This window comes from Scyliorhinus canicula, chromosome 20, assembly GCF_902713615.1.
Source record: "Scyliorhinus canicula chromosome 20, sScyCan1.1, whole genome shotgun sequence".
Taxonomy (NCBI): domain Eukaryota; kingdom Metazoa; phylum Chordata; class Chondrichthyes; order Carcharhiniformes; family Scyliorhinidae; genus Scyliorhinus; species Scyliorhinus canicula.
Window position 1 is genome coordinate 56,571,299 of NC_052165.1, and position 236,967 is coordinate 56,808,265.

General features: G+C 47.4%; 1 protein-coding gene across 1 annotated transcript; it reads left to right on the plus strand.

Moving 5' to 3' along the window:
* The first annotated feature begins 270 nt into the window (after positions 1-270).
* fbln1 (fibulin 1) lies at positions 271-231,696 on the plus strand. The gene is given in 20 exon segments (XM_038780632.1): positions 271-727; positions 16,862-16,970; positions 27,220-27,349; positions 30,976-31,174; positions 52,474-52,539; positions 66,659-66,760; positions 80,505-80,642; positions 86,099-86,236; positions 99,098-99,241; positions 109,650-109,778; positions 113,012-113,034; positions 113,036-113,102; positions 113,105-113,137; positions 115,639-115,704; positions 115,707-115,757; positions 119,791-119,922; positions 143,373-143,496; positions 169,378-169,520; positions 189,416-189,547; positions 229,719-231,696. Coding segments are annotated over 20 exon segments (2,127 nt in total). The 5' UTR covers positions 271-666; the 3' UTR covers positions 229,859-231,696.
* Positions 231,697-236,967: the final 5,271 nt, after the last annotated feature.

The window sequence follows — 236,967 nt, forward strand, 5'->3', positions numbered from 1 at the left end:
CCGAGCTCAGCTAACTCAGCAATTGCACTTAGGGCACTTCTGATTTTTGTGGATGATTAATTTTGCGAGTTGCATTATCATTGGAGCCTGAACAATAGTCAATAAAAGCTCTCTATGACTTCTGTCACGGCGCCTGCACATAACGTAGAATTTCATATCAACTGTTTCCCAGCTGATCTTTCAATTATGCAGCTCTGCCTCTATAATTTGCCAAAATAGAGGAAAACCTCTTCATTGTAGATTCTCCTGGCTGATTACTTTAAAATTTGACATCCATATAAACTGTTACTTTCAGGGTTAAAGACGCAAGTTAACAGACTTGTTGGTGAATCAAGTACAGCAGAAGCAGTGCTGCAGTGAAGGCCTACAACCCCCACCTCCCTGGCAGAGATCCCCTCAGGGTGTTTGGCCAGAAATCTTAGTCGGGATAATTGCTAAGGAATCTCTTTTGGAAAGGCCCAGACCTTCAAAGTAAACCCTGCGGTTTGTCTTATAAAAGAGTTGTGGTCAAAGGCAGTTTCAGTCAGGACTGCAGGAGAAAGAGAAGAAAGGAAGGAACAGAGAAAACTGAACAGGGAAAAGACATTTTATTGAAGAGAGAGAGCGGAATTCAGTGCTTTTGTTAAATACTGGGACAGGAAGCTTTTTTTCTAGTTTTCCTGCCTGATGGATCTCCCAGCACGAATCTCGATAATGTTGTTCAGTTTGTTGCTGTTCAGTCTACAAGGTAAGAGAGAATGCATTGCAACAAGTACATTCATGACTCTGCTGTCTGGAACCATGCTTGCTGGCTACAAGCTGCTAGAAAACAGAGCTCCTTTGTTACTTATTTAAGAAGGACACAGATAATCAAATTCTTCTGGGGAAAATATATTCAGGAGTGTTTTGATCTGTTCCAAACATTAATTAATTAAAAATTACACTACTTATTTGTCTTTTAGGCAATTAATTCAGCCTATTCAAATACTGAAATGTTTCTATAGGTGATGATTTGTGACTATTTCTGTAAATTTTAGTCTAGATTTCAGGATATATGTCCGGTTTGTTGGAACCCCTGTATAAGCACACTGAGTTTTTACACATCAGTTGGTTACTGCGTCATTAAAGTTTGCTTTTCTGATTGCTGCTTTTCAAACGTTTTGAAAAACTCAATAAATTCCTCGCAGAACCTTGCCATGTACTTTAGTTTGGGATCTAATTTAACAAAAAGTATATTTGCCTGTAATCTAACCCGATACATTTTCCAAGCACCATGAGGGTCATGTTGAAGATGTAAAAACCATACATACGTTGCAGAATGTTAAAATTCTATTGGCTGCCTTGACTTTTGTTGAAATGGTTGTCATGTTGTACAGGATAATTGCTTTTTCACTCTTTCCAGGAATTCTGCCTACTTGCAGAGCTCTACATGATAATGATAGATTGTCATCGAAAGCTTTTGCAGATGCATCAACGTACGCAAGCGTTTTAAACATTATTTTTTACATAGCCTACGGCTGAAGGAAGCCAAACCTATCTCTCAATGGGTATTAAAAATGCAGATATTTCAACGTGTCGATGTTTCGGAAGTGGATGATGGAAGGAGAGGGGGCGGCATGGAAAAGGCTAGAGGCGGTGTCTTGTGTAGGTACTAGCCTGGGGGCACTGGTGACGGCACCGTTGCCGCTTCTCCCGACGCGGTATATCACGAGCCCGGTGGTGACGGCAATGCTGAATATTTGGGGGCAATGGAGGCAGCACAAGGGGGAGACGGGGGCCTCAGTTTGGTCCGCAATATGGAATAACCATAGGTTTGCCCCGGGCAGGATAGATGGTGGGTTCCGAAGCTGGCACTGGGCGGGAATTAGAAGGTTGGCGGATCTATTCATTGACGGGACTTTTGCCAGCTTAAAGGCACTGGAGGAGAAATTCGGGTTACCCCCAGGAAATGCCTTCTGGTACATGCTGGTTCAGGCTTTTGCTAGGAAGCAGGTAGGACAATTCCCTTTGCTGCCTGCCCGAAAGATACAGGAGACGGTGATTTCGGGCGTGTTGGTCGGAGAGGGTAAGATCTCGGAGATATACCAGGAGCTGCAGGAGGCGGAGGAAGCCTCGGTGGAGGAGATGAAGAGCAAATGGGATGAGGAGCTGGATGAGAGCCTGTGGGCTGACGCCCTGGGCAGGGTCAATTCCTCCTCACCTTGCGCCAGGCTCAGCCTGATCCAGTTTAAAGTGTTACACAGGGGGCATATGACAGGGGCGAGGATGAGTAAGTTTTTTGGGGTGGAGGACAGATGTGTGAGGTGTTCGGGGAGCCCAGCAAACCATGCCCATATGTCTGGGCGTGCCCGGCGCTTGTGGAGTTCTGGAAGGGCTTTACAAAGGTCATGTCCAAGGTCTTGGACACTCGGGTAAAACTGAGTTGGGGTATAGCGTAATTTGGTGAATCGGAGGATCCGGGAGTGCAGGAGTCGAAAGAGGCTGGAGTTCTGGCCTTTGCCTCCTTGGTAGCCCGGAGAAGGTTCTTGTTATTGTGGAGGGATGTGAAGCCCCCAAGTGTGGAGGCTTGGATGAATGACATGGTGGGGTTTCTTAGGTTGGAGAAGATAAAGTTTGCCTTGCGAGGGTCCTTGCAGGGGTTCTCCGGGCGGTGGCAACCGTTCCTTGACTTTCTCGCGGAACGTTAGGTGGAGGTCAACAGCAGTAGCAACCCGGGGGAGGGGCTGATCTCTTTTCCTTTTTGAAAGGGGCGCTTGCCCTATCTTGTTTTGAGTTGGGTGTTAATTTGTGAAATTGTTTATCGTTTAGAGGGTTAAGTTGTTCTGTTTGGCTGGCATGTTGCCCTTTTCTCTTTATATTATTTTCCTTTTTGGAGTGTTCTGTAAAACTTTTTGAAAAACTTTGAATAAATACATCTCTAAAAAAAAATGCAGATATTTCTAATATTTAATGATGCACATTGTGGATTATATTACATTAATGTAGTATCGATTATGGTACATAGAGGTACATGTAATTGTATTTTTTTCCACGGACTACCTGCAGTACTCCCACAGATTGGGAACCAGTGGGGTAACCCATTTAAGAATTGTAATATCTAGGCTGCAAGGCCAGGCCTGTGAGCTGAACCGGTATTGCCTGTTCTGTTTATTTTCTTCCATTGGCTGTATTGAGTTTGTAAAGTGGCTTGCCCTTTCTGTATTGCCAGTAAAGTTGTCCCCCCCCTCCCCCACTCCCACCCCCCCATAGCTGTATCTCCTGGAGAGCTGTTTGTCCCTGTATTTATATTGCCTGTGATCTGTTTGCCCATAGTTGTATTGCCTGGAAAGCTGTTTGACCCCTGTAGCCATAATGCCTATAAGCCATTTGCCCCTATGCTTGTGTTATTTGGAAAGCCTTTTACCCTTGTAAAGTCGTTTGCTCCTACAGCTCTATCAATCCTGTAAAGCAACAAACTGTCAAAAGCAGCAATGCTGTGAGTATGTAATGGAACTCTTCAGTTTTAATTCTTTTTGTGAAAGATAATGTTTTCCTTGGATTACATGGCAAAAAATACAAAAATGAGCAAGTCATGCATCAGCTGCACAAAGCCATGACCAGACCCTTGAGCGCTGTGCACACTTGTGGGAATCAGAAAAGATTTGTGCGCGATTCTCCCAAAAGCTCTCTAAGTTGTTCAGGGAGTTTCCTGCCGGCTTGGCTAGCAAGTTCTCCACCGATATTCAATGACACTTAGTCAATCTTTTGCACTATGGGGAGTTTCTCACTGGTTTAGCCCACACTTAAAGGGCACGATTCTCCAGCCTCGTTCCGCTCTCGCTCGAGCGAAACGAGGTCGGTGAATCGCGGGAGAAGCTGAAAAGAGAAGTGCATCAGGCAGCAAACCATTTGTGACGCAACCGACCCACTCCCCTAGGCGAAATCGGGATCTCGCCGTAGCGTGGCGAGAAACCAATTATCACCACTTAAGCCCTATTTGCATACAATTGACATGAGCCACTCCATATCCAACGGTCTCCTGTGATTTAGTGGCCTCTCCAGCAAGTGGTTACGCTGGCACTCATTAGTACTCCCTCTGAAAAACATCAACCCGGGGAAGGGCTTCTGTGGGGAGCTGAGGAGGTGAGTAGCTATCTTTGCTCACAGGCACAGGGCACAGAGGCGGTGGGCTGCTGCCCCAGTGCTTGGCAGGGTGTGGGGGATCCTCGGCTGGATGGAGGGACCATACATAGGGATGGGCTGCCATGGGAGGGTGAAAGGGTGGAGGCGTTGGGGGGGAAAATGGGGGGGGGGGGGCAACCACGCCAATGCCAACCGCTAGATTGCATACCCGTTCCAGGGGCAACCCTTGCCCCTGCCCATCTGCCCCACTGACCATCCATAACCCCCACCGACTGCCGAGGCTTCTGGCCGTGCGGTTGAAAGCTATTGCTGATAGGGAATTGGCAATCATAGTTAAATGAGCACCCATACATGCCAAGTGGATTCCCGTGGGTAGGCGGGCCATGTAGCATGTGCAGCTCATTGCCTAGCATCCCAATTGCACCTTGATGCATGTACACTGTGCCTGAACACTGCGGGAAGCAACACCACACACGCAGCAGCCAACATCCGAACAACCAGGGGATGGGACATAGCTCCGGGGGCATGGCCACAGCCGGAGGGTGGGTGCGTGTTACAGGGAGGGGAAGATGCCTGGAGAGGTGGGCCAAGGGTTCGGAGGTCGGCCCGCATTCTGGAAGAAAGTGCCAGAAATATCTTACTAGTTGTGCACAAGGGTGTTTATTGTGTGTAACAATTTCCCACTCTCCCAATGGACCTTCTGAATGTCCTGGCTGCACCCTAACCTCTCCATTAGTTCTTTTAAAAAAATAAATTTAGAATAGCCAATTCATTTTTTCCAATTAAGGGGCAATTTAGCGTGGTCAATTCACCTATCCTGCACATCTTTGGGTTGTGGGGGCGAAACCCACGCAAACACGGGGAGAATGTGCAAACTCCACACGGACAGTGACCCAGAGCCGGGATCGAACCTGGGACCTCGGCGCCGTGAGGCAGCAGGGCTAACCACTGCACCACCATGCTGCCCTACATTTCCATCAGTTCTGGGATGGCCTCTTCCATAGGCTCAGCATCAGGCTGGGACCCAGCTGGGTCCTGGGGTCCAGTATACCTCTGACTGCTATCCCAGCTGGGGGTCCCTACCTACACCTGATGTGCATCAGTAGCAGTGTGGTGCTCACCAGATTGTGCCCCAGAAGCCTGACCCCTAACATTTCCCACTGAGGTGCTTGTAGCTGTGCTGGTGGAGGGTGAGGATGATAGCTGTGACACCTTGATCGTGTCTTCCTCGGAGCTCTCCTCCGAGGTGTTCTCTTGGCTGGAGATGGGCCACCCGGGATGGGCCGGCTCCATTGGCTGGAAGACCTGTGGGAGAATGGACATGTGGTCAGTGGGAGGAATGGGTCAGCCAGTAAGGCAATAACAACTCATGTTTGACAGTTTCTTTGAGTGGGGCCTGGTGGTTCCTCACCTCTGCAGTGTCAGCCAGCCTCCGCGTTGGTGACGCGGCCACCCCAGTCACCTCCAGGGCCGGCTCATTGAAGGTGGTGAGGATTCTTATGACCAGCACCCCACCACCAGTCTGGGCCCTCTCACAGCGTTTGCAGGAGAGCTTTTCCTGAGAAGACACAGAGAGGGCTTGTTATCTACACGCATAGTTAAAGGGCCGGCTCAAGGTACCGGCAACTCGGGCAGTCGCCCGGTGCGCCATGTGCTAGGGGGCGCCATCAAGGAGTGCGTGACCGGCGTCAGAGACCCGGCGCCGCGTAAAAGACTCGGGTCCCGCGCATGCGCCGTTGGGCCGGTGCCAACCAGCGCATGCGCAGTGGCCGCCCTCCCCCAGGCCGTCTCGCACAAACATGGCGGATGGATCCAGGCTCGCCGGTGGAAGAAAGGAGGCCTGCCGACAGAGAGACCGGCCCGCCGATCGGTGGGTCCCGATCATGTACCAGGTCACTCCGCCCCCCCCCACCCACGCGTCCCCCCCCCCCCCCCCCCCCCCCCCCCCCGGGTGAACGGAGCCCCCCCCCTCCCCGAAGGGCGCTGAAGTTCAGCTTGCCCGGGGCACCAGCAACCCTAGGGCCGTTTCTGCATAGTTCACAGTGGTGATAGGGGGTGTGTGAAGGGAGGGTTGCGGGGGGGGGGGGGGGGGGGGGGGGTTTAAAGGGAGTAATGGGTGTGAAGGGTTGGGGGGTGAAGGGAGGGGGGATGGTGGGAGGGTTGGGGGTCACATGGGGAGTTGGGGTGGATGTTCACGTGGGGGTGGAATGGTCTCTGGCGGTGGGGCAGGTGGAAGTTAGCGTCTACTCACTCGTGCTGCCTGATGTAGGTCATTGACCTTTTTCTAGCACTGGAGGTCAGTCCTCCTGATCACACTCCCGGTCTTCACAGCTGCCACCGCCAGGCAGCACTGGCTGCCCTATGGCTGACCCTCCGGGATCCCCTGGGGAACAGGACATCCCTCCTTGCCTCCACCGCGTCCAGGAGCTTCCCCAGGTCAGCATCCCTGAATCTTGGGGCCTGTCTCCTCGGTGCCAATGTTGTGAGCTGGCTGGGGTTGGCTGAGCAAGTGCTGCTTGACTTTGTTAGCTGGGAGCTGGTGAGCGCTGGGCTGGCGAAACAGCTGGAGAGCCTTAATTTGGGATGTGTAGCCCGTGGGACCTTGTTAAGTGGACCAATTAATGTTGAATAGCGTTGCTGGTCTCACTGGGCCAAGCTCTGGGAAGCTCGGGGCAGTTTCCACACGCTGCTAGAAATCTTTCCAGAGAATCTCAGAAATCGGGCTGCCATTTTGAAAAGTTGCCCTGATCTTGGTGAGCTTGTGGCTCTCCCACACACCCCCACCCATGGGTAATGTCACCCCCACACACATGGGCACTACCCCACACTCAACCAAGTGAGGGCACCCTGCTCTGGGGCGCCCTCTTCAGACCTCCCAAGCCCTCTTACAGCACCCCCTCCCTTCCAGAGCCCCCACCTGTCACCTCCCCCCAACCTCCAGGAGGCCCCTACTTACCTGCCCTGCATACCCCCACCCTTCAAACCTCCCCCAACCTCCTTTCATGGGCATGGCCCCCTCAGGCCCAGACCTTTGGCGTGCCACCTGGACACCCTTGCACTGGCACCCAGGCAGTGCTCCAGCCAGCTTGACAGTGCCATTTGGGCACCTTGGCAGTGCCAGGGTGGCAGTGCCAAGGTACCCACGTTCCAGAGGGAAGGCCAGGGGACCACCTTGCATTGACCCTGACCACCCTGAGGCCTCCCATGGCCTGGGAGCCCCCCAGTTGCCTTTCTGCCTGGCCCACACCCTTGTGGACCAGTACTGATTGGGCCCGGCTGATCGGGCCTTGGGGAGGCCTGCGAATTGAAGGAGGCCGGTGTATCCTGGGTAGGGCCCCGTTTGGAAGGTTTGTGATCTACTTCCGTGAGTGCCATATAGTCCTGCCCCTTTTAGACGGAGTTCCGAATCCAACTCCTCGCGGGACTTGGGTGAATTCCACAAGACGTGGAGGCTCTCCTGGGATTCTCTGGCCGCGTTGTGCTCTCACTCGTGCTGTAGCGCCGAGAAAGACCTTGTTCAACAGCACTTTGCTGGGTTTTTTGGTTTCGGGAACTTTCTCTCCACCAAGGCCGCACTTGAGTCATTTCATTGCCACTAAATTGCGCCATAGTAACCTTGGAAATGGGTGCAAGAAAGTTGAAAGGCAATCCAATTGAGGTGTTTCAAATGATAAAACGGAGATATGATTTTATATTTAAAGCTTGGCCAGTTGAAATTAAATTAGGAAACATTTTTTCACAGGGGAGTGTAAATCGAGAACACACTCCTTCAAAATGCTATAGATATTGGATCAATAGACATTTTCAAGAGTAATCAGTTGATAAATTATTATTAGAGAAGGGAATTGAGGAATATGGAACAATGACAGAATAATGGAGTTAATGTAAGGATCTGACATAATGTCATATGGCATGAAGAAAATGACACAAGGGACTGAATAGCCTACATGGTTTCTATATGCACAGATGTGCAGGTTAGCTAGGGTTACAGGAGAGGGCGGGTGAGTGGGCCTAGGTAGGGTACTCTTTCTGGAGGTCGATGCTGACTTGATAGGCCGAATGGCCTCTTTCTGCTATTTAGAGATTCTATGGATTCTATGTTAATCACATGTAACTTTAATAAGGTTTAAAAGTTCATACATTGAGGAAATAGTGAGTCTGCAATCAATCCCAGATGCAGTCAGACCATGCGCTGATTATTTTGCCACAGCTTTTTCCATGAATTAAGAGAGCAATTGTTTTGAAAAATTTTAAAAAGTGCAAATAAACTTCCATTAAGTTCCCAATATACAAACCAAAAGACCTATAACTAAACAAAGTTAAACATTAGGCAGAATTTTATGCTCCCAGGCTGATGGCTTTGCAATTGGGTGGGTCCATAAAATACAATAAGCGTCTTTCCCAGGTGGATATTAAGTCTCTGTGAAGCCACAGGACTGGGTGAGAGTGGAAGATATGCCTGCTTCTGCATCCGCCCATGGCACCCACTTGCTGTATGTGAAATCCAACCCATTGAGTCAACTACTTTTACATGAAGTGCTGATGTGCTGGTGACTTGATCTTTGTTGAAGTTTGTGTGGTATGGGGAGGTCACCTTCTTCGCATAATGTGGATTGGCACACATCATCAAGATCTCATTTTGCCAGTCCAGATTGAAATATTGTGGTTCAGTGTTCAATGTCTGGTGGAGAGGCAGTTAATGAGGCCATTAATTATACCTTAGTAAGAAAATAGCAGAGACCTATTGGCCTTTTTTTTAAATCGGAGGGGAGTGAAATATTTATACTCAACGTTTTTTATCTTCAAGGGTCCACACTATGACCCTCAGCTTCTCCACTTTCACTTTTCAATTGCCTGATTTGCCTGCTCCACCCTGTTAGGCTAGGGGTGAGGAAACTCTTTTTAAAATTTAGAGTACCCAATTATTTTTCCAATTAAGGGGCAATTTAGCATGGCCAATCTATCTACTCTGCACATCTTTGGGTTGTGGGGGTGAAACCCACGCAGACACGGGGAGAATGTGAAAACTCCACACGGACAGCGACCCAAGGCCGGGATTCGAACCTGGGTCCTCAGCGCCGTAGGCAGCAATGCTAACCACTGTGCCACCGTGCTGCCCGGGGTGAGGAAACTCTTGGCCTGAGCGACTCTGTTGGCTTCGCCCCTGTTGTGCTGGTAGTCCTTTTGGAGTTGAACAAAGACTCTACCCACAAGGCACCACAGCAGATGGCAGAGAATTTCCAGATCCAGACCTAATTATCGGTCCTTTGACTTGATTCATCAGACTTATGACAGGGGTTTGTTGGAAGAGTGGACGAGTCACGGAGCTTTATTATCAATGTTGAAAAGAAACAGAAAATTAAAAAAGAAACTGTTTTAAATGGGTCTCCAGCAAGTTTATTGAATTATTGACTTATATGTTTCTTACAAAAGTAACTACTACAGGTTTTGTGACAGTTAAAATATGTGTGTATACATTGTTGAAATCCTTTTAAGTGTGTGTGTTAGTGATTAAAGCCAGATACAGATGATTGTGCAATGTAACCTTTGGTTCACACCCTGTCTTCTCCAGTTACAGTCCTTGTGTTGCCAGTTGTGCAGTATAATCTGATGATAATCATATGAACTGTAACGAGAGATCTAGCACAAATTCCTTGCAGCAATTTACTGTAGCAGTCCCGGAAGGCGTGCTGTTAGGTAATTTCGACATTCTGAATTCTCCCTCATTGTACCCGAACAGGCCCCGGAGTGTGGCGACTCGGGGGTTTTCACAGTAACTTCATTGCATTGTTAACGCAAGCCTACTTGTGACAATAATAAAGATGATTATTATTAATACACTAAGTTCATAGTTATAACAAAAGGGTTGGAGTGGAGATTTTCAGTGAATGTTTACATGTTGAATTCCAAAGACACAAGTTAACCCGAAAAATGCAGGAATTTTAGGTTGTTTGATGATTAACCTTCTGTTTTGATGAACTGAGAGAAGTGCTCTAATCACAATACAGTCACAGTGCCATACTCCTTGATGACAATGCAGAGATTGATTAAGAATCTGGATATAATTGGTTATGGAGAGAGATGCCAAGCCACGGTTGGCTAGGAACGGGGAAATTATCATATAATTAGGGCAATAATCAGCAAGTCAACCAGATGCAGGGGAATTTAAAAATATTTTATTGACAAAGTTAAATTGTGAAGTTCTCTGCCTGTTGTTCATTTACATTACCTTTGTACTTTGAAAACTTGTTCAGTCTCTGGTGCATACTTCACATTGCTTCACAAGTTAATTACGTTATAGTAACATAATTTTGAGAAGGATTCACTGCCCGGTAGCGGAGTTCCTTATGTGGCAGCGAATCTTGTTTCATGCAAAAAATGGAATTGGCGCCGATGCGATGCTCCAGTCCACCACTGGTGACAGCATTGGGGTTTGCTCCCCATGCCAGCAGGAGGATGCAAATGGACACGAACCTATCTGCATCCTATTAATGGGCTGGATACCGGATTCTGCACACCTCTATGATGCTCTGGCTCTCTGGGTTGGGATGTATTTGCCAAGTGGGCCAATGGGATAAGTATTCAATGTAGATGCTCCAAAAGTCCATCAGAGGGCCTGCTCCCCCCACAGTGCAAATCTTGCCTAACCTTCCCTACCAGAGATCCTCACCAGACCCTCCCACCAGACCAACCCAATAAGACCATCAGAGACCTCCATAAGATCCCCATATCAGAGACCTTCCTTCTGACCCCCATCAGCGACCTCCACCACACACCCCCAACCAGACCTCCCCATCATAGACTCCTCCCTTAAGAAACTTCCCACATCAGAGACTCTCCTATCAGAGACCCCCCCATATCAGAGACCCACATCAGAGACCCCCATCAGTGATCCATCCCCATATCAGAGAGTCCCGTCTCCATCAGCCATCCCTGCCTGTAGGATAAAGAGCAGTCCAGGCAGAAACAGTGAACAAAATCTGCTTTTTCACGTACATGTCCCTTAAATCTGGTGCCTTGGACAGAGATGTAGTAATCAGCAACTGTTACTTCTTGGAAAGCTAAAACCACATCACAAACCTTTAAACCCCCTCAGATCCTTGGATCTGCGAGGCTTGTATTCACTTTCAGTGAGAAATAGCTTTTAGTAGGCTGTAATTGACAGGGTAATAACTTCCAGAGAGCCAGGTGTTTGGATTGTTATTTTCATTTCCCTTCATACTTGCAGTAGGTGCTGCTGAGTGGGCTCTCACTTCTGTGATGCTGTATTCATTCAGATGATGGCCGCCATTGAAAATGTTGTCTTAGTTGAAGCCTTCATTCTACGGTGTAGGTCATCAGAGCTCACTTTAAATGCATCTCAGGTAGCCTGATGTGAACCTAACCACAATGTCTATAAACATCATGCTTTCAATTCCTCTTTTTCCTCAGTAGAAATCACTTAATTGTGTTTGATATGGTCAGCAGCTTTCAATCATAGCTAGATGTTTATAAACATTGTGCTTAGGTTCAAAGCAGGGTACCCGAGATGCATCGTACCCCAAAATTCTTTAAAGTGAGCTCTGATGACCTACACCGCAGAGCTGAAGGCTTCAACTAAGCCAACATTTTCAATTGCTGTTGCTTCTGCTAGAAAAGAATTGGACAAAGCAGAAATTGAATGGGAATATAAGAACAAAAAGTAAACTAAAACTGTGTCATGAGTTGACTAGACAGCGGTATGAAACCTAGCCTTAACCAAGTTCTTAAAGTAGCTGAAAAGGATTTTGGTCAACAGAAAAATGAGCTACTTGCATAAAAGGAGGCAGCATTAAACCTGCACCTCATGAAAAGGAACACTTAAAGATAAAAGCAATCCTGAATTTAAAAAGGATGAGATCAATTCAATTATTCAGGAGGATAAATCAGATGCGTTGCTAGTTGAGACTTACTTCTCAGACTTGAACATTAAAAAAACATGGGGACATGAAAGAAATGGAAATCTGGAGTTAAATTATGACCAGAGCTGTTCAGAGTCTGTTGCAAAATGTGAAAAACCTGATAATGATTTAACATGAGACTCGAAAGAGGAACAAAAGAAATTGATGAATCCAGAGGGTAAGAAATGCTTACTCATGAAATTTCTCCTTGGATTCCAATTCATAGCTGTCATATCCAGAAGTTGGACGGTTTGCCAGCAATCAGCAATGTTGTTGTGAAAAAAGTCAACAAGACCAAACAAATTGTGAAACACTTGGTCCCATCATAAACATTATTCAAGGTCCAGAATTTGCAAAATTTAAAAAGAAAAATTACATGAATGATGTAAAACCGCGATACAATTTTTTTCTTTTAAATTTAGAGTACCCAATTCGTTTTTTCCAATGAAGGGGCAATTTAGCGTGGCCAATATACCTAGCTTGCACATTTTTCTTTGGGTTGTGGGGGCGAAACCCACGCAAACACGGGGAGAATGTGCAAACTCCACACGGACAATGACCAAGAGCCGGGATCGAACCTGGGTCCTCAGCGCCGTGAGGCAGCAGGGCTAACCCACTGCGCCACTGTGCTACCACACATTCGGATAGTTTTATAACGTTGTCAAGACATAGGTGCAATTCAGCAGACCAAAGTTAAAGTCCGGTTTTGGACACATTTGGTAGGGAGTTTTGCAGCGGCTGCTTTGGCGAGATCGCAGCTTGTACTCAACGGTACTTAGTGCTAAAAATGAGCTCCCATGAGATTCTCAACATAACTGGCTCCCTCGCTGTCTGATTTGCCTGATTTGTGCCACAACTACTCGCCGCTAACAATGGGGAGCTGCTTTTAGACCCTCCCTCACCACTCACTTCCAGTCAACACACAAGCAAGGCAATGTGCACACCTGCGCCTCGCTTTGGATACGCCGACATCACAAGGCATCTCAACGAGACGAGAAACGGGGCACCCTGTTCCCCCAAGGGGGTTGGAGGACCTGCAGCAGTGTGAGTAATGCCGCCTGGCAAGCAGTGGCAGCGAGTGCCAGTGCAGGCAGCATGACAAGGAGGACCGCTGTCCAATGTCGGAAGAAGACCAATGACCTCCAAGGATAAGTTCCCACCTCTCTCCTGGCATCGGTTTCACGTGCCAGCCTTCAAATTCGCAACATCCCCCCCCTCCCCCCCCCCAATCCACTGGCTGGCACCTCGCACCCTCCCCACATCTGATCTTCAAGCTTGTTCCTCAGACCCTCTAGCACCCACCTGCACAACCCTGGCATGTCCAGGTGCGGTGCCCATATACCCCCCCTGAGCCATCAAGCGTGCAGCTTGCAATTCCCTCTATTTGTCCCCGCAGAAAAATATAGCCCATAATAAATGGGAAAGGTCCGGGGGGGGGGGGGGGGGGGGGGGGGGGACCCAGAGATTGAGTCCTCACTCCCTATGAGATACTGGCCCTGGAAATCAGAGGGATTGCCTGAGGAAGGAGCAGTAACTGACAATGAGGTTGGCCTGCAGCAGAGAGATGAGGATCCACTGCCCTTTTATCCAGATGGCGTCTCTCAAGTGTGTTGTTCATGTCAGACAAAACAATCCTTCCCTCTCCTGACCACATGTCCATTGTTCCATTGTCTCACAAGACCACCATCTGGAGTCATACAACCCCCCACCTCCTTCCCACGGAGTACGCCGTGGAGTACGCCGCACTGCCGGGGGGCCATGCCAGAGGCCCGCCCAGCAATCCTCCGCTCCCGACCAGCCGCGTTCCCGACGGTGTGGAACTAACCACCTATTGCCAGTGGGGATGCTGGCGTGGCGGCTGCAGACTCAGTCCACGGTCGCCCTGGTCGGGTGCGTGGGGGATCGGAAGCCGGGGCGGGGGGGGGGGGGGGGCGCCTTATCAGTGGCTGGGGATTAGATCTGCGGGGTTAGATGCTTGGGTGCGTGGCTGATCGGGGCGGTCTCATTTCTCGGTCTGGTTCCGCGGTCCAAGCCCGCCATGGAGCTCGTCGCGGCCGCTGGAGGCCACCGCCATGCGCATGCGCGGACTCCGAACAGGAAGTGCGGGGCCCATATCCGCAGATAAAGCTGCAAGATTCACTCCGGATCCCTGCTAGCCCCCTGCAGGGCATTGAATTAGGTCAACTTTTTTATCGGAATTTCGGGAATAAAAGTCCACCATTTTTACGCCTGCGTAGTCTAATTTTGGGAGAATCCAGCCCATGATCTGTCCATCAATGTGTTACTTGTTCCATGTATCGGTGCCATTCCACATCCAGAACAGCAGCTGTGCAGGCCCTCTTACACGGTCCAATCTCACCGGATCAAAATCCTGGCATCCACATATTTCATTGATGCTCAAGGTGCAGTTGAACATCTTTGACTTCCAGTGTGTTTTATCCGCGGTGATGTGCCAGTTACATGCAGCACTCACCACACCAGCAACAAAACCATCAGCGATCTGCAAACGCATTTCTTCAATGGTATCATCAGGTGGCCCATTTGGATCAATGTCGCACACCAGCTCCCGCAGCATCTTCTTGCTTCAAACCAGATTGCCTTCTGGATCCATACTTCCCCGAGCCCAGTGTTCCAGGACCCAGGTATCTTAGAAAAAATTGTCCTTCTTTCCGGCGACAGAAAATGAAGAAAACAGCAACCTCTGGGCGTTTGCAGCCACCAGCAGGAGCAAGCAGCAAACACAACCTGCAGCTGTGAAGTGCTCTCACAACTAACAAGGCTAATTCCTCATTTGGGGAATAACCTTCAGCTGTGAAGCCAGAGGCTGCTCACAATCAAAGGGGGTGAAATTGATTTTCAGGAGAGAAGATGCAGCATGGCTCTGTCCTGGAAGGGTTTGGTAGGTTGCCCCTATTATAGGTCTCCACAATGTTAAAATTTAAAGATGGCTTGAAGGTCTCACAGATGAAACACCCCTCGCATCCCCCCCCCCCCCCCCCCCCCCCCCAACTACCCACCCCTCTTCCCGGGCCCAGGGATGACCCCTGACCTGGATGTTTCATCCACCCAATCAACCCATACCCACCAAGCACTGGGGCAGCAGGTCCGGTGCCTTTGAGCTGCATGCAGGAAAATGGAAATGGCTACTCACCTCCTCACTTCCCCTCAGCTTCACGTTTTTAAAAAGTTATACTAAGTGACGCCCAATGTGACTTCCCGCTAGGGAGTCAGGTAATTCCGGGAGGTTGCTGCATCAACTTCAATTTTGTTACAAGATTGAAATGCATGCAAATGAGGTTAATGATATTCTCGTTATTTTTGGGCGAGATCGGGAACTCGCCATTGGGAGCAGGACGGGTTAATCGCAAAATGGTTCACGCCGGGGGCAAATCTCAATTTTGCCCTTCCTGCTATCCACCCAGTGTGCCCCGATCCACGCCAAGCAGACCATGGTCGCTGAATCACGTCCAAAATGTTTCATGAAGCAAGGTAATGAAAGGGGCAAGAATATCCCCTTTTTTAAAAGTTATTTGCTAGAGTGTATATAATGTTGTATTTTGATGGTATTACAAAAAAATGATTATTATGTTAATGCTTTTTCCTAACTTTAGGGGCAGGTGTTATGAATGCATCACTTTATAAGATGCTTATGTTTCAAATTATCTCTTTCAATGTAAGGTAAAGTAAAATGTTTAGAATGAGTGATGGGGCAGAATTTTACCAGAATTTGGCAAAGTGTTAGGCTCAGACTGAAGTCCAGTGTGCAGCCCATCAGTTGCGCAGATCAGTTTTCTCTCCAGATCTTGAGTCTCTTTAAAGATCAAAAGTTAGTTGGTGGGGTTTACACCATAATTCTGGCGGGGCAAGGCCTGACAGAGCCGGCACCTGGGTCACAGAGAATCAGGGGCAACACCTGCCCCCTCCGGGTAATCACTTGTGCTCCTTCGCCCCGCCCCCACCATTGTGGATGTATCATTGGCGTTCCCCCCCTCAGTGTCCACTCCCCTTCCCACCCCGAGCCTGCAAGATCTCCCTCACAACCCGCTCTCCCCCACCCCATCACAAATCAATGGAAACCCCCTCTCCATTGGGCTCACAGGAGGGCCAGCCTCTAGCCATCCTGAGCTAGGGCAGTGCCACGGTCAGTGCATGCCCCTCTCCTCATGGGAACTATACTTACTTTTGCCCCCAGAGGGATCCCCTTGACTGTTTCTCGTTTTGCCAAACCTGCTGTAAATCTTGCTGATGGGACGTATGAGTATTTTGTGAGGGGGGGTTCGTGTGGCGGGAAGGCCCATTAATAATATTTAAATGTATTAAAACCCATGTAAATGAGGTTCCCTCCATTTGTGGATCTGAACTTTGTGATGTTGCCGGCAAGGGGCGAGGAAAATCAGGAATCACGATCTCTCTAGAAAGAAACTCGTTTCCCGATTCTCTCCGGATTTTCTGCCCACATCGCTGTTTTCTCTGACAGCGGGCATTTATTTTATTAATTTTCACACCCTGAACAAGATCTACGTCCATTTCCTTTTGTAATTTTGTTCTTCATCAGTAAGAGCGCATGATGGTATGTGTTATTATGTAGGTTAATGGATCACAACACACATACAATTTCTGTTGTTTATTCCTGGTGTCTTATGTGTCATCCTAAAGGTGACTGAGAGAGTGACAAACATCATTGTTTACATTTTGTGCTTTCCTTGGCAGGGTTGCCACATCATGGAAATGTGGACATTATAAACCGGTAATCAGATTTGTTTGCATACATCTGGCCAGGAAGAAAGTGACCACTGCTGCACTTCCCAAGATAAAATTGTCTGATTTTTCTTTTCTTGCAGTGACAGTGCAGAGTTCGATTGATGACTGCTGTTCCGATGGATTGAAGTGGGCCACTGTAAAAGCAGAATGTGCTTCTTTGCCCTATACACTAGAAGAACAGTTTTGCAGGTATATTTTCAAGCATACCGAAATTTGTCTTTAAATAAATTACTGTAGTTTGTGCACTCTGTGGAACTGCTGTTCTAATTCAAGCCGAGTAGAATTTACAGCTAGAAATAGGTCATTGCCCAACTAGTCTATGCTACTATTTATGCTCCGCACTAAACCTCTGCTACCCAAGCTGTGGCTCAGTCAATTACATTCTTGCCTCTGAATTGGAAGGTTGCGGATTCAGGTTCCACTCCATAGACTAGAGTACAAAACTCAAGTCCAACAATCCGCTGCAGTACTGAGGGACTGTTGCACTTGTGGAGATGCTGTCTTTCAGATAAGATGTGAAGCTGTCGTCCTTCCCAGGTGGACAAAACCCATGACACTATTTTTGAAGATGAGCAGGGCAATAATCCTCAGTCTAATATTCCCTCAATGAACATTACTGTAGCAGTTTATCTCCTCATTTGCAGTTTGTAGAAGCTTTCTCTGTGCAAATTAGCTGCCATTTTCTTGGAATACAACATTGGCTGCACTTCAAAAGTACTTAATTGGCTGTAAAATGCTCTGGGACATCCAGCGGTTGTGAAAGGCATGATGTAAATGCAAGTTTTTTTTCCTTTCTGTACTTCATCTGACCCTATTTGCATATCCTTCTATTTGTTTCTCTGCCTCAAAGGCAACTACTGCATGTGGTACGAAGTTCCACATTCTGACCACTTTCTGGGAAAGAAGTTCCTTCTGAATTCCTTTTTGAATGTATTAATGACTATCTTATATTTCCGGCCTCTAGTTTTAGACTCCCTAATAAAATTAAATTATCTTTTCCACATATACCTGTTAAATCCATTCATAATTTTGAATGCCTCGATAAAGTTACCACTCAGGCACATGGATGAAAAGGCCCCAGGTCCAGTCTCTGAACCATAAGGTGGCATTTCTCATTTTAATAGATAAGAAAAATCACTCCCAAGGACAATACTTTACTGAGTGTCAATGATACAGGGTTGAGATTTGCAGATTGATCAGGGGTCAGAATCAAAGAGATGATTGTCACAAAGCTGATCGTATCTGCGACAGTATCCCAAATTGAAACACCGGTTCACAAGGGTGTATAGTTTTGTTTTTGGTGTGAGGAGACACATGAAACCCCAGTGAGAATAACCAGCCCAGTGGTCGTGTAACAATTATTAAAGATCTATTAAATTAAAGAAAAGACAACTGCACACGAACAGGACTACAATATGCTAAGACAATTAAGTATATGAATCACTAAATACACATACAGTTTATGTAGGCCGTAACCCTTGTTCCAAAATATATCTAAGATCCCTGAACTCCTTAAAACTTCCACTTTCCCCAAACAACATACAAATCAAATGAATCTATAAGTCACATCCAGCTTATAGTTACTACACAATACAATCAAGTCTGGGAAACGTCTTTTCTTGGTCCTCTACGAAGACTTCTCTACGGCCTTGGCTCTAAGACTTAGATGTAAAACTGGTCTTGTGGTGTTCTTTGTGATTCTGTCATCAGGATGGATGTTATAGTGTTCACAAAGATCACAGAAGCTAAGTTCATTAACGAAGCTAACTTTTATTTACACTACTCATTAAAGCTCGACCACTTACTCCTACAGTAAACTATAATTTAGTAATCTACAATATGCGCTCTACTAACACTGGTCTCTACACTGTTATCTATAACTGTACTCTACACTCTCTCACTGCTCCTCTCCAGCCTTCTCCAGCCTTATCCCAGATGCCCGTGAGTCAATGCTTTATATAGAACATAGAATATAGAACATTACAGAGCAGTACAGGCCCTTCGGCCCTCGATGTTGCAGCGACCTGTGAAACCCCTCTAAAGCCCATCTACACTATTCCGTTATCATCCATATGCCTATCCAATGACCATTTGAATGCCCTTAGTGTTGGCAAGTCCACTACTGTTGCAGGTAGGGCATTCCATGCCCTTGCTACTCTCTGAAAGAACCTACCTCTGACATCTGTCCTATATCTATCTCCCCTCAACTTAAAGCTATGTCCCCTCGTGCTAGACATCATCATCCAAGGAAAAAGGCTCTCACTGTCCACCCTATCTAATCCTCTGATCATCTTGTATGCCTCAATTAAGTCACCTCTTAACCTTCTTCTCTCTAACGGAAACAGCCTTAAGTCCCTCAGCCTTTCCTCATAAGATCTTCCCTCCATATCAGGCAACATCCTGGTAAATCTCCTCTGCACCCTTTCCAATGCTTCCACATCCTTCCTATAATGCGGCGACCAGAACTGCACGCAATACTCCAAATGCGGCCGCACCAGAGTTTTGTACAACTGCAACGTGACCTCATGGCTCCGAAACTCAATTCCTCTACCAATAAAAGCTAACACACCATAGGCCTTCTTCACAACCCTCTCAACCTGGGTGGCAACTTTCAGGGATCTAAAAATGGAGCACCTAGGTTAATTATGAAACAACATTAACCCTTCACAGGCCTCTAATGCAGATGAGCGAGAAAAAATACACATTTGTGTTAAATTGCCCTTTTGCAGCTTTCCACACTTTGCTCTGGTTGGAAGGCTGTGAGAACATTCGGTGATGATGGAATGCAGATGATTGCTATTGGAACAATTTGGACTGGAACTGGCTGAACTACCAACCAAAACACTTGACCAAAATTTCAGCATAATGCTGGCACACAAAATACCTGTATTGAGAATGACTTTTCATAATTCCGTTCAAAGTTTTAAACCTACTGATGTAAGAATTTTGAATAAATTGTCCAGAAATCTTATCAAACAATTTTTATAAATCTTACATAGGAACATAGGAATTAGGAGCACAAGTAGGCAGTTCAACCCTTCGCACCTGCTCCGCCATCAAGTCAGACAATTGCTGATCTCTTCCTGGTCTCAAATCTACCACCCCACCTGTTGTCCATTTCCTTTAACCCCATTTTAAAATCAAAAATATATCTATCTCTTTCTTGAAAACATTTAATGACTCAGACTATGGGGCTATGAGTTCCACAAATTCATCACCCTCTGCGAAAAGCAGTTCCTCCTCATCTCAATTCTAAATCTACCGCCTTTCAGCCTATATCTATGATCTCTTTTCTAGGTTTTCCCGCAAGGGGGAACATTTTGTCTGCGTTTACTTTATTAATCCTATTTAGTATTTTATACACGTCGATCAGATCCCCTATCATCCTTCGAAACTCCACCGTCTATAAGCCCAAACTGTTTAATCTCTCCTCGTACATCAACCCTTTCATCCCCGGAATCAATCTGGTGAACCTCCTCTGAACTGCCTCCAATGCCACCATATCCTTCCTCAAATAAGGAGCCAAAACTGGACTACTCCAGGTGTGGTCTCACCAACACCCTGTACAATTGCAACAACACGTCTCTACTTTTATACTCCAGTCCTTTTGCAATAAATGCTTACATTCCATTTGCTTTGTTAATTACACGCTATACCTGCATACCGACTTTCTGCAATTCATGAACAAAGACACCCATATCCCTCTGTCCAGACGCATCTTGAATGTGCTTTGCATTTAGATAATAATTTGCCTTTCTATTTTTTCAGCTCAAACTTATCTACATTAAACCCCACCTGCCAAATGGAATGTTGGCCTTTATTTCAAAGGGAATGGAGTAAGAACATAGGGATGTCTTGCCAAAACTCTACAAAGCACTAGTTATACCACACATAGAATACTGCAAACAGTTTGCATCCCCTTTTCTAAGGAAATATATACTGACGTTAGAGGAACTCCAGAGAATGTTCATGAGGTTGATCTCAGGTATGGGGGGATTTTCATATGAGGACAGGTTGAGTAAGTTGGGCTGGACGCATTGGAGTGCAGAAGAATGAGAGGTGACCTTATTGAGACATATAGGATTCGACAGGGTAGATGCAAATAGGTTGTTCCCCTTGTGGGAGAGTCTAGACCCAGAGGGCATAATCTCAGAATAAGGGATCGCCCATTAAGACAGAGATGAAGAGGAATTTCTTCTCTCAGAGCGTAGTGAATCTGTGGAATTCTTTACCATAGAGGGCTTGTAGGCAGTGTCATTAAGTATATTCAAGCCTGAGAAGGCCTTCTGTGCTGCTTCACCCGAGGCTGTGCTTCTGTCTGTGGCAGGTCTTGGTTGGGTGGCGTGTAAAGGTTGGTCGACCATCTTTTGCAAGATCACCTCTGGAGGGCTATTTTATGCATCTGTATGGACACCTCTGTGCCTATTTCTGAGCCAGAGTCCTCATCCTGGTGGTCCGGGCACAGTCATGGTTGGATGCACTCACTGACTAAGGAGTAGTTCCTTGGTAGGCAGAGGAATCAATGTCACTAGTTGGGTATCCTCTAGAGCGGGCTCTCACTTCTTTAGGTGCTCCACATGTTTACGTACGTCTTCCCTTGGACTTTCATCTTGTATGGGATGGGTCCTGTTTTCTTTCTACTCTGACCCCTGGGTGCCAGAGTGCACCATCTCCAAAACTGAGGGTGTAAATCGTGGCTTCCAGTTGGAAAACCTAACCTGGCATCCTATGGTCATGATACCATTTCTGCGAATCCTGCTGCAGCTTTACTTTCCTGCCCAGGTTTGGGAAAGTCAGGCTTAACTGGGTTCTGAGGCGGCGGCCCATCAGCAGCTCCACTGGAGCCATCCTTGTAACATGCAGTGTAGTCCTATAATTAAAAAGGAAGAGCACATGCAGACTCCTCAAAGACAGTGACCCAAGCCCGCACAGAGGGTGACACAAATGGGAATTGAACCTGGGACCTGGCGCTGTGAAGCAACAGTGCTAACCACTGTGCTACTGTGCCGCCCATATGCTGACTCTGTTCATCTTTTTTAAAAAATATTTTTATTCTCCTTTTTCACATTTTCTCCCGAATTTACACCCACCAACAATAAACAATAATCAGCAACAAATATGTCAATCCCCATAACAATAACAACGATCCCATCCTCCCACCAACCCCTAAACATCAGCCTGCATGTTTACATAACCAAATGACAAAAAGGAATCAGGGATTACCCATAGTCACCCTTAATACACACAGCCCCCCTCCTCCCCAACCCTCCCACTCATCCCCCCAACTAATGTTCGATGTTATGCAGTTCTTGAAAGTGCATAATGAATAATGCCCATGACTTGTAGAACCCCTCCGTCCTTTCCCTCAGTCCAAACTTAACCTTCCCAAGGGTCAAGTATTCCAACAGGTCCCCCCACCATGCCAGGACACAGGGTGGAGAGGCTGCTCTCCATCCCAGCAGGATCCGCCTTCGGGCGATCAACGAGGCGAAGGCTACGATATCTGCCTCTGCACCCGTTTCCAACCCTGGCTGGTCCGACACCCCAAATATGGCCTCCTGGGGACCCGGGTCCAGTTTCACGTGCACCATCTTGGAAATTACCCTAAAAACCTCCTTCCAGTACTCCCCTAGCTTTGGACAGGACCAAAACATATGAACGTGATTAGCGGACCTCCCTCCCGCAACGCTCACATACAGCTTCTACTCCTTCAAAGAATTGGCTCATCTTTGCCCTCGTGAGGTGCGCTCTGTATACCACCTTCAGCTCTATCAGCCCCAACCTCGCACATGAGGTGGAGCATTTACTCTCCGGAGCACCTCACATCAGACCCCTTCGGCTATAACCTCTCCCAACTCTTCCTCCCATTTTCCTTTGATCCCTTCCAGTGGTGCCTTATCCTCTTCCAAAATAGCTACATACACTGCTGACAGTACCCCTTCTCCAATCCCCTTGTCGTCAGCACCTCCTCCAGCAATGTGGAGGCCGGTTCCTCCGGGAAGCTCTGTATCTCCTTCCTGGCAAAATCTCGGCCCTTCTCCAGCCCATACTTCGCTTCCAGCTCCCTCAATCCTGCAAACCGAACCCGAAGAAACAAATCTTTTAGTGTCTTAATCCCCTTCTCTTCCCATTTCCGAAAACTTCCATCTCGCCTCCCTGACTCAAATCTGTGGTTCCCCGAATCGGCATTTCCCTTGACCCTGTCCCCAACCCGAAGTGTTGGCGAAACTGCCTCCAGATTTTCAATAAAGCTTTTATTACCGGACTCCCTGAGTATTTCCCCGGAGCTATCGGGTGCGGCGCTGTTGCTAGTGCTTTCAGCCCCGATCCCCTGCACAAACTCTCCTCCATTCTGACCTACTGGAAATCAACCCCTCTGACCCAGCTCCGCACCTTCTCCACATTCGCCGCCCAGTAGTAGTACATCAGGTTTGGGAGACCCAAACCCCCTGCCTGCCTTCCCCTCTGTAGCAGCACCTTTCTCACTCTGGCCACCTTCCCTCCCCATATGAACGAGGTAATCCTTCCCTCAAATCCCTGAAAAAAGCCTTTGGCAGGAAAATTGGTAGGCATTGAAAAATAAACAGAAATCGTGGCAACACATTCATTTTAACCGCCTGCACCCGACCAGCCAGTGACAGACGGAGACCATCCCACCTTGCCAGATCGGCTTTCACTCTCCCCACCAAACTAATGATATTGTATCTGCGAACCCTCCCCCACTCCCGGGCAACCTGCACCCCCAGATACCTAAAGTGAGTCCCTGCCCTACGGAATGGCAGCCCCCCCCCACCCCCGGCCCAGACACCACAAAATACTCCAGGTTCAGCTTGTACCCTGAGAAAGACCCAAATACTCGCAGTAGCTCCAATATTCCCCCTCTCGACAAACTTGGTTCCGACACATACATCAGCAGGCCGTCGCAAGTGGAAACAGCAGGGGGGACATAGGACATCCCTGCCTTGTCCCACGGTGGAGAGAAAAGTATCTCGAGCTGATATTGTTCATGCGGACACTCGCCTTCTGCTCCTTATATAATAGCTTTACCCAGTTCACAAATCTTGGTCCAATCCCAAACCGCTCCAGAACTGCCATCAGGTACCCCCATTCTACCCGGTCAAACGCCTTCTCGGCGTTCAATGCCACAACCACCTCTGTTTCCTTCCCTTCCGCCGGTGCCATAACGACGTTCAAAACCCTCCTAATGTTCGAAAAAAGCTGCCTCCCTCTCATGAACCCCGTCTGATCCTCACCTATCACCTTTGGGAGGCACTACTCCAGCCTACCCGCCAGTACCTTCGCCAATATTTTTGCGCCCACATTCAGAAGTGAAATGGGCCTATACGACCCACACTCCGTCGGATGCTTATCTTTGAACTGTTCATCTTCATGAACGTCGCAAACTCTTCACTTGTGAACAGTGTCCTGTTGTCGGTTACCAGGACTTCAGGGATCCCGTGCATGGTGAATGAGCACCTCAACTTCTTTATGGTGGTCCTTAATGTGGTCAAGGCCATCTTGTGGAACTGTATTGAAACAGTTGTGCCCAAGGGAAATAAAATTGCTTGACATCTCAGGATCTCCGACCTCTGCGATCGACTAGGGTTCACGATCCCTCTGAGTGGCCATAAACTACGGCTCGTTAAAAATCTGGCCCAACTCCAGGATTATTGTGGAGAAGTAGGATATGCCTATCTTTGCAATGGAATCAAACAAGCCAGGAGTTCCAGATGCGGATTTTTGACAGGAACAGCCAGCATCCTTTAAAGGCACTCCCGAAAATCAGGAGGCCAGGAATCGGGTTGTGAATCCCAGAATTAAGACCCATTCTCCATTTCTGGTGAGCTCTTGAAAAAATGAATACCGCTTTATTGTCACGAGTAGGCTTCAATGAAGTTACTGTGAAAAGTCCCTAGTCTCCACATTCCGGCGCCTGTCCGGGGAGGCTGGTACTGAGTCATACCAACTCAGTGAAAATCCAACCTGCAGTCACTTTTATTGAGGAAAATATGACAACCCTAAGTTTCTATCTACAAACAGTGAATGAAATAAGTGACCAGTTATTCTGAAATGAAAATAGAATTTAGCAGGCCAAGCAGCATCTGTAAAGAGGATAAATGAACTGATGTTTTGGGTATAGGTTTTTGAAAAGTATGAAAATTATCTGTTTTTTTTTGTTGCTTTTGTCCAATTTGTTTTTTAATGACATTGATTAAGGAAAGTGATGTTAGCGTCTTTAGTTGAATAATGGCTTGAACCTTCTATATCCACTGAACCAGCAAGTAGGCCCTTGGATTAACAATACAGTAATTCCAATATACAGTACCAAATTGTTAGCCTACAATATGTGCTCAAATTCTCACCTGGGCCTTGAACTCAAAACCTTTAAATTCAGAGGTGAGAGTGATGCCAGTATAAGTCGTGCTAAAACATTTGGCCCATCTAGCCATTTATCTTGCCATAGAAAAGGCACAAATGTAATTTGGATCTTTGATCTTTGCTTCCTTCTCCATCAAAATAGCAGCTGGCAGTTTTAATTATGGACTGATTTTCACTTGCGAGGTGGGAGGATGGGAAACTGTAGATAGGTTGTCTTTTCTGCACTGTTCTGAATTTCCTTTGTATCGCTCTGCTCTGTGGATCACTACGAACAAGTTCTGAAGTATACATCAGAGGTTGTCACAATTTGACCCCAACCACTTGCTGTTTAAAAACATTCCTCATGTCACCTCTGATTCTTTTCCCAATCACTTTAAATCAGCGTCCTTTGGTTATTGACCCTTCCATCAAAGGGAAATTGTTCTCCTTTTCTATTCTGTCCAAACCCCTCATAGTTTTGAACACTTCTATCTGATCTCCTCTCAACCGTCCCATCCCTGCTATCCAAATCTTTTATGTAATTGAGTACCTGGTCCATGCTTGTGAATTATTTTTGCGCTCTCCCAAAGTGTGATACCGGAAATTGGACATAATACTCCAGGTGAGGACGAACCAGTGTTTTATAAAGATTCAATGTAACTCCCTTTCTTTTGTACTTTATTCCTCAATTTATAAAGCCCACATGTATAATGCATTATTAACTACTTTCCCAACCTGCCCTGCCACCTTCAACACTTTGTGACATACATCCCCATGTCCCTCTGCCCTCTACCCCTTTTCGAATTGCATTCTTTGTATACAGTATATAGGAGTCCCTCTGGCACTTTTTGGACACTGATGAAAGCCATAATCTGTTTGTGAATGTGAATGATGTTGATGAGGTAGTGGGGGGTTGTGGGAGGAGGAGATGGTACCATTGTGAAATACAGGAATGCCGCAAAGGCTCTAATGCGAAAACAGGAAATAATATGTATTGTATGTGTTGTAGAGTTGAAACAATTTGAGGTTGAAAGCCTGTGTTAAACGTTTTTCAGGAAATGGTTGTTCTTATCCTTAGGCTTTAGTGGCACTCTGGAGTGATACTTTTGGGGTTTGACCTTTTGAAATGGATTTTATTGCCTGGCTCAGGCTAGAGTGCTATCTCTAGCAATGCAGGGTTTTACTTCAAACTGGATTGATTGCTGGAGGAATTTGAAGAATGTGAGCAAAGATGTGCAAATGCACTCTTATTCTAAAAGACCAAATTGCTGCACTTCAAATGTACTGGACTGGGCTAGATTTTGACTTTGCACAATAGTCTGAGTTAGGTGATAACAAATCAGTAGCACATTTTACTTGGATTTAAATGAAAATAAAAATTGGGAGAGTTATAAAATGACCTGCCATTTTGCAATTAATAATTTTACGTGAATGTGCAAAGTCAAAATCTATCGCCGTAACTCCAGACATTTCTTCTACATTATTTGTGAATTGACGCTTGGCTTTCAAATAAAAAAATGTTGGATAGACTTTATGTGTGTGTTCCGGAAGAGTCATTAAGCTAGTTTTTGGTATCCCCATATAGAGGAGGAGAACATTGAAAGACTTATGACCGCGGGCTGGTTTGTTTGATCTCCTAGTGACTAGTCACATAACAGCATTGGTGGAGGGCTGGAATTGGGATGCTTGATACCAGCTCAGGGTGTGTCAGGGAACTGGAAAAAGAAAGGATCAGAAGGCAACTATAGACAGTTAACATTTCTAATAATATTATTAGTTTGCTTTTCCCCCCAAATCATTCTAGTTACATTTCCTTTCTCAAGTTTGACAGATTCATTTGATTAGCTCTTCAGGATTCTTTCCTTTCTGAAAGCTCACATTTAATACAGTGCTACTGTGGGTAAATTTCATTTCAGTTTAGTAGCTTTACTCTTAGACAGAGAAACATGTGGCATTGATCAATTGTTAACATGCCTCATTAATGTAATTGTAGTTACAAAATACTTCCAAGATTTGGCTCACTTTACCTCTGTTTCCTGTTTTGAAAGAAGATTAACATTTCTCACATTCCTCATTACAGAATAGCACAGGAACAATGTTGTTGGGTAAAGCTGGAGGAGATCCACTGTACAAATGGCATAAACATGGCCAGGGACAACCAAGCATGTGAGACACCTGGCGCCGTCACAGGCAAATGCAACGCTGTAAAGGTAATGCATATTTTTCTTTCCAAGTTCCAAGATGTACAATGAAGATTCTTGAACACAATGCTTTACCCAAAGGTACTGAACTTTATTCTCTGTCGTGTAGTCTGCGTGGAACAGGTAGGTTGAGATCAGTGAAATGCTGATGTCTAATGGCAGTTCATTAGCAAAGAGGATTTCAATTTCAGTCCCTTGCACCATCAGCAGTGACCCTCAGGAGGTCCTGGAAGAGGACGGAAGCATTCAGAAATGAGAGCAATTGGGAGGGTTCTCATGAACCTGCTTCCCTCATCAAGCCAGGTGTTAGAAATTGCAGGCTTGGCAAATGCTGCAGAGGAAGCCTTGGAGATTTGCTGCAGTGCATTCTGTAGATCGTACACAGTGCAATCACAGTATACAGGTGAAGGGAGCAATGAATACTTAAGTCAGTGGATGGATTGCTAATTATGTGGGTTGCTTTGTCCTCGATTGATTCTTGAGTGTGGTTGCATCTGCACCCACCCATGCAAATGGAGAGTATTTAATTCCTGTGTCATATTAATGCTGCAAAGATTGTGGAGTGCCATGAGGTGATTCACCACAAAGTACCCAACTTCTGACCTTCTCTAGTAGCCAAGACATTTTTGTGGCTGGACGAATTGAGTGTGAGTCAATGTTGAGCTGCAGGATGTTGATGCCGGGAAATTCAGTGACGGAATGTTGTGGAGTGGTGAGTGTTTTCTTTGGAGATGGTTATTACCTATGTGAGGGAATGTTGCTTGCCACTTATTAGACCAAGCCTGGAAGTTGTAGACATTTTCCTGGGTGTGTTACATCCAGAGCAGCAAAAGGACTCATGCATATTTCAGGTGAGAGCTATGTGAGCCTTTTTTTCTGCCTTTGCCTATATAGAGGTGGTTAATGTGGTCTTTTTATAATTATATAAAGGTCATAAGGGATTATGTAACGGCAGCACATTGACGCAGTGGGTTAGCCCTGTTGCCTCACGGTGCCGAGGTCCCAGGTTCGATCCCGGCTCTGGGTCACTGTCCATGTGGAGTTTGCACATTCTCCCCATGTTTGCGTGGGTTTCTCCCCCACAACCCAAAGATGTGCAGGCTCGGTGGATTGGCCACGCTAAATTGGAAAAAAATGGATTGGGTACTCTAAACTAAAAAAAAAGGATTATGTAAATATTTGGTGGGTTCATTTATTTAAACTAGGCACATGAGAACAGCTATACAAAGGTAGAAAGCTTGGAGACATAAACAGTAGAGCCATGTTCCCTGCACACAGGCCAGAGTGAAACTGAGACTGGATCACATGATACACTTTCCCTCAAGTGATGGTATGCAGCTATCCCTTAAAGGCATATTTTAACAGTTAATGTGTAAGGGGTGTGCCTGCATGACCACCATATTGGATGCTGCAAAGCCTAGCACAGTGGTTAGCACAGTAGCACAGTGGGTAGCACTGTTGTTTCACAGCTCCAGGGTTCTAGGTTCGATTAACACTGCAATGAAGTTCAATGCCCGGTTTGGGCACTGTCTGCGTCAAGTTGAACGTTCTCCCTGTAATTTGGACATTCTGAATTCTCCCTTTGTGTACCTGAACAGGCGCCGGAATATGGCAACTCGGGGCTTTTTATGCTAACTTCATTGCAGTGTTAATGTAAACCTACTTGTGACAATAAAGATTATTATCTGACAAATGGGAGGGCACCATCACATTTCTAGTCGACTGAATCTGGTGCTCAATCTTACAAAGACAGGGTGGTTCCTGAAAAGATCTCCCTCTCTCTCCAAGCAGTCTTTCCAAGAAATCTCTATTCAAGTATACAGCAAGTATCCTTGTGTTTGTTAAGTTAATTTCTAAGTGACTTTTAACCTGTTATGCTCTTTGCTTATTTGGAGATAGAGAATGTATAAGTTAGTAGCAAAAAGGGTCCTCTTACTTTAAGAATTGTTTAACTGTTAATTGAAAAGCTATTTCCTGTGCTGTTAATGTGTTTAATCCTACACTAATAATAAAGTTTGTTTTGATATAACATATTCTTATTCATCAGTGGAATCACTCCTGGAGTGAAGTATCATTTCCTCACAGATTTACAAACTGAAAAATCGTTATGGTCTTGTGTGGTTTCCAAATTGGGGCCTGGTTCAGGATCTTAACACTGCAGTTGTCCTCCCCCTTGTGTGAGGGTCTTCAGGCTTCATGAGGCTGGAAAACACCTCTTTGTCAGAGTCCCCCACTCTGCCCATCCAGCCTGGCCACTCATTGGGTCCCGCCAAAGAACCTCACAGTGACCACCAGTTCTTACCCTATGGATTTACATGCTCATCTCTCAGTGACTACATCACTGCAAGCTCAGCAAGCAGGACACCTGTCACACCAGCCGTCAGACACCTTTAACACCGTCCTCCCCGTGTGTGCGTGGGTTTCCTCCGGGTGCTCCGGTTTCCTCCCACAGTCCAAAGATGTGCGGGTGAGGTGGATTGGCCATGATAAATTGCCCTTAGTGTCCTAAAGAATAATGTTAATGGGGGGGGGGGTTGTTGGGTTAAGGGCATGGGGTGAATATGTGGGTTTGAATGGGGTGATCATTGCTCGGCACAACATCGAGGGCCGAAGGGCCTGTTCTGTGCTGTACTGTTCTAAATCTAAATCTAAACCTAAAGGCTCACAGACGGGACGAGCCGCTAAGGCCTGTGAGCGACTCCAACCACCGAGATGCCGATACTGAACCCCCCCCCAACCGGCGACCCTGCATGGTAATGGCGAACTGAGTGGTCCCCTCCCCCACATCCCCTTTGGAGGGGAGCTCATTAGGTTCTAATTTTCATACAGCTGTTTTAAATTACGCTGGCGTGACGTCAAGCCACCGACCAATGAATATTCATTAAGGGAAGAAGTCCCCGAGGTCGTGCTTGCTAATCATATTAGAACGTATTAAAATGAGGTTCTCGGCCTTCTGTGGTGTTTTTCTCATTACGCCACAGATGGTAGACCTATAAACCAGAAAATGCGATCACGCAGGCAAGAATTGTGCTTCATTTCTCGCCAAATTGGTGGCTGACGTGGGCTCTAAATCACCCTCATTCTCTCAGGTCTTGCTGCTTCCTCATCCACTTTAGAATGTTATCCTTTATTTAATTCCCTTTCCTTGATCTTCCGACCAGAATGTCTCACTTCACACCTCTGCATCAAATTTCAGCTGCCATGTTTCCACCCATTCCACCACCCAATCTTTGCTCTATTAAAGTTGATCATTTTGCTCCTCACAGTTCACATTACTTCCAAGTTGTATGTCATCTGAATTAAATTTTGCAAAACATCTTGCAACAAGATGGATGTTGTCACAGTACAATCAAACACAAACATGCAAAACACAGAATTGTTTGGGATATTGTTTGAGTTAATCAAAAATGCGTTGATAATCAAGGTTAGGGACTGTGGCTGAATAGAGGCTGACCAACAGTATTTCTAATTCCCTAATCTGTGCCTTGATCACTGCTAAACAAATTATTTGTTCAATTTCTTTGTTCAGCCATTATTATTTCCTTCCCTTTTTTCCTGAATGAATTTAGCAGTTGAACATGTGTCTATAAATATATATTGTCTTTCTCACTCCCTCCAATTCCTTTATTTTACAGAAATGTTGTCAGTGCTGCCTTCTTGGTAAAGGAGCGAAAGTGAATGGACTCAGTTGTGAAGCAAATCAAGCATTAGGGTACCAGTGTGGACAGGTCTACAGGGCATGTTGTGTAGGAGAACAAGAAGACATCAGTGTTCCACCCACAGGCAACAACACAGGAGAACATTCAATTGTAGATACGCAAAACCAGGGTACAGGTAAATTAAGAAAAAAAAACAATGGTCCTGGAGGACATAACAAAGATGAATGAAGATGCATAATGCCTTTATTTTAGCTGAATGTCAGAACGTCTTGTCTTCTACTAAGATGAATGCTATGATAACAAAGGTGAAGGGTTACAGTCTGCATGAAGCAATATTTGCCATTTGGCTTTGAATCTTTGCTGACAGCACCTCATCTTAGCTCAACTGGTAGCATTCTTGCCAATAGATTGTGCTTCAACCTGCTTCTGCGAAATTTTCAACGAGCAATGTTAAATTAATTCCTTATACAGGATCCAAATTCCTGGAGTGCAAGTACAATTAATCCTCCTAAGTGTTACAGATGTTCTACATTGTGGTAACTAAAGGCCCAACTATTGCAGATCTACCCGCATGCCATGACCTCATACTCATGACAATCCATGGAATCAGTCAGACCTCATATGCCAGATCAACCTCAGAAACTACTCATCATCTCAGTTGAAATGAAATGAAAATCGCTTATTGTCACAAGGAGGCTTCAAATGAAGTTACTGTGAAAAGTCCCGAGTCGCCACATTCCGGCGCCTGTTCGGGGAGGCTGGTACAGGAATTGAACCGTGCTGCCGGCCTGTCTTAGTCTGCTTTCAAAGCTAGCGATTTAGCCCTGTGCTAAACCAGCACAGTTTAGCACAGTTTAGTACAGTTCATGTACTAACATCAAATTATACTGAATGTTTTGACAAATTGGTAGTTTCAAGGGGACTACAACATTACGCTTACAGAAGATATAAGTACATCAATTCATCTGATAGATTTTGTGCAACACAATACCAGCTACAAGAAGAAACAGTGAAAGATTTTATACTACAGAAGCTGTAGAAAACCATTATCAAAGGATGGCTTGATTAAATACAGCATGCCCATGATCACATAAGACTACTTTGACCTTCTTATGACGAGCTAGGTCTCTCCCAGGGAGTCATTTTTAAAGGTAGGCGGGCGGCATGGTGGCGCCGTGGTGAGCAATGCTGTCTCACAGCACCGAGGACCAGGGTTCGACCCCGGCCCCGGGTCACTGTCCGTGTGGAGTTTGCACATTCTCCCCATGTCTGAATGGGTCTCACCCCCACAACCCAACCTGGGTTGAGCCTGCTGGATAGGTGGATTGGCTACACCAAATTGCCCCTCAATTAGAAAAGAAAGAATTGAGAACTTTAATTTTTTTTTTAATTTAAAGGTATGCAGGCCATCATACCAGAATCTTTCCAACTGATAGTCTTCAAAAACTTCATCACTCACAGATTGGCATGGTTCATACGAGAAGACTCACAGAAGATACAGACTATTGATTGAGTCTGAACAATTACGTTGAAATCATTGTCAAGAACTGCGATGCATTTCAAGAACATTTGGCAAGTCAGCACAACACACTATTAATTCCACCATAGGTTCCTAACCCATCCTCTAATATCACTTTTGCGCGCATAGCACTGACTTCTTTGTTATCATTAATTAATTCACTATGTACCTCATTATTCAACAATTGCATAATGCATCTGTTGGAACCAACAATTCTACGGACACGTGCTTGTAGGATTAGAATAGCGGTTTTAATATACTTACAACAGAGGCAGCCTGTTAGCCGTTGAACTTTCGGTGAACTGGCCGGCTGACCCTGTGGCACTGATCTTTATACAGCAGTTCCCGGGGGAGGAGTCCTGGGCGGAGCCAAGGGAGAAGCCCCATACAACTCTCGAGCATTCCCAGAGCTACTCCCCCTGGAGGTCAGGTAGTGCAACTGCACTTACAATATAGACACATATTTACAGATTATAATCCGGAGGGAATCACATTCACCACATTCACTCCCTGTGAAAACAATCGAGTCCAGCGGGGGTGGTGGCTCACAGAGTTAGTCTGTCCGGTGGACGAATTGTTCTTTTCGATCTGCGGAGCACCGGGGTTGCAGCCTCTTGCGGTGGCTGGGTGGGTGTTGAGAGCTGGGGTACGATGGCAGACTCTGGGGTGGGTCTCGTCCGAACTTTATACACCTCTGGCGCGACCGGAGACTGGGGGCGCTGGGGGAGGGCTGGTTCTGGCCCGTGGAACCGGTGGGGTGAGCTTGCGGAATCGGGGGCGCGAGGGGGCGGCAGCATAGGGAACGGGGTAAGGGGTTCCGCGGTGGGGGGGGCTAGATCCAGCGGGTGCCAGGTCCCGAAGGGATACTGTGTCCTGGCGACCATCCGGGAACTCCACGAATGCGTATTGGGGGTTGGAATGGAGGAGGTGCACGTTTTCAACAAGGGAGTCAGTTTAGTGCCCCCTGACGTGCTTCCTCAGGAGGACCGGGCCTGGTGTCCTCAGCCACGCCGGAAGTGAGACTCCCGTGGTAGTGCCCCTAGAAAAAATGAAGAGTCGCTCGTGAGGGGTTTGATTTGTAGCTGTACAGAGGAGGGATCTGATAGCGTGGAGCGCGTCTGGGAGGACTTCTTGCCATTGGGAGACTTGGAGTTTTCTAGACCGGAGGGTCAGCAGGACGGTCTTCCAGACCGTCGCGTTCTCCCTCTTCACCTGCCCGTTCCCCCTGGGGTTGTAGCTGGTAGTCCTGCTCGAGGCGATGCCCTTGTCGAGCAGGTCACTCATCTCGTCAGCTCGTCACTCATAAAGGATGCACCTCGGTCGCTGTGCACGTAGCTGGGAAAACCGAACAGGGTGAAGACACTATGCAGGGCCCTAATGACTGTGTGGGAGGTCATATCAGGGCATGGAATGGCAAAAGGGAATCGGGAGAACTCGCCGATGATGTTGAGGAAATAAATGTTCTTGTTAGTGGAGGGGAGTGGCCCTTTGAAATCAATCACAAGGCGTTCAAAGGCCTTGACCAGGTGGGCCCTGTCTGGTCTATAGAAGTGCGGTTTGCACTCCGCACAGATCGGGCAGTCCCTGGTGACCGCTTTTACCTCCTCGTTGGAGAAAGGCAGGTTTCGAGCTCTGATGTAATGGGCGAGCCGGGTGACCCCTGGATGGCAGAGGTCCACGTGGATGGCTTTCAGACGGCTGATCTGTGCGCTGGCGCATGTCTCGCGGGATCGGGCATCCGAGGGCTCGTTGAGCTTCCCCGGTCGATATTTAATATCGTAACTATAGGTGGAGAATTCGATCCTCCACCGAAGGATTTTATCATTTTTTATTTTGCCCCTTTGCGAGTTGTCAAACATAAAGGCAACCGATCGTTGGTCGGTGATGAGGGTGAACCTCCTACCTGCGAGGTAGTGCCTCCAGTGACGAACAGCCTCCACGATGGCTTGTGCTTCCTTCTCGACTGAGGAGTGTCGGAGTTCTGAAGCGGATAGGGTACGGGAGAAAAATGCAACTGGCCTCCCTGCCTGATTTAAAGTGGCTGCTAGAGCTACCTCTGAGGCGTCGCTCTCAACCTGAAAGGGAGTGGATTCATCCACCGCCCGCATGGCTGCTTTGGCGATGTCCTCCTTATTGCAGCTGAATGCCTGGCGCGCCTCAGCAGACAGGGAAAATCGTGTGGCCTTAAAGAGTGGGCGGGCTTTGTCCGCATATTGAGGGACCCACTGGGCGTAGTATGAAAAGAACCCCAAGCACCGTTTGAGGGCCTTGGGGCAATGAGGGAGGGGGAGTTCTAAGAGTGGGCGCATGCGGTCTGGGTCTGGGCCCAGGACACCGTTCTCCACGACGTAGCCGAGGATGGCCAGTCTGTTTGTGCGGAAAACGCATTTCTCCTTGTTATAAGTGAGATTTAATTTCTGCGCCGTTTGGAGAAAACGGTGGAGGTTGGCGTCGTGGTCCTGCTGGTCATAGCCACAGATGGTAACATTATCTAGATACAGAAACGTGGCCCGCAGCCCGTACTGGTCTACCATTCGGGCCATTGCTCGTTGGAACACCAAAACCCGTTAGTGACGCCGAAGGGAACCCGGAGGAAGTGGAAGAGGCGGCTATCGGCCTCGAACGCCGTGTAGTGGCGGTCCTCAGGGCGGATTGGGAGCTGGAGGTATGCAGACTTCAGATCCACCATGGAAAATAGCTGATATTGGGTGATCTGATTAACCATGTCTGCAATTCTGGGGAGGGGATACGCGTCTAGGAGCGTAAAGCGATTTATGGTCAGACTATAGTCGATGACCATGCAAAATTTTTCCCCGGTCTTGACGACCACCACCTGAGCTCTCCAGGGACTATTACTGGCCTCTATGATCCCCTCACTGAGCAGCCGTCGGACCTCCGATCGGAAAAAGACCCTATCCTGTAGGCTGTATCGCCTGCTGCGAGTAGCTACTGGCTTGCAATCTGGAGTGACTTTGGCGAAGAGAGGAGGGGGGGAGATGCGCAGCGTGGCTAGGCTGCAGATAGTGAGTGGGGGCAGGGGCCCTCTGAAGCTGAGGGTGAGGCTCTTGAGGTTGCACTGGAAATCCAGGCCTAATAAGAGTGGCGCGCAGAGGTCGGGCAGGACATAAAGTTTAAATTTAGAATAACTATCGCCTCGAATTGTGAGCGTAGCGACGGTACGTCCTTGGATTTGGACTGAGTGGGAGCCCATGAGTCGCACGTGCCGGCCGCATGGTGGGGGTTTGCCAAGATGGCGCCCCCCATGGATCGTACGTGGCGGGAGGGGGCGGAGTCGGGCGTAGGCCGCAGCGTTTCGGGCCCCGTGGGCCCGCTGGTGTTGGGAGCGATTTGTTCTCTCTGCAGGGGAGTTACAAACTGGCGCCCTTTTCGTGAGGCACACTCTGGCATAGTGGCCTTTCTTCCCGCAGCTGCTGCAGGTCGCGGATTAGGCTGGGCAGTGCTGCCGCGGGTGCTGGCTTTGGCCACAGAAATGGCAGGCTGGGGCAGCTGAATAGCTGGCTTTGGCAGCGTGGTAGCTGGGGGGCCGTGCAGCACAGGCCTGGGGGGACTGTTGGTCGGTGGTCCACGATGAGGTCGCGGGTTCTGCAGGAAACGACGTGAGGCTGCGAAAGGAAACTTCCATAGTGGTAGCAGCCTCCACAGTAGTGTCTAAGTCCTGGGCCCCCTTTTCTAGCAGCCTTTGGCGCACATAGTTAGACCTAAGGCCCGCTACGAAAACGTCCCGCACAGCAAGCTCCCTATGTTCAGCCGCGGTAACGGCTTGATAATTACAGTCATTGGAAAGATTGTTCAATTCTCTTACAAACTCGGCAAGCGTTTCTGTAGGCCGCTGATGGCGAGTCGTAAACACGTGGCGTGCATAAACCTCATTAATGGGCCTAACGTACATTTTGTCCAATATTGCCAGCGCTGCGGTGTAAGAACCGGCCGGATTTAGCTGTGTGGAGATTCTGTGGCTTACCCTCACGTGCAGTAGGCTGAGTTTTTGTTCCTCCGTTGTTTCGGCGGTGCTGGCTTCTGCCAGGTAGGCTTTAAAACATCTCAGCCAGTGGGAAAAAATTTCCTTAGCCTCTGCATCCTGTGGGTCGAGTTCTAGGCGTCCGGGCTTGAGGTCTGCTTCCATGATTTCTTCGACTGTTTCCTAAGTATATTAAATTGTTGGAACCAACAATTCTACGGACACGTGCTTGTAGGATTAGAATAGCGGTTTTAACAGAGCCAGCCTGTTAGCCGTTGAACTTTCGGTGAACTGGCCGGCTGACCCTGTGGCACTGATCTTTACACAGCAGCCCCCGGGGGAGGAGTTCTGGGCGGAGCCAAGGGAGAAGCCCCGTACAACTCTCGAGCATTCCCAGAGCTACTCCCCCTGGAGGTCAGGTCAACTGCACTTACAATATAGACACATGTATATACAGATTATAATCCGGTGTGAATCACATTCACCACAGCATCAAGCGCAACTGTTGTGCACACTCTGGCATGATCCACCGGCTGCATACTTTCTCGCTTGAGTGTGGTGTGGTGTGACCGGTGAATGCCGGGAGAGCCCTCTCGCAGGCTTCCCGGAAGACTTCACGCCTCGCGAGATTCACCCAAGTCCCATGAGGCATCGGAGTCAAGGGACACGACCAAATGGCACACGCTGAAGCTGGTTTTAAACCGACTTTGGTGAACTTACCCGGCATCGCGGATCCACCGGCCTCCCCACTGAGACCGCAGTCGGGCGCCATTCAGTATTGGCCCACACAAACACGGAGCAGGCGGAACGACACCTGGCGGTGTCTCCCGGACCATCGGAGACCCCTGGGTGGTGAGGAACAGTGCAGGATGGCCCCCGACTCTCCCCCTGGAACGTGGGCACCTTGGCACTGCCGAGCAGGCACCTTGACACTGCCAGTCAGGCACTGCCAGGGTGACTGGGTGGCACTGTCAAGCTAACCGGAGCACTGCCTGGCTGTCAGGGTGCCTGAGTGACAGGGTGGCACTGCTAAGGGTTGGGAAGTGAGGGGAGCCATTCCCATGAAAGGACGGGCTTGAAGGGTGGGGGTATTGAGGGCAGGTAAGTGTGTGCCTCTGGGAGGTTGGGGGGGGGTGATAGGTGTGGGTCCTGGAGGGGAGGGGGTGCTGTAAAGGGGCATGGGAGGGCCTGAAGAGAGGGCCCCCAGGGATCCCATAGCGGGGTGTCCTCACTTGTGGGGTAGTGCCCTTGTGCGTGGGGGGGGGGGGGGTGACATTTCCCATGGGTGGGGGTTGTGTGGGACCCACAAGCTCATTTAGATATCAAGGGACTGTTTCAAAATGGCGGCTCGATCTCTTGAGTTCAGTTACCCAGTGCTAAAATAAAGTGTGGTGAAAAACTCCCGAGGGCATAAAAAAATGACTAAGTGTCATTGGATAGCGGCGGGAAACTTCCTGAAAAACCCACCAGAAATTAACTTTTTGGGAGAATCGCACCCTGTCAGTGCTACTTTCAGTTTATTCCGGGTGTGTAGTGAGATCATCATGGATAACAAAAAGCAATTTATTGGTGAGCCATTTCAGGATGTGTGTGGAATATCAGACTACTTTTTCTCCTTGTTAGATCTAACAGCCTAGCTGAATGAGTGACTTGCACAGTTAAATCCCTCATTCTCAAATGTTGACAGCAAGCAAGATTGAGACATTGCAATGTTATATCAAACAGTGACACTTTTAAATGCAAACTATTTCATCCCTGGGGTGACTCATGCTTGGCAGACAAAAGCATATCAATTTAATTAACTGTACCCATTCTACTATCTCAGAAGCTGGAGAGCAACATTTAAAACTACAAGAGAAGATGAGCAACATACACTCTCTAAATACAGGTGCAGACTTAGCAAGTTTATAACTGGGATAACAAGTTCACATCCAGGATCCCATAGAAGGTACATGGTAACCAGCCGAGGTGTAATTGTTCAAAACCAATGTCCTGCGAAATCATTACACACAAAGACGCAATGGTGAGGCATTAACAACGACAAATCAGATCCATTTCAGTTTCTCAACCACCATACAATCTTATTGCCTCTGGGGCAAGATCTCAAATGCAACCAGGAACAATATCCAGGAATGGCAATCCCACAGATCACTGTGAGCAATTAAAGAAACTTCCAGACAAGGGGCGGGATTTTCCGACCCCCGCCGGGTCGGAGAATCACCCAGGGCTGGCGTCAATCCTGCCCCCACCGTGTCCTGAATTCTCCGCCCCCCCGAGATTCGGCGGGGGGGGGGAATCGTGCTGCACCGGTCGGCGGGCCCCCCGCGGCGATTCTCCAGCCTGTGATGGGCCGAAGTCCTGCCGCTGACAGGCCTCTCACGCCGGCGTGGATTAAACCACCTACCTGACTGGCGGTGCGGGCGGACTCCGGGGTCCTGGCGGGGTCGCGAGGCGATCTGACCCCAAGGGGTGCCCCCGCGGTGGCCTGACCCATGATCGGGGCCCACCGATTGGAGGGTGGGCCTGTGCCGTGGGGCACTCTTTTTCTTCCGCTTTCACCATGGTCTTCATCATGGCGGAGGCGGAAGAGACCCCCTCCGCTGCGCATGCACCGGTATGACGTCAGCAGCCGCTGACGCTCCGGTGCATGCGCGGAATTATGCCGGCCGACTAAGTCCTTTCGGCCCCGCCAAAGGCCATTCACGCCAGCTAGCAGAGTGGGAACCACTCCGGCGCGGGCCTAGCCCCTCAATGTGAGGGCTTGGCCTCTAAAGGTGTGGAGACTTCCGCACCTTTGGGGCGGCCTGACGCCGGAGTGGTTCACGCCACTCCAACACCCCGGGACCCCCCGCCCTGCCGGGTAGGGGAGAATCCCGGCCACGGTTACTATTACAAGATCTGGATGTACCAGCATATTACCCTTATGCTTTAGAGACTCATAGATTCATCAGTCCAGTACATTTGTGTAATGCTAACTCAGTATGGATATGTATTGAAAATAGTTGTATATCTTTGGAAGGGGCAGAGTGACTTGTAAAAGGGGGATGTTGTAATATGCACTTGAGGGATATCAGCATGACAGCATGAGAAGGGAAGTGTGTCAAGTGATCCAGTCTTAGTTTCACTTTTGCTTTGAGTGGGTACAGACACACACACCTCTGATCAAGCTTTATACCTATGTATTAATCCACAACGTGTTTACCCAAACCCTTTTGTGCGATTGGTGCCTTGCATCTTATAGAACAAATAAGATCAAGTACTTATGACATTATAAGAACATGACACTGCCTATATACTTACATTTCATTCCCAAGAGATACAATCCCTGGCAGGTTGCGCACCTTCAAATGACTGATATTGGGTTTTATTGTTTTGGTGGGGTGCTGTATCTAGTGGAGTTTTGAAGAATGCGAGGTGATCTTATTGAAACATACAAGATTCTAAGATGACTTGACATGGTGGATGCTGCGAAGATGTTTCCCCTTCTGGGAAGAGATTAGAATGAGGAGATGGTTTAAAAATAAGGGATTTCCCATTTAAGGTGGAGATAAGGAGAATTTTTCTGTCTCAGAGGATTGTGATTCTAGGGTATGCTCTTCCCCAGACAGCAGTGGAGGCAGTGTCATTGAGGCAGAGTTAAATCTCTTGATTGACAAGGAATCAAAGGCTATTGCGGGTACGAAGGAGTTGGAGCCATAATCAGATCAGCCATAATCTTATTGAATGGCGGAGCAGGCTCAAGGGGCTGGATGACATACTCCTGCTCCTATTTTATGTTCCTGTGATGTCAAATCATTTATCTAACAGTCAGTTTCTATGATGCAGACACACAAAGAAGGAGCTGGAGTAAGCCATTCAGACCCTCAAGCCTGCTCTGCCACTTAATAACATCACAGTTGACCTAATGGTAACCTCAAATCTGCATTCCTCCTATTCCCAATAACCTATTACGCCATTTGCTTACCAAGATTCTATCCACCTTTGTCTTAAAAATATTCGAAGATTCTGCTTCCACTGCCTTTTTAGGAAGATAGTTCCAAAGATTCACGACACTCTGAGTGACCCCTAGTTCTACATTCTCCCACAAGAAGAAACATCCATTCCGCGTCCACCCTGTGCCCCCCCCCCCCCCCCCCCCCCCCCGGCTCTTATATGTTTCAATCAAGTTGCCTCTTACTCTTCTAAACTCCAGCGAATACAAACCTAGCCTTTCTAAACTTTCCTCAGAAGAGCCTGGTTTAGCACAGTGGGCTAAGATAGCTAGCTTGTAATGCAGAACAAGACCAGCAGCGCGGGTTCAATTCCTGTTCCAGCTTTGCCGAACAGGCGCCGGAATGTGGCAACTAGGTGCTTTTCACTGTAACTTCATTGAAGCCTACTTGTGACAATAAGCAATTATTATAGGGGCTGGTTTAGCACACTGGGCTAAATAGCTGGTTTTTAAAGCAAACCAAGGCAGGCCAGCAGCACAGTTCAATTCCCGTACCAGCCTCCCCGAACAGGCGCCGAAATGTGGAGACTAGGAGCTTTTCACAGTAACTTCATTGAAGCCTACTTGTGACAATAAGCGATTTTCATTTCATTTCATTTCAAGACATCCCACCCATTCGAAGCATTTGTCTGGTAGTCCCTCTCTGAAATGCTTCCAATGCATTTACATCGGGCGTGATTCTCCCAGAAGGGGACAAAGTCGCCTTGTGAGTGCATTCAGCCATACTGCGAGTGCCAGGAAACATATGGCTATTCAACGTAAGAGGCCTGAACGGTTAGCGCGCAGCCGAGGCCGCAGATAGCCCTGCTTGCCGGAACTCCCCATTGTAGCGATAGATCGGCCCACGCTGGGCAAACCCGGCCCAATTGCGCACACACCAAAAATGCCAGGTTGGCACCTTGGCAGTGCCAACCTAGCAGTACCCAGACCAGCAAGCAGCACCACCTGGGCACCTTGGCAGTACCAGGCTGTCACCCAGGTGGCAGTGCCAAGGTGCCAGGTTGGCACTACCAGGGTACTTTGCAGTCCTAGTGCACGACGCTGCTCAAAGGGCATGCAGCTGGGGGCCTCCCACGAGTGCCGTTCCATCTGGTCACCGTTTGTGAGGATCAGTGCTGAATGGTACTTGCCCGAGGTCACTGAGGTGAAGGGTTGAATCCCAAAGCCTCAGGTACCTCAGGAATCTGCACATTACTGTAAGGCTTACTGCCTCGCTCTAATATGCTAAACATATTAAAATATTAAAATGATCCCACACATTGTTGAATCTCGCGAGGTATTGTGAGCCGGGTAGATACCAGGAGCGGGTCTTCCGGCTTTCAACAGCCACGCTGTACCGCAGCGAGATACTTTTCAGGTGCAGCGTGCCGATGGATCGCGTCCATCATTCCTTAAATAAGGTGATCAAAACTATATGCACAGTATTCCAAATATGATCTCACTAATTCCCTGTACAACTGAAGCATAACCTCTCTACTTTTGTAATCAATTCCCTTCACAATAAGCGATAACATTTTATTAACTTCCCTAATTATTTACTGTATCTACATTCATGTGATTCACGCTGTTGGACACCCGCTTGGACACCCAGATCCCTCTGCAATTCTCTCACCATTTAGATAGCTTCTTTTTTATTCTTCCTGTCAAAATGGACAATTTCACATTTCCCCACATTATATCCATTTGCCAGATCTTTAATTCATGTAACCTATCTATATTCCTTAGCCTCCTTATGACATCTTCGCAACTTACGTTTCAACATTTCTTTGTGTCTTCAGCAAATTTGGCGACTATCCCTAAAATCCAAATCATAAATTTGAACAGGTGAGGCCCCAGCACTGATCCCTATGGCACACCACTCATACATTTTGCCAACCTGAAAAATACCCATTTATGCCTACACTTTGCTTCCTGTTGGCCAGCCAATTGTCCAAGCCAATATGTTACCCTCTATAACACAAGCTATTATTTTCTGCAATAACCTTTGATATGGCACTTTATCAAATACCTTCTCAAAATCTAAATATAGTACATCCACCCGTTCCACGAATGGAACCCCCTCGAATCTAAGGAGATTTGGAAAATTAAAACCAATGCATTAACTATCTCATTGGATACTTCCTTTAAGACCCAAAGATGAAATCCATCAGGACCTTGTCTCTTGTCAGCCTGCAGCACCAACACAGTACCACTTCTTTGATGACTGTAATTTTCCTGAGTTTTCCTGTCTCATTCATTCCCTGGTTAATATCGGCTTCTGGGATGTTACTTGTATCCTCTATAGTGAAGACTGAAGCTAAACATCTGTTCTATTCATCTGCCATCTCCTTGGGTTCCATTATAATTTCCCCAGACTCACTTTCTATAGGACCAATGCTCACCTTGTTAACTCTTTCCTGGTTGAATATTCATAAAATCTTTTACTATCTGTTTTTTATTTCTGGCTAGATTTCTCTCATACTCTATTTTTCCATTCTTTATTAATCTGTTAGTCATCCTTTGCTGTTCCTTATATTCTGTCCAATCTTCTGAACAGCCCTCTGTCTTTGCACAATTATATGCCTTTTCTGTAATTTTGATACTATATTTAACATTTCTGGTAAACCATGGATGGTCGGTCTGTCCCCTGGACTTTGACCTCACTCTTTGAATGTATCTACTCTCTGCATTCTGAAATATTCCCTTAAATGTTTGCCACCACTTCTCTACTGACTTATCCCTTAACCTAATTTGCCAATTCAGCTTTCATGCTCACATAATTGCGTTTATTTAAGTTTAAAATCACAGGCTGGAACTATCCGGCTGTTCATGCCGGCAGGATTTTTCAGCCCCACCAACGGCGCACCCAACCATGGGTTTCCCGATGGTGAGGGGTGCATTCAACGAGAAACCATGTTGTCAATGGCGGGACTAGAAGACCCCGCCACCAGACAACGGTTGGCTGCCTCCAGCCACCACTAAACACGTAGTGAGTTGCGTGGTAAATCCAACCCATAGTCTCAGACCCACTCCTCTCTCTTTCCAATTGAATATAAAATGTAATCATATTATGGTCGCTGCTACCTACGGGCACCTTAACTATGAGATCATTAATTACTCTCTCCTCGTTGCACAATACCAGGTCTTGTATCACTTGCTCTCTAGTTGGCTCCAGAACACAGTGTCCGAAGGAATTATTCTGAAGAGGTTCAATGAACTCCTCATCTAGGCTACCTTTGCCCATCTGACTGCTCCAGTTTATATGTAAATGAGAATGCTCCATGAATAGCACCGTGCCTTTCTGACAAGCTCCAATTATTTTTTCCTCTGTCTTTCGATATGGTTACTATTAGAGGCCTGTACACAACTGCACAAGTGACTTCTTGCCTTTACTATTTCACATCTCCAAGCAAACTTTTTTCACAGCCTGATTTCCTGAGCTTAGGTCACCATTTTGTACTGTGCTAATACCATGATTAACTAACAGAGCCATCCCACCTTTTCCTCAGTTCCTGTCCTTCCTAAACCATAAGACCATAAGACACAGGAGGAGAATTAGGCCACTCAGCCTATCGAGGCTGCTTCGCCATTCAATCATGATATGATTCTCATTCCCATTCTCCTGCCTTTTCCCCATAACCCCATATCCCCTTATTCATCAACATCCTGCACACTCCGATATCAGGTCCCAATCTCAGTAATGGCTATTGAATCATACTTAATTATTTCGGTGTGCTGTTTGATGCCAGAACCAAAAAAAGCAACATTTATTTTCTTTTGGCCAGGGTAAACTTTCCTCTTCCTTTTCAATTTGCTCTCTCCTCTTCTCTTTTATTAAGGTCTCCTTTCACCTTCTCCAGCCAAGGGGGCAGGCACGCATCCCACTTCATCTTTTCAAATTGGTAGCGGTGGATATATGAAAATAGCCCAAGGCTAAATTTCACAGCCTCCCAATTGAAATTCCCAGACAGAAGGAGTCTTGCTGTCTGTGCATTCTCTTTAAGTGATGGTTACTTAATAAAAACATGTGCATATTAAAATAATTGTTGCCAGTGGGCTTTTCTTGACATTGGGAAGTCTGATGTACAATGATATACAGGAGAATCTTTGGAAGTAAGCTTTTATAGCGTTTGAAAAATAGACTCAAAAATGCCAGCAGCATAAATATCAGAAGTCACTTTCAAGCACTTTCGGTGGCAGCTATGCTGTGAGTGGTCGCACATTTGGTGGCTCCCGCTCATGACTCTTCAACGGTTAACAGGTGGCTGTGAGGAGGAAAAAAGACACAGGAGTGCTGGTAGAAGAGAGTGACCCACTGGTGCATGGAGCTGAGGACCAGAAGCGGTCGCAAAAGAGGGGAACAGATTGCAAAAGCTGGTGCTGCGTCTGTGACACATGTGGAGATGGTGGAGAGTCAGGGAGCGGCCCTGCGGCTCAGTGGTTAACCGTGCAGCTGGTGGGCTCCCTGAACGGGAAGTTCACCCAGCAGCGTAAAGAGAATCTGGAGGACCTGAACAGGGTGATGGACCCGATTAAGGCGGTGATCGACTGCGTGGAGACGAGGCTGGAGGCCCAGGGTTAGGCATTCCAGAAGATGGAGGAGGTGGCGGGGAACACGAGGAGCAGCTTGTCCTGATGGCAGCAGAGATGGGGTTGATGCGGGATCAGCAGAGGTGGCTCCAGGAGAAAGGAAAACCGGTCCCGCAGGCAGAACATAAGGATCGTGGGCCTACCAGAGGGAAGCGAGGGGGCAGACGCCAGCGCGTATGTGGGGAAGGTGCTGGAGAAGCTGTTGGGAGAGAGCATTTGCATGATCTCTGGAAGTGGATCGAGCATAAGGGCGCTAATGAGGAAGCCCCAGGGGAACAAGCTGCCGAGGACGATAATCGTTTCCTGGACAAGGGGCGGATCTTCAGGTGGGCCAGGCAGACGAGGCGCTGCACCTGGGAGGGCAATGAACTTCGGGTATACCAGGACCTGGGTGCAGAGCTGGCCAAGATGAGAGCGAGCTTCAATAAGGCCGAGAAGGGGGTGAAGTTCAGATGCTGTACCTGGCACGTTTGTGGGTGGCCTATGAAAGCCAGGAACTATACTTCGGGACGTTGGAGGAGGCGATGGAGTTTATCAGACATAATGGACTGGCAGGGGAAGGAGGACTTGAACTTTGGTGGAGAGGCTTTCGTGCTGTGTTTAATCTGTGTTTGGGGCCTTTGTTTTGTTTCAGGTTTGTTTCTGGTCTTTGTTGGAAGGTGGGGGGTTGTTCTCTTCCATTGGGATTGGGTGGGGTTGTTTGTGTTGGCATTAACGGGTTAAAAGGGGTAGGATGCTAGGCATTTTGGGCAGGGGCTGCCAGGCTAGCTAGACGGGCTAGTTCACAGTAGTGCAGTGGTAGGTGAGCGAGGAGGGGGGGGGGGGGGGGGGGGGGGGGTAGAGATTATTGTTTGGGAGATGGCGGGGGGGAGGGAAAACAGACTGCTGACAGGGGTCAGGCTTCTAAAAGGTAATAGGAGGAGGATTGATGACGGTGGGCGCCCGGGGAGGTGTGGGACGCGGGCAGCCCCAAGAGGGGCTATGGTTGATCGACAGGGTGGGGGGGGGGGGGGGGGGAAGAGGAGGTAGGGTGCCCCCTGACCAGGCTGATCACATACAATGTGCAAGGGTTGAATGGGTCGGTCAAGAGGGCCCATGTGTTCACACATTTAAAAAGATTGAAGGCGGTTGTGGACATGCCACAGGAGACTTACCTGAGGGTGATGGACCAGACTTGTCTGAGGGTGGGATGTGTGGGGCAGGTATTTCACTCGGGATTGGATTCTGGAATGATGGGGTTGCCGATTTTGATCGATGGGCAGGTGGCGTTTGAGGTGGGAAGCATAGTGCCGGACTCTGGGGGAGGTATGGTATGATGGGTGGGAGGCTGGAGGGGTTGCCGGTGCTGTTACAGGCCAGGGTTTAGAGAACCCCGAAGTCTATCATGGAGTTCACCTAACCCACAACTTTGAATAGATTTTGGTTATGGGGAGCACAAGGGCCCATTCTACAGGTGTGATGCAACAGAGAACTAAAGTACTTTTAAAAAAAACAATGTTTATTCCATGAATCCAGTTAACATTTTATAAACACGCAATAAACATCTTAGCAACTATAAACTCCAATAAAAATGTTTTTGTATTTTAGCTTGAGTTTTCTTTACTCCCAAATGACTTCCCACTGGTACCTCATGTGCTACTCGCACCTACCGGCAATACCACTTGATGAAATTCTGCCCAGTTTTCATCCACCTGCATTTGTAAAGGTTTCCATTTTCTCATCAAGACATAATTTTTACGATAATAATATTCTGGTATAAATTCAGATTCCTCCTCCGTGTATGCGTTCGGATACATCCGTTTTGTTTCTATATCTTTCTGTTGTAACTCAGCCAATTTTCCTGAACTAAAAATATCCGCCTCATCCTCCAGTTGTTCTTGGGCTTTTCCAACCAACTGATCAAAAATCGTTTCTGATAATTGAACTTCAATTTTATCTTCACTCTTTGATTTCTCCCCTTGTCTTAACCTGTGACTTTGCGACCTTGTTACTACACAATCCGGAAAAATCCCAGGATATTAGTCCTTCAACAGTTGTCTGATTTTCCAATGGCTTATCAACCACAGTAGGCATCACTCCCACCTGCGATCCATTACCCAAGATAGTTTATCTATTACTCCTGGTACCACTTCACCACTCTTCAGTGGACTTTTCAACTTTACCTTATATAATGGAACACTACTCTTCTCACCCTGAATTCCACATAGTACCACCTTTTCTGGCAATATTCTTCCCAAACTACATAACTCCTAATCTCTTACCATTAAAGATTGACTAGCTCCCGTATCTCTTAAAATTGTGACTTCATTACCTGCTCCTTCTGGTACACGTGAGTAAACTTTACCCACATAAGTAAATTCTTTAAAGAAATCTGGCACCTTCTTATCAATTATCTCTTGATCAGGCTGTACCATCTTTTTGCACCTCCATCGCTTCACTTGGGCTTTCCTTTACCACTTAACAAACCCCACTGTCTTATCCTGCTTTACCACATCAGCCTTTCCCGTGCTTTTCTTCAACCACCAACACTGTGACTTTACAGGCCTAGTTTATTACAGTAAAAACATTTGAAACTTTTCATTTCTCTTCCACCCTCCTGGATTTATTTTTTAATCTGAGGTACACTCTCCTTATTATTTCCCATCATCCCATCAGATCTCCTTTACCTCTACTACTTCACCTCCTCATACGTCCCAGATACCTCCTCTGGTAGTGAGGCAAACACTTCACTAGCCCTACCTACCAGCTTTGTTCGAATCAGTAATACCCACATGTCCAGTGGCCATTTCATTTATTTAGCCACCTTCTCAAATGAAATGAAAAAGGCTTCTACCTCCTTCTCATCAAACCTTGGCAATGCTTGGACATATTTAAATAGATCCCCACCATGCCTTTGACTATAATGCTCTTTCTCTTTATCCTCATCACTCTCCTCCAACTGTACCTTTCCCTTTACATCCGCCAATTTTAACGGTCATGTTTCATGGCTATTTTCTGAAGTTCAAACTCTCTCTCTTTTTCTCTTTCCTCTCTCTCTTTTTCTTTTTGTTCTGCTAGGGCTATTCTTTCTTTGTTTCTTTCTTCTCGCTCCTTTTCGTTTTCCCTGATCTGTATCTCCCTTTCTCCCTCTTTTTCTCTTTCCTCGCTCTCTTTTGTTTCCTTCTGCTTGGGCTATTTTTTCTTTGTTTCTTTCTTCTCTCTCTCCTTTTCTTTTTCCCTGATCTGTATCTCCCTTTCTCTCTCTTTTTCTCTCATTTCGTATTCAAGCTGCTTTAATTCTTTTCATGTTCAAGTTGCTTGATTTGTAACTGAATTTTTGCCATTTCTAGTGAGTCTGACTGTATCTCAGGCAATCTTAAATGCTCAGCTAGCGCTGTAAGCACCTCTTCTTTTTGTGTGCTGTCAGATAACGCTAACTGCAATGTTTTTGCCAAATCAAAAAGCCTTTTCTTAGTCTCTGTTCGTAAGGTACTGTGTGTGACCTTCTCCACCCTGCAAAAATGTCCAAGCATCTGAAAAAGCCATTGTCTACAACACACTCCCTACTTAAACTGATATACCATACCTGAAAAGCAACCACAAAAATGCTCACCCCTCACTGTCTTTAAGTTCACTAAGCCAATCCAATCATGAAAGGTAGACTTTTATCGCTCGAGCCCCCAATTTATTACGGGCCAGGGTTTAGAGAACCCCAAAGTGCATCATGGAGTTCACCTGACCCATAACTTTGAATAGATTTTGGTTATGGGAGCACAAGGGCCCACTCTACAGGTGTGATGCAACAGAGATCTAAAGTACTTTTAAAACAAAACAATGTTTATTCTATGAATCCAGTTAACATTTTATAAACACACAGTAAACATCTCAGCAATTATCAACTCAAATACTCCCCCCAAAGAATACAGTACTCTATTAAGTAACCCTTAATCTTTCCTCGCAACATCCATAAGACAAATACCCTCTTTAACAAAGGCAGCAGATTTAAATTCTCTACTGAGAGCAGTTATCACTTTTAAATTAGCAAGTGATCTCAAGACATTCTTTTCATGCAGTGAGAGGTCAAAATTACACCTTGTTTGGCTGGATGATCCAACCGGGGTGGGGGGCTAAGGCGGTTTCTAGAGAGGTTGGAGTTCCCGAAGGTGGATGAGGAGTTGGTGGAAGGCCTGGGAGCCCCAATTGGGCTGGCGGAAATAGCAGAGGGGCTGGAGGCGATGCAATCGAGCAAGGCCCCGAATCCGGATGTGAACCCGGTGGAATTTTACAAGACGCTCTCAGGGATATTGGGACTGTTGCAGCTAAGGGCGTTTAATGAGGCAAGGGAGCTGGGACTACTCCCCCCGGCGTTGTCACAGGCTTTGATCTCCCTCACTTTAAAGCGGGATATAGACCCGGAACAATGTGGGTCATATAGGCCGATTTCCCTGCTAAATGTAGATGCCAAATTATTGGTCAAGATCTTGGCCTCGAGGATAGAGGATTGTGTGCCAGGGGTGATAGGGCAGGACCAGATGGGGTTCGTAAAGGGGAGGCATCTTGCGGCCAACTTCAGGATGTTACTTAATGTGATCATGATGCCTCCAGAGGGGCGAGAGGGAGAGATGGTGGTTGCCATGGATGCCTTTGATCGAGTGGAGTGGGAATATCTGTGTGAGGTCCTGGGGAGGTTTAGGTTTGGGCAGGGATTTGTGGCTGTTATATCAGGCACCCGTGGCGAGCGTGCGGATGAATCGGATGACTTCAGACTATTTTAGGCTGCACCAGGGGACGAGGCAGGGATGCCCACTTTCCTCACTGCTGTTTTTTCAATAATAATCTTTATTGTCACAAGTCGGCTTACATTAACACTGCAGTAACGTTATTGTGAAAAGCCCCTAGTCGCCACATTCCGGTGCCTGGTTGGTGTACTGAGGGAGAATTCTGAATGCCCAATTCAGCTAACAGCACGTATTTTGGGACTTGTGGGTGGAAACCGGAGCACCCGGAGGAAACCCACGCAGGCACGGGGAGAATGTGCAGACTCCACACAGACAGTGACCCAAGCCAGGAATCGAACCTGTGACTCTGGAGCTGTGAAGTAACAGTACTTCTGTGCTGCTGATGCCCTGGCTATAGAGCCGTTAGCAATGGCGCTGAGAACGTCGGGGGTCTGGCAGGGGATAGTACAGGGGTGGTGGAGCACAGGGTCTTGCTATATGCAGCTGATTTATTTCTATATATTTCAGACCCCCTGGGGGGGGGGGGGGGGGATTGGAGGGATTATGAGGATATTAGAGGAATTCGGTCGGATTTCGGGGTATAAATTGAATATGGGCAAGAGTGAGGTCTTTGCGATTCAGGTGAGGGGACAGGAGAAGAGATTGGGGGAGATTCCGTTCAAGGTGGTGATGGGGGGGGGGAGCTTTCGGTATTTGAGTATCCAGGTGGCACAGGAATGGGAGCAGCTGCACAAGCTGAATTTGGGTCGGTTGATGGAACAGATCACTTGCGAACCATGTCCATATGTTTTGGGTATGTCCGAGGCTGAGGGTTTTCTGGCAGTGGTTTGCTGAAGTCATGTCACAAGTATTAAAGATGAGGGTGGTGTCGAGTCCAGAGGTGCTGATCTTTGGCATGTCGGAAGATCTGGGAGCCCAGGGAGTGAGAGAGGCCGATGTCCTGGCCTTTGCCTCCCTGGTGACCCCGAGACGAATCTTACTAGTTTGGTGGGACTCGGAACCTTGAAGTCTGGGGTATGGGATAGCGAGGGGGGGGGGGGGGGGGGGGCAAGGCTGTTTACAGGGGGGAAGTTTTTGGCAGGCCGGATCGGTGTGCAGCCGCCGCCATGTTGCATGGCGTGCCCGTGCACAGCGCAGCCACAGACCTGGCAATTCTCTGGCCGTATCCGCAGGTATACAGAGGGTAGTGGGTGCCTGGAACTCGCTGCTGGAGGAGGTGGTGGAAGCAGGGACGATAGTGACATTTAAGGGGCATCTTGACAAATACATGAATAGGATGGGAATAGAGGGATACGGACTCAGGAAATATTTTAGTTTAGATGGGCAGCATGGTCGGCACAGGCTTGGAGGGCCGAAGGGCCTGTTCCTGTGCTGTACTTTTCTTTGTTCTTTTTTTGTTGACGCTGCACGGCTGCTAGCTCCCCATCAGGCAGAGGATCGGTGCAGCTTTTACGCCGTTGTTTCTGGCGTAAAATTCCACTGTTCCCACGCCGGCGTCAGCACTTAGTCTTCAAATCGGAGTATCCAGCCCCAGGTATCTACTGGGATGAGTGATCAGACTGCACACGAGGGAACTGTAGATAGACAATGTCAAAACCCTGTGAACTTTATTCTTTTTTTTCAAAGTATATCCTCCTACTGCCCATCTCTACAGAGACCACTATCTGTTTATCCTTGTGCCTGTATGTGTTGGGGTATTTTAAAAGTGAGAGATAGTTATACTTCCAGATTCAAATTTTTGTTCTTGCAACCTGTGTGAAAAAATGACTTCTGTATTGTAATAAATCAATCATTCTGAGTTTATTGAAAAAAGCCTGATTAAAGTTTCTTTTATTCTGGGTCTAAAGATAGTGAAGGTAGATAATTGGCCATTTCGGTGAGTAAATTAAACTTTCAAACTAATGGTGCAACCTGTGGACTAATGGGGCTAAATAAACGGTGCAAAACTGTGGAAAAAAAGGCCAACAAATGCCCACATCTTCAAATGAAAGTAATTATCTCTTTGGTCTTTTGTTGCATAAGTTTAATCAATTATCTCACAATCCGCACAGTGTTTTATCTACTGTTTTAGATTAATACGCTTATAACTAAAAAACAGCAAACCTTGTTCATATATTTCTTTTATACATTTTAATTAGACCATAAAACATAGGGGCAGTAGAAGTCCATTCAGCCCATCGAGTCTGCTCCGCCATTCAATGAGATCATGACTGGCCTGATATGATAATCCTCAACATCACTTTCCCGCTATATCTCCATATCCTTGACTCCCTTGCTGATTAAAAATCTGACTATCTCAGCTTTGAACATACTTAATGACTTAGCCTCTACAGAGGGAAAGAATTCCACAGATTCACGGCCCTCTGAGGGAAGAAATTCCTCCTCATCTCTGTTTTGTACTAGGCTAAGTCACCCGATAACATTGGGTTTCATTAATTTCTGGAATTATATCATTTTAATCCAAAAATGGATACTATAGTAAATATATTTAATTAACCTGTTTGTCTCTAATCTATATTGTTCATCAGATCATCTATGTATTCTGGCAACTATTAATTTTATTGCTGTATAGTATTATTTTTAAATTCCTTAACATTTATGCCACAGAGAAACGGTGCTAAAATCCTGTCAACAATCTGAGTTTCTTTGACGTGCGGTGTGTCCTCTAGTGAAAGTTGTCCATTTGACTCTTTTTCAGGTGACATAGAAAGCAGAAATCCACCATCAGAATTGGAAGATCCATTCCTGAATGATCGATGCAGAGGTATGGATGTTTGCTGTTCATTTAATCAGATCTATTCAATGAAACCTGGACCCTTTCACTGACACTCAAAACTTTTCTGTGTTGTATAATGAAGCAATATAATTTACAAGAGGACAAAGCTACATTTTGTACACATAACGCCAGATAGTACCACAGATTTCCTTTATGTTTTGTGAAATGGCAGTCTTAAAGGAGGCAGAATTTGATCTGTTGCATTCAGCACATGTACTTGCATTGTCCCATAATCCCCAAGCGTGGGAAAGAAATCTGTGCACTTTCTGATGCTTCTCCACATTTAATTTATACTGTGTTCTATGATTTTAAAATGTTGGTTGAGGCAGGTTAACAGAAGGCCCATAACTAAAAAGAAACAAAAGCTGTAACTTCTGGAAACCTGGAAAAAAAACTGGAAAAATACAGCAGGTCAAACCGTGTCTAAGATCAGTCAGCAAAATGTGGAGTCCCTGATGCATATTTCCAGGATTTTCAACAATTCCACCTTCTCCACTCTTATTTGAAACTTCTCATGAGTCGCTATTATATCAACTCGAGTGGCAGGAATAGATGTGGACTTTAGGTAGCACCCCTCAGAATTTGATGCTAACATCAGGAGTAGTTTTGTATGTCTGAAAGACCTATGGAGGTGGATCGTGACAGAGTCCAGGTGACGTGGGAGGTTCAAGCACGAGAAAGGGGAAATAAATAGTGATATTGGGTGGGTCTATGGTGACCGGGGGAAGTGGTGTATGACAGAACGTGGTGGAGTGAATTTGAAAGTTGAAACACACCGGGCGGGATTCATCATTGCCCGAAGCTGAAATCGGAATCGGCGATCGGGTGGAGAATCGATTCCACTGCCGGAATCGGAGCCGGAGGCGGTTTGTGATTCTCCGCCCCCTCCAAGCTGGCATCATCGTGACGCACGGTGTGAGCGGTCGCAATGCCATTGCCGCCTCATCGGCTGGCCCACCCGCGATTCTCCGCCCCCGATAGACCGAGTTCCAGACGCCGTGGGACACATGGTCTGAGCCGGCATGCCAGCTGCAGACTGCGTCCAGTGCCGCCACACTCGGCTGGGATCTGTGCCGCTGGCCGGGGAGGGGTGGGGAGGGGAGTCGTCTGCCAGGGCTGGGGGGACTGATGGGGGTCTCAATCGGCGGGTTAGATTACGTGCATGGGCGGCACCATGTTGTACGGCACGACCAGTGCAGGTCGTCAGCCGTGCGCATGCGTGGCCCAGGACCCGACCATTCTCAATGCGATCTACAGGCATTTCACGCGGTGCTAGCCCCTCACCAGAACTGGAATCGGGACTTGCCATTTTTTAAAATGTGAACCTCCCACAGATTATCCGTTCAAGCCGGCACTTAGCTGCTGGACTGGGGAATCTAACCTTCTCTAACCTGACTAACCTTCACCAGTTAGTCAGTCAGTCAAGTCTCTCCAAGTAGGTAGAGTTCAAGATCAGCACAAATGGCCAACTAATGGCATAATTAGGAGGCAACTGCATATCAAAGAAACTCACTTGTATTCTCCTCTCTATGGCGAAGCCCACATGGTCCTGGTTGATCATGCAGTTCGTCGTTCTATGCTGCTAAGGCAATGGTCTCTCTATAGATTTTCAAGTGGGAAAATGTCTGCATGAGACCTCTTGAACCTGTCTCTCATTACCCTGGTGAAAGAGCAATGTCTCCATATTAATGCATGATTGGGAGGAACACCCATCTCTGGTCCTTTAGGATTCCTTTACCTGGAAGGGGTTGGGTAGGAGATGCCATAGCTAGGTGCAGGCCAGGTGAAGGGCTTAACACTTGCCCATTGGCTTTGAGATGGAGGAAAGCCTGTAAGGAAATTGCTCACTTCACTTCGTTCACATATCCACTGAGGTGTCGACGATGCAGATTACAGGCAATCTTGACTTGATAATGCTGCTCATCCAAATGAGGAGAAGGAAGGCACATTGCAAGTTGGCTTGGCACAGGGCCAGGAGAAGGAAGACTCTAAGCAGCAAGAGGCAGTGGGCCTCAAGAACTCCAAGATGTTAGTGCACAGGATACACGGCAACAGCGAGCATTGGCCCAACCATGGCTATATCACAGGTGTTCTACCTAGAAATGAGCGAAAGGCAATATTGGAGGTGCTTTGCATGCTCCAGTACCAGCTGTGGCCACAAGTACTCTGGAGGAATAATGCAGAGTTCCTAGCCTGCAATGAGTAAACAACCATCTGGGTACTGTTAAAACATGGTACTAGACCTTCAACCCCATGAGGTAAAGGCAGGGTGTGCAAGCTTCTTGCTGATACATAATTAATGGACTGAACAGTGGAGATTTGTGTGTTTTCACCTGAACAATATAAATTCAGAATGAGTAGGCCATTCAGCCTCTCAAGCGTGCTTCACCATTTGTTAAAATCATCTAATTATGGCTTTTACTTTCCTGTCTACTTCCTATATCCTTTGACTCCCTTGTCAGTCAAGAATCCATCTAACTCAGCTTTAAAAATATTCAGTGACCCAGCCTCCGCTGCTCTCTAAGGAACAGAATTCCACAGACTAACAAGTTTCTAAGAGACAAAAAATTACCTTGATGGGAGACCCCTTGGCCGGGATTCTCCGAGGTTCTGCGCCACAATTGCGCTCGGCGCGGTGCAGAGAATGGGGTGTCAGACTTGCGTTCGGGTCCAATGCCTTCCCGCGATTCTCCGGGGACCGGAGAATCTCCGTCAGTCGCGCGCGCGGTCGACACGGCGCCGGTCGGCGCCCATTGAAAGAGGTCCCTGCGACAATACCCGTCGACAACTGGCCGAGTTCCCGCCGGCATGGTTCACTCATTGTTCCACCAGGCGGGAGCTCGGAGTGGCGGTTGCGGACTCAGTTCACGGCCGCCATAGGTGGGGAGACAGGGGGATCTGTCACCCGGAGGGGGCCTCCAGGGCAGCCAGGCTCGTGATCGGGGGCCACTGATCGGTGGGTGGGCGCGATCAATGGGGGGGGGGGCTCTATTGTCGGGGCTGGCCCGTTGTGTGGGTCCGCCATGTTGTGCGGGGCCGTCACCGCTGGTATAACCTCCTCAAAGAACTTTATAAATTAATGAAACATGGTTTCCCTTTCACAAACAATTGTTCTAGGCCAGGGTTTAGAGAACAACCACGTATATCATGAAATTCACCTGACCTACAACTGTTTATAGATTTTGGTGATGAGGAGCACAAGGGCCTACTTTTCAGGTGGTATGCAAAGGAACCTTAAGTACTTTAAATCAAAAACAAAGTTTATTCTACAAATTCAATTAACATTTTATAAACACACAATCAACATTTTTATTAACTACAAACATAACTACCCCACACAGCTACAGTACTCTATAGTTAACCCTTAATAACTACCCTTTACTGTTTCACTCAAGTAACAACATCCATAAATCAGACAATCCCTTTTACCACAAAACAGTAGGTTTGAATTCCTTCCAGAACACAGTTATTACTTTGAAGTCATCAAGTGATCTGGAGGCATCTTTTTAACATGCAGAGAGAGAGTCCAAGATCCTTGTAGTCTGAATACAGCTTCCAACTGTCTAAACCGAAAATAAAACTCAGAGCCACAGCTTCCAGCTCAAAGCGAAAGTAAAATCCAGAGCCACTGACCAGCTCCACCCACACAATGACATCACTGCAACCATTTGAGAAGACAAACACTTCTTAAATGGACATTCCCATGACACAATGTTGATTCTGCCTGATCGCATTAAGGTTTTCAAAGTATCCTCATATAATCTGCTTAATAATAGATTCCAATACTTTCCCTATGACAGATGTTAGGCTAACTGGTTTTCTGTAGCTTCCTGGTTTCTGTCTCCCTCATTTCTTGAATAGAGGAGTTACATTCATTATTTTCCAATCTGAAGGGACCTTACTTGAATCTAGGGAATTTTAGAAACTGTAATCAAATGCATCTACTATCTTAGCACCCCCTTCTATCAAGGCGCAAGGATTGAAGTCCATAAAAATCTGGGAACTTGTCAGTCTTCAGTTTGAATAATTTTCTCAATACCTTTCCCTGGTGATTGTAATTGTTTAAAGTTCCTTCCTCCTTTTCATCTTTTGATTGACAATTATCTCTGGGATGTTATTTGTGTCTTAAATCAAGATATACACATAATATTTTTAATGTATCCACCATTTCCTAATTTCTTATTATTAATCCCACTGGAGCAGCTGGTGGAAATTGAAGTCCAGTAATACATCTGTCTTAATAATAGTGACCATGGCGACTATTATTGATTGTTGTAAAAACTCATCTCGTTCACTAATGTTGTTTAGGGAAGGAAATCCTCTATTTATCCAGCTCTAGTCTGGCCTACATGCAACTCCAGGCCCACTGGGATGAGGTTGGTTCTTAACTGCTGACTGAAATGGCCAACCAAGCCACTCAATTCAAGGACAATTAACAATGGTCAACAAATGTTGGTCTGGCCAGAGCTACGCACATTCCATGAAGGAATACATTTTTAAAAATTCCCCAGATTCACACTGAGAACCAATGTTTAGTTACTCTTTTCCTTTTTTTAAATACTGAAGAAACTCTTACTTGTCTGTTTTATATTTCCAGCTAATGTCCTCTATTTCCTTCTCCTTTTAGTCATTCTTTGCTGGTTTTTATATTCTGTCCAATCATCTGGCCTGCCCCTAACCTTCAAGGAATTGTATGCTTTTTGTTTCAATTTGATACTATCTCTAAATTTCTTAGCCACAAATTGATGAGGTGAGGAGAAATTTCTTCACCCAAAGAGTGATGAATCTGTGGAATTTGCTACCACAGAATGTGGTTGAGACCAAAACATTGTGTAATTTCAAGAAGGAATTGGATATAGCTCTTGGGGCTAAATGGCCTCCTCCTGCTTCTATTTTCTATGTTTCTGTTTCATCCCCTCACCACCCCACACACTCCCCATGCCCTATCCATGTTAACCTGTGCTACCTCATACACCCTATGTCAACCCATGCCCCTCTATGTACCTTCTATGGCCCTTTATAGCCCCTATACAAACTTAGTTACAGCTCCTGTCAACCCTTGCCTGCAATTTGCCATAGTTCCTTAACAGTTTGGCAGTTCCTTGACAGCTTGACAGTTGTTTGACAGCAAGGAGACTTAACCAGTGAAATTCTGGCACCCCTAAGCAGAGAACAGTTGAAAGATGTAACTCTGTCTGTGCGGAGTCTGCACGTCCTCCCCGTGTGTGCGTGGGTTTCCTCTGGGTGCTCCGGTTTCCTCCCACAGTCCAAAGATGTGCGGGTTAGGTGGATTGGCCATGCTAAATTGCCCGTAGTATCCTAAAAAAGTAAGGTTAAGGGGGGGTTGTTGGGTTACGGGTATAGGGTGGATACGTGGGTTTGAGTAGGGTGATCATTGCTCGGCACAACATCGAGGGCCGAAGGGCCTGTTCTGTGCTGTACTGTTCTATGTTCTATGTTCTAGGGAGGTATTATTAAAACAACCCAGTAAGATAAAAATAATTGAGTTTCTCCAGAAACCGGTTGAGCATTTGAGCCTCAGTCCTCAACCAGTATTGATAAACGAAGAATTAGACCAAAAACCGATCAATGTCCCATAGCAAAAATAGAGCTAAAAAAGCTTAAATGCAGCTAAAGATTCAGGAGATAGAAAGCGGTGCACATTTCCAGCTCCTAAAATTGGAAATGGAATGATTGGCTCTGAGGGAAGAAGGGATCAGACAGAAAGAAGGTGCTCGGGAAAGCCTCTCTCTACCTGATAATATCCAAATGTCCCGAAACCAGAACCAAGCTCTTTGAAGCCCTTAAAAATGCTAAGTTAATTATAAATCAGAAGAGAGTGGTTTGAGAAGGTAGCAGGACAACTAAAATTACCACCAGAAATCTGGACCTTTACAATATAAGGCCAGGGAAGGCCCATGAGGTCTATTCTAAGCTGACCCCTGAAGTGTCTGCTAGTCATGAACAGACCAAGGCTGCCATCCTTGCTGCTTATGAGTTAGGCCCTGGGGCATATTGCCAGCAATTCCAAAATCGTCACAGGAAGCCCATACAGACCTCCCGAGAACTTGAATGTTTAAAACAAATTAAAACAAAACAAACATTTATGATGCGTTGTGAGAATTGATGTTACGCTTCAAACTCAGAGTGCACTTGGAGGAGCAGAAAGTACCCACAGCCCAAAATGTAACCGTCACAGCTGATAAATTTCACCTCGCCCACAGGCCTGGCAGCTCAGGCAGACCCTTTCCAAACCATCCCCATGAAAGATAGGAAGAAGTGAATAGAAAGGGGGCTATACGAAGAAAGGAGGTACAAAGGAGCATGTGAGAAGACCTTCCAAACCTGAAAGGAGAACACCGGGACTGGTGTGTTTCCACTATAACAAAGTAGGACATTCCAGATCTGAATGCTGGAGGCTAAAAGGGAAGTTTGTGGGTCTTATTGGGCTCCAATAGGAATAATCCCGGGAAGGATACCCCAGTTTGTAGAGTAGCAACTCAGCTGCAGAAACTAGCCCCTCTGAGGTTATTGTCCTCGTGTGTGGTCGAGGCAGGAAAAATCCCTAAGAGCTATTGGAGTTTTGTTCTCTATGGAACAGCATCCCCATACCCTTCAGAGAATGCAATCAAGTCCATTGCACTGGTCTGGGACACAGGGATCTCTCTCATGAGGGTTTCCAATCTTCACCTTTGAAGATCTTACCTGCGCCAAAATTGCGTTTTGCGCGGGGCAGAGAATCCACTTTTACGCCCGAATCAAGCCCGGTGACGCTTTATGCGGTGCGGCTAGGGGGCCATTGCCAGAGGCCCTCCCAGCGAACTTTGGTCCCGACCAACTAAATTCATGACGGCGTAATTCTAATCACGTCTGGCCAGTCGGAACTCAGTCTCCGGCTGCCCTGGTGGGGGGGGCGGGGGGATCAAGTACTGTGGGGGGGGGCCTTATGGGCGGCCAGGGTGGCGATCGGGCGGGTTAGATGGAGCGGCGCGGGGCAGATCGCTGGGACCTTCTTTGTTGTCTCAGGTCCGCCGGCTGAGTCCGCCATTGCGTTCGGCGCGGCCGCTGGAGACTGCCACATTGTGCATGCGCGGACTCGGAACTGGACGTCCGGGGCCTGTATCCGCAGCCAAAGCTACGGATCCGCAGCCAAAGCCAGCATTTTTATGCCGGCTTGGGGATATAGCCCCATTTTTTGGAGAATCCAGCCCCAGATCTTTAGCTATGATGAACAGAGCACCTTTGTCCCAACAGCCCTTTCAATTGCCAGGGCTTCCCCTGACCCCTCTTTGCTTGAAAGTCTACTCTCCGTGGCCTTTTCTCCAAGTCGGACCCTGTTTCCTGCTGCTTTCTTTTTTCTTAACAGGGACTTGTTTCTGTCCCCTGTCTTTGCCCCTTACTTGGGATTTCCTTTCGGGCCCTTTCTCTGTTCCTTCCCTTGTTTGGGACCTCTCCCTTGTGCCCTGCCTAAGGCACCTACTGGCTATGAGATACACACCCAGGCACTTGCCCTGGGTTTTTTGTGCTTTTCTTTTTTTAATGCCCAGGCAGGCTGTTTCTACCCTGAATTTAAAGAACATAAGGGTGTAGACCTGCGCATGTGCAGGTCGCTCCCGGTCTGCACATGCGCGCAAGTCCGAAGACTGTCAGGATTTGGAATTCCCGACTTCCGCGCTCAGTACGAAGTTTGCGGTGTTTCCACAATCGTAACCTCTATGTGAAGTCAACAGGGTCTGGCGTGTCTGTTAACTAATTTCCCTCAACTTCAGCCAGAGGGAGCTAGACTCCAGGACACATAATTTGGGTCCGCAGGGTCCAACTAGCCCCCATCCAAAGGAAGAAAGTCAGACAAGAGTCACCTTCCTTCTGATAGACTAAAATTCAATCGTTTTTTGAGCTACTTTGTAATTTCCCGGATATTGTTAGGGTCCGGGTGAGAACCCCTGAGAAATTATTATTCCACTAAACGGAATAGAAATTGAGTTCACGGAGTGTTTGATACAGGATGTTGGATGAGACAATTTAAGTTAAAAGTAAACACATTTAATATTATGAAAAAGCATGCAATTTGGGGGTTATACAAAGAGTATAAATTGCAACATTTACATAATATCACGAAAAAAAAACTATTTCTATGAGAGAATCCCAAATCTAACTTTCATTTAGTACAAATATTAGACTTTAAAAGAGAACTCGGATGACAATCAATCATTAATGTTGCTTTGATCCCTGAGAGTCTGAGACTTGTTCAGCTTAAGATGGATCTCAGGTGGAGGTGACTGTTACTATACTCTCCCCTCAAGAAGCTACGCTCTGAAAACTCGTGATTCCAAATAAACCTGTTGAACTTTAACCTGGTATGGTAAGACTTTTTACTGTGCCCACCCCAGTCCAAAGCCGGCATCTCCACATCACGGCTAAAGAAGCCTGATAGTTCAACTTGCGTGGCGATATTTGGAATTATTTTTTTGGTTTATAATTAACCTTTATCCCACATTAGATGAGAAGACCCTCCGATTGTTGCCTGTTCAATTTCAAAGAAATGTTTTACTGAGTATTTTTTAAAACTAGGGTTGGGTAATGGACATATTGGTCAAACTGCTTGGTCAATGTACTGTGTCCAGTAAGATAATGAGACTTGGTGCCTAGCGTTCCTTTATCAGATTGTGGTTTTACTTATCCAAAGAAGAATTGTACTACAGTGCAAATTGTCATTGTAAGGACCCTTAGGATACTGCGTACTCTTTATTAGCAATATCACATTGATGTAAATGGCGTTGACTATATGCTTGAACAATTTTGCTCTTAGGAAATGCAGCTTGGTGTACGTTTACTGATTAGTAATTTTAAAATTAATTTCTTCTATTTATCCCATAAATTGTAACCCTTATTCCTTTACAAGGTAAGTTCGGGTTTGTATCACATGATCAAATTGGATAACCCAATGTGTCTAATTTATGTTTGCACATAGAAAATAAAAGAGCCTTCCCTCCTTCACTCTGCTTCTGCCCCATTCAAGTTCAAGTATTTTTCTTTGACTGACCTGAGTAAGGCTCTTCGTTATATTCATGAAAAATCTCTCTTGCATAACACTACTGTATTACAGACTACATATCATAAGGTGGTTCATGTGAAATTTAACCTTGATCAATTTAATACAGATTCATTTTTCTGCCATTTCATGGGATTATAAAACAACAAATCCCAATTGCAGTCAATATTCCCTTTAATAGTATGAAAAAAGCTACAATACTTCAACACTCATAAAACACACATATATACATCATATATGATACTTAGACATAGACTTCTTGAGGAATAACACTAAATAAACTAATACAGTATTCCTGCTTTTTACTCCACACTTTTTTATTTACTGACATCTAGTGGCAGAAAAAAATCAATACTTTTACAATTGTCGAATGGCCTTGCTTTGCAGCGAGATATAGTTCCACTTCTCACAATTCTGATCAAAAGTCAATTGCTTACCTTTGGCTTTTATCATCCATTAATTTTTTAAACCTAATTTGACCTGATTTTAACTCACTAAAATCTTATTCATTTACACAGAGTTAAAACCTCCTCTAAACTCACTGGTAATGCCATAGGGGCTGATTTAGCACAGTGGGCTAAACAGCTGGCTTGTAATGCAGAACAAGGCCAGCAGCGTGGGTTCAATTTCCGTACCGGCCTCCCCAAACAGGCGCCAGAATGTGGCGGCTAGGGGCTTTTCACAGTAACTTCATTGAAGCCTACTCATGACAATAAGCGATTATTATTATTATACCAAAGAACTTGATTCCATATTTTATGTCAACATTTATTTTTCCCTTCTCCACTGTTAACTCTCTTTAAAATTTAAGCCTGTCCAAGATTTGAATAATCTTCCCATATGTTGGGAGCTTCTTCAAGCATGCCCCACATACATAGAATTTACAGGGCAGAAGGAGGCCATTCGGCCCATCAATTCTGCACTGGCCCTTGGAGAGAGCACCCCACTTAAGCCCACACCTCCAACCCATATCCGCAACCCAGCAACCCCACCCAACCCCTTTGGACTCTAAGGGCAATTTAGCATGGCCAATCTATCTAACCTGCATGCCTTTGGACTGTGGGAGGAAACCGGAGCACCCAGAGGAAACCCACGCAGACACTGGGAGAACGTGCAGACATTGACCCAAGCTGGAAATCGAACCTGGTATCCTGGAGCTGTGAAACAACTGTGCTAAACACTGTGCTACCATGTTGCCCAACAGTGGACAGGAAATAAGAAAAAATGATTGTCTGGCAAGCTCTTTCATTTCTAGCTTTCAACCTCTTCCCCATTTCTTTGCCTCTTTCTTTTATCAATATAACTATTACCACTAGTTTTTTAGAATTTGCCTTCTTGTATACTGTGGTAGCGAGGCCCCTTTAAGGGTTAGTGGACCATGTGACTGGCTCAGGGGCCAATCGCACAGGAGCACGCGAATCCCGGCCAATGGCGAGTTTGTGCAGGGCCCTGGGAGCAGGGTCCCTGGTAGTGTGGACTCTAGAGTCAAAGAGAGAAGACCCATCCTATTGTATCCTGTATATATATACCAGCCTTTGCCTTTTGTTAACAAATGTCTTTGTTACTACTGGAAATGTTTCTCGAGCCACCACATATACTATATTGAGTAATGCTGTCAGCTATGTCCCAATTTGGTGCTGCCAGCAAAATGTCTACTGTGAAGTATTAATTATGTATTAAGTATTAAGGTAAGGTTTGTTGTATAACAATTTGGACCAATAAATTCAGATCCTGAGACATATATGATTTTCAGATTATATATGAGGCATTGTCATGCCTGCCTTTCTTGTCCCTTCAAGAATTATCATTGCTTTTCCAACTCTAAAAGCATCATTGGAACCATGTACACCCGTCCCCAAAGCAATTCTCATATGATCAATTCCTGTTGCTGTGTGAAAAAAGTTACCCCGAGCCTACACTGGAATTAGGACTCACCGAGGTGTGTGTATCTGCTTTGGTGGAGGGTGAAGGTGAAAGCAGTGAAGAGTCTTCCTTGGATGGATCCTCAGTCTCCTTATCTGGGGTGTTCTGGGGGCTGTGGCTGATGCACTGGTTGGCACTCTCCCACCTTTTCTTGCTGGAAAAGAGATAATTAGTAATTGCCTACACAGGCAACTACATTATAGGTCATGCGCAATCATTGTCCATGTGTGGCCGCTTTATAACTGATGGGCCCCTCATTGGAGAACAATGATCATGTCTTCCATGCAGAGACAATCCCTCTCCTTGACAGCCAGCTCCCCTGCCTATTCCCCCTGGAGAGTGAATGATCAACCCAGCTGAGATCAACCAATTTTCAGAGAACAGAGACAGACATCGGGATTCTCCTTTCCGGGGACTAAGTCCCCACGGCGGCGGGAAAACCAGCGCCAATGACTCTGGCGTCAACAGGTCCCCAAGGTGAGTAATTCTAACCTGTCTCGGGGGGCTAGGTGGACGCTGGAGGGGTTGGCGCCGGCTGGAGCGGCGCCGAAGGGAAAGTGCGAGTTCGTGAATGCGCCGAAGGGCCGGCATGATCTCGCTCATGCGCGGTACCACCGGCGTGGTTCCGTGCATGCGCAGACTGACCAATGGATTTTGGCGCATGCGCGCGGGGGGGGTTCTCTTCTCCGTGCCGGCCATGGTGGAGCCCTACAGGGGCCGGCGCAGAAGTAAGAAGTGTCCCCACGGAACAGGCCCACCCGCAGATCAGTGGGCCCCGATCGCAGGGCCAGGCGACACTGGGGGCCCCTCCCAGGGTCAGATCCTCCCGCCCCCCCCCCCCCCAAGGACCACCCCTGCCGACTTGTGGGACCATACAGAATGTGAAATCTTCTAGTCTGTATAGCTGAATTATACCTGTGAGGCCTCTGGGCATTGTGTATTATTCCAGCATTGGTAAATATAGGTTGTAAAACATTTAAATATTGCACGAACAACATGGACCACTGTATATTTGCGGCTGGATTCGCCGTTCCCCCAGTTGCGTGTTCCTTGGTCGCGCGCCGTTCGCTGGTGGCGGGATTCTGTTATCCCGCTGCTTGACAATGGGATTTCTCATTGAAACCACACACAACCAGGAAACCTGCAGGCGGGGGTGCACTGCCAGTGGGAAAGGTGAATTGTAACGGCCGGAGAATTCTGGCCATAATCTTTATTCAAAGGCTTAACTACAAAGGCTATGGGCCCTGACAACATTCTGGCATTGGTATTGAAGATGTGTGCTCCAGAATAAGCCGCACATCTAGATAAGATGTTCAGCTGCAACACTGGCATCTACCAAACAATATGGAAAATTTATCAGATATGGCCTGTCCACAAAAAAACAAGACAAATCCAACCTGCCTAATTACTGCCTTGCTACTCTTATGCTTGAACCAATAACAATCAATTATCAAACTAACCTGAAAGTAGTTAATGATGACTTTAGGCGGGTCCTTCCCACTGCTGATCACGTTCAGCTGTGACGGTTACGAGAAAGCATTAGCTGGAATGTTGAGCTCAGAAATAGCAGCAATGTTGACAAACCAGTGTTACACACTGATCAACTTTATGATCTGTCCACTCTACATACTTGTGGTGCATGTCCCTGCACCCCTGCTTACACCATCACTAAAATGGCATCTGCACAGCGAGCACCAGAATTGTTTGATAACGCCATTTTTGAGGTAAAACAGCACCCCCTAGTGCTGAAAAACTGGTTATTACAGAGTTGAATTTGTGGCCTGTAATTAGTTGCTGTTTTCTGGACAGCTTTAGTCTCAAAATACATCAGGTGCAATTCTCCCCTTCCCCTATAGCACCATTGGATATTGCTAATTTGCAGTGCTGGCTCTCCCAGTACTAGTGCAGGTTCCGTGCTGTGATTCCCATTGGGTGTCTGGGCACAATCCAAATCTGTATTCATCCACACTTAGTCATTTTTTTGGAGCTTGGCGAGTTTCTCACTGAAAAATTCCACACTTAGAATTTTTTTCTACAGTGGGGGAACTAAAGACACCGACAGGGCTGGCTCTTCGGAGATCAGGGCACCATTTTCGAAGGGTGCCCAGACCTCAAAGTTAAGTTGAGTTCCCTCACACCTTCCACCCATGGACATCATGACCCCCACTGACATGGACAACAACCCCAGCCCTCGACACCGGAGGGACAGCCTCCTCCACCCCATCACAAAAGGTCCACATGATCTCTCCCCCCCCCCCCCCCCCCCCCCACTTCCCCCCACCGCCCCCATACCACCCAGGCATGAGGGTGACCCGTCAATCCTCGTCGCCATTGGGCCGTCGCCACCTCCTGTTTCAGGCACCCTCTTTACCCTGCCCACCCTTCATAATCTTCCTTCACCTGCCACTGTTTATACCCCCTTCACTTTCCTCCCTTACATGGGCCTGCCCCCCAGACCCATTCCCTTGGCCATGTCCCATGGTACCCTGGCAATGCCAATTTGGCACTCAGGGTCTGGCCCTGTCACACCAGCAGTACCAGCCTGGCACCCCTGATGTGGGTACAAGGGTGCCAGGTGTCAGGTTGGCACTGCCAAGGTGCCAGGTCTTGACCCCGACACCCAGGGGCTCCCATGGCCTCCAAGCATCCCCACCACCCCCTCACCCCCCCGGCGTGGCCATCACATCTGGTTTCTATTTTGTGAGACGAGTACTAATTTGCCGTGGCTTCAGGCCTCACCGTTTGGCCCGGTGAATACCAGGAGCTGGGAGAGCCTCAAATGGACGGTGCATATTTAAATGGATTTAATGACTCATTTAAATATGCTGATCTGGATCACGCCCAGCAGGTCAGGTGTATCATACGTGGCTTGGCACCTGGACAAAACCCATGTTTGGCCTCTTTTGCTATACACCTGATATAATGGGATTGGTGCCAGGCGCAACGCAGTGGGAAAATCACACCCATCACCTCACATTTCTAACTTGAAGTTATCATGCTGCCAAAATGTGTACAGGGAAGTGAAGTTTTATGCTCTGATCTGCTGAATGAATAGAATAAAAGCATGTGTGATATCAGAGGAAAGCCTATTAAATTTTAAAAAAATCTCTTTGCTTCCAATATCTTCCTCAGGAGGCGGACCCTGCCACCACCAGTGCACTGACACAGGTACCAGCGTTCGCTGCTCATGCTATCCTGGCTACAAGCTGAAGGATGACAAAATCACATGTGAAGGTATTGGCGTTAGATTTTTCCTAGTTAATAATGCTCTATCTACAAAGGTGATGGAAACTGATTCCCTAGATAATTTTATATGGGATTAAGCATGATTTTTTGGAGGGTAAATTTCAGTACCCAATTCTGTTTTTCCAATTAAGGGGCAATTTAGCATGGCCAATTAACCTACCATGCACATCTTTTGGGTTGTGGGGATGAGACCCATGCAGACGCAGGGAAAATGGGCAAACTCCACATGGACAGTGACCTGGGGTCGAGGTGGAACCTGGGTCATCGGCGACGTGATGCAACAGTGCTAACCACTGTGCCACCATGCTGCCCACTGGCATTAAGGATGATTGGTCTTTCAAAGAGCCAGTACAGATATGACGGACTGAATTACCACCTCCTATGATCTAAGTTTCTATAATTTTATAGTTACTGGTTTGCAAACAATAATTGTCTCAGGTATTTCTGATTTTTATTTGCTTTGATTGTATTAACCTTTCTTCAGCCACAAATAAATTCAGGTAATATAATGTGAGACCATCTGTGATCAAGCCAAATCCAAGTGTTAATACTTTTTGACAGCAGTATTCCTCAGACAAGAAACTAAGGTCTGAGTTATCCTCTGAGGCAGGATTGTTGCTGACCGCTGCCTCACCACAATGACTCAACCATGACTGCAATTCATTTGATGTTAATTATACATGTACAATATGCTCCAGGCACTAGTACTGGGAGAGCCAGCACTGCAAATGAGCAATATCCAATGGTGCTATAGGGTAAGGGGAGAAAAAAACTTTATATAGGGGAAGCATCGAAAGATATCGATATGAAGATATTGAAAACATCTCAACAAAAGACCTTGAATGAACTTTAAACATACCTACCTGAGGAAGACGTGGTTGAACTATAATAACAAGAACATAAGCAGAAGTAGGTCACACTTCCCCCTTGAGCCTGCTCCACCATTTTATGACCATGGTTGATCTTTGACCTCAACTCCAATTTCGTGTCCACTTCCCATGTTCCTTCATTCTCTTGGAGTCACAAGGTATATTGATCTTAACCCTGAATATACTCAACAAATGAACATTCACAGGCCCCTGAGACCAAGGTTCCAATTCTCTGAATGAAGGAATATTTCCTACCTCAATCTGAAATGGATGAGCCTTACCCAGAAACTATAACCCCTAATTCTAGACTCTTCAGCCAGGGAAAATAATCTGCCAGCATCTACGTTGAAATCAGCTCTCATTCTTATAAACTCCAGAGAGTATAGGCCCATTCTATTCTATCTCTTCTCATTGTCTAACCTTTTCCTTCCAAGAAGCAATCAGAGCAAGTAAATCATTCCTCAGGTAGAGAGACCAAAGTTGTGCAAAGCATCTGTGGCGAGAGAAACAGTCAACTTTTCAAGTCCATATCACTCTTTTTCATATGGACTCGACGCGTTGACTCTGTTTCCCTCTGCACAGATGTTACCAGACTTGCAGAGTTTATCCAGCTGTTCCTGTTTTTATGTCAGATTTCCAGCATCCGCAGTATTTTGCTTTTATAAAGTACTCTAGATGTTGTCTCACCAAAATCTTGGACAATTGCAGCATTACTGACTTCCTTACTTTCATACTCCAAATCCCTTGCAATGAAGGCCAATGTACACTTTGCCTTTCTAATTGTTTGCTGTACCTGTATGCTAACTTCCTTCCACTAGATTGGTCCATGGGATAGAGGGTTGTCCCATATGACAAGCTGAGTACTTTGGGCCTATATTGTTTGCAGTTTAGAACAATGAAAGGTGATCATATTGAAACATACAAAATTCTGAAAGAGCTTTACAGGATAGACACAGAAGTTGTTTCTGCTGGCTGAAGCATCGAGAACAAGGAGGCACAGTTTCAATATTAGGGGTAGATCATTTAGGACTGAGATGAGGAGAAATTGCTGTACTCAAAGGGTTGTGAATTTTTGGAATTGAAGAGGTGTTGGGGTAGTGATATTGTCACTGGATTAGTAATCCAGAGACCCAGGGTAATGCTCTACCAAGGCAGATGGTGAAATATCAATTCAATAAAAATCTGGAATTAAAAGTCTAATGATGACCATGAAACCATTGATTGTCAATTGCTGTAAAAACCCATTTGGTTCACTAATGTCCTTTAGGGAAGGAAATCTACCATCCTTACCTGGAGCGGCCGGCATGTGACTCCAGGTGGAGAAATTCCAATCTGCCAGCCAGTCTGCAGCTGTGGGTGGTGCTGCTGATCGCCAACAGAGCAGGATTCTCCCGCGTGTGATCAGGATTGCAAAAGCCAGGGCATCGGCCCTCTTCCCCATATATAGTTTTGGCTGGTCCGAAACCCCGAAGACTGCCACTCTCGTGCAGGGCTCCACCCTAACCGCCACATAACCGTGGACATTGCCTCCAAGTAGGGTGTCCAGAACCCGACATGTCTGGGGCAGGCCCCAAGTGGGCGTGGTTGGCTTGGCCTCCCTGGCACCATTCTCATTTATCCTCCACCTCCGGGAAAAATCTGTTCATTCGGGTTCTAGTTAGGTGAACTCTGTGCACCACTTTATGAGGCTTAGCCTTGCACAGGAGGAGGTGGAGTTGGCTCTACTTAGTGCTTCGCTCCAGAGTCCCCAACCCACTTCCGTCTTGAGTTAGTCCTCCCATTTCTGCCCACCACTGTCAATGGTCTCCTTGCCCTTTCTAGCAGTCATCCATAGATGTCCCCACTGATCCCCTCTCCTTACTATCCGTGATTAGTAGTTCCTTTTGTAAAGTGTCTCTCAGGGCTCTACGGTACCCCGTTGTCTCCTTGCGGAGAAAGTGTTTCATTTGTAGGTGCTGGGGCTCCTGTGCTTTTGGTAGCTCCAGTTCTTCCGTTAGTTCATCTAGGGTCCCAAGTCTGTCCCCCATATAAAAATCTCTGACCGCTAGCATCCCCCCATTTTTTAAAGGTGGTGTCAAGCATGACTGGTGGGAATTTGTGGTTATCGCAGATGGGACCATGAAGGACATCCTAGTTAAATAGAAATGCTGCCTCATTTAGTTCCATGTCCTCAATGTGGCTACTACCACTGGGCAGTATATTTATTTTGCCGAGGGGGGTGGTATTGCTGCCGTGGCGAGGGTCATTCCCTTGCAGGAGGACTCAGCCTCACCCATTCCGTGTTCGGTTTTCATCTCCATCCCCTCACCCTCTCGGCTGTGGCTGCCCAATGGTAGTATTGCAGGTTTGTAAGGGCCAGGTCGCCCAGGTTTTTCCTCTTTTGCAATGTAGACTTGGGGATCCTTGGGTTCTTTCCCCCCCCACACAAACGCCATGATAATTTTGTCTATCCCTTGGATAAAGGCCTTGGGGGTGAACAGGAAGAGGAACCTCGGTATCATGTTCATGTTGATGACCTACACCTTCCCTGCCAGGGAAAGCGGGAGTGCATCCCATCTCTGAAGATCCTTTTTAAATTCCTCCGCCAGACTGGTCAGGTTCCATTTATGGATCTGTGTCCAGTCGTGGGCTATCTGGATCCCCAGATAGCAGAATTTACTTGGGCGAGTTTGAATGGTAGATCCGCCAGCTCTGTCCCTTCCCCATTGGGGTTCACCAGGAAAGCCTCGCTCTTTCCCAGGTTGAGTTTGTAGCGCGAGAAGGTCCCAAACTCTTCCAGGAGATTCAAGATTACTTTCCTGGCATTCTGTGGGTCTGAGATGTAGAGGATCAGGTCATTCGCATAGAGTGAGACTCTGTGATCTCTGTCTCCTCTCTGGATGCCCTTCCAGTCTTTCGCATCTCGCAGATCAATCGGCAGGAGTTTGAATGCTAGGACGAACAGGAGCGGGGAGAGTGGGCATCCCTGCCTGGTGCCTCTGTGCAGCTGGAAGTATTCAGAGCTGGTGATGTTGATCCAAACGCTCGCCTTCGGGGCATTCTACAGGAGTTCCACCCACAAGGTGAACCCTGTCCCTAGCCCAAACTGCTCCAGTACCTCAATGGCTCTGTCAAAGCACTTTTCTGTGTCCAGGGGAACGATCACCTCTGGTGTTCTCTTCCCAGATGGGGTCAATATTACAGCTGCTTGATATTTGCAGTTAGCTGTCTACCCGTGACAAAGCCCGACCAGCTCTAGTGCGCAGTTCTCCAGTCTCTTAGCCAGGACATTTCCGAGTATCTTCACATCCACATTGAGCAGTGAAATGGGTCTATATGATCCGCATTCCATCGGGTCTTTGTCTTTTTTGTGTGTCCATGTCATTTGTAAATGACTATCGTGGAATATTCCGCTCTTACTATTTCTGGAAGCATCGATTTCCCCACTGCCAAGAAGTCAACATGTGTGTATACTTTATGTACTGTCAAAAAGAACGAGAATTCCTTCTCACCGAGATGTAGGAACCACCATGGGTCCACTGCCCCAGTGGTGTTCTTTGTGGTTCTTGTTCTCAGGATGGATGTTGTAGTGTTCACAAAGGCCAAAAGCTAAGTTCATAAACAAAGCTAGCATTTATTAACACTACTTAAATCAAGTTCGACCACTTACTCCTAAAGTAAACAATGATTTAATCTATAATCTATACTCAACTACGCTATCTAATACTGTACTGCGCTCTCTACCACTGCTTTCTCTAGCTCTCCTCTCCAGCTCTATCCCAGAGATCTGTGAGTCTTGATTAATAAGGGGATCAGTGTTATGGGGAGAAGGCAGAAGAATGGGGATGAGAAAATATTAGCCATGATTGAATGGTGGAGCAGACTCGATGGGCCAAGTGGCCTAATTCTGCTCCTATGTCTTCTGGTCTTATGGAGTCACTGCTTTATATAGTTCTGCATCTAGCTCCATCTAGTGGTTATCTACGGCATTACATTAATCCTTTGTCATCTGTACATTTCTTATGTCTGTTCCATGAAAAATCCCAGTTTCCTAGCCATGCCTGTCTTTTTCCCCGTTTTGGGGTTTGACCGATCCGTGAGTGGGTCCTGTACGCAATTGAAGTCGCCCCCTATGATCAGTCGGTGTCGGGGATTTCCATCATGGCCTTTTCTATGAAGTCCGTGTCGTCCCAGTTGGGAGCGTACACATTTACCAAAACTACTGGTATCCCATCTAGGACACTGCTAACCATGACATACCGCCCCCCCCCCCTTGGTTGATAACTGTCCTTGTCGTCGTGAACACCGTCCTTTTGCTAATCAGTGTGGCTACTCCCCTAGCCTTTGTCCCATAATACAAGTCCCTACCCAGCCCTTCCTTACCTGTAGTTGGACCTTCTCTCTTGGGTGTGTCTCTCGCAGGAAGACTATCGGCTTTCTAATTTCTTAGGTGGACGAAGACTCTGGAACTTTTCACTGGGCTGTTAAGTCCCCTGACATTCCAAGTGAGAATGCTGGTGGGGGGGTTTTGTCCCCTCTTCCTGCGGGGTCAACCATACTTACGTGGTGGATGCGCGCCTGCACTCCGGGGTTTCCCTATGTTAGGGGTTCATCCAAAATGGCCACGATCACCGTTCTCACCATGAGGCCGGGCCCCTGCGCTCCAGAGTTTCCCTTTGTCCAGGGGGCACCCAGCATGGCTGCCAACTGTGTGTACGCCATGTGGCTGCGCCCCTGCACTCCGAGGTTTCCCTTTGTTTAGGGACCCTCCAAACTGGCTGCTTGCACCGCCATCTTGTTCTCTGCACCTTACCTAATGAAGCCAATCTAAAAACCAACCTTTTCTTCCCTTCATGTTCTTTTTGTGTTCCTTCCCCCCCCTGCTCCCCTTATCGTTTCCCCTCCCCCCCCGTGTCGCCTCCCCATCTCCCCTTTAGTGTTCCCCCTCCCTGTCCCTGTGTTCCCCCCCTCCACCCAGCAGCCAACCAGACGCTCCTTCCCAGCCAGGAGGTGCGCCGCAACCCCCCTTGCTGCCTTTCTTCCTGTGTCAGCTATCCCTGCTAGCATGGAGGCGCCTCTCCTGCGCCTGATCTTACCCCTATCTTATGCTCGCTGTCTGTCTGCTCCCTCTGCCTAGGCCTCACCCTTATCTGCGTTCCGCTATCTTCGCCCTTCTCTGTGACCCAGTTTTCTGATCAAAGCAAGGCAGCACAGTCCCGCGCAAACATATCATATGCCCATTAGATTTCCTTTCTCTCTCTTTCCTCCTCTGCTTCACCTTCAATGCTGCCTCGCCTGCCCCTTGTCCAGGCTGTTTGACTGAACAAACTTATCCGCCTCTGCCGGGGTGTTGAAATAATGATCCTTATTCTGGGAACAGCATTCCGAATCTTAACCCGTTTCTGTACTGGGCCGATTTCACCTGGTTAAATTGCGCCCTGTGTTTTGCCAAGTGCATCCCAATGTCCTGATCAACTTGGATTCTGTGCCTTTCCCAGCTACTCGGCTTGATCTGTCTCGCCCACCTCAGGTTGGGCGGCCCATCCTGTGGTTAGAACTGTTGCTTCACAGTTCCAGGGTTCCAGGTTTGATTCCCGGCTTGGGTCACTGTCTGCACGTTTTCACCATGTCTGCATGGGTTTCCTCTGGGTGCTCCGGTTTCCTCCCACAAGTCCCGAAAGACGTGCTTGTTAGGTAATTTGGACATTCTGAATTCTCCCTCCGTGTACCTGAAAAGGTGCCGGAATGTAGCGACTACGAGGAGGGGACTTCAACACAGTTATTGACCCTGGCTTGGACCGGTCAAGCTCGAAAATGGGCAGGGTACCAGCAATGGCAAGATGGGGCAGATGGGGGAGGTGGATTCATGGAGATTTGGGCAGTCGAGGGTGAAGGAGTTCTCCTTTTACTCACACGTGCATAAAGTGTACTCCCAGATCGATTTCTTCATTTTGAGCTGGGCCTTACTGGCAGTGGTGGTGGACACGGGGTACTCGGCGATTACAATCTCAGACCATGCTCCGCACTGGGTTGACCTGCAGGTTAGTAAAGACAGTAACCAGTGCCTGCACTGGAGGTTACATGTGGGACTTTTGGCTGACGATGAGGTTTGCGGGCGGCTGAGGAAGTGTATTCAGAATTACCTGCAGGTCAACGACACGGGGGAAATTTCAGCAAAGATGGTCTGGGAAGCACTGAAGGCGGTGGTCAGATGGGAGCTGATCTCGATACAGGCCCATAGGGAGAAGGTGTACAGGGCAGAGATGGACCGACTGGTTAAGGAGATACTACAGATCGATAGGTATGCGGAGACCCCAGAGGCAGGGCTTCTAAGGGAATGGCGGAGGCTACAGGCGGAGTTCGGCTTGTTAACCACAGGAAGGGCGGTGGAACAGCTGAGAAAGGCGAGGGGGGCGATCTATGAATATGGAGAGAAGGCCAGCAGAATGCTTGCACAGCAGCTTAGAAAGAGGGAGGCAGCCAGGAAGATAGGGAAAGTAAATGACGGAGATGGGAACCTGGTTGGAGATTCAGCAGGGGTGAATAAGGCGTTTAGGGATTTCTACAGTAGGCTGTGTAGGTCGAACTTCCTACAGGGCCGGAGGGGATGAGGCACTTCTTGGAGGGGCTGAATTTCCCAAAGGTGGACGGGGAGCTGGTAGGAAGGCTGGGGGCCCCGATCGGGTTGGAAGAGATAGTGGAGGGTCTGAAGGCCATGCAGGCGGGTAAAGCCCCGGGGCCGGACGGGTACCCAGTGGAGTTTTATAAAAAGTTCTCTGGGATATTGGGGCCGATGTTGATGAGGATGTTCAATGAGGCAAGGGAAAGAGGGGTGCTGCCCCCGACGATGTCACAGGCCACAATTTCGCTGATTCTGAAACAGGACAAGAACCCGGAGCTGTGTGGGTCCTACAGGCCGATATCCCTGTTGAACGTGGATGCCAAACTGCTGGCCAACATTTTGTCCATCAGGATTGAGGATTGTGTTCCGGACGTTATTGGGGAGGACCAGGCAGGGTTTGTTAAGGGTAGGCAGTTGATGACCAATGTAAGAAGGCTGTTAAATGTGATCATGATGCTCCCGGAAGGTAGGGAGGTTGAGGTAGTGATCGCAATGGATGCAGAAAAGGCTATTGATCGGGTAGAGTGGGAGGGACTGGGACGGTTCGGATTTGGGCGGGGCTTTATTGACTGGGTCAGGTTGTTGTATCAGGCTCCTGTGGAAAGTGTACGGATGAATAGGACAACACTGGACTATTTTAGACTGCACCGGGGGACGAGGCAGGGATGCCCCCTCTCCCCATGGTTGTTCGCGCTAGCTATAGAACCGTTGGCAATTGCTATGAGAGCCTCAAGGGGCTGGTGAAGCACAGAGTCTCGCTCTATGCAGATGACCTGCTTCTGTATGTATCGGACACATTAGAGGGGATGGAAGAAATCATGAGGATTCTAGGGGAATTTGGCCGGTTTTCAGGGTACAAGCTAAATATGGGGAAAAGTGAGATGTTTGCGATCTATGCGAGGGGACAGGGGAGGTAATTGGGGGAGCTGCTGTTTAGATCAGTAGGGGGAAGCTTTAGGTACCTGGGCATTCAAGTGGCGCGGGAATGGGACCGGCTGCATAAATTAAATCTGGCCCGACTAGTAGACCAAATGAAGGACGATTTTCGGAGATGAGACGCGCTCCCGTTGTCATTAGCTGGGAGGGTGCAGATGGTGAAGTTGACGGTCCTCCTGAGATTCCTGTTTGTATTTCAGTGTCTCCCCATCTTTATTCCGCATTCCTTTTTAAACGGGTTAACAAAGTGATCTCTGGATTTGTTTGGGCGGGCAAGACCCCGCGGGTAAGGAAGGTAATGTTTGAGCGGAGTTGGGGAGAGGGCGGGCTGGCGCTGCCAAATTTTAGTAACTGAAATTAAAATGAAAATGGCTTATTGTCACGAGTAGGCTTCAATGAAGTTACTGTGAAAAGTCCCTAGTCGCCACATTCCGGTGCCTGTTCGGGGAGGCTGCTACGGGAATTGAACCGTGCTGCTGGCCTTCTTGGTCTGCTTTTAAAGCCAGCGATTTGGCTCAGAGCTAAACAGCCCCTCTATTACTGGGCGGCGAATATAGCCATGATCAGGAAGTGGGTGGTGGGGGAGAGGTCGGCATGGGAGCGTATGGAGGTGGCTTCATGCAAGGGCACCAGTTTGGGGGCGTTGGTAACTGCACCTCTGCCGTTCCCGCCGGCACGGTACTCCACCAGCTCCGTGGTTGTGGCGCCCCTGAGTATCTGGGGGCAATGGAGGAGAGCAGAGGGAGCATCGGTCTGGTCCCCAATCTGTAATAATCACCGGTTTGCCCCGGGAGTATGGATGGGGGTTCCGGATATGGCGGAGAGCAGGGATTGAGAGGATGGGGAATATGTTTATAGAGGGGAGCTTTACGAGTATGATGGCCCTGGAGGAGAAGTTTGGGTTGGCGAGGGGAAACAAATTCAGGTATCTGCAGGTGCGGGACTTCCTATGTAAACAGGTATCAACCTTCCCACTCCTACCGCTGAGAGGGATTCAGGACAGGGCAGTTCCAGAGGGTGGGTAGGAGAAGGGAGTGTCTTGGACATTTACAAGGAACTTATGGGGTCAGAGGAGACGCAGACCGAGGAGCTGAAGCGCAAGTGGGAGGAGGAGCTGGGAGGAGAGATAGAGGATGGTCTATGGGCGGACGAGTTGAGTAGAGTTAACGTGTCCGCAACATATGCCAGGCTCAGCCTGATACAATTTAAGGTCGTTCACCGGGCTCACATGACAGTGGCCCGGATGGGCAGATTCTTTGGGATGGAAGATAGGTGCGCAAAATGTGTGGGAGGACCAGCGAACCATGTCTACATGTTCTGGGCATGTCCGAAGCTTAGGGGATTCTGGCAGGGGTTTGCAGATGTCATGTCCACGGTGTTAAAAACAAGGGTTGCTCTGAGTCCAGAGGTGGCGATTTTCAGGGTGTCGGAAGATCCGGGAATCCAGGAGGAGAAAGAGGCAGTCGTTCTGGCCTTTGCTTCCCTGGTAGCCCGGAGATGGATACTATTGGCATGGAGGGACTCAAAGCCCCTGAAGTTGGAGACCTGGCTATCGGACATGGCTGGCTTTCTCTGTTTGGAGAAAATCAAGTTCACCTTGAGAGGGTCACTGTTAGGATTCGCCCGGAGGTGGCAACCGTTCGTCAACGTCTTCGCGGAAAATTAATCGTCAGCAGAAGGGGGGGGGTTAGTTTAACTTAGAGTAGGGGGTTAATAAAGGTGGGACCTGTAAGGGAGGGAGACGGCTTTTGCACTATGTTTATAGTTTCATGTACATTGTTTATTGTGTTGCTGTTATAATACCAAAAAATATCTCAATAAAATGTTTATTAAAAATAATGAAAGCCTACTTGTGACTATAAGCTGTCTCTTCTGATTAGTTTGCCCAGCAGCTGGGCGACGTAGCCCGTTGGTCACGGCCCTCGGTCTCCTCTGGCAAGCCCACAATTCGAATGTTCTGCCGTCGGGACCTATTCTCATGGTCCTTGCATTTCCCCTTCAAGCTCCCCTGGGCCGCCACCAACATAGAACATAGAACACTACAGCGCGGTACGGGCCCTTCGGCCCTCGATGTCGCACCGACCTGTGAAACCATCTGAAGCCTATCTGACCTACACTATTCCATTTTTATCCATAAGTCTATTCAGTGACCACTTAAATGCCCTTAAAGTTGGCGAGTCTACTACTGTTGCAGGCAGGGCGTTCCACACCCCTACTACTCTCTGAGTAAAGAAACTGCCTCTGACATCTGTCCTATATCTATCACCCCTCAATTTAAAGCTATGTCCCCTCGTGTTGGTCATCACCATCCGAGGAAAAAGACTCTCACTGTCCACCCTATCTAATCCTCTGACTATCTTATATGTCTCTATTAAGTCACCTCTCAGCCTTCTCCTCTCTAACGAAAACAACTTCAATTCCCTGAGCCTTTCCTCGTAAGACCTTCCCTCCATACCAGGCAACATCCTAGTAAATCTCCTCTGAACCCTTTCCAAAGCTTCCACATCCTTCCTATAATGTGGTGACCAGTCAACCTCTTGACTTCTGCCTCCAGGGCGACGATCCTGTCCCTCTGATCTGTCGACTCCTTCTCCAGCTCCTGGATCGTTCTTTCTTGTGCTTCCACCTTCTTCCCCAATCCATTGATCACCTTTTGAATGGAGACCATCCTCTCTGTAACCACCACCTTGACTGCCACCTTGCCTTTCTCATCGCCAGCAGTTCCTTTGTAAGGAATGCCTTCCATCCATCTCATGGGAGTGGGGAGCTGTTGCGGGGAGGCAGCGGCTGATGCACGGGTCGTCGGTCTCCCTCTTTCTTGGGTGGACGGGGCCGCCTTGCCTCATGGGTCCGACGGTTCGTCTGCCTGTTACTTCTGTCCTTTTCCTCTGCTCCTGCCGTTCCTTCGGCCTCTCGAGCTCCCGTTCACATGCATGCTGGCTTTATCCCTATCCTTTTTTGATTAAGGGCGAGTTGTTGTCGAATTTTGGGGAAAATTTGCCTAAAAATGCCTATTTGGAAATGGTCTGGAGGAGAGCCACCTGATGTCTACTCAGCACATCACCATCACCGGAGGTCCTGCAAGTTCTGCTCGACCTATTTAGCGGGGGGCTGGCGAGCGCAGTCCCAGCCAAGCAGCTGGCGAGCATTGATTTGTGGCGAGAAGTCTTTGAGGCCTCGTTAAGTTGCCCAATTAACGTTGAATAACGTTGCCGGCCTTGCTGGGCCGAGCGCCGGAAAGCTCGATCTCACACTTACCACGCGCATAAAGAGTTGGTATGGAATATGGGTCCTTGAATATTCCTGAATTTAAATAAATGTTGCATGCAAAAAAGTGTGATGGTTCGCAATTTAATGTGCATCACAGGAATAAACTATAGAGGGAGCTAATTGCGACCATAAGATGGAGGAGCAGAAGTAGGTAACTGGGCCCATCGAATCAATGAGATCATGGCTGATCTGATATCATCCTCAACTTCACTTTCCCACCTTATCCCCATAACCCTTGATTCCCTTAATTAACCCTTGATTAAAAATCTATCTATCTCAGCATTGAACATACTAAACGACCCAGCCTCTACAGCTCTCTGCGGTAAAGAACTCCATAGATTCACTACTATCTCAGAAAGAAATTGCTCCTCATCTCTGTCTTAAATGGGTGACCCCTCACTCTATGACTATGCTCTTTGGTGCTGAACTCTCCCACAAGAGGAAAGATCCTCGCTACCCTGTCAAGCCCCTTGTGAATCGTGTCTGTCTCAATAAGGTCACCTCTCATTCTTCTGAACTCGAATGAGCACAGGCCCAATCTACTCACCAACTCCTCATCGGAAAATCCCTCCTGACCCGGGATCAACCTAGTGAACCTTCTCTGGTATGTCTCCAATGCCAGTATACCATTTCCTTGATATGGGGACCAAAATTATTCACACTATTCCAGGTATGATCTAACTAATGCTTTGTATAATTTTAGCAGGACTTCCCTATTTTTATATTCCATTCTCTTTGAAATAAAGGCCAACATTCAATTTGCCTTCCCAAATACCTGCTGAACTTGCATGCTAGCTTTTGTGATTTATGCACGAGGACAGCCAAATCCCATTGTGCCACGGTTTTCTGCAGTCTTTCTCTGTTTAAGTAATATTCAGCTAGCTCCTTTATTCTTCCTACCAAAGTGCATAATTTCACGTTTTCCGACCTTATGTTCCATTTTGTATTTGTATTACCTAAAATCTAAGACTATTGAAAGTGACTAATGTCTTAATTATCAGCTTGGCATAGTTAGTAGCCTTTTCAGCTCTGAGTTAGATTTCAGTTCAAAATCTAGGCCAGCACTTTGTTGTTGTCGTGCTGCATTGCCAAAGGTGCTATCTTTCAGAGGAGAGTCCACATGCTCAGGTGTATGTTAAAGTTTCCACAACACTTTACAACAGTAAGAAGGAAATGTTCTCGCATCCTAGCCAACATGTCATTTGATGGGCCCTAAAATTCCTGGGGCCGTGGATGTTGTCAGTAATAGGAGTAATCTGAGAGGACAGAATTTGTAGTATAAAGGGTTAACAGATGAGATATGCTAATATATGACGTAGATGATGATGTACTACTGACATCAGCCATGTGTAAGACACAAGAGAGGTTGGAATCATGCCGAGGTGCAACATGCCAACTCTCTAACTCTGTGTTAAAATGTAGTACTAATAAACAATTGCTAAGCAGATACCAGACTGTAACTACAGTCTGACTAGGAACCAAATTCCATGCCTTGAGTCCAAGGTAGAAGGACCCATCTCAGAACAGAATTTGGGTGTGATCACTGCTCTCCTGAGATTCTAGACCATTTGGATAGAATCTTTAAATTCCAGTTAGGTTGGGCAGTAGTCAGATTTTCAATCACCCCATTAGTCAAAGGTTATGCCAGAATTGGGGAAGTTGAGGCATAACAAAATGTTAATTAGAGTATTATAATCAATCCTGGAATGATTAATTACCTTCCCTTTTTACAGTGGCTCCAATAGAAGATGAAAAGTATGAAAAATAGATTTCTTCAGGCCATAAGAGCCTTTGGAGGATGCCCCTCTTCCCGATAAGGTCGGATCAATCAAGCTGTTAGAAAGTGTGCCTTTGTGGAAGATGAGTTAACAGAGTTGAGCTTGTCTGTGGTCCCCTTCAAAATCCATAGACCTTAAACAGTCAAGAGTAAATAATAACTAACTGCGCAAAGTAAAGGGACAGCCGCTGGCACCCATGGTCAATATCGCAGCATGTGTTAATACTAATAGGGGACCACGAGAGAAAAACTGACTTGTTTTTTTATTGCTGAATACAGATATCAATGAGTGTCTGTCACTGCCACACAAGTGCTTAATTGGCCAACGCTGCATCAACACTGTTGGGTCGTACCGATGTCAGCGTGAAATGAGCTGTGGCACAGGCTATGAACTGACTGAAAATAACCTGTGCAAAGGTAGGTAATGAAAAGAGGTGTGTTAAATATATAATTACTTGTGTATACTAACATGTGTACATGTATATTACACATATATGTAACAAATAATCTACTACATTGTATTTCTTCCCTTCCCCAACAGTTCAGTGAACACCTTATAGAATTTAAGATCTATAAAAGTAACTTTCACCACATTGTGCCTTTAATTCTCTTTTGGGGTACCCCCTGATGTTAACAGCAGTTGGCTTTTCAGACTTAGTTTCATTCACACTGCTTTCTGGGGATTTGACCAATTGTCTGCTGACATCTAATTAAATAAAAGGTATCTCCTTAAATACCCCATTCTCTTCAATCTCTTCATTGTCTCACCCAAACTTTTTGGAACTGCTCTCTAAAAATGTATTAAATTCATCTCTTACTTTAGCTTTTAGAATTTAAAAGAAATTAAACTCATATTATCCAGACTTGACTTATGAAAACTTTCTTTTACACCTTGCATACCTTTTTCTTTAAATCACAATGACTCATTCAAAGGTATTCTTGTTCTGTAATCATCCTGACTAAATTACATTATGTAACCATCTGTTTGAAGTATTGCTCAGCTCATTACCTTATCAAACCCATCGTCACACAATCACTCTGCCCCTCTCTTTAATTACTGTTCACATCCCCCAACATTTAAAAATATGAGCAAAATCCCACTAACAGAAAATTATTACAATTTCTTGCTTTTCCTGACAGGTTTTCTTGACAAGTGTGAATCCACAGGCATTAGTCACCCTTCAATATTCAGCAAAGTGGCTAATATTCATATACGAGTTTAAGAATTGGTAAACTATTTGATCACAAAATTTGTGCCTAGTGCTATCTAAAGACCTAAAATTGTACAATTACAATTACCAGTAGAAAGGGCCGCAATTCAGCAGACCCCCTTTGGGTGCATTTGGCGGGGTGTTCCACGGGGACTGCCGCACCGAGAGTCGCCCTGCTATGCAACGGCACTTTGCCGGTTTTATTAGCCTTGGGGAGTTTCCCACCACCGATGCAGAGAGATTTCCTGCTGGCAAGCTGATCTCAGCAGCAGGAATGCATACACGCAAATTGGGGCATCATTTTGAATGGCATCCCCAATCTCTACACACACCCCTTCCCCCCCCCCCCCAATTATTGACCCCCCTTTAACCCCCCCCCCCCCCAATCTTGTTGAGGAGGCAATTGGCCTTTGGCCCCCTGTCCCCTGTTCCCCCCTCACTCAAATGGGTAAGGCTGGTACTGGGCCTGAGCCCTGAAAGTGGCAATCTGCCACCTTGGCACCCTGGCACTGCCAGCCTTGCACCCTGGCAGTGCCACCTGGGCACCCCAGAAATGCTAGGTGTCACTACCAGTGTGGCACTGTCAGGGTGCTAGGTTGGCAGTGCCAACGTGCCTAGGTGTTCAGAGAGTGCCCGGGTACTGCTGTCCCCTGTCCCTGACCACCAGGGGATCTCTAATGGCCTGCGAGAAGCTTGAGGTGCCATTATGCCTGGTCCACTTTGTGGAGACCCGTAGTAAATGCCGCCCTGGCGAGGTCTCACAGGGGCGGCCATTGACTCCCGGGCGCTAGGTGAATCAGGTGGTTAACTGCCGATGCCACAGGTGAGTCATGGTGTGGGGATGGGGGGAAATGGTAGTTCGGGGTCTGGCAGGGGGATGGCACTCAGCTGTCCTTGATGCTGGGTCCCTTGTTCAGGTATTGAGTGGGAGCCAGAAAGCAACATTTGTTGAGTAAAGAGTCAAGAGTTCTTCTCCTTTTCCCAAACACCTTCATTTTCCTTGAACACACTCGATACAAAACATTATCACCATACCCACTCCCAACAAGAGTTATCTGCAACCCCTTTACATAGCAGTGTCAGTTATTGGATGCTTAACATCAATGAGACATCTAATTGGATTGTCTCTTAGCCCATTCCTTAACAACATGCACAGGTTTATTTGTTGTGCTCCCTGCATGGCGAGATCCCACACGTCACCTAATTATTCACGGCAGACATGTGGGAAGGACCTCCATGGATCTCCCTGCCATGTTCTTAATCGGGGGAGATCCGGGAATTTGGTGAGGTCCCCACCTTCCACTCTCCCACCTTATTAAATGTCCTCCCCGCAGCCAAACTCTCCATGGGAAGGAACATTAATTTCTGCCCCCCGGATCTGGAGTGCAGTTATGGACACTACAAGATGGGAATGATATATTGGCTTTGGGGAGGATGTATGGCAGATTCATTGCAATGATACCGGGATGAAAAGGATTAAATTATGATGGTACATTGCAGAAACCTGGCATTTATTCCTTGAGTATGGGAGGGGTGATCTAATTGAGGTATTTGACATGAATGAAGGATTCAATACCAGGATACCCCAGGATTCCCGTACCAGCCTCCCTGAACAGGCGCCGGAATGTGGCGACTAGGGGCTTTTCACAGTAACTTCATTGAAGCCTACTCTTGACAATAAGCGATATTCATTCATTCAATAAGGTAGATGAAGAAAAATTATTTCTTCCCGTGGGTGAATCCATAACTAGGAACAATTCTCAAAAGTAGAACCATTCAGTGTTATAATTCAGAAACAATTCTTCATAGATAGGGTTTCAGAAATCTGTAACTTTCTATCCAAAAAGCCTGTAGATGCAGGCCTCGATTTTCCGCTTCACGACACCAGAAATGTAAATTGCGATCAGGTGGAGAATCGCGGGTAATCAAAAAATTGATATTTGCGCATTGCGGTGATTCCAATGCCCGTGCTCCAGTCCCTCTCTGACGGTGATAGAGAGATTTGCGCCCCGCACCAGCGGATCCATGCAAAATCATCATTTGCATGGATTTCAATATCATTAGTAGGATGGACACTTGTGCGATGCTCCATCCCTCTTAGGGAGAAGTCCTAGACTGAAACTTATTCAGCTGCTTCGTCAATGACCTCCCTCCCATCATAAGGTCAGAAGAGGGGATGCTTACGGATGACTGCAAAATGTTCAACACCATTCCCGACTCCTCAGATAATGAAGTAGCCCATGTCCAAATGCAGCAAGATCTGGACAATATCCAGGCTTCGGCTGACAAGTGGCAAGTTACACTGTGCCAGGCAATGACCCTCTCCGACAAGAGAGGATCTAACAATTGCCCTTGACATTCAATGGCATTACCATCACTGAATCGCCCACAATCAACATCTTGGGGGTTAGCATTGATCAGAAACTGAACTGGACTAACCATATTAATACTGTGGCTATCAGGGCAGGTCAAAGGCTAGGAATCTACGGCGAGTAACTCACCTCCTGATCCTCCAAAGCTTGTCCACCATCTACAAGGCACAAGTCAGGAGTGAAATGGAATACTCTCCATTTGCCTGGATGAGTGCAGCTCCAACAACACTCAAGAGGCTCAACATCATCCAGAACAAAGCAGCCCGCTTGATTGCTCCCCTTTCCAGAAACATTCAAGCCCTCCAAAACCGACCAACAGTGACAGTCATGTGTGCCATCTACAAGATGCACTGCAGTAACTCACCACGATTCCTTCGACAGCACCTTCCAAACCCACGACCACTACCATCTAGAAGGACAAGAGCAACAGATACCTGGGAACCCCACCACCTGGAGGTTTCCCCCCAAGTCACTTACCATCCTGACTTGGAACTATATCGCCGTTCCTTCACTGGCGCTGGAGCAACATCCTGGAACTCCCTTCCTAACAGCACAGTGGTGTATCTACACCTCAAGGACTGCAGCAGTTCAACAAGGCAACTCACTACCACCTTCTGAAGGACAAATAAGGATGGTCAATAAATGCTGCCCTAACCCGCTACTCCCACATCCCATAAATAAATAGAAAAAAGGTCTCATGGATGCAAATTAATGCAAGTATTTATAAACAGGGCCTGGGCACCATGGGAAAGCAGAAGGTTAAAAAAACACTGAAAAACCCTACAAAATTGCCAGGCTTGCTGGGCCAGAGGGAGTATCGGGGGACCTGGTGCCAAGTCCGTGGACTGGGGGTGTCCCCCTCAGGATCAGGGTGGCATGGCTCAGACGGCCATTGCTGCAGTATGTCTTTTACACACGACCCTTTGGTGTTACTTACAGACTCCAGGCTGCTCACACTGCTCAGTGTTGTCTGTGTCCTTTGAATGCACAGAAGGCCTCTGGTTATCTGGGAGTCCACCCAGGCTACTCCTCTGGACACCCCCATACCACAGCTGTTTCATCAAGGGGATGGGCATGGCCAGACTCAATCAGGGGACCACCAGAAGTTGGCACTCTTCAGAAGTGTGCCCAACGGCAGAAGATGCAGTGGGTCAGCAGAGCTCCATCCAACCAGAGGACACCTGCACTCTGGCCTTTGGAACCTTCCTTGGTTCTCTGCCCCTCTCAGGGCAGTGGCCTCACCAGCGATCCCATCCATCCGGATCACCAGCTGTCTCCTCCTGGTGAGGCTGGCAGTGCCTCTGCCACCACCTCCCAGCGCTGTTCGGGAGGGAAGGCTTGAGTCTGCGTCCCGCCCTGGGGAAGAGGATGTCCCGCCAATCCTGGAGCTGTGGGTCCACTTCAGACTCCTGAACCTGGGGATCAAGTCTTCTGTGAGCCATCTTTGTGGCTGCAGTGAGTGTGTGGTAAATTGACCACTCAAAAGCAGCTCCCGCTCACAGGCTCTTTAGCACTAACTCTGACCCCAGTGGTTATAATGCCTGCTAGGCCGGAAAAAGCTCTGAATTTGTGCCGGCAGGGTGCTGGCTCATTTTCATGGCCTGACCCATTTACCGAATAGCACCCCACAGCGGAAATACGAATCGCATGTTATTCAGTCCCGGCGGCACCACTTTGTCTCCCAAATGGAGAATTACAACCTTTGGGTCAATTGAAACTTTCAAGATTGATATCAATGGATTTTTGTTTGGCAAGAATATCAAAGGTTACGCATCCAAGAAAGGCAAAGGGGATTGAGGTACAGTTCAACTATGATCTTATTGAATGGCAGAACAGACTGAAGTGGCTAAATAGCCTTCTCCTGATTCTGTTATTTCAGTAGTATATTGTAGTAACTTTGGTATTAGGATGCTTTTGTCACATAGAATTGTATTTATTTTTGAGGGACTATATGCTGGTATTTTGATGCACTGCATACAGTGCAATTGTAACATCCGCAACCATCTACCTGACCAGTCAGGTGGAACAATCGGTAAATGCTGCCCTCAATCTGAGAAATTTACAATGTTATTTTATTAATCCTTTTGCTGGCTATTTCTGATCAGATGGAAATTCTCAGAAGAGTTCATCTGTTGAGTTGTTGGAACATTTATGCTAAATGTCATTTCTGCTTTTGCCTCCCAACAACATTAAGCTGGCTTCACCATTGATTCTATCAACTCCTTGGTTTATTTGCTTTACTGCTTTTTTGAGCAGGTGAATAATTTTGATTTTTATTTGGATCTGATAGATATCGATGAATGTAAGATTGAAACACATAACTGTGGATTCGACTTTATCTGTCAGAACACACAAGGGTCATTCCGCTGCCGGCCTAAAATGCAATGTGGAAGCGGATTCTTGCAGGATGCTCAGGGAAACTGCATTGGTAGGAAACAATTCCATTTTACTGTGGGTTTTAGGAGTTAATTGACAGATGTTTTTGTTCCCTCAGCTGAATAATGATTATTATGAAATATTGTTCCCATAAATAATAAGTCGACTGCTAATTAGTTCCTTTGTACCAAAGCTTGATGCATTCGATGTCAATGAGGAAGAATAGATAATCAAGTATTCAATGCAATGCTATTGAACCAATTTTACAAACTCATGCTCCTAAAGTGGCATCCTGCCCACCAGGAATGCTTACTGGGAAGTCAGGCATGCTGCTCATGATATTCTGTTCATTTTTAATGGTTGGAAAATTTAGAGCCCATTCTCCCAACAGCCCAACATACAATTCCAGCGGGAGAGGCTTCAGGTATTTTCATAACATTTCCCCTATTAGGTCAGTGGGATTATTGTCATGTGAATGCCAACTGTGGAAGATATCTGCTCAGGGTTCGATAATGCAGGTTTCAATACCGGATTTATATGCTGAAGTGACTCTCAGTTACCTTCTGGGGTTAGGTAGACATTAGATCAGAGGTTTGTTTTATTGGGAATCTTGGCCGAGATTCTCCGAGCCTCCGCACCGAAATCGCACTCGGCGTGGTGGAGGAGAATGGGGTCTCTGACCCGTGGCGCCAGGACACGATTCTCCGTGGACTGGAGAATCGCTCCCAGCCGCACGCGCACGGTCGATGTGGCGCCGGTCAGGGGCCGTTGGAAGAGGCCCCCGCGGTGATCCAGAACAGACTGGATATCGGCCAAGAGCTGTTCTGCCGAACAAAGACCAGAACACGGTACTTATACAACGTTCAAAAATCAATAGTCCACCCCAGTTGGATGCGATCCAATCCCTGAAGTTGCTACTTTTAAACTTATCCAATAGAATTGCAAGCAGTGTTTAAACTTCTCGCAATAGAATCGCAAGCAGCGCATGATTGATCCTCATCCTGAGAGCTGTGCACAATCCCAGCAGCTTGTGCTGACTGTTTGTGAGAAACAGAACAATAGAACCAGCACCCTGAATTGTTTCACAAAGACAAGATGTCAGAAGCAATGTCCTTTTGGTCAGGTTAGCTATCCTAAATCCCATTTGATTACTTATTACTGCTATGTCCTAAAAATACATGTTTAATGGTTAATAATGATTACTCAGTCCTATAATTCATCTCAATCCTTAATAAAATAACTTATGTAAAACTACTCTAGTGGCATGCTAACTATTCAGTTTTAAGAGGTATTATCGCTGAACACCCCCCCCCCCCCTTCAAGAACTCAGACTCGCGGCTGCGCTGGCCATCCTGGTTGGGGGGGAGGGAATCAGACACCAAGGGGGCGGCCTCCACAACAGACAGGCCTGCGATCGGGGGCTACAGATTGGCGGTTGCGCGTGATCCAGGGCGCCTATCTTCTTCCGCGCTGGTCCGCTGTGTGGCATTGCCATGTTGCGCCAGGGCTGGCGCAAAAACAGCTGCCGCGCGCCTGCGCGAACCCGCGGCCAGCCGCCGCGTGCACGCGCAGACATGCAGCCGGAAGTACAGGGCCCCGTATCAGCAGCAGGAGCTGCGCGCCGCAAGCTGGGGCCCTGCTATCCCTCTTGAAACCTTAAATGCAAGTCTTTCTTTTTTCAGTGATCCTTGATCATTGGATCACTTAAATTAAGACAAGATGACAATTAAAAAAAAATTCCATTCCTTTATCCATGGTTGAATGTCCCTATAAGAACACGGTACACATCTTGCTACCTGATCAAAGTCAGGTGTCAGGGGTGGGATTCTCTGTTGCTCGACGCTGAAATCGAGAACGGCGGTCAGGCGGAGAATGGCTCCCGGCGCCGAAATCGTGGCAGGCGCCGGTTTGACTCCGGGTCCCGATGTTCCGCCACCTCCAAATCGGCATAATCGAGACGCACACAACTGCGTTTGCATATCATTACCGGGCCCACCCACGATGCTCCGCCTCCGATGGCCCGAGTTCCCGAAAGCAGGGCCACGTGTGGTCTGAACAATCGTGAGCCTGATGTGGCGGCTGTGGAGAGAGAGGGTGTACGGACAGTGTCCAGCACCACCATACTTCGCAGAAAGTTGTGCCGCTAGCATGGGGGTCTTCTGCCAGGGCTGGGGAGAATAGTGGGGGGTGGCCGGAAGGTGGGCTGTGGGGTCCGGGCAGACGGGAATGCGATCCAGCACAACCGGCGCCATCTTTTCGGGCGCGATTGGTGCGTGTCTGTGGTGTGTAGGCCTACGCATGGCTGCAGCTTGTCAGCCCTGTGTGTGTCCAGCACGGACCCGGCGATTCTCCCACCATTTTCACGTGTTTCGTGGGTGTTTCATGCGGTTCTGTGCTAGCCCCTCACCAGTAAGTGAATCGGCGCTGGTGAGGCGCTGATTTTTCCATCGTGGAACACCACAGATCTTCCGTAGGCGTCGGCACTTAGACGGAGGAACAGACAATCCAGCCCAGTTCCTTTCGTAACTCAGAATTTCTCAGGAGGTTGATAGTTTCTTTTAGGCCAGTGTTTCAAGGCTGCATTGTGGTTCTACATTATTCTTGTATTTATGACTAGTGCAGTGCAGTAGCTGCATTTGAAGCAGTTGTTCACCTGGAGGAAAATGATCAAAGGAACATTGGCAATCTGTCAAAACTCTGAGTTTGATATACAAAAAGAAATCAAAGGAAATTACAAGAACCATCCGTGTTGTAAGCCTGATTTTTAAAAAAATTGGTAATGTACACTGAAAAATAGCAGGGCAGGAGTGGCGCCGTGGTTAGCACCGCTGCCTCATGAGGCTGAGAACCCGGGTTTGATCCTGGCCCCGGGTCACTGTCCATGTGGAGTTTGCACATTCTCCCTGTGTCTGTGTGGGTCTCACTTCGACAGCCCAAAAATGTGCAGGGTAGGTGGATTGACCATGCTAAATTGCTCCTTAATTGGTCAAATAAAAAAAATAAACATGTACACTGAAAAATTGCATTATTCATATTCCCATCATTTCGCAGTTTGATATAGTTATACATGCAGAATCAATGGAAAGTCATCACCTCCAAGTTGCACACACACCATCCTGGTTTTGACCTATATGTTACCTTTCCTTTTGTCCACCATTTAGAATCCACTTTCCCCTATTGTGGAAGCACCATCATCCACAAGGACTACAGAAGTTCAAGTAGAAAGCCTTCTCAAGGCAAACTAGGGGTATTAGTAATAAAATCCAAACCTTGCGTTGAAAGGATTAATGTTATTTTCTCCCAAAACGATGTCGAGGGCGACACTACATGCTGTCTGTTGAAGTGGGTCATGATGTTTCAAAAGACAATTATACAAATAATTTTGACACATGTACGAGACGTCTCAGGGATGATTTTTCACCAAAGAGCAATCATATAAAACCTATAGGCAGTAGTAGCCAGGCTCATGGCACCGTGGCTAGCTCTGCTGCACAGAAGGGCGGGAAAAAGACTGGCAGGGCTATAGTCATAGGGGATTCAATTGTAAGGGGAGTAGACAGGCATTTCTGTGGTCGAAAACGAGACTCCCGAATGGTATGTTGCCTCCCGGGTGCTCGGGTCAGGGATGTCTCCGATCGGCTGCAGGACATACTGAAGGGGGAGGGTGAACAGCCAGTTGTCGTGGTGCATGTAGGCACCAACGATATAGGTAAAAAAAGGGATGAGGTCCTACAATCAGAATTTAGGGAGTTAGGAGATAAGTTAAAAAGTAGGACCTCAAAGGGAGTAATCTCAGGATTGCTACCAGTGTCACGGGACAGTCAGAGTAGAAATTCAAGAATAGTCAGAATGAATACGTGGCTTGAGAGATGGTGCAGGAGGGAGGGGTTCACATTTTTGGGACATTGGAACCGGTTCTGGGGGCGGTGGGACCATTACAAACCGGATGGTCTACACCTGGGCAGGACTGGAACCAATGTCTTAGGGGGTGCTTTTGCTAACACTGTTGGGGAGGTTTTAAACTAATGTGGCAGGGGGATGGGAACCAGATTAGGAAGTTAGAGGTCAGTAAAGAAGTAGCAACTAAAGCCAGTAAGGTACGAGACAATAAACTCAATGTGACTAAGGGGAAGAGTAGACAGGGAAGAGATGATGAACGCAAAGGTGGTCTGAGGTGCATTTGTTTAAATGCGAGAAGTGTAGCAGGTAAGGCAGATGAACTTAGGGCTTGGATCAGTACCTGGGAATATGATGTTATTGGTATTACTGAGACTTGGTTGAGGGAAGGGCAGGACTGGCAACTGAATATCCCAGGGTATAGATGCTTCAGGAGGGATAGAGAGGGAGGTAGAAGGGGTGGAGGAGTTGCATTACTCGTCAGAGATGATATCACAGCTGTGATTAAGGAGGGCACGATGGAGGATTCGAGCACTGAGGCAATATGGGTGGAGCTGAGAAATAGGAAGGGTGCAGTAACATTGTTGGGACTTTACTACAGGCCTCCCAAAAGCGAGCATGAAGTAGAGGTACAAATATGCAGAGATTATAGAAAAATGTAGGAGCAATAGGGTGGTTATGATGGGAGATTTTAACTTCCCCAACAATTAATGGGATTTGTGTAGTGTTGGAGGCGTAGATGGAGCAGAGTTTGTAAGGAGCATCCAGGAGAGTTTTTTAGAGCAGTATATAAATAGTCCAACTCGGGAAGGGGCCATACTGGACCTGGTATTGGGGAATGATCCCGGCCAGGTGGTTGATGTTTCAGTCGGTGATTACTTTGGGAATAGCGATCACAATTCCGTAAGTTTTAGAATATTCATGGACAAGGACAGGAGGGGTCCGAAAGGAAGAGTACTAAATTGGGGAAAGGCAGAGTATAACAAAATTCGGCAGGAGCTAGGGAATGTGGATTGGGAGCAGCTGTTTAAGGGTAAATCCACATTTGAAATGTGGAAGTCTTTTAAGGAAAGGTTGATTAGAGTGCAGGACAGACATGTTCCTGTGAAAATGAAAGATAGAAATGGCAAGATTAGGGAACCATGGATGACGGGTGAAATTGTGTGACTAGCTAAGATGAAAAAGGAAGCATACATAGGATCGAGGCAACTGAAAACTGATGAAGCTTTGGAGGAATATCGGTAAAGTAGGACAAATCTCAAACGCACAATAAAGAGAGCTAAAAGGGGTCATGAAATATCTTTGGCTAACAGGGTTAAGGAAAATCCCAAAGCATTTTATTCGTATGTAAGGAGCAAGAGGGTAACTACAGAAAGGATTGGCCCACTTAAAGACAAAAGAGGAAATTTATGCGTGGACTCAGAGGAAATGAGTGAGATTCTTAATGAGTACTTTGCATCGGTATTCACGAAGGAGAGGGACAAGACGGACGTTGAGGCTAGAGATGGATGTTTAAATACTCTCGGTCAAGTTGTCATACGGAAGGGGGAAGTTTTGGGTATTCTAAAAGACATTAAGGTGGACAAGTCCCCAGGACCGGATGGGATCTATCCCAGGTTACTGAGGGAAGCGAGGGTCGAAATAGCTGGGGCCTTAACAGATATCTTTGCAGCATCCTTGAGCACGGGTGAGGTCCCGGAGGACTGGAGAATTGCTAATGTTGTCCCTTTGTTTAAGAAGGGTAGCAGGGATAATCCAGGGAATTATAGACCTGTGAGCTTGACGTCAGTGGTAGGCAAACTGTTGGAGAAGATACTGAGGGATAGGATCTATTCACATTTGGAAGAAAATAGACTTATCAGTGATAGGCAGCATGGTTTTGTGCAGGGAAGGTCATGTCTTACAAACCTAATAGAATTCTTTGAGGAAGTGACAAAGTTAATTGATGAGGGAAGGGCTGTAGATGTCGTAAACATGGACTTTAGTAAGGCGTTTGATAAGGTTTCCCATGGCAGGTTGATGGAAAAAGTGAAGTCGTATGGGGTTCAGGGTGTACTAGCTAGATGGATAAAGAACTGGCTGGGCAACAGGAGACAGAGAGTAGTGGTGGAAGGGAGTGTCTCAAAATGGAGAAGGGTGACTAGTGATGTTCCACAGGGATCCGTGCTCGGACCACTGTTGTTTGTGATCTACATAAATGACCTGGAGGAACGTATAGGTGGTCTGATTACCAGGTTTGCAGATGATACTAAGATTGGTGAAGTTGCAGATAGCGAGGAGGACTGTCAGAGAATACAACAAAATATAGATAGATTGGAGAGTTGGGCAGAGAAATGGCAGATGGAGTTCAATCCAGGCAAATGCGAGGTGATGCATTTTGGAAGATCAAATTCAAGAGCGGACTATATGGTCAATGGAAGGGTCTTGGGGAAAATTGATGTGCAGAGAGATCAGGGAGTTCAGGTCCATTGTACCCTGAAGGTGGCAACGCAGGTTGATAGAGTGGTCAAGAAGGCATACAGCATGCTTGCCTTCATCGGACGGGGTATTGAGTACAAGAGTTGGCAGGTCATGTTACAGTTGTATAGGACTTTGTTCCGGCCACATTTGGAATACTGCGTGCAGCTCTGGTCGTCACATTACCAGAAGGATGTGGATGCCTTGGAGAGGGTGCAGAGGAGGTTCACCAGGATGTTGCCTGGTATGGAGGGTGCTAGCTTTGAAGAAAGGTTGAATAGATTAGGATTGTTTTCATTGGAAAGACGGAGGTTGAGGGGGGACCTGATTGAGGTCTACAAAATTATGAGAGGTATGGACAGGGTGGATAGCAACAAGCTTTTCCCAAGAGTGGGGGTGTCAGTTACAAGGGGGTCACGATTTCAAGGTGAGAGGGGGAAAGTTTAAGGGAGATGTGCGTGGAAAGTTTTTTACGCAGAGGGTGGTGGGTGCCTGGAACGCTTTACCAGCGGAGGTGGTAGAGGCGGACACGATAGCATCATTTAAGATGCATCTAGACAGATATATGAACGGGCAGCAACAGAGGGAAGTAGACCTTGGAAAATAGGAGACAGGTTTAGATAAAGGATCTGGATCGGCGCAGGCTGGGAGGGCCGAAGGGCCTGTTCCTGTGCTGTAATTTCCTTTGTTCTTTGTTCTATATGATAAGAGAAGCTGCACTTACCCTTTGCAGTGGGGCCAATAGCATATGAGTAATGTTACTAGACTGGTAACCCAGACATCCACATAAAGCTCCAGAAACACGAGTTCAAATTCCACCATGGCAGCTAGGGCATTTTAATTCAATTAATTAATAAATCTCAACTAAAATCCTAACATTATTAATAACAATCATGAAACTGCTGGATGATCATAAAGGCCCATATAATTTACTAATGTCCTTCAGAGGCTTTCCTTACCTAGTCTGGCCTACATGTAACTACAGGTCCACAGCACCGTGGTTAACTCTTTTCTTTGAAATAGCCTAGCCTAAAGAGGGAAATCAATTATTTCCCCCCTGCTTAAGGTGAAGAGCCCTAGCCGAGGGCCGCTAGGAAGACCCTGAAAGATGTGCTTAAAATGGGTGTAAAACTCAACCCGTTGAAAATCCAAATATAAAAGATACAACAAATACAGAACCATAATAGCAGTACAGCAGTAGACAAATCCTGCCAAAAAGACCTGTACAGAGCAGAGGATGCTGGAAGAGAAAACAACATGTGCAAGTGATATATATTACAACTGTATGGGGAATTATTCACATAAATGTAGACAGGTGTACCCTCCCTGCCAGGATGCACTGAACAAATCCACTTCATTGTGATGTATTTTTGAAGCAGAAGGTGGCACTGCAGGACAGGATGCAAGAAAATCCTCCAAGGGCTGTCGGCAAGGTACCACTGAGTAACCAGCTGCACAGATCAAATTCAACCAGCACAGATGATTAATATGTTTGTGATGTCGTGCAACTTACTGTGGCCAGCTGGTGAACAAAATTGGCACGTGGTCCACTCCCTGGAATGAAAAGAATGATTGAAGTAGGGGGAAGAAAACTGCTTATCCAATAAATGAATGTAACAAACTGAAGTAAAATGCTTTTGAAATCTCTCGATGTGAACCAGTTATAGGACAATTCAGGGCCACTGCTGAGTCAACAACAGAAGGGAAGTGTGCCGCATACTGAAAGGGTCTCACTGCTAATCTATCAGACAGCATCTGAGCCAGTGTTGATTCAAGTCATTAATTCAGTGCCAATAGCCAAACAGATGCCACACATTTCAGTAACAGAACAATGTGTTGAAAATCAGATGGGTACCTGCATCCTTTGCCAAGCTTCACTTTCTGACAATAGGCATCAGCCTCTGCAGATGTCAGAATTGCCTGAGGAACTGTATGAAAGGAGACATTAGCATGGAGCCTTTCCTCCTGGAACAATCTATCAGTGGTAATTGATGAATCCCCTCAATCCCCTACAGCACAGACTGTTAAATTGGCACCAGCATGCGCAGGTAGTGCACAGTTGGACACAAGGCACTCATCTTTCATTTGACTTGCAGAAGTGAAAATGGTTGATAGCGTGTGTTTCAGCAATAATTAACCTGAACACTTTTCTTGCAGACTTGTTTTCAGGAACATACACATTACATAATATTGACCCAAAAAATAGTGCTGATTCATGAATGAGGCATCTTTTAGCATGCCCCTCTAGTTCGCATTTTCTTCTCAACCTTCAGCTTGAAAACCTTTTTGACTTTCAATTTGTTGGAAGTGTGAGTTGATAAAAGAATGGCGAGGTCAATGGGGCACCTGGGCCTTGGTGAATGATGGAACCAACAGTCTCTTTAATGGATGAAATCTGAGGAAAGAGAAAGAAGCATGACAGAGAAGGTCAAGGGTGAATTGGAGTCAAATTAGACAGAAAGAACAGAAACAGAAATAAAGGAGAGAGAAAGTTGGGATTATTAGAGAAAAATGAGACGGAAAAAGTAAGAAAAAAGTTTTAAATTAAGAAACGAACTTCTACCTACTCGATCAAAATTCTACAGTTTTAGTTGTTCTTTTTCTGGAATGGAGAAATTAAGCAGCATTGTAAGAATATAAATATCTTCATTATACGGGCTCTTGTTTCATTAAGTACCAGTCCCAACTTTCTGCGGCAAAACCTATGAGGAGGGTGGTCGTAAGCTTCCCCTTTCACTAAGCTAATGAGATCCAGCAATATTCAGTGACTTGTAACTCATACTGTATCTCTTTCTCGCCAAACTTCTGAATGATTTATGCATGAATAAGAACATGTATTAAACGTTCTGTCATCAGTCATCAGTGGCACGATGGCACAGTGGTTAGCACTGCTGCCTCACAACACCGGGTCTTGGGTTAAATTCTAACCTCAGGTGACTGTGTGGAGTTTGCGCGTTCTCCCTGTGTCTGCGTGGGTTCCTCGGGTGCTCTGGTTTCCTCTCAGTCCAAAGATGTGCAGGTTAGGTGGATTGGCCATGCTAATCTGCCCCTTAGTGTCCAAAGATTAGGTGAGGTTATGGGGGGTTACAGGGATAGGGAGGGCGTGTGGGCCTAGGTAGGGCCCCCTTTCAGGGGGTTGGTGCAGGCTCAATGGGCCAAATGGCCTCCTTCTGCACTGTAGGGATTTCATGATTCTATATTCCCAACAAATTCTGGGCCTACAGACTGATACCTCAACAGTTAGTGGCTGAAACAAGACTTCCGTTTGGCCAAAGATGCTTATCCAGCCAACAGATATTCTGGTTATTCATAAGAAGATAATGTGTTGGAAAACGAAAATACATACACAGAGCAGGGTATTATCAATGTAGAGGTATATACCAGCCTTTAGGACCTTGATTCAAATCTTGGGGTGAAAGATTTACTTCAGGGCCTCATTTCTACAAGAGTTTCTGCAGGTATGTGAAAAGGAAAAGAGTAAGTAAAGTGAGTATTGGTCCTTTGGAGAGTGAGAATAGTAGTTAATAATAGATAATAAGGAAGGCGAAAAAATATTTTACTTCAGGCTTCATTATAGAAGATACAAAAAATGCCAGTAATAGCTATAAATCAGGCGGTGGCATGGAGAGAGGAACTTGGTGGAATTACAATCACTAGGGAAGTAATACTGAGCAAACAGCTGCAGGCTGACAAGTCTCTGGGTCTTGATGGACTTCATCCTAAGGTCTCAAAAGAGGTGGCAAATGTGGTAGTAGATGCATTGGTGCTAATTTTCCAAAATTCTCTAGATTCTGGAAAGGTTCCACCATCCTAGAAAGTAGCAAATGTAACTCTTCCATGCAAGAAGGGAGGCGGAAAACAGGAAACTATAGGTCAGTGAGCTTGACGTCTGTCATGGGAAAGATGTTAGAATCAATCATTGAGGAGGTTAGAGCTAGGCACTTTGAAAACCTCAAGATAATCAGGAAGAGTTAGCATAGTTTTATGCAGAGAAATCATGTTTAACCAATTTATTGGAATTCTTTAAAGGAGCAACAAGCTCTGTGGTATAGGATAGCTGGTAGACATACTGTATTCGATTTTCAGAAGGCATTTGATAAGATGCTATGTAAAAGATTATTTTTGGAAAGTCCATGGTGTAGCGGACAGCATTGTAGCATGGATAGAAGACTGACTGTTTGGAAGAAAACAGTGTATGTATGCATAAATAGATTAATCGACAAGTAAAACCAAAAAAAGGGTAGATTGCAGTGATATTGACCTTGAATAAATGCATATCTTGGTGGCAGTGGCAAAAATGTCAACTCAACTGATGGAAAATCATAGCTACATACTCATGTACTGCCCTTGCTGCTTCATAGCTTGTTGGCGCAGTGTTGCTCTGAAAGACATTTTGATATAATAATGGCTTTCTGACATGGTTTTGGATATCACCGATGGCTGCAAGAGACCCAACTGACATTTGATTTTTTTAAAATACTATTATGCTTTTTTAACTAAATGTGGATCACATTTTCTTAAAGATAGAATTTGGCAACTTTCCTCTTTTCATTTAAAAAAACAAATTTCGAGTACCCAATTCTATTTTTCCAATTAAGGGGCAATTTAGCATGGCTAATTCACCGACCCTGCACATCTTTGGGTTGAGGGGGTGAAACCCACACAGACATGGGGAGAATGCGCAAACTCCACATGGACAGTGATCCGGGGCCGGGATCGAACCTGGGTCCTCGGAGCTGTGAGGCAGAAGTGCTAACCACTGCCCCACCTTGCTGCCCAGCTTTTCTCTTTTCATAATTTTTTTCTCTTCGTTGCAAAAAAGTTGCACTCGGGAATCTTGGGAGAGCCCTCTCGCGGGCTTCCCGGCAACCTCCGCGATTCGCAGGATTCACCCAAGTCCCATGAGGCGTCCCATTCCGCCCAAAAGATGCGGGACCAAATGGCACTCCCATAAGTAGGTCTTAAAAGTACTTAAGAACCTACTCATGCCATGCCCGATAGTGGCGGTCTTCGGGGTTTCAGACCAGCCAGATCTATTCCTGGGGAGGAGGGCGGACGCCCTTGCCTTTGCCTCCCTGATCGCCCGCCGTAGAATCCTGTTCGGCTGGCGGTCAGCAGCACCGCCCAGAGCTGCAGACTGGCTGTCCGACCTCTCGGAATCTCTCCAAATGGAGAAAATCAAATTCGCCATCAGAGGGTCAGACGACGGCTTCCACAGAACGTGGGAGCCATTCATGCAATTGTTCCGGGACCTGTTTGTGGCCAACGTACAAGAGGAAGAATAGTCGGGTGGCCAAGAATCAGGGGAAAATGGACGGGAATCGGGGGAAGGTAGCCGGGGGAGGGGGGGGGGGTTCGTTATGGGGGTTTGACGGCTAGCTAAGGCCCAAAACCAAACTATAAATAAATGCCTATAAACATGTGCCTCGGCCATATTGGGGAATGTAAAATATGTATGCCGGCTAAAGGGGGCAGCCACAATTGTTATTATGAAGATGCTTACCTGTAAATATACATGTTAATTTTTGCGTGTTTTTTTTTTCTTCTCTAATGATTTGTAATATGTTGTATATAAAATATGAAAACTCAATAAAAAAACATTAAAAAAAAAAGAACCTACTCACCCGGGATACACTGGTGTCCCTCGATTCTCTGGCCTCCCCAGGGAGCCTGCAGCCGGCAACCAATCAGTGCCAAGAATGTGCACCAGGCGGAATGGCACCCGGGGGCTCTCCTGAGCCATCAGAGACCCTGGGTGATGAGGGATAGTGTAGGGTGGCCCCTGGCCCTCCCCTGGAACGTGGCCACCTTGGCACTGCCCAGCTGGTACCCTGCCAAGCTGGCTGGAGCACTGCCTGGGTGCCAGTGCCCAGGTACCAGGGTGCCACTGCCAAGGGCCAGGGCCTGAGGGGGACCATGCCCATGAAAGTAGGATGGACGGGGTGGGGGGGGGGGGGGGGGGGTCGGGTACAGCACAGGTAAGTAGTGGCCTCTGGGAGATTGGGGGTTGGAGGTTTTCAGAAGGGGGTTCTGGAAGGGAGGGAGTTCTGGAAGGAGGCTTGGGGGAGTGTCTGAAGAGGGGGGCCTCCAGGGACCCCATTGCGGGCTCTCCTCATTTCGGTGGTGTGGGGTAGTGCCCAAGTGTGTGGGGGGGTGACAATGCCAATGGGTGGGTAGTGTGGGGGACCCACAAGCTCACTTAGAGATTGTGTCACCCTTTCAAAATGGTGGCCAGATCTCTGAGTTCAGTGCTAAAAAAAATTCTAAGTGTGTGCTCAACCGTTGAGGATCTCTCCAGGGTCCAAAAAAGTGACTGTCATTGAATAGCGGTGGTGAACTCACCGGCAGAGCCAGCGGGAACCTCCCTGATAAACCCGCCACAAATAAACTTCGAAATGTTTTGGGAGAATCGCGTCCCATACGTCAAGCCTTTATGTTTTAATTGGAGAGGATGTTTCAAGATTGCACCCAGCTCTCTATGTGTTAACAAGGTGAAGGCTAGTGAATATGGAATGTTGCCGACTGCATTGTTGTTAAACTGTTTTATTTGCATTTTCAGACATCAATGAGTGTACCAATGCTGTTCTGCCCTGCCAGCCAGGCTACACCTGTATCAACAATATTGGCTCATACAACTGTAAGCGCAATGTTGTTAATTGTGGCCGAGGTTATCATCTCTCTGTGGATGGATCACATTGCGTGGGTGAGTTGCACAATTTCTAACTTTAACATTCACTGATTTGTTGATAGAACCGACATCTACCAAGGAAAGAGGAAAGGCTCGAGACAGGTGGGTCTTTCACCTTGGAAAATAAATAGCTAAGAGATGATCTTATAGTGATACATGATAAAGTTAGTTCCAGAATAGTCATCCAAGTTACAATTTGAGAAATGGCAAAGGAACAAGGGACGGAGCTAATAGAAGGGAAAATTATGATTTGTATTGTAAAACTGTTCTTCACACCAAGTGTTGTCATTGTTCCTGGATGTACCCCCCAAACTTCTCCAAGCAATGCTGTCAGAGTTTTCAGATATGTTGTACCCTTACATTATCTCCCGAAATCTTTCCATCTCCTCATTTGTGTCATCTCCTTTTTAAGCCATCTGAAATTCCCATATCTACTATAATAATTTCCATCAATTCCTAACTTCTCTTAATAAGATCAGAAGAAATAGGAGCTGGAGTAGGCCACTTCGCCTATCTAGCCTGCTCTGCCATTCAGTAAGATCCGATTGTGACCTTAAGTCCATTTTCCTGTCTGCCCTCATAACCCTTGACTCACTTGTTGATAAAAATTCTGTCTAACTCCATCTTATATATATTCAACTACCCATGCTCCATTGCTCTCTTTGGAAGGAAATTCCAAACACTAATACCCCTGTAGAGAAGAAATTCCTCATCATGCCCATATTAAATGGGATGTCCTACCTTGTAACATTATGTAGAATGTCTAGAATATAAACGGTTAATGTAATATCATAATTGACCACTAGATGGAGCTAGATGCAGAACTATATAAAGCACTGACTCTCAGGCTTCTGGGAGAAGGCTGGAGAGAGTGCAGAGGAGAGGTCTAGAGAGTGCAGAGTACAGTTACAGACAGAGTGTAGAGACTAGTGCTAGTAGAGTGTAGATTGTAGATTACTAGATTATTGCTTACTCCAGGAATAAGTGGTCTAGCTTTAATAAGTAGTGTAATAAATGTTAGCTTTGTTATTGAACTTAGCTTCTGTGGTCTTTGTGAACACTACGACTTCCATCTTGATAATAAGAATCACAAAGAACACTACATATATCTTAAACTATGTCCCCTAGTTCTAGATTCCCCCACAAGGAGAAACATCGTTACCCAACATGTGCACGATCAAACACCCTCAGAATCTTATATGTTTTTGTAAGATTGCCTCTCATTCTTTGAAACTCCAATGAGTTTTGGCCCAACCTGCACAAACTTTCCTCATAAAACAACCACTTTATCCCAGGAATTATCCCAGTGAACCTTCTGTTAATTGCTTCCAATGCATCTTTAAAGTGAGGAGACCAAAACTGCATGAAGGGCCATACTGCATCCCTCCTCTGGTCCTATTCTTCCTCCTCCAGAATGTGCTGAGATGGGTGGCCGTTGGATTACCCATTCGACTTGTGTACGCAAAGTTCACTTACCCTTTAGCCAATATCAACAGTTGACAGATTTCGGAATGAGTGAAAAGCAGCAGTTGTAAAACTCAAGGACACTGAAACTGAAACACTTAAATCCAGGGTGAACATACAAATTCCATGAAGAACTTTTCAGAAACAGGATTGAAAATGGCCATGTGGTCTATTCATCTTCTTTATATTGGCATTGAGCTTCAGCAGTGCCGTTTATGCACTAAGACCACATTATGGGGCAAGATTCTCGTAGTATTTTTGAGACCTCCATGAGTCTTAATCTTTTGCTAACATTAAACCTTGAGCTGAACTGGTCTCCATCAGGATAAAAATCTTTTTGGCCCTTCCTTGGACAAAAATGGAGTGAGTTCCCGTTCAAATAGAAAACCTTCATAATCCCTTACATCTCTATTTACATAGAGCATACAGTGCAGAAGGAGGCCATTCAGCCCATCGAGTCTGCACCGACCCACTCAAGCCCCCACCTCCACCCTATCCCCGTTACCCAGTAACCCCTCCTAACCTTTTTTGGTCACTAAGGGCAATTTATCACGGCCAATCCACCTAGCCCGCACATCTTTGGACTGTGGGAGGAAACTGGAGCACCCGGAGGAAATCCACGCACACACGGGGAGAACGTGCAGACTCCGCACAGACAGTGACCCAGCAGGGAATCGGACCTGGGACCCTGGCACTGTGAAGCCACAGTGTTAATCACTTGTGCTGCCGTGCTGCCCACATAATATACGAGATGGCATCAGTTTCTCACAAGCTTCACTTCCGAGTGCACCATCCTCTGGAGAAACACTAGTCATGCTCACTAAAGCTACTGGGTTAAACTCTCTGCATCGAGCTGCGGAGAATCCAGCGGTGTGAAGAAAACAGGATCGGCGCCGGGCACCGACTCATTTCCAATGCTCCAGCTCCCCCGTTGGCGTCAGGATTAAGGTTTGTGCCCTGCGCTAGCGGGAGGGTGCAGATGGGTCATTACGACCCATTTGCATCCACTTAATGGGCCGGGCACTGTATTTTCCAGGCCCGGATGATTCTTCTGTCCTCTGGGACAGGAATCATGTGGTGAGAATCATTACTGGTCCTGACAAATGTGTGCCTGGCATGGTGGACCTCGCGGTGGGCCAAGGGGGTAACACTTCAAGAGAGGTGCCCCCAAAGTCCACCCAAAGGCCACCCACTTCCCCCCCCCCAAAGCAAGACCTGTCAAGCCCACGCCCACCTGACCCCTGCCAGAGACCCCTAAATAAGGAGACTCCCAGAGAACTCATAAATAAAGAACCCCCCGCCAGAAACCCCCTAAATAAAGAGACCCCCCAGAATATGGAGAATCCCCCCCCCCCAGATCCCCCAGAATATGGAGACCCCTTCCACAGACCCCCCAGAATATGGAGGCTTCCCACAGACCTCCCCAGAAAAGAGACCCCTGTGATAGCCCCCAGAAAAGAGATCCCTGTCTAGAAGCTCGGGAGCAGTCCAGACAGAGGCAGTGAAAATAATCATTGCTTTAACACTCACCTGGGAAAAACACGCTGGCTCAGACAGAGGAAGCACTACCTGTCAATTTCTAGAAAGAGAAAGCCAGTCAGCTGTGTTTAAATGCCCTCAGATCCCTGATCTGCAAGCCATTCATTCATTTCTCTTTGATATTGATTTTACCTGGCTATGATTGACAGCTTCCACACGCCAGCTGTTCCATTCATCTTACTTCACTGTTGAGTCACTCTGTAGTGCTCGAACTGCAATGTTAATAAACATCAAGCTTTGATTGACAGATCCTGGACCACTTCAAACAGCATTAAGTGCTTTCCAATTATCTAACTTGATACAGCATAGAACATAGAACGATACAGCGCAGTACAGGCCCTTCGGCCCACAATGTTGCACCGACATGGGAAGTCAAAATCTAAAGGCCATCTAACCTACACTATGCCATTATCATCCATATGCTTATCCAATAAACTTTTAAATGCCCTCAATGTTGGCGAGTTCACTACTGTTGCAGGTAGGGCATTCCATGACCTCACCACTCTTTGCGTAAAAAACCTACCTCTGACCTCTGTCCGATATCTATTACCCCTCAATTTAAGGCTATGTCCCCTGGTGCTAGCCACCTCCATCCGCAGAAGAAGGCTCTCACTGTCCATGATAGTTGAAAATAGTTGATTTTGAAGTGGTCAGTTAGAAACTGACAGCACTTTGTTTGGTGAAGGATTAGGAATCACTTCCTTTGTTGGGAACCCAAATCAATGCAATTCAACTAGCCTATGCATTGGTGACCGCTCTATCCTCGGCCACCCCAGTCACCTCCAGGGCAAGCTCCTTTTTTTAACATAAATTTAGAGTACCCAATCATTTTCATTTCCAATTAAGGGACAATCTTATGTGGCCAATCCACCTACGGTGCACATCTTTGGGTTGTGGGGGTGAAACCCATGCAGACACGGGGAGAATGTCCAAACTCCACACAGACAGTGACCTGGGGCTGGGAGCGAACCTAGGTCCTCAGCGCCGTAGGCATCCATGCTAACCACTGTACCACCATGCTGCCCCTCTAGGGCACGCTCCTCGAAGGTTGTGAGGATCCTTATTTCCGGCACAGTTCCTCCAGTCTGGCCCCTGTCACAGCGATTGTGGGAGAGCTTCTCCTGCAGAGACACAGAGAGGGCATTGTTAGTCACATACCTGCTGGACAGTGGTGAGGAGGGGCTGGGCGGCTGTGAAGGAAGGGTTGGGGTAGGGTTGAAGAGAGGGTTGGGTGGAGGGAGTGTTGGGGGGTCATATGGAGAGTTGGGGGCGGAAAGGTCTATCTCCCCCTTAGTAGTCACAGCGCCTGTTTCACGATTTCTGAAAGCACATGCGCACCTCACCATTGGGATTGTCCCTGGTGGAGGTGGAGAATCATAGCAACCCCGGAGAATACCGAGTCAGGCTTGCTAATGATATGCAAACGGCATATACTGTACGTGCGGAGTAGAATGCATTGACGCCGTTGTTGAGGCACCGGATAATTACGATTTGGCATGATCCCAGCGTACGCCACAATTCTCCGCCCAATCGTCTTTCTCGATTTCGGCATTGGCTGGCGGAGAATCCCGCCCATTGTCTCCGAAACAGAGAATTTTGCCGACTTTTTTTGTTTTTTACTTCAAGAAATCTGCTTTCAATTGTCTGACTTAATGGCACTGAAAACATTTTCCTCATTCCTATTCTCTACAATAGCTTTTTTGCCACCTTTGGGAGCATCTATTTTCTCATTTCTGCAATCCACTTCTCCGTAGTTAGAAACCTGTTCTCTCCAGAGTTTGGACACGCACAGAAGTCTGAGAACACGCACAAACAGACTCAGGAACAGCTTCTTCCCTGCTATTACTAGATTGCTAAACGACCCTCTTATGGACTGACCTCGTTAACACTACACCCCTGTATGCTTCACCCGATGCCGGTGTTATGTAGTTACATTGTGTACCTTGTGTTGCCCTATTATATATTTTCTTTTATTCCCATTTCATTTCATGTACTTAATGATCTGTTGAGCTGCTCGCAGAAAAGTACTTTTCACTGTACCTCGGTACACGTGACAATAAGCAATCCAGCTCCAATTTGCAAATGACTGTTTGCTGACCCCCAGCCGTTTGTGATAAATTGTAGCCATCAGCTAAAATATCAGCTTACCTTATTTTAGAAACTTTTTGGTTTTCTAGGTGTTTCTTAATTCCTGCTGGAATGATGCTTTTGAATTCCTTCATTCACAAGCCCTCTCAAATTTTCAAATTTCTGCTCAAAATTTCCTTGAACGAGACCAACGGTCAAAAAACATTTATTTTTCCTCAATAAATTTTACAAAAGGTCTGTGTAATAAACCCCAGGAGGGACACAGGGATACCCTGATTGATCTCCCTGTGGGACTCATGGCAGAGTTCTCAAAAGAACTCCGTATGATGGCTGTCCAAGAACTCGGTTCAATTGGTTGGTTGGTGGCCAATGAATTGGCCAAAAGACTGTATTTTGCCCAGTAACCGGTGGTGATTGGGTCCTACTCGAGTGGAATGATTTTCAGAGACCCAATGAGTTCACTTTGAATCCTGGATGCTCAGGGAAAAGGTCCTTCTCTCTTTCTCCCTCTCTCCAGAAAGGTTGTGAGTAGATGTATTTTCAAACCTTCAGAAATGAAATGAAAATCACTTATTGTCACGAGTATGCTTCAATGAAGTTACTGTGAAAAGCCCTTAGTCGCCACATTCCACGCCTGTCCGGGGAGGCTGGTACAGGAATCGAACCGTGCTGCTGGCCTGCTTGGTCTGCTTTAAAAGCCAGTGATTTCGCCGAGTGAGCTAAACCAGCCCCTAGAACCTCAACAAATGAATCTACAGTGAAACCATTACAGGTTGCAAACAGAGACCTGGGGCGAAATTCTCCCCTACCCGGCGTAGTGGAGTGGCGCCAACCACTCTGGTGTCGGGCCCCCCCAAAGGTGTGGAATTCTCCGCACCTTTAGGGGCCAAGTCCTCACATTGAGGGGCTAGGCCCGCGCCGGAGCGGTTGGCACCACACCGACTGGTGCCCAAACCGGCACCAGCGGCCTTTGACGCCCGCCGCCGGCCGAAAGGCCTTCGCCAGTTCGCGCATGCGCTGGTGCATCAGCTGCCGCTGACGTCACCACCAATGCATGCGCTCTGGGGGATTCTCTTCTGCCTCTGCCATGGTGGAGGCCGTGGCGGCGGCAGAAGAAAAAGAGTGCCCCCATGGCATTGGCCGGCCCGCCGATCGGTGGGCCCCGATCGTGGGCCTGGCCACCGTGGGGGCACCCCCCGGGGTCCGATCGCCCCCCCCCCCCCCCCCCCCAGGACCCCGGGGGCCTGCTCGCGCCGCCGATCCCGCCGCCACAAGAGGTGGATCAAACCACGGCGGCGGGAGAGGCCTCCCAGCGGCGGGACTTCAGCCCATCGTGGGCCGGAGAATCGCCGCAGGGGCCTCGCCGATTGGTGGTGCGTGATTCCCGCCCCCGCCAATTCCCGGATGGCGGAGAATTCCGGCCACGGTGGGGGCGGGATTTACTCCAGCCCCGGGCGATTCTCCAACCCTGCAGGGGGTCGGAGAATTTCACCCCTGGATCTGAAAGTTAACTTTGAACAAAGATGTGCTTCAATACAGCCATCTGGAACAAAGATTCAAAGATTTCCTTTTACTTATGATTTTCACCCCTCTCTTCCCCTCCGTGTTTGTCTGTCTTGTGTGTGTGTGTACAGATTGGGGGATTAGGAATTAGATAATAGTTAACCAGTTGTAATGGCTGCATATTTCATCAAGTTGTCATTATAAATAAAAAGTAATTGTGTTTAAATTTACAAATCTGGTGACTGTAATTATTGGGCAACCAAGGGCCAAAGACGTCAGGTATTTTTTGAAGAATTATTGGTTAATCCAACTGAGTTGTGACTCCGGGTCAAGTGGTGCTGGAATCGACCACGCACTAGCCCAGGGTGTCGTAACAATGTATTGTAAAATAACCAGAAGTGGGTTTGGGAGCTCCAGAAGAGGAGGTATTTGCAGGAGTGAAACTGTCATCCTCCCAGCTACTGGTCCACTGTGATCCATCCGGGCCATTCGTTCTCACCTATGATTTCTCTCCATACGGAACCGGGTGGGGTGCTATCCCAAAGATGGGACGATGGCACAGAACGCCCCATTGCATTCGCTTCCAGAACCCTGGCAGATGCGGAATGCTGCTACACCCAGATGGAAAAAGAAGGATTGGTTGTTATATTTGCTGTAAAACAATTCCATCAATATGGTTATGGTCGACTCTTTAAGGAGGACAATTCCCTATGCATTCCCTACATAGCCTTGGCTCGGATTGAGCGCTGGGTTCTAATGCTGGCGATTATTTTCAGCATCACCCAGGGGCCCAATTAGCACATGCTAATGCCCTCAGCCGTCTCCCACTGCCTTTAACCCCCCATCTCCATCAGTGGTGTACGAAGTCGTGGTGACTTTAAACTTAATGTATATTTTGTTGGTAAGAGCCGCACAGATATGCACAGGGACACAGAGAGATCCATACTGGTGAAGCTTCATTTTAATGCATGGTGGATTACAGGGGACTTCCCTGGCAGCCCAACAGCCCTACGTTTTGAAACAGCAGCGCTGTGTGGAAGGTGGCAAGATTTTGTGGGGAGCCTGTGTTGTCATCACACAGCCAGGTCAGAAATTTATCCTGCAGGACCTGCATAGTGGTCACCCAGGGATTTCAAAGATGAAGATGTTGGCAAGGAACTATGTCTGGTGGCCAGGGATCGATAGGGAAGTGCACCAGAAACCCCCTTCTTCAGTCTCTCTTCACCCCTGGGAATGGCCAAGGGCCCCTGGGAATGGCCAAGGGCCCCTAGGTAAGACTGCATGAGGACTTCGCTGAACCTTTCACTCCTGATCACTGTGAGCGAGAAGTATTCAACATTCTTGCACACGAACAGAATATGATACATCCAGATCGCCCCGTTTCATCCATCCTAAAATGGCTTGGCCGAACGAGCAGTTCAAACATTCAAGTGGGGCATGCGGAAGCAAACCAGGGGCTCCCTGGACGATTGACGAGGTTTCTCTTTCACTATAGGACCATGCCGCATTTCATGACAGGGGTAGCACCGACAATGCTGCGGATGGGCTGGTGTCTACGAACTAGGTTCAGCCTGACTTTCCCAAGTTTGGGCAGAAAAGTCGTGCTGCAGAAAGACACGTAATGAATGTACCGCGACCACAGAACGTGGAGAAAATTTTTCAACCGGGGGAACTGCTTATGCCTGGAACTTCAGAGATGGTGCTTTTTGGCTTCCAGGGATTGTGTTGGAGACAGTAGAGTCCGTATCTTATAAGGTCACCACCCACTGGAAGACCTTACGCGGACACATCGACAATCTTAAGAAATGAGACACTGTCTCCGAAGACACCCTGCTAGGGACATCGATACCTCCACTGCCTCATGGGCTACTCCTTAGCCAAGGCATGCAACCCGCAATGGCCTAAACCCTGGGCCGTCAAGATGATGCTGATTCCGGCTGGGAGATGGACACTGAAGTGTCCGCTCTTACAGACAACGTCGTGCCTGGAGCCGAACCCATGTCAATAGCTCTCGGGAGATCCCCACTGAAAAGGCAGCGTACAAACTGTTCTCTGCCACTCGACCCAAATCTGCCGTTAGCTGAAGCACAATTATGTGCAAAGTAGCACAGAAGGCCTCATCAGTTTGTGGCAGAGGGGGAAATTTTCAGACTTGCGGGGCGGGGGGGGATGCGGGGAACGGTGTTATAACCTCCACAAGGCCCATGGGATACCCTGATAGACCTCCCGTGGGACCCGTGGATTATGAGCTTCCTTGCTAGTGGGCTGAGGCCCACCCAGTTGGGGCTCATAGGAATTCAGTACGAAGGCTGGCCTGGACAGGGACCAGCATGCTGGTTGTCCCAACGAGATTTTACTCTGTAAATATATTTGCTGCCATAGGCAGACTTTATGTAACCGTAATAAATCGATGTTCACCTTACCCTTGGCTACCTGGGTATTAATTCTGTCTTTACCTCGCATTAAACATTTCAATCCATAAGCTTTTGTAATCAGTTCTTGTGCATTAAATACCACAGTAAGAAGTCTTACAACAGGTCCTGAGGAAGGAGCTGCGCTCCGAAAGCTAGTGATTTGAAACAAACCTGTTGGCCTTTAACCTGGTGTTGTAAGACTTCTTACTGTGCTCACCCCAGTCCAACGCCGGCATCTCCCCATCCTGGCTACCATTAAATACCACAGTCTTAACCGTCTCATAATTTGGAGACTGATCATTAAAAGGCTTGAATACTATCCAATGCCTTTCCTGTTAAAACACTTTGCAAAAGAGTTCTCCCTTTCTCCTGTCACCAAGCTAGCTTTCTAGCAATTTTGTCAAATGAGACAAAATACCTTTCATCACCTTGCTCACTGAAGTATTCGCACTAGTCAAAAATTCCTAACTATATCAAGACCCCTTGTCTAATCAATCTGTTACCTATCTATCAAACTTCTCTTTCTCTTTAAATTCTAATTCCAACGCTAACATTTCTTTTTCATCTCTTTCATTTACAATTCAAGTTTCTTCATAGAACATTACAGCGCAGTACAGGCCCTTCGGCCCTCGAAGTTGCGCCGACCTGTGAAACCACTCTAAAGCCCATCTACGCTATTCCCTCAACATCCATATGTTTATCCAATGACCATTTCCTCAAGAAATATTCAGAGAGGCCTATATAATCCTGGGTGTGAATGCCTCTCATCACCATCCCAGCACCGCAATAGGCCTGCCCTTTGATCTACAACTCCAAGCCTATCTGCTAGGTTATGCAGACCAAGTTTCCTTTCATCTATCTGTACCAAGCTTTCTATTATCTACCGTACATTTAAAATTACAATATGCAAACTAAAAATATTCTTATAGTCTACTGCAATTGTAACAGCTGCACCATCACATTATGCACAACAGACTTATAAACTGTGCACATCAGTGTCGAAAGCTGTTAAGTGTTACATTCTTAACCCTCATGCCTTTTGTCTTCTTTGCTGTGTAGATTTGGATTATCCTAGTGAAACTGCGATTTGTGTAAAACATTTGGGCACATGTAATTGGAAAATTGGCAAGAATTTTATTATACCCATATTAGATATATCATTAATGCTCTGATGCAGAGTTTCTTGTGGTATGAGCACTTACTGAATGCATAAAATATTGAACAGTTAGTGAACCATGGAGCTGGTGTCTGAACACTTCAAACATGTTCCCAGCATGGGGAGAAGGGCGAAAGACTAGGCCAAAATGCACATTATTTGCTGCTATGTGTAGCTTGTCAAAAAGGTCTCACAAATGGTAACTTTTCATTTGCCTTGCACAGTTTCAAGATTTTCCTATTTTTTGTTATCCTTGCAGACGTTGATGAATGTGTAGGTTCTCAAAACCCTTGTGGCGAAGGACATGTCTGCATGAATTTTCCTGGCAGTTATCGCTGTGAGTGCAAGATTGGATACTACTTTGACAGCATTTCCAGGACATGCATTGGTAAGTGGGGGATACTGCAGAGCCAGCGTAGACTTTAGAAATTAAATACTATTTGCTTGGTAATTTACCTTCTATTTAGAGGCATAGATGAGAACCACAAATTGAGATTAAAAATATGGATACATTTCAGTGTTCCCTGGCCTAGTTGTCAGACATTCCATATTTATGCTTACTGTTTTGTTGCATGGTGGGTTTTCAGAAGATGAAGAAAAATTGGTGAGACCATTCCTGTGATTTAACCACAATGTCGTAGTGAATTAATCTGCAACCCTATCTGAAGGGCAAGGATAGGAACCGAAGAGGAAATAATAACACCTTAAGGAATGGCCACCTGGACATGTTGAAATGTGTTGAAGGGCCAGTAATGCGAGGGAATTTATCTGATTCGTTTTTTCAGGATTACCATACTTATGAAAAAATGTTTTGCGCAAATCATGTGCTATTTTCAAGGCTGCAACATAATGCTTTGAATCAAATTAAAAAACGTGAGCAGGAGTGCCCGCAAGCTGGCGCAGTGCCCGTGCAGCGGCACCCATTTTCAGGGAATGTGCGGAATGGTGCGTATGAAGGCAAGAGTTGAGCACCATGTTTTGCTGAGACCGCTTGGCTTGAGCTTGAGCTCAATTGACATACTTGGAGTCAGACTACTCATTAAATTATCCACTCAAGCAGGCACTTATGTGAGAGAGTGCCGGTGATTGCTGGGGGGCACTTGCGGTCCCATGGGCAAGATCAGTAAAAGGCCTTGGAGTGAAAGTTAGGACAATGCCTTCGCCTGAGACTAGAGCTCAGGATGCAGTCCAGTGGCCAAAACTATTGCTACTTGGTTATGTGGTGTGGGCAGAAGTGGTGTGGGGTCCTGCCTAACAAACATACAAATAAAGGGCTGGGCATCAATATTGTGGTTCAGGACATGAGTCAGTAGGCTTTGAGGGCATCAGCAGATGAGGAATGGACTAAGACTGGTCCTTTGCAGACAGATGCTAGCCATCAAGTCTCTCTCTTTGATACTGCAGTGAGCAGACCATCTGGATTAAGGAGCCTGGTGGTCTCACTGTCATTGTTCGTGCTCTAGGCAGGAGAGAAGAAGAGAAGAAGCCCACAGCGGCACCTAACTCGCCAAAGGCAGGAGCATGATTGTCAAATGGAAGGTGCAGTAAGACCTTCTCCACACGCAGAGGATGGACCCCAGAGAGCCATCGCTCATAGGTGCCTCGCTAGACCCAGAGTATACAGGCCTGAAGATGTCGAGAACCAATGTCGCCCAAGACTACGCATGTTCAGGGGACTGGTTGGTCACACCTGCCACCTGCTGTAGGATTTGGTTGCCACAGGGACTTGGAGGCTCTCTACCAGTGAATGCGGCACCCCAATTTTGGCATCAGTGGCTCTTTCCACAGATGACCTCTCTGGGATTTGGCAAACTTCGCACATAAGGGCATTCAGGAGGTCACGGATACGGTCTTCCTGTGTGCACACAACTTTGTCCATCTCAACCCCGGATCAGTCAAGCCACAATGCAAGAGCTATGTACAGATCTCTTGTTTTCCACAGGCACAGGGTGCCATTGGCTGTACCCAAGTGGTACTCAGAGCTCCGTGGCATCAAGCTGTCAACTATTTAACCACATGGGCTTGCACTCATTGAATATTCAGCTGGTCTGTCACCACTCCAAATTGCATCGTCTTGGTGTGTGCTCAATTCTCAGGGAGTTTGCATGGACTCTAATTCTCAGCAGCTCCCAGATCCCTGACATCTTTAGGGTTCACAGAGGCTGCAGTTGAACTGCTCAGAGGTAAGAGCCACCCATGAGGAGTTGGCTGAAGAAACCTGTGCAGAGTTGCAGAGTGCAGCTGAGACAAGATATAACCAAGCTCACGCTGAAACTTGCACTTTGGTTGAGTAAACAACAGGGATGCTGAAGATGAGGTTCTGATGCCTGGACCCATAGCCCTGTAATATAATCCACAGAGGGGTGTCATGCACCTGCTTCACCCTGTACATTGTCACCTGCTTCACCCTGTACAACTTAGTGCTGAAACACAAGGAGGAACTACCTGAGTTCCTCTGAGGAGGAGATGGAGCAGTAGCATGTCTCCTCCAATGAGGAGGACATTAAATGGGATGAGGCTGAGGAGGTCCTTGAGGGCAAGAAAGCCGGTGATGAGACCATGTTGATGTCCAGACTAGATAGATTAGCTCAGGGCCTCACGGTAGCATGGTGGTTAGCATCAATGCTTCACAGCTCCAGGGTCCCAGGTTCGATTCCCGGCTGGTCACTGTCTGTGTGGAGTCTGCACGTCCTCCCTGTGTGTGCGTGGGTTTCCTCCGGGTGCTCCGGTTTCCTCCCACAGTCCAAAGATGTGCGGGTTAGGTGGATTGGCCATGCTAAATTGCCAGTAGTGTAAGGTTAATGGGGGGATTGTTGGGTTACGGGTATACGGGTTACGTGGGTTTAAGTGGGGGGTGATCATTGCTCGGCACAACATCGAGGGCCGAAGGGCCTGTTCTGTGCTGTATTGTTCTATGTTCTATGTTCTATGTGCTCATTGCTGCGAGATTCATGAAGGATTTGAGGACATCCAGTGAGGACACTCCGTTATCTTCACATGGCATCTGTGAGCATTGCACTCGCATCTGACTGATAGAATACACATAACCTTTGTGGTAAGGCTCCTGTCAAGGGGATACAGCTCTCAATGATCAGGGTCATGTCATAGTGGTACAGCAGGGCAAGTTTAATTTGTCCTAATCCTATGGCATAATTTGTAGCTGAATCCTTGAGTACCACAGTGTCACTGGAGACAGAAACTGATAAGATGGGGGGCCAGCCGCACCTCAAAGATGCAGAGAGAAACCAGGGAGAATGACCAAACTATGTGAAGCCACCTGTGGTAGCGTGGCCCCCTTTAGTGGGGGGGGGGGCTCCATTGACCACTTGCATGGCTCTGGGTCAATCACGCGGAAACACACAAACCCTGGCCAATGTGGACTTTGCTTGGGGCCCTGGGAGCAGGACCCCGGGCAGTGTAGATCAGGGATAGTTGAAGGGTTAAGAGCTGTTTGCCTGTTTGTGAACTGCATTTGTTGCTCTAACAATTTCAGTATAGATGTCTTGTGCTTTGCCTCCGTGGATTATTAAAGTACTGGTATAAAGAATTTGCTGTTTATTCCAGTTTCTTGAATTTACTGTTCCTTTTTTCCCTAAGTTTTTGTTTCTGTTTCTAACTCAGATGAAAATGAATGCAGGCGTTACCACTGGACGCCTCTGTGCCCACAACTGTGAGAACACTCCAGGTTCCTACTATTGCAGCTGCAGCAAAGGCTTAAACTCTCACCTGATGGGAGAAACTGTGAAGGTAAGCTGCAGTTTAATACATTACTAACTGATTATAAAAGATGGTTTTATGTTTCCTTTTCTTACTCAACGAACAACCTGTGATTCCAAAACACCCCTTTACCATCAGCAACGTCATTTCAATCCATTTAAAATACGGTATCATAATAATAACTGAGGATCTTAAATAGTGCTTTCTTCATTATAATAGTAATCAAACAGTCCCACCGGTCAGCTTTAAATTACAAGAACATTTTTCTATTATTCATTCATTGAATGTGAGCATTACTGGCAAAGCCAGTATTTATTGGCCCCAAGCCTAATTGGCCCTTGAGAAGGTGGTGGTGAGGCACTTCTGGAACTGACGTAGGTGCACCCACGATGCTTTTTTTTAATAGTGCCTTGATATGCTGAGTGGCATGCTAGGCCATTTCGGAGGGCAATTATGTCAACCACATTACTTTAGGTTGGAACCACATGTACGTAACAGAGTGTCACTCCTCAGGGGGTGAAGAATAAGGGACACTTTGGCATGGGGGATGTATAGTATTGGGGAAGGGATTGCTGGCGAACCTGTGAGAGCAGAGAGAAAGTGTTGCAAACTTATGGGTGCATGGGGAAGGGCATTGGTGATACTTGGGGGGGAGGTACCACTGGTGCATACTGCACAATGCACAAACCCAAACATGTAAGACCCAGGACCAGACAGCATTCTGGCAACAATCAACTCATGCCACAGGATGGTCCTGTAAAATCCAGGACGGTTGGTCATCCTGCCAGACAAGGATAGCAAAGCTCTTTCACTGAAGAGCATTAGGGAACCAGATTGTTTATTATGACAATCAGTGTTTCTTTTTTTTAAAAATAAATTTAGACTACCCAATTATTTTTTTCAATTAAGGGGCAATTTAGCGTGGCCAATCCACCTACTCTGCACATTTTTGGGTTGTGGGGGCGAAACCCACGCAGACACGGGGAGAATGTGCAAACTCCACACGGACAGTGACCCAGAACCGGGATCGAACCTGGGAACCTCAGCGCCGTGAGGCGGTTGTGCTAACCACTAGGCCACCGTGCTGCCCTAATCAGTGGTTTCTTGATCATCATTACTGTTTTTTATTCCCGATTAATTGATGAATTTAAATTCCAGCAGTTGTGTTGAGATTTGAATTAATGTCTGCAGAGCATTACACTGTGCACATGGATTATTAATCCAGTAACATTGCCATTATGCAACCGTTTTCCATTCTGGAATTCTTAAATATTATCTCCTTATCATGAAAAGGGCTGTCTTAGTCTTACTCTTACTTTCAGCCTTCCTCTGTTGTGGTAGACAAACAGACTCTGTGTAGAGTTTGCACGTCCTCCCCATGTCTGCGTGAGTTTGCACGTTCTCCCCATGTCTGCGTGAGTTTGCACGTTCTCCCCATGTCCTGCGTGAGTTTGTACGTTCTCCCCATGTCTGCGTGAGTTTGCATGTTCTCCCCATGTCTGCGTGAGTTTTGCACGTCCTCCCCATGTCTGCGTGAGTTTGTACGTTCTCACCATGTCTGCGTGAGTTTGCATGTTCTCCCCATGTCTGCGTGAGTTTGCACGTCCTCCCCATGTCTGCGTGAGTTTGCACGTTCTCCCCATGTCTGCATGAGTTTGCACGTTCTTCCCCAATGTCTGCGTGGGTTTGCACGTTCTCCCCATGTCTGCGTGAGTTTGCACGTTCTCCCCATGTCTGCGTGAGTTTGCATGTTCTCCCCATTTCTGCGTGGGTTTCTCCAGGGTGCTCTGGTTTCCTCCCACAGTCCAAAGATGTGCAGGTTAGGTGGATTGGCCATGCTAAACTGCCCCATAATGTCCAAAGCACAGATCCAGTTTAAAGCATATGGGTGCTGCCACTTGCACTTTTCCAGACCCATCCCCCCCCCCCCCCCCCCCCCCCACCTCCCCCACCCCGGAATTGTTGTGGGCGGGACAGACAGTTTGGCAGACCATTTAAAGGTATGTTGACCGAAGGCAGGAATTTCCGGTTTTGGTGCGGGTGCAACCAAAAATGCCGCCCTTGGAAAGAAACTACATTAACTTTGTCAGAGTGGTTTATTACTGCTTAACGTTGCTGACAACAAGGTGGCACAGTGGTTAGCACTGCTACTTCACAGTGCCAGCGACCCGGGTTCAATCCTGGTCTTGGGTCACTGTCTGTGTAGAGTTGCATGTTCTCCCATGTCTGCGTGGGTTTCTCCCGGGTGCTCCAGTTTCCTCCCACAGTCCAAAGATGTGCAGGTTAGGTGGATTGGCCATGCTAAACTGCCCCATAATGTCTAAAAATGTGCAGGTGAGGTGGGCTTATGGGCTCACAGGGATAGGGTGGGGGAGTGGGTGCTCAGTAGGGTGCTCTTTCAGATGGTTGGCGCAGACTCGATGGGCAGAACAGTCTCTTCCTGCACTGGAGGAATTCTATGATTCAATGACAAGCAATGAAAATAAAACTAACGCATATCCTTAACTTTATCTTTTGCTTTGTGCTTTTAGATGTCAATGAGTGTGAGGGCAATCCGTGCAGTCAAGAATGTGCTAATGTCTATGGCTCGTACCAGTGTACTGCCGCCGTGGTTACCAGCTCAGTGATGTAGATGGGATCACATGTGAAGGTAAGGCAAATGATGCCAATACTGTCTGAACCCCACTGGCAGCCTGCAGCAACACCAAGAGGGATTCATGATGGTTCATAGCTATTATCACTTAAACATTTATAACCAGTAGAAAAACATTCTATGCTGGATCATACTGAAGTCCCAGGAATTAAAGGACAGTGAATTAAAATGGTGGACTACACAGTCTTCTGATTCTTTGTATTTTCTCAGTTTCTGTCTATATTTGATAAATTAATTTATGGGATGTGGGTATCTTTGGCTAGGCCAGCATTATTGACCATCCCAAATTGCCTTTGAGAAGGCGGGTAGTGAGATACTTTCTTGAACCACTGCTGTCCATGTGATGTAGGTTCACCCACAGTACTGTTAAGGAGTTCCAGAATTTTGACCCAGTGAAAGTGAAGGAATGGCAATATATTTCCAAATCAGGATGGTGAGTGGCTTGAAATGGAAATTCCATGTTATAGTGTTCACCTGTATCTGTTGCCCTTACCCTTCTGGTTAGTAGCAGTCATGGGTTTGGAAGGTGCTGCCTAAGGAGCCTTGGTGAGTTTCTGCAGTGTACCTGTTGATTGTACACACTGCTAGCCACTATTGTCAGTGCTGGAGGGAGTGAATGTTTTGGAAGGGGTGCCAATCAAGTGGGCGCTTTGTCCTGGGATGTTGTCAAGCCTTTTGAGTGTCATGGAGTTGCGCTCATCCAGGCAAGGGACAGTATTCCATCACACTCATGACTGTTCCTTGTAAATTGTAGACCGGCTGTTGGAAGCCAGGATGCCATTGAATGTAATCATGGAGCACAGATAATTTACATAGAATTACATAGAATTTACAGCGCAGAATGTCTGGGTAAATGTTATACCTCCGCTCCTTAGGTCACCATTGCCAATATTCCATTTTCAAACCTTTCAAACAGTGTTCCATTTCAAGCATTTGAATTGATTACTGGAGGTAAATGATAGCAACAAAGATATTATCACAGCTTGGAAAAACTAGGATCGCAACCTCTCCACACGCAGAAATGGCCAATGTGCAGGGGAACACCAGGATTGGAAAAAACCTTGAGAATGGGATACAAACCTAGCTCCTTATTTTAATCTTTACTTTTTATTTAATCTGATCTTTGTGTATGTGCGCCATACACCATTCCCCAGTCACAAGGTCATCTAGACTTTCCTTTTTTTAGGGCTCTACGTAAACCAAAGGGAAAAATTCTAATTTTGTGAAGATAATAGTCCCTCGTTGTTAGCTATTGTGAGATTTGTTCAGTTGTTACAAAATTCATGGAACACATTGAAAAGCTATCCTTTCTACAAATTTCAAGTGATAAGCTAAGGACCCGGGTTCGAATCCCGGCCCTGGGTCACTGTCCGTGTGGAGTTTGCACATTTTCCCCAAGTCTGCATGGGTTTTATCCCCACAACCGAAAGATGTGCTGGCTAGGTGGATTGGCTATGCTAAATTGTCCTTTAATTGGGAAAAAAAAAGAATTGGGTACTCTAAATTTTTTTTTTTAAATGATGGTTCAATTGCACCGCTGGCTCCCAAAATATACCTGCCTTTCTTTTTTTATAATTCATTTATGGGATGTGAGCGTCGCTAATTAGGGAAGATGTTGGGCCTAGCACACTACCCTGAGGAACTCTGCAGTGATGTCCTGGAGCTAAGGTGATTGACCTCCAACCACCACAACTAACTTCCTTATGTGCCAGTATGACTCCAACCAGCAGAGGTTTTTCCAATAATTCATAGAATCATAGAACTTACAGTGCAGAAGGAGGCCATTCAGCCCATCGCGTCTGCACCGGCCCTTGGAAAGAGCATCCTACCTAAGCCCACATCTCCACCCCATCCCCACACCTCCACTCTATCCCCCTATCCCCACCTAACCTTTTTTGGACATGATGTGGAGATGCCGGCGGTGGACTGGGGTGAGCACAGTAAGAAGTCTTACAACACCAGGTTAAAGTCCAACAAGTTTGTTTCAAACACTTGCTTTTGGAGCACAGCTCCGTCCTCAGGTGAATGAAGAAGTATGTTCCAGAAACATATAATAGACAAATTCAAAGATGCCAGACAATGCTTAGAATGCGAGCATTTGCAGGTAACCAAATCTTTACAGATCCAGAGATAGGAGTAACCCCAGGTTAAAGAGGTGTGAATTGTCTCAAGCCAGGACAGTTGGTAGGATTTTGCAAGCCCAGGCCAGATAGTGGGGGGTGAATGTAATGCAACATGAATCCCAGGTCCCGGTTGAGGCCGCACTCATGTGTGCAGAACTTCTGCTCGGTGATTCTGCGTTGTCTCGCGTCCTGAAAGCCGCCTTGGAGAACGCTTACCCGGAGATCAGAGGCTGAATGCCCTTGACAGCTGAAGTGTTCCCCGACTGCAAGGGAACATTCCTGCCTGGTGATTGTCGCGCGATGCCCGTTCATCCGTTGTCGCAGCGTCTGCATGGTCTCGCCAATGTACCACGCTTCGGGACATCCTTTCCAGTAGCGTATGAGGTTGACAACCATGTGCTTATCCAATAACCGCTTGAAAGTTCCCAAAGTGTCCAACTCCACTATCACAGCAGGCAGTCCATTCCACATGGAGCACACCAGAATGACAGGGAGTGGGATAGCTTGATCTTGGTTTCGGACAAAGCTCGGCACAACATCAAGAGCCGTAGGGCCTGTTCTGTGCTGTACTGTTCTATGTTCTATATCTTTACTTGAAAAATTATGCTTAAAGTTGGAAATGATCTATCAGACGTGGTGGCCAAGCGGTTAAGGCGATGGACTGTTAATCCATGACGCTCTGAACGCGTGGGTTTGAATCCCATTCTCGTTGATCTTTAGGGCAGTGCGGTAGCATGGTGGTTAACACAATTGCTTCACAGCTCCAGGGTCCCAGGTTCGATTCCTGGCTTGGGTCACTGTCTGTCCGGTCTCTGCACGTTCTCCCCGGGTGCTCCGGTTTCCTCCCACAGTCCAAAGATGTGCAGGTCAGGTGGATTGGCCATGCTAAATTGCCCTTACTGTCCAAAATTGCCCTTAGTGTTGGGTGGGGTTACTGGGTTATGGGGATAGGGTGGAGGTGTGGGCTTGGGTAGGTTGCTCTTTCAAAGAGCCGGCGCAGACTCGATGGGCCAAATGGCCTCCTTCTGCACTGTAAATTCTATGCAAAAATGACAGTTCACAATGTTGCTGGAAGCTAGACTGGGGAGTAGAAATGTTAAGAGGGTTACAATCCAAGGACCAAATTGTCTTTGACATTTTCTTATGTTGTTAATCAGGTTGTATTGTTGTCATTGTTCAGTCACTTTTCAATACTAAAAGCCTTGATTACTCAGCAAAAATACCAGAGAATGACCGATGCCCAAGCCCTTATATTTTAGTAATTGTTAGAGTGTTATTATTTAGCATCTTCTTATTTAAATCCATTGCCGATGTCATCAGTAAGTGCTGTGATGTCATTACTTCTTGTTGTTACCTCTGTAAATTCGTATTTATCTGTTGTTAGTTCTAATTCTATTCTGTTACTGTTATTTTAACGTTATGTTTGATGCTGGTTGTTCCCGTTTTTCAGTCCATACTGTATTTTAAACTTCATTAGTTTTATATTAAAGAAGTTGGACTTTGTTAACTTTACGAACAACGCGTTTTGGCTATCTTTTTGTGGTCAAGTTACCAAGCAATAATGTAAAAGTTAATGTATTGGGAAGAGGGGAGAAAAATGTAAAGAATAAAAAGAAAACAAACAAAGTTCTGCCCAAATATAAATCTCTCTCAGCCAGTTGGCTATGCCTCTCCAACTTAACTAAATAGATAAAACAATCTCGTGCAGCACATGTGATCTCCTGTAACAAGTGGCTAATTCTTTTTTTTAAAATAATTTTTATTGAGAAATTTTGATTTTATACAACATTGACGCACCTTAGTAAAATACCGAAAATAACAATAATATTAACAATCATATACATTCGCCCCATCCCCATGAACACAAGTGGCTAATTCTAACTGTATTTATTTTCATCTGCTAATAGACATTGATGAATGTGCTTTACCTGCTGGAGGCAACATTTGCTCGTTTCGCTGTGTCAATGTTCCTGGCAGCTTCCAGTGTGCTTGTCCAGTAGCTGGCTACACTCTTGCACCCAATGGACGCAACTGCCAAGGTAGGAGAATATTTCTGCAGGATCTTATATATTGTTGAATTTGTAGTTATCACCAGACGTATATCGAACTGGTGTCTGAATGTCTGGTGTCTGGTGTCGGGCCGCGTGGATCAATGGAAAGAAGACTGGTAAGGACAGGTAATCCACTACATCAAGTTACTGTGCAGCAAACAAAAATGAAGGGCCCAATTTAACGGCCGCGACGCGCTCTTGCTTGAGTGTGACGTGGCTGTTAGATCGTGGGAGAGGCCAAAATCGAGAACTGCAGTGGGCGCTGATTGGTTTGCGATCTAACCGACCCGCTGCAGTTGGCGAGATGAGGACCCCGCCATTGAGTGGCAAGAAACTAATAATCATCAATTAAAGCCAATCTCCGTACCATTAACAGGAAAGACCGCCTATCTAATGGCCTCCCATGATCTAATCTCCTCCCGAGCAAGTGGTCATGTCGGTGCTGATTAGCACACCATTTTAAAACGTGAAGCTGGCAGAGTAGTTTGATCCATCGCTGATTCCGGGCGGTGAGCCTGGGGACACTGAAATTTCTTGCCCAGTGCTCGGACAGAGGAGACCCCAGAGGGGACAGGGGCGGGGAAAAGAGACCCTGGGAGGAGGGGGGCTTCAGTTGGGGGGTGGAGGTGGTGTGGACCGCCATCGTTGGGGGGGGGGGTAGCCCCTTGGCGGGGTGTGGGGTGGGTGTCCCAGCCCCTGCAGGTCCGCCATGCCAACCCATGGATTGTCCATAGTTATTACGGGAACAGATCAGGCTACTGCCTATCTGTCCCACTGATCACCCATATCTTCCACTGACCGTGGTGGCCTCCGGGCGCACGGCTGGAGGCCATTGCTAAGGGAACTGGCAATTGTAGTAATGTGAGCACTTCACACCCCCCAAGTGGATTCCCGGGGTAGATGTGCCATGTCGCAGGTGAGAATTACTGCCTAGCATCCTAACCAGACCGTGAGGCCTAGACGTTCTGTCTGAACACCAGAGGCTTCAACACCAGAGGCAGAAGCCAACATCTAATCACCCAAGAGCTGGATCCCTGGTCTGGGGACATCCCCATGTGTGGACCGAGGAGAGAATCAACACACGATCCAGGTAACGTTACCAGTGGGTGTCTGGGGTACAGCGTCTGGGGCCCAGTGCCGGGGGGCTCCCGCTGTGGCCGGGGGCTCACGTGCAGGTCATGTTCGATGGCACCCTGAGGGATGGCAGTGATATTGAGGGATGGCAGGGATAAGAGGTGGGGAGGGGGCAAAGCTATGGGAGAACTGAAGAGTACTGGCCTGGAAGCCATAGCTGATGCCTGACCCTCACCTTCAGCCATGCCTTACAGATATTACAGGGATGGATAATATCTTGGACCCCGTGGAAGCTGCCGGGAGGCCAGGCAGCCAGACGCTAGTGAAGGCAATGGCAACAGTGACGATAGAGGCTCGAAACAGCAGTCCATGTGTAGGGCCCCGCCCCACACACTGAGGACCTGGCCGCCCATCAAGCCAGGGAGAGACCCAGAGGGGAAGGAGGGCGATGGCCCAAGGTGCACAGGCTTTGCTGGTTGTTTGGGCAGGTGACAGATGGCATGTGCCATGGGAGGCTGAACTTCAACAAGGGAACAGCCAGACACCTGTGCCATGTCTTTGGGACATGGCACCACGTGGAGGAAGAGCATACCCACTCCTGGTGGCATTCAAAGTCACTGCAGCCCTGAACTTATAGGCCTCAGGATTATTCTAGGGCTCGAGCGGGGATTTCTGTGGCATTTCCCAACCAAAGCCCATGAGTGCATCCATGAAGTCACAGATGTCCTGTTTGCCAGGTCAGTTAATTATATAAACCTTGGCATGGACCAAGCCCAAAAGGATGCCTGGGTAGCGGGATTCTCCACCATCGCCGGGATGCCCAGGTCCAGGGGGTAATAGACGCATACATGTGGCCTTACGCACACCGGGGTATCAGGGAGCGCCCTACATCAACAGGAACGGTTTCCACTCCTTGAACGTTCAACGTGTGTGCTTACCCGGGAGTGTGAAAATGTGGTTCTGATGCCTCAACCGCTCTGCAGTACATTCCCGGAGGGTCGCCCGCTTTGTGATATTCTGATGTGCTGACCACAACCTGACACAGAAGTGGGGTGACATGCTGGAGGTGGAGGAGAAACAAATGGCCATTCCGAGGCAGAGACGAGGAAGAACCAGACCAGAAGGACCAGCCCGGGGAGGACCGTAGAACCAGCTGGAGAATGGAGGACTGGCAGCAGTGACGAGGGTCCTGCATGACTGAAGGCCAGGGAGGCCCTCATCCTCACACGCTTCACGTAGGACGTGACTATGTCCATCGTCTCGCCCCTTTCCCAACCCCACCTCCCACCTAGCCCACCTCAACCTCCACCCAATGTCCAGCTGCGTCTGGGCACAGTCCTCATCATCCGGGTTATGCTCTGCAGCACCTCAGCAATACTCACCTGTGACTGGAATATGCTTTGCAGTAGCCTGGTAAAGTCCACCTCAGACTGGGACACGTCTCCCAGGGACTGGGGCATGTTACACAGCACTTCGCAATGCCCGCCTGAGACTGGGACATGCTCGCAGTGCCTCAGAAAGTTCCACCTGCGCCAGGGATGTCCCCCAGTGACTCGGACATGCTGCCAAGGTGCTCAGCCATGGCCGTCACTGACTGGGCCACACCTTGGACACCACCTCTCATGGTGCTGACGTCGTGCTCCAGGCTCTCCACTACGGTCGCCATCCTAGTAGTGTTGGCTTTGGTGCCATGCATTGCCGGCGCTATCTCCTGCGCCCACAGCCTTTGAGACTCCTCGAATCACCTGTGAACCTGCTGGAGTGTCACTGACATCCTCCTCTGAATCTCACGGCCACACCCTATCGACTCATCAACTCCGGGTAAACCTGGTCCAGAGGCTGAGCATCTGATAGGGACGCAGAAATTTAGCGTGGCCAATCCACCGACCATGCACATCTTTGGGTTGTGGGGGTGAGACAGTGACCCGGGGCAGGGATCGAACCCGTGTCCTCAGCGCCATGAGAGATCAGTGCTAACCACTGAGCCACCGTGTCACCACGTTCACAGGTATCTTAAGAGTTGAACTCAATCTGTGCACTGATCCTCTGCTAAAGCAAAGTCTGATTATCTTTGTCTGCAGGTGTGGATGTACAAATACTGACACAAATACAGAGCGGACGAGACCTACCGGCCGCGTCGCACTTGAACGGAGTGCAGCGCAGCCATTAGATGAAGCCTCACTTGGTGTTAAACTGACATTAGTAGGAAGCATCAGAATGGCAACCACATCATTAAATACAATGAAGAGTCTGTCTGCTTTAAGTGGGAGGTTCCTTTGTCCATCCCATGAACTCCCAGAAAATGAACATCACACACAAATGGGCAGAGGCCTTCTAACCCATAGCTTAAGGAATTGGTGCACAAGTCGCGTTAGATAGAAGAAAATTGGTTCCATATTGTTGTTATAAAATGTTGCTAAGATGATCTCTAGCTTACAATACATTGTCTGACATGGGTTGTTGGACCAATTTAATTCACCAAGAATATTTTTATTGTTTATGTTGGCAAACATCACCCTCAGGGGCTACTAGCGGTGGCTTCATAATAAATGCTAAAAGTGTGCATTGTTCATTTTGCTTTTATGTTCTTTCAAGTCTATGCGACAGGGTTTTTAAAAGTTACAAGTTCTAAAGTAAAAATTGTGGAAAGAAAACAACATAGTTTGATTTGAAGTAGCTGGAAACCTTCTTTCAGCAGTTCTTTTTTTTCTTTTCTGGTTGAGATCTGAGCATTCTGTCACTTCTTTAAGGTGCTCCTGTCTCTATTAGTTTATCACCAAAACATCAGGATACCGGAGTAGAGGGCTTCTCACCTGTCAGTGTGGAAAGAAACCCAAGCTTTCCTATGAAGCTGCCGGATGATGTTTCGTGACAGATGTGAGGATTTCTCTCCCTGGCCTCCTTAAAAGAATACATTGCATCCTATTAAGTACTTTGAAGTTGGCCACTGTTGTAATGTAGAAAATGAGGCAGCCATTTCATGCACAGCAAGGTCCCACAAGCATCAATAATCGAGCAGATGATCAATTTTAGTGATATTTATTGAGGAATAAATATTACTCAGTATGTGAGGGAGAGCTCCCCTTTTTCAAAATTACATAAAATGTACAAAACAAAAACAGTCTATTCAGTTAAATTAGTCCATGCTGGTGTTTATTCTGCGCATGAACCTCCTCCCACTTGTCTTTATCTACTCGCCTTGTTTGCATAATTTACTGTTCCTTTTTTCCTTGTATGTTTATCCAGCTTCACCTTAACTTCATCTAGGTTGGTGATTTCAGCTATTCAATGCTGCCGAGTTCCACATTCTAGCCACTCTGGATAAAACATTTCTCCTGAATTCAGCATTTGCTTTATTGGTGACTGTCATGTATTTTATAGCTGCCAATTTTGGTCTCCTCTTCAAACCAAAATATTTCACTTATTCTTTATAGTTATAACATTAATTCTAGTGAAAGGATCCGCAGGATCGTTTATGTCCTTTTCAGAGGGAAGCGGAGCCTGGTTTAAATGCCTCATCCGAAGGTTGGCATCTCTGAGAGTGTTTCATTCCTCAGCACTACACATGAGTGATTGACATTCGTAGTAACTATTTTTGTGGTATTGTCAGTAACTAGTGAGGTTGTATTTAAATGATCTTAATGACAAACAAAGAGGCAAATTCTGTCAGACTCCATGTCCAACATCTAGTCCCATATAAGCTGAAATTTCCTCCGATTAAACTGATGAGCCTGAAGCTGTTGTCTTCACTCTCAGGCACAAATTCTATCCCCATGCCAATTAATTCACCTCCCTTGTTACCGTATCAGGCTGAGCCAGTCTGTTCACAATCTTGGCAACCTATCTGACCCTGAATCACATAATGTCTTGTCAGTTGTAGATCATCTTAGCAACACATTATAGCAATATATGAAACTTTGGTGCCCATATCCTCTTCATCAGCAAGACGGCTTCTTTCTACCATTGTAATGTTACTAGTTCCTGCCTCTGACTCAACCAATTTGCTGCCCAAACCCATATTCATGTTCTTGTTAACTCCGGACTCTGCTATTTTAATGCATTCCTGGATGGCCTTCCATCTCCAACCCTCTGTAAACTCTGCTGAACATCCTGACCCACACCGAGTCCCATGAGCCCATCTTGCTGACATTCATTGGCTCTCATTCGCCAACCACCAAGATATTTAAAATTCTTAGCTTCTTGTTCAAATATCTCCTTAGCCTCACCCCTTACGATCTCTGCAATCTCCTCCAGCTCTACAAATCTCTGAGAGCACTATATTCCCCAGCTCTTGCCATGTTTGTATCTTTCATCACAACAGTGGTGGGTATGCTTTCACATCTATTCTGTATCTAGATCGATGTGAAAATATCTCCTTAAACTGAAGGTTTTTTTGGAGTGTCTCTTCATAGGTTCCAGTTTAACAAAGACATTTCCGTTGCGACAAAGATTTTATGCATTCTTTTGCAAATACAATTTTAAATTTTTTTATTTGTATCCAACTGAAACATCTCTTCCTTCCACCACCTCCCCCACTTTTAGTCCACTTCAGCTTCAGCTGGTAAATCTGCAGTGTAGTAAAAAGATGGCTCCATGACTATTTGCACTGTGATAGTGTGATCAGCTGGAAGATGCTGTATCCCTTCCAGATTTATTGCCATCCCAAAAATTGTAAGTTCAACTGTTAATCTTCGACATTTGAATAGGTATAGAGTCCAACATGCCAATGCCACAGCCAAAGCCACCTAACCTCCCAGCTGCCGTACAACCCCTCTTACTTTGCTCCCTGTGAAATGAATGAAAATCGCTTATTGTCACGAGTAGACTTCAATTAAGTTACTGTGAAAAGCCCCTAGTCACCACATTCCGCCGCCTGTCTGGGGAGGCTGGTACGGGAAGTTTTACTTCAGAGTTAATGATAACAGTAAAGGAAGTTTCAGGGTTTCTTTTAAAGTACGTCAAGATATTCAGGAATGGGCCACAAGTTGAACCTTCACTAATTTGCATCAACTTGAAACTTGACTGGTCCAGAAAATTCCATTTTATAGCATTTTAAAATCTTTCAATGTATTTCAAATCTTTAAATCTCCTCTTTCCGAAATCAGGAGCTCTCCTATGTACAATGGCTTGCATTGTATTTACTGTACCGATACAGTGCAGTAATAAACAAGTTGTGCTCTAAATGTAGTTTGCAAATATAAAGATTACTATCTCTGTCACAAACCAGGTGTGAGCCTTTTTTCAGCTATTGAAGGATTGAAAAATACTGTAACACAGTGAAGGTATCGTCACATCAGCACCATGAGATCCTGCAGATGACAGTCTAGATTTACCCTGATAAGCTGTGTGCTTGATGTCATGGTCTGTGTCCTACACCGGTGACCCACGTTTTCCAGATCAGTGCACTTAGCCTTTTGAAGTCTGGGCCCACACAGAAATGTTCTGGTGAAAGGATGGAGAATTGCTTGTCAGATGTATAGGTGCCTTTCATTCCTTGTAAAAACTTTGCAGTCTGTTGACAAACAAGAGTATGTTCTGCATACGGAAGGTCAAGCTCTGGAGTAACCCTGCTGGACTTACTTCAGTGGTTAGTTTAGTTATGGGAACAAAGTAGAATAATTGATTCCATTGTATTTGCATATATTTAGAAGATCTGTAACTTTGATTTTCTGTTTCGGACATAACTCCACTAGGGCAGGACTTCCGCCTGCCATGGTAATGTTACCTCATCTCCAGCCAAATTTCTGGCCTTGGATTATTAATACACTAAAGACAGGCGGCAGAATTCTTCATTTCCGAGACTAAGTGCTGACACCATGGCAGGATTTGTGGATTTCTACGACAACAAAACTGGGCCAATTCAGCGACCGTTGAGGGGCTAGCACCGGCGCCATATAGAACATTCAAAATCAATGAGAAAGGGTGCGGCATTTGCCGGATTCGTGATTGACACTCAGGAGGCAGACAAGCTGCAGCCACATATACACACTGGACTCCTCACACACACATTCCCAGCCAGCAAGATGGCAGCGAGGAGAGTGGCACCCCGTTTTACAGATGTTGAGCTTGAGACCCTGCTGGGCACCATGGAGGTGAGGCGCGCGACCCTGTACCCCGGCCCGGGAAGGAGGCTGCCAGCCGCTGTTACTCGTTGTGCCTGGGTGCAAGTGGCAGAGGTGGTCAGCGCCGTCAGCAACATTGTCTGGACCGACCAGCAATGCAAGAAAAAACTGCAAAACCTCCTCAGGGTGACCAGGGTGAGTAGGCTATCTGCTGCACACGTGCATGATGCGCAAATGATGGTTACACGTCAGCAGAACGTTCATTGAATGGAACCACTTTTGGTTTGTGTAGAGTGGCCCAGTCATCTGCAGGTGCTCAGAGTGCGACATGCATCCCGTCAATGACCCCCTAGACCAGGGCCATCTCAGCGATGGCGGTGAGCCCTACTGCCCGGCATCCTGGTGGGCTCGGTCCACATTGACATGCATGTATTGTGCCGACTAGGCATATAGGGCCTCCGTGACAATGCAGATGCACCTGTGCACCGAGCTCTGTGACATCCCGGACAGGTCCCCACTCGGTGTCTGGAAGGAGCCCATGATGTAAACGTTTTAGAGTGACCGTCACCTTGATGGCCACTGGGAGTGGATGATCTCCCCCATTCACCGTGGTGCCAGTATGTCATGATCTGGACAGATATGTTGCACTTTCCCCCTGTTCAGCCAGAGCTTTGGTGGCATGCCTGGTACCACAGGTCCTTGAATGACAGGCGCTGCCTGTACACGTGAGGCCTCATGCGGTGCCTCCTTTACACCTCTTCCTCGGCCTGTTGGACAGCCGGCTCTCCATCCTCAGTGGCTGTCCCCTGTTCCTCTGGGGAATGCTCCGCTGTTGAAGCTTCCTCTCCTCGAGCAGCTCCAGCTCCTACTGCTGCAGTGCATCACCAGGGCTGCGGCAACGAGGAGAAAGGCCACCATTGCTGGTTATATTACAACATCAATTGTCTGCAGGGAGTGAAGGCAACATGTTAGAATGATGTGTATCCCGTGCCCAACCAGGTCCACCAGGCTACACAGTGGCCTCAGTGGCACTGCAGACTCTGCCGCTGCGCCCTCCTGTAGGGATATTGTCGGCGTTGCCCTTGGGCTGGCCGCCATGATGCCCCACCGGTGGGGGGCGGTGGTGGTGGTGGTATGGTGGATTGTGGCGTGCAGGCAGTTGGGACACCCATACAGCCGGTGACACTCTGCAGAACCAAGGCCAAGGTGGGTGGTCAGTAGGTGTGCAGCAGGATGGCTGCCTGACAGGTTGTGGCAGCGCCATTCCTTGCCTGGACATTTCCCCAGTCCCATGAGATGGTCACCCCAAGCTCCATGCCTGTCCTTCCGTCACCCCCAACCCTCCCATCTCTGGCCATGGCAGGGACCCCCGCCCACCCCCTCCCAGCCAGCCCAGCCAGTGTCAGGACCTGCCATCCACGGTCGCGCTCCGTGTCCTACCTCCTCGCTCTCCCTCATTAGCCATGGCGCCTGTTTCTTTGATTTTAAAGCACCAATGAACCTTGCCATCGGGAAATTCTCCCAGTGGAGGCGGAGAATCGCAGAGGCCCCAGGAGTACCGGGTCAGGCCGCTGATAATATGCAAACGGTGTTACTGTACATGCAGAGTGGAATGCATTGACACTGCTGTCGAGGTACTGGAGATTGCGATTTGGCGTGAACCCGGCACCCTCCATAATTTTGGCGTCAGAACCGATTCTCTGCCCAATCGCGTTTCCTGATTCCGGCATCAGCTGATGGAGAATCCCACCAAGGCTCTTTAGTGTCCACTGCACATGCGACCCTTCCACTCTATCTACCACTCTACCCCCATCCACCCTAACCCCTTACCCACTTATCTTACCCACTGTAACCTCCTAGCCCCCCGAAACTCCTTACCCACTTACTGACCAGCCCCTACACTGACTCTCTCTTGACACAACCTGACTAGTATGCACCAGTCTTCTCTTGGTTATTTTCAAAGGAGCTTTGGGACATTTAAACACTTTACTTATCAGAATATGACAACTAGTGTCGTAAAAAGGAGGCATGGATTCCACGCGGATTATTTTACGGCTGTCTATCAGGTTAGTTGCACTTGGTCGGATGTGAAAGATCCTCTATCGGAAAGACTGTCCTGAAATATTGGTGGAAGGTGACTGTCAATTTTTTGCCTGATCAGGGTCAGAAAAAGGGTTACCAGTCCTGACCAGAATATCTGAGCCCCTATTTCCAACCCTGAAGAGACAAAAAGAATGCACACTTGCCTTCCATTGATATTTCAGGACAGAATTCCGATGGAGGATCCTTCACATCCAACTCAGTGCAGTAAACCTCATAGGGAGCAGCACAGAGAATCTGTGAAGAGATTATGCCCCCTTTTCACACATTAGCCCCCATATTCTTGTAAGCAAAGAGTTTAAATTTCCAAAAACTCCTTTGAAAAGAATTACAGGGAGAAGGTAGTTTGGTGGAGGGTGGTGCAGCGGATGAGGTAAGGGATAGGATGGAAGGTAGGTGAGTAAGGGGGTAAGCTCAAAAAGGGCCAGGCGGGTAAGGTGGGTGAGGCGGGTAGCGGGTGTGTGGGTAGGTGGGTCAGGGAAGGTTGGGTTGGGTAGGTGGTCGTCAGGTCAAGTCAGGGTGTCAATGGGACAGTTGGTTGATGGGGACTAGTCAGGTCTGGTGAGGAGGGAGAGTTGGAGGGAGTCAGGAGGTGTAGTTGGAGGTGGTAGTCGGGTTATCCAGGTGTCAGGGTGAGTGATTGGAGGTCAGTTGTATAGTTGTCCAGGTGTTCGACCAGATTTTTTCTTGTTGAACATATCCTGGGTAACTATTCTGGAAAGTAAGTCGGAACCATCTACGGTTTCCGACTCTAACTCAGAGTTGGAGACTTTTTCAGAGGATTAGTATGGTAGCACAGTGGTTAGCACAGCTGTCTCACAGTGCCAGGGCCCTGGGTTCAATTCCTGCCTTGGGTGATGTGTGGAGTTTGCACATTCTCCCTGTGTGGGTTTCCTCTGCGTGTTCCATAGAACATACAGTGCAGAAGGAGGCCATTCGGTCCATTGAGTCTGCACCGACCCACTTAAGCCCTCACTTCCACCCTATCCCCATAACCCAATAACCCCTCCTAACCTTTTTGGTCAGTAAGGGAAATTTATAATGGCCAATCCACCTAACCGGCACGTCTTTGGACTGTGGAAGGAAACCGGGGCACCCGGAGGAAACCCCTGCAGACACGGGGAGAACGTGCAGACTCCACGCAGACAGTGACCCAGTGGGGGATTGAACCAGGTGCTGTGAAACCACAGTGCTAGCCACTTGTGCTACCATGCTGCCTACCGGTTTCCTCTCATGATCCAACGTGTGCAGGTTTGGTGGATTGGCCCTGTTAAATTGCCCGTAGTGTCCAAAGATGTACAGGTTAGATGGGGTTAAGGGAATAGGGTGGGTGAGTGGGCCTAGGTGAAGTGCTCTTTCGGAGGATTGATGCAGACCCGATGGGCCAAATGGCTTCCTTCTGCACTGTAGGAATTCTATGGTCCCAGCGTGTAGGGGAGTTGACCATTGGAAGTTCAAATTGTCCGGCCAATTCCCATGGAGTTCTTGATTTGAGATTTCCGAGGGAACTCATAGCGCATCTTCTGGAATATGTCCGGTATCCGACTATCTGGAGGTTAGAGTTATAGAATCCCTACAGTGCAGAAAGAGGCCATTCAGCCTATAGAGTCTGCACTGACCCTCCGAAAGAGCACCCAAACCTAGGTCCACTTCCACCTTAACCCCGTAACCCCACCAACCTTTGGACACTAAGGGGCAATTTATCATGACCAGTCCACCTAAGCTGCACGTCTATGAACTGTGGGGAACCTGAGCACCCGGAAGAAACCCACGCAGACATGGGGAGAACGTGCAAACTCCACAGAGACAGTTCAAGGTTGGAATTGAACCCGGGTCCCTGGTGCTGTGAGACAGCAGTGCCAACCACTGTGCCACCGTGCCACCCATGGACCAGGGTTTCTGATCCTGATTGGAAGATTTGGGCCCATCTGTGCTGCAGTGCTGAATAGGCATGAAACAAGGTAATTAAGGAATGAGAAATAATAACAACTCGGACTATTGAATGAGAAACTTTGGCGATTTGAATTTCTTTCTTGATTAACATACTGTTCACCTTCAGTGACTATTGTTTGGTGTTAAAAGGGTCATACCAGGAAGATTAAAAAGTCTAATGGTAAACAGACTGGCTTTCTTTATTTACCCAAGCTAGCATTGGAATTTGACTCTGCTGTGATCTTTACAATAACTCTCACATTTCTGAAGTACAATATTCAACTGGAAACGCTTAAGAATCCTTTGAAACTTTAGCTTCTATCATACAGCTTCAGATGAACTTAAATCCCAGGACAAGAAAGATCTCATGTTTATATTGATAGTACTGTGCTTCAGAGCTGTGTAGGGATTCACATTGGTGCACTGAGTGCAGACGCCCTGGTTTAATAGCTCAGCAGTAATGGATCAAGGCCAGAATTAATGGAAAAGTAACTGTTTAAATTATGGGTGGTATTCTTCACCCCACCCCACCCCCCTTCCCGCCGGGTGTAACAATCGCTGGGGCGCCACGCGAATCGTTCCACGCCGCCCCGACCCCCGCACGCGATTCTCCCACCCCCCCCCCGGAACCAGCGCCTCGCGAATCACGCCGGGCCGCTCGGAGAATCGGCACAAACGGCGAGCGCCGATTCTCCGGCCCGGATGGGCCGAGTGGCTGCTCCGACATGACAGGGTCCCGCCGGCGCCGTCCACCCCTGGTCGCTGCCGGCAGGAACTCTGCGGGAACGCTTGGGGGGCGGGGGCTCCTTCACCGGGGGGGCGGAGGGGGGGCTCCGAAGGGGTCTGGCCCGTGATCGGGGCCACCAATCAGTGGGCCGGCCTCTCCCCCCCCTCCCCGGGCCTACATTCCGCCGCGGCCGGCCCCTGAACAACCATGCCATATTGCGGCGGGGCCGGCACGCGTAGGACGTTCCCCGCGCATGTGCAGGATGGTGCGGCCCAACTGCGCATGCGCGGGTTGGCGCAGCACCAGAGGCTGGAGCGGCGTGAACCGCTCCAGCGCCGTGCTGGGCCCCTGTGGGAGCCAGAATAGGACGTGCCTGGGCCCTGTTCGCGCCGTCATGAAATGTGACGGCCTTCACGACGACGTGAACACTCGCCCCCTATGTATTTGTACTTGGTGGCCCTCAATGAAGTTATGAGCCTCTGTTAGTCTTTTGGTGTGCTCTAGTCATGCCCTGCTAGGAGGCTGGGATCCAGATATGCCAGAGTGAAATGGGAACTGACTCATCCAATGAAAGAGATGTTCTGACCTTCAGAAGGTTGCAAGTGTGCCCCACCAGGGACAGGCTCCAACTGGGCATGCTGCGTGGACAGCTGGAGATATGGCAGGTTTTTTTTAAGATGCTAAAATTTTAACATTTTAAACATGTGGGGTAAGATGAGGTGAAGGTGACTGCCCTTGTCATCAATGCAGCTTTCGACTGAGTGCGGCTCAGGGAGCTCTCGTAAAATTAAAGTTAATGGGAATTTCAACACCATAATCCCACCCAAACTCATCTCAAAATCCAAAATCTAGGACTTGGCTCCTCACTCTGGAACTGGATCCTTGACTTTCTGACTAACAGACCACAATCAGTAAGAATAAACAACAAAACCTCCTCCACAATAGTCCTCAATACTGGTGCCCCGTAAGGCTGTGTACTTAGCCCCCTACTGTACTCACTGTACACACACGACTGCGTGGCAAAATTTGTTCCAACTCCATCTACAAGTTTGCTGACGATACGACCATAGTGGGCCGGATCTCGAATAACGACGAGTCCGAATACAGGAGGGAGATAGAGAACCTAGTGGAGTGGTGTAACGACAACAATCTCTCCCTGCCAGCAAAACTAAAGAGCTGGTCATTGACTAGAGGAAGCAAAGTACTGTACACACCCCTGTCAGCATCAACGGGGCTGAGGTGGAGATGGTTAGCAGCTTCAAATTCCTAGGGATACACATCTCTAAAAATCTGTCATGGTCCACCCACGTCGACGCTACCAACAAGAATGTACCTATGCTCCTATGCTTCCTCAGGAAACTAAGGAAATTTGGCATGTCCACATTAACTCTTACCAACTTTTACAGATGCACCACAGGAAGCATCCTATCTGGCTGCATCACAGCCTGGTATGGCAACTGCTCGGCCCAAGACCGCAAGGAACTTCAGAGAGTCATGAACACAGCCCAGTCCATCACACGAACCTGTCTCCCATCCATTGACTCCATCTACACCTCCCGCTGCCTGGGGAAAGCGGGCATCATAATCAAAAACCCCTCCCACCCAGCTTACTCTTCCAACTTCTTCCATCTGGCAGGAGATACAAAAGTCTGAGAACATGCACGAACAGACTCAAAAACAGCTTCTTCCCCGCTGTCACCAGAATCCTGAACGACCCTCTTATGGACTGACCTGATTATCACTACACCCCTGTGTGCTTCACCCGATGCCGGTGTTATCTAGTTACATTGTGTACCTTGTGTTGCCCTATTATGTATTTTCTTTTCTTTTCATGCACTTAATGATCTGTTGAGCTGTTTGCAGAAAAATACTTTTCACTGTACCTCAGTACACGTGACAATAAATAAAATCCAAATTAGGGGAGAACTCTCTACTAGCTGTACCTAGCACAAAAATATGATTGTGGTTGTTGGAGACTAATCATCCCAGCCTAGGACATTACTTCTCCTTGTGGCAGTGTCCGAGGCCAACAACTTTCAGCTGTTGTCAACGATCTTCTCTCCATCTTATGTTCACGATTAGGATGGTTCACTGAGGAATGCACAAAGTTTACACTGCCATTTGCAACTCCTCAGATAATGTAATCTATTCCTGCTTGGAGGAACACCCGGACAACATTGAGGCTTGGGCTTGTAAATGGCAAGTAATATTCATGCCAAGCAATGGCCATCTCCAACAAGAGTCTAACCACTTTCCCTTATTGATATACCATCAATTACGACACGAGAGTGGGATCAAGTGAATGAAGGCTTTAATACGCAAAGAACTTAGCTAGCCAGAGACTTCAGTACAAACTGAGCGCCACCCACTGGACGCAACATTATTGTAAGTTGAGGGTCCGGGCAGTCTGGAGGAACTTCTCAAGGTTGGTGTTGTGGTCCTACTGGTCATGGCCGCAGATGGTGACATTGTCCAAGTACGGGTAAGTAGCCCGCAGCCCATACTGGTCCACCATTCGGTCCATCGTTCTCTGGAAGACCAAGACCCCATTAGTAACACCAAAAAGGACCCTAAGGAAGTGGAAGAGCCGGCCAGCTGCTTCAAAAGCCGTGTAGTGGTGATCTTCTGGGCGGATCAGCTGGTGGTAAGCAGACTTCAGCTCGACCGTGGAGAAAGCCCGGTATTGCGTGATCTGATTGCGTGATTTGCTATGCGGCGAAGGGGGTACGCATCAAGCTGCGCGAACCGGTTTATGGTCTGGCTGTAATCCACGACCATCTGGTTCTTTCCTCCAGACCGGACTACCACCACCTGCTGTTGCTGGCCTCGATGACCCCCCTCTCTCAAGAGTCGCTGGACCTCTGACTTGATGAATGTCATATCCTGGGCACTGTACCGCCGGCTCCTGGTGGCGGTGGGCTTACAGTCGGGGGTGAGGTTCGCGAAGAGCGGGGGGGGGGGGGCGACCTTCAGAGTCACAAGGCTACAGACCGTGAAGGGGGCATAAGGGTCCGCCGAACTTCAGGGTCAGGCTTCGGTGACTACAGTGAAAATCCAGAACAAGCATTAGGGGCGCGCAGAGGTGAGGGAGGACATAGAGTTTAAAGCGGGTGTATTCAGTGCACTGGATCGCGAGGTTCGCGATACAGTACCCCCGAATTCAGATGGAATGGGACCCAGAGGCGAGGGAGATTGTTTGGGAGGCAAGGTAGGTGCGCAGGGAGCAGCGTCTTACCATTTCTGGATGTACAAAACTCTCCGTGCTCCTGGAGTCAAAGAGGCAGGGGGTCCCGTTGACCTGGACGACCATCATGGAGCTTCGCAGGTGCTTCGGCCATGACTGGTCAAGGGTGACTGCTCCAAGCTGCGGGTAGTCTGTGTCATCTGGGGAATCGGAGTCACAAAATGGCCGCCCCCATCGGTCGCATGTGTTGGGTTGAGCAGAAGGTGGTGGCCAAGATGGCCGCCCCCACGAATCGCACAAGGCCGATGATGCGTCGGAAAAGGGCGTGTCCGGCAGGCAAACAGGCACGTTGCGGGGCCTGCGGGCCTGTGAGTCTGTTGGTCGGGCCTGGTGAGTTTTCTGCTTCTGGGCCTTCGGTTTTGCCAGGCAGACTCTAGCGAAATGCCCCTTTTTGCCGCAGTCGCTACATGTTGCGGAGTGGGCTGGACAACGCTGTCTTGGATGTTGGCCCTGACCACAGAAGTAGCACGACGGTCACACGGTCTGGGCGGGCAGCCGCGCGGCACAGGCCTGTGGCGTGGTCGGGTCTGGAGAAGTCCGCATGGGGCTCGCAGGGTCCACGGGGAACGCGCCGAGGTTCTGATAGGCCACCTCTAACGAGGTGGCTAATTTTACCGTTTCCTGCAGGTCGTTTGCCCCGTTTTCTAGGAGTCGCTGCCTGCTGTAGTTCGAGCGGATTCCAGCCACGTGGGCGTCCCGGATCTGTAGCTTCATGTGGTCCTCAGCCCTCACAGCTTGGTAATTGCAGTTTCTGGTGAGCATGGTGAGCTTTTCCAAATACTCACCAGCGATTCCCCGGAGCGCTGCCGGCGGGTAGAGAGTAGACGCCGCGCGAACACCTCATTGACGGGCTTGATAAAGCGCTTCTTTAGAATCTCAACTGCAGCATCATACGAGGCCGCCTTCTCAATTAAAACAGAGATACTGTGGCTCACCCGGGTGTGGAGGAGGTGCAGCTTGCGAGTTTCGAGGCTAGGTGCTTCTGAGGAGCCTATATATGCCTCGAAGCAGTGAAGCCAGTGCGAGAAGATCTCCTTGGCTTCTGGCGCATGGGCATCTAGATCGAGTTTCTCTGGCTTGAGAGCGGGGTCCATAGTGTCGTTCTTTGTGTATTAAATTGATAAACCATCAATTACGACACGCGAGTGAGATCAAGTGAATGAAGTCTTTAACACGCAAAGAACTTAGCTAGCCAGAGACTTCAGTGCAAACTGAGCGCCACCCAATAGACGCAACATTATATAAAGCCCTGGGGAGGCGGAGCCAGAGGCAGAGCCCACCGGGGTTCCAACCCAAGCCTTAAAGGCATATCACACCAAACCTTAAAGACATATCACCTATCTGGTGAATACATTCACCACACTTATGTAACCCAATTAAATGGAATCCCACTTTCTCATTTCTCATAGTTCCACACCAGCGGCAGGATTCTCCATTTCTGAGATGCCGGGGCAGAATTCGTGGGCTTTCACAAAAGCGAATCTGATGCCAAACTTGGATCAATTCAGTAACTGTGGAGGGGTTAGCATTGACGCCACGTGGAACACGATCAATTCCAATGAAAAATGGTGCGGGATTCGCCGGGTCACTGATTGACACTAGGGAGGCTGACAAGCTGCAGCTGCACATACACATTACAATCCCCACACACACTCATCCCAGCCAATAAGATGGCACTGATTATGCTGGAGAGTGCCCATACAGCTGATGGGTCGGCTGGGGCCAGAGGGCAGCTAGGGGGATGGCCTGGGTAGGGCACCCATGGCCCGAAGTTCAGAGTGGGCTGTTAGCTGCCTGTGTCGCTGCATGGCTGCTTTCCCGCTGCGGTAACGGTGTTCCGTGCCCATCCACCCCGACCTCACAGCCACCTCCTGGCCACCCTCCGCTACTCTCCCTGGCAGAATCCCCCGGCCAGTGGTACAGCTTTCTGCAAACTATAGCGATGTTGGACACTTTCGGTACCTTCTCTTTCTCTCTCTCAGCAGCCACAACGCACATAAGAAATGCAGGCAGCCTGCTCCTTGTGCCCTGTGGTCTTTTATGCTCTTGGCAGCCGTCGGGCTCCGGCCAACTTACTCTGCCCACCAACTTGGCCTGTTCCTGCTTATTATGGATTATCGTCTCCAGCAGGAACAAAGAGCGGGCCTTGTGTGCTGCACACTTGATGCGCTGGGGTGTCTATAACACCTGGGCATAAAGGAGTTATGATGGTGGTTGCCAGTGGTTTCTGAAGAGCAAGCATGAAGATCGCATGTGGGGAGGGTGCGAGATGTCAGCCGGTGATTTGTGGTGCTGGCGGGATTTGGGATTGGGGTGACTGATGGCAAGGGAGAAGTGATAACTTAAACCTTACAGCTCCTCCAACCCACTTGGGGGAACAAGGGCCGGGATTCTCCCCCAACCGGCGGGGTGGCCGTACCGGCGCCAAAGAACAGTGTGAACCACTCTGGCGTCAGGCTGCCCGGAAGGTGTGGAATCCTCCGTACTTCCGATGGCTAGGCCGGCGCTGGAGTGGTTGGCGCTGTGCCAACTGGCACCGAAGGGCCTCCACCGGCCGGCGCGAGTTGACGCATGTTCAGGGAGTTTCTTCTCCGCGACAGCCATCGCGGAACGAAAGTGTGCCCCCACAGCACAGGCCCGTCCGCAGATCGGTGGGCCCCAATCGCGGGCCAGACCAACGTGGGGGCCCCCCCTGGGGCCGGATCCCCCCCCCCCCCCCCCCCCCCCCGAGGACTCCCAGGCCACCCTCAGAGCCAGGTCCCGCCAGTATGGACCTTGTCTAATCCATGCCGGCGGGACTGGCCGAAAACGGGCGGTCGCTCGGCCCATTGAGACCCGGAGAACTGGCAATGGTCCCCGACCAGCGCGGGGCAATCCCTGCCCCCATCAAAAAAATGGCGCCGGAAAATTCGTCAGCCGGCGTCGGAGCGGCGGGGCGAGTCTCCGACTCGGCGGGGGGCGAGGGGGGGGGGGGGGGGGTGGTCAGAGAATCCTGCCCAGGATGTCCCATCTCGTATCAACGGTGTTGAGAACCTTGGCCAGGTCGGCATCCCGAAAACGAGGAGCAGGTCTGCACATTGACATACTTGTGTGTTGACTGGGAATAAATGGTGAAGGAGCATTTAAAAGCACCTCCCCCTTCTTAGCGGCGAGATGCTGAAGCGCGATTCTGGCGAATCAGACGGCAAGGCAGCCAGTAATGGTGAAAAGCTCGTGGGGCTCATTTCCGCCACAAAGTGCCATTAAAAACCAGCCGCAATTTTGCCATTGCGTCCGTCAAGGAACACCCTGCCAATTGTGCCCAAAATGACACTCAAAAATTTTCCCGTTAAATAACGTCCTATATCTCTTTTGTGGCTTTGGATCATATTTTGCTTGATAATGTTCCTGTGAAAATCCTTGGGACATACTATTAACTGAAAGGTGCTATATAAATATAAGTTGTTTTTGATATGTAGAAATGTTTCTTTTTCTGGTTTTCCCATCTAAAAAGTATCATGTTCGATCCACCGTGGTTCCAAAATGGATTACCTAACATGTGCCTACATTGAAACCATTTGTTACAGTTCTGCCCATTTACTTAATCTGGCAATGTTTCTTTGATATTTTATGCTTCCATATACACTGCTAACAATGTTGCCTATCATTGTGTCATTGGCAAATTTGGACATGCGGCTTTATAATCCAATATCTAAATAATTAATAAAAATGAAAAATAGTTGAGGCCCTAAGACAGATCTTTGCAGGAAACTCCTAGTTACACCCTGCCAGTTAGATTCCATGCCCAATATTCCTCTGCCACTCAAATAATTTCATAACTAGGTCAATAACTTGCCTTCAATTCCATGGGCTTCAACCTCAGCCAACAGTCTCTTAAGAGGAACTTTATCAAATGTCATCAAGAAGTTCATATAAATAACATCCATGGGCATTCTCCTGTCAACTAATTAGTCACCTCTTCAAAACCTTTCATCAGGCATGACCCAACCTTTGCAAACTCATGCTGCCTCTCTGTCTGATCAGCTGGACATTTTCAAGGTGTTCAGTCCACTCCATCACTAATTATAGATTTCAGTAATTTTCTGACAACAAATTGTTCTGTAATTCCCTAGTCACTAGTGTATTTCTGTCAACTTTTTGAAATCTCTGGGAAGCTGGTACCTGTATTCATTTATTCTCTTCCTGGCTGCAGGTCACTCATTCCCAATGTCCCATCAGGCAGAGTTTAATTTTGTTCGGGAACAGGCCAAGAGGGTGGGAAGACCTTTTGAATTTGGAGGGATAGCGGGTCGATGAAGTGCCAATCATCTTTTCACCTTTCTTCAATTAAATCAGTAGCAGGAATGTTTGAGGATGGGCTTCCTTCCTGTCTGGAGGTCAATTGAGCACTTAAGTGGCCAATTAAAAGCCACTTAAGAACCTCACCTCACCCCTGCTGGTATCAGCAGTAGGGGGGGTCAGAATGCCGTATGGGGAGTAAAAGCTAGCAACATTCTTGTGGGTTTGGAGGGAAGCGTCTTGCTGATGTAGCCCACTGTGGCCCACAGAGCCCTCGGTGAAAGTACCCCTGCCCTCCACAATGCCCCCCCCCCCCCCGCCCGACCTGCCTGACTGGCCCCCGTGAGCCCCACCAACACACTTTCACTCCAGATTCTCCCCGACCTTTGTTGTTTGGGACTGGCTGCCGCAGTGGCCACCACTCCTGGTGCTACTGCTGGGCCATCCGATTGGCCAGCAGCTCTTGGACACCAGACTTCTGCCGTCAAATGGGTGGAAACTACAACACCAGGCAATTAACTGTGTCTGGGCTTCCAAACAATATTCGCATCGGGGTTGCTCCCAGCTTTCTGGCCATTACCTTGACCATTAAATTCAGTCTATCTTGCACAGACCACTCCCTCTAAGCCATTCTCAAATGTATGCACAGTGTCAGAAGCTGAGCTGCTGGCTGTATGTGAGCATCAGTGCCGGTGGGTTTTTTTCATCACTACCCTCTTGCTCTTCCACTTCTTGATCTTCTACCACTGCGTGGCCAGGTTGCAGTTGTTGGGTTTTTGAAAGGGGAAAGGCAGAAGAGGAAGGTTATTTATAAACTCTTAAGACTATCTGCAGCTTGTAAACCAGAAGATTATAAAATACGAGGAAAGTGGGAGGTGACAAGACGGATTTGGAATAAGTATATAATCATTTTTGATGCTTGTGGTGATATGATCTGCATACCTGTCTGCCATTGGGCCAGAACGTCGGCTTACCATTGGCCCTGGTCGGTCATGTGCCTCTCGACCGATTGGCCGAGAGGCTGAGTTAACCACGCCTCTATTAACAAGGTATAAATGGTCAGACGCCTGACGATCGTCCTTTCCATTGTAGACGATCGCAGAGCTGTGTTCTAGTCAATTAAAGCCAGACTTTGGTAAATCACTCGCCTCGCGTACAATTGATGGTACATCAATGCTTTCACCTCCTCCAGTAGCCATGGTCTTATTTTGTGATCACCAGTGATTGCGACCAGTACCTCCTCCGTTGGAGTAAGGACATGAATTTGTGCCTCTGCTTCAACAAGTTAGGTGATGCTGCTTCTGGTTAGACGCCACCTTACCCTGAAACAGATAGGGAAGTGTGTCAGTGAGTGTCGTGCAATTTGTTTGGGTGATGTAGCTGTCACAGTTAAATAGCTGGCAGTGTGTGTAAAAGACGTGTATGTTTGCAGCTGTGTGAATTGTGGAAGGGTGAAGTGAAACTGTGGGTGGGAATCTCCAGCCTCCCAGACATGTGTTTCTTAGCGACGGGAGGTGGCACGATGTTCATGGCAGCGTGATTCCCTGGTCCCTCTGCTGTCAATAGGAATTCCCATTGGAGCCATCCGACACTGCTCAGAAACCCGTGGGTGGGTGTGTGTTGCCGGAAGGGCCGGAGAATCCCACCGTCAGAGTGGCCGGAGAATTCCAGCCCATGAATGTTCACGATGAGGTTTGTTTGATAGAGATTGTTGGTAAGTGAGTATCGGGGTGTGCTTACTGAGCTGTATTCAAGATCAATTGTGCAGTTGATGGGATCAGGCAACTTAAGATACATTCACAGACGTAGACCACTTTTGTTGAGGTCCTTGAACTCCTAGTGGCATTGCCTCCTGGTATTAACTGCCATGTTTATCTGGTCCCACTGCTTTTGCAAACTTTGTTTGGAGAGCCTCTGGGTATCTGTGGATAGGTGACATCTCTGCTCTTATCCACATCCTGCTCTCAGGCCTCCAGTGTTGGCAAACCTTTACATCCACACTCTTGCATTATCAGATGATATCAGAATGCGATCCAAAATGACTTGCAGCACTTGCTCCAGCTGCAATGTAGGTCCTCTTTGAAGAATGCAGGCTGGCTATTAGTGGTGCAGGCTACATTTAAACCGCTCTAGCCTTTCATGATTTCGCACTTCCTACTCAAGCACTCAGCCGCTCAGCAGCATAGTTTGTGCTGACTGCACACCATAATCATTTAAATTAGAAAACAGCGCAAAGTTTGTATGCTCCCTGCAGTAGAAACAACGGGCATGGGTTAATCCTGCATCTCAATCCCCACTTCTGTTTTCTGGCCTTGTCCAATTTCCCAGCCTGAAAATCCTAACCCAGTGCTCCCTCAGGTAGAACATGCAATTGGAGGAAAATATGGGCACTTTTATAAAGGGATTCTGCATAAGAACAGAACATCGATAAACACATCCCTTCGTGTTCATCATTTCCTGAATGAATTAGTGAGTCTTGTGCCGTTGTTATGATTTACTGAAAGTGAATTAAAACACTTGTGATATACAAAATGTAATTTATAAAATTATGTTAATATGTCAACGGTCAATTAAATAGGAATCGTACATAACATTCAATATGTTAAGCACCAAATTCAATAATAATAATAATTGCTTATTGTCACAAGTAGGCTTCAATGAAGTTACTGTGAAAAGCCCCTTGTTGCCACATTCCGACGCCTGTTCAGGGAATCAATGGAAATCAGTTGGCTGTCAAAGGGTAGGATACTGGGATAAATAAAACTCTCACCACAATTTGCTCCGCAGGACTCCATCTGGGCTGCACGGTAGCACAGTGGTTTGCACTGCTGCTTCACAGCATCAGGGATCCGGGTTTGATTCCCAGCTTGGGTCACTATCTGTACTGAGTCTGCATGTTCTCCCCGTGTCTGTGTGGGTTTCCTCCTGGGTACTCTGGTTTCCTCCCACAAGTCCCGAAAGATGTGCTTGTTAGGTAATTTGGACATTCTGAATTCTCCCTCTGTGTAACCAAACAAAAATAACTAGAAAGGCACTGGCTTTCGCTTCACAAGTCCAGAGGCCATGCAAACATCTATTTTAGGTAAAGCGAAGCCATGTAGGTTGCAATCACTCTGAAATTCTGTGTCTAAGGACATGCGCTGCTCTACAGCAGATAGCCTGTGGAGCTCAAGCAGGAAGGCAGCAAGGGACTAAGTGGAATCCAACTGTTTATTAAAAACTATCCAAGTGTCATCTCCTTCATAAAGAGTATGATTACTCCTCCAGTGTGACAGTTTATTATTTGGATAAACAACGCTGCATTTTAAATATAAACCACAAGAGCATTCTCCCCGTGTCTGCGTGGGTTTCCTCCGGGTGCTCCGGTTTGCTCCCACAAGTCCTGAAAGACGTGCTGTTAGGTGAATTGGTCATTCTGAATTCTCCCCCCTGTGCACCCGAACGGGCGCCGGAGTGTGGCGACGAGGGGGTTTGCACAGTAACTTCATTGCAGTGTTAATTGTGACACTAATAAAGATTATTATTAAGTAGAAAATGCCTGTCAAATTCTTCATTCACTTGTTAATGTCATTCTATGGTTTGCGATGGGGCCTTCAGGATTCCCAAAAGCAAGCAATAGATTTGATTCCCTATAACTGTTCCAAACTGTTCAAGAAAAGGAGAGTACAAGAAGAGAAATGGTAAAACTTGCCTGATAGACATGAAGATTTTTGAATGGCGAGTAACTGCTATAATTCAGCCCACTGAGAGCAAAATATTGCTACTGCTCTGGAGTAACTTTACCAAAATTAGAAAAACTTGTACCGTTTGTTTTTATTGGTTTAATATCTTTTCACTTTTATTAATGAGCATTAGATTTTCTATGTGTAAAAATTTCATTGGAAAACAGGGAGTCCCTCAGTACATTGAAGTTCAGCATTGGCTTTTCCTCAGGAACTCCAAGCTCAGTTTGAATACAGCAACAATCTAGAATCTTGTAAAATTATATTCCCGAACCTAAAACCTGTTTCCTTTCCCACAGACATCGATGAATGTATCACAGGGAGGCATAACTGCTCTGGCACAGAGACCTGCTTCAATGTCCAGGGCAGCTTCCGTTGCCTGATCTTTGAGTGCCCAGAAAACTATCGAAAGTCTGGAGATGCGTAAGTAAAGGATTTTAAAAAGCTTTCAGGTCATTAACATTGGAGTTTTTAAAGTATTTCCTTATAGAGATCCCTTGTCCTGCTAGTCATTTAGTAGGCTAACATGCAGCTTAGCTCTGACTGCAGATAAAAATGAGTTAAACTAATAATAATCATATTTAAAATAAATTATAATCTACATTCCGATTAATTATTAAAGAGATCAAAAGCAGACATTTCCACTCTGGAGACTTAAGTGCGGTGGCGGGCGGGAAAGATGGCATGGAACCCGCCAGCCATTGTGGCACATTTCCATGCCAGATTGCCCGCTTTTAGCTCATTATATGCACATGAATGTGAAGCACGTTGTACGTCATAGCGGGGCAGGATGGGATTTGTCTGCCCCGCCGTTACCTCATTGGCTCACCTTTGCAGGTGCCATGTTTAAACTTCATGCACGCGCACATCACTCTCTGCAGTCCTGGACATCTTGTGCCAACCAGCAGAATGGCCCTTAAGAGAAGTATGCACACTGCTCTGACTTTTAGTGACACCACCCTGGGGCACTCCTCCAGGCAGTAGAACACTGGCGGGATATACTTTACCCCTGTGATGGGAGCCAGAGGTCCACCAATCTCATCACGAAGACTTGGGAGCAGGTCGCCAGTGCAGTCAGTGCTAATACCCCCCAGAGGAGAAGTACCATCCTGTGCAGGAAGGGGATGAACAATCTCAGCTGCTCCACCAGGGTAAGTCTTTCTCCTTACTCTCAACTTACACTCTCAGAAGCCTATCGGGTATTTGCAGGGTTACAGTCCACAGGTATCAGATTGAGCGAGAGAAGACAGCATGCCATACAAGAGTTTTAGAGTTGGGCAGAGGTAATTATGCAGGCCTGAAGAAAGAGTTGGCCCAAGTAGACTGGGAAGAGATAATTGAGGGACAACAGTTGAGGAACAATGGCGGATGTTCAGGGAGATATTAAAAACCGCTCAATTAAAGCATATTCCTGAGAAGAAGCGGAATTGTAAAAGGGAGAAAAATGTTCCATGGCTAAACAAGGAAGTCAAGGAAGGTATAAAGGTAAAAACTAGGGCATACCAAACTGCAAAAGCTAGTGGTAAGTTGGAGAATCGGGAGAGGTTCAACAAAAGGCTGCTAAAAATAAAATCAAAAGAGCTAAGATGAGCTAAGAAAGGAAACTCTGCAGAAATCATAAACTCTGTTACCAAAAGCTTCTACAAGTATATAAAGAGAAAGACAACAGCTAAAATAAATGTTGGCCCTTAAGTGGATGATACTGGTGAGGTAATAATGGGGAACACAGAGATGGCAGAGGCACTGAACCAATATTTTGCCTCTGTCTTCACGGTAGAAGATATTCAAAAATATCCAAAAACTGCAGTTAATGCAGAAGAACTTAGTGCAATAACCATCACGAGAGAGACGGTGTTGAATAAACTGATGGGATTAAGGGCAGATAAGTCTCCGGGACCTGATGGCCTGCACCTGGAGTATTAAGGGAGGTGGCTGCGGAGATAGTGGATGCATTAGTCATGATATTTCAGAATTCCCTGCATTCTGGAAAGGGTCTTGGTGGATTGGAAACATGCTAATGTAATGCCCCTATTCAAAAAGAGAGAGAGACAAAAAGTAGGAAACTATAGACCGGTTAGCTTGACCTCTGTGGTGGGTAAGTTGCTGGAATCAATCGTTAAGGAGGAGATGACTGAACATTTGGAAAGACAAAGCTCAATCCAATATTGTCAGCATGGTTTTATGAGGGGTGAGTCATGCTTGACGAACTTGCTTGAGTTCTTTGAGGACGTAACCAGCAAGGTGGATAATGGAGAACCTGTGGATATGGTGTACCTTGACTTCCAGAAGGCATTTGATGACGTGCTGCATAAAAGACTGATCCAGAAGATGAGATCACGGGGGATTGGTGGTAAAGTACTAGACTGGATTGGGGATTGGCTGACTGACAGAAAACAGGGTCTGGATAAATGGGTCCTTCTCTGGCTGGCAAACTGTAACTAGTGGGGTGCCACAGGGTTCAGTCCTCGGACATCAACTGTTTACAATTTATACAAATGATCTGTAAGCAGGGACAGAGTGTAACAGAGAAAAATTTGAGGATGATACTAAAATAGATGGGAAAGCAGGCGGTGAAGAGTAGATAAAGATTTTACAGACAGATATAGATAGGCTAGGAGATTGGGCCAAAATATGGCAGATGGAGTTTGATGTAGATAAGTGTGAGGTTATCCATTTTGGCCCAAAAAATAGAAAGGCAAATTATTATCTAACTGGAAAGCAGATTTAAGATGAGTCTGGGCAGAAGGATCTTGTTGTCTTTGTTCATGAATCGCAGAAAGGTACAGCATGTAATTAAAAAGGCAAATTGAATGTTAGCATTTATTGCAAAAGGACTGGAGTATAAAAGTAGAGAAGTGATGTTGCAATTGTCTAGGGTGTTGGTGAGACCACGTCTGGAGTAGTGTGTCCAGTTTTGGTCTCCTTATTTGAGGAAGGATGTGGTGGCATTGGAGGCAGTTCAGAGGAGGTTCACCAGATTGATTCTGGTGAAGAAAGGGTTGATGTATGAGGAGGGATTAAACAGCTTGGGCCTATATTTTCTGGAGTTTAGAAGGATAAAAGGGGATATGATTGAGGTATATAAAATACTAAATAGGATTAATAAAGTAAACATAGACCAAATGTTCCCCTTGTGGGGATATCTAGAATGAGAAAAGTTAAGAGGCGGTAGATTTAGAACTGAGATGAGGAGGAACAACTTCTCCCAGAGGGTGGTGAATTTGTGGAACTTGCTGCCCCATAGTGCAGTGGAATCTGAGTCATTAAATGTTTTTCAAGAATGAGATAGATACATTTTTGATTAAAAAATGGATAGAAGGTATATGGGCAACAGGTGGGGAGGTGAATTTGAGACGAGGAAGAGATCAGCCATGATCGTATTGAATGGGATCACAGGCAGAGGGGATTGGATACAGCTGAACATACACAGAATCACATTGGTGGAATGTCCCGCGGGAGGGCGAGTGTTTCTGGCTGATGCTCCTCCCTTTTGGGTGCCCATGGGCCCTTGGATGACTTCTTGAGGATAAGGGGCATCTGGAGTTAGGAGAAGGGAATCTGGAGTGGCAAGCGCTGAATTGCCTACTTCTGCTCCTAGTTCCTATGTATCTCACACATTACCAGCACAAGGAACATCGCCATTGATTCTCTCACACTCAACACCTTCATCTCTATTTCTTATTACATCCTGTACAGCTCTTTGTTCTCAGCCCTTACAGATGTGCACTCGGTATCCACAGAAAGCATGCTTATCATCTGTTGTGACATCCGTCTTGTTCACAGTCTGTCTTTGTGCAGGAGATCGCCTACAACAGCGAGAGATCCCAGACCATGCAGCCAATGACTCATTATCTCTGCTCTCTTCAACAGGCATCAGCAGGAACAGGACCACTGGCAGTCAGCCCCTCAGTCCCAGCCCCCAGGCCACCTCAGATGAAGATTCTGAGGACCCACTAAATGTATATCCATCACGGCCTTCACCCGCACTCTCCACCAGTGCAGAATCACACATCAACGGTGTTTAGGACCAGGTTTTAGAGCAGGCTTGTGGTCACCATCTGGTGCGCACAGATTCTAGTCCACAGCAGGCAGAGGCAGGGACATCCAAGGTCAATGGCACTTGGGACAACTTGGAGGCCAGATCTCTGCTGAGTCTGAACCAGATGATGAGCCTGTGGACTCAGCCGTTACAGAGATGTTGTTGCTGCAAAGACAGATATGGGCATATCAGGTAGGGTTTTCAGAGGCTGTCACCAGATTAGAACTGAGGATGGGTGAGTCTGCTCCCATTCAATCTGATGTCATCGCCCTAACATGCCAGTGCACTGAGGTCAACATTGGTAAGATGGAAATTGCCATGGAGACTTGGTCCAGGACTTTGTGTCTGATCAGTGCCGGGTCCTGTAGTCCATTGCTCTAGCCATAGGTAGGGTCCATCAGTGGCTAGGAGAGGAGATGAGGCATCTTGACCTCAGTCCAGATTCCCTTCTCCTAACTCCAGATGCCCCTTATCCTCAAGAAGTCATCCAAGGGCCCATGGGCACCCGAAAGGGAGGAGCATCAGCCAGAAACACTCGCCCTCCCACGGGACATTCCACCAATGTGATTCTGTGTATGTTCAGCTGTATCCAATCCCCTCTGCCTGTGACCCTATCAGCTCCAGCTCCACAGGCTGAGGAGGGTGCACCTGCCCCACAGTAGGAGGCCCAAAGCAGGCAGGGGCTCTCCAGGCCTCAGCCTTCCAGAGGACTCCCACCAATGTTATCACAGACAACAGACAGTAACAGTCAGCAGGCTGCCTCCACTTCTCCTGTGTCTGTTGGGATGCACCAGGACATAGCAGTAGGGTAAGAAAAGTTAAGAAATCCTAAGAGCTCTGTGGTCAGTCAAGCGTAACAAATGTCCCACTGTGTGTCTCAGGCATTGTGTATCGCACCTTCTCATTACAGTACCTGACCATTCTCTGCGCAGTAGAAACATGAGTGAAGTGTCTGGCTCTCAGAACTTGGTGGTTGGCAATGCATCTCTGAGACCTGCTTCAGAAGTTCATATAGTGTTCCTCATGAGTATAGAAGCTACAGGCTGGTTTAGTCTCATGCTGCTTCTGCACTGAAGAGTGGTCAAATTGGACCTCAGAGGATTGAATGGTAATGTGCAGTACAATCAGTGCATCTTTCATTGACCTCCATGTGATATCTGTCAGCCTTGTGTATGGTGTATATAACCACCAACACCCGAGGCTCTGATGCTGCAGAATAGGCAGCATTGTACCTCTCCTCTAAAGGGAGTTGTGACCACCAAATGGGCATCACTAGCCATGTGTTTCTTTGTCATCAAGGAGCCAACCCTGGATGTGCTTAGGACTCTCAAATGTCTGTGACACCTGTGAGTGACTCACAATGTAAGAGTTATGGGAGCTTCCAGTGTATTGTGCACATACCAGCATAATCTACTTGTGGTTGCAGACTAATTGCACAGTGAGAGAGTGAAACGCTTTCCTGTTGATTATTAAAACTTAATTCAAGGCAGGAGGCGAGAATGACGACCCGTAATCTCAAGTCAGCATTTGACTGAGTATTTTTTGATATTCATTCATTGGATGTTGGCCTCGCTGGCTAGACCAACATTTATTGCCCATCTCTAATCACTCATGAGAAGATGGCGGTGAGCTGCCTTATTGAACTGCTTGCAGTCCATGTGGTGAAGGTAGACCCACAGCACTGTTCGGGAGGGAATTCCAGGATTTTGCTTCAGTGACAGCGAGGGAAAGGCAATATATTTCCAAGTCAGGATGATGTGTGGCTTGGAGGGGATCTTGCAGGTGGTAGAATGTGTCTGCAACCCTTGTCGTTCTGGATGGCAGGGTTCATGGGTTTGGAAGGTTGCAGTCAAGTGGGCTGCTTTGCTCTGGATGGTGTCAAGCTTCTTGTGTGCTGCACTCATCCAGGTAAGTGGAGAGTATTCCATCACACTTGTAGGGGCGGACAGGTTTTGGGGAATCAGAAGGTAAGTTCCTTCTTGCAGGATTCCTAGCCTCTGACCTGTTCTTGTTGCCACGTTATTTATATGGCCAGTCCAGTTTAGTTTCTGGTCAATGGTAACTACCCTGGGGGACAGATACTCTTGATTTATTTGGCTGTCACAAATATTTGTGTTTTTGCATGGTGCCACATTTAAAAATGGATAGTTTAGATTCAGGTAGCGAAGGCTAATTTGTGCTCATATTTCCTGAAAACTAGCCCTTCAATTTCCCCATTGCAGTAAGGGGGGAGGGGTGGGAGGGTTGGTATAGTCAATGGACTAGTAATCTTTTAAAAAATAAATTTTGAGTACCCAATTAATTTTTTTCCAATTAAGGGACAATTTAGCATGGCCAATCCACCTACGCTGCACATCTTTGGTTTGTGGGGGCAAAACCCATGCAGATACAGGGAGAATGGACTAGTAATCTAGAGACCCAGGGTAATGCTCTGGGAATCTGGGTCTAAATCCCACCATGGCAGATGCTGAAATTCGAATTCAATAAAAATATGGAATTAAAAGCCGAATGGTGGCCATGAAATCATAGTCAATTTTTTTTGTAAAAATCCTTCTGGTTTACTAATGTCCTTCTGGGAAGGAAATATGCCATCCTTACCTGGTCTGGCCTTCAGCAACGTGGTTGTCTCTTAAATGCCCTCTGGAGTTGAAGGGCAATTTGGGATGGGCAATAAATCCTGGCCCATCCAGCGATGCTCACATCCCATGAAAGAATTTTAAAAAAGAGTAAATATTTAAATGAGTTGTACCCTGGTCTCAGCCAATCTACCAGCTCCCTGTTTCAACACTTAATCACTCTCTATCTAGAATAATATTTGCTGACATTTGTCCTCCCCTTTTTCCTTCACAATTCCAAACTCAATTCCTCTTGTCCTTCTGCACAGACATTTATTTATCTGTTATGTATTGTGTTCTTCTACAATGTTCCCTCTGACCCATCTCAATAGAATTCTCAAGAACCTTAGCTTATCTTGTATGTCATCCCTCTGACATTATTAACCAGCCATGTGGTCACTATTTCATCCAGATTGCTTCATTGTCTCGCATGCTGTAGTTAATAGTGTGCTCAGCTTTTTCCTGTGCTCTAGTCATATGTAAGTTCTGAATGGATTTGCTTGGCTATGTCTCATACTAGCACTTCTCTGACTGCATTTATCGGGTTTCTGTGTCTTTTCTGCCAAAGATATGGTGGCGAGCAGGAAGTTCAATATTATTGATATCCAAATATGTCTTAACTAAATGGCCAACTATAATGTTTGTTGCTACACTGTTATTAAGACAAAAGTATAAGGAAAATAAGGGTTTCAGAAAGGCCATATTCAATATGTGAGGTGGAATGGGGATGAGGTGAATTTCTGTGAAGGTTTTCCTACTCGTTTGCTGTAGGATTTGTGGAAGATTCACAGATATCCTGCAAAAACAATGGCCTGAATTTTCAGGATTACAGTGGCTTGGCTCTGAAGAATTAGGGGTCACATCCCAACCGACTATAGCAGCACCGATGCCATTTCATGCTCTAACAAGCGTTGATTTGCATAAGGCAGGACGTCTACTCTCCCTCGGGAGAAAATCCTGCCTTGGAGAGCTGCTGGCAAAACAACTGACTGGCAGCTCTCCAATCCGTTCAGGCACAGCGCTCCAGTGGCTGATGGAGAGTTGGGTGGACCTAAGTGCTGGGCACTGAGGGCATGTAAATGGTAGGGGTCCCAAGAGGGGTGGTTAGGGAACACCTGCGGGGTCGCAAAGGGGGCTATCGTTGTCTCAGGGAATAGACCTAGGGAGGGTAGATAGTCCAGAGATCAACGGGCCTTAAAGATGAGGGTGCCCCCAGTTGGAAGAGGGGTTCTAATGAATGTGACCCTCCTTCCTATCTGAAATCCAACTCTGTTCAATTATGGGTTCCCCCCCAATCTATTACCCGTCCACCAACCTAAAGATTGAGGCTGAGCAGGAAAAGGACTGGAAGTGGCCATTAATTGAGATGAGGATAGGTTCCTATCTGAGGTCCTGCCCATCCCGTTGTAAAGTTGCTACTTCGTCAGGGTGGACGGGATCCTGCAAGGAATCCCCTCCATGCAATTTCATGTTCCCCCTACCTGCTTCAGAACCTGCACGGGGGGGGGGGGGGGGGGGGGCGTAAAATTCTGACCAATGTTTTTGTATCTTTTTTCTTGCCGTTCTGTCACTTTCCTCTTTCACTAGTAAGGCAAACAAGGAGACACCCCATTAGAAATTTATCCTGTGATATCATTACTTGCTGCTTATTCTGTAATAGAAGAAAAAACTTGTCAAATTGTCATTGGTCAAAGATCAAAATCTGAAATTCTGAGTGGAAACGTTGGGGATGAATTTTCTTGGGGGTTTTCTTGCTTGTTTCCCATTTTTCTGAGATTTTCACGGCTCTTTAACTGAAGTTAGGATAGATACATAGAAGAACCATTATGGGAATTAACCTCCATTGTGTAGGTAATTCTTTTATTTTCTGCTGCACTGACTTGCTGGCTTTGCTTATGTTCATTAACACCCCTCTTTCCTCTCTCACTTTCTTCCAGTCGCTGTGAGCGCTTGCCTTGCAATGAGAATAAGGAGTGCCAAAGCCTGCCTTTAAGAATAACCTACTATTACCTCACTTTCCCCACCAACATCCAAGTGCCCACCAATGTCTTCCGTTTCGGGCCCTCTCACGCTGTTGCTGGAGATAACGTTCTCCTTTCCATCACGCATGGCAATGAGGACGACTACTTTAACACACAAGAACTGAATAATCACGGCGGAGTTGTGTTTGTGCAGCAGCAAATCACAGAATCCAGGGATTTTCTTCTTACCGTTGAAATGAAGCTCTTGCGTCATGGAATTACCAACGTATTTATAGCAAAGATCTACATTGTTGTTACTACTGTGATTTGATGACCATTACTTGGTGAATAGTCAAAGCAATAATTACTATTATTACCCCATTTGACCCTATGATATGCTGACTGGCAAAAGATGAAATCTGGTCTTACTTATATTTTTTGCGCATGCCAAGTAGCTCAGAATACAAGTTTCTACAATTTTTTTTTGTTTTCAATTGTTTTAAAGACAACAAAGTTTCATAATACATTGCCCTCCTCCCCTTTATAATGCATGCTCAGTGACTTAATGATGGATCTCACTGCATGATTTCTGTCTCTTTGTGCACACAAGGAAGGTGTAACATTAAGAAAGGTGCGAAACACAAAAATTACTTTATGTGATAACCGTCTTTCGGGCATTGTCACTTGTAAGTTATGAGGTCTTTATTCAAAGAGTAAACCATCACATCAATTATCATCTTGTGGGTTCTTATTAAATCATCATTACTCAAATGAAAATGTAAATACCAAACACCAAAACGAATTCTGCTTTTCCCCCCCGATATAAAACAAAATATTTTTACCTCTTGGAGGAAGTTAACGAGGATACTTAGATCTTTGCGAAGAGTTAATATCATCAAAGTTATTTTGATATTGTAGAGAACATCTTTTATTTCTTATTTTTCTAATGTGTCCACACTTGCATGTCAAAGCGATCAATTTGGGAATCCCATTCAACATGTTTGGAGCAATAAATGGCTCCTGTGCATCAATTAAAAATTTTGAGGGATTCTCCTGCACTTCTGCAAGGAAGAACCATAGAAATGGTATACATCCAATAAAGCTACTTTATCAGTTTTACTGCAGCTCTTCTGGTATGATGGACAAGCAGAATTTCTGCAGAAATTCACTCCCTTTGGTTTGTGTGCAGGAATGCATTATTGTTAAGTGTATTCTCAAGTTGTTTGCCATATATTAAATTTTAAAGGAATCACATAAGGAGTTTTGTTTTGTTGTTATGCATTTCACATGCCTAAGTACTTGCTCTCCACTTATTATAACACTACAGATGCAAACCAATCACAACAGGTCTAAATTATGCTGACAAGCAGAATACTCCAATGTCATAATGTTGTGAATTATCAAAGAACTGCTATTAAATTTGGTCATTTTATGTCAGTCTTTTTAAGTGTTTCAGATGATTCACTCTTCAAGTACCGTTATTTTGAAAATTGTAATAAGTTGGTACTTTTACTGAAATGTATGTACTGAATCATCTGCCGTTTTGCGAAGTAAACATTTCTAAATTAGTTTGGTTGAAAACATTCATATTCTTCTGTTTTGAAAGGTGGGGTGCTTTTTAGTAAAACAGATACTGCACAGAATTATGAATTACTTGAGCCAGATTAACAACAAATGTTTGCTTTTCTTAACTGTTCCCAGTTTTTAATTACACAGGGCGCGAAACATATGAATGCCAACTTGCAGCAATTGTAACAATAGTTGGCTGACGATATTGTCTGATGTCAATATGAAATGAGACTGGACACAGTTAACCAAAATGGGCAATCTATTGGCGATAGTTAACAAGCTTCCTCCTATTTCCAGCCTATGGATGTCAGAGGTTTTATGAATTATTTGACAACACTTTGCTAGGACTAACTAAGATCACATCTTCCTACAATCCAGTTGTGGTGCCATTTGATTCCAAGCCCAGCCCCATAGATGCTCCTTTCACAGGTTAATTCCCATACCAAGTTAATTATTAATTAATATTGATTAACCAAGTACAGTTGACACTATTCAAATGAAATTTAGCAGTGGAGGCTTTTTAAACTTGTAATTCCATGTTCTTCCATTTTATTGCACATTGTTCAATAAAGTGTATTTCCTCTCTTCTGGACATAGGGTTTTTATAGTCTCTATGTGTCCATCCAAATAGATTTCAAAAAATAAGTTTCTCACAGCACCCTTATGAAATGTTGCTTGCTCCTGTTTGTCCATTACACACTATGGCCCTTTACTCTCTGTATCATGATGCCGACCTTGTTTCAAGCTAATTCATTTTGCAATTAATTAACAGTTGACCTGTTTTATTATCCAGACACAATCAAATAGGCCTCCAAGAACACACGCTACCATATTAGGTGCCAAGTGAGAGGGGTACTTAATGAAGTATCCCAGAGATTGGTGTTGGCTCCATTGCTGTTTCTTTTTTTTAAAATAATTTTTATTGGAAAATGTTGAATTTATACAACAACATCAAACCATACTAAAATACCAACGATAACAGTAATGACAACAATCATGAACCTTCGCCCCTCCTCAATGAACAACCCAACATATTAACAACAACTTAAGTTAACACAGTGTTAAGTTACATAACCGTAGCGAACAAAATATAGAAACTATAGTAAGGAACACCCCCCCTTGCCCCCAACCCCCCCCCCCCTCTCTCTCTCTCTCTCTCTCTCTCTCTCCCCCCCCCCCCCCCCCCCCCCCCCACCCCGCTGGGTTGCTGCTGCTATTGACCAAGATACCTATCTTTGAGCCAGGAAGTCCAGAAAAGGCTGCCACCGTTTATAGAACCCTTGTACTGATCCTCTCAGGGCAAATTTGACCCTCTCCAATTTTATAAATCCCGCCATGTCACTGATCCAGGTCTCCACACTTGGGGGCCTCGCATCTTTCCACTGCATCAGGACCCTCCGCCGGGCTACTAGGGACAAAAGGCCAGGACACCGGCCTCTTTCGCCTCCTGCACTCCCGGCTCTACCGCAATTCCAAAAATCGCGAGTCCCCATCCTGGTTTGACTCTGGATCCAACCACCCTCGACACCGTCCCCGCCACCCCCTTCCAGAATTCTTCCAGTGCCGGGCATGCCCAGAACATATGGACATGATTCGCTGGACTCCCTGAACACCTGGTGCACCTGTCCTCACCCCCAAAGAACCTACTCATCCTAGTCCCGGACATGTGGGCCCGGTGCAGCACCTTAAATTGGATGAGACTAAGCCTCGCACATGAAGAGGAATTGACTCTCTCCGAGGCATCTGCCCAAGTCCCGTCCTCTATCTGCTCCTCTAGTTCCCCCTCCCATTTAGCCTTCAGCTCCTCCACTGACGACTACTCCACCTCCTGCATTACCTTATAAATGTCAGACACCTTCCCCTCTCCGACCCACACCGAAAGCACTCTGTCCATCGTCCCCCGCGAGGGCAGCAAAGGGAATCCCTCTACCTGTCGCCTAACAAACGCCTTTACCTGCAAGTATCTGAACATGTTCCCTTGGGGAAGGCCAAATTTATCTTCCAGTTCCCCCAGGCCCGCAAACCTCCCGCCAATAAACAGGTCCCTCAATTTACTGATGCCCACGCTTTGCCACCCCCTAAATCCCCCATCCTTGTTCCCCGGGATGAACCGATGATTGCCACCCAGTGGAGCCTCCATCGAGCCCCCTGTTTCCCCCCGATGCCGTCTCCATTGTTCCCAGATTCTTAGGGTCGCCGCCACCACTGGGCTCGTAGTAGACCTCTTAGGGGAGAGCGGCAACGGCGCCATTACCATGGCACCCAGGCTCGTACCTCTACATGACGCCATCTCCATTCTTTTCCACGCCGCCCCTCCCCCCTCCATCACCCATTTACGCAGCATTGACACATTTGCCGCCCAATAGTACCCCAAAAGGTTGGGCAGCGCCAGCCCACCTCTATCCCTCCCTCGCTCCAGGAAAACCCTCTTCACTCTCGGAGTCCCATGTGCCCACACAAAGCTCAAGATACTGCTAGTCACTCTCCTAAAGAAGGCCCTGGGAATAAAGATGGGCAGGCACTGAAAGAGGAACAAGAACCTCGGAAGCACTGTCATTTTGATGGACTGCACCCTCCCCGTCAACGACAATGGCAGCATGTCCCACCTCTTGAACTCCTCCTCCATCTGATCTACAAGTCTGGTGAAATTATGTTTGTGAAGAGTCCCCCCAGTCCCTGGCCACCTGCACCCCCAGGTACCTAAAACTCTCCCCTGCCCGCCTAAGCGGGAACCTACCAATTCCTTCCTCCTGGTCTCCAGGGTGCACCACAACACCTCACTCTTGCCTAAATTTAGTTTATAACCTGAAAAGGTCCCAAACTCAGCTAGCAGCTCCATCACCCCCGGCATCCCTCCCACCGGGTCCGCCACATACAGTAACAGGTCATCGGCATACAACGACACCCTATGTTCCTCCCCACCTCGCACTAAACCTCTCTACCTCTCTGAATCCCTCATCGCCAGCGGCTCGATTGCCAGTGCAAACAACAAGGGGGACAGGGGGCAACCCTGCCTGGTCCCTCGGTAAAGCCGGAAGTACTCCGACCTCCTCCTATTCGTGGCCACACACGCCATCGGGGCCTCATATAGCAGCCTCACCCATCTAATAAACCCTTCACCAAATCCAAACCTCCCCAAAACCTCCCATAAGTACCCCCACTCCACTCTATCGAAGGCCTTCTCCGCATCCAGCGCCACCACTATCTCTGCCTCCCCCTCAATCGCCGGCATCATGATGACATTAAGCAATCTCCCCACATTCGTGTTCAGCTGCCTTCCCTTCACAAACCCTGTCTGGTCCTCGTGTACAACCCCTGGCACACAGTCCTCTATCCTGGTGGCCAGGATTTTTGCCAGCACCTTGGCATCTACGTTGAGGAGAGACATGGGCCTGTATGAACCACACTGCTGGGGGTCCTTGTCCCTCTTTAAGATTAACGAGATCAGCGCCTGCAACATCGTCGGGGGAAAAGTCCCCCCTTCCCATGTTTCATTAAGTGTCCGCACGAGCAAGGGGCCCACTAGGTCCACAAACTTTTTATAAAATTCCACCGGGAACCCATCCGGCCCCGGTGCCTTCCCTGACTGCATCTGCCCGATCCCCTTAACTAGCTCCTCCAGCTCAATCAGCGCACCCAACCCCTCCACCTGCTCCTCCTGCACCTTCGGGAAAGAAAGCCTGTCGAGGAACCTCTCCATTCCCCTCCTCTCCCCCGTCGGCTCCGACCGGTACAGTTCCCCGTAAAAGTCCTTGAAGACCTCATTCACCTCTACCCCCTTCCGCACCACATTCCCGCTCTTGTCTCTCACTCCAGCAATTTCCTTTGCCGCATCCCGCTTGCGGAGCTGATGAGCCAGCATCCTACTCGCCTTTTCACCATGTTCGTACACTGCCCCTTGTGCCTTCCTCCACTGTGTCTCCGCCTTTCTAGTGGTCAGCAGATCAAATTTAGCCTGCAGGCTGCGCCTCTCCCCCAACAGTCCCTCCTCTGGTGCCTCTGAGTACCTCCTGTCTACCTCCAGCATCCTTCCCACCAGTCTATCCCTCTCACTTCTCTCGCTTCTCTCCCTGTGTGCCCGGATGGATATCAGCTCCCCACGAATCACTGCTTTCAGGGCTTCCCAGACCACCCCCACCTGAACCTCCCCCGTATCATTCACCTCGAGGTACCCCTCAATACTTGCCCGGACCCTCCTACACACCTCCTCCTCCGCCAACAACCCCACATCCAACCGCCACAACGGACGCTGGTCCCGCACCTCCCCCATCTCCAACTCTATCCAATGCGGAGCGTGGTCGGAGATTGCAATGGCCGAATACTCGGCCTCCTCCACTCTCGGAATCAGTCCCCTCCTCACCACGAAGAAGTCTATCCAAGAGTAGGCCCTATGTACGTGGGAGAAGAAAGAGTACTCCCGTGCCCTCGGCCTCACAAACCTCCATGGATCCACCCCACCCATCTGGTCCATAAACCCTCTCAGTACCTTGGACGCCGCCGGCCTCCTACCCGTCCTAGAGCTGGACCGATCCAGTGAAGGATCCAACACCGTATTGAAGTCCCCCCCCCCATGATCAGACCTCCCGCCTCTAGATCCGGGACCCGTCCCAGCATACGCCTCATAAAGCCCGCATCGTCCCAATTTGGGGCATACACACTAGCCAGTACCACCTTCTCTCCTTGTAGCCTGCCCCTTACCATAACAAACCTACCCCTCTTATCCGCCACCACCTCCGATGCCTCAAACGACACATTTTTCCCCACCAGAATCGCCACTCTCCGGTTCTTCACATCCAACCCGGAGTGGAAAACCTGCCCCCCCCCGCCCCTTCCTCAGACGGACCTGGTCCGCCACCTTCAGGTGGGTCTCCTGAAGCATTGCCACATCTGCCTTTAGCCCCCTCAGATGAGCAAGTACCCTCGACCGCTTCACCGGCCCATTCAATCCTCTCGCATTCCAGGTGACCAACCAGATCAGAGGGCGTCCCGCCCTCCTCCCCCATCGACTAGCCATAGCCCATCGACTGCCCGCCCCAGGCCAGCACCCCCTGCCCGACCCAGTCCCCACAGCGACAACACCTCACCTCTGTCCCCCCGGCCCCCACCAGCTCCTTCCTGACCCTGCCAGCAGCAACCCGGTATTCCCCTTTCCCCCCCTCCCTCCCTCCCCTGGCTAGGAACCCTCCTAGCCGCGAACCGTCCTCCATTGTACTTCCGTAGGTAAGCTAACTTCTGCTGACCCCGGAAACTCCCGCCAATAACCCGACCCCTCCCAAAGTGGGATCATCCCCCATCTTATCCCTCCTCCAGGCATCGCTCCAGCGCGGGGAAGAACCAGTTAAGGCCCCGCCTCCCCCCGACATCTTCTCCACCCCCCAGCCCCGCAGCGCGGGAATCCAGAGGAAAGCCCGCGCTTTCGCACTGCCCCACCACACCCTTCTGACGCAGCTCCCAAATACCAGCCCCACTCCATACCCCCAACCCGACATAGAATACAACAACTCCCCCAGCCCTCCCCGCAAGATACAAAACTCAAACAATGCCCCATAGCAAAAAACATAACAGAACAACACCCCCATAAATAACCATATCAAAATTGCAAAAGTACAGAAAAAGAGAACACAGCAACAGCAGAATCCAGCAATAAAGTATTACAACCGACCCTGCAACCCCCAACCCCTAGTTCAAGTCCAGTTTCTCCGTCCGCACGAAGGCCCACGCCTCCTCCGGGGAATCGAAATAATAATGCCGGTCCGAATAAGTTACCCACAGGCGCGCAGGCTGCAACATTCCGAACTTAATCTTCTTCTTGTAAAGCACCTCTTTTGTCCGATTAAACCCGGACCGCCGCTTAGCCACCTCCGCACTCCAATCCTGGTAGATCCGTACTACCCCATTCTCCCAATTGCTGCTCTTCACCTTCTTGGCCCAGCGCAGCACACACTCCCGATCACTGAACCGGTGGAACCTCACCAGCACCGCACGCGGGGGTTCATTTTCCTTAGGCCTCCTGGCCAGTACTCTGTGGGCTCCCTCCAGCTCCAAGGGCAGATGGAAAGACCCGGCCCCCACTAGCGAGTTCAGCATCGCAGCCACGTAGGTTGTCAGGTCCGACCCCTCCAGCCCCTCCGCAAGGCCCAAGATCCGCAGATTTTTCCGCCTCATACGGTGATCAAGCACCTTGAAGCGGTCCTGCCACTTCTTGTGGAGTGCCTCGTGTCCCTCCACCTTACTCACGAGGATCCCGGCCTCCTCCGCTCATTCAGTGGCCTGCGTCTGCAACTCCTTGATGGCAGCACCCTGGGTCGTCTGAATCTCCGAGAGCCTTTTGTTCGTTTCCTGCAGAGAGCTCAGTACCTCAGCCTTGAAATCTGCAAAACAGCGCAGGAGAGCAGCTTGTTGCTCCAGGGCCCACTGCTTCCACTCCTCTGGAGCTCCGCCGGCCGCCATCTTGGATCCCTTCCCCCGTTTTTTCTGGGGAGCTGCTGCCGCTTTTTCCCCCTTTCCACTCCGAGTTCGAGTCATGAACTGCGGGGAAAGTCATCCAGCACACCTTCTCCCACCGGGAGACGTTGAAAAATTTCCGTTTTGGGCTCTAAAAAGAGCCGAAAAGTCAGTTTAAAATGGGAGCTCCCAAATGTGTGGCTTCCTACGTCATCGCCGCCATCGGAAGTCTCCATTGCTGTTTCTCATTTATATTAATAACTTTGGCTTGAATCTTGTGCTCTCATTGGAGGAGAGCTTGGAGATGGGAAGCTGCAGATATCTGAGCTTGTACTGGGAGCAGTACAAATCAACAACTCTCGGGAGTTGGAGCATCTCTGTGATTTTCCCCCAGGGTCGCCCCCAGGGTCGCCAGACTGTCGTCCATGTACACGTCCTCTAATGTCTGGGGTTCCTCCTTCTCCTCCGCCCATCCTCTACTGTCTGGGATTCCTCCATCCTCACTGCACGTCCCAAAGGTAGCATCTGTCCCTGCCGGTGTGAACTTGTGGTTCTTGCAGATGGGGGCTCCCATGGACATCTCGCTCAGTTCAAAATGGCATCTAAATTGGTTCCACATTCTAAGGGGGGCCACTACCGCCAGGCTGCTGGAATGTGTGTGTGGGGACCAGGAGCGGTGCAGTGGCCAGTACTCGGAGAGAGGTCCCCATGCAGGAGGCCTCCTCCATTCAGACCAAATTCGACTCCGGCTCCCTTGGCCAACCCCTCACCTTCTCCGCATTGGCCACCCAGTGGTAGAACAGAAGATTTGGTAGGCCCAGCCACCCCCCCCCCCCCCCCCCCCTCATGTGCCTCCCTCATTGTAAAAGGACTTCCATATTCTAGGTACTCTTTCCCCCAAGACAAAGGCCATTATCAGTGTGTCAACCTTGGTGAAGAAGGATTTAAATATGAAGAGGAACCTAGACATTTTGATCATCTGTACCCTTCTGGCTAGTGAAAGAGGGAGTGAGTCCCATCTTTCCAGGTCCCTCTTCACCTTCTCCCCCAGGCTGGAGAGGTTCCATTTGTGGGGCGTCCTCCTGGTGTAGACCACTTAGATCCCGAGGTACCTGAACTTGGTCTGGGTTACTTTAAACGGTAGTTCCTCCAGCTCCGCATCTCTCTCAGGGGTTTACCAGGAAGATGTCGCTCTTACATGTTGAGTTTGTGACCTTAGAAAGTGCCAAATTCCCTAAGGTGTCCAATTATCTTTCCCATGCTGTCTAGGGCAGATTATCTTCACACACAATACAGGGCTGATAATCTAGTCTGGGGATGTCTTTTCCTGGTCCAGCGAAGATATTTAAACTGCCTTTATGAATGTTTCTGCATTGCCTTGGCTCTAAGACTTAGGTACAGGCCTAGTCTCCAGGCTGTGAGTTGTGAATGGCCTCTGATGTTGGTTGGCAATTATAGCATTCTTCCCGTTTGATTTTTCATTCTCTGTATTTGGTTGTCTGCCTCTTTCAAATTCCTAGACTCTATAAATTAGGATGTGATCCCTCAGTCAGCTAAGTAAGCTCTTTCTACTAATAGGATGATTTACGCTTGATTCTATCAAAATGCCTGCGAATCTTGTTACTAGGAAAATCGCATCTCATCCTGCCTTTTGAATGCAAGCTACTGCTGTCGCTAGGCAGATTTCTCCTTGGTGCTGGGCTGATCACATCCTATCATGCTTGGTTAAATTTGTTTCACTGCTGTTACTAGGCAGATTCATGACACAAGTGTCAGGCAATGGTCAGCTCCAACAAGAGAGCACCTAACCATCTCCCTTAACATTCAATGGCATTACAATCATTGAACATCAACATCCAGGGAGTTACCATTAAACAGAAATTGCACTGGATGAGCTATATAAATAAGAAACAGGTAGAGAGTAACTCACTTCCCTACTCCCCAAAGCCTGTTGGCCATGTTCAACGCACAAGTCAGGTGTGTGATGGAATACTCTCCACGCCTGGATGAGTGCAACTTCAATGACACTCAAGAAACTCAACACCATCCATGACAAAGCAGCCTGCTTGATTGGCACCCATCCCCACCTTCACCATCCACTCCCTCTACCACCCACACACAGTGGCTGCAATGTGTACCATTTACAAGATTAATTGCAGTAATTCACCAAGGCTCCTTTGACAGCACCTACCAAACCCACCCCTTTACCACCTAGGCGAAGAAAGGCAGCAGATGCATGGGAACACCACCTCCTGCAAGTTCTTCTCCAAGCCACACACGATCCTGACTTGGAACTATAGCGTTGTTCCTTCACTGTAGCAGGGGCAAAGTCCTAGAACTCCTTCCCTAACAGCACTGTGGGTTTACCTACACAACATGGATTACAGCAGTTCAAGAAGGCTGCCCACCACCACCTTCTCACGAACAATTAGGGATGCTGACCCAGCCAGCGATGCTCATATCCCGTGCATGAATTTAAAAATAAAGAAATACACCTGTAAACAACAGGCATTATAAAGCATTACTTCCCTTGATAACAAACAAGGATTAATTTGAATTATACTGGCAGCAAGGATCATACGAGTGAATAATTAAAATTATGCATTATGGTGGTAGCTGATCAATAGAGAACAATTGCTTTCAAGGACCAGAAATTACCTTTGAGTTGTTCCACTTTGTCAGTACAACTTTGTTGTGTTGATTTTCCACTTTCTGTGTGTTAAGGCAATGGAGCAGACCAGCTTACAGCCCAGAAATCAGGATCACAGCATAAACCTGTGTGTTTATAAAGTTAGAGGGTGAGATTTCAACTCACCCAAAATCCATTCACTTGTACAGATTTAAAATTAGTTCCATAGATCTGGAAATGTATACAATGTAAACTTCATTTTTACGTTTGGTCCACTTTCCGTTAGAATAACTGTGGTTCTGATACCAGAATCATATTATTATGGAGTTAATAGGCTACATGTAAACATGGAGGTTGTTCAGTCCGAGACAGTACCTGGAGAATTCCTGATTAATATGAAATTACTGATGACGAATGGTAAATCTGGGCCGGGATTCTCCAAGCCTTCGGGCCGCAATGGCGCCTGGCGCGGGGTCAGAGAATGGGGCGTTGGACCCATGACGTCTTCGCGGGATTCTCCGGCGATCGGAGGCGTCAGTTGGGGAGCATTGAAAGATGCCCCCGCAGCGATTCTCCGCGGACGACTGGCCGAATTCCCACCAGCATGGTTCTAACATGGTTGCACCCGGCGAGAGCTCGGAGTCGCGGCTTCGTGGCCATCCTAGCTGGGGGGGGGGGGGGGGATCCGTCACCCGGGGGGAGGGTGTTCCTCCACGATGGCCAGGCCCGCGATCAGGGGCCACCGATCGGCGGGCGCGCGTGATCTGGGGGGGCCTACTTTTTCAGCACCTGCCCACTGTGTGGGTCCGCCATGTCGTGCGGGGCAGGCGCCGCAGGGGGCCAGCGCGCGTAAGCGCGGACCCACGGCCAGAAGTGCAGGCCCCGTCTCGGCAGCAGGAGCTGCGTGGATTACTCCGGGACCCTGCAAGCCCCCTTAAATATGGAGAATCACCCCGGACTTTCTGGATTCGCACCGTTTTCTCAAGGGTGTGGGGATATAGCCCCATTATTGGAGAATCCCACCCCTGATCTTCCAGTTGTGAATTGATGGTGAGATATAATCTAAAATCTCGGACAGGTGTTTGCTGCCTGTGTTCTATATGAACATATGATTTAGAAGCAGTAGGCCATTCAGCCTGTCAAGGCTGTTCTGTCATTTAATCAAATCATGGCTAATCTAATTGTGGCTTCAACTCTACTTTCTTGTCTGACCCTATGCCCTTTTACTCCCCAGTGATAATAATCCACCTCACTTAAATGACCCAGCCTCCATTGCCCTCTGGGGAAGATAATTCCACAGACTAATGAGTCTCTGAGAGCCTCAGTATTCAAAGGGATATCTGTTATTTTGAAACTGTGTCCTTTAGTTTTAGTCTCCCTCGCAAGAGGAACATCCTCCGGGTATCCACACTATCAAGACGCCTCAGGACCTTCAGTAAGATCACTCCTCACTGTCCCAAACTCTAATGTGTACAGGCCCAACCTGTTCACCCTTTCTTCATAAGATGTGCCCTTCATCCAAGAATCAGGTAGTGAACCTTTTCTGGATTGTTTCTAATGCAATTATATCCTTCTTCAAATAAGGAGACAAATACTGTGCACAGTACTCTAGATACTGTTTATTGATTCTTCCTGTCTAAATGGACAAGTTCAAATTTTCCCACATTATACTCTTTCTGACAAATTTTTGCCCATTCACTTAACCTTGGTGTATTCCTTTGTAGGCTCTTTATCTTAACTTGGAAACTCACTTTCCCACCTACCTTGACGTCATTGGCAAATTTACTGATCACACATTCAGCCCCCTCATCCAAGTCATTGATATAGATCGTAGATAGTTGAGGCTCCAACTCTGATTTTTGTGGCACTCCACTAATTATAGCTCGTCGGGCGGCACAGTGGTGCAGTGGTTAGCACTGCTGCCTCACAGCGCTGAGGACCCGTGTTCAAACCCGGCCCCGGGTCACTGTCGTGTGGAGTTTGAACATGAAATGAAATGAAAATCGCTTATTGTCACGAGTAGGCTTCGATGAAGTTACTGTGAAAAGCCCCTAGTCGCCACATTCCGGCGCCTGTCCGGGGAGGCTGGTACGGGAATCGAACCGTGCTGCTGGCCTGCTTGGTCTGCTTTATAAGCCAGCGATTTAGCCTTGTGAGCTAAACCAGCTAAACATTCTCCCCGTGTCTGCGTGGGTGTCATCCCTACAACTTTAAGAGTGGATTGGCCATTATGAATTGCCCTTTATTTGGAAAAAATAAGAATTGTGTACTTTAAATTTAGTTTAAAAAGATAAATAAATTATAGCTTGCCAACCTAAGAATTACCCATTTATCCCTCCTCTCCGCTTCCTGTTATTTAGCGGTAAAGTTCCAGGCGAGCGACCATGAGGAAATGATGACGGATATAGAAAAATACAATATTATTCACCTACTCGCCCCTACTCCCTGAAAAGACTCCTGCACCTGGCCCACCTTGGGCCGGTTTATACATCCTTCCCAAAGTCCTATACACCACCCATCGCGAAGGCTGGAGGGGGGAATCCTTCCCCTCTTTGCTCGGTTCTGCTCCATCACCTCCTCCATTTGGGTGCCCAATGGCCCCTGGGCTTATCCATGGGAGGGGAGTGTGAACGGAGCTATCCCCCGAGGCTCTCCTACCACCTGGCGCTACCAGTCCTAGAGGCCAGTCTGGTCTCGGCCAGAGTCCGCATGCTGGCGGCCATGGAGCATAGGAAGTGGACCATCTACATCTGCGACTGTGCTACATCACCCATTGACTGTGTCACCACCTTCTAGGTCTGTCTCATTTCAGCCAGTGACTGCGCCATCTCCCTCTGGGACTGGGCCACCTCCATATGTGTCTGCACCACGTCTGCCAGCGTCTGGGCAATGCCGCTGATGTTCCCAGCAATTGCCTGCTGTGACTGGGCCACTCTCAGAAGCTCTGTTGCGATGTCCAGCTCCCTCTGGCACATGGCTGACTGTGAGGCGGCAACCCTGCCCTGGATCTTGGCTGGTGCCTGCACAGAATACTCCAAGCCTTGCACATGCTGATTCATAGCCGAAACCATCGTCCCCAATGCCTCCACCGCGGCCGCCACGCTTGTGGTGTTGGCATGGGTGGCACGCATTGTCGGCACAACCTCCTGCTGCTGCACGTGGTTGGACTCCTCCAACTGTACCTACAGGTCCTGGATGCTTGCCGGCAATCCCTCATGTAGTCCCCGTCTCTGCAACTGCAACTCCACAATCGATTGACCTGTCCATTCCTGAAGCCCCAAACCAATCTGGATGGCAGCTCTACCCTGGGGTTGGCCCGCCCTCCGGCCATCTCTACTCGGGTGCTCCTACCTCCACCTGCTGTACCGCATCAGCTGTGTGGTCCATACCAGATAATGTCCCAGGGGACTCTTCACTAAAGTGCCCAACCGAGGTGAGTGTCTCTGGGATGGTGAAGAGTTTTGGAGACAGCTGTGACGGGAAATCCATGTCATCCTCCAACTCGAGCTCCGGGGTGTCCTGCGCCTCCTCCTGCTCTTGTCGTCAGTGCTCAGCTCATGGTAGGGGGCGGTCTCCAGCTGTGACACTGCCTGGGGGCAGGATATGCCATATCGATCCGCCCCATCACCAGCAGGTCCTGCAAGACACAAGATTATACCGCAGACCGGGGGGATTGGGGGTGAGGAGTGAGAGTGAGAGTCGTGTAGGGGCGGGGTGGGGGGGGGGGGGGGTTGAGGGGCGTATGGGGGTGGTGAGAGTAGTGTGGGGGTGAGAGTGGTGTGGCCAGGGGCCACAGGTCTGGTGGTCCCCCTCCAATTTCCTCCTGCTCCCGGTGGTTATGAACGGCCTTCCTTGGCTGGGGGGGGATAGAAAATAACACTGTTAGACATTCCGACAACGCATGGAGCCAAGGGGGTGGGTAGTTGTTGGCCTCAGTGCCAGGGCACCCGGCCATGGCGGGCAGTATGGGTGCCGGCTTGTGGGGTTCGGCCGCCCTCCGGTTTCTGTGCAGGTAGGGTAAGGTTATGGATGTGTGGGACAGGGGTTAGTGCCAGAGGCACACTGTTGGCCCCTCACCCTAGCTGCCAAGAGGAGGCCCTGCAGTTTTTGTTTGGCACCATTGACCCGTCTGGACAGTGTTTCTGACGGCGCTCACCTGCCTCTGCCACCTGTGCCCAGCCATGGCCAATGGTGACAGGTGGCAGTCTCCTTCCGGGCCAGGGTACAGGGTCAACCGCCTTTCCTCCACCATGTTCAGGAGGGTCTCCAGCTCCGCGGTGAAACGGGGTGCCGCTCTCCTCGCTGCCATCTTGTTTTCTGGAATGGTGTGTGTGCGGAGTGCAGTGTGTATATGGGGCTGCAGCTTGTCAGCCTCCTGAGTGTCAATCACGAGACGGCGAATCCCGCACCATTTCTTATTGTGTTCCATGTGGCACCGGTGCTAGCCCCTTAACAGTAGCTGAATCGGTCCAGGTGCGGCACCAATGTTGCTGTCATGGAACTCCACGAATCCTGCGGCGGCATCATCACTTAGTTTCAGAAATGGAGATTTCCACCGACAATATTTAATCACCTACTCAATATACTTCTACTCCCGCGCTCTGCCCACACCAGGACCAGGGTATTTATGTCCCAAAGTCCCCTAGTTAAGGGTGTAGCTGCGTCCCCTCACCTGGGAAGATCACACTCAGGTCCGGCCACGGGGAACCTGATGGTGCAGACCCCATGGCCGTGGGTCGGGTTATAACACTAACCAATCCTTTACCCATGCTAATGTTATCCCCTACACAGTGAGTGCTTATTTTGAGTACCAACGTTTGATGTGGCATCTTATCAAATGCCTGATTCTAATTCTGTTGTATTTCTTTAACGTCACTACTTCAAGGCTTGAACAACACCATTATGGCAGGCAATGTGAGTTTACACAGTGTTATAGTGTCAACATTAATAGTCCCATTATTAGCTGAAAGCACAAGTTTTCATTCAAACTGCTAATGAGGTGCAGGATTGCAGGTAATTGGAAAAGAGCCCTGCCTCTATCTTTATAGTATGGGTATCGGGAATAGTGTCTTCACTTACCTCAGCTAATCTTGTGAAGTCATTGAAACTCTTCTTGCACTGTGTAAAAGTTAATAATAATAGTAATATCTTATTGTCATAAGTATGAAGTTACTGTGAAAAGGCCCTAGTCGCCACATTCCGGCGCCTGTTCGGGTAAGCTGGTACAGGAATTGAACCCGTGCTGCTGGCCTGGTTCTGCATTACAAACTAGTTGTCTAGCCCACTGAGCTAAACTAGCCTCTTAGTGGAATAATGGAGTCTCCACTGACTGGCTCTGGCATCTTCCCCTTTCATGCTTGTTTCCCCCTTCATGTGCCTTTCTGTTATGTATGGGATTGAACACTTTCAGGTCAGAAGCAGAATAGGTTAGATGTGGGCATCTATACTGCCAATAATAACCTTTATAGCTCTAACTTCTGATCAGGAACCCTTATTGAACCAATGTGGTGCTTTTCATTTCTAACAATTTTTGTTGTCCCTGTCAATCGAGGAATTCAATGCTCATGTAGAGATTGGGCAGGATTCTCCCATACCCAGCGGGGCGGGGGGTCCCGGCGGGACGGAGTGGCATGAACCACTCCGGCGTCGGGCCGCCCCGAAGTTGCGGAATCCTCCGCACCTTCAGGGGCTAGGCCCGCCCCGGAGTGGTTGACGCCCCGCCGGCCAGCGGAATAGGGGCTTGGCGCCACGCCAACCGGCGCCGAAGGGCCCCCGCCGGTCGGCGCGAGTCAGCGCATGCACGGGAGTGCCAGCGCGTGCTGGCATCAGCCCCGCACATGCGCAGAGAGAATCGGTTCCGCACCGGGAACGGCAGAGGACCACAGCCTCCGGTGTGGAACAATAGAGTGCCCCCATGGCACAGGCCGCCCGCGGATCAGTGGGCCCCGATCGCGGGCCAGGCCGCCGTGGGGGCACTTCCCGGGGCCAGATCCCTGCGACCCCCCCAGGAACCCCGGAGCCCGCCCATACCGCCAGGTCCTGCCGGTAAGGGACCTACTCTAATTTAGGCCGGCAGGACCAGCTACAGACGGGCGGGATTTTGGCCTATCGTGGGCTGGAGAATTCGTGCACCCCCGGCGCCCATTGAGTCGTGCTGGACCCCGCCATTCTCCTAGGCGGGCGGTGCGACTCACGCCGGGCCAGTTTTTGGGTGGCAGGAGAATTGGGAGGACGGCGGGGGCGGGATTCACGCTGACCCCCGGCGATTCTCCCACCCGTGGGGGGTCGGAGAATCTTGCCCCTTTTATTTCCTGGGAATCTGGAAACTGTTATCCAGCCAATGCGACAGGATTCAAATATTTTTTAATGATTTTTTTTAATAATATTTTTCAGTAATTTTGGTTGCTGGAATGGAATGTTTTTCTATTTTTGAGTAATTATCATCAGAATTGAGTATTTTCAAATGAGGCATAATAGCCAGAAATAGATTAAGATTTATTCATTCCCAATATGCCTTAATTGCAAAGAGCAACTCCCCTCACAAGAAGTCTGACAACACCAGGTCAAAGTCCAACGGGTTTGTTTCGAATCACTAGCTTTCGAAGCACAGCTCCTTCACCCAGACCAATGACACTGCACAGTCTCCATCCAACCTGGCTGCCTGAATTTTAAATAATTATAGAGGAGCTCTTGACTTTGTGTAGTCATGTATAATGGATAATTGTGAGTCAGCAGCTGGTTTTACATTTCTCTTGATTTTTATTTCCATTGTAATGTTTGATCTCATTAAGAGACAGCACGAATGATTAAAGTCTCAAACAGAAAACATTAAATTGATGCTATAAGGGTTTCACTTAAGATCTGCCTCAGTATTTCTGAATTTTTCTTATATTTCCTGAAGAGCTCTGAGTAGCAGCTACAGCCTATCACTGACAGTGAACCAGCTTCTGCAGAAATAAATGAACGATCAGTTTCAATGAAATTCTTATCATGTGAATTCTGGCTAGCTGTTGCCGTTCTCCATTAACTGTATCTCTTTCTTTACAGGTTGAGAGTAGATAGTACAGCGACTGTTCGATGCATAAAGTCCTGCCGCCCAGCTGATACAAACTGCATACTAGACCCTGTTAATACAGTGTCCTACACTGTAATTTCTCTGCCAACCTACAGGGAATTCATTGGACCAATAGGTGAGAGCATTTACTGGGAATAAAGTTCGGACAAGTACTGTCAGTAAGGCATAAGGAACATTCAATTTGTTGCGTGGAATTATGGAGGCCTGGTGAAACTTCAAAGGTGAGATGTTCCACTGACTGCTTCCTATGTGGCTCGCATGGGGATAAAGTACACCCCTTGTGAGCGCTGGAAGGTTGTGAATTGACACTACCCCAATGTCATGCAGCCCACTCAACTAATGTATAGCCAGGATACTAAATTTGAAGTATGCAGATCTAGGAAATGTATTTGTACATTACTCTGCAAACAAGAGTTTGAGCTGCAAGACGGGTTCTGTTCCTTAAAGGGTCAGATATCTAAACTGCAGTCAATAACTTCTGTTATTGAAAAGTGTTTTTGGAAGTATTCTGAAGTAGTTTTGGAGGTGATATTGTGAGTTCATGTATTTGGCAGGCATTGTTGCTGCATCCCCAGGAAGGACAAAGGGTTAGATGATCTGTGCACACAAAGGCTGAAAAAGGTACATCAGGTGTGCAACATCTCAGGGAGACAGATTAGAGGCTGTGGAGAATAAAAGGTCTGCACAATGCCCCCTGGCTGCTTAGGAACAAAGTAGGCAAAAACGAGAAGCTTTCTGACAAGGCAGCAATGCACTAAGCATCTCAGTTTGCATGCCAATGCTTTCCTCAATGCAGCCACACAGAGGGCTTCATTTGAGTCCCCTGTAAGAGAACTTACCTGCAATCACCCCCTCAACTGAGCTAGCAAACAAACTATCCTCTCCCTTCTGCAGTTCATTTGTGACTCATCACGGGCTGATCCAAACTCTATTCTTACCTCCAAGGTATGTGAGCGATGCTAATATCTCAGCTTGTTCTGCAAGTTTCAGACCAAGTGATGGGGCTACTTCATCAGTGCTGCACCGTTGCTCTCTCTTTTCCTTCTTGAGCTGCTGTGGCTAGGCATACAGCAGTTCCTGGGTCTCTGAAAGCAGAAAAGAGGAAGAGGAAGGCTAATGTGAGATAAGTTAGGGTTTTGTGAAAAGAGAAAGGCACCTGCTGACACAATCAGTAGCTTGATCAACATGTCAGATAGCAGGATAAGGTGCGCTGAGAGGTGATTGCTGCATAACTCAGGGACATACTGTCATCTTCGGTGTTGCCAGTGAGGCTGGATACATGGGCCCATTGCAGCTGGCCTAGGTATGCTGAGAACCATCTCCAATGTGAAGCTCAGGAGATACAGGCATCCATGTTCTCTTCCAGTTTTACTTTGCTATCTTGTGTGCCAACTTGTCTTGCAAGAGAGAGGACAGAACGTCATTGGTTGTGGTTGAGTGATCTACATTCCATAACTGAATAGCTGGATTCATGTGGAACCAGTGAGAAATGGATGTAAGGATAGCCACGTACTGCTAAGCCAGAGTCACTGGATGTTGGGTATGAGCCCTGAATGCCAGGGACTGCTGATCAGTGAACAAAGGTTGTGTGGTGCACTGAGCAATGTGAGAGGTGTGAAGATGCATTCACTGATCTAGACCACCCCTGTGAGGTTATTAGGCCTTTTGTGGTACTGCTGCCAGGTCCTTGGGTCCAACCTCTTGAGAGTTGACCTTGCTGACCATCTGCTCCCACTCTCTTCTGAGGGTGGTCTTTGAGGGCCTCCTGGCCCCTATGTGGAGACGTGACACCTCTCCTGATGCTTACAGCACCACTAATGCATCCAGAACCACATGCATCACCTGGATGGAAAACCCTGTCACCGGCCTCCTGGCGCCCTTTTGAAAACCCACATACACTCATATACATACACACACTGCACCTCACTGCTGGCAAGTCCTGCTCTGTTTGTTTGTGTTTTCCGCCTTGCCTGTCGAAAAGTTGCACATTTGCTGATTTCTGTGGTTGGGATATTCCATTATCGGGGGTATTTCTGAAAGTGTGTTATAACTCATTATATTTGTATTTACGTTTATTCTGTGTTTTGTGCATCTAAAACCTGGATTGTTAATTTGCATGTAATTAGAATGGAATATGGTTTTGAAGCATTTATTCTGTGTAAAAGAAGATGTTCTGATTGGTGGCAAAAGAGACAGTTTTACAGTTGATGCAGAGACAGTAGTTCATACCTGTGAAGTCATACTGGCCAAGTACATGTTTTGTGTTTGATTAATTGTCTGTTATTTTGGTCTGTCAAAACATGTTTTGTGGTGTATTGTAAATTTTTTGCACTGGGATTTGGAGTATAAATAAACACCTTTGCATGAAGGTGTCATTGTGTACTTTACCATTATCAATTGTAGCACTGCAGCACAGGGGACAGCATGGTAGCACAGTGGTTAGCACTGATGCCTCACAGCACCAGAGACCCAATTCCAGTCTTGGGTCACTGTGCAGAGTCTGCACGTTCTCCCCGTGTCAGCGTGGGTTTCCTCCGGGTGCTCCGGTTTCCTCCTGCAGGTCCCGAAAGACGTGCTATTAGGTAATTTGGACATTCTGAATTCTCCTTCTGTGAACCCGAACAGGCGACGGAATGTGGCAACTAGGGGCCTTTCACAGTAACTACATTGCAGTGCTAATGTAAGCCTACTTGTGACAATAAAGATTATTATTAAGATGTACGGGGTAGGTGGATTGGCCATGCTAAATTGCCCCTTCGTGTCTAGGGATGTGAAGATTAGGTTATGGGGTTGCAGGGATAGGGTGGGATTGGTGCAGACTCGATGGGCCAAATGGCCTCCTTCTGCACTTTAGGGATTTTATATCATTTTTAGTGCATCTCAGGCCTCTGTTATCCTCACCCATGCCTGGAGTCTGGCAATCACCCTGGCATGTTCTCTCTGTCGTGGTGTACTATTTTCTTTTAAATTTCTGAAATCTTAATTTAGTGCAGTTTCCCTTTAATGGGGACAGTCTGCCTTTAAGGTCAGGATGTTGGTCACACCACATGCTGCCCCACTGCTAAGTGCAGAGGCAGTCAGCAATGAAAATAAGAAGAGAGTAGCAAGGAACTTGCTCAGTCCCTGTTATAACCCACACGCGACCAAAGTGCAATCAGTGCTCTCCCGCTAAGGTGACGGGGAGCCCGAGGCCAATAATGGTTGAGTTCAGCATAAAGTCGGCTAGGCATGGAACCGATGGGATGAACCTAACTGGGATCTGATGTATATCGCAAATATAATTGCTTTGCAATAAACCAAGTTTTCTTTTGACCATCTCGGTTCGGACATATTTGTGGCCTATTAAACTGACGACAAAGGTAAGACTGGAATACTGTCGATGCTGCTACACTGGCACCTTCCTTAAACCGGTTGACTAAGGTTCGAGAATTTATTTTTACAAATATGCCTTTGTTTGGAAGATTGAATGTGTTCAAGGCAAGCTTAGAGGATTGGACACAGTACTCAGAATGCATGTTTTACTTTTTCCGGGTGAATATGATCACAGATGTTTGACAGACTGTAATGTTGCTGACTGCCTGTGGAGCTCATACTTATGGAGTGACAGAAAAGCTTACATACCCTGCAGCTTCAGACTCTATGACTCTCGAACAATTGGTGGCCCTAGTAGCAGAACACTTCAACCCTAAACCATCTGTTATAGTACAGAGGTACCATTTTAATACGGCAGTGAAGATCCCTGGAGAGTCCATACCCGAGTCTTTGATGAAGCTACGTAAACAAGCCGAATATTGTGAATGTGGAACTTTCCTTTCAGAAATGCTGTGCAATCATTTGGTCTGCAGTGCAAATAACATGGCTACACAAAGTAAGTTGCTAGCCGAACCTGTGGTGATTCGCATCACTGTAGATACACAAGGGGTTAATGTAAATACACGTAGACTAGATAGACACTAGAGGGAGCACCAGAGACATGACACACAGACATTCAACCAATGGGTCAGTAAGATAGGACATGACCAATGGGCATTCACGATACACACAGAGGTGACACTACCACAGGAGGGCATTACACCAACCCATAAAAAAGGACACAGCACACATGATCTTCCTCTTTCCAGTGGAGACACTCAGTGTATACACAGGATTGATTCAACACATCACACCCACCACCTGGATTGTAGCAGACTGGTTCGTCAGTCTGAGTAGCTGCAGCAGGATTAACAGGAGAGTCGAATCCAAGTAGGAGAATTGTTAACAGTTTTAATAAATGTGTTAAAGCTATCTCCAAGTCTGAACCTTCCTTTGTCAGAGTGCACATCAAGGAAGCAGCTTATGCTACGTCAAGAGCATAACAAAACAGAACCGTCTCTAGACCTTCAGCAGGCCGTCCAAGTTTTGCTTTCCTGTGAAAGTACTGAGAGAGGAGTGCAAGAGATCCAGGGGATGGAGGTAAGCACCCTAGGATGTGCCCCCCCCCCCAGCGAGTGACCACCACCCCCCCTCAGATGGAAACCTCCTCCTGGACCGAGTACCATAGGAGCAAGTCCATTGGTCAAGGAACAAACCATCCTGGTGGGATACCTCCCCAGAGTTTGTAGAGGGAAAGCCTGGGGATTATGGGGCATGTGGACCCAGGAGCCAATGTAAGAACAAGGCACGAGCCAGCCAGCAACCCTGGCGCCCCACCAGATGCCAACCGAGGACTTGCACTTTCTACCTGGACCAGCCAGAGGAGTGCATGCAGCCGAATTGTATTGAAGCACCCCAAGTGGCACCCTTAATAATAATAATAATAATAATAATAAATCACTTATTGTCACAATTAGGCTTCAATTAAGTTACTGTGAAAAGCCTCTAGTTGCCACATTCCGACGCCTGTTCGGGGAGGCCGGTACGGGAATTGAACCCGTGCTGCTAGCCTTGTTCTGCATTGCAAGCGAGCTGTTTAGCCCACTGTGCTAAACCAGCCCCTTCAAGATAACCGCAGAAGTTAATGGGCATTCATTGGACATGGAACTCAACACGGGGGGGCTGTGGTTTCAGTTACTGGGAGGCAGACCTCCGACAGGATAAAAATGAGGGTACAGCAGCTGGATCTGCGGGACACCAAGGCACGATTAGCAACGTACACCAGTGAACCGTTAGCCATTGGTGGAACCACAATGACCCCGGTGGTTTACGGGCAACAGTTGGTGGGACTTCCGTTGACCATGGTTTAGGAGTTATGGCCTCAGCCTGGTAGGCCACGACAGGCTAAAACTCCTACACCCCTTTATGGACCAACTGAAGTTTCGAAGGGTAGACGAGGATCTGGTAGAGAGACTGGGGGCCTCGATTGAATTGGAGGAGATAGTTAAGGGCCTGGATAGCATGCAGTCGGGCAAGGCCCTGGGATCGGATGGCTACCCTGTAGAATTCTCCAAGAAATTCTCGGAGCTCCTGCTAAGAGCCTTTAACGAGGCTACGGAGAGAGGAGCCCTCCCCCCGACGATGGCATAGGCCTCGATCTCGCTCATCCTCAAGGGGGGGGGGGAAGGATCCGCTACAATGTGGGTCCTACAGACCGATGTCGCTCCTAAACGTAGATGCCAAACGGCTGGCCAAGATTTTGGCTACTAGAATAGAGGACTGTGTCCCAGGAGTGATTGATGAGGATCAGACAGGCTTCGTCAAGGGCAGGCAACTGAACACAAATGTGAGGAAGCTCCTACACATTATCATGATGCCCTCAGAAGGAGGGGACGCAGAAGTAGTGGCTGCAATGGATGCAGAGAAAGCCTTTGACCGGGTGGAATGGGAGTACCTGTGGGAAGTGTTAAGTAGGTTTGGATTTGGTGAGGGATTCATAGGGTGGGTCAAACTACTGTATCAGGCCCCTGTAGCAAGTGTATCCACGAACCGGCTGAGGTCGGAGTATTTTAGGCTACACCAAGGAACAAGGCAGGGGTGCCCCCTATCCCCGCTACTATTTGCCCTGGCAATTGAGCCGTTGGCCATAGCACTGAGGACTTCTAGGAACTTGAAGGGGCTGGTTCGGTGGGGGGGAGGGGGGGGGGTGTTTTGCTCTATGCAGACGACCTGCTCCTGTATATTTCGGACCCGCTAGAGGGGATGAGGGAGGTCATGCAGATCTTAAGGGTCTTCGGGAGTTTCTCGGGGTACAAGTTGAACATGGGGAAAAGTGAACTTTTCGTGATTCACGCTAGGGGTCAGGAGAAGAGGCTGGGAGAACTCCCGCTCAAGATGGTGGAGAGAAGCTTTCGGTACCTGGGCATACAGGTGGCTAGGAATTGGGATGCCCTACACAGGCTCAATCTATCTCGGCTTGTAGAGCAGATGGAGGGAGACTTTAAAAGGTGGGACATGCTCCCGCTTTCCCTGGAGGGAAGGGTGCAGACCGTGAAAATGACGGTCCTCCCCAGATTCCTGTTTGTTTTCCAGTGCCTTCCTATCTTCATCCCCAAATCCTTCTTCAAGCAGGTGAACTGGATTATCACGGGATTTATGTGGGCAAACAAGACCCCGCGAGTTAAAAGACTGTTTCTGGAGCACAGTCGGGGGGGGGGGGGGGGGGGGGGGGGGGGGGGCGGGGGGGGGGGGGGGGGGGGGGGGCGGGGGGGGAGGGGGGGGGGTGCGGGGGGGGGGGGGGGTTGGCGCTACCGAATGTCTGTAGCTACTACTAGGCGGATAATGTAGCCATGATTAGGAAATGGGTAATGCAGGACGGGTCGGCGTGGGGGCAGCTGGAGGTGGCGTCATGCAAAGGCACCAGCCTAGGGGCAGTAGTAACGGCACCGCTGCCGTTCCCACCGGCACGATACACCACAAGCCCGGTGGTGACGGCGGCACTGAGGGTCTGGGGTCAGTGGAGAAGGCACAGAAAGGAGGAGGGGTCTTCAGTTTGGACCCCGATACGGAATAATCATAGATTTGTCCCAGGCAAGATAGACGGGGGGTTTCAAAGTTGGCACAGGGCAGACATCAAAAGGATGGGGGACCTGTTCATAGATGGGACTTTCTCTAGCTTGAAGGCGCTGGAGGAGAAATTCAGTCTGCCCCCTGGAAACGCCTTCAGATACCTCCAGGACCTGCGGACCGCGCCTTTCTCAAAAAACAGGTGGGGACATTTCCATTGCTACCCCCTCACAGGATACAGGATAGGGTGGTCTCTGGCATCTGGGTAGAGGAGGGGAAGGTGTCAGACATTTACCAAGAACTGCAGGAGGCGGAGGAGGCCCCAGTGGAGGAACTGAAGGGCAAATGGGAGGAGGAGCTGGGTGAGGAGCTGGATGAGGGCCTGTGGTCTGATGCCCTAGGCAGGGTACATTTCTCCTCCTCATGTGCCAGGCTCAGCTTAATTCAGTTTGAGGTGGTACATCGGGCACAAATGACGACAACGAGAATGAGCAAGTACTTTGGGGTGGAGGACAGCTGTGCGAGATGTTCAGGAAGCCCAGCAAACCATGTCCATATGTTCTGGGCATGCCCGGCGCTTAAAGAATTCTGACAGGGCTTTGCAAAGGCTATGTCCAAGGTCTTGAACACTCAGGTAAAGCCGAGTCTGGAGATAGCGATATTTGGGGTGTTGGAAGATCCAGGAGTGCAGGAAGCGAAGGAGGCCGATGTCCAGGCCTTTGCCTCCCTGGTAGCCCGGAGACGGAACTTGTTAATGTGGAGAGACATGAACCTCCCGAGTGTGGAGTTCTGGGTTAGTGACATGGCTGGGTTTCTTAGTCTTGAGAGAATAAAGTTTGCCTTGAGAGGGTCCTTGCTGGGATTCGCTCGGCGGGTGGCAAGCGGGGGGGGGGGGGGGGGGGGGTACTGTATACTCTCTTTGTGTATAATGAAAATAGCCACCTTGTTTTGTTAAATCTGTTTGAGAAAAACCTTAATAAAAGCAAATTTAAAAAAAAAACTCCTACACCTGGACTGGCAGCAAATTTTACAAAAGGGATCTGGGGGCCTATATGAAGAGATAGAAAAATACCCTGAGGTTTTCCAACCATGACTCAGGAGATTAAAGAGGCCATGGCAAGAGTTCAGGCCAACTCAGACGCACAGCCAAGGTACATCAGGGCTTGCCAATTTGCCCAATTCCTTACGCTTTGTTAGCAAAAGTTGAGGCCTTGGAATCATTAGACCATTATACTGCACAGTAGCACAGTGGTTAGCACTGTTGCTTCACAGCGCCAAATTCCCAGCTTGGGTCAGTGGAGTGTGGGGAGTCTGCATCTTCTCCCCGTGTCTGCGTGGGTTTGCTCCGGTTTCCTCCCACAAGTCCCGAAAGATGTGCTTGTTAGGTGAATTGGGCATTCTAAATTCCCCCTCAGTGGACCTGAACAGGCGCCGGAGTGTGTTGACTCGGGGGTTTTCACAGTAACTTCATTGCAGTGTTAATATAAGCCGACTTGTGATACTAATAAAGATTATTATTATTTGCTGATTGGGCAGCACCAGTGGTCCCGGTACTCAAACCGGAAAAGGCGGTCAGACTGTGTGGGGCTATAAGTTGACGGTCAACAGGGCCTCCCAGTTGTATCATTAACCCACTCGAGGATCTTTACCCAAAATTGGCCAGTGGACACTCATTTACGAAGCTCGATATGAGCCATGCGTACGTGCAGTTAGAATTGGACCCTGCCTTCCTTAAATACCATAAATACCCATGGAGGCCTATATGAGTACACCACACTATCCTTTGGATTGTCATCAGCTTGTGCTATATTCCAGGGTAATGGAAAACATATTGAGAGTTTTGCCACGAGTGGCAGTGTATCTGGATGACGTTTTGGTCACAGGGAAAACTGAGCGGGAACATTTAAGTAATTTGGATGAAGTTCCCCATCGTTTCTCAGAGATGGGTGTTCCCCTGAGGAGAGGAAAATACGTATTCTACGCGAGAGAGGTTAAGTCCCTAGGTTTCCAAGTGGACTGCGAGGGGTTGCTACGGTCGTGGAAAACGTACGGGAAATTTAGCAAGCTCCTACGCCTGAAAACACCATGGAGTTGCGGTCTTTTTTAGGATTGGGAACTATTACGGCAAGTTTATCCCCAGCCTTGCGACCATGTTAGCCTCCCTACACCACCTTCTGAAAAAGAACCAGGAATAGGCGTGGAATGAACAACAGGAGAAGCATTCACACAAGTGAAAAAACAATTGTCTTCCTCGGGCTTGTTAACGCACCAAACAATTAATAGTCAGGTGTGACATGTCACCGTACGGCATTGGCATCGTTTTATCACACTGCATGGAAGATGGCTGAGAGAGGCCAATCGCTTTCATCCCCCAATATTGGTCGTGGCCGAGCGCAATTATGCGCAAATTGAGAAAGAGGACCACAAACCGCTGCTCGGTCTTTTTCATGAAGAATAGGAGATTCTGTCCATTGCCTCCACCAGGATACAGCATTGGGCCCTCCTGCTGGCCACCGATGAGAACTCATTTGAACATCATCCAGGTACCCCGATCACTAATGCGAATACATTATGCTGACTGCCTTTGCCTCCGCACCTTCCTTCTCCTCCCAGGACTCACGAGGTAGTGGCCTCACTCAACTTTATGGATTTGTTGCCGGTCACCACGTCTCAAATTCACGAGTGGACACAGACCGACGTGGTCTTTTTGAAAGTGCAACACATAGTCCTGCGTGTGGGTCAGCATAGAAGTCTGCCAAATGAGTTACGGGCATTCTCGACGGTAATGTCCGAGTTTCATAAAATTTACAGTCCAGGAGACCATTCGGCCCATCAAGTCAGCACCGGCCCTTGGAACGAGCGCCCAACCCAAGCCCACACATCTACGCTATCCCCACAACCCAGTAACCCAACCTAAAATTTTTGGACAATAAGGGGCAATTTAGCATGGCATATCCACCTAACCTGCACATTTTTGGACTATGGGGGGAGGAAACCGGAGCATCCGGAGGAAACCCACTAAGACACGGGGAGAACGTGCAGACTCCGGACAGACAGTGATCCAAGACAGGAATTGAACCTGGGACTCTGGAGCTGTGAAGCAACTGCGCTAACCACTGTGCTACCATGCCGCCCATAAGAGTTTAGCATAGAAGACTTTTATGGGGCACACATATCATCATCCCAGGCAAAGACCAACACCTGATTCTGTTTGATCTGCTCAACGGGCACCTGGGGATGTCCAAAATGAAAATGCTCGCCTGTAGCTACACCGGGCTTAGGAGCAGAGATCAGGGTAGCCCACAATGCGGCATATGACAGGAACAACAAAAGCTTCTGTCAGCCGCGCCTCTTCACCCCGCGGGAATGGCTGGCCGGACGTGGGTGCGGTTATATGTTGACTTAGCCAGCCCCTTTCAAGGCTCAATCTTCTTATTTCTGACAGATGCCCATTCTAAACTGTTGGAAGTCCACAGAATGTCATCGACCACCTCTAGGACGACCATTGAGAAACTGCGCCTGTCTTTCAGTACGCGTGAAATCCCAGAAGTATTAGTTATGAACAATGGAACGCCTTTCACAAGTGAAGAATTTGGGGGGTTCCTGAAGAATAACAGGGTATCTGCACGACCCCATATCACTTGACTTCCAGCGGGTTAGCAGAGCGGACGGTACAGATGTTCAAACAAGGGCTGAAAAAACAGACTTCAGGGTCACAGAACACGAGATTGGCCAGGTTCTTGATCATTGCACCACTCTGCGTGCCACTACCTGGTTAGCACCTGCCGAATTGCTAATGGGCCGAAAGCTTTGAATCGGTCTTAGTCTGGCCTTCCCTGATACTGGCAGGAAATTATGCCCTAACCAGGAGCAACAAGGGCATTGCCCTGTTAAATGAAACCGCTCAGACTGTTTGTACCAGTTGATGCAATCTATGTTCAAAACTTTGTAGATGCCGCCCAATGGATCACAGGGACCATCGTTTGCCAGACAGGTCCTGTATCTTATCAGGTCCAGGCACAAGGTCATGTCATGAGAAAGATCTCAATCACATAACGTCCAGAAGACAAGTCTTGTGGAAAATTCCTCGGAAGTGGAAAACTACTGTTGAACCAAATCCAATGCCAGCAGAAGCTAGAGTATTACCCCCAAGCAGGTCAAGATGATGAAATGATAGAGATCGTAGATGCGGGGCATGATTCTCCGACCCCCACGCTGGGTGGGAGAATCGCGGGAGTGCCGGGCGATTCCCGCCACGCTGCCCTGGCACCCGCACGCGATTCTCCCACCCCCTCAAAACGGCGTGCCGAGTTTTACAACAGGCCGCTCGGAGAATCGCTGCTCGCCGTTTCTTTTTTTAAAAATAATTTTTATTGACATTTTTTACAAAAAATATAACAACAAACAGTAACAAGCAATAATAAAACAACATAATAAGTATAACACCCCCAAGACCGTAGCAACGCATATATCGAACCCCCCCCCACCCCCTCAAACCCAGTAAACAACACGCTCACCGTTTCTACCAGTCGAGCGGCGATTCTCCGGCCCGAATGGGCCGAGCGGCCTGCCCAATCTGACCAGTTCACGCCGGCGCCAACCACACCTGGTCGCTGCCGGCGTGAACAGCGCGCCTGTTCGGCCTGTGGGGGGGGGGAGGGAGGATCGAGCACCGAGGGGTGCTCAGGAGGGGTCTGGCCCACGATCGGTGCCCACTCTAAAGACACTCTAAAGGACGCACTCTTTTTCCTTCGCCGCCCCGCAAGATCAATCCGCCATGTCTTGCGGGACGCCCGCGGGGAGGACGGCAACCGCACATGTGCGGGTTGGCGCCGGCCAACCTGCGCATGTGCGGGTGACGTCATTTAAGCGCTGCCGGCCGCGTCGTTTATGCGGCGCCGCTTTGACGCGGCGCCAAGACCCGGCACGCGAAATTGACGCGGCGCCGCTCCTAGCCCCCTGGGGTGGGAGAATAGGGGGCGAGGAGCGGCCTCCAATGCCGTAGTGAAGCACTCCGGATTTCACTCCGGCGTCGGCACTTAGTCTCCCGTTGGGAGAATTGCGCTCGCGGATTCTGAAATGGAAACCCAAGCGTTGGAAGTATCTGACAGGGAACAAGCAGTGCAGCAGCCTCAGACAGTGCCTCCACCACGACGTTCCACATGGAAGTGACGTTCGTCGTCCAGGTACACACGGCCAGATCCAGTGCCATGAGTGCAGGAAGCACAGAAAGAGGCAAAGAGAATCTGGCGCCCTCTTACTCCGCAGTCATCAGAAAAGTCTTCTGACCTCAGCCGGGGAAGGATGTTATAACCCGCACGAGTCCTATAAGGTTGGAGCAATCCGTCTTCGTGTGAGTCTCGCCGAATACATGTTACCCCGCGAAGGGGGTGGGGAGCCCAAGGACAATAATGATTGAGTTCAGTACTAAGTCAGCCAGACATGGAAACCACAGGGGGGATCCGGCCAGGATCTGATGTATATTTTAAATATAATTGCTTTGCAAAAAAACAAGTTTTCTTTTGACCAACTCGGTTTGGACTTGTTTGTGGCTGAATAAAATCCCATACAACAGTAAGGTGGGAGCATGCTGCCAACCTCTAATAGAATCAGTGCAGGCAGATGATTCTTCCGCCAAAATCATAGGCAAATGAATTTCTAGGCCAAGGTCTTTGCGTGTCTATTTACTGGAAATAAACTATAGCACACTGTTTGCAATCTAAGATGCAAAGGAAATCTCAACTTGACCAGAGAAAAATAGTAACTCAAGCAAGCTACAGGTATGTTCCAAAATGGAAGGGAGAAAAGATGAATAGGGGGTTCGCTTTGACCTTCTCTCATGCACCTACCATTTACTCATTCTAGGACTGCATTAACAAGGTTAACATAGACAAAGTTCACTTGAGGAGCACGTTGTTCCCTGGGAGTGATATTAACATAGAACAGTACAGCACAGAACAGGCCCTTCGGCCCTCGATGTTGTGCCGAGCATTGTCCGAAACCAAGATCAAGCTATCCCACTCCCTGTCATTCTGGTAGAATGTACCATATTGTACAAATTTCTGCTGCTGCTTTCCCTCCAGAGAAAGTTCAAATCTCTCACCTGCCTGAAGAAGGAGTCATTTAAGGGGACGAGAGAAAAACAAGAGGATAAGTCATTCTGGGCTTAATCTTGTTTTCACATATTTACAATTCTGGATGAAGAGAAAAATTGAGCAAATTAGAAAGATGGAGGAGTACAAGAAGAAATTCAGGGTTTTGAAGCTGTGTGTTTCAAGACTAGATTTCAAGGTGAAATCTGTCAGCCTGAAGATTCAATTATAGACTCACGACGACCCCAATTTCAGGCTGCAGTGAGATAGAAGGATGAAAATCTAGGAGACTGGTAGGTGTGAGAGATTTATGATGTGCTTATACTTACAGGAAATCCACACTTGGTCTTTTAAAGATCTTTGTTTGTGTCCTTTGTTTCCAGCTGGCACTTATGTTTTCAGAATCCTGATTGTTGGATGAATTTATTTATCTATTAATTTTTCCCCAAGCTGCCTTTGTTTCCATCAGGAATCCATCAAGGTGACATGTTCAGTGGAAAATACATTCGGCTGTCCAAAGTAACTCCAAGTCCTCCTGCAAGCTCCAATGTGAGCAATGCAGGGTAACAAACCTCACATTGACCAACATTGTTTATGGCCACACTTCTCCCAATAACAGCTGTTTAACAGACCTACCGATGACAGCACAATGGCAAGCAAAAGCCTGCTCAATCTCTATCCTGGAAGTTTCTCCAGAACTCTCCCTATCACAGTCATACTTTCTGTAATGCTGCATGAAAGAAGGACGGCAATGGTGATCGTATAACTGTACTGCATGGCCACGCCCGCTCTGATCCAACTAATGTTTTGCTGGGTCCTGTGTTATATTTCTTTTTAGCCGCAAAGAGAAAAGGTATGGAGGTGCTGACATTCTGGATTCTTTCAAACACGATGAAAGATTTTATTAAGAGGCGTTGCTCATACAATCTAAGATGTGGAACTGCAAAGCCCGTGCAAGCACTCTGCTGACGTTACTACACATCATGTTACGTTTTACCAGCAGGGATGTATTCTCTGGTACATAACAACCCTCCCTCTGCATTGTCTTTATGCATATATGCAATTCAATAAGACCGTCTCTAAAGTGGATGTTTATTCCTTTTGGATTGAATTCAACTTTCTGGAACCTGGCTACTTGAGACCTTGGAAATGTCCCCATTCCTTTCAGTACTTCCTGGGAAGTTACTCTTTCTAGTTCTTCAACTTTTGGCCTGATGGCATATGGTAAGGTTCTAGCTTTGAGACACTTGGGTGTATTTTTTGGCTTGATTTTTAGATGCACCTCAACTCCAGTCATGGAGTCTAGATACTCTTTGAACACCTTCTCAGACTTCATCAGATATTGTTGCAAGTTTCTCTTTGAATCCACTAGTTGATTTAGTGCTTCCCAGCTAAGCCCATTCTTTGCCAACCATGCTATACCAAATAAATTGCCACTAACAAGGTAAAGAGGCAACTTTGTCTTCTGTCCATCTGCTTCTATTTTCACCATAATGCATCCTTTTAATGGGACAACCTTTTCAGTGTATGTCCTTAGGATCACATTTGACAGTTTTAAAGGAAGATGCTTCAGCTTTTGATGATAAATTGTCTCAGATATTAATGATAGAGCTGCACCTGTATCCGCTCCCATTTTAATTTCATGACATTCAAGTTTTGAATATGCCCCAAAACTTTTTTTTTTAATAAATGTTTTTATTGGGTTTTTGAACAACGTATATTTACCGTTATGTACACAGGATAAGAGACATATATACAAAAAAAAGAAGAGAAGGGCACACCCAAACATACCAAAGAAAAGAAAATAGTAAATAATAAAAAAAACAATAAAAAATAAAATAGAATAACTGGTAGGGTATTGTGCACCAGCTTAACAGCAGCAACTCTGTACACCTGGGAAATTATTTACAACACATAAGTGGGCGACTGTGACAGGAGGGGGGGAGTGGGGGGGGGGGGGGGGGGGGGGTGGGTGGTGGAGACTGGGGAGGTGAATATACATTTGGGTGCCGGAGAAACAATTACAGTGGACAATACTCAAATGGGTTTGGTGTTGGTGTTGTCGCTTGCTTCTCCTGGACGGATCTCACTGCCGTCTCGCGCTCACCTCCACTTCTGCCGTTCCTCCCGTCTTTTGTCTTTATTCTCCTCGTTCTCTGCTCCTGGAGATGCCATGATCGTTATTGTATCCTGTGCCTTCCTTCCGGCTCTCATTTCCCTGCCTCCCCCCCACCTCCCTCGTCCACCTCCCTCGTTCTCCTCTCCCCCCCCACCCCCCCCCCCCCCCCCCCCCCCCCCCCCCCCCCCTGTGATTCGCCTTTCTTTCCTCTTAGGTTTAGCTGTCCCACCCCCTCCCGGTCTATCTCTCCCTCTCATGCTTTGGCGACTTTCCCCTGCAAAACTTTGTTGATCGCCCTGCACTGACAAGACGCCTAACTTCAGCTCCTGCAGTAGCTCTGTTACATTATCATCTAAGTGGCTTTGAACTTCATCTACTAATTTATAGACACAGCTAGTTTGTTCAGATGTGTGTTTTTTTCTTGCACATTCTTGTAGAAATTTTCTGAGCCCAACATGCCGTGGTGATATGGCCCTTTTTGCCACAGTTCTTGCATATATTTGATTTCCTCCAGCATTCCCCTGCTGAATGTCCAACCTGTGTACATCAGTGATACAAAGGTCTGGGAACACGCACGAACAGACTCAAAAACAGCTTCTTCCCCGCTGTTACCAGACTCCTAAACGACCCTCTATGGACTGAACTGATTAACACTACACCCCTGTATGCTTCACCCGATGCCGGTGTCTATGGAGTTACATTGTGTGCCTTGTGTTGCCCTATTCTGTATTTTTTTTAATTTTCATGTACTTAATGATCTGTTGAGCTGCTCGCAGAAAATTACTTTTCACTGTACCTCGGTACACGTGACAATAAATAAATCCAATCCAATCCAATACGGTTGCACACTTGCAGCCTTGTTCCTTGTGCTATCCATTCTTTGGATCTTTGCTCCAGTCCCTATCTGTGAAGCTTCATTTGTTGCTCATTCCATAGATGTGGCAACTTCTACAGCAGCTTTTCAAGTTACAGTAAGCAACTTCCTCTGAACAGTTTCATTGTGGAATCCACAACTTGCCTATGATGAAGAGTATTAAGTGATGCACCAAATTCAGAATATTTTGTAACCTTCTTCAAGTTGCGACAAATTATATAATACTTTCACTTTCTTCCTGACTGCGGTGGTGCAAACAAAACCTTCCTGCAATCAATAATGCTCTGGGAGAAAAATGCCCCTCTAAAATTTTAATTAATTCGATGTAGGACTTATCTCCCGGTTTAGTTGGGTGAACTAAATTTTGTTGCAGCATAAAAGTTTATGACCTTCCGAATTGAAAAATGTTGCAACCTCTAGGTGCTCCAGTGTCTGATTTGCTATGAGATATAATTGGAATCTTTCCTCATATGACTTCCACATCTCACTGTCTTCATCTAATGCATCCATGGCACCTGTCTTTCCTAGCATTTCGGATCACAGCCCCTAGGGTCTGTACTTCAATCAACTTCCGCCCTTCCAATTCCAGTGGAAAATGTGGTTCGACTTTTCCCCTAGTAGTGGCCTGTGCAGAGTGGGCAGACTACAGGAGCCTGGTTCCCTGTAGCCCATTTAACTTCGCTACATGTGTGGTCCCTGCAGCCCAGACCCTACTCACTTCAATAGCAAGCAGATTTCCCCGACTGTCATTCTTCTTTACTCATGGTTGTAGTTTTTTCTTTGTTTAAACCTTCAGCACTGGTGCCTGTACTTTGCCTGACGTGTGCGTGTATACGAGTCTGGTCCCAAGAATCTTCTTTTGCTCCCGGTGCCGTGTCCACTGTTTAGTTGACAAATCTTTTCTTCAGCGATTATTCTTGCCTCAATCCTCATCGCCAGTTTTCTCTTTTGTTCTAATTATTTGTCAGCTGCAAAGATAAAAGGTACAGAGATGCCCACACTCTGGATTCTTTCAAACACGATGAGAGGTTTTATTAAGAGGTGTAGCTCATACAATATAAAATGGAGAACTGCAAAGCCATCACAAACACTCTGCTAATGTCACTAAACATCATGTGATGTTTTACCAGCAAGGATATATTCTCTGATACAAACATCCTGGCAAAACCATTTGGAAACTACTGCGGCAACATGCCCTTTTTGAGTCTAGATCAAGAGAGGGGAAGAAGGTAAACTTTTCCATATGCTGCAAGAGAACAAATCAGTCTGAGGGAGACTCATTGAGGAGTCTAGAGTTGCGGGGAAGAAGCTGTTTCTATGTCTGGATGTGCGGGGTCTTCAGTGAACATACAACATTGATCTTGCACATTTTCAGGTGCAGTAATGTATGTGTGTGGGAGGCAAGAGAGAGGAAGGAAGGATTTCAGAATGGTGTGTGGTCTGTCCTGTATTGAAGGAAAGTGCCAAGTCCTGTGAAAAAGCTTGATAAAAGGAGAAAGCTGCATCATAGCTTGATATGGCAACTGCTCGGCCCAAGATCACAAAAACTGCAGAGTGTGGTGAACTCAGCCCAACGCATCACACAAGCTTGTCACCCTCCCATTGATTCTATCTACACCTCCCGCTGCCTCGGGAAGGCAAGCAGCACTGTTAGAGACCCCCCATACCCAGGCTTTGTCCTCTTCCAGACCCTTCCATCAGGCAGAAGATACAGAAGTCTGAAGACCCGCACATCCAGACATAGGAACAGCTTCTTCCTCACAGCTACTAGACTCCTCAACTGACCTGTTCCCTGTAAGATACTATTCATGATTCCTTATGCTGCTCTTGCTCATGTATTTGCTTTGTTTGGCCCTTGTTCCGCACTGTAACCAATTACTTATTTGTCGATGTACTTTGTTGATTATTCTTTTTGCTTACTGTGTACGTTCCCTTGGCCACAGAAGAATACTTTTCACTTTATGTGATTTATGTCACATGTACTTTGGTACATGTGACATAAATCAATCAATCAATCAGTCAATCCAACAAATGAAATTCACCCTGCACCAGCTTTAAGAGCAGAAACAGCGGAGACAAGGATAAGGATGTTCGATAGAAGAGGAAACCTAAATAGATATCTTTAAAAATAGATAAGAATGTAATACTGCGAGGGTAGGATTTTCCGTTGGACGATGCCAAAATCGGGAAAGGTGATTGGGCGGAGAGTTGGTTTTGATGCCGAAACCGTGGCGAGCGCCGGGTTCACGCCAAATCGCAATTCTCTGGTGCCTCGACGGCGGCGTCAATGCGTTTGACTCTGCACATAGAGTAAACGCCGTTTGCATATCATCAGTGGGTCTGGCCCGGCATTCTCCGGGCCTCCACGATGCTCCGCCTTCACCAGGGTCAATTCCCGACGGCAAATTTCACTTGTGCTTTTAAAAATCGGGAAACAGGCGCCGTGGCTGATGAGGGAGAGTAAGGAAGTAGGATATGCAGAAACACGACCATGGGCTGCCGGTCCTGACACTGGCTGGGATGGGGGGGGGGGATGGGCTGTAGGATCACCACGGGACTGGGGTAGTGTCCAGGCACTGACAACCATTACCATAGCCTGCAAGGCAGCCATCTTGCTGACCACCCACCTTGGCTCCTGGTTTTGCAAAGTGACACCAGCTGTATGGATGCCCACAACACCCACTCCACACACTAGCTCCCACTCTCCCAACCCCACCACACCCGCACACCAGCCCCTATCCCTGCACCCCACCCTCTGCTATGCCACCCCCCCCAACCAGCTGCTTCTCGCAGGCGGTGCATCATGCAGCCCACCCAAGGGCAACGCCCAGATTAGCCCCTACAGGGGGCTCTGGACGAGGGCCGCAGAGCATACTTTTGACAAGGGCAGTGCCAGCCGATGGTACGCCTGGCAGCAGGAATGGCTGGGCACTGATGGGGCAAGGCTGCGGGGATTCGGGGGTGGCTGAAGACAAGCGGGGTCAGGGTCCGCAGTGCCATCCAGGGCCACTGTGTAGCCTGGTGGACCTGGTTGGGCATGGGGTTACGAACCATGCTAATACGTCGGCCTTTCACCTCTGCAGACAACGGACATTTGAATAGAGCCAGGAATGGTGGCCTTCCTTCTGGTCGCCGCAGCCCTGGTAGATGCACTGAGGCTGAACGAGCTGGAATTGCTCGAGGAGGATGACCATACAGCAGCGGAGCATGCCCCACAGGAACAGGGGCTGGCCTGGGTGGAGAGCCAGCCTCGCACCAGCCCGAGGAGGAGGTGCAAAGGAGGTGCTGCATGCATGTGTGTACCTGTTATTCGAGGACCTGCCGGGCCGGGTGCCGTCGAAGTCTCTGGCTGAGCAGGGGGGGGGGGGTGGACAGTGCTGCAGGGCCTCCAGTTCCGCGACGGTGAATCTCTGGGTCGCACATCTTACTGCCATCTTGTTAGCTGGGATGGTGTGTGGGGAGTAAAGTGCATATAAGCTGCTGCAGTTTGTCACCCTCCTGAGTGTCAATCATGGATCCAGCAAATCCAGCACCATTTCCCATTGGAATTGATTGTGTTCTATGTGAAGCCAGTGCTAGCCTTTAACAGTCGTTGAATCGATTCAGGTGCGACACCAGTTTTGTTGTCGTAGAACTGCTCTAATCCTGACCTGATGGTAACATTTAGTCTCAGGAATGGACAATCTGGCCGAGAGTGTTTAATTAAGGCATCATTTGATCCAATAAGATTTCAAGCCGAGAAGATTTTATTGTACAAAAATTCTTGTCCAAGTTTGCTTCCAGTGGAATGAAGCCTGTTGGTGATGCAGTGTAATTTCAGATATTCGGGTATTGTGACTGCTCATTCTTAAAGCCATGCTTGTCTTTATTTCACTCTTTTTATGTCAATCAGGTGGCATGGCAACATGGTACAGGCAAAGAACATGTGACTATGTCGCCTGAAACTAACCCTGATATTTGCAGGGGTCACAGAGGAAAGTAATTGACTTGATCTTTCTGTTTTGCAGAGATCATATTCCTCCGAGCTGCATCTCCAGCTTTTCCCAGTGTCCAGCCAGAGATTGTGTTCCGCATCACTGATGGAAACATACGTAACTCCTTCGATGTTACCAAACGATATGAAAACACCATTACAGTCGGTAAGCAATGTTGCAATATTTTTCCCTTTTAGTTTGCATTGAATTCAACAGGAGGAATGTTGCTATTTTGAGACAAAATAAAGAATTTTAACCCAACCAAGCTGACAATAATGCTGTGTGAAGCCCTATAACTCCCCTCCTGCTTGAATCTTGCATACCAGCATCTTAACTGGGTCCGTTTGTTCGGTATTTGAGTGGGAACCTCAGTAATATATGCCAATCAAAATCCTACATTATCCATAGTACCCCATGACATTTTAATGGTGTGCTGAACCAGGTGTCCATGGAGGGCACACAATCTCATAAAACATGATGGGAAAGAATAGGAGGCCCTCCAACGATGAATCGAAAGATTTTCATCATGAGGTCAGAAGGAGCTGGAGTATTCTTCTGGGCCCCACAGAAGGCCTGAATTGCAGCTGCTTCTCACCCCCAAAAGTTCTCCCCTTTGATGCTCTCAAGCCCCACAATTTTGACCTGCCAGATGTGGTCAGCTATCTTTCCATCTCTGTTGTGAATTAAGGCAGATAGGGGCAGCACGGTAGCATAGTGGTTAGCATAAATGCTTCACAGTTCCAGGGTCCCAGGTTCGATTCCCGGCTGGGTCACTGTCTGTGCGGAGTCTGCACGTCCTCCCCGTGTGTGCGTGGGTTTCCTCCGGGTGCTCCGGTTCCCTCCCACAGTCCAAAGATGTGCGGGTTAGGTGGATTGGCCATGCTAAATTGCCCGTAGTGTCCTAAAAAGTAAGGTTAAGGGGGGGTTGTTGGGTTACGGGTATAGGGTGGATACGTGGGTTTGAGTAGGGTGATCATGGCTCGGCACAACATCGAGGGCCGAATGGCCTGTTCTGTGCTGTACTGTTCTATGTTCTATGTATAGCTGCTGGAAAGGAAATAAGACCCTTCCTTTAACATCAACTGAGGCTTTCCATGGAGGCTCCAACGTGGATAAGGTTATTGGCTTCCCACCTGGAAATTAAATTTACATTGAAGTACTTTATGCAACAAGGTGACACTCAAGTTGCATTGTCAATTCAGCCTGATTCACTGTGGCCATGGAGGGGGATTTGGAAGAAGTGATTTACTGCTGGCAGCTCATGAACAATTATTGATTTGTTCATTGTTCAACTATTAAGTTGCAGATCCACCAAACTGTTCTGGTATAAATAATATAATTTATTAATTTCAAGCTAAACATTTTAATATTTACCTTATTATTCAAATAGTGCTGCAAATCGACCTCCTAAATCAAATCCTTTGACACTGTTGCTCACTGCTGCCAAAATACCTGCAGTGGTAAGGGTAGCGGTGCAGAACAATGATGGCGTCAAACAAGTGAATGGTTGTGAATTCCCAGTTTTGGCAACATGCCTATTGTAAATTATTATGTATATTGTAAGCAAGTTGGATGCATTGCAAATAGAAGATTGTCAGCAGTTTAAATAGAACATCATTGTCTGGAATTTTCTCCGCGAATTTGTCTGATAGCTCATGGTTAACTTTTCAGAAGATAGGTGAAAACCCTAATGAAATTATGAAAAATATCCCTTCATGTTAATTCTGTGATGGTTCTACAATCTTATGCCAGAGTTACGGAAGGCAATCAGAAGAAAACACATTGAAATTCTCAGCCCACAAGCATTTAACTTGGCAGTGAGCATTACAAATAAAGCGACAGTGGTGCCCGGGATGGGAGGACCAGAGAATCATGCGGGCCTGGATATTATGGTGCCCGGCCCGTTAATGTGCCTTAATGACCCATTTGCATCCTCCCGCTGACTCGGGGCGTGAACCTCAATCCTAATGCCAGTGGGGTATCAGAGCATCCGAATGGGACCAGTACCCTGCTGACATCGCAATGTGGAGAATTCAGCCCAAAATGTAATCAAAACAGAATATTGTGTGTAATGGATAGCGGACATAATTTACATCATAAATAATATGCAATCTTAAGTAAATAGAATACATGCATTCTAAATTTTATTATGTTGGTCAAAGAAGAAAGGTAACTTACTGGGCAGCCAACATCGCTATGATAAGGAAGTGGATGGTGGGTACGGGGTCTATTTGGGAGCGGGTGGAGGCGGCTTCGTGCAGGGGCTCCAGCTTGGAAGCCCTGGTCACGGCTCCTCTACCGCTGCCGCCGGCCAAGTACACCACCAGCCCGGTAGTGGTGGCGACCCTGTGGATATGGGGCCAGTGGAGGAGGCATGTGGGGGAGATGGGGGCGTCTGTCTGGGCGCCAATCTGCGACAACCATCGGTTTTCCCCCGGGAGTATGGATGGGGGGTTCCGAGTGTGGCGGCGGGCGGGGGCGGGAAGGGTGGGTGATATGTTCCTGGAAGGGAGCTTCACGAGTTTGAGGAGCTTGGAGGAGAAATTTGGGTTGGTATGGGTATACCTTTCTTCTTTGACCAACATAATAAAATGATTTTAGATACCTACAATTGCGGGACTTTCGTAGACAGGTCCCATCTTTCCCACACCTCCCGCCAATGGGGATCCTCGACAGAATAGTCTCTAGGAGGGAAGAAGGGGAGGGCAGCGTCTCGGGTATATATAAGGTGCTCATGAGGGAGGAAGGGTCCCAGACAGAGGAACTGAAACTTAAATGGGAGGAGGAGCTAGGCGGGGAAATGGAGGATGGGCTTTGGGCAGAGGTCCTGAGTAGGGTAAATTCGACCGCGACATGTGCTAGGCTCGGGCTGATCCAATTTAAGGTCGTTCACCGGGCCCATATGACGGTGGCTCGGATGAGCAAATTTTTCGGGATAGAGGACAAATGCGCTAGGTGCGCGGGAAGACCAGCGAACCATGTTCACATGTTTTGGGTATGCCCTAAGCTGAGGGGATACTGGGAGGGATTTGCGGGGGTCATGTCCCAGGTGCTAAAAACAAGGGTGGTGATGAGTCCAGGGGTGGCAATTTTTGGGGTTTCGGAAGACCCGGGCGTCCAGGGGAAGAAAGAGGCCGATGTTTTGGCCTTTGCTTCCCTGATAGCCCGGCGACGAATATTATTGGCGTGGAGGGACTCAAAGCCCCCGAAGACTGAGTGGTGGCTTGCGGACATGTCGAGTTTCCTGGGGATGGAAAAAATTAAGTTCACCTTGAGGGGATCTGTACAGGGGTTCACCCGGAGGTGGCAACCATTTATTGACTTCTTTGCGGGAGAGTGAGCGTCTGCAGGGGGTGGGGGGAGAGGGGGTAGAGTAGAGTAGGAGGGAAAATATGGCGGGTAGTACCGGTGGGAGGGGAGCGGGCTTGTGCAATATGTTACGATGGAAGTATTGAAAGTACGTGGATGTTTGCACATTTTTGCCTTTTTTGCTTTCTTTCTGATGATGTCTGTAACTGTTTATAAAGCCAAAAATTACCTCAATAAAATTGTTTATTAAAAAAAAAAGAAGAAAGGTAACACTGTAAGAAGGTGATTGTATGCATTGTTGAAGAATGTGTGAGTTGTAAATATCAAGGAGTGAGTTTCTGTGGGGTTCTCCTGCTTGCCTGCTGTACCTTGGGGAAATTGTTATTAAAACTCTGGATTAAAGATGCAATCGCCATTTTTGGGGTGTCTGCCAAAGTTACAACAGAATAACAAATGCTACTGTTTTACCTGGTCAATATTGTGCTTCATTGGACGTTTTAACCTTTTTCTGCTGCAAAAAGATGTGCCTGTACAATTTTCAGTGCAGCTATGCAAATGAAAGGATTAGGATGAAACAACAATATAGCAATTCTCCTCTCTCTTGTTCAGAATAAGAAAGATCATGATCGGGACAACATGGTTGCACAGCGGTTAGCACTGCAGCCTCACAGTGCGAGAGACCCGGGTTCAGTTCTGGCCTTGGGTGACTGTATGGAGTTTGCACATTCTCCCCATGTCTGTTTGTGATTCCTTCAGGTGCTCCGGTTTCCTCCCATGGTCCAAAGGTATGCAGGTCAGGTGGGGTTATGGAGATAGGGTGGGGGAGTGGGCTGGGGTGGGCCTCTCTTTCAGAGGGCTATTGCAGATTCGGTGGGCTGAATGGCCTTCTTCTGTACTGTAGGAATTCTATGACTTCTATGATTCAATTGAGATATTAGTTATTTACTTGTGATATACAGATGCCAGTTTTTACCCAATCTTTCTAACAAGTTCAGCCCAAGACCAAAGAATTGACTCAGTTCTTTTGGAGAATAAACTTTTACTTTCCGAAGATGTCTGGTTCCTGTGTCATGCATAGTTATCCTGACAATTCTTGCAGAATCGGCTATTTATGCTTTCCTTCAAGTTTGCTCTGAGCATATGTAATTTGGGTTACTTTCAGTTCTAACATTAAGAGTATCTTACCTGCTCCTCAGATTTTGTTTCTTAGCTCTACAATTGTCAGGATTATGAGTTTCTCAAGTCCTATTTGCAAGTCTTTCTCGGAGCTTACCAGGGCTCCATTCAGTCTTGCGGCCACATATTTCCTCCCTCCAAAAAACCTGGAGAATAAGCAAAGAAAATTACACATTCTGATTCTGATTAAGCTAAAGTTTCATCCTTTTTACCTGTTAGAAATGAAATGAAATGAAATGAAAATTGCTTATTGTCACAAGTAGGCTTCAAATGAAGTTACTGTGAAAAACCCCTAGTCGCCACGTTCCGGCGCCTGTTCGGGGAGGCTGTTACGGGAATTGAACTGTGCTGCTGGCTTGCCTTAGTCTGCTTTCAAAGCCAGCGCTTTAGCCCAGTGAGCTAAACAGCCCCTATTTATTTAGCTGCTGTTGTATAACGAGTCAAAGGTTCTTCTCTTTTTCATAAACACCTTTATTTCACTTTAACAGACTCTGCACAAAACTCTATCTTCACATCACCTGACACAAAGGCCACCTTTACATAATCAGTGTAAATTATTGGATACTTAACATAAATGAGACAACTAATTGGAATGTCTCTTAACCCATTACTTAACAGTCTCCCCTTCCTTGGAGAAAAAAATAATAATTAGGTGTAAACAAAATTACAAGAAACTCAAAAACACACGCGCAATTTCCTCTCATTTTCCTCCCTTCTCATTTTTTTTCATTTTTTTGGAAGAAAAAAATCAGTCACAGAAACAGGTGCCCTTCATTAACAATATCTGAATGTTACTGTGAACTAGCCCCTCTTTTTGTAAAACAGTCTGACAATTGATAGTTACTGTCGACCCATTTAATTTTTGCTATTTCCCCTCTGTCCAACATCTGCTTCAAACTTGCGATGTCTATCATTAACCTTTTTTCATTGACACTTTTTGTAGAGTGCACATTTTCCCACAGGGACTTATTGTCAATGTGAGATTCAATAGGCATATTACCCAAATCCCCTAATCCCAAAATTTCTGTCAATATCCGAGATATATAAAAGGCTATATCCACCCAACTACAAGGCTTAATGTCTCAGCAGCCAAAGTGCTTTTGACCACTCTCCTTATTTTCTTTGTTTCCCATTGTTCCCCAACAGGAAAAGTATAAAACCTCCTGCGCTTGAAACCTCATCACATAAATTTGCATAGGATGCATCACTATAAACTATGAGTTTCAAGTGCCTAAGGAAACCTAAAACCAGGAACCTCAAAACACACTCCTGCATTTTTAGTTTGACCAACACTTTATTTGCTCTTATTATGTCTTCCACTTTGGGATCATTCATTTTTGTACTCAACTCGAAGACATCAAAACTCAAGTCCGGTCTAGTCTGTCTACCTAACCAATTCAGTTGCCCAATTGAACTTCGCAGTTGCTCTTTTTCCACCTTTGAAACCATTACGTCTTTTTGCGAAACCCGGCCACAACTAATTGCTATTGGGCTGATGCTTTCCAAATAAAATTGCTGACGTAAAGATGCCCCTAACTTAGTCTGTCCGATTTCCAGTACAATATATTTGTCATGCTGTACTTCCTACCAACTTCACAGCGATCACTAACCTTTCTATCAGTTTAGTATAGTCTTCATCCCTTACCCCTGCATCCTTTAATACATTTTTCAGTCTCCGAGGAGACGGATGCGCAAATTGCCCCAGCAGTTTGAATACAACAAGCTTTTTATCAGCTAAAGTCCCATTTTCAACTGCCATTAACACATCCTTAACAACTGTACTTGAAATATTATTTGTCAGTAATGGAATACAATAGTGTCCCAACTGTGTAAATTGTAAGTCCACCGTCTTTCCAAAAACTGTTGCCTTATCCTGTTCCATATCCAGTTTCATGTGTGCTTTCTTCATCAACGGTCTGCTCAGAAGCAAAGGTATCTCAATTGATACAACATTCATGCCAATGAAATGATTCACTCCAGCAACATTGCAAGGGATCACCACTCTTTTCAGCGACTTCAGAGTATTATCATCCCCAAACCTGAAACTTGTGGAACTTTCAAATTCCTCACAATTTGTTACGATTTTCAGCATTCAAGGAGTCCAGATAACATTTTAACCAGTCAATTCCACACACAGTAGATGTGCAGCTACTGTCCAATACTGCACAATTGAAGGATTCTGCAACCAACACCCTCATTACCGGCGTAAAACTGCTTGTTAATAGGAAAATGCCTTCTTTCTGGTCACTATCGATTTCCTCTTCTGATTCTTCCGTGTCATGTGTCACTTCAAACACTATTATAACGTGTTGGACAGTTGAAAGCATAATGGTATTGAGAGTCACATCGAAAACATTGATTTATCATACCCCGGGCATTTCTGGGGTTCATCTTTCTCTTGTAGGTTCGTCTGGGTTTCTGTCTTCATAACTTCCGGGTCACGATCTCCTTCTATAGTCTTGGAACCTGTTTGTAGCCGTGCGATTTTATCATCCTGTTAGTAGTGTATCTTCCATATTCTGCTTTATTGAAGACTGACCTATTTGAGTCATCAGAGCCATCGGAATCAAATGTTTCCCTAGAAACTTTTTTAAAGCTTCTGTCATCTGATCGAATGAGGTATCCTTATCCGCAAACTGAACTTCTGTCAAAACCAGGAGCTTATCCATCTTGCTCACGCGAGCACAGTCAAGTAATTTAAAGGTCAACACAGACTGTGGAAATTCCAGGTTGTGTTTCTGCAGCCTTTTGTGTTTCTGCCAAATTCCATTAATTCTTCAATGGAGAATTCTTCTATTTTCTGGAACCTATCAAAATCCGACCATGCTTCGTATGAATTAACAAGTCATCCTTTTTATAAATCTTATCCATATAACGTAATAGAGTCTCCAGACCTCCTTCTGAGTCTAACTCTTCCAATTCCAGCTCAGAAAACACTTTGCTTCGGATTTTACTGTCATAAGGTAGAGAAAGAGTCAATACCATACCTTGTTTTCTCATTCCCTTAGTCCACATAACTACTGCATTTCTTCATTGATTGTACAATCCCCTTTCAGAAAATAAGGGGGGTTAGTCATATCCAGCCATCTTTATCCTCGGTTCAGCCATATATCTTTTTTTTTTCTCTTCACTCACTCCTTGGTTTGGTCTGGAAAAGTTGTATCTTTCAACCCTTCACATTTGCACAGCAACCATCCTCTGCTACCATTTGTTAGACATTTAGTTGCTGTTGTATAAAGAGTCAAAGGTTCTTTTTCTTTTCACAAACACCTTTATTTCACTTTAACAGACTCTGCTCAAAACTCTATCTTCACATCACCTGACACAAAGGCCACCTGAAGCCTCTTTACATATCAGTGTCAATTATTGGATACTTAACATAAATGAGACAACTAATTGGAATGTCTCTTAACCCATTACTTAATATTACCAAGTAATCTGAGCATAAACACTTTCATTTAGTCTGAAACACAGGTATTACTTTTTCTGAGTTACAAAGCCAGGGCTCAGAGTGTGGGTCAGGGACGAACCCCTAATCCAGCTCCTTGCCTGCTCCAAAAACCAATTCAAATTGAATCCAATTCATGGTCCCCACAAGAGAGACATACCAGATCTGAGCCAAAAGGCAGAGCAGATACCACACTTGGTCTTAGCCAAAAATGTTCACATTGAAAAGTCCAAAATTCTTCAGTTCCTCCTCAGGAGAACAAGAAAAATTGAATACACATTTTAAATATAATCATGCCCCCAAACAGAATTAATTAAAAGTATATTAATTTATTAAAGAGATCAAATGTTGTTGTTTGAACAAACTCAGATCATGTGACAGTTCTTCAAAGTGTTTCAAATGATACAAATGTTACAATCATGAATAGTAATAATTTAAAAAAATAATAATTTAGAGTAGCCAATTCTTTTTTTTCAAATTAAGGGGCAATTTAGCGAGGCCCATCCACCTAACCAGCACATCTTTGGGTTGTGGGGGTGAAACCCACGCAGACATGGGGAGAATGTGCAAACTCCACACGGAAAGTGACCCAGAGCCGGGTTTCGAACCCGGGTCCTCAGCGCCGCAGTCCCAGTGCTATCCACTGCGTCACATGCTGCCCTCTGAATAGTAATAAATAACAGTCATGATCCTCACCCATGTTATAGACTAAAGAACAGGTCATTTGGCCCAACTGATCTCTGCCAGTATTTCTCTAAATCTACCGATCAAACCCTTCATAAATTAACCCTTTCCATGAGATCATCCTCAGCTTCCTCTTTTCTCGAGAAAAGAGCCTTACTTTGTTCAGTCTTTCCTGATATAGTCACTCAGTTCTGGTATCATCCTTGTGAATATTGTCCATTGTTTCCACTTCTATTTTTAATATCGAGATCAGAACTGTACACAAAACTTTAAATATGGCCTAACCAAGATTATGTATATGTTTAGCAAAGCTTCCTGCTTTTGAATTCTATTTGTCTAGAAATTATTCTAAATAATGTATTTGCAATTTTATGGTCTTGGTACGTTTAATGATTTGTCACTTGCTCCCTTCTCTCCAGTCATCCACTTCTATTTTCCAGGGAATGTGCAACATTCTACCGAAGAGCACTAGCTCACACTTAACTGCATTAAAATTAATTTGCCATTTACACACACATCATGCAAGTTTATTCATGTTTTCTTGTATTTATCAGAGTCTTACTATTAAATATAACCCCAAATTGGTGTCAATTTGGTGAAATAATTCCTCGAATTTTCTTGTGATACCTATTCCTATTTCGGTGGAAAACTATAAAAGTTTCTTCCTATCTACTCTATCTTCATCCCTCATAATTTGTACATTGCGATGAGGACCCCCCTCAGCCTTCTCTGCTCGAAGGAAAACAACCTCAGCATATCCAGCCTTTCTTCATAGCTGAAACACTCCAGTCCAGGCAACATCCTGTTGAATATCCTCTGCACCCTTTCTAGTGCAATCACATCTTTCCTATAGTGTGGCAACCATACAGTACTCTAGCTGTGGCCTAACAAATGTTTTATACAGCTCTATCATAACCTTCCTGTTATTGTGGGCAGCATGGTGGTGCAGTGATCAGCACTGCTGCCTCATGTTGCGGAGTCCCAGATTCAATGCCGGTCCTGTGTCACTGTCCGTGTGGAGTTTGCACATTCTCCCCGTGTTTGCTTGGGTTTCGTCCCCACAGCCCAAAGATGTGCAGGGTAGGTGGATTGGCCACGCTAAATTGCCCCTTAATTGGAAAAATGAATTGGGTACTCTAAATTTATAAAAAAAAATAGAACCTTCCTGCTCTTATATGCTCTGCCTGGATTAATAAAGGCAAATACCCCGTCTGCCTTCTTAACTATCTTATTATCTGTCCTGCTGCCTTCAGGGATCTTTGGACTCTGAAGTTCCCTCTAGTCCTCTCTCCTTCCTAGCATTCTATCGTTCATTGTTAGTTCTCCCAAATGCATCATCTCAGGGTTAAATTCCATTTGCTACTGTTCTGACTTCTGACCAGCCCGTCTATATCATCCTGCAATCGAAGGCTTTCCTCCTCGTTATTTACCACACCACTAATTTCTGTGTCATCTGCAAACTTGCTGATCATACCCCACACATTCACATCTAGATCATTAATATACACGACAAACTGCACCCTGTGGTACGGGGATGTGGTGGTGTAGTGGTATTGTCGCTGGACTAGTAATCCAGAGACCCAGGATAATGATCTGGGGACCCAGATTCAACCATGGCAGATGGCAGATGGTTGAATTTAAATTCAATAAAATATCTGGAATTAGAAGTCTAATGATGACCGTGAAAGCATTGTCAATTGTCGTAAAGACCCATCTGGTTCATGAATGTCCTTTAGGGAAGTAAATCCTCCTTACCTGGTCCGGTCTGATCAACATGTGACTACAGATCTACAGCAATGTGGTTGACTCTTGAATGCCCTCTGAAATGGCCTAGCAAGCCACTCAGTTGTATTCAGCTGCAAAAACACAAAAAGGGAATAAAACTGGACGCACCAGGCATCAAACCAGGCGCCGGCAATGACAACAGCAAACGCAGCCCTAACCACCCTGCAAAGTCCTTACTAACATCTGGGGGTTTGACCAAAGTTGGGAGAGCTGTCTCACAGACAAGTTAAGCAACAGCCTGACATAGTCATACTCACAGAATCATACCTTACAGACAATATCCCAGACAGCACAATTACCATTCCTGGGTTTGTCCTGTCTCACAGGCCCAGCAGAGGTGGCGGCACAGTGATATACAGTCGGGAGGGAGTTTCCGTGGGAGTCCTCAACATCAACATCGACTCTGGATTCATGGCTTCAGGTTAAACATGGGCAAGGAAACCTCTTGCTGACTACCACGTACCAGCCACCATCAGCTGATGAATCGGTACTCCTCCATTTTGAACACCACTTAGAGGAGACACTGAGGGTGGGAAGAGCGCAGAATATGCTCTGGGTGGGGGACTTCAATGTCCATAATCAAGAGTGGCTCGGCAGTACTGACCGAACTGGCCGGGTCCTAAAGGACATAGCTGCTACACTGGGACTGCAGCAGGCGGTGAGGGAACCAACAAGAGGGAAAAGCATTGAGGATGCCCTTCATCGTGTTGTGTGGCACTACCACCATGCAAAGACATCTAGTAACTCAAGACTGGGCATCCATGAGGCGCTGTGGGTCATCAGCAGCAGCAGAATCGTATTCAACCACAATCTTCAACCTCATAGCCTGGCATATCCCCCACTCTACCATTACCAACAAGCCAGGGGATCAACCCTGGTTCAATGAAGAGTGCAGGAGAGCATGCCAGGAGCAATAAAGACATAACAAAAAATGAGGTGTCAATCTGGTGAAGCTACAACACAGGACTACTTGTGTGCAAAACAGCATAAGAAGCAAATAATAGACAGAGCTAAGCGATTCCACAATTAATGCATCAGATCTAAGCTCTTCAGTCCAGCCACATCCAGCTGTGGCCCTGGACAACTAAACAACTCACTGGAGGAGGAGGCTGCACAAATATCCCCGTCCTCACTGTTGGAAGAGCCCAGCACATATATGCAAAAGACAAGATTGAGGCACTCAAGAATTTTCAGCCAGAAGTGCCGAGTGGATGATCCATCTTGGTCTCCTCCGGTGGCCCCCAGCATCACAGATGTCAGTCTTCAGCCAATACAATTCACTCCATGTGATAGCCAAAAACGACTGAAAGCACTGGGTACTGCAAAGGCTATGGTATTCCGGTAATTGTAACGAAGACCTGTCACACTGCTAGCTAAGCTGTTCCAGTACAGCTACGACACTGGCATCCATCTGGCAATGTGGAAAATTTTCCAGATGTGCCCTGTACACAAGAAACAGGACAAATCCAACCCAGCCAATTATCGCCCTATAAGTATACTCTCCATCATCAGCAAAGTGATGGAGGGAGTCATTGACAATGCTATCAAGTCGCACTTACTTGGCAATAACCTGCTCACAGATGCTCAGATTGGCTTCCACCAGGGTCACTCAACTCCTGACCTTATTATAGCCTTGGTTCAAATATGGACAAAAGAGTTGAATGCCAGAGGTGATGTGAGGGTGACTGCCTTTGGCTTCAAGGCAGCATTTGACTGAGTATGGCATCAAGAAGCCCTAACTAAACTGGAGTCAATGGGAATCAGGGGGAAAACGCTCCGCTGGTTGGATTCATACCTAACACAAAGGAAGGTGGTTGGGGTGATTGGAGGTCAATCATCTCAGCTCCAGGACATCACTGCAAAAGTTCCTCAGGGTAGTGTCCTCGGCCGAACCATCTTCAGCTGCTTCATCAATGACCTGCAATCCGTCATAAGGTCAGAGTGGGAATGTTTGCGGATGACTGCACAATGTTCAGCATAATTTGCGACTCCTTAGATAATGAAGCCGTCCATGTCCAAATGCAGCAAGACCTGGACAATATGCAGGCTGGGCTGACAAGTGGCAAGTTACATTTGCGCTACACAAGTGCCTGGAAATGACCATCTCCTACAAAAGAGGATCTAACCATCGCCTCTTGACATTCAATGGCATTACTATTACTGAATCCCTCACAATCAACATCTTGGGGTTACCATTAATCAGAAACTGAACTGGACTAGCCATACTGTGACTACCAGAGCAGGTCAAAGGCTAGGAATCATACAGTGAGTAACTCACTTCCTGACCCCCTGAAGCCTGTCCACCATTTACAAGGCACAAGTCAGGAGTGTAATGGAATACTATCCCTTTGCCTAGATGAGTGCAGTTCCAGCAACACTCAAGAAGCTCAATACCATCGAGGACAAAGCAGCTCACTTGATTGCTCCTCCTTCCACAAACATTCAAACTCTCCACCACGGATGAACAGTGGCAGCCGTGTGTACTTCAGATGTACTTCAGTAACTCACCGAGATTCCATTGACAGCACCTTCCAAACCCACGACCACTACCATCTAGAAGAGCAGCAGATTCTTGGGACCCCACCAACTGGAGGTTTCCCTTCAAGTCTCTCACCACCCTGACTTGGAAATATATCGCTGCTCCTTTGCTGTCACTGGGGCAAAATCCTGGAACTCCCTCCCTAACAGCTCAGTGGGTATATGTACCTACACTGTAGCTGTTCAAGAAAGCAACTCACCATCACCTTCTGAAGGGATGGGCAATAAATGTTGGCCTAACCAGCGACCCCCACATCCCATAAATGAATTTTTAAAATACCAGTGGACACAGGCCTCTTGCCACTAAGTCAATTTTGGATCCAATTTGCCGAAGTGCCCTGGATCCGACAGGCTCTTACCTGCTTGATCAGTCTCTTTTGAAGGACCTTGTTAAAAGTTTTACTGAATTCCATGCAGATGGCATCAACTGCACAATCCTCATCTACACACCATCAATCAAATTTGTTAGATATGCAGCGCGATGCAACAGACTCAAATTAAAATCCGCTGAACGGTGTGTTCAGCAGGGTATTTCTCGGTGGCTGCAGTGAGTGTCACTCAGGTACCCTGGCAGGGCCATGGTAGCACTGCCATGGTAGCACTGCCAGGGTGGCACTGCCACACTGGCAATTCTAAGGTACCCAGGTGCCAGGGGGCATGCTAGGATGTCATCCTGCCCTGTCCCCGACCACCGGGGTCTCCAATGGCCTGGAAGACCCCCCCCCCCCCCCCCCCCCCCCCCCCTCCCCCCAGCCAGGTGCCATCACGACTGGTCCGCGTTTGCAGGGACTAGAACTAAATGGCACCCTGGTGAGATCTCCCAGGGAATTCCAGGCACGTGGTGAACCCGGCGTCCGGATATTTAAATACGACGTTAGGCTAATTCCAATATGCAGATCTGGATCTCGCCCAGATTGCGCTGGGTGCCGAGGTGTTGCTGGATCTCGCCCAGATTGCGCTGGGTGCCGAGGTGTTGCTGGATCTCGCCCAGATTGCGCTGGGTGCCGAGGTGTTGCTGGATCTCGCCCAGATTGCGCTGGGTGCCGAGGTGTTGCTGGATCTCGCCCAGATTGCGCTGGGTGCCGAGGTGTTGCTGGATCTCGCCCAGATTGCGCTGGGTGCTGAGGTGTTGCTGGATCTCGCCCAGATTGCGCTGGGTGCCGAGGTGTTGCTGGATCTCGCCCAGATTGCGCTGGGTGCCGAGGTGTTGCTGGATCTCGCCCAGATTGCGCTGGGTGCTGAGGTGTTGCTGGATCTCGCCCAGATTGCGCTGGGTGCCGAGGTGTTGCTGGATCTCGCCCAGATTGTGCTGGGTGCTGAGGTGTTGCTGGATCTCGCCCAGATTGCGCTGGGTGCTGAGGTGTTGCTGGATCTCGCCCAGATTGCGCTGGGTGCTGAGGTGTTGCTGGATCTCGCCCAGATTGTGCTGGGTGCCGAGGTGTTGCTGCATCGCTCCTATGATCTGCCTCTGACAAAACCATGTTGACTGTGCTAGATTAACCCGTGCCTCCCCAAATGTAGATTAATTCTGTCCCTCAGAATTCCTTCCAATAATTTTCCTACTATTAATGTTAGATTCACTGAACTATAAGGATCGGCTTTTTTCCCTAGTTCCCTTCCTGATTACTTGTACCACATTAGCCGTCCTCTGGCACATATCCTGTTCCCAGAGTGGATTCAGAAACTAGTGTCAGAGTCCCTGCAATCTCCCACCTTGCCACACAGCAGCCGTGGATATATTTAACATTTAATCAGGGCCAGGGAATTTGTCCACTTTTAAGCTCTCTAACTCTATGTGTTGTCGGTACGCTTGCAGTGCTGTTAAGAAAGGAGTTCCAGGTTTTTGACCCAGCAACAGAGAAGCAAGAAGGATATCTAAGTCAGGGTAGTAGTCACGATTTTGGGAGGTGATGCTGAACGATTCTTGGTGTGTTATGCACCATATGCTGGTCGTGATGTGAATGATTGTTTAAGGTGTTAGATGGGGTGCCAATCAAATGGCTCCTATGTCCACAAAGGTGTCTCAATGATGCACCATGATGCAAACCAGTGTCTTCGGAGGCAGAATGCTGCCACCAAACAAAGCAGTTTGTGCACTCACGCATGCAGGTTTCGCGAAGTTTAGGCTTGGGCTGATAAATGGCAAGTAACATTTGGGCCACACAAGTGTCAGGTGATGAGAGGCTGGTTTAGCACAGTGGGCTAAACAGCTGGCTTGTAATGCAGAACAATGCCAGCAGCGCGGGTTCAATTCCCGTACCGGCCTCCCCAAACAGGCGCCGGAATGTGGTAACTAGGGGCTTTTCACAGTTACTTCATTGAAGCCTACTTGTGACAATAAGCGATTATTATTATTATCTTATACAAGAGAGAGCCTAACCATCTCCCCATGGCATTCAATTGTCGAATGCCCCACTATCACCATTCTGCAGATCACCATTGACCTGAAACCTAAGTGGACCTACCAATTGGACCGGTGATTATAAAACAGGGTCAGCGGCTGTGTATTGTGTGACGAGTAGCTCACCTCCTGACTCACCAAAGCCTGTCCACCATCTGCAAGCACAAGTATGGAGTTTGATGTAATACTCTCCACTTGCCAGCCCCAACAACACTCAAGAAATGTAGACACCTTTGTGGACAAAAGGAGCCACTTAATTGGCACCCCATCTAACACCTTAAACAATTATTCCCATCACGACCAGCATACGGTGCAAAACACATCAAGAATCCTTCAGCATCACCTCCCAAACTCGTGATTACTACCCTGACTTAGATATCCTTCTTGGTTCTCTGTTGCTGGGTCAAAAACCTGGAACTCCTTTCTTAACAGCACTGCAAGCGTACCGACAACACATAGATTGTAGCAGTTTAAGAAGGCAGTTCATCACTCATCATTTTCAAAGGCAGTTGGAGATGGGCAATAAATGGCTTCGCCAGTGACTCCTACATCTAGTGAATTCATTTAAGAAGGTGCCTCTATTATAAATGGAATACAGAGCATATTGGAAATGGAGCATATACTGTACATTAACTATCAGATGGGCGGCACCATAGCACAGTGGTTAGCACTGTGCCAAAGCGCCAGAGACCTGGGTTCGGTTCTCGGCTCGGGTCACTGTCTGTGCAGAGTCTGCACGTTCTCCTTCTGTGCACATGGGTTTCCTCCGGGTGCTCCGATTTCCTCCCACAGTCCAAAGATGTGCAAGTTAGGTGGGTTGACCATGTTAAAATTGCCCTTAGTGTCCAAAAAGGGTAGGTGGGGTTATTGTGTTACGGGGATAGGATGAAGGTGTGGGATTAAGTAGGGTGCTCTTCCCAAGGACTGGTGCAGACTTGATGGGCCGAATGGCCTCCTTCTGCACTGTAAATTCTATGATTCTATGAGGAACTTACTCCTATTACAGAGTTGTGTGAGTTCCTAACCTTGGGCGGGATTCTCCCCTACCCGGCGGGGCAGGGGGACCCGGCGTGTTGGAGTGGCGTGAACCACTCCGGCGTCGGGCCACCCCAAAGATGCAGAAGTCTCCGCACCTTTAGGGGCCAAGCCCTCACATTGAGGGGCTAGGCACCCCCGCGCACCCCCCAGGCGCTTGGCGCCTGCCCGCGCCTCCAATCCTGCCGGTAAGGTAGGTGGTTTAATCCACCCCGGTGGGAGAGGCTTGTCAATGTCAGGATTTCGGCCCATCGCGGGCTGGAGAATCAGCACGGGGGACCCGCCAACTGGCATGGCGCGATTCCTGCCCCCGCCGAATCTCGGGTGGCGGAGAATTCAGGACACGGCGAGGGCGGGATTGATGCCGGCCCCGGGCGATTCTCCAACTCGGCGGGGGGGGGGGGGGGTCGGAGAATCCCGCCCCTTATGCCTGGCTTGCATTTAAGCATTGTTGTTTGAAACCTGAAATGAAGACCAACGAACATGCTTTGGTTGGATTAGCGTTGTTGGAAATAAATTTGGGAATAGGGGAAATATAGAGGGAAAGCAGAATCTATTCAGTGGTGTGTATGATATATCAGCAGGTGGCACTGCCTCTTCATTTTGTGATGTGCATTCTGTTTCTTTTAATGTGCCAAACCATTTAGGTTTCAACTTTCAATGCTTTTGATCTCAGTATTTTGAAACTTTAAATCACCTGCTGAAGACACATAATTCTTTGTATATCTCAGGTGATGATGTGCCTTGGAGTCAGGCAGGTTAGTTTTTAACAACTGTGTACATTTAGTTGATTTTCTACCGAAGCATAGAAGGAGATTATTCAGTCCATTGTGTTGAAGCTGGTTTTCTGAAGCACTTTGCCACAAGCCGTTCATGTCCTTTCACAGTATTGTTTTAAAAATATATCAATTTCCTTTGAAACGCTGCAATGGATTACGGTGACCAGATTCACTATTTTACCTCACCCTACCTCTGCCTTGGCCAGTTTGGTGATGATCGTAGTGCTTATGACCTCTTGTTATGTGTTTTACATTATCAAAGCTTCTCAAGCACGGTGGTGCAGTGGTTAGAACTGCTATCTCACGGCGCCGAGGACCCGGGTTCGACCCCGGCCCGGGGTTACTCTACTTGTGGAGTTTGCACATTCTCCCCATGCCTGTGTGGGTCTCACCCCCACAGCCCAAAGATGCACAGGACAGGTGGATTGGCCACGTTAAATTGCCCCTTAATTGGAAAAAAAAATAAAAATAAAAGCCTCTCATAATTTTGAACACATAAATTAAACTTTCTCTTGACTTAATAGCCCTAGTTTCTCTACTTCAGTGATTACGAGAGCATCTCATCCCAGGTATCATCTTGATGAATTTCTTCCTTACCCATTCCATCATCTTGACATATTTTCTAAAGTAAGGCAGCAAAACTGGACATATTGGCCTGGATTCTCCATCCTGTGATGATGGCGGGGGGTGGGGGGGGAGCTATTTTGCTGTGTGGGGGGCTGATGTGGGGGGCTGGGGGGCTGATTTGCGGAGTCGGGAAACATGATTGGGTGGAGAATTGCTTATAAGCCTAAAATTGAGGCCGGCGCCGGCGGCCCAACCGAATGCCATGCGTCAGTGTTTTGACAGCAGTGTGAAAGCATTCTACGCTGCATGTACAGTAAACGCTTTTGGCATATCATTAATGGGCACGTCCTTGCCAACCAAAAGCCAATCCAGGAGTCGAGCAGAAACCAGAAGTGAGAAGAGTCTGGATCAGCAACAGACAGACGAGCCGATAGGCGCACGAGGCAACAAAACCCGTACTTCACCGGAGAGAGAGGGCCTGACCAGCCGCGCACAAGCCCTCCCTTACCAGAGGATGGCTCGAGGACATTCCTCTCAAGAACATTGAGGGAGCACAGAGACGAGACAAAGGTGGACATTCAGGCAGCGGTGAAGGGCGCGGTAGCCGAAGCTCTGGCACACATGCAACTGGCCCTGGACAAAGCCGAAAAGTAACTGGAGGCTTAGGAGGCGATGGACATATACCCGGAAAGGGCTACAATAGATCAGAGGGACCGGATCGTCGCCCGAGAAAAAGAGGTGGTGAGGCTGGTCGCGACCCAAGACAGCCTGAAAGGAAAGGTCGAAGACCAACAGAACCGGTCGAGGCAGCAGGACTTGCGAATCGTGGGCCTACCGGAGGGGATCGAAGGTAGGGACCCCACAGATTATGTGACCTAACTGCTGAGTAACCTGGTGGGAAAGGAGACTTTCCCCAACCTAGCAGAGATAGACAGAGCACACTGGTCACTGCGGTCAAAGCCGGTGACCAGCCAAGGGCGATTATTGTGAAAATGCACTGGTACCAAGACCGGGAGAGAATCCTGCGCTGTGCCAGACAGCCCAAAAACTGCAGCTAGGAAGGAAAAAAATCCGGATATACCAGGACAGTGGGGCTGACATGGCCAAGAGCTGGGCCGAATTCAACAAAGCAAAGGCCGCGCTGTACAGGAGGGGCATAAGATGTGGAATGCTGGAAAGCACCTGGCCGGGGGGGGGGGGGATAGATAACAGGGATGGGTTGGCAAGCAGAGAAAGAAGCAAGGGGAAAGGGGGAGCGGGCTACTGGAAGGGGGGGAAAGAGGATGGGGGGCACCATAAGAAACAATTAGTCAAAGACAGATGGAGGACGGTAGACTGGCTACAGCAAGCCACATGTGGTGGATTGGAACAAAATGGCCCTGCAAGCAAGCACCCAGAAGGGTGTTTGGGCAAAGGGAAACCCTGGAGTGCAGGAGCTTCTCCACATTGCGGACTCACAGTTCATGGCCATGTTGGATGTCCCCTGGACAAAGGGAAACACCGGAGCGCAGGGGCCCGACCTCATGGTGAGAACAGTGACTGTGGCCATGTTGGATGGCCCCCAAACAAAAGGAAACCCCGGAGTGCAGGGGCATCGTCCACCAAGTGAATGTGGTTAATCCCACAGGAGCTGGGGGGACAAACCCCCCATTAGGATAGTCATCAGAAACATCAGGGGACTTAACGGCCCAGTGAAAAGATCCCAAGTCTTCACCCACCTGAGGAATATGAAAGCCGACATAGTCTTCCTCCAAGAGACGCACCTGAGGGAGAAGGACCAACTGCGGGTAAGGAAGGGCTGGGTAGGACAGACCTACCATTCCTGCGATGGGATGAGGGCCAAAGGGGTAACTATTATAAAAGGACAATGTTCACGGTGACAAAGACAGTAACGGACCTAGGGGGAACGGTATGTCATGGTCAGCGGTGTCCTGGATGAGGCACCAGTAGTCCTTGTTACGCTCCCAACTGGGACGACACATTTATAAAGAAGCTCATGGCGGAAATTCCCGACACACCAACCGATCATGGGAGGGGACTTTCACTGTATACAGGACCCACGGACAGACAGGTCGAGCCCCAAAGCAGGAAAGACATCCAACATGGCAAAAAAGCTTGGCCTTTTTATGGAGCAGATCCCCCATCCAGGGGAGAAGGAGTGCACAATATTTATTCCCGGATCAACTTCTTTGTAGTTGGGAAATCAGTGCTTCCAGGGCTGGTAAGGGTGGAATACTCCGCAGTCGTAATCTCCGACCACGCTCCACATTACAAGGATGTGAGGTTGGAGATGGGCAGTGCCCAACACCTCTCATGGAGGTTGGACACGGCTCTACAGGCCGACAAGGCTTTTAGTGAGAAAATGTCACAGGCCACAGACCAGTATAAAACTAACAACCAGAATGGGGAGATCTCACCCTCTGTGTACTGGGAGGCGCTAAAGGCTGTGATCAGGGGAGAAATTATCGCTTTTAAAGCACAAAGAGACGGGGAGGAGAGGGCGGCTGGGCAACAACTAGTTGACTCCATACTGGAAGTGGACCAGCGATACTCTTGATGCTCCAACCATAGAGCTCTTGGCGGAGAAGGAAAAAAAGCTACAGATTGACTTATCCCTGCTCTCCACGAGGGGAACGTTGCACCAACTCCGCTAGGCACGGAGGACGCAATACGAACACAGAGACAAGGCCAGACGCCTACTGGCGCACCAGTTGAGAAAGTAGGCAGCCACAAGGAAGATTGCACAAATTAGAGATAGCGGAGGCACACGAGCAACAGATCCAGACAAGGTCAACAAAGCATTTGAGGTCTTCTACCAGGGTCTGTACACCTTGGAGCTCCCAGCAGGGGGCTCAGGGATGAAGCAGTTCCTTGATAGACGGGACATACCGGTAGTGGGGGAGGACAGGAAACTGGGGCTGGAAGCACCACTAGAACTGGGAGAGATCATGGAGCTCCAAGTAGGCGGGGAAGTCGCTGGGACCTGAAGGTTTCCCGGCAGACTTCTACAAAAGATTTGCAACAGAAATGGCTCCGCACCTGCGGGAAATGTTCACAGACTCACTGGCGAGGGGCACACTGCCACTTACGCTGGCACAAGCCTCAAACTCGCTGATATCTAAAAAAGATAAAGACCCAACAGAGTGCAGTTCCTACAGACCCATCTCGTTGGGCAGCACGGTAGCATTGTGGATAGCACAATTGCTTCACAGCTCCAGGGTCCCAGATTCGATTCCCAGCTTGGGTCACTGTCTGTGCGGAGACTGCACGTTCTCCCCGTGTGTGCTCCGGTTTCCTCCAGGTGCTCCGGTTTCCTCCCACACGCCAAAGAAGTGCAGGTTAGGTGGATTGGCCATGCTAAATTGCCCTTAATGTCCAAAATTGCCCCTAGTGTTGGGTGGGGTTGCTGGGGGATGGGGATGGGGTGGGGGTGTGGCTTTGGGAAGGGTGCTCTTTCCAAGAGCCTGTGCGGACTCGATGGCCTGAATGGCCTCCTTCTGCACTGTAAATTCTATGATACTAAATGTTCACGTAAAAGTACTAGCCAAAATCCTAGTCAAAAGGCTAGAAGACTGCGTAGCAGAAGTGGTCGCAGAAGACCAGACGCACTTTGTCAAAAGCAGACAGCTAACATCGAACATCAGGCTCCTGCTGAACATGATCATGACCCCATCCGGGGAGAGAACACCTGACGTGCTCGTCTCCCTGGATGCAGAGTTGAGTGGAAGGACCGCATTGAGGTACTGGAGCGGTTTGGGCTCAGAACAGGATCCACTGTCTGGGTGAAACGCCTGTATAACGCCTCCACGGCGAGCGTATGGATAAACACCATCAGCTCTAAGTACTTCCAGCTGCACAGGGGAATGAGGCAGGAATACCCACTATCCCCACTGCTGTTCGCCTTAACGATAGAGCCATTAGTGATCACGCTCAGAGCGGCAAAGAATTGAAAGGGAATTCGAAGAGGAGGCAGACAGCACAGAGTCTCACTCTATGCGGATGACCTGCTCCTCTACATCTTGGAGCCGCGAAGCAACATGGAAGGAACCATTGCGCTCTTGAAAGAGTTTGAAGCCTTCGCGGGCTACAAACTCAACGTGAGCAAACGCGAGATCTTCCCGGTAAACCCGAAAGGGGGAGGGACAGAGTTGGAGAGGCTGCCATTTAAACAGGCTCAGCAAAAATTCCACTCCCTGAGGATCCAAATAGGCCATGACTGGATAGGGGTCCACAAATGGAACCAGACCAGCCTGACAGAGGAAATAAAAAAGGACCTGCAGAGATGGAAAACACTCCCACTCTCCCTGGTAGGGTGGGTGCAGACGATCAAAAGGTACTACCCAGGTACCTCTTCCGGCTTAGATCCACCCCAATCTATATCCCCAAGGCCTTTTTCAACTCACTGGACAAACTAATTATGCCATTTGTGTGAGGGGGATGGGGGGAAGGGTGGGGGAGAGGGGGGTGATGCTCGAATCCCAAAGAAGGTTCAACAGAGAACAAAATCCATGGGGGTCTATGGATAAATGATCCGGAAGCCGATTGGGTGCTCACACTCCCTCTGGGCATTTGTCACAGCGACACTCCCATCCCCACTCAAGAAGTATTCAACCAGCCCAGTGATGGTTTCATAGAGATTTCATAGAATTTACAGTGCAGAATGAGGCCAGCCGGCTCATCGAGTCTGTACTGGCCCCTGGAAAGAGCACCACACACAAGCCCACACCATCACTCTATCACAGTAACCCAGTAACCCCATCCAACCTTTTTGGACACTAAGGGCAATTTATCATAGCCAATCCACCTAACCTACACACCTTTGGACTGTGAGAGGAAACCAGAGCACCTGGAGGAAACCCACGCAGAAACGGGAAGAATGTGCAGACTCCACACAGACAGTGACCCAAACCGGGAATCGAACCTGGGACCCTGGAGCGGTGAACAACTGTGCTAACCAATGTGCAACTGTGCTGCCCGTGGTGGCAACATTCCAGACATGGAATCAACTGGAACAACATTTCAACCTAACCGAAATGTCTGACAAAGCCCCCACCTGCAACAATAACAGGTTCGGGCTCACAGACACCTCCTTCAAAAGGTGGGGATAGGATGGAGGGGATGCTGACAGTTAGGGACCTGTACACCAACAACAGGGTAACAACACTCGAAAAGCTAACAGAAAAATTCCAACTAACAGGGGGCAATGAATTTGAGTACCTACAACTCAAAAACTTTGTGCGAAAAGAAAAACGATGTACCCACGACTGTCAACACAGTCACTAGTGGAGGAAAAGCTGGACACAGACATAGAACATAGAACATAGAACAGTACAGCACAGAACAGGCCCTTCGGCCCTCAATGTTGTGCCGAGCCATGATCACCCTACTCAAACCCACGTATCCACCCTATACCCATAACCCAACAACCCCCCCTTAACCTTACTTTTATTAGGACACTACGGGCAATTTAGCATGGCCAATCCACCTAACCCGCACATCTTTGGACTGTGGGAGGAAACCGGAGCACCCGGAGGAAACCCACGCACACAGGGGGAGGACGTGCAGACTCCACACAGACAGTGACCCAGCCGGGAATCGAACCTGGGACCCTGGAGCTGTGAAGCATTTATGCTAACCACCATGCTACCCTGCTGCCCACATCTTAGGAAAGGCAGCAGTGCTAACCGCTGTGCCACCGTGCCGTCCAAATTCTATTGTATTTGTTAGAAATATTGGGAGAACCCCTATTAAAATTGAACTCCAAAGATACTACACAATCGAACATCTGCTGCCTTTTCCCTGGGGCCATACATCATCATTTTGTCGGCATTCGTAATGAACTGTCCAGAAAAGTTATTAAGTTGCTTTTCTTAAAAGAAAAGTTCTGAATTTTGTAATAGTTTTGAATTTCAGCCGAGGTGAGTAGACAATAGAGGAGACTGTCTCAGGCTCGAGGGTACACACTTTGAAGTACCCACTCGCTCAATATCTATTATTGATTCTAATCTACAGCCTATAAATGAAGACTTGCAGTTATTTCCAAAACCTGTTTTCAAATGGATTTCCCTATTTCTATTTTCTAACTGAAGTTAAAGCTGAATTTCAACTAAAGTTAAAATTAACTTTAAGTTTATTTTTACTAAGTTTAAATGTTTGGAATTCAGTCTGGAACAGTGTTTAGTGTTTTTATATAATTCGATTTTAAACTAAATTTTTATTTTCTCACTTGTCTGAATAAGCAATTAAAATCTCGCATTACAGGAAACACAGATGGGCCAAAAAAATCAGAATTTACATGTTATGCCACTGACACCAATTAGTGGTGAATACATAACGGGCTGGATTCTCCGTCCCGCCAGACTCGTTTTCTGGCACGGCGGGCCCCCACTGGCAGCGGGATCCTCCTTCCCAGCAGCCGGCCAATAGAGATTCCCATTGTGGCCACCCCACTCTGTCGGGTAATCCGTGAAAGTGAGTGTGCTACGGCGAAGCAGAGGGTCCCGCCGACAGAGAATCCAACCCAGCTTCTTTTAACCGTTTAACATCCACTATGGATTTCCCCTTTCACAATCTCAATTGCAAACAACCCTACACGCTGCATATATTGATTCATGCATCAAAAGAATCACGTATCTTCTCAATTTTATACCAGTTAGCAGATGTGGAGCGCGATCTCCCGGCGTTGCGTCCAAAAGGCAGCGTGGCTGGTAGGTGCCATGAGATCCCTCTTCCGGATCTACCCAGCTCGCCACACCTCGCAAGATCTAATGTGATATCGCGATACATCACGATCTGAATCGTACCCATTGTGGGCAGGATCACTATCTGTCAAACCAACATATTAGCGCGAGACAGCTAGCGTCACTCTAATATGCACTCCCCCGATCAACCAAGGACCTGGGATTAAGTCCCTTTGCCATGGAGACCTCGGGCGAGTGCCGATGAGAACCAGGAGGACTGGCACTTGGGGGGGGGGGGTTCTCCCAGGGGATCGGAGGCCCCCAAGTGGTTGCCCTCTAGGCAGGGTGACACTCTGGCATTGCCAGCCTGGCAGTGCCACCTGGGTGTCACCTCACTTTTCCCAGGTGGCACTGCCAGGATGCCAGGCTGGGATATTTCCTGCTGCAGGGATTGGGCTCAGGGCGTGCCCTGCCTGGTGGGAGTGGGGGTGGGGATGGAGCTGGGGGGGGGGGGGCCTTATTGGCGAGTTGGGGCTTTGGGGGGGGGGGGGGGGGTCAAGAGATCGGGTCACCATTTTAAAAACCTGTCCTGATCTCTTCCTGCAGAAAACGAGACTAAGTATGGCTTTGGCGGGGAGTTGCCCGCCGAGGCCCCGAATTGCAACAAAGTTCCGATAGGTAGTATTGTTTCTCTGGTTGTGAGTGCTGGGATACACCGAGCTAAACCCACTCGTCACGGGACTCTGTTGCAATTTGGTTAGATCGCGGTAATGACCTTTAACGTTCTGTCTCACAGTGCTTTGCCATATTGGAAGTGTTTCATGCAATGGGTAATTTGCTTCCATGTATTTGATTGTTCAAATATGAAGATTCATGCAGTGGTCTGTGTGCACAATTTGCACTGTGAAGCAATACATTTTGTAATCTATTAACAGGAATAAACTACTAACCAATTCAGTAAAGCGGGAGTCACTGCACTCGGTAGAAATATAAATAACATAGGCTTTTACATTGCAGTTGATTTTTGAATGAAGTAACTTGCATTATTCCTACACTCCCTTCAGAATTGTACTTTCTATTTGTATTGGACGAATTCAACCAAAACCTTTCTAAGGGTTGGATTCTTTCGCCCTGTCCGTCGTAAGATCGCCATGGGTCATTTTGGTCAAGTTTGGCGGGGTGTTCCTCACTGGCTTTTTGCGGTGAGAGCCATACCACTATTCAACCCTCATTTTTTGGGCCTTGGGGAGCTTCTCTCCAGTCAAGCCCATACTTTATGGGCGTGATCTCCCCAAAATGGATCAAAATCCCCAAGCGAGCACTTGCAGTGCTGAGAAACACATGGCTATCCAACGCAACTTGCTTTGAATAAGGAGCCTAAACATCGAACGCGTGATCGAGGCCTCACATAGCCCCGTTTTTTACAACGGGGAGCTCCGCTCGCTGGAGTTCCCCATTGTAGTGAGATCTGGACACCATTTTTAATGGCGACTTGATCTCGAGGTCCCGAACAAAATACATGCCCCCCCCCCCCAGCCAGAACACAACATGGGAGGGTCCCCTGGCCCCTGCCCCACACTCCCACATCCCCCAACTCCCCTCCCACAGCGGGCAACCCCGGTCCGACCGTACAGGCGCATGATCCTCGCTCATTTGTAGACATGCTTGATTCAGGTCGATCTTACTAAAGCATTGACCTCCAGCCAACCCTGCGAACAGGTCATCAATCAGAGTAAAGGGTATTGTTCTGTACACAATACAGGATTACTAGTTACTTTGAAATCATCACAAATCTGTTTTTTGTTACTGGCATGATTGGTGGAGTCCATTCACTGATGTTAACAGATTCTAGGATTCCTGTCTTGATCAGTTACTCTATTTCTGTCTCTATTTTATGTATGGTTGCGTAAGTCACTGACCTAGCCTTTAAGCATTTTGCCTGACTATCTTTGAATCATAGAATTCCTACAGTGCAGAAGGAGGCGATTTGGCCCATCAGGTCTACCCCAAACCTCTGAAAGACCATCCTACCTAGGCCCAAGCCCCCACCATATCCCCCTAACTTTCTAGACACTCAGAGGCAATTTAGCATGGTCAATCTGCATAAACTGCACATCTTTGGAGGAAATCGGAGCACCCAGAAGAAACCCACGCAGACATGGGGAGAAAGTGCAAACTCCACACAGACAGCCATCCAAAGTTAGAATAGAACCCGTGTGTTTGGTGCTGTGAGGCAGCAGTGCTAGCCACTGTGCTGCCCAAAGATCTTTTCTTTATCACTACCTAGATATCCTTCATCCTTCCTCAATCACCGTTGAAAACAAAAGCGTTTTTCTTCAGGATTTTGGTATGGCCTGATTCAGAATCTGTCATGAGGCTTATATCTACCATTTTATCCTGATCTTCCAACCAAGTTCTTCCCATTAGTGCGGAATAATTTCCTTTGAGTATGTGCAAGGACAAATCTGCCGTCTGTCCATTCAATTGTACTGTTACATCAATACTGCCCCTCAAAAGAACCACATCTCCAGTGTAAGATTTTAACACCATCTCTGAGGGTTTAGATTTAGAGAGATATTTAAATCCAAATCATTAATATATACAACAAAGAGCACTGAACACTGTGGAACACCACTGGAAACCGTTTTCCATTCATTGACCCCTTTCTCCCCTGTCACTGAACCAATAATGGATCCAACCTGCCACCTTCCCCTGTGTTACATGAGGTCTCACTATTTATTTTTAAAAATTAATTCCTGTGATGTGGGCATCGTTCACTGGGCCAGCATTTGGTGTCCTAATTAGAATTAGAATTAGAACAGTACAGCACAGAACAGGCCCTTCGGCCCTCGATGTTGTGCCGAGCAATGATCACCCTAATCAAGCCCACGTATCCACCCTATACCAGTAACCCAACAACCCCCCTTGAACTGAGTGGCTTGCTAGGCCATTTCAGTGGGAGACAGTTAAGAATCAACTACGTTGCTGTGGGACTGGAGTCACATGAAGAGCAGACCGGGTAAGGACAGCAGAGTTCCTTCCATGAAGGACATTCGTGAACATGATGGGTTTTTTTTAATGACAATCGACAATGGTTTTATTTTCAGATTTTCTGATTGAACTCAAATTTCACCACCTGCCATGGTGGGATTCGAACCCAGAACCTATGGATCTCTGATCCAGTGACAATAATACTGCACCACCGTCTTACCATGCAAATATCAGTTTGCATTTTTGGATTCTCTCACTCTTCCCTGTTGTTCTTAGATTCCTTAGATGAATTTGAATCCTCACGGGAAACAATGCTAAAGTTAGCAATTTGTCATATTGTCCTGACTGACTGGCGTCTCTCCGGATTCTGTGCAGAGCCAACTGCACTTGTAACTAGACAAAGCCATTTATTTCTCACACTGTCAGCAATGTTAATTCGAAAAATAAAAGCTAATGTTTGGTATTTGGTGCTTATTTGTTTGGTGCCTTTGTGGGATGTTTTGAATTTATTGATGCGTGCTTTAAAATATTCTTTTAAAGTCCCTTCAGATCATCCCTATGCAACCACAACTAGTCACAGCTAGAAATAAACATGTCCCACCAGACAGCACAAATGGTGTAGGCAGCCCTTCAATCTCTACACAACAGGGTGTGGCTCTGATTGATCTGTGTTTCTCATATCCATTGGAATGAGCTCATACATACACTTTTGCGCAAGTTTACTGAATCTTCCATGACACCAAGTGCTAAAATTTCTCTCCTACTTAACTGTTACACAATAACTTCAGGATCTCCATTAATTTCTTCTTTGAGACCGTCCTGTTCAGCTCCTGTTCAATGTGATTTTCTCATCATTCTGATTCAGATTTACTATCTAACCTTGCTTAACCCTAGTCTCTGATTAGAAAGACTTAAATTAGCTGAATGTGTGACAATTGATTTCTTACCACATTTGTTTATTCCTGCATTTTTTACTTTTGGAGGGTGGAAAGAAGATCTGCTGATCCTTGGGCGCGATCCAATGACCACGCTACGCTGCAAAAGCAGTTCGCCATGGCGCAGCATGGCCGTTTAAAGCCGGGAGACCCCGATCCCGGGATCTGCACAGCTCACAGCGCCTTACGAGATTCAACTCGATTTCGCGAGACGCTGCGATGTGTATCCTGCCCACAATGGGCGGCATCAGTTTTTAGCAAATCTGTATATTAGAATGAGGCAGCTAGCCTCACTCTAATGTGCAGATTTCCGAGGTACCTGAGGCTTTAGGATTCAATCCCTTCACTTCGGGTGAGCGCTGTTCAGCACTGTCCCCATAAACGGGGACTGACGGAACAGCACTTGTGGGGGTCTCCCAGGGCAATGGAGGCCCCCAGCTGCATGCTCTTTGGGTAGGGTGGTGCACTGACACTGCTGGTTTGACCTGGGTGAGCAGTCCATACAGAGGCAGTGAGGGGTTTAAACACAGTTGACTGGTTTTCTCTTTCCAGGAATTGATAGGTGCTGTCTGAGCCAGCAGGTGTGTTGCCCTGATGCTGTTAAAGCAATGATTGTTTTTTGCTGCTTCTGTCTGGACTTCTCTCTCGCTTCCAGACAGGAGTCTCTCTACTGGGGTGGATTCCTGAGCGGGGTCTCTCGTCTGTGAGGTCTCTGGGGGATCTCTATTTCGGGAGTCTCTTTATTTAGAAGGTCTCTGGAGGGGTCTCTTTATTTAGGGGGTCTCTGTGGGGTGGGGGGGGGGGGGTAATTAAGGGGTCTCTTTTGGGGCCTCTTAATTTAAGGATCTCTGTGGAGGCCCCCTTTATTTAAGGGGTTTGTGGGGGGACTCTTTATTTAGAGGGTGTGTGGGAAGGTCTCTTTAATTAGAGGGTCTCTGGTGGGTGTGGAGTGGGCAGGCCTTGCATTGTGGGGAGAAGGTGGCTCTCCGATGGACCTTGGGGGAAATTCCCTTAAAGAGTTACGCCCTTGGCCCACCACTCCGCTACTGGAGGTGCGAGGTACCAAAGTTGTTTACACTACTCCACACGTCTGAGCAAAATTAGTGAGCATTGGCAAATCATTCAACCCTGTATAGTATCAGAGCCAAGCCAAGCATGCACATTTTAATAGGTGTTGTTAGATAACCATTAAGAGCAGAAACAGTGGATGAATTTCTGCCCGACTCTCCCAGCTCAGGGACATTAGGAATAGTTCCAGTCTTCCAGTTTCTGCCCTGCCTTAGACCAAATAACATGGCATGAAATGGATGTCTTCTCACTGCTATGCCATTTCACCAGCTGTGGAAAAGATGGCAGATAGCCGGCCCACCTGGAGCCCAATTGAGCCATTTAAGTGTGGGGACTAGAGACCGCTAATGGATTCACAGTTGGCTCTGAGAGAGGGGACTCTTTGGCTGACAAAGGGGTCCCCTGGGGCCACCCCTGCTCTTGGCGAGCTTGCCCCTTCATTGGGGCACGCTTGGCTAACCGTGTCATCCCAACGCAACACTTGCCTGGTTATGAGGGTGCCATGAACAATGATCACTTCCTCCAGATCCAGGCCAGGAGTGGCCACCATTCCCGAACCAACAGCTGTTGCAGGTCACCTTTAACAGGCCAGTGAGCCTGTCAGCAGCCACTCAATTGGCTGCTTCCCATAAATGTGGCCCCAGACCCCACCAAAGGTGAGTTGTTACCTCTGCTTTCAACCTCAGTGGCAAGGTACTTGCTGCCTCCAAAAAAAATCCCAGCCTTTCATTCTGATACATCTGTTGCTGGAAAGTTTAGCCGAGAGATCAGGCTGTATAGAGCCAGTTTACATCTGTCCAATTTTTAGGTTTTAATTTCTATAATCTAACCTTTGTTTCTTCATAATTATTTTCCATGTGTGACTCTAAAATATGTATTTGGTATTTATACAGCTTCATGGGCATTTGACTTGCAAGGGGCAGGAAATGTGCACATATGTAAGTTTATGGGCACGAGCATGAGGCCTAGAGGCTGTTAAATCTCGCAAGAGGCCTCTGGCGAGATTGCGACGCTTGGGATGCCCTGTGAGGCATCGTGATTTGGATCTCACCCTCACTGGCGGGATCTAAACTTGCATATTCAATTGAGCAGTTAGGCACTCACTTAAATATCTCTGCACCAGAGTATCCCAAGGCCTGGGATTGAACACTCAAGCCTCAGAGACTTCGCCATGGCGCCGTTTAGTACTGGTCTACTCCAACGTGGACCAAACATAACAGCACCTGGGGGTGGTGTCTCCTTGACCATCAGAGGCCCCCAAGTGGTTGGGTTCTGGGCAGGGTGGTCCCTGGCACTCCTGCTGCCACCTGGGCACCTTGGCATGTTTCCCAGGTAGCACTGCCAGGCTGGGAGTGCCAAGGTGCCCTAATGGCAGGTTCCCCATGCCAGGGATCAGGCGCAGGGGTGCCCTGCCCTTATGTGGTGGGGTGAGGGGGAGTCGAGGAAAAACCCTAACAAGTAAGTTGGGATGTTGGGGGGGGGGGGTCCGGAGTCCACGGTGGGGGTGGGGGAGGGTTTAGAGATTGGACCAGCAGTTCCCATCTCTTCTTGTACTGATGAGCCCACAGGAAATTAAGATAAACACGGATTAGGGGCAGCATGTGGCATACTGGTTAGCACTGCAGCCTACGGCGTTGAGGACCCGGGTTCGAATCCCGGACCTGTGTCACTGTCCGTGTGGAGTTTGCACATTCTCCCCGTGTCTGCGTGGGTTTTACCCCCACATGGGTTTCACCCCCACAACCAAAGATATGTAGTTTAGGTGGATTGGCCACACTAAATTGCCCCTTAATTGGATACTCTAAATTTTTTTTTAAAAAAGATAAACGCGGATTTGGCAGGGCTTTTTCGCTGAGATAAGAGAAAAAAGTTCCGTTTGATAGCGGCATTGTTCTTGGCGCTGCAGGTGCTGAGGTACACCCGCTAAATGTGCCCAAAATGGCACTCTGTTTTTTTCCTGTTAAATTGCACCCGCTGGGCGGGATTCTCCCAGCCCTGGGCCGGGCCGGAGAATCCCCGCGACCGGGCTACGCCGCCCCAGCGCCGGCACGCGATTCTTCGCTCTGCAGAGAATCGGCGTAATTGACGCTGGTGTGGTTGGCGCGGCGATTGCGGACCGCTCTATGCGACCCCCCCCCCCCCCCCCTCAATTCTCCTGCCCGGATGGCCTGAGCGGCCGTAAGAAAGAAACGAGTCTCGCCGGTGCCGTTCTAACCTGCTCTGAGCCGGCAGGATCTAGGTGTTGCAGGGTCGCATGGTGGCCTGTGGGGGGGGGGGAGGGGGCGGTGTTCGACCCGGGGGAGGGGGGGGGGGGTGCTCCGATGTGGCCTGGCCCGCGATCGGGGCCCACCAATCGGCGGGCCGGCCTCTCTGGCTGGGGGCCTCCTTTCCTACGCGCCGGCCCCTGTAGCCCTGCGCCATGTTGCGTCAGGGCCGGCGCGTTGAAGGAGGCCACTGCGTATGGGACAATGACGCCTTCTCTTTCAAGGTCCCTGATCCAAACACCTCTGGTTAGCCTGGACAGGTTTCTAAAATGGTACCCCCTATTGAAGGTGGAAGTTTATTGCTGTCTGTAGGACTGCTATTTGTCCTGAATCTTCTGATAGTCTCTGACTGTCAACCCTGGGATTAATTTCTTCAGCAGGATAGGAAATTGAATGCACAGTTTTCTTCCCATCAGAATGGGCTAACCCATATTGCAGTGGGTGGATCTATATGTCAAAAGCATTGTTGGAAAGTTGTGATTTTTCATCAAGAGGATAGTGCAGACGCCCTTTTCTGCCTCACTGTTAGATTGCGGATACCTTGGTGAGCTGGTGAGGTGTTGAAATCCGTAACTCCTGGCAAAATGAGTGAACTATTCATTATCAAATTGTGGGCTGTTGTTGGACACCAACTGGTACAGGATATCATGGATCAGAAAGATTTTTTTCCAAAGGCCTAATGACTGACTCTGTGGTATTGTGTGTAAACACTTCACTTTGATCCACCGAGAGATGTAGTCAACAATGAGGAGGAAGGACTTGCGTTGTATATGAATAGATCTATTTCCAAACGTTCCCACAGTCTGGTAGGAGCCTGTGTGGGGACAAGGGGCTCCCTTCGGACTAGTTTGTGCAGCGTGCATATCTGGCAGCTTAAAATCATCTCTTCAATTGCTCGTGATATTACTGGCTACTACACTGCAGACTGGGCTCATGCTCTGCACTTTGGGTTGGCCAAATGGCCTTGGTGGATTTGTTGTCGAAACTTCAGCCCGAATGATTCACTAGCCGGCGTCACGACATAGCCTGAAAATCGGAGTATCCAGCGCCCTGTGTCAAGCACAATCTCATCAATTACAATGAAAGGTTTCTGCTGCTCAAAGTAAATTTTCATAACATTGCCTCCTTGGTTCTGCAGTGGCCAACCTTGTAGGTAGCGGATGCACTCTTCATCTCGCATCTGCTCCTGCTGTATCTGTTGAAGCTTTTTGGAACTTGCCAGCAGTTGTGTTGTCTTGAAACTGGGAATGTGACGCTTCCTTGTTGACTAAATTGACATTGTATGTCACAGGATGTTCAATTGTGCCCCTGGACTGTCGTTTGATGCTTCCCTAAGATGTATACTGTATTGTTTGCAAGCAGATTCTCTCAATTCTGGGGGGTATCCTGGTGAGTTCTTTCTCATCCAATAGTGAGACCAATGGTTTGTGATCTGTTTTGATGATCACTATCAGCCCAACAATATAGTCAGAAAGCTTCTTAAATGCCCATCTTACTGTGAGAGTCTCTCTTTCAATAACTGAACACCACATCTGTGTCTGACAGCTCCCTAGATGCATAATATTGGTGGCATCCATCCAGCTGTTCTTGGACCAAACTGCCCTTTGTCCTGTTGGTGAGGCATCAGCTGTGATTGTAGTTGGCAGGGATGGGTCATAATAAGCCAGGATATCTGCTGAGAACTGCATGTATTTGATCTGATGGATCCCCCTTTCTAACTCCACCTAACGGGCTTATATTGGGCTTGACACCCCTTTGTCCAAGCCCCACCACTGCCCGGGTGATCCTCTCTCTCTTACCGGTGGACTCACAACCACCTTGCGCCTACTCCACTTGAGCAGCGCCCCCGGGAGAGAGAAGAAAGGAAAGTCTCTGTCCACCTTTATCTGGCAGCCTTTCCTGAGTGGGCGGTTTCGAGGCGCCCAGGGTACCCCTCGGTCCTAGACACCGGAATTATGGTAAGGGATATTTACTATTGTGACTTGGTCAGAGATCGTTGGTGAGGAATTGAAAACTCAAAACGGAATCCAATTGAAAGCCAAATATAGGTATTTATTAAACGTTCAAGGTCAATATCACCAAATGCTAGAAAACACCAAAAAATGCCTTATGCTTTACAAAACTATGACTATGGAAGGAATACTAAACGGGCACCACGTAAAAGCTTACTTTACACAATTTTAGCAATGTCTTAAAACTATGATAGATGCGTGCAACTCCCTTTCCCCCCAAAAGCCTCATCCACTATAGTAATCTTGGGAACTTCGCAAACTTCCAGAGGATACTCACAATCCAAGTTCAAACTTAAACTGCTCAGTGGGTCTCAGGCTGCGTGCTGAAACAAAATGAAAGGCAGGCACCAGGAGCACGATGATGATGAGCAGCAGCGAGGAGAGAAGAGAAGAGTGACAAAAAAAGGAAGAGCCATCCTTTTTATACACCAAGTAAAGGCTACGGCCTTATCTGCTACTGTGATCTTCAGTCCCCATTGAAGCATACGTGGGCTTAACATCGTTATCTTCGGTATCAGGTACTTGATTGCACCCTATTGTCCCTCCGGAGGTTGCTGAATGCTATCCCATTAAGGAAATGGGTTCTATCTTCCCTCTGGGCCAGGGCCATCAGCGCCTGTATTGAAACTAACCCAGGTGCATTGTTCTTCTGCCGGTCTAGTCTGGTGATGTCACAAACTCCTTTATCTTGCAGATAAACTAATCACCGGCCTGTCTGGGTTTCTGCTGCTTGTGGATTTCGAGAGTTGCCTCTCTAAAGCCACACACAGGGCTGAGGCTGCTGGGAGGTTTAGTAAAGGTCCTGCAGCCCCAAACATGGCTGTTTTTTACTGCTTTAAAGTTCAAAGTCCTTTTCCCAACTCGTAAAAGGCTTGAATCTTGCCCGGAAAACCTACATTTGCTTTTGGTGTGCATCCCAACACCACGCTTGGGCCTTTATGAGAAGGTGTCACAATGGCTTTGTGACCTGTGCCATGTTTGGCAGAAATTTTCCAACTGGTTATCCATGCCCAGGAATCTTTAGAAGTTTGGAATGGATGACAAGGTTGGAAACTCACTAATTGCCTTTGTTTTGTGTGGGTCTGCTATGATGCCGTTACTACTCACAATATGACCTAAGAATCAAATGGAGGTGTTAGAAAACTTGCACTTATCATTCAGCATCAATTCTGTTTTCTGCAACTGTCTTGTTTCTCAGCAGTCGTACCTGGACAAGGGTGTCATTCACATGGAAGATGACTCCTTTCAGGCCTTGTAAGATGGCCGCATAATGTGCTGAAAAATCGCAGGTGCCAAGTTAATGCCAAAGGACAAATGATTGAAGTAGAATCTATCAAATGGAATGTTAAAAGTTGTGAGCAACTTAGACTTCTCGTCTCACGGAACCTGCCAGAAGCCGTTGTTGGCATCAAGTTTCAAGAAGACTATGCTCTTGGAGAGTTTGGCCAACCTGTCGTCCGCCAAGGACATTGTGTGAATTTCCCTCACCAATGCTTTGTTGAGTTGTGTCAGGTAGACACATATGTGAATAAATTGTTTGGCTTTGGAACTAGGACCATCTTGGAATACCATTCTGTTGGTTGAGTGATGGGGGAGGTGACCCCCATCTTGGTTCTCATCAAGTTGCTGTTGCACTGTTGTAGTATTTTCTGTAATATAGGCAAGCACATGGTTTTGGCATAATTTCTCAGTGTTATCACGTATGCAGTCTTAATTCGCAGTCCAGTGAAAAGTTTTGGACAATCTTTTTTAAAATCGGAACCAGATCCTTGTTGGTTAATCTTGTCAACCTTTGGATGAGATTGGGCTTGACACAGGGCGCTGGATTCTCCAATTTTCAGGCTATGTTGTGACGCCGGCGTGGGAACGGTGGTGTTTTATGACCAAAGAATTGGTGCAAAATGGCCACTGATCCTCCGTTTGGTGGGGGGCTAACAGGCAGCGTAGCGTAGAGCACCCGGCTCTCGCTGCCGATACGGACCGCAGAATTGCCGGGTCCGTGGTCATGCATGCGCACGGCGATGGCCTTCAGCAGCCGTGAAACATGGTGCTGGCGGCGCATGGACCCGGTCTGCCAACTAGTGCCCTCTTGTAGCTCGGCTCGCGACCCCTGGACCACCCCCCAACAGTGCCCCCAGCCCATGCTAAAGTCCCCCCCCGCCCGCGGATTGGATCTCCCTCGGCTGTGGCGGCGCTGAACTGAGTCCGCAGCCGCCATGCCGAGTTCCAGACAACGCATGTCATGAGAGACCCACGCCGTCGGAAACTCGGCCAGTCGGGGCAGAGCATCAGGGAGGGCCTCAGGTAACGTCCTGAGGCTGTCCTGACTTTTTGAGGGGGCGGAGCATCGCAAAAGCAGCACCGTCCCTGATTTTGTCGCAAACGGGGATTATCCGGCTGATCATCGAATGCGATTTTGGCGTTGGAGACCGGAGAATCACGCCCCTGCACCATCACATTCGCTCTTCAGTATAACTTGAAATTTGTGATTTGGCCAGCATTCCAAAATGTGAATCTGGGATGCTTAATTTCTCCCAAGAAACATTGGCTGGGATTCTCTATTTGGGAGAAAATGGCGCCCATTTCGTAATCGGCGACCGGGCGGAGAAACCTTTTTGCCGCCGAAATCGTGGGCACTGCCTATTTTCAGATGCTCCGCCCCCTCCAAAACAGCATCATCGGTGAGTGCGCCACACGCCGTTGGGACGGCTTCAGGACATTATCTGAAGGCCCTCCTTAAATGCTCTGTCCCTGATGGGCCGAGTTCACAATGGCATGGATCACTTGTGCACTGAGTTTTCGCCAACCTCACGTGGTGGCTGCGGACTGTGTCCAGTGCCTCCACAGTCAGGGGGGGGGAGCCATGCCGCTGGCCGGGGGGAGCTTCGGCAGGGGCTGGTGGGGGGTGGAAAGGGGGCATCCAGGGGGTCACTATCTGGCAGGTCGGGTCCGCACACAGCTGGTGCCATGTTGTACGGCGCACCCGCTGCAGGTCATCGCCTTGCGCATGCATGGCCACGAACCCAGCCATTCTCCGGCCGTTTTTGGTGCAGGAGCTGGGAGTTTCACCTGGCACTGCTGCTAGCCCCTCACTGGTCCCGGAATCGCTGATGGTTTGGCACCGATTTTGGCATCGTAAAACGCCACTGTTACCATGCCGACATCGGCACTTAGCCGCAAAATCAGAGAATCCAGCCCAATGTTCTCCCGCCAGAGAAGAATTGCTGCACAAAGCAATTCAGTATCTCGCCATACAAATTTATGCATGCCGAAAAATATAAGAGATTCCTGAGGGAATCCCGCTATAGGACCGCCATTTTGAGCAGGCGCCCTGATAGTGAAGTTCCATGGCTGGCCATCCCCACTCCCGCACCGCAAATCAGCCCCCCACCAGCCGCCCACATGGAAAAGTAGCCACCCACAACAAAGAGAGTTAAGTGCATTCCAGTCATGCCCCTTCACGTTTGAGAGATTTTGAAGTGCTGAGCTGGAAATTGACAGCACTTAACTCTCTTTAATGTGGTTGATGTTTGTAAATATTGTGGTTACAGTACTTAAAGTTACTCATCCATGAAGAAGATGAATGAAGCAAGGCTCACAGCTATTTTGTGGAAGCTGTCAATCACAGCCCACAACTAGAAATGAATGAATGGCTTGCAGCTAAAGGATCTGAGGGATTTAAACCCAGGTCACAGCTGTTCTCTTTCAAGGAATGGACACATGGTGCTTCCAGGTGAGTGTTACAACTGTATTTTTTTCATTGGCCCTGTCTGGACTGTTCTCTGGCTTCGAGATAGGGGTCTTTTTTCTGGGGAGGTCTGTGCGGTGTCCTTTTAGTTAGGGGTCTGTGTGGGAGGTCTCTTTAGTTAGAGGGTCTCTGGGGTTGGACCCTTTAGTTAGGTCGTCTCTGTGGGGGTCCCATTAGGGAAGAGGTCTCGGATGGGGGGGTTCCTTTAGCTAGGAGTCCCTTTGAGGGGTCTCCCTATTTAGGGGGTCTCTGTGTCCTTCAGTTAGGGAAATCCTGGGAGGATCCCTTTAGTTGGGGGGGGGGGTCTCTAAGGGGTCCCTTTAGTTAGGGGTCACTCTATTTAGGGGGTCTCCCTATTTGGGGAGTCTTTTTGGGGGAGTCGCCTGTTTTAGGGGTCTCCCAGGCGGGGTGGAGATGAGGTGGGCAGATAGTGCATTGTGGGATTGGGAGAGTGGCCTTCGGATGGATTTTGGAGGAAACGCTCAGAAGGAGTTGCCCACTGCAAAGTCCACCATGTCAGGTTTACGTTTGCTGATACCTGTTGTGAATCCCGCCCATGTGATTCCTGGTGCATGGGACCAGAGAATTACACAGACCTGGAGATTCTGGCTCCGGGCTCACTGAGTGGATTCATTGAGACCCATGTGCATCCATTTACATTTTCCCGCTGGTGCATGAGCACGATTCTTGATCCCGCCGCCAACAGGGGGCTGGATGATTACGATCTGATCGGTGCCTGTCACCTTTCCTGATTTTTCCTGGAGTCCAATTCTCCGCCGCATCGGGGACCCCACTACCAGTGGCGAGTGGCAGAGAATCCAGCCCATTATTGGACTTCTTCTTGGCATCACTCATCTATCTTCTGGATTTATTTGGGACCTTCTGCATGTCTCAAGGTTTTGGACTTATATACCTTTCTAAAGTATCCCAGGCGGTTGCAATGAAATGTTTAACTTTACCACGCAAAATGGATTAGCTTTGCTGGCAGACTTATAGTTGTCTAATGAATTGTATGATGTTTTCCAAAGTGAGATCTTCTTTAGATCAGTGTACATCTGAAAAAGTATCATCGGCCACTCCCACTACTATTCGACGCCTTATGGGCTCCGACTTAAGGCCACCACAGTCATTTGTGAAAATCTATTGGTTACCCTGTCTTTTGGACTCCCTTGTTAAATGTTGCTTGCTCCAAAATGTTATTGCCCCGTCGGTAACAGTCGGTGTCAAAGGACTTCATGATTATTTCGGAAGATTCATTTATTCTTTGTCAGGCAATTATGTTAAATCAACTATTGGACCTGTACAATATAATAGTTTATTCACTTGCTCAACTTTTGATTTCTTATTCAAGCTTAATGCGATCTTTTCTCCATAACATCTAATTTTGCACCTGGTCTGGCCCTTCCATCGGCCTCAATTGGTCTGACAGTGTTAATTTACCATCCATGGGTGTTTTGGGCAAGGGGGAGTATAATTTACAACTTTCATTTTTTTTTAAATGGCACGGTAGTAATAATTTTTCTCTTCCCGCACTTATTGGGATTTAGTGGGTTTTTGTCGTGATTACAGGGTCGTTTTAAACTTCAGCGATTCTGCAGAAATCTTTTGAATTAATTGTTTTGGCCAGCTAGTTTCTTTACTGAGCTTGGAGAATCAAATTGGAGCCTATTTTTTGTTCTGACTTCTGTTTAATTTTTTTTATTTGCACCTGGTCGCCATGTGCACTGACCCTGGATCCAGGCTGCAGCCATTCTTCAAATGGTATTCATTAAACAATCGGTCTGCCAGTGCTACCTGATTATTGCGCAAAATTAAAAAACTTATTTCAACGTTTTCCTCAAGTTTGCTCACTCTTTTGCAATTTGGCCAGGTTCTTTAACTCTGTTTTTGGTCAGGTCTCACAATGGACCTCCACATGCTCTGGTGGAGTCCTTTTATGCTGCACAGTGGATCCTTCTTATGCCTTGAACATAGAACATACAGTGCAGAAGGAGACCATTCCGCCCATCGAGTCTGCTCCAACCCACTTAAGCCCTCACTTCCACCCTATCCCCGTAACCCCCTCCTAACCATTTTGGTCCTAAGGGCAATTTATCATGGCCAATCCACCTAACCTGCACATCTTTGGACTGTTGGAGGAACCCGGAGCACCCGGAGGAAACCCACGCACGCATGGGGAGAACGTGCAGACTCCGCACAGACAGTGGGACCCTGCCGTTGTGAAGCCACAGTGCTGGCCACTTGTGCTGCCTGTAATGGAACTTCTTAGGGAACCTGCAGCCGTGTATTCAAGGTCTTCAAGTTAGATGCACTTCTCTCTGGCCAGACTGCAATTTCTTTTCTTCATTCTTAGAGATTTTGGTGTTCTTTACCTGCTGCTACCATGTTGTACAGTTGAATGTTGTCTCATGAAAAGGTCTTGAGGCTTGTCTGGTTGAAAAATAATTGTTTATTGATCGCACATATCTATATACAGAATACAATTGTGACTAGGTTTAATTTTCATGCTGAATTCTAACAGATTCACCACTACACTCTGCTACTCCCATGTGACTCTCCCAATCAGAATATGGGTGTGGGGTACGGTTTCCCGACCTACATTAACCTTTGCTGTCCCGAACACCCTAATACTACAAAGATGACATTGATGAAGCAGTGCATCATGCACTAGCACAGGCTGCAGTCACAAATGGATGTCTGACAAACTTTTTTGTCTGTCCTGGCTGGTGTTGAAATTCTTTCACTTTGCTATAATTCAACAGTTGTACTGATCCAGATGAGTGAAACATCTGGCGTGAGTCTTGTAGTCGGTTAGGAGGTATTAAAGAAAGCTTCTGATTTGGTTAATGGTAGAAATGACAAGTCAGTAGGATAGTGCTCTATGTGTGCTCATCTGTCTTTTCCTTCCTCCTCCAGGTGTCGTTCGAATAGTGAAACCAGTTATTGGACCATTCACTTCCACCTTAAAGCTAGAAATGGACTCTTATTTGACAGGGCAACTGTCTCATCGCAACATTGTGTACGTTACCATCTACATTTCGGAATACTGGTTCTAGGGATTTTTTTCACGTAAAGGTAACCTGTAGTAAACACAACTGGCCGCAGCTGTTAACCACTGACTAATACAAGAACAATTCTTCTGTACTCCACTTATGCTCCTTAAACACCAGCACCAGTATGATTAGAATGCTTAAAGCAGAACTGCATGTTTGCCAAAGATCTGTTTCCTCTCAAATTTATATTTAGAATAAAACATTTTAAAATTAATTACATTGATATTCAAGTAGACCTGTACCTAGAACATTTCAGTATGGAACAAGCCAGGGTGATCATCAAAATGTACAGTCTTGATAACTAAAGTGTGCAGTCAGCTGAGCAATGGCACATTAATTTCCTCATTAACATGTTTTGGTGATGCAGTGAACCGTTTGAATATGAATTGTATTCGAGTGTTTGTGAAATAAGCCAAACGATTGGCTACAGACTGTCTCCTTTTAATTGTTTGCACTGCTCTGAAACAGATTGAGTTATTCCGGATCAGTTCAACAAAATAACTTGCAGCGCTAAAAAAGACTGGTGAGCAATATTCTACAAGCTCAAAATACAATTGCAGTGTTCCTCATGTTTCAATAGTTTTGAAACAAATGAGGTTAGAATTTCCTGTTGGGACATAATCGGGAAGTTACACCTAAAGTTAGGCACATCCATGTACCCATTTTGCCAATGGCTGTTTAGACCCAAATTTAAAAATAAACACAGGAACTTAAAAATTGCCATAAAAGAAAAGAAACATACAAATCAGGGGTATTCTAGTATTAAAATTACTGTTTCAAGTCCACTAAACATACATCTAACATCTATAATTATTAATATCATGCAATCGTGGAAACTTTTCAGTTTTAATTGATTCTTACTGATACCATAAAAATACAAGCAAAGTAACTGAAAAAGCAATGCAGGTCTCTGTACTTTAAAACTTGCTCAGAAAATTACAATAAATCACAAGAAAAAATACTTGTTTCCTGTTGTACTGAAATCTCTGAATTCAATTTTGAACCCATTTTGAACAGCAAAATTGCAGGATATTCACGAAGGAGCGAAGAAAGTTGGGAGTACCCAGATTTTCTTGATATTTTATGCTAACCATTTGATTACTGGCCCAATCCATGTTTTTCTGGGTGCAAGTACACAGAAGATTCAGCACCATGCTGTTTGCCGCCTTATTAAAAACAGTAGCAATTGCACCTGCATTTGAACTAATATGTTGTGTGCAAATTCTTACATAAGCACAATATATGCAATTGTTTTATTTTCAATGACTCTAATACTATTGTCCAAGACTGGTGAGATATTTCTAGCACTTGATCAATCCTACCAGTTATATGAGTTAGCCTCTGAAGGCAAACAATCCATAAAATTGCATGTGCTATTCTTATAATATGGTATTATATGTCAATAGCACACATCTTTTCATATATTCATCTTATTTTATAAAACACCACAGTGTGTTTATCTCCAATTTAAATTGGACAGATAAATGTTTCTGAGGTTCTATATGTTAATCCATTCAATGTTGAGGTACAGATCAAGTTATTGTGTAAAGGAAATAACCACTGCTGGAAAAGGTTGGAGTTCCCAGGTAACCGGGTTTGACTATGCTCAGACTTTGACTCAACCCCAGTGGATAATAAATGTTCAGAATTGCGAAAAATGATTGATGTGATACTGGAAATGGAAGACTTGGTGTAGACCTTGTGACTGAGTCTTTGTGTGATATGACATTGTGTGTTGCCTGGAGATGTTTGGCAACTGACAGTATGGACCGACTTATTCATTCCTTCGAAAGAAAGGGTCTGCTGTGTATGTACAAAGAAATAAACTACTTTTAATCAAAGTTTTGAAATGTTGTTTATTCTTAAACTTGATTTATACGTCATGTTTTGAAAATCAGTAGGGGGATGAGGGAAGAGGATGTGCCGTGGGGGCGGGGAGGTGAAGGGGATGGGGGGGAGGGAGGGGGAAGGGGTGGGAAGTGTGGAATCTCACCTCAAAACTTCAAGTCAGATGTTTGAAAGGATACTTTCCACATGCCTGGATGAGAGGGATTGAGTTCCGGAGCCATGAGGTCATGTTGCAGTTGTACAAAACTCTAGTACGGCCGCATTTGGAGTATTGCGTACAGTTCTGGTCGCCTCATTATAGGAAGGACGTGGAAGCTTTGGAACGGGTGCAGAGGAGATTTACCAGGATGTTGCCTGGTATGGAGGGAAAATCTTATGAGGAAAGCGTGATGGACTTGAGGTTGTTTTCGTTAGAGAGAAGAAGGTTAAGAGGTGACTTAATAGAGGCATACAAAATGATCAGAGGGTTAGATAGGGTGGACAGCGAGAGCCTTCTCCCGCGGATGGAGGTGGCTAGCACGAGGGGACATAGCCTTAAATTGAGGGGTAATAGATATAGGACAGAGGTCAGAGGTGAGTTTTTTACGCAAAGGGTGGTGAGGCCGTGGAATGCCCTACCTGCAACAGTAGTGAACTTGCCAACATTGAGGGCATTTAAAAGTTTATTGGATAAGCATATGGATGATAAGGGCATAGTGTAGGTTAGATGGCCTTTAGTTTTTTTCCATGTCGGTGCAACATCGAGGGCCGAAGGGCCTGTACTGCGCTGTATCGTTCTATGTTCTATAACTGCAACAAGAAAGAAGCTCAACACCATCCAGGACAGATGAGTCTCCCAGCCAGGCACTTTTGTCACTGTTTTGTGACAGCAGCCCATGCCTTCCTGACTATCCCCAAGCTACCGCTCATATTAAGGTGGATGGGAGTACGGGCCTGACTGCCGTAGTCCTTTAGAGGCCCTTAACTGGCCAATGAATGGCTTCATTCTGCATCCACCATGATAATATATGCAGCTGGGGAAGGCAAAATAATGGAGGCCAGCCCGCTACTTTTGCAATTCAGGCTGTAAGGCAGGAAGGAAGGGGAATATCTCCTTCAGGGGTCCCCTGTGCCCACTGAGGACGCTGCCCCCCCCCCCCCCCCCCCCCCCCCCCAAGATTGTACCTAACTGTAAGTCCCATATCCATACATCTTCTTCTGGAGACTCCCTTATAGCCCCAGCAGCGGGCACTACTGTGTTCTGGTGCAGCTGGGATTACTCATCTGCCAGCCAATCAGACTGGACAGCAGCTCTCAATAGGCAGGACTTCCTTTCCCTGCAATGCGAGGGGCACTCTGTGTCTGTGGGCCGAAGACCGGTTTATCAACCGGTGAGCAAAATATACGCTCAGTAAAATTCACCCCAAAGTTTGCTTTTGCAATTCAAGTGGGATTTTAATAAAGTGATGTCAAGTTAGATGCTGAGTCTTCAAGGGGAAATAAAACAGCATTTTTCAGTCACTTGTCTGTGCGGAGTCTGCACGTTCTCCCTGTGTCTGCATGGGTTTCCTCCAGGTGCTCCGGTTTCCTCCCACAAGTCCCGAAAAACATGCTATTAGGTGATTGTGACATTCTGAATTCGCCCTCAGTGTACCTGAACAGGTGCCGTAGTGTGGCGACTAGGAGATTTTTCCAGTAACTTCATTGTAGTGTTAATGTAAGCTGACTTGTGACACTAGTAAGGATTATATATTATCTTGCTATGTTGGCATTCAGATGTGCACATATGCTTATTTACTTTACACTTGACAAATATGATGTGAAATGCAAAGTATTAGAAACCAGCAGTGGACTAGAACCTGGTCTGGGGTTGTGGTATATGAACAAATAAAGTCAGTTATTTTTGATCCTATTACCACCATTATTGATGGATCTAAGACCTCCTCAGTGCTGCCAGACCTGAAGATCCTTCTCTTAATGAAGTGAGCCAGCAGGACCCTCCCACTATAATGGATTGGCCTTTTCTGTGGTTTCAGTGCATCAAGGATCCTGAGGTTTCCTTTCTCAGCGCTGCCAGATTGTTGGGCTTGGAATTTTAGGTACAAAATTATGAAGTTACACCCAATATTATAATAATAATCTTTATTATTGTCACAAGTAGGCTTACATTAACACTGCAATGAAGTTACTGTGAAAATCCCCTCATCGCCACGCCTGTTTGAGTACATAGAGGGAGAATTCAGAATGTCCAATTCACTGAACAAGCACTTCTTTTCAGGACGTGGGAGGAAACCGGAGCACCCGGAGGAAACCCATGCAGACACGGGGAGAATATGCAGACTCCGCACAGACGGTGACCCAAGCGGGAATCGAAGCAACAGTGAAGCAACAGTGCTAACCACTGAGCTACCGTGCACTGATTTTATCAATGTCTATCTACACCCATATTTGCTGCCAATCTCAGTAATAAATACAGGAACTTAAAATGAGCATAAACAAGAAGAAATCAGCATACAGTACAGGGATTGCGGATTGCATCAAACTTACACAATATGTTCTTTAAGTATGAAATTAAAGTTTCAAGCCATCTAACCACTCTAACATCTATATTTGTGAAGGTCATTCAATTGTAGAAGCTTTTCAGTTTTAATGTGATTTATATTAATATCATAGAAATGCAACATGATGACACACTTATTACATATAGAGATAAATACTTAAGGTAGAATTTTTGCAGGGTTCTCCTGCTTATCCACTCATTATTGAGGATGATCCACAGAAACTCCATTCATGTTGTTTCCCTGGAAACGTTTTACATCCCATGGAAAATGGCAGTGGCAGGTCAACTTGTATTACAGTTAAAAAATAGACAAAATGAGGTTGAATATCTCTCTGGTCTTCAGGTAATTGTGCAATTGCTATCTTCCAGGGTGCTATTTCTTGAACATTATATTGTTCATTTGCAAATACCAGCTCAGGATCAGCAGTGCCTCTCATTGTTTTCCTTTGCACTGAGTCATGGAGGAGTCTTTCATTATTTGTATCAATTCCGACTAAATCCTTGGGTTTTCAAAATTTATTGGGTGAACTGAAATTTCCACACATCTTAATTGGTAATAAAACAGCTATCCTTCTTTATGTTGACCCAATGATCTGCAGTGTTGCTTAGATTGCTTTGCATTGGAGATTGCTAACTAAAGTAGTTGGGTGGGATTCTCCGACCCTCCGCGCCGGGATCGCGCACGGCGTGGGGGCGGAGAATAGCCGTTCATGCCAGAAATCCAGCACGACGGGCCCGCCAGCCGCCAGTTCCGCCCGCGCGGTCGACACGGCACCAGTTGTGGGCCGTTGGAACAGGCCCCCGTAGCGATTATCCACAGTCAACTGGCCGAACCTTTGATTTATTTCAGCTAGGATTTGATTACTACCATACTCTTTCCCTATCCCTTTTCTATTTTGTGTTGTAGCATGTGTAAATGTTTGCAGTACTTTATGCCATAGGCTGCATTGTCCAGATGCAGGTGGTCTGAGATTCTCCTGAAGGAGGCTAGCACACCATGCTACGTTTGAGGCTATCTCCAATGTTATGTCAGAAGAATGTGATTTATAAAGTTTTCAGTGAGCTCAGCTGACCTCTTGTGCATTTTAACCTTACCTGCACGTTCCCTTGAAAGTTTTAAGAGTGCATTTTCTGGTCTTCCTCTCAAAGGTTTTAATATTTTGTTGAATAAACAAAGCCCTCTTCATGCAAAAGCATGCACGTGCAGAGCTCTCTCCTGGGTGGGGCAATTCCAATTGTAGGAGGAAAGTTCAAACTTGTTACTACCTGAATGGGACTGATAACGTAGCTACTGTTCTCAGCTGCTATTAGCTGCACTATAATTGCACCCCCAAAAATAAAGAGGTAGAGCTTACCGGAGTTGCAGCAGCAGTGTGAAATGTTAAGTAGCAAGACTATCACTTTTCAACATCAGATAAGGACATATTAATGACAACTGAGCATTAAATTTTCTCCCTTCTATCATTGCAACTCTCTTAGGGGCAATCTTTCCTCTTTTACACTGTGTAAACTTTGATTCTGATGAACATTTCCATTCTTCTGTTTCATTTAGGTGGTTGGCTCAGGTGCAGTACATATAATATGCTGGGCATGTAAGAATGGTCTGTTAGTCCTGATGTTGATGCCAGGGATCCAAACATAAAAGTTACAGGAGCCTGAGTGTTGTGACGTTTGCATTTTGCCATGCTTTTTGGAAATTTTTTCTACCAGAGGAATCCTTTAAATTATGGACCATAACAATTTAAAGTATTACAAAAGTATTTAAACACAAATCACAAGTTTATAACAAGATCTTCAAATTATTTAGTAGAACTGTAAATGTGGTACCAGCTATAAAGCTGGTCTGCTGTACAAATCTTCAATTTCTGCTGCTGGATAGGGTTAAAGTGACTGCAAGATTTTATTAGTTGGGATTCTACATACCTTCCAATTGTGGTGCTGGCTGGTTTCCCAAAAGTAACACACAGCTTTCTTAACTGCTGCTGTATTGCTGCAACCCAATTTGCGACTTTATTATATCAGCTGTCCTTGTAGTTAGCCATTTGATCAGCAGGGCTGTGGAGGCGTGGACTGTACAAGTGAAAAGTGAAGACTGGATCGGTGGGATCAACGACCCTTTTCTATCCCTCAATATAATACAATATGCTATTGCATGCCAATCTCTACTCCCACCTTCAACTGAGCTTCCAAAATAAATACAGAGAGAGCATGAATAGTACTGAAGACCTGTGCTCCAGAATTTGCCGCACCCCGTACCAAGCCGTTCAAGTACAGGTAGAACACTGGCATCTACCTAGCAATGCAGAAAATTGCCTTGCTATGTCCTGTGCACAAAAAAATCAGGACAATCCAACCCAGCCAATTACCAGCCTGTCAATTTACCCTTGATCATTCATAAAGTGATGCAAGGGGTCATCAACAGTGTTACCAAGTGGCACTTGCTTCATAATAACCTGCTCACTGACGTTCAGTTTGGGTGTACTAGGGCCACTCAGCTCCTGAGCTCATTAAAACCTTGATCCAAACATAGGCAAGAGAGCTGAACTCCTGAGGTGAGGTGAAAGTGACTGCCATTGACATCAATGCAGCATTTGACCAAGCATCAAGGAGCCCTAGCAAAACTGGAGTCAATGGGAATCATGGGGGAATCTCTCCACTGATTGGAGTCATACTTGGCACAAAGGAAGATGGTTGTGGTTGTTGGAGGTCCGTCATCTCAGCTCCA